The sequence below is a fragment of the Hippopotamus amphibius genome, chromosome 1 (assembly GCF_030028045.1).
Source record: "Hippopotamus amphibius kiboko isolate mHipAmp2 chromosome 1, mHipAmp2.hap2, whole genome shotgun sequence".
Classification (NCBI taxonomy): Eukaryota; Metazoa; Chordata; class Mammalia; order Artiodactyla; family Hippopotamidae; genus Hippopotamus; species Hippopotamus amphibius.
The window spans coordinates 22,051,642-22,305,340 of NC_080186.1; the positions used below are offsets into that span (position 1 = coordinate 22,051,642).

Below are 253,699 nucleotides of genomic sequence, written 5' to 3' on the forward strand. Positions count from 1 at the left end.
ACAAAGACAAAAAAAATTAATTAATTAAAAAAAAAAAAGCAAGAGAGCATGGAAAGGGGCAAGATTTTAGACCCTGGCTCTTTTACTTTAGAGAAACCACTCATCTTTCAGTGCTTGAATTTATTTCTCAGAACTGGTAAAATGAACTTTAAAATGTTGCTTTAGGCAAAAGTGGTAAAATTTATGACATTTAAGGTCACGGAGAATATAGAGAAAGGAACACCTCCTTGGAGGAAATAAAAATCAATGCAACTGCTCTTAAGGACATTTAGCCTAAGGAAATAATTAAGGATATGCCCAAAGGTGTAGTATAAAGCTGGTCATCTTAGTGATGTGTAGAATATCGAAAAATGGAAATAATCTAGATGTCTCATAAAAGGAAGTGGAATAAATAAACGATACTTCATCCACACGAGATACCATGCGGCCACTCAAAAACTGTGTGGAAATGAATTTAACAACGTAGAAAAATATTCTAGTTCATTAATTTATTAATTTTGTGACCTTAGGCAAATTACTTCTCTGTCTCAGTCTCCTTATCATGAAATGAGAATACTAATCTTGCCTTCCTTATAGAATTATCACGAGTACTAAATGAATTATTATGTGTAAAACTACTTGGAATTGTACCTGGCCCATAGTAAACATTATGTAGCTGTGAGCTATAATCATTATTATGTGACTAAAACCTTTAAAAACAATGTGTATGGTATGCTATTTTTTATAAAACATATACTATAGAGAAAATGGTATGAGGGTAAATACTTCAAAATGTTACTACTGGTTTTTGCTTGGTATTGGAAATGAGCTATACTTTTTATTGTTTTTGCCTGTCTTTTTTTAACAATGAATGTATATTTCTTATGTAGCTGAAAAGTAATAATTAAAACAGAAAAAAGATCTTTGCTTCAGTAAGGGAGTAATGGGTATCTGGAGTTACCCACCCTGTCTGTGCCCTGCTTTTTAGCTAGTGTGATTTGATAAGAGTGTGAAGGAGCACTCAGTCTTCTCCATTCACTTTAAAAAGTGATCTCCCCTCTTTTAAAGGAGAGAGGATCCCACCCCCAGGAAGCCCTTAGCAGCTGGGGCTCAACGATGTGGCACCAACACCGAACTCAAGGGAAACAGGATATGAGCCATCACACTGGCGTTTTGCCAAGATGTCTATAATTGTTTCTATGTTTTTCTTTGGAGGTGTGAATGTGAAGTGATGAGATTAATTAAAAAACAAAATACATCAGGAGACAAACATCTAAATAAGTGATTCTCTTCAAATTACTAATTCTTAGAAATTATACACTTATTTACAATTTTTTGGTAATTTTTTTCAAATAATGTTTTGATTTTGGAGGAGGGGGGAGGGAGAAGTCAAACCAATTGACTTTAAAATTGGTTCGCATGAAATATTTTTCTAGCTCCTAACTTATTAAAATTGTGATACCAAGTGCTTCTTTCAGATGCAGTGAAATGGGTATTCTAATGTTTCCAGTGGCATTATAAATTAGTGAAAACCTACTGGAAAATAATTTGGAAGTAAATATCAAGAACTATTAAATCAGGCCTTCCTAGGTGGCGCAGTGGTTAAGAATCTGCCTGCCAATGCAGGGGACACGAGTTCGATCCCTGCCCCAGGAAGATAACCACATGCCGCGGAGCAACGAAGCCCGTGCGCCACAACCATTGAGCCCATGTGCTGCAACTACTGAAGCCCACGTGCCTAGAGCCCATGCTCTGCAACAAGAGAGGCCACCGCAATGAGAAGCCCGCCCACCACAACAAAGAGTAGCCCCCACTCGCCGCAACTAGAGAAAGCCCGTGTGCAGCAACAAAGACCCAACACAGCCAATAAAATAAATAAATTTATTAAAAAAAAAAAAAGAACCATCAAATCTTCAGACCCTTGGATCCAACATTCCCACTGCCGGTAATCCAGGCTAAGGAAATAAGCAAAAATTTGGGAAAAAATTACATATATTTCATATTAATAAAACACTTGAAACAACCTAAATGTTCAGCAAAAGAGAAGTGGTTAAGTAAATTCTGCCATATCCATTTGATGAAATATTATGCAGCCATTAAAGATATTATTATGGGGACTTCCCTGGTGGTCCAGCAGTTAAGACTCCATGTTCCCAATGCAGGGGACCCGGGTTCAATCCCTGGTCAGGGAACTAGATCCCACATGCATGCCACAACTAAAGATCCCACACTCGGCAACAAAGATCCCACCAGCTGCAACTAAGACCCAGTGCAGCCAAATAAATAAATATTTTTAAAAAACTATTATGAGGATTCTACGGCAACATGAAAATATGTTTATGACATTATTTAAATTAGGTTACCATGTTACAAATTACATGTACACTATTAATTCTATTTTTTTTAATTTATTTATTTTTTGGCTGTGCTGGGTCTTCATCGCTGCACACGGGCTTTCTCTAGCTGCACGAGTTGGGGGCTACTCTCCATTGTGGTGCGTGGGCTCCTCATTGCGGTGGCTTCTCTTGTTGCAGAGCATGGGCTCTAGGTGTGTGAGCTTCAGTAGTTGAGGCTCACAGGCAGGCTCAATAGTTGTGGCACACGGGCTTAGTTGCTCCGCAGCGTGTGGTATCTTCCTGGGGCAAGGCTCGAACATGTGTCCCCTGCATTGGCAGGCAGATTCTTAACCACTATACCACCTAAGAAGTCCTTTAATCCTATTTTTAAAACTGTATATTAAGGAAAGATAAGAAAAACACACCAAATGACATCAGTTGTATTGTAAGCTATGGGTAATTTTCTTTTTAGTTTTAATCTGATTGGACTTTATTGCTTTTATCTTTTAAAAATTAGATAATTTTAAACAGATAAAATCCTTGGGAATTCCCTGATGATTCAGTGGTTAGGACTCTGCACTTTCACTGCTGAGGGCACAGGTTCAATCCCTGGTCAGGGAAATAAGATCCCACAACCATGTGGCCAAAAATAAGATAAAAGGATAAAATCCATATAAAAGCCATATAGGAAAATTAGTCTTACTTCATCTTCCCCTGTACCCTATTTATTCACCAACTTCTGATTTTTTAAAACACTGAATTTATCTTTATAGAAGATAAAGATTTGCTACTGATGAAGATATTCAAAAGAATGTGTCATAGATCCTGAAGACATTTCTGAATTGGGTACCCCCAAAATGTTTTGCGGAGTGAAAGCATCCCTGGAATAAGTTCACTGCCTCCAACGTGATGACAACTTGAAATAAACAACATTCATTCATATGTATAAGGTGTGTCCTGTTTTTAAAAGAATCAGGCACAATACTGTTGTGGGCCCTAGACTGACCTTAAATTGGGCCCACTCCTGAAATTCAGCCCTAATGTGATGTACCTGATAAGGTAGGCAGCCTACAGGTAATAATCAACGTTACCATTTATTAAGCACTTACTATGTTCTGGGCACTGCACTATAAAACCACAAAAACTGTCGCATCTTAGACTTTTTCAACAATCTTTTGAGACAGACATTATTAGCCTCATTTTACCGGTAAGGAAACTGAAGTTCATGGAGAAACATGGCCAAGGTCACAGCTGTGAGAGGTAGAACTGGATTTTAACCTACACTGTCTGACTTCAGACATATCCTCTCAAGGCTCACTTGTTGTGCAGTACTACTCTTACTATTCGCATAAGTTTATTGGGGGTGTGGTTAGGGGACTACAGTGATGAGGAATAAGAGAAAAGCTTACATGGGGAAGACAGCCTGATGTCTGTGTATGATTAGTCCCACGGCAAGCCTTGAGGACCTGTCTGTATCAGATTCCTATAGAGAAAGGGGCTGTAGATTAAAACTTTTTCCTGTTCATTCCAAGCCTCATGCAGAGCTAATCTGGGGCCCAGAAGACAAATGTGACAAGGTAGAGAAGGGTCTCTTCTATACTTTAAAAAAAATTTTTTTAAGTATAGTTGATTTACAATATTGTGTTAGTTTCTGGTGTATAACAAAGTGACTCAGTCATATATATATTCTTTTTCAGATTCTTTTCCCTTATAGGTTATTACAAATATTGAGTATAGTTCTCGTGCTATACAGTGAGTCCTTATTGGTTATCTATTCTATATATAGTAGTGTGTATATATTAATCCCAGTCTCCTAATTTATTACTCTACCTTCCCCTTTGGTAACTATACATTTGTTTTCTATGTCTGTGGATCTATTTCTGTTTTGTATATAAACTCATTTGTATCGTTTTTGTTGTTGTTAGATTCCACATATAAGCAATATCATATGATGTTTGTCTTTCTCCGTTTGGCTTACTTCACTTAATATGATCATCTCTAGGTCCATCCATGTTGCTGCAAATGGCATTATTTCATTCTTTTTCATGGTTGAGTAATAGTCATATGTATATTATATGTACGTACATATAATATATATATGACATCTTCTTCAACTCTTCTTTGAAATACACTCCACTTTGTTACAACGTAGGTTTTGAGGAATTGTTCTGTTACTTTGAGGTGGCCACAAAAGAGGATAAAATAGCAGCAGAGTTCTTGCAGGAAACAGTCTTCAGTGTGTCTCTCTGGAGTCGTACTGCTCCAGTCTGAACAGGTAACGCTCTGTGCCTAGAGAACAGGTACTGCTCCAGTCTGAACAGGTAACACTGTGTCTGGAGCACAGCTGTCGTCCTAGAATGCTCCTTCTGGCCTCCTGGGAATTCCCTTTGCGTCTCTCCTGTGTTGGCTCTCCTGTTTCCTGAATCCCATAACTTTCTTTCTCTTTAAAAAAAAAAAAGTGGATATAATTGACACATAACGTTATATTAATTCAGGTGTACGACATAGTGATTCAATCTATGTATACTCGCAAAATGATCACAGTAAATCTAGTTAACATCTGTCACTGCACAGTTTTTCCTCGTGATGAGAACTTTTAACATCTACTCCATAACTTTATTTTTTTTTTGCCCTCTAGTTTTGGTGGCCATGTCTTATGAAAGAGTGCACTAGAAATAAAGCTTTTTAACACCTTGTATCTTGCAGGATCTTAGCTCCCCGACCAGGGATTGAACCTGGGCCCACGACAGTGAAAGCGCCCAGTACTAACCACTAGACTGCCAGGGAATTCCCAACACCTTGTAATATCTGATTGTGTGTTATCCACATGTCTTAATAATGGTATTGATGGTTTAACAGGGTATAGACTCCTAGGTTGAAAATCATCATCTTTCAGAATTTTGAAGGTATTCGTCCCTTCTCTTCTACTTCTAGGGTTGTTGCTGAGAGGTCTGAAGCAATTCTCATCCCTGATCTCTATTTGGGACCAGTTTCTTACCTCCTGAGAAGCATATAGAATCTTGTCTTTGTGCCAGTATTCCGACATTTCACGGTGGGTATGTCTTATTCTCACTTATTGTCCTGGATACTCAGTGGATCCTTTCAATCTAGAAACTTACAGAAATGTTCTTGAATTATTTTATGATTTCCTCAACTATTTTTTATATATTCTCTCCTTGTGGAACTTTTATTCAGCTGTTGCACTTCCTTGGCTGGTTCTCTAATTTTCTTACCTTTTTTCCTCCTATTTTCCATATCTGTGTCTTTTTGCTATAATTCTGGGAGATTTCCTCACCTTTATCTTCCATTCTTTCTATTGGACTCTGACTTCTGCTTTCATGTTTTTTTCATTTCAAAGAACTTTTTTTCCTCTTCTGAATATTCTTTATTATTGTTTATTGCTATTGCTTCATATATTCAGGTATCTTTTCTTCTATTTGAGGCTATACACGATAGCTTTAATTTTTTTCTTTTCTCTGCATTGTCTTAGTTTCTTCCAAGTTTATTTCTTCTGCTTGTCTTCATTTCTTTTTTTCCTGTTAGAGGAAATTCTCGTGTCTGGCTTTCTGCTCATGAATAAAAGTGGAGACTAAAAGCTGGTTGGAAACCCTGTGCGTGAAGGGGAGAGTCATTGACCATGAGGTCATTTGTCCATGAACAAATGACCATGAGGAGCCATTAACTGGAAGACCTCAATGCCATTATCTTTACATCTTTCATATTGGGCTTCATTTTCCCCGAAGAAGACTCATCTTCCCAGGGGGTAAATATTGGCTACCAGAATTCTGGGAGCAGAGTGTGGGAAAAGTCTACTGATTGCCCCTTTTTTGGTACGATGCCCTTAACTGTGCTTGGTGACCCGTATTTCTCCAGAGATTGTTTTACTCTCTCAAGAGAATAAACCTCCATACTTCTTTTTTTTTCTTTTCCCCTAAGAAAGCTATTTATTTATTTATTTATTCATTCATTCATTCATCTGGCTGCACTGGGTCTTAGTTGCTGCACAAGGGATCAAACTCAGGCCCCCTGCACTGAGAACGCGGAGTCAACATCTGCACCACCAGGGAAGTCCCAGAAAGCAACCTTTTTTTTTCATTTAGAAAGACTAATCGTATCCATTTGTCAATTTTCAGTGTTAAGGAAAATAGTTTGAAAAAACATAAAAAATATAAATACACTCAAGAGTAACTTCTATTAAACAGTTCTGAACAGGCAGAAAATGTAGACTTTCCTTTCACAGAAAATGTTAAATCTGTAATAGCAGCATAATTTATATATAGGGAAAAAAGCTGTAAACCTCCATACTTCTGCTGAGGTGGAGGAGGGGCAGTCACCTAGAAGGTACAGCGAGGGAAGGCAATTGACCTTCAGCTAGTCCTTCTTATTTTAGCTGTTCTTCACCGTCACTTCCAGGGATACCAGTGGTTAATTCCTGAACACATCCAGGCTGCTTCTCGGCTTTCTCCAGTTTCTGGTCCAGGATTCAGTATTCTTGCGTCTGCCAGGCCTATTAATGCTCATTCATCTGCTTTCTCACCTGCAAAATTCTACTGTATTTATTACCCCCTCTCCCTTCCCTTATGCTTTAAAATAATCCTTTACTGAAGTTTTAGTGGGATGGGACTGGGAGGGGAGGAGGTGGAAAAGAAAATTACATGCATGAGAAATTACAGCCACTGTCTTTATCCGGAACTCTTTCATTTGTATGTATGTATGTATGTATTTTGGCTGCATTGGGTCTTCATTGCTGTATGCGGGCTTTCTCTAGCTGCGGAGAGCAGGGGCTGCTCTTCGATGTGGTGCGCAGGCTTCCCATTGCAGTGGCTTCTCATGTTGCGGAGCCTGGGCTTTAGGCGCATGGGCTTCAGTAGTTGCAGCACCTGGGCACAGCAGTTGTGATGCAAGGGCTTAGTTGCTTCGCAGTATGTGGGATCTTCCTAGACAAAGGATCAAATCTGTTTTACCCTGCATTGGCAGGCAGATTCTTTTTTTGTTTGTTTGTTTTTAAGCTCTTTATTGGAATATAATTGCTTTACACTTGTACCCGTTTTTGAGGTACACCGAAGTGAATCAGCTGTATTTATACATATATCTCCATATCCCCTCCCTCCCTCGACTCCCTTCCACCCTCCCTATACTGGCCGTCTAAGTCATCACCCATGATCGAGTTGATCTCCCTTTGTTATACAGCAACTTCCCACTATGTAAAAATCTATTTTACATTTGGTACTATATATATGTCTATGCTACTCTTTCACTTTGTCCCAGCTTCCCCTTCGCCTCCCACCCCAGCCTGGTGTCCTCAAGTCCATTCTCTACATGGCAGGCAGATTCTTAACCACTGCGCCACCCAGGAAGTCCCCAGAACTCTTTAGTTTTTTATGAGATTATACCACATTCTGCCACTTACACACAGGCAATTTACTTGATTTCTCTGTGCTTCATCAGCAAAATGGAAGAAATGATGGTACCTACTTTATACTATTGTGAAGATTAAGCAAAATGCCATGCTTAATTGTTTTTAAGAGACAAATTCTTTCCAGATTTGTATATCTCTGGAATCAGAATGTTAACACAGGTCCAAATATCTTATAAACATTCAATAAATGATTATCTTAGGTTCAGTGATATATGGCAATAGGTGTAACACACTTTACAGAGGACCTGAAGCAAGGTGTGCAATAAATGTGGAAGACAGGATTATTATTGTGCAACTAAACCATTCTTAACATTTCAAAACCTGCTTCTTCTACTTAATACAATCCTGTGTCCATTCTTTTTTTTTAAATAAATTTATTTATTTATTGGCTGCGTTGGGTCTTCGTTGCTGCGTCTGGGCTTTCTCTAGTTGCGGCAGGCAGGCGCTTCTCTTTGTTTTGGTGCGCTGGCTTCTATGTGGTGGCTTCTCTTGTTTTGGAGCCCGGGCTGTAGGCGCTCAGGCTTCAGTAGTTGTGGCACCTGGGCCCAGTAGTTGTGGCCCACAGGCTTAGTTGCTTCTCAGCATGTGGGATCTTCCTGGACCACAGATTGAACCCGTGTCCCCTGCATTGGCAGGCAGATTCTTATCCACTGCTCCACCAAGGAAGTCCCTTGTATCCATTCTTCTGCATTAGAAAAAGGAGATCTACCTTACTCTCTTTGAAGTTATATGACATTCTACGGAATGGATGTTCCATTTAATCATTCCTCCATGCATGGATGTTTATTTTTCAAATTTTTCCTGAAGTACCAATGGTAAGCACTCTCTTGATACATCCTGATACAATTGTGTTAGTATTTCTGTAAGATAAAGACCTAGAAGTGGAATCACTCTATCACATTCATATGGAAAGTGTTGAATAGGAATTTCCAGAGTAAAAGAGCCATGTGAGTGATTAATCAGGATCCTGATTTAGGCAGGCATTTGCAACTGTGGAAAGCACCCCAGACTTAAAGACAGCAGACCTAAATCCCGATGGTAGCTCTACCACTTATCTGGGGAAATATTGTTTGTCCTTTCATTTATTCAAAAATATGAACTGAATTCTGCCTACTCTGTGCCAGACACAGTATTAGAAACTAGGGATACAGAGATGAGTAAGACACAGTCCTTGCCCTCAAGAAACATACAGTAATCAGTAGTGAGATGGATACAGAAATAGATGCCACTTGCCCTCTGTGTGACCTTGGGAAGTTTCTTAACCTCCTGAGTGCCTGTTTCTTTTTCTGTAAAGTGGGTTATAGTCCTTATACAATAGGGATGTTGTGAAGATTACATGAAATAATGTATGAGAAGTGCCCTATACAATGCCTGGCACATGGTGTGCACTCAATAAATGGAAGCGATCATTATTATTTTCGTAATATAATTGTAGTAATTTGTTATAGTTGCTGTGATAGAAGCTGCTATGTGTTCTACCTCTTTGAACTCATTTCTACATTGTTAAATGAATTGTAAAGAGACAATAACATAGTATATTCAAAGTGGCACTAGGTAAATATTGGTTTCATTTCTTGCCTTTTTATGTTGGGACAAAGGGTAAATAAGCAGATGGAAATGCAAACATCCCTATGTTTGAACACAACAGTGATCTTCCCAGTCCATGTGTCACGAAGCCAATTCTGAGCACTTTCTTAACAACACAGATTTCACTTCTGGCTGTATCTGAACATCTGGAATGAGGCTGCATACCTCCCTGCCCACAGCCACAAATCATCACAGAGACAGGATATTCACATGTCCCATGGCTGATGGCTGCAAGGGATTTTCTTCTCCCAGTTTACAAAGAACAGCACAGCTTGCACCCCCATTCTTAATGGGGGTCACTTATTTGCTTGACACTGACTTTTATGAAATCATTTCTTTTCTTTCCCACATAAATATAAAACACGAATTAAAGGAGGTATGTCTTGATACCAAAAATTCTCAGCTTTGACTACTAGTTAAATTTAAAGATAACTCTAGAGGCAGGTTTAAGCAGAATTAAGTGACAGAAAAGAGAAGTATAAGTATTTGTGCGGGCTCTCTGTTTAGGGATTAACTAGTGTTTAATGACTAGACACATTGTTTTGTTTTATTATTTTTTTCCCTGTTTCTTTACTCCCCTAGAGGGTTTTTAAAGCACTGATATTTATTTCTCCGGTCTGGATGTGTGCCTGGCTATGCAGATCATTCCACATTCCCCTGGGTTTTTACGAGCTGATTCTCTTTGTAAAGATAGTGTGGCGTAAAGGTCTAGAGCCCAAGTTTTGGAGTCAGGCAGACCTGGGTTTGAATTATAGCTCTTCTATTTACTAGCTCTGGGATCTCAGGCAAAAATTTCTGAAGCTCAGTTTCTTCATCTGTAAGATGGGCAATATTTGTATCATTAATACTATGATATTAGCTTTATAGGATGAACATGGGTTAAAAGGGATACTACACGTAAACTCCTCCAGAGTCTGACGGTACGGGCTTTTGGTTTTTAGTTATGACCATGATCATTTTTAATTTCATTAAGGCACCTCATGCAGTGCTTGGCACATAGTTAATGTTCAAAACATGGTAGCTATTATGATAAGTTATGTGTGGTTTCTAACTGCCAGGATTATGGCTTTGTTATTTACCTTATTAAATTTGTTAGTGATTGGGACTTCCCTCGTGGTCCATGGTTAAGACTCCATGCTGGGGACCTCCCTGGTGGCACAGTGGTTAAGAATCCTCCTGCCAATGCAGGAGACCCAGTTTCCATTCCTGGTCCAGGAAGATCCCTCATGCCGGGGAGCAATGAAGGCTGTGCACCACAACTACTGAGCCTGTGCACCTAGACCCTGGGCTTTGCAACAAGAGAAGCAACCGCAGTGAGAAGCCCGTGCACCACCACAACGAGTAGCCCCCATTTGCTGCAACTACAGAAAGCCTGCGTGAAGCAACAAAGCCCCAATGCAGCCAAAATAGTAATAATAATATTAATAATAACAATACAAAATTTATAAGAAATAAATAAAATATGAATTAAAAAAAAAAAAAGACTCCGTGCTTCCGCTGTAGGGGCCACAGGTTAGATCCCTGGTCAGGGAAATATGATCCTGTATGCCACATGGCCAACAAACAAACAAACACCTATAAATTTGTTAGTTATAATATGATCTTTAGCCTAGTACCTGGAAACTTTTCTCGTCATCTCTGTAACTCTGACAATGCCTGGCACCATTCCTAGCACATAGCAGGCACTCAGTACATCACTGCTCAATCAAATTCAATTGAACTGAACATCCAGTCAGACATTAGCACAGGAGCTGCGTCACTAAATAGCTGTCATTCCAAAACAGACAGCCAACCCTGATACAGACCTGCTTGCAGAGTTTATAAGCTATGATTTCAACTTCCTGCATTGCAGGCATCTCAGTTAATATTCCACTCCACTCACATGACCCTTTGAAGGAACAGACAAACTAACAGAAATATTCAGTTTAGCAGCTAAGAGAATGAGCTTTGGTCTAGGTAGACCCAGGCTTACATCCTGGCTCCAGCACTGGCTAGTGGGTCAGTTGCGTCATCTCTCTTAGAACCTCAGTTTTCTCATCTCTGAAAAGGGTATAATCATAGCACCTGTCTCATCAGGTTACGGAGAGAATAGCGCCTTCCATGTGCTGTTCTCTTTTCCTGGAACAGTCTTCCCTGGAGTTTTGCTCCTGCCTTTTTGGCTTGACAGTCACTTCTTCCAAAAAGCCTTCCCTGCCACCCATGATAGGTTGGGTTCACTATTATACTGTCCCTACAGTACCTGCCAAACGCCCTTTGTAATAACTTCTTCAACTATTCGTTTCCTTTCCTCATTGTGAACTCCCACAGGATAGGGATGGTGTCTGTCTCATTCATTCCTGGGTCCCCAGTGCCTAACAGTCCCCTGGTATGTAATATTTTGGGTGGACTATAGTTGTTAAGTGAATGAAATAATGAGATGTTAACGCAAATAAACACAAAACCCAACATTTAGCAAGCGCTCAATAAATGACCTATACGATTATCAACAACACAGTATTGGTGCTGAGTTTATTCACCTTGAGAAAGCTAATATAGTGAGAAAAGCACCACATTAGAGATAGGTGTTGTGAATCTAGTTCTGTATCTTCTTTGTTATTTGTCCTTGGCCAAATCTTTATTCTTCTCATTTTTCCACTATTAAAATGAACATAAGAAATTCACCCTGGTGTCCAGCTTAGCTTGGTCCTTTTAAAGTCTGCCCTTTGCTGAACCACACCTGACAAGCCATCCTGTGTATGCCCAGAGTTTCTAGCTAGGGATCCTATGCTGTCCTAGTACTCCTCTGCTTTCTCAGCTGCTCATTGTTGACCTCTGACCCTAATCTAGATAGCCCCTCAGTTTGTTACATCAATTGGCTACCTCCCCGCTTCTGGCCTTGAACTACATTCATCCCCACAATAAAGTCCAAAATCCATAAGGTGCCAACTGGAGCCTCATCTTCCCACCTTCTCCTTCACTGTGCTCCAGCCACCAGGCTTTCCCAAAGTGTCCCGGAGGCACTAATCTCCCTGAATCAAGGCCTTTGGACCTGCCAGTCCCACTGCTGGAGCATCGTCCCCACTCCATCAGGCTAACCTCTACTCACCCTTCATGTTTCATCTTTAACATCAGGGAGCATTATGTGGCCTCCTTGGAAGAAACTAGGTTTCTCTGTTATATGCCACTTTCCTTGTAGATCTGCTGTGATACATAGGCAGAGCTTCACATTATATAAAATAGAAGTTAAGAACCTGGACTCACACGTGAAATTTCTGTTTTTAATGCTGGCAAGTAATTTAAAAATTGTAAAATACTGAGGGCCAACCCAAAATATCTGTAGGTCGGTGACCGCCTGTGGCCTGCCTGTTTGCAACCTGAGCTGTTCAACCTTTGGCTATACTTGGTAACTATTCCTGTGTTAATCATCACTCTATTTATTAACTGTCCACTGCATGCCAGGCACTGTGGTTGCTGCTTTACATAGATGATTTCAGTAACATCCAAAACCACCTGTGAGGCCAACAGAGTTCAGAGAGGTTAAGACATCTGCCCAAGGTCCACAGTGGGGGAGCCAAGTATTAAAGATCTTTCCACTGCACTACTGTGTGTCAAGGAACAATTGGTCAGTTTAGCACGGGAGAGGCTTCTTGAAGGTTTGCCTAACAACAACTTTTTTTTTCTTTTATTTGTTTGTTTGTTTTGGCACACGGGCTTAGTTGCTCCGTGGCACGTGGGATCTTCCTGCAGCAGGGATCGAACCCATGTCCTCTGCATTGGCAGGCGGATTCTTAACCACTGCGCCACCTAGGAAGCCCTTTTTTTCTTTTAAACTTTTTAAATTTTTGGCTGCGAGGCATGGCATGCGGGTCTTAGTTCCACCCCGCTGCATTAGAAGTACAAAGTCTTAACCACTGGACCCCCAGGGAAGTCCCGACAACAACTATTAATATTGGTTGTGTGCTCACGACGTGCCAGGCATTGTGCCAAGCACTTTAAATGATCTATTCAATCCTCACATCTATTCAAAGGAGCTATTGGTATCTCCATTTTGTAGATGACCAAACTGAGGTATAGACTGGTATGTGATTTACCCAAGGTAAAGTCAGAATTCAAACCCAGACAATCTGAGACCACAGTCCCCACACTCAGGAACTCCTATTACCAATTTATATTTGTGGCAGAGTAGTGGTCTGACAGGCAAAGAGAAAAAATTTTAGGTCTCTATTTCTCCAATGCAGAGCACCAAAGAGGACGCAGTTGAGAGAAGGATCCCTGAGGGTTATTTCCATGCTGTTGAGAGATGTGGCCTGCAGGTGGCAGCAACATCCACAGCCTCAGTTCTGCAGTGTTCAATGCACGGGTGAGGAAGCTTTACACAGTCAGATTCACTCATTTGCATATCGTTCTTTGATTGGCCCAGTTAATTCTTTGGCAGTTAATTGGACTTGGTTCTCAGCCCAGTGAGGCCTGCCAGGCTTTGAAAGGAGCCCTTCACAGTTTGTGAAAGAAAAGATCTCAGGATTTGAAACTATGGTGAGAGCATTCAGTCCAACAACCATCGTGGTGATTTTAAACTGTTAGGTGGAATCGGGTTTCAGTGGTCCCCAACATTTTTTGAGATCTTCGCTTTTTAAAAAACTTCCCTATTTTGTTGTTTTTAAGGTACAGTAATGTGTACATTTAAGGAAAAATTCAATAGCACAAAAGGGTATACAATATGGAGTCTGTTTCTCTATCACGTTCAAATCACCCTATTTTCCCATCCAAGAGAAAAGCTTGTGTATTCTTCCAGGAATAGAATATGGACATAAGATAATATGCATGTATCCTTTTAAAAAAAAATGATAACCTAAAACTATTAAGTTCTAGAGGAAAACTTAGGGGGAACTTTCTGTGATTTCAGGTTAGGCAAAGATTTCTCAGATATGACATGATTCACAATGGGAAAAAATGGACAAATCAGACTTTATCAAAATTTTAAAGTTCTGCTCCGTGAAAGATACTGTTAAGAGAATGAAAAGACAAACCACAGACTGGGAGAAAACATTTGCAAATTGCATATCTGATAAAGGTCTTGTACCTAGAATATATGAAGAACTCTTACAACTCAGTAATAAGAAAACAACCCAGTAAAAAATGGGCAGGAGACTAATACAAATACTTCACTAAAGAAGACGTACAGATTGGGGATTTCCTGGATGGCCAGTGGTTAAGACTCCAAGCTTCAACTGCAGGGGATTCAGTCGTGATTGGGGAACTAACCCACATGGCACCCGGTGTGGGGGCGGGGGGTGGGGAGGCTGAATATCCTTAGTCATTAGGAAAATGCAGATTCTGCTGAGACACCACTACACACATGTTGGAATGGCTAAAAACAAATAGTAATTTACTGACAATTCCAAATGCTGATTAGCATGCAGAGCAAGTGGGCCTCTCAATTCTTGCTGATAGAAATGCAAAAGGGTGTGAATATTTTGTTAAAGAGTTTGGTTGGTTTTTGGTTTTTAATAATGTTGGACATACACGTACCATACAACTCAGCAATCCCATGCCTAGGTCTTTACCTGAGAGAAATAAAAACTTATGTTTACACAAAAATTTGTATACAAATGTTTTTAATTGGAGTATAATTGCTTTATAATGTTGTGTTACTTTCTGCTGTACAGCAAAGTGAATCAGCTATATGTATACATATATTCCTTCCCTCTTGGACCTTCTTCCCCCGCCCCATCCCACCCATCTAGGTCATCACAGAGCACCAAGCTGAGCTCCTTGTGCTATACAACAGGTTCCCACTAGCTATCTATTTTACACATGGTAAGGTATATATGTCAATCCCAATTTCCTAGTTCATCCCACCCTCCCCTTCTCCCCCCATGTCCACATGTCCATACTCTACATCTGAATCTCTATTCCTTCCCTGCAAGTAGGTTCATCTGTACCATTTTTCTAGGTTCCACATATATGTGTTAATATACAGTATTTGTTTTTCTCTTTCCAACTTACTTCACTCTATATGACAGACTCTAGGTCCATCCACATCTCTACAAATGACCCAATTTTATTCCTTTTTATGGCTGAGTAATTTTCCATTCTATATATGTGCCACATCTTCTTTATCCATTCATCTGTTGATGGACATTTCGGTTGCTTCCATGTCCTGGCTATTGTAAATAGTGCTGCAATGGGGACTTCCCTAGTGGCGCAGGGGTTAAGAATCCACTTGCCAATGCAGGGGACATGGGTTCAATCCCTGGTCCAGGAAGATCCCACATGCCACAGAGCAACGAAGCCTGTGCACCACAACTACTGAACCTGTGCTCAAGACCCAAGAGTCACAACCACTGAGCCCATGCACCGCAACTACTGAAGCCCGCAAGCCGAGAGCCTGTGCTCCGCAACAAGAGAAGCCACCGCAATGAGAAGCCCGTGCACTGCAGGGAAGAGTAGCCCCCGCTGGCCGCAACTAGAGAAAGCCCCTGCACAGCGATCAAGTCCCAACGCAGCCAAAAAAAAAAAGTTTAAATAATTAATTAATTAAAAGAACAAAAACCTGCTCTTTAAAAATATATATACAGCACTGCAGTGAACACTGGGGCACACGTGTCTTTTTGAATTACGGAGCTCTCAGGGTGTGTACAGATGCTTATAGTAACTTTATTCACAGTCACCAAAACCTGGAAACAATCCCAATGCCCTAAAAGTGGTGAATGGAAACACAAACCACGGCACGTCACTACGATGGAATACTATCCAGCAATAGAAAGGAACAAACTACTGACAGATGAGATAATATGGGTGAATCACACATGCATTGTTCTAAGTGAAAGTAGCCAGACTCAAGAAGCTACGTTCTTTACTCCATTTACATGACTTTCCGGAAAACCCAAATTATAGGAACAGAAAACAGATCAATAGATGCCAAGAGCTGGGTGAGGAGGAGGGGCTGACTACAAAAGACAGCACAAGAGGATAATCTGGGGTGACGGAACAGGTCTTACCTAGATTATTATGGTGGTGGTTACACAGGGATATGCATTTGACTCATAGAGCTGAACACCAAGAAGAATGAAATTTACTGCATGCTTTTAAACAACAAGACAAGACAAAACCCCTTACACTTCACGTCCCCACCAAAGCCATTGATTTCAGATTGGCATAACAGCAATTGTTGATATATATTTTTTTTCCTCACCAAAAATTAAAGAGTATTTTGCACATTGCTCTGCTCCATTCTTGCTCTTTTTTAATCAACTGTTTTTTATTTTTTAATTTTTATTTATTTTATTTATTCTTGTACAGTAGATCCTTGTTGGTTATCTATTTTATGTATATGTGTATGTAGTATTTATTTATTTTTGGCCACACCTCGAGGCATGTGGGATCTTAGTTCCCTGACCAGGGATTGAACCTGTGCACCCTGCAATGGAAGTTCAGAGTCCTAACCACTGGACAGCCAGGGAATTCCCTGATTATCTATTTTAAAGAGAGCAGTGTGTACATGTCAATCCCAAATTCCCAATCTATCCTTCCCCCCACCCTTCGGCCCTGGTAACCATAAATTCGTTCTCTTAAGTCTGTGAGTCTGTTTCCATCTTGTAAATAAGTTTTGTTTTGTTTTGTTTTTTAAGATTCCACATATAAGCTATGTCATATGATATTTGTCTTCTCTTTCTGACTTACTTCACTTAGATGATAATCTCCAGGTCCATCCATATTGCTGCAAATGGCATTATTTCATTCTTTTTAATGGCTATGCTTGCTTTTTTTTTAAAATAGAGAACTATTTCAAGAAGGCAGATAGAGGTTAATGTAACAGCCAAGTACCTTTCACCAACTTTGTTAAATCTTAACGTTTTGCCTTATTTCCTTACAGTTTTTTCAAGAAAAAAAATCAGATATATGTTTTAAGCCCTGATGTACCCTTCCTTTCATCCATTCCTTTCCTTTCCCCTCGAGAAGTAAGCATTTACCTGACTAAAAAAAAGGAATCACTTACCTGAATATTTTATTTCCACACATGATTTTATATTTTTACAATGTATATATGAACCCTTAAACAGTACATAATGTTGTTTAACATGTTTTTAAATTTTATATATGTGGTATCAAGCTGTAACTATCCTTCTGCAAATTGTCCCCCCCCCAACATTTTGTGTGTTATCCATGTTGATAACCAGTAACTTTAGTTTATTCATTTTAATTGTTTTGAAGCATTCTGTATTATGAATATACCACAATTAATTTGCCTATTCTCCAGTAGATGGATATTTAGATTATCTCATTTTCTTTAAACAGTGCTACAATGAACATTCTTGCACCTGCAGCCTGTTTCAATGTCTGTTGTTTAAAACTTGGAAGCTTGAAAAAAAAAGAGAAAGATGAAAACTAATATTACCCACCATAACAGGTTTTTTTTTTTTTTGAGAATTTATCCAGGTACAGTGCTGGGTACTTTATGCCTGTCACTTTACTTAATTCTCACACCAACCTATATATTAGGTACTATTATGTTTCCTATTGTACAACAAGGAAACTGAATTTTTAAAAAAATTTTTATTGTTTATTTGGCTGCATCGGGTCTTAGTTGCAGGCTCTTTGTTCCGGCACGTGGGCTCCAGATCGCACAGGCTTAGTTGCCCTGTGGCATGTGGGATCTTAGTTCTCCAACCAGGGATCGAAACCACACCCCCTGCATTGGAAGGTGTATTCTTAACTACTGGACCACCAGGGAAGTCCACCCCCCCCCCTTTTTTTTCAGTAAAAGGTGAAAATTTATTCGATCTGAAGAGAAACAGGAGCATGGAGACTGAATCTTAGCAAGTTTAAATAACTCAGCCAATGGCACACAGAAAGTGACAGAGCAGTTCTCTATTGCCAAAGCCTATGTTTGTTAAACTAACATCATGCTCCAAGTGCCCCAAAGTCCCCAATCCAGAAATATTAGTAGTTAGAAGTAGTCTTTACTATCAATTGGTCTCTCAGAAGAGAGGACTTGCCCAGACTACCTCCCCCTTAAAAATTATATCAGGAATATCATATATATGCAGAAAATTATACATACCCCATTGATTAATTTTTACAAACTGAATATACCCATGTAATCAGCACTCAGATCAAATACCAGAATATTACCAGCATTTAGAAAATCTCCTCTCTCCCTCTTCCAGATACTGCTCTTCCACTGGGAATGGTAGCTGCTATTCCAACTTTCAATAGACTATTTTACCTGCTTTGTGTTTTATTTATGTGAAATCACACAGTATACACTAATTGGTCTGTCTTCTTCCACTTGATATTATTTGTGAGAACCATCAGTATGGTTGAGTACAGTGTGTTACAGGGCATAAAAGACATATGGGACAATGTACATTTTGCAAAGATTTCTAAGCACCACTGAAACTGCAGCCAGCCATTACTGAAGACTAGGCGATAGGCTGGATCAAATGTAGGGCATGGGCAAATCTGAGTCTTGCAAGGGATGTTGCAGAACTTTTTTGCTTTCTGTCATCTCAGTCTCATCTTAGATTCTAGCTGAACCTGCAGAAAACAGTTCAGTGAGGGATTCAGCTCTCCTAGCTCTTCCTGCGATCCGTCCTGGAGCTTTCCCTAAACCAGGACAGAGGACCCTGGTGGGAGCCTACCAAGAAGTGGAAGGGGAGTTGATGCCCCTGGGCCATCCTAAACAACAGAGGATGGGAGTCGATAGATACATGCTTCTTTGTGGCAGTCCTCAGGTGGACCAGACTGAGAAGCATTCTAGGAAATCCTCAGATGGCTTTGGTAGGATCTAGCCCCAGGTGCCATAGCAGTGAACACCTTGGTAATGCATCTTTTGTGCTGGCTTTTCTTCCTTCCCTATTTTACTCTGTGCTTTCACATTAAATCCCTGGGATCACTTTCCAAGTAAATTACCTGCAACTAGTAGTTGTCTTGGGTTCTGTTTTCTGGCGGGAATCCTAATTAAGACGTGTAAAATACCTGGTTCATGGCAGGTGTTCAAAAAAAAATAGCAGTTTTATTATTACTACTTTACTGCTACTACTACTGTTACCACCGTTATTAGTTCCCTGGAATTTCACAATTGCCATCCCTACCAGTCCACTTCCTCATGGATGATACTGAAGCTCCACAGTTAGAGCTTCTATGGCAGTGATTTTTGCTTTTTTCCTAGGGTACTGGGAAGCCATTGAAGAATTTTCTTTCCTTTTTTAAAAACAATTTTTGACTATGTTATTTTTAAGGTTTAGTGGAGTATAATTGGCAAACAATAAACAACATATATTTAAAGTGTGCAGTTTGATGAGTTTTGATTTATTTTTTTATTTTTCTGTTTTTTGGCCACGCTGTGCAGCTCGAAGACTCTTATTTTCCCGACCAGGGATTGAACTGTGCCCTCAGCAGTGGAAGCTCAGAGTCCTAACCACAGGACTACCAGGAAATTCCCAGTTTTGATTTTAAAATTCATCATATACCCTTGAAACCATAACCACAATCAAGATAATTAACACACCTGTGTGAATGAAAAATATTGCCTGCCGTATCAGTAAACAAAGGATGTTGCAGCCATCAAGCCATCACATTATAGCCTCCTGGTCACTGAGCCCTGAGGGAACTCAGGATAGAAACAGGATGCCCGCCATCTAGCACCCTGAGGAAACTCAGGATGAGAAAGCACAGGATGCTGGCCATGGATACCTGAGGAATGATTTCATAGAGCCCAGACTCTTGCATCTTCCTATATATAGAAAAGTGATAAATTCCTTAACTTGAGACATCTGGTTTTCTTTAATTAACAGTAATCTTTTGACGTTCCCACTACCTGGTCTTTGTTGCAAAAACTCCTAAGTATGGCTCCCCCTTTGCCTCTTCAGAGCAGTCTCTCAGAGTTATCTGAGATGTGGTGTCCCAAGCTTAAGTCTTTAGTTTTGCCCCCAAATAAAACCTAACTCTCAACTTTCAGGTTGGGCATTTCTTTTCAGTTGAGTTCATTTTCTTTTCTGTCACTCCCCAAAGTTTCCTCACCCTCCTTATTTATTTATGTAGGTATGTATGTATGTACGTATGTATTTTTACTTTTTTTTTTTTTAACTTTTGGGGACCTTAGTTCCCTGACCAAGGGATGGAACCTTCACCCTCTGTAATGGAAACACAGAGTCTTACCACTGGACCACCAGGGAAGTCCCTCCTCATCCCCTTTATAATTCCTCCCTGTCATGCATCTGCCTCTTTGGTCCCCAGGTGACCACTTGATCTGCTTTTGTCATGATAATTCCTAGAATTTATGTAAATGGAATCATACAGGATATACTCTTTTATGTCTGACTTCTTTCACTCAGCATAATTATTTTAAGATTCATCATGATGTTACATGTATTAGTAGCTCATTCCTTTTTATTACCAAAGAGTATTCCATTGTATAAATATCCATTTACTTTTTGAAGGACATTTGAGTTGTTTCCAGTCTTTGGCTAATAACAAATAAATCTGCTATGAGCATTCATGTTCAAGTCTTTGTGCAAATGTATGCTTTCATGTGTCTTGGGTAAATAGCTATAGTAGGTAAATGGTTGGGCCATATGGTAGGGGTATATTTAATTTTTAAATAAACTGCCAAACTGTTTCCCAGAGTGGTTGTATCCTTCTTACAATCCCGCCAGCAGTGAATGAGAAATCCTATAGCATTCTCACTAACACTTGATACTGCCAGTCTTTTTAATATTAGCCATTCAAGTGGGTGTGTAATGTTATCTTATTGCGGTTTTAATTTGCATTTCCTTAACATTTTTTATGTGTTTATTTGCCATCCATTTATCATCTTCGGTAAAGTCTCTCTGTTCAAATCATTTTTTTTTTTTAAACTAGGTTGTTTGTTTTGAGTTGAAAGAGTTCTTTGTGTGTTCTAGATACTAGTCCTTTGTTGGCTATAGGTTTTGCTGCTATTTCATCCAGGTCTTCGGCTTGCCTTTTCATTCTCATAGCCATGTTTTAAAGAGCAAAAGTGCTACTTTTCATGATGTGCAGGTTATCAATTTTTCTCCTTTACGGATTGTGTGTTTGAAAGGCATATGGATTTTCTCCTGCGTTTCCCTCTAGAAGATTTGTAGCTTTAGGTTTTACATTTAGGTCTAACTTGGGTTGTGACACAATGCGCTTGGCATTTAGAAAGATCCTCTGGCAGTGGGAAGGAAGGTGTTTGGGGGGGTGACTGCCTCAAGGCCTGAAACTAGAGAAACTTGGAATGGTGATGATGCCTTCCTCTAGGTGGTAGTGGAAAAACTGGTGAGGAACGGGGATGTAAAACGATTGGACTTAATGGGCTGAAGGAGATGATAAAAATGATTCCTGGGTTTCTTCCTTATGCACAAAATTGAGGGTAACTTGCTTCAAAGTTTACTGCACTTCAATTTGGCCCTCAATAGTTTTTTTCTTTGGGGAGATTATAATTGAAATTTAGCCAGACAGGGACTGGCCACAGATTTCTATGACAGCACACCTGCATCAGCTCCCTCCTTAGGCACTCTCGGGAGACCAACATTGAACTCTCTCCAAAGACCTTTGCCCTCCTCCGTACCAGGAAAGCTACCCAAGCTCTTTTACACACAGCGGACGGCGCATGCCCAGAGAGGCCGTGCTGGACGGACCGCCCAGAGCTAAGGGCGAGAGGTTTCCGCCATTTTGTCCGGCCCGCGACGCAGCCGGCCCCTCCTGGAGACTACAAGTCCCGTGAGCCCCCGCGGCGGCACTTCCTACACCCTCGCTGTCCCGCCGGCTCCCTTTCCCCCCTCCCGGGGGCCGAAGCCTCTGGCTGCAGCCTGGCGGCCGGCAGGCCAGGTAGGATTTCCGGGGGGAACTACTGCGGAGGCTGAGGAGGCGGCCGCGGCGCCCCGGGTGAGTTCGGCTAGCAAGAGAAAGTGAGCGGAAAGTGCGCGGGGTCGGGCTGCGGGTGCCTGGTAGGCTCGGGCCGCGCTTTCGGCTCCGCGAGGGGGTCGCGGTGCGGGCCTGGGTAGCGGCCGGGCCGTGGTCGCTTCGAGCCAGGGCGGGGCGGGCGGTGACCGCCGCCTCCTCCTCCGCCCTCCCGCTACCGTCCGCCGTGGCTTCTCCGCCTGCGGCGCGCCTCGCGCAGGCTCGCCCTCTCCGCCCACCGCGAGTTGGCCGGGCCCTTTTGTCTCGGCTGCTTTGCGCCCCTTTGTGCCCCGGCGTGGAGTCGCCTCCTCGGGGGAGCCCGCCGGGCCAGTTCCTGACAGGGGCCGGTCCCTGGGGATCCGGTTGCGGTAACCAGCTCGGGTCAAAGTCCGTTTTTCAAAGCTGTCCTCCCTCATACCTCTGCATCCCAGCTGGGCAGATCGGAGGCTTGGGGGCTTAAGGCGAGGGGGACGAAGTTTCTGTTGAAAACCTCGAGGTTATTGTCCAGCTATTAAACGTCAGGCCCGATGGCTTCAGGGCACTAATCTCCTCCAGGCATTTTTCTCGGTGGGGGGGATGGGCCTATGGGAAAGAAGTGAGCCCCCCTCCCCAGGAAACCGGGAAGGGATCGAATTTGCTTCGAAGTCTGGATGGGTCGCAGCTGTGATCGAAGAGTCACAGAACCGGTGCGGATGGTCGGAATGGTAATTCACACACCTCTAGAATCTCGGAGGAGAGAAAGTGATTTATAGGGCAGCGAGCAGCCTCTTCATCCATTGCAAGCAGAAAAAGACTACTTCATCCAGCCGCCCAGTTCCACGCCCCCTAGTCCCCTTAAATCCATTTTTTTACTTCTGCTTAAAACAAAAAGTTGAAAGCAAACGTCCCTTAGTAGAAGGATCTGCTTTAAAGAGAAACCAGAAACCTAGTGGCTTCCAGAAAGCTACAGAAGTAATAGAGATGAAGCCAGTTTGAGGGAGGAGAGGTAGTAGAGGCTTACTGCAACTGGAGAATTGTGTGGGTTTGATCACATTTTGTTAGTGGTAACTTTGTGTATGTCCCATTGGAAGACTGCATTACTGGGTTCAGCTTAAGGTAAAAACTTTTAAAATAAAAGCCATTGCAGATACTCCTTTTGAAAAATTGATTAGTCTTTCAAGTGTCTGAAATGAGGACAACCAAGACCCCTTTACATGAGTCAGGGAAGGTTACTGAAGTTACATAGATTACATTTCCACCCTAGTCAAGAAGGCAGATGAAGCCCTTTGTACTTTATTGTTTTGTTGATATCTCATAATGGAAGTGATTTACTCTGAGAATCCCTGATTGTATTAATAATATTGTGTAGGGATGACAGCACTATCAGTGCTTTTTTTTTTTTTTTTTTTTTTGGTCTCCTGGTGCAACTTGCGAGATCTTAGTTCCCCCAGGGGAGCTGCATTGAATCCGTGTCCCCTGCAGTAGAAGTGCAGAGTCCTAACCACGGTACCACCAGAGAATTCCCACAGTGCTATTTTTTTGAAAAGTTTGTAAGGTTTATATAATTGAATTCTCAGGGTGCAGTTCTGTGAGGTGGCCCTTCTCTCATTTTACGGCTGTAAAATGTTAAATTTACAGCCTCTGAAATGTTAAGTGACTTGCGGAGGTCACACAGGTAACCTGGATAGGAAATAGTGGAGTAAACCGTATTCCAGATCCAGTGCTCTGTCCATTACCTCACACTATTGCAGTTATTTATCATAACACTACCAACAGCTTGTGAAATTTAAATATTGGAGAAAAATAATGGAAATATTTTCTATCAGAGCACCTGATTTATAAGGAACTGGAGTTTCTAGAACCACAAACAATGTCATACTGAAACATAAAACATACTGAGCATTGGTTCCATCACCTTGTCCTATGGTATGCAGTGATTACCTGTGCCTAGGCAGAATGGCAATTTTATGGAGCCCTGGAGGTGGGGAAGGGTGGTGAGTTATTGGGCTGTGGTTTTGACTAATGGTTATTGAAAGTTTTATTTACGAAAAGGTTTTGACTAATCTTTGCTTAAAGGTGTATTAAGAAATATGTTGGAGAGCACATATACAGCAGCTTTGGCTACTGAAAATAACAGTGAAGGAGGAACTGACATTCAGAATATTTTTCTGGCCAAAGGGTCAAGACTCAAGAATATTCTTTCTTAGTTTTTGCTTTTAATAAAAACTTTTGATCGGTTTCAAACTTGCAGCTTAAGCCTTGGGTTTATGTCAGTACATGCCATGAATGTGACATCAGAAATAGAAACCTACTTCACCTCCCTTACTTAAATTCTTCTTAGATAAAATGCATTACATGCCACTACAATTAGTCTAGCCTTTCTAACTAGTAGAAGCCTGTTTTACATCTCTCTTTTATTATGCCATCATAATGGGAAGGAGCTTCTTTCCCTTGTGTTTTTTGCTGTTGGTCTACTCTATTTTCAGATCAATTCAGTCAACAAATATTTATTGAAAGCCTGTTGTGTTTTAAGCACTTTTGTAGACCCTGAGGACAAAGCAGTGAGAACAAAAAAGTCTTTTTCTTCTGGGGCTTACAAACTGATTAGGGGTGGGTGGAAGGTTTGAAAGGGAGGAGTAAGATTGTAAATAAGTACTAAATAAATCCCCTCTGATTTAGCGTGCAATTTTGAGCAGTGAGCTCTTTGAACTTTAGTTTTCTCATCTTTAACATGGGTGTAATGATTCCTGCTCTACCTAGCTTATGGAATTGTTTCCAGAATCGAGTAGGATAAAACTTTGGTTGCATTGTACCCTTCACATTCCTGTGGTAAGTTATTGTTACTACCATTAGAAAAGGAAAAGGAACATTGGGGAAAGGTTGTTTGTAAAGAAAATGAGAATAGTTGGATTTTCTGTTCTGAGAGAGTCTGATGTCCCACTGTTAAACCTTCTGTGACTGTTAGTCACGTCTTCACATGGGCTATCATAACCCTTCATGTAGACCTTCTTAAATAGCACTTATCAAAGAAGACCGTTATTATTCTGTATTGTCACAGTTAACTGCCTTAATGTCAGGGACCATGCCCTAGTCTACATCCTTACCACTTAGCACACAATTCCAGGTATTTCATTGGAACTTTATAAATGTTTGGTAATGAGTGAATGAGTAACAAAAGTGGGCAGGAGCAGTTGAGTGCCAAAATGGTTCTTCTATTCAGCAGATTTTTTTGTTTTGCCCATCGTGTGCTAGGACCTGGGTTATGTTCTGGCAGTACAAAGACGTGAAGGTGTATAGCTCCTGCCTTAAAGCTTACAACATTACAACACCTAATAGTCTGGTGAGTGTTACGTAGGGGTGTGTTATACTATAGGTAAGGGACTGAATGATTCTGTTTTGGTAGACAGTGAAGGAAGGCATTACAGAGGAAGTGATTTTGGAGCTTGTTCTTGAGGGATTAGTAAGAACAGTTATTAGTACATTTATTCCAGCTAGAAAGGAGCAGAGGAATGGAGATGCTAAAGTATAAGGTGTGTGTCTGGTATGGCTAGAGGGTGTTGCAGTTGGTTTTTACATTTTTTTGATTCAGATACCCCCTTTAGAAAATGTGAGAATAGCAATAGATTTTCACCCCAGAAAAACTGCACGTAAGGAAACATATGCTGGGACTTACCGGGTGGTCCAGTGGTGAAGACTCTGTGCTCCCAATGCAGGAGGCCCAGGTTCCATCCCTGGTCAGAGAACTAGATCCTGTGTGCCGCAACTAAAGATCCTGCATGCCACAACTAAAAAGATCCTGCATGCTGTAACTAAGACCTGGTGCAGCCAAATAAATAAATATTTAAAAAAAAAAAAAAGGAAACATATGCATATCATCCTAGAAAGTTATGGATTACTTAGGGAGTCTGGACCAGTGGGGCTGAGAAGTTGAAAAGTGCAGTGGCTAGTGAAAGCAAAGATTGATGGCTGGGTGCTGAGAAGGATTCAGAATGCTTGTTAAAGGCTCCAGGCTGTTGGGAATTCCTTGGCAGTCCGGTGATTAGGACTCCAGTGCTTTCGCTGCTGCAGCCTGGGTTCAATCCATGGTTGGGGAACTAAGATCCCTACAAGCTGGGCAGCAGTATGCCCCCCACCCCCACCCCCACCACTGCCCCGCTCAAAAAAAAAAAGAGAGAGAGAGAGACTTCAGGCTTTATGATTGAGGAATTGCTAAACCATCAAAAGTTTTTGTAGCAGGAAATTGACATAATCTGATCTGTTTTGACAGGTAATTGCTTGCTCTCTTCAGGGTGGGTTAGAGGGTTTAGGAGCATATTTAGAGTAAGTGCTAAATAGGAGGCAGGATTGAGGGCCTTTTTTTGGTTTTGTTTTGATTTTAAAGGATGGGAGAGTTTTGACATGTTTGAAAGTAAGGGAAAAGAAGCCAGCAGAGAGACAGGTATTGAAGATCTGCACAAAAGAAAAGGTAGATAATAGAGAAACCTTGGGAGGAAATAAAATCAAAGCTCATAGAGAGGTGAGCCTTGAAAAGAAAACAAAGGATGGGAGAAGATATATTTGGAAGTGATGGAGGTGGAAGTTGAAATTGGAGTGAATTACCCACAGCCTATTTTGTACCCAGACAGTGATCTAGGTACTTTTGAACGTGCTATTTCATTTAATTTTACAAAAAATTCTGTAGGCATTTCCATTTGACAGTTGAAGGAGGTGTGGCTCAGAGAGATTAAATTTCCCAAAGGCACCTTTAAGTAATTGAAGAGATCTGGAACCCAGATAGATATATTTTGACTTCAAAGCTGAGAATAATAATTTCTGCCTTATAAGGTCTGTTAATGCCTGATGACTTCTTTTTAAAAATCTTCCTTTTGGAATGAATGAGTTAAGTTATCTGCAGAATGATCAAAGGATAAAGTGGGCTAGAGGACTTAAGAGACTGTCAAAAGTTTGGAATAGCAGTCATGGAAAAGGTAAGGGAGCCCACCAGAGGTGAGCAAAAGGGCTGCTGAACCTCATTTAGGGCCCCACTGAAAACAGACATATTATCCAGTTGGCCATCCATTCTGTGTCTTCCTTTCTCAGACATTTCTTGAGTGCAGTACTGTTGATGTGGGCCTTAGAAGAAGACACACTATGTTGTAATGGGAAGCTTGGAGCAAGTCACAAATCTTGTGCTTCAATTTTCTCATCTCTAAAAGGGTCTGGTTTAGTTGATTTCTCAAATTCTAGGATTTTTATGGTACTTTGGAGGAGTTTTAGGAAAGGAAGTATGTTTAGTGACTGATTTTTAGGGAAGAGGTGATGGAAACCATACAGCTTTCAGATTCGAGTTTGGTTTTCAGTTTAACTTCTCTATTATGTTTCAAGCCCCAGGTGTTCGTTTTAACAATCTGAAAGTTCTGACATATTTACCTAATATAATGTATTTACTACCTTTGGAGTCTGAAAACCTGGGTTTTAGTTCCAGCTCCATCACGTCCTCGCATGAATATCCAAGTCAGCTGACCTCCTTGAACTTTTTTCCTTATTTATAAAATAGAGTTAGTAACCATTTTATCAAAAGTGTCAGATGGGAGACTTTCCTGGTGGTCCAGTAGTTAAGACTCTGAGCTCCCAACACAGGGCGCCTGGGTTGGATCCCCGGTCAGGGAACTAGATTCCGCGTGCCACAACTAGAAGATCCTGCATGCCGCAAGTAAAATCCTGCACATGGCAATGAAGATCCCATGTACCGCAACAAGACCCGAAGCAGCCAAATAAATAAAAATTTTTTTTAAAAAGTGTCAGATGGGATAATGTATTCAGAGGTCTTTGTAAACTGTATAGTGTTTAGTAAATATGAGAAAAGGTATGATTATACTTGGCAAAGAAAAAGGGATTAGTACTGTGATCAGTGCTGTACACGGGAGCAAGCACTGGTTTAAAGTGTATCCTTCAGTTCCAGGGTACTGAGTGGTAAGGGAAACCTCTCAGCGTGTGTACTGTCAGTGCATTGAATTTAGAAATTTAGTTATTTAGTTATTTATTTTCTTAGAAATTTATTTTTTTAAGACATTTATTTGTAGTATATGATGTTGCTGGATGTTTTTTCAGGTATACATTTAAATCTTTTATTTTAAAGAACTTTTATTGAGATACAATTGACATACAATAAACTGCATATATTTAAAGTGTACAATTTGATACTTTTTTCTTCTTAGTAATATACATTTAAATTTTGAATCAAATCTGTGACTTAAAAAAAAAACCTTCATTGTAAAATATTCTCGGCATTTATTCTCTCAAATGTGAACTTGTTAGCCAGATTTCTAGGAGTATTTTTAAAGTAGCTGTTGACTATATTTTATTTAAGGGTAGATAACAATTTTATGATTATCTTACAGAAGTTAAGTACATTGCTTGGTTTGTTTCGTTTGTGGATGGCTGATTCTGATGGAACTCAACGTAATTAATCTCTTACAGAGAACTGTCTTAGCCCACCTTGACCCTGCAAGTCCCATCTAGCAAATAACTAATGCACTTGATTCTGTCTACCCAGCTACTTACTCTCTTCTTTGCACTTAGGTTCGAAATACAGTGTCAGAAAATTGGCATAAAAAGTTAATGATTCATCCTTACCTTGAGTGATCCCTAAGTACTTTGTCCATGTCTCTGCAGGGCTCTTTTCCCTCTGTAGCTTATTTACCTCTGTTTTCCCCACTAAACAGAGCCTGTTGATGAAAATAAACTGAACTAAGGGGAGTTCCCCGGCGGTCCAGTGGTTAGGACTTGGCACTTTCATTGCCATGGGCCCAGGTTCAGTCTCTGGTCAGGGAACTAAGATCCTACAAGCCCAGCAGCATGGTCAAAAAGGAAAAAAAAAATTAAAGAACAACTGAACTAAGCATTCCTATGTTGTTGGCTGCAGTTTATTTAGCCATTATGAATGATGCTGCTACATAGGTCTTTGTACATGTAACTTTTTTCTTTTAAAGTGAAATTACTGCTATATTCAGTATCCTATAATAAACCATAATGGAAAAGAATATGAAAAAGAATGTATATACATGTATAGCCGAGTCACTTTTCTGTACAGCAGTAATTAACATGACGTTATAATTCAACTATACTTCAATAAAAAATAAAGGGACTTCCCTGGTGGCACAGTGGATAAGACTCCATGCTTCCAATGCAGGGGGCCCGGGTTTGATCCCTGGTCAGGGAACTAGATCTCACATGCATGCAGCAACTAAGAGTTTGCATGTCATAACTAAGATCTGGCACAACCAAAATAAATAAAATTTTTTTAAAAAATTAATTAATTAAAAAATAAAAAAATAAAATGAAATTACTGGATCAGCAGGTATGAACATTTATATAGTGCTTGATTTTTTTTAATATTTTATTTTTTATTTTTTTGGCTGTGTTGGGTCTTTGTTGCTGTGCATGGGCTTTCTCTGTAGTTGTGGCAAGCAGGGGCTACTCTTCTTTGTTGTTCTTTTGTTTTTTTTATCTGATTAGGTCTTTACGATTTTAGATACCTTTGTAAGCCTTTTATTATAGCTACTTTATTTTTCAAGTGCTGTGTGTTTTGGTTTTTTTTTGGCCACACCACGCTGCATGTGGGATCTTAGTTCACCAACCAAGGATTGAACCCACGTCCCCTGTAGTGCAACTGCGGTCTTAACCACTGGACCACCAGGGAAGTCCCTATTTTCAAGTTTATTGAGAGATTTTTTAAAAATTTATTTATTTATTTTATTTATTTATTGACTGCATTGGGTCTTCGTTGCTGCACACAGGCTTTCTCTAGTTGCTGAGAGCCGGGGCTACTCTTCGTTTTGATGCGTGGGCTCCTCATTGTAGTGGCTTCTCTTGTTGTGGAGCACGGGCACTAGGCACGTGGGCTTCAATAGTTGCGGTACATATGGGCTCAGTAGTTGTGGCTCACAGGCTCTAGAGCACAGGCTCAATAGTTGTGGTGCATGGGCTTAGTTGCTCCGTGGCATGTGGAATCTTCCCAGGGCAGGGCTTGAACCCGTGTCCCCTGCATTGGCAGGTGGATTCTTTACCACTGCGCCACCTAGGAAGTCCTATTGAAAGATTTTGACCCACTCTGTGACATTCATTTTTATTTTTGTTTTGTACAGAAACCTAAATATTTCATGCCATAGCTATTCACTGATTCCTTTGTAATTTCTTGTATTTCTTCCATCATTAGAAAATTGTTTCTCCATAGGTGGAGCAGATACTGGGTTGGCCAAAAAGTTCGTTCAGGTTTTTCATTACATCTTACGGAAAAAACCAAAACGAACTTTTTGGCCAACCTAATATTAATTTCTCAATTTCTGTTTCTCTCATTAGTATTTTTTTAATTAAGTTTGAGGTGTGGGAAAAATTATTCTTAATTTTTTTCATAATGCTATCTAGTTACTTCTAGTAGCATTGTTTTGTGAGGACATTTTAACTTTGGAGGACACTAAATTGAAGTGTTCTTTTTTCTTTTAATAAAAATTTATTTCTTTTGGCTCTGTTGGGTCTTCATTGCTGTGCAAGGGCTTCCTCTAGTTGTGGTGAGCGGGGACTACTCATGGTTGTGGTGCTCTGGCTTCTCAGTGTGGTGGCTTCTTTTGTTGTGGAGCATAGGTTCTAGGCACGTGGGCTTCAGTAGTTGTGGCACAAGGGCTCAGTAGTTGTGGCTTGTGGGCTGTAGAGCATGGGCTCAGTAGTTGTGGTGCACGGGCTTAGTTGCTCCTTTGCATGTGGAATCTTCCTGGACCAGGGCTCAAACCCATGTCCCCTGCATTGGCAGGTGGATTCTTAACCACTGTGCCACTAGGGAAGTCCCTGAAGTGTTCTTATTAAACTTGAACTAGTAATATCCACCTAGGTCATTAGAAATTAAAAATCTTCACTTTATAAGGGATCAAAAAAATTATGAAATATCTTTCTCACATTAGTGTTGGTGATGTATTTTGTATACCTTGGAATGGGTTTCATAGAAAAATGGTAGTTCTTTGGGTGGGTTGATTGTCTGTTAATCAAGGTTGAAAGTAGAGCCCTGAAATGCTTTCCCCCTTCCTCCTATGGGTGACAGGTAGAAAGGGGGAGAGTTCTAAGGAGAGTAGCCTTATCTGTCTTCCCCTCCCTCATAAAGAAATAAAGTGATATCATATGGTATTTGTCTTTCTCTTTCTGACCTACTTTGCTTAGTGTGAAAATCTCTAGGTCCATCCATGGTGTTGCAAATGGCATTATTTCTTTCTAATGGCTGAGTAATATTCTGTTGTATATATATACCCCATCTTCTTTATTCATCTGTCGATGGACATTTAGGTTGTTTTCATGTCTTGGCTACTGTAAATAGTGCTGCTGTGAACATAGGAGGTGCATGTATCCTATGAAACTTTTTAAGAATTCATTTGTCAGTCTTTCTATTGATCATTTTTACTTGATTTCTAGCACTATATGGATATATTTAACCAAACTTCATCTATTAAAAGGAAACTTTTCTTGCCTAAAACCCAACTTTAGTCTCAAGTATTCGAGGAGAAGAAATAAGATGATTAATTCTAATCTGCAAATCTTAAAATTTTTTTTTTTTTTTTTTTTTTGTCGTGCTGTGCAGCATCTTAGTTCCCTGACCAGGGGTCAAGTGTGGTGTCCTAACCGCTGGACCGCCAGAGAAGTCCCTAAAAATAATTTTTAATTGTAAAGGAAATATACAGTAAAAATTTGGATCGAATGTAAGTACATAAAATAAAAAGCAAAAGTCCTTATTACCCTGCTGTCTGTCTCTTATTCCCACTGCTGTCCTCTCCAAACTTCCACTGAGAGTTGATTAACCCTTTTGGTGAGTAGCCTTATAATCCTACCTTTCATTATGCAACTTGTTTCTTTTTTTCATTCAACAATATGTTAAGTATATCCTTTTATGTTAGAACATAGTAGATTTTTGAATGTCTTTGTGGTATTCAATGTATGAAGGTTTCAATCTTTAGCCATTTTCCTGTTGACAGACATTTCATGTATCTCCAGTTTTTGCCATTATGAATAATACTGCCACAGTATCTTTTTGAGTCTAGTATACCTGTACTTTAGAAGTGGGATTGCTGGGTCAAAGGTTTACAAATTTGATTGGTACTGCCGAAATGTCCTCCAAAAACATACACCAAATTAACCTGTTAATTTATGCATTAGCATTATTTATTTGTTTCTTGAATACCACCAATACTGGATATTTTATTTTTATTTTTTCCAGCTTTATTGAAATATGATTGACAAAAAGTGTATGTGTTTAGGGTGTACAGTGTGTTATTTTGATGTACATGTACTTTGTGAAATGATTACCACATGAAGCTAATTAACACATCCATCACCTCACACAGTTACCCTGTGCATTTGTGTGTGTGTTGAGAATGTTTGAGACCTACTCTCAACAAATTTCAAGTATACAATACATTGTTATTAACTATAGTCATCGCACTGTACTTTAGGTCTCCAGAACTTACTCATCTTATACCCTTTGATCAATATTTTTCCTTTCCTCCTTCCTCCCCCTGCAGCTGAATAGTTTAAATCTTAAAATTTTTAGCAATTCTGATAGGCAAGAAAAATCAAAGTAAAACTCCCTTTTCATTGGCATTTTCCTTATTAGTAATCAGGTTGGACATATTTTCATCTTTATTAACCATTTGTATTTCTTCAGTGTATTCCCTCTCCTCATTCCCGTTTATCTGTTCATGTGTCTTAATCACATAACTATTTCAAAAGCCAAGTTGATGAGAAATATGAATTTCATTTCTTTACATTTTTAGTTTTGGGATAAAATTATTTTTGGAGATTTTATTAATAGTATTTTCATCATAGTTAATGTTTACCACCAAAATTGTTTTTAAAAAAGATTTGATATGTCACTGAATGCTGTAGCTTTTAAAAATATGTTTTGTTCTGGGGATTTTCTCAAAATATGGTATGTATAATGCCAGGAAGAAAGAGTGCTACATTTTTCTGAGTGTGGATTTTGTCATGGCTAGTGATGAATTGCCCTTGGTGAGATATGTCCTTTATAACTCACTAAAGATATTTCCTCAGATTACTTTTGCTTATCAGTAAGCCACACCTCTATTTCAAAGCTGATTCATGCTGCTTGGTGGTAACAGCACTGTTTAACTAGGAGGAGAAGGTTACAGTTTTTCTTTTTCTTTTTCCCCCAAGGATTTATTTTATTTATTTATTTACTTACTTACTTACTTATTTTATTTTTGGCTGGTGGCGCAGTGGTTAAGAATCCGCCTGCCAATGCAGCGGACAGGGGTTTGATCCTGGTCCTGGAAGATAGCACATGCTGCGGAGCAACTGAGCCCATGCGCCACAACTGCTGAGCCCACATGCTGCAGTTACTGAAGCCCTTGAGCCTAGAGCCTGTGCTCCTCGACAAGAGAAGCCACTGCAATGAGAAGCCCATGCACTGCAACAAAAGAGTAGCCCACACTTGTCACAACTAGAGAAGAACAAAAAAAAGGGAAAGGGGGAACCCTTTTCTTTGTTACCTATATGTCCATTATTACATGTATATTCTATTAATACCTATTTGTTAACATGACCATCTCTTTTTCTCTACTGATACTGCTTTTTAAGGTTAAAGACCATAATCTTACTCACCTTTGTATGCTCTTTGGCATGGTACTTGGCACCTATCAATAATTGGCTCTTAATAGCCACTTGCTTCCCTGAATAGTTAAGTACCTACTGTATGCAGGCGCAGCTCATCTTTTACTGTTTTATTTTTTAGCAAATATTACTTCATGATATTCTCACAACTCTTTGAGGGCAGGTGTTATTAATCTCGCTTAAAGGCGAAAGGACAAGGAGATTAAATTCTGCAGTATTATCTTTTGTGGCCAAAATGACTAATCAATTTTGTGTGAGTGATTGATATTTGAAACTGCTTTATGCTGATTTGTTAAATGGGAAGTAATCTGAATTCTCTTAACCATATACCCAGTAAATGTTTGTTCTTTAGTTTTTGCCTGAGTAATTATATTCACTTGTTGCACTTTCTCCGGATAAAGGTTATTTTGCAGAGCACGGGTCTAGCATTATGGAAGTGGCATAGAAAGGAATACAAAAGGCAAAAAGATAATCTTTTCGTTCTTGATGTTTCACATATTGGTAGACTCATTTATATCTGTTTACAACTTGTGGCTATCTTGGACACTCAGAGTGAAACAAAGAATGAAGGCTGTTACTAGTGTGATTGAGATAAAGAACCATTTTTTCTTTTAATAGCACAAGTTATTAGTCTGTAGTGCATGCTTATGTGTTTCTCTCACTGGATTGACCTAGCCATGTTTTTTTTTTTTTAAGCTCTTTTTTGGACTATAATTGCTTTACACTCTTGTACCAGCTTTTGAGGTACACCAGAGTGAATCAGCTGTCTTTATACATATATCCCCATATCCCCTCCCTCCCGCAACTCCCTCCCGCTCTCCCTGTCCTGGCCCTCTAAGGCATCACCCATCGAGTTGATCTCCCTTTCTTATACAGCAATTTCCCACTAGCTATCTGTTTTACAGTTGGTAGTGTATATATGTCTATGCTACCCTCTCACTTCATCCCAGGTTCCCCTTCGCCCCCCGCCCCCCAACCCCGTGTCCTCCAGCCCATTCTCTGCATCTTCATCCTTATTCTTTTTTTTTTTAATAAATTTTTTATTTATTTATTTATTGGCTGTGTTGGGTCTTCGTTGCTGCACACAGGCTTTCTCTAGTTGCTGCAAGCAGGGGCTACTCTTCATTGTGGCGTGCAGGCTCCTCATTGTAGTGGCTTCTCTTGTTGTGGAGCATGGGCCCTAAGCACATAGGCTTCAGTAGTTGCGGCATATGAGCTCAGTAGTTGTGGCTCACAGACTCTAGAGCACAGGCTCAATAGTTGTGGCACACGGGCTTAGTTGCCTGTGGCATGTGGAATCTTCCCAGAGCAGGGCTCAAACCCATGTCCCCTTCATTGGCAGGCGGATTCTTAACCGCTGCGCCACCAGGAAGGTCCCTTAAATAATTCTAATTATCTTACAGTTTTAGATAGAGGGAACCTGTATTGATCAGAGCTTTTAACATATGAATCTCTTGCACAAGGGAATTCCTCAGCTCTTTGGTTTAGCAGAGTGCGAACCTCTTCCACAGGGGTCCCCAACCTTTTTGACACCAGGGACGGGTTTCATGGAAGACAACTTTTCAACAGATGGGGTGATTGACCTTGGATAAACTACTTAACCTTCCACATAACTTAAGTTCATCTTAAAACGGGGATGGTAATATCTACCTTATGATTATGTTGAAGGTCATATAGCAGGCAAATAGCCTGTTCAAGGTCTGAGAGGTACCAGTTCAAGTACCTTTTACTTTTTTTTTTTTTTAGCTAACAGATTTTCTTTACTTGTTTTTGTCAGTTTGACTTTTAATGCTTTTCCCTGGTTTCCTATAGTTAGATAAACTATAGTACTTCTCTTTATCTCCTTTTTTTTAAAAGAACTTTTATTGAGATATAATTGACATACAATAAACTGCATATATTTAAAGTGTACAATTTGATATTTTTTTCTTAATAATGTATATATGGCAATACCAATCTCCCAATTATTTCCTTTTTTTTTCTTTTTTTCTTTTTTGAAGGGCATAGATTGTCAGGAAGAGGGGTTTTTTATTTTACTTTATTTTAAAAAATATTTATTTGTTTTAGCTGCCTGGATCATAGTTGTGGCACTCTGGATCTTTAGTTGCAGCATGCAGACTTCTTAGTTGCAACACGCTTGCGGGATCTAGTTCCCCGACCAGGGATTGAACCCGGGCCCCCTGCATTGGAAGTCTTATTCACTGGACCACCTGGGAAGTTCTGGAAAAAAGGTTTATAATGGACACTGAGAATACATAATTTCTTCTAGCAGGACATATACATTCTGAGAGATTGTTTGCTGTTCCCATCAAGCCGGGAGTGGAAGCAAGAAGATAGTGAAACAATATTTTACAAATGCTAAAAGAAAACACCTGTCAATTTAGAGTTGTACATCTAGTTAAACCATATTTCAAAAATAAGTCTAGGGACTTCCCTGATGGTCCAGTTAAGACTCCGTGCTCCCAATGCAAAGGGCCCAGGTTCGATCCCTGGTCAGGGAACTAGATCCCAGATGCCACAACTAAGATCCCACATGCCACAATGAAGATCCCACATGCAGCAACAAGATCCCACGTGCCACAGCTAAGACCCGGTACAGCTAAATAAATATATATATTTTTTAAAATAAGTCTAAAAGAAGGAAAATTTCAAACAAAGACAGTAAGAAAATATATTGCCACAGAACCTCACCAAAGGAACTTCTAGAAGATGTTCTTAAGGTAGAAATAAGAATGCTTCTTGGAAACAAGGTCAGAGATGCAAAGAGGAATGAGGAGCAAAGAATATAATGTTCATTGGGGAAAATCTTAAGAAGGATTGACTTTAAACGATAATGACATATTTGTGGATGTAAAAAATGGAAAATATTCAAACAAATGTAAGTAGGGAAGGGGTTTGAAGTAAAAGCATTCCAAGAGTTCTTGTTTAATTAAGGAGGAGAGTAAAGATATTAACTTCAGACTTCAGGTAAAGTATTCATGTTTACCTTTCAGGGTTGACAATAAAAAAGTAGAAATAGAATAAAAATAAATAGAAATTAGTGGAAAAATGAATGAGAAAAAAAAATCCAACAGAAGGCAAAAGAAAAAGAAAACTGGAAAATGGAAGAAATAAAAAATGAAAAATAACATTGTAGAAAGAGATACAAATATCTCTTATTCGCAATAAAATAAATTAGATCAGGTTTCCCCCAAACTCTCTATTTAAAAGACAAAGATGGATTTGTATGGAAACACAAAATACCCCGAATAGCCAAAGCAGTCTTGAGAAGGAAAAATGGAGTTGGTGGAATCAGGCTCCCTGACTTCAAACTATACTACAAGGCCATAGTGATCAAGACAGTATGGTACTGGCACAAAAATAGAAAGGAAGATCGATGAAATAGAGTAGAGAACTCAGAGGTAAGCCCAAACACATATGGGCACCTTATCTTTGACAAAGGAGGCACGAATATACAATGGAAAAAAGACAGCCTCTTCAATAAGTGGTGCTGGGAAAATTGGACAGCTACATGTAAAAGAATGAAATTAGAACACTTCCTAACACCATACACAAAAATAAACTCCAGATGGATTAAAGACCTACATGTAAGGCCAGACACTATAAAACTCCTAGAGGAAAACATAGGCAGAACACTCTATGACATCCATCAAAGCAAGATCGTTTTTGACCCACCTCCTAGAATCATAGAAATAAAATCAAGAATAAACAAATGGGACCTAATGAAACTTAAAAGCTTTTGCACAGCGAAAGAAACCATAAACAAGACAAGAAGGCAACCCTCAGAATGGGAAAAAATAGTTGCCAATGAAACAACGGACAAAGGATTAACCTCCAAAATATACAAGCAGCTCATGCAGCTTAATACCAAAAAAAGCAAAGAACCCAATCCACAAATGGGCAGAAGACCTAAATAGACATTTCTCCAAAGAAGACATACAGATGGCCAACAAACACATGAAAAGGTGTTCAACATCACTAATCATTAGAGAAATGCAAGTCAAAGCCACAATGAGGTATCACCTCACACCGATCAGAATGGCCATCATCAAAAAATATGGAAACAACAAATGTTGGAGAGGGTGTGGAGCAAAGGGAACTCTCCTGCACTATTGGTGGGAATGTAAGTTAGTACAGCCACTATGGAAAATGGTTTGGAGGTTCCTTAAAAAACTAAAAATAGGACTACCATATGATCCAGTAATCCCACTCCTGGGCATATACCCAAAGAAAACCATAATCCCAAAAGAAACATGTACCATAATGTTCATTGCAGCACTGTTTACAATAGCCAGAACATGGAAGCAACCTAAATGCCCATCAACAAATGAATGGATAAAGAAGATGTGGCATATATACAATGGAATATTACTTAGGTATAAAAAGGAATGAGATGGAGCTATATGTAATGAGGTGGATAGACCTAGAGTCTGTCATACAGAGTGAAGTAAGTCAGAAAGAGAAAGACAAATATTGTATGCTAACTCATATATACAGAATCTAAAAATGGTACTGATGAGCTCAGTGACAAGACAAGAACAAGGACGCAGACGCAGAGAATGGACTGGAGAACTCGAGTTTTGGGGGGGTGGGGGTGAAGGGGAAGCTGAGACAAAGCGAGAGAGTAGCATAGACATATATATACTACCAACTGTAAAATAGATAGCCAGTGGGAAGTTATTGTATAACAAAGGGATTTCAGCTCGATGGTGGATGATGCCTTGGAGGACTGGGACGGGGAGGTTAGGGGGGAGTCGAGGGAGGGAGGGAATACAGGGATATGTGTATAAATACAGATGATTGAACTTGGTGTACCTCAAAAAATAAATAAATAAAATGGAAAAAATAAAAAAATAAGACAAAGATGGTCCAATTAGAAAAGTAATAAAGAAGATCTAAATAAATGGGAGACACATCCGATATACATGGATTGAAAGAGTCGGTATTACAAAGAATGACAATTCTCCCCAGTTTGTATTTTATTTTTAAATATTTATTTATTTATTTATTTTTATTTTTTGGTTGCATTTGGGTCTTTGTTACTCTGGGCTTTCTCTAGTTGCGGCTAGTGGGGGCTACTTTTTGTTGCGGCGCACAGGTTTCTCATTGCGGTGGCTTCTCTTGTTGCGGGACACAGGCTCTAGGCATGTGGGCTTCAGTAGTTGTGGCTCGTGGGCTCTAGAGCTCAGGCTCAGCAGTTGTGGCGCATGGGCTTAGTTGCTTTGAGGCATGTGGGATCTTCCCAGCCCAGGGATCAAACCCTTGTCCCCTGCATTGGCAGGTGGATTCTTAACCATTGGGCTACCAGGGAAGTGCCTCCCCAGTTTGTATTTTATTTTATTTTATTTTATTTTATTTTATTTTATTTTATTTTATTATCTTTGTGTGTGTGTGTGTGTTTTTAAAGACTGTATTTCAGGCACATAGTAGGCACTTAATACATATTTGTAGAGTGACAGAACATTGTATACAGTATTGATAGTTATTTGGAAAAGGCAGTCACATGAAGAAAGTTCTACTTTTGTCCTTCTGATAGGGCTCTTCACTGGATGAAATTTGTTTTTACTTTGGGGAGGCAGAGTAAATAATGAACCATAACAGAATTATGGTTAATTGTACGCGTTTTAGAGTATCACATCTGAATGCAAATCCCAGATAAACCTTACCAACTTGTCACCAACTTGGAAATGTTCAGCATATGACAGCTGAATAGCTTTTCAGTTTTATGAATGATTCCCCATAAGTTCTCCCCCAAACTCCCATCCTTATGACAAGCATCATCTGAGTCATGCCTTTAGATATGTGCATTTGTTTATATGTCTCCCATCCATGTTAGCACAGGGGAGTCTTTTTTACTTGGCATTGCTTATTGGTCCTCATTCCTGGTGGTATGCACCATAGCACTAACCTTAGCTGCTGTAGATGGTATGCCTGGCAGACAGTTTTATGCCTTATGAGCTGACTTCTCTCTGTAAATAGACTGATCCTGTTGACAGTTGTCCATGAAAGGGGGTTTGAGTGGATTATCTCAAGGTCAATATCATCTTTTATCAAGAGCTAAAATAAATATCTAGCTCCTGATTGTTGGTTTATTTCTACTATAAACTTCACTATGCAAAACACTTTTCCTTTTTTTAAATATTCTCCAAAATACAAGACACCTTAAAAGAATCTTTCAGCCTGTGATAACTGGTTTCTTCAAATAGCCTTAGGCTTCTCTTCTTCTTCTCTGTATCTACTTAACCTAAGAAGTCAAAAAGAAGAAAGAAGGGAAATGGAATCTGAAATTTGAGTTAGTGATCTAGGCCTACAGCTTGCTGTTCATGAAACATGTATTTCATACTTATCCTTGGTAGGTTGTTAGCCTAGTGTTTTGAAAATCAGTAATCCGTGATTTCAGAGTCTAGATGAGCTGATCTTACAAAGACTAACATCTGGCAGAGAAGAATGGGGAAAATGCTTGAATGTACTTCCTTGATTTTAACCAAGAGAGTGAAAAACCTTGACGTCTGGTCTTTTTCCAACAATTCTGACCTTCTTTTGATCAGCTTATACTATACATTGAACACTTTGCAAAATAAGACCTCTTATAATTTTCATAAAGATCCTTAAAATCATTATTCCATTGAAGAACATTTGCAGGGCCAGTATTGGTCACACCTGGTGAATGTTGTTCATTATGACCACATTGAAAAATTCTTGGAAACACCCTTTCCTGCAGTGAGTAATTACTCTGAACTCAGATATTGAATATTATTTTCTAGAAAATAATTCTGGATCAGTGATTCTAAATAAAGCATAAATATGTCGATACCTCTCAGTGAGAAAGAAATAGGAGGAAAGCAAACTAAATTCTACATCATCAATAAACGAGGGTGCCCCCAGTTTGTATTTTAGATCGAATGTAATTCTAATCAAAATTCCAAGAAGTTTTTTTCATGCAACTTGACACGTTGATGGAGCAGCCAAGATACTTTTAAAGACAAGATAGGGAACCTTGCGCTTCCTGATTACAAGAGTTATTGTAAAACTGTAATAACTGTTAGATGAGGTGGTTTTGGTTCTAGGATTGAGAAATAGAGCTGTATAATAGAGTAGAGCACTGGGAAGGAGACCTATGAATATAGGGAAACTTGGATGTGTGACAAAGGTGGCATTACAGATCAGTGAATAAAGGATAAATTATTCAGTAATGAGCTGAGATCATTCATTAGCCGTAAAAAAAATGGATCCCTATCTAATACCATACATAAAAATCCATTCCGGTTGCAGTAATGACCTAAATGTGAAAGGTAAAACTTTTAAATATTTAGAAGAAAATGTCTTTTTTTTTGGCCTTGCAGAATCTTAGTTCCTTGACTAGGGATTGAACCTGGGCCCCCAGCAGTGAAAGCACCAAGTCCTAAGCACTGAACCACCAGGGAATTCCCTTGAAGAAAATATCTTATCTCAGGTTTTATAAAGTTGTTGTTGTTTTGTTTTTTTTTTGGCACACGGGCTTAGTTGCTCCGCAGCATGTGGGATCTTCCTGGAGCTGGGATCGAACCCATGACCTCTGCATTGGCAGGTGGATTCTTAACCACTGCGCCACCTAGGAAGCACTAAAGTTTTTATAATAGGAAAAGCCAAGACTTTAAAGGAAAAGATTGGAATTTTGACTAAATTAAACAACTTCTACTTATTAAATTGAGTATTGATTTAATTTTATCTTTAAACTGTATATATACATTTTATATACACTTATTTTATTAAATTTCTAAAATCTAAATAAAAAAGAATATTAAAACAAGTTAACTTGGCTACCAAGCACTCAGATTAAGAACAAAACTATTACCAGTGGAATTAAAGTCCCATGCTCCTCTAGATGATTGCATTTTCTATCTCCTGCCAGGATTAAATCACACCCTTAAAATTGACATTTATCATCCTAGTGTATGTCTTTATACTTGTTTATACTTAAGTGTGTATCCCTAAATACTCTATTATTTTGCATATTTTAAACTTTATGTCAGTGATCTCATGAGGCTGAATTCTGCTTCTTTTTTTACCCAACATAGTTGTGTGTTCATCCATGTTGATAAGTGTGTCTGAAGTTCATTTTTTATTTATGTAATTTTTTTTTTTTTTGCCTGCGTCAGGTCTTAGTGACGTGGCATGGGGGCTCTTTCATTGTGGTACACGGGCTCTTCATTGGCGCGCAGGCTTCTCTCTAGTTGTGGCGTGCAAGTTTTCTATCTCTAACTGTGGTGGGCTCCAGGGCATGGGCTCTGTAGTTTGCAGCACACAGGCTCTCTTGTCGAGGCTCACAAGCTCAGTAGTTGTGGCACGTGGGCTTAGTTGCCCTGCAGTACGTGGAATCTTTGTTCCCTGACCAGGAATGGAACCCACATCCCCTGCATTGGAAGGCAGATTCTTTACCACTGGACCACTGGGGAAGTCCCCTGCAGTTCATTTTTAATGTTATATAGTATTTAGCCATTATCTATTCATATTACGAATTTTAAATGCAGAGTATTTCAGATGAGATAAATTACGGTTCCTCGTCAGCTTGATAAAGACTATCCGTGGCTTCAGATAGATTTAATACAGAAACATCTGGAGAGAACAGCATTGTAAGAGCAAAGGATTATGTGAGACTCTGATATTGGAATCAGAAGTTAAAAAGCCAGGAGTTACTGAAACAGATCTCTTGTCTGGCTTAGGCAGATGTGGTTGCATAACTCCTTTTGCCTCAGAGTATCCTCAAAGACCCTAGTTTTTATGTCAAGTTTTATTAATGATGTTAAAAGTAATAGGATCTGGGACTTTCTAGGTGGCGCAGTGGTTGAGAATCTGCCTGACAGTGCAGGGGACATGGGTTTGATCCCTGCTCCAGGAAGATCCCACATGCCACAGAGCAACTAAGCCTGTGTGCCACAACTACTGAGCCTGTGTGGCACAACTACGGAGCCTGTGTGCCACAACTACTGAAGCCCCTGCGCCTAGAGCCCGTGCTCTGCAGCAAGAGAAGCCACTGCAGTGAGGAGCCCGTGCACCACAATGAAGAGTAGCCTCGGCTTGCCGCAACTAGAGAAAGCCTGAGTGCAGCCACAAAGACCCAACACAGCCAATAAATAAATAAATAAATTTATTTTTTTTAAGTAATAGAATCTGCACCATTCCCTCAGGATACTCTGCAACCTTTTTGTCTGCACAAAATAGTGACATTTGTACTTTAAGTTTTTTAAAATATGTCTTTATCATGTCTTGGAACTAATAAGGCTAATATAATAATAAATATTAAGCTATTTTTTCCTTTAGTCCCAAGTGACTGAAAAACGTAAGTTGCCATTTTATTGACACAATGATGGTACAAAATAGCTAATGCACATGCCCGCTTTTTCTGTAAGTGCTCTACATGTATTGCCCTAGTTACTGTTATTTTTTATATTGAACATAATAGAACATAAGGTTTTATCTATTTTGTTTTTTCTTACAATTTTATTGAGATATAATTGACATATATCACTGTATTAAGTTTTAGGCATGCGGTATAATGATTTGACTTAAATACATCGTGAAATAATTATCTCAGTACATTTAGTGAACATCCATTGTCTCATTTGGATACAAAAGTAAAGAAAAAGAAAAAAACTTTTTCCTTGTGATGAGAACTCTTAAGATTTACTATTAACAACTTTCATATATAACATAGAGCAGTGTTAACAGTATTTATCTTGTTGTATGTTACATCCCTAGTACTTACTTATCTTAGAACTGGAAATTTGTACCTTTTGACTGCCTGCATCCAGACCCGCCACCCCCTACCCCAGCTTCTGGTAACCGCAAATCTGATCTCTTTTTCTATGAGTTTGTTTATTTTTTTAAGTATAATTGACCTACAACACTATGTTCTTGTTATACAACATAGTGATTTGATGTTTCTGTGTATTTCAAAATGATCACCACAGTGAGTCCAGTTACTGTCACCATATGAAGATGTTATATAATTATTGACTGTATTCCCCAATTGTACGTCTCATACTCATAACTCATTTGTTTTGCAGCTGGAAATTTTTACCTCTTGATCTTCCTCACCTAAATCTCTCTTCCCCCTGTCTCCCTCCCTCCTGGTAACCACCGGTTTGTTCTCTGTATCTGTGACTCTGTTTCTGTTTTGTTCTGTTTGTTCCTTTATTTTGCTTTTTAGATCCCTCATGTAAGTGAAATCATACAGTATTTATTTTCCTCTGTCTGACTTATTTCACTTTGCATTAAACTTTCTTGTCCCAGCCATGTTGTCACAAATGCCAAGAGTTCATTATTTTTATAGCTGATTAGTATTCCTCTGTGTGTGTGTATGTGTGTGTGTGTGTGTGTACCACATCTTCTTTATCCATTCATCTGCTGATAGGCACTTACATTGCTTCCATATCTTGGCTGTTATAAATAATGCTGCAGTGAACATAAGGGTGTATATATCTTTTCTAATTAGTGTTTTTGTTTTCTTTGGATAAACACCCAGGAGTAGGAATTGCTGGATCACATGGTAGTTCTATTTTTAATTTTTTGAGGAGTCACCATACTGTTTTCCATATTGGCTCACCAGTTTACATTCCCACCAATAGTGCGTGAAGGTTCCCTTTTCTCCATATCCTTGCCAAGACTTGTTATTTATTTTTTTGATAATAGCCATTCTGACAGGTGTGAAGTGCTTTCTTATTGTGATTTTAATTTATATTTCCCTGATGATTAGTGACGTTGAACATCTTTTCATGTACTTGTTGGCTATCTGTATGTCTTCTTTGGAAAAATATCTAGTGAGATCCTCTGCCAATTTTTTAATCGGGTTGTTTTTTTGATGTTGAGTTGTGAGTTCTTCGTATATTTTGAATATTAATTTCTTATAGGATATTTCATTTGCAAATATCTTTACTTATTCAGTAGGCAGCTTTTTCGTTTTGTTGATAATTTTCTTTGCTGTGCAAAAGCTTTTTAGTTTATGTAGTCCCATTTGCTTCTTTTTGCTTCTGTTTCCCTTGCCTGGGGCGACATATCCAGAAACATATTACTAAGGCCTATGTTAAAGAGTATACTGCCTATATTTTCTTCTAGAAGTTTTATGGTTTCAAGTCTTACATGTAAGTCTTCAATCCATTTTGAATTTATTTTTGTACATGGTATGAGAAAGTAGTCCAGTTTGATTCTTTTACATACATATAGCTGTCCAGTTTTCCCAACACCACTTATTTGAAGAGGCTGTCTTTTCCCCATTGTACGTTCTTGCCTCATTTGGCATAGATTAATTGCCCATATAGGTATGGGTTCATTTCTGGCCTCTCTATTTTGTTCCATTGATATATGTGTCTGTTTTCCTGCCAGTGCCACACTGATTTGATTAGCTTTGTATTACAGTTTGAAATCAAGGAGTGTGATACCTCCAGCTTTGTTCTTCTTCCTCAAGATAATTTTGGCTATTCAGGGTCTTATATGTTTCCATACAAATTTTAGAATTACATGTTTCAGTTCTTTGAAAAGTGCCATTGGTATTTTGGAAGGAATTGCATTGAATCTGTAGATTGCCTTGAGTAGTATGGTCATTTTAACAATATTAATTCTTCCAATCCGTGAGTATGGTGTATCTTTCCATCTGTTAGTGTTGTCTTCAATTTTTCATCAGGGCCTTATAGTATTTCAAATATAGATCTTTTACCTCCTTAGTTAGATTTATTCCTAGGTGTTTTATTCTTTTTGATGCGACTGTAAGTGGGATTGTTTCTTAATTTCTCTGATAGTTCATTGTTAGTGTAAAGAAATGCAACAGATTTCTGTGTATTTTGTATCCTGCAGCTTTACTGAATTTGTTGGTGAGTTCTGGTAGTCTTTTGTTGGTATCTTTAGGATTTTCTGTGTATAGAATAACGTCATCTGCAAACGGGGACAGTTTTACTTCTTCCTTTCCAATTTGGATTCCTTTTATTTCTATGTCTTGTCTGATTGCTGTGGCTAGGAATTCTAATATTTGTTGTGCGAAAGTGGTGAGAGTGGCCATCCTTGTCTTGTTCTTAATCTTAGAGGAAATGCTTTCAGCTTTTCACTGTTGAGTATGTTAGCTGTGGGCTTGTCAAAACTGGCATTCATAAACCATTAGCCAGACTTATCAGAAAAAAAAGGGAGAAGATGCAAGTCAACAGAATTAGAAATGAAAAAGGAAAAGTAACAATCGGCACCACAGAAATACAAAAGATCATGAGAGACTACTATAAGCAACTATATGCCGATAAATTGGAGAACCTGGAAGAAATGGATAAATTCTTAGGAAAGTACAGTCTTCTAAGACTGAACCAGGAAGAAACAGAAAATTTGAACAGACCAATCACAAGTATGGAAATTGAGACTGTGATTAAAAATCTCCCAACAAACAAAAGCCCAGGGCCAGATGGCATCACAGGTGAATTCTGTGAAACATTTAGAGAAGAGCTAACACCTATCCTTCTCAAACTCTTCCAAAATATAGCAGAAGGAGGAACACTCCCAAACGCATTCTACAAGGCCACCATCACCCTGATACCAAAACCAGGCAAAGATGTCACAAAAAAAGAAAATTACAGGCCAAAATCACTGATGAATATAGATGCAAAAATCCTCAACAAAATACTGGCTAACAGAATCCAACAGCACATTAAAAAGGTCATACACCATGATCAATTGGGGTTTATCCCTGGAATGCAAGGATTCTTCAATATATGCAAATCAATCAATGTGATACATCATATTAACAAATTGAAGGATAAAAACCATAGGATCATCTCAATAGATGCAGAAAAAGCTTTTGACAAAATTCAACATCCATTTATGATAAAAACTCTCCAGATAATGGGCATAGAAGGAAATTACCTCAACATAATGAAAGCCATATATGACAAACCAACAGCCAGCATGATTCTAAATGGTGGAAAACTGAAAACATTCCCTCAAAGAACAGGAACAAGACAAGGGTGCCCACGCTCACCACTATTATTCAACATAGTTTTGGAAGTTTTAGCCATAGCAATCAGAGAAGAAAATGAAATAAAAGGAATCCAAATCAGAAAAGAAGTAAAATGGTTACTCTTTGCAGATGACATGATATTATACATAGAAAACCCTAAAGACTCTACCAGAAAACTGCTAGCACTAATCGATGAATTTAGTAAAGTAGCAGGATAGAAAATGAATGTGCAGAAATCTCTTGCATTCCTATACACTAACAATGAAAAAGCAGAAAGAGAAATTAAGGAAACTCTCCCATTTACCATTGCAATACAAAGAATAAAATACCTAGGAATAAACCTGCCTAAGGAGGCAAAAGACCTGTACACAGAAAACTATAAGACACTGATGAAAGAAATCAAAGATGATACAAACAGATGGACATACCATGTTCTTGGATTGGAAGAATCAACATTGTGAAAATGACTATGCTACCCAAAGCAATTTACAGGTTCAGCGCAATCCCTATCAAATTACCAATGGCATTTTTCACAGAACTAGAACAAGAAATTTTATGATTTGTATGGAAACACAAAAGACCCCGAATAGCCAAAGCGATCTTGAGAAGGAAAGATGGAGCTGGTGGAATCAGGCTCCCTGACTTCAGACTATACCACAAGGCTACAGTGATCAAGACAGTATGGTACTGGCACAAAAACAGAAATATAGATCAATGGGACAGAATAGAGAGCCCAGAGATAAACCCACGCACATATGGGCACCTTATCTTTGACAAAGGAGGCACGAATATACAGTGGAAAAAAGACAGCCTCTTCAGTAAGTGGTGCTGGGAAAATTGAACAGCTACATGTAAAAGAATTAAACTAGAACACTTCCTAACACCATACACAAAAATAAACTCCAAATGGATTAAAGACCTACATGTAAGGCCAGACACTATAAAACTCTTAGAGGAAAATGTAGGCAGAACACTCTATGACATCCATCAAAGCAAGATCCTTTTTGACCCACCTCCTAGAATAATGGAAATAAAATCAAGAATAAACAAATGGGACCTAATGAAACTTAAAAGCTTTTGCACAGCGAAAGAAACCATAAACAAGACAAGAAGACAGCCCTCAGAATGGGAGAAAATATTTGCCAATGAAGCAACTGGCAAAGGATTAATCTCCAAAATATACAAGCAGCTCATGCAGCTTAATACCGAAAAAGCAAATAACCCAATCCACAAATGGGTGGAAGACCTAAATAGACATTTCTCCAAAGAAGAGATGCAGATGGCCAACAAACACATGAAAAAATGCTCAACATCACTAATCATCAGAGAAATGCAAGTCAAAGCCACAATGAGGTATCACCTCACACCAATCAGAATGGCCATCATCAAAACATCTAGAAATAATAAATGCTGGAGAGGGTGCAGAGAAAAGGGAACCCTTCTGCACTGTTGGTGGGAATGTAAGTTGGTACAGCCACTATGGAAAACAGTATGGAGTTTCCTTAAAAAACTACAAACAGAACTACCATATGATCCAGTAATCCCACTCCTGGGCATATACCCAGAGAAAACCATAATCCAAAAAGAAACATGTACCCCAATGTTCATTGCAGCGCTATTTACAATAGCCAGGACATGGAAGCAAGCTAGATGCCCATCAACAGATGCATGGATAAAGAAGACGTGGCACATATATACAATGGAATATTACTCAGCCGTAAGAAGGAATGAAACTGAGTTATTTGTAGTGAGGTGGATGGACCTAGAGTCTGTCATACAGAACAAAGTAACCCAGAAAGAGAAAAACAAATACCGTATGCTAACTCATATACATGGAATCTAAAAAAATGGTACTGATGAACCCAGTGACTAGGCAAGAATAAAGATGCAGATGTAGAGAATAGACTTGAGGACGGGGGGGCGGGGGTGCGGGGGTGAAGGGGAAGCCAGGATGAAGGGAGAGAGTAGCATTGACATATATACAGTACCAAAAGTAAAATAGATAGCTAGTGGGAAGCTATTGCATAACACAGGGGAATCAATTCCATGATGGGTGATAACTTAGAGGGCTGGGGTAGGGAAGGTGGGAAGGAGTCATGGGAGGGAGGGGATATGGAGATATATGTATAAATACAGCTGATTCACTTTGTTGTACAGCAAAAACTAGCACAACAGTGTAAAGCAATTATATTGCAATACAGATCTTAAAAAAAAAAACTGGTGTTCATTATGTCGATGCATGTTCCTTCCATATCCACTTTGTGGAGAGTTTTTATCATAAGTGGATGTTGAATTTTGTCAAAAATTTTTCTGTGTCTATTGAGATGATCATGATTTTTATTCTTCAATTTAAAAAAAGTATTTATTTATTTGGCTGTGTTGGGTCTTAGCTGCGGCACGCAGTGTCTTCGTTGTGGCATGCGGAATCTTTCATTGCTGCGAGCAGACTCTGTTGTGGCACATGGGCTCCAGAACACATAAGCTCAGTAGTTACGGTACATGGGCTCTCTAGTTGTGGCATGTGGGTTTAGTTGCCCTGTGGCATGTGGGATCTTAGTTCCCTGACCAGGACTTGAACCCGAGTCCCCTGCCTTGAAAGGCGGATTCTCAACCACTGGACCACCAGGGAAGTCCTTATTCTTCAGTATGTTAATGTGATGAATCACATTGATTGATTTGGAGATGTTGAACCATCTTGCAGAACCCAGAGTTGCAGGGATAGGAAACAAAAATTCCCCATGTGGATCTTTGGGATTGATAATAAACAAGATATGCTATTTCTACCCCCACACCCATTTCTCACATCAATGTATTTTTCCTGTTTTGAAGACATAGTACCATATAAAGGTCTTTGATTTGGTATATATATTACACCCTGGGATATGGTACTCTTTTTTTTTTTTTTTTTTTAAACAAGAAATAGGACATCAAGGGGATTTTGTACTCAGAAAAGTCCTGCAGTGACCTCCTTGGTTTTATTTTACTTTTATTTTATTTTATTTTATTTTATTTTATTTTATTTTATTGATTTTTGGCTGCACTGGGTCTTCGTTGCTGCGTGTGGGCTTTCTGTAGTTGTGGCAAGTGGGGGCTACTGTTCGTTGCAGTGCACAGGCTTCTCATTGCGGTGGCTTCTCTTGTTGCGGTGCTAGCGTAGGCTCTAGGTGCGTGGGCTTCAGTAGTTGTTGCATACGGGCTTAGTTGCTCCACCGCATGTGGGATCTTCCCAGACCAGAAATCGAACCTGTGTCCCCTGCATTGGCAGGTGGATTCTTCACCACTGCTCCACCAGGGAAATCCCATATGGCACTCTTTTGTCATAAAATATTTCATTGAGTTGGTGCTTCAGCTGTGCCTTCATGGGGCCATTCCAGTGCTCTTTTAGGTTAGCAGTTTCTAGATGATGTTGTATATGATACCACCAGTAGATCCCATGGTCCTGGGCCCTCTCTTGCACTTACTTTACTAGAGAGTCATGAAATGGGGTTATGTGGGATGATGCTTACTGGTAGATTAAGCATTTCCTTAACTCTCATGTATTGTTCACTGCAGCCCTGAGGGTAGGAAAGGCAAACGTACACCCAGAATATGTCCCTGTTTCTTTCAAAATAAGTTGTTCACCTTTTCAGCATGGAAAGGGCCAAATACAGTCAACTTGCCATCCAAAGGCTGGTTGGTTTCCTTGAAAGTTGTTGTCATACTGGAAGCTTTATGTTTATCTCTGTTGTTAGCCATTCGGGCTTTTAGTGGCATCAGTAGCTAGAGCATCCTTGGTAAGTAGGAGTTCATTCTGTTGTCTGTGCAGAGTATATCTCTGCCACGTGACCACTTTCTTTCACGTGTTCATCTTTCCAGCGCTGGGGAGACCATGGCAAAAGATGGCTGTTGTAAACTGGTTGAGTCATTGTCTACTTGGTTGTTTCGTGCCTCTTTCATAGTAGATGTTCTCTGATGTGATATGAAGATCTTCAAATGTGTCTATTCTTGTATCCTCCCACACGCCTCTATCCTAAGACCTCCTTCCCCTAATTTTCTAGTCGTTCTCCTTTTATGCCCCCTGACCAGCACATCAGGACATTTATCTGTGAGTTCACATATATTCTAACCTCAAACCAATTCTTTCTCTACACAGTCTATAGTCTGTCTAAAGCTCCACCCATTGGGCACTGTCCTTCAGTGCCACCCCCTGAGCGAGGCTGTAGTGAAGCCACTGTCCATTTTTTGACTTGGACCCAGTTACAGCCATCTGTGAAGAAGGTAAGGGTTTTTCCTTTGTCAGCTGGCTATGAGAGCCCCCCAGTATGGCTAAAGGTATATGCTAAGGAAGGGGCACTTGGCAACAGTGATCAGTAATATGAGGGCTTGGGCTATCTGCTCATGCTCGTGACTTCAGGTCCTACTTGTGCTTGATACTGGGTATATCACCTTTATCTTTTTTTTTAATTAATTTTTATTTATTTATTGGCTGCATTGGGTCTTTGTTGCAGCATACAGGGTTTCTCTAGTTGCTGTGAGCGGGGGCTATTCTTCATTGTGGTGCGCGGGCTCCTTGTTGTAGTGGTTTCTCTTGTTGTGGAGCACAGGCTTTAGGCGCGTGGGCTTCAATAGCTGTGGCTCACAGGCTCTAGAGCACAGGCTCAATAGTTGTGGCACACGGGCTTAGTTGCTCCGTGGCATGTGGAATCTTCCCAGAGCAGGGCTCAAACCCGTGTCCCCTGCATTGGCAGGCAGATTCTTAACCGCTGCGCCACCAGGGAAGTCCTCACCTTTATCTTCATGCTGAATTATTGCTGGGTCCACCCAACCGTATGACTTGATATGTCTCATAGAACCTAGGTCATGGTGGATGATTCTGGATAAATGATCACTTGGTGTCACACCGTCAGGGGTTGTGTATCAGCTAAGACCTAGTAGCATGCCAGGAGTTGTTTTGCAAAAGGCATACAATTTTCCACTGAAAATGAAATAGCCTTGTTCCAGATCCTAGGGGTCTGCATAGTGATTCTCCCACCGGGGCTAGCCATAATACCATAGCATCTGCCAGATTGTTTGCCTCACCATCCAGACCTGCAGAGTCCTTTCCTGTTCTGGGCTACTTTAGAAACTGGTAACTTTTTGTGTCACCTGTTATAAAAGGCAGAGCGGTATTCTCAGGTGTTAGACTTCCCTCTTAATGGTGGGAAATGCAAGATGCACTAGTTTACTTGGCTGCCTTTACTTGAATGCCATGTTTTATCAAGCCCCTGACTACGAGGCCTATAAAAATTTTACTGATGAATAGGTGCCTGAATCTTTGTAGCATTTATGTTTTACCCTCTGGTGTCCGTGTGTCCTGTCAAGGCCTTCAGTTTGCTATCTACCTCCTGTTCATCTGACCCAATGAGCATGATGTTGTTAATATGTAGTGGGTCAGTGTGATATTCTACAAGAAGCCCATGTTATCATAATACTATATTATATGAGACAGTGGCAGAATTGACATGGTCCTCTAAACGTGTGCTATAATCCATTCCGTGGGAATGTGAATTGTTTCTGACCCTACTTTCTTGTAGGGATAAGAGAAAAAGAACTTACTCCTTCATTCTTTGGCTGCGTACTGTGCTCCTGGGGCTGTGTTAATCGGCTCTAGCAAAGATACCATATCTGGCATGGCAGCTGCAGTTGTAGTACTGTTAGATTGAGTTTGTGCTAATCTACCTTCCTCCAGGATTTGTCTGGTTTCTGCAGGGACCACACTGGTAGATCCTGCATCCTCTAGGGGTGTAGCACTAATTTCTGCCATCTCCCCTCCCTTGTTTTCTTTTGTATTTATTATCTTGGAAGGTAGGATGGGGCACCCACCTTTAGAGGCTTCTTCTGCTTGGCCTTCCCCAGTGTAATAACTCTTACCCCGTAGGCCAAGGACTCATTACCATCCAAGTATGTCTATTTCAATTATACATTCAGGGTCCAGGGAAATGACCACCGGGAGGGTCCACACACCCAGGGGGCCCACTGTGAACTGGATCTTGGCCAGGACTCAGTTTATTTCCTAGTCCTCATAAGTCCTTGATGATTCTTCCAGACTCCAGGTGTCAGTGTCGACCTGTCCTTAAAATGTTAGCATTCCTGTTTACGCAATTTACAGTTACCTGAATAAATGACCGTAGACAGAGCTAACTACATAATTTGCATGTTGAGTACACCTGAATTGAGAGTGGGTCAGAGAAAATGCCCACCAAAAGTGCATGGCACTCTTAGCCCAGGCAGGAAAAGGATGGCCAAGTGAGGCCGGAGGGAATGGCCAGGAAACCCCCTCCTGGGAAGACCATGAGACCTATAGCATATGGGTCTCTTAGGCCATAGGTTTCTCAGGGAATTGTTATACTTGCTTTGGTGTTGCAGGTTCTTTTCTCTTGGATACCTGGCCTCTTCAGTCAAAGGGGTCAGGATCTGAAACTGGCTCAGCTTCAGAAACTGGGCATGGATTCTGATTTTTTATTGAAGTGACCTACCTCAGCATCCAGATCTTGCATCTCTGATTTCTTTTGATGTTCAGGTAGAGAAGTGCTCTTATTAGCTGCTTGTCTGTTTTGCTTCTGGTGACATCATGCTTTATTAACTCTCTCTGTAAATCTGTGAGTCAGATCCCTTTGACTGCCACTCTGACTTTGCTGATCTTTATAGTGTGTGTCCATCTGGCTTCAAACATGAGGTACCATGGCCTGGTCTCCTTTGTTTTATTTTTTTATTTTTTAAAAATAAATTTATTTATTTATTTTATTGACTGTGTTGGGTCTTCGTTGCTGCACACGAGCTTTCTCTAGTTGTGTCGAGTAGGGGCTACTCTTCCTTGTAGTGCACGGGCTTCTCATTGTGGTGGCCTCTCATGTTGCAGAGCACAGGCTCCAGGCGCGTGGGCTTCAGTAGTTGCAGCACATGGGCTCAATAGTTGTGGTTCACGGGCTTAGTTGCTCCGCAGCATGTGGGATCTTCCTGGGGCAGGGATCGAACCTGTGTCCCCTGCATTGGCAGGCGGATTCTTACCCACTGCGCCACCTAGGAAGTCCTCTCCTTTGTTTTAGGGTCCTCTTATCACCATTGCTATCAATGGCATTAGTTTTAAACTTCTTAATGACGCTGGTGCACCCCCTCACCAGCACATTCCTTATGGCTAGTATCCTCCCAGCCATTTCAAGGAACATAATACTTTGATGGGTTTTCTGACCACTTCAGCAAACCAGCTTCACTAAGTGAGGCTTTTAATCCCTTCCTCCTCTGTGTGCCACTGCAGTTTTGGCATTGCTGCTCATCATGGGCCATGACTCTTCCAGCTTTTAGGAACCATCCTAGTGGTAAGTTAATACCATATTCTGAGTTTTTTGCCAGGGTATTAAATCCTGTATATTTGGAGAGTGGTCAATAACCTTGTGTTCTGGTTCTAATGTTCAGGGACCCTCAGAATTCACTTTCGTTCTCACCTGGCCCCTGCTGGTACATGCTGGCTAACTCATGCAGCTCCCTTGGGTTATAGTTCCTTTCTGACCTTATCAGGCACAGCACATCTGGGCTGTGTTATGGTGTGACCTACTACAAGTTAAACGCCTCCTACCTAGGAGGCTTCTTATAGAGGTGGTGGGCCACTTTCATAGTTTCAAGGGGCACTCTCACATTCAAGATTTTGGAGGGGCATCAACTCAGTTGTCTCCATGTCATATATTAGGGTCTCATTCTTTCCCAGCCAGGGCTCTGAGGTTGGATAGCATATTTCCCTTGGCTAAGAGTTGAGCTTGGGTGCTGGGCTACTCTGTTGTTGAACTCTTGGGCCGGTCTCCAGCTTTTTCTCTCCTCCTGCTGTCACAGAAAAGAGCCTCTCTATAAATTTCCAGGAGGCCCTGTGACTTTCATATTTGACTTTCTTTGTTTTTCGTTCTTTCCTTTTTTTTTTTAAACTTACTGATATTTATTTAGGCCACCCTACACGGCTTGTGGGATTTTAGTTCCCCAGCCAGGGATTGAACCTGGGCCCTTGGCAGTGAGAGCACGGAGTCCTAACTGCTGGACTGCCAGGGAATTCTCCATATTTGACTTTCAGTTGACTGTTAATCACTCTTAGCTTTTTGTTATCTTTTTCTAGAGCATCAAATGAGTTTAGCAACAGCCATTCAATTCCATTGTCATTATAGTTAACATTTCTCCCTTACTTTTCAAGTGCCTCATAAATCCAATCAACTAGAGCATTCTGTCCACAGGTAGGTAGATCATCACTATTCACCACTAGTGAAAGTTTAAGAACTAGATGAGCACCTTGTGCCCGGGATTATCTGTGTTACACCTACCACCCCCAGTGGGGTCCTCAGTGCCGTCTAGCCTGTGAGCGATTCAACTCCAGAACTCCATCACAGTCCTAATTTTCTCAGATCACTGCCAGCCCCAACTGTTAGTAGGTTGTATTCTCTGAAAAGCAGACTCTGAATTGAAGTTTAGTATTCAAATTGTTAACTAAGGAATGCCCTTGGGATCAAAACTATGAAAGAGATAAAAAAGCAAGATTGGGCAGATTTGATCCTTGTTTTGATTAGGGTGAGAGAGGTTGAATATCTATACTTATTCAATTTTTTTCAAAACTTTTTTATTTTCATACTTGAGCATTCTTTTTTTTACCAGAAAAAAAAACTTTTTATTTTGAAACAAATAAAAATTATGACCATTTTGCGATGAATTTTTAAAAATCATAATACAGCAGTTATTTCTCTGCATAAATTCTGTATGTAAAGGGATAAAAGATGAAACAGCTGTCCAACCTCAGATATAAAAGTAGGGGAAAAAAACACCCTTTTACAGATAGGAACACAAAAGAGAAAGGGCCCATGGGAAAATAGATATTGTGGAAAGCAAGGTAAAGAAGTGTAGCAGGTAGAAATGAATAAAAAACATAAAATAACAGCAAAAAATAAAAAATATAAAAATAAAAAGAGAAAATGATTACTAAAGCAGAAGACAAAGAGGATCCAATATTTAAGTCACAGAGTCCTACCCTTCTAGAAAAACAAAAACCTAAATAAAGGAAGAGAATACAATATAATTATATTCTTTTTTTTTTTTAATAAATTTATTTCTTTACTTATTGGCTGTTTTGAGTCTTCTTTGCTGCATACGGGCTTTCTCTACTTGTGGCGACCGCAGGCTACTCTTTGTTGTAGTGCACAGGCTCCTCATTGCCGTGTATTCTGTTGTTGTGGAGCATGGACTCTAGGTGCGTGGACTTCAGTAGTTGCAGCACATGGGCTCAGTAGTTGTGGCACACAGACTTAGCTGCTCCGAGGCATGTGAGATCTTCCTGGAGCAGGGATCGAACCTGTGTCCCCTGCATTGGCAGACGAATTCTTTCTCTCTCTCACTTTTTTTTCTTTTTGGCTTAAACAACAGACTAGCAGGTGAATTCTTAACCACTGAGCCACCTAGGAAGTCCCAAGCATTCTTAACTTACTGAACTTTCTACTTTCTTCAGGCAGAACCAATTCCTTCGTCCTATGATATCCTCATATCCTTTCCCAGATGTTTATTTGAGCTTTGTGGATTTTTTTTTGTTTGGGTTTTTTGCATAAAAACTTGGCTTCTTCGCTCCTCTCTCCCTCCCTCCCTCCCTTCTTCTCTCTCCCCCTCCCCACCCCTCCCTTTTCCCCTTTGCCCCCCTCCCTACAAATTTTTAAAAAATTTTTTTTAATTTGCCTTTTTCCTTACACTCTAGTAAGTTCAAGATGGAGATTGGAAAGGGAACTTATTATATATCTGTATCTCAACCCCCTTAAAAGAAATCCCTGTTGGCAATGTTCTCAGTTAATAAGTTGTACATTTCTATAATGTTCTAATTTTAAAGTATAATCAGTGTTACTGAATTGGGTTTATTTTTTAAGAAATATAAAAGGTGATGGATTTATGTTTTAAGTATATCATTTATCTTTTTGTCTTCTTAGAAACTGTATACCACCTCCCTAAACTGGTTAATAGTGGTATGGAAGATCCATTTGGTGAGTATCGTTTACATTTTTCTTAGTAAATGATATTTGTGTTTTAGCCTTACCTCCATTAAAACTTTGAGAGTAAACTGATTTTTTTTCATGTTTAGTGTGCTAAACTCTCTAGTTTATCTGTTCTCAAACTTTTTGTCCTCAGGATCCCTTTATACTCCTAAGTATAATTGAGGGCCCCAAAAGCTTTGTTTGTATGACTTATATCTATTGATATTTACTAAATTACAAATTAAAATAGAGACTTTTAAAAAATATTAATTTCATAACAACATGAACCCATTATATGTTACATAAATAAAAATTTTTAATGAAAAATAACTCCCCATATAAACAAGAGTAACAAGAAGAGTGGCATTGTTTTACATTTTTGCATATCTCTTTAATGTCCAGTTTAATGGAAGACAGCTAGATTCATATGTCTGCTTCTGCATTTAATCTGTTTTGTTATCACATACCCTGTAGATGCTGGAGAACTGACTGTACAGTTTGGAGCTAATGAGAGTGAAAAGGCAAATAACATTTTGTATCATAAAAAATAATTCTCACATTGCTATGAGGCATCCCCAGTGGTCCCTAGACCATACTTTGAGACCTAATGCTCTAGAATGTTAGTTACTTGAAATAAAGAAAAGAACCGTTTGGCAAGTTAAAATAATAAGTTTTAAATTCTGTATCTAACAACATGGTTAAGGGAATATAAATCTAGATACACAAAGGTTTTGTATCTACCTTTTTGACTAAAAAGTCAGTCACTTTGTATTGAACTCTTTTCCTATTGACTGTAATTTCAAAGAGAGGTACAGTCTGGGATAGTTAGCAGGCCGTTTTGAACACTTGTGCCTTGGGGCATTCATTGAAACTTTATGAAAACTATTGATGTTTCTTTAGTATCCTTAAAGTTATGTCCATGCTTTAAAAAGTTTCTTGGTAGGAGAGAAAAGGTATTTCTACCATGTTTTAAAATTCTCTAAGATGAGACGTCTTAGCTGCTTTCCAGGCTTTTAAATTATAAAGCCACTCAACTTGCCTACATGTTATTGGAAATACTTTTAAAAGTTTGTGATGTGGTCATCTAGAAAGCCCTTTGGGGGAAACTTAACAGTCCCAGTGTCATTGCCATACAGCTTCATTAGAATTCTTGAACCACAGCTGAAATGAGCCTTCTATTATTTTTTTAGTACCCCCACATACCATTTACAACTATAAAAGTAAAGGTGGTGGGTAAAAACTTAAGAAGGAGCCTTTCCATTATCTTAGGTTGCAGGAAACTTTGTAGTTTTTTAGGTTTAACACACTGTGTATCCCTAAATTTACATTAATCACTATGATAATGAGTATGTAAAACATTCTTGTACATTGATGCATATTGTACCTCCCTCCATTAAAAGCATAACAGCCAGAAAAAAAAAACACAACACATATTATACACTTGGAAGACTAGTTAGGACATACTTCCCACTTAAAATATGCATCAACAGCAAAAAAGGCAACCAGAGACAGTTTTTCTTATTTAACCTCAGCATGCTAGAGGCAGGTTTTGATTCGAGCATTTTGTGATCCTTCACCAAATGGGGAGAAGTCTGAATCTCGTTTTATGACAGTGTAACTTGAAGTAGTGTAGTAAAAATGTTCCATGTTTATATTCTACTCATGGACAGTTACCATAGATGACTGAAATTAGACTCTTTGGGCACCTGGTACAAGTAAGTAATCAGCTCAGATTAATAGCTTGTTGTCTTGATTTGAAAAGACTGCTGTTGAAAACTTTACCAGATCAGAATTTCTCCTCTGAATTTAATGACCCTAAATGGCTTCTTTAGGATTTTGGCTTTTTTCACCGTGACGTGTACATTGCATCTAGCTTAGCAGTGAAACCCTTAGTTTGAACACTAGAGGGCAGTCAGTACTTTATTCATAAATTTGTAGTTTCTTTACCAGGTTAATTCTTAAGGTCATTATTTATGAACAATTTGGTAAATTGAGTTGATATAGTTACCTGATGACAAATCCTAAAGAACATGTCCATATGATAAACTAGCGTAACATACGACAACTCCAAAGGCTTTTATGGGAAACATTTTTTTTCCCTCTGAGTGACCTCCTTACCTCACCTCCTTAAACATAACTTAAATGGAATTTAATCTAATTGATTAAACTTATTATTAAACTAATTAAATTCAACTTAAATTAAATTTAAATATAACATGAATTTACTAGGGAATACCAAAGGGAAAGTTGCTATGGAAGTTATAGTTGGCTAGTAGTCAGTTGAAATAAATTAATCTGTGCTTTTGATCACTAATATGAGAAAAGGTTTGTCTTCTGTGCTAGTGAGAGGATTTTTTCCTCTTTATTTTTATTTTTTTAATTTAATTTGGTTATCTTCCCCATATTGTACAATATATCCTTATAGCTTATTTTATACACAATAGTTTGTAGGATTTCTTGTTAATTGCTCACAAAACATACATATGATAAGAATTTCATTCATTGAGTTATGGTCCACTCAGTGCCATTTGACAAGGAAAAGAATTCTGAATGTAAAATGAATTTGTTTCTAAGAAGATGGAGCTCCTGGAAGATGTTGAGAATTTTGTTACAGTTAACTAACAGTTATGTAGATATATTGGGAAAGGATTACTTAATGCATTCTGAAAATGAGAGTGAGAGATTTTTATCCATCAAATTCTAGTGGGACAGACCTAAGGCCTCTAGGACCTTTCTTACATGGACAGGTGTTTACACATTTCATTGTATAATATTTTAAAATCACAGTTAATGCCACCACTGGTCCCATTGGAAAAGTCTTTAAATATTGGGAAGTTGGCAGGCTCACTAGTGGATATGTTTTCCAAAATTCGAATTTTCTCATGAAAGCTTGACGTATATCACTGGCAACAAGTACTGTCAGTTTTATTTGTAGTGACCGGCTGCATTCATTTTTGAGGAAATATCTGTGAAATATCTAAGTTTGAACAACATCGTTTGTCATTCAGTCTTTCTAATAAAGATGGTATTTCATGAAAAAAAAAAAACTGGCTAGTTCAGCTTGCAACTCACTTACACAAGTGCCTTTCCTGAAGGTAACCATTGTACTTACCATTTCATCATGCAAAATAGTAAAAAGACATAGAAGGCTTGAGATTTATTAAAACTAATAATAGCTTTTAGAGCTTTATCAAGGACATTCTTAAATTGGCATTATTTTTAACTGTAATTATATAGTGGTGAAGATGATCCTACTACAGTTTGGTGTTGCTGCCTTGATTTGTGTGAAGGTACCAGCAGTTTGGCTTACCATGGCTTTTGTACCCTCAGTACAAGTGTTAATACCGTGAAAAAGGCAACTAATTCTTTAGTATTATTAAGTATGTCAGTGTATCTCTTGCGTCCTGAAAGGATCTTGGGGATCCCCAGGCATCGATGGACCATACTTGCTTCAGTTTCCTGATTTTCAGAGTCTCTTCTGTGGAAATCATGAACAGAGTCAAGACGTAGTCCTGGAAATTGTTTTGGGCAGGGCTTCAATCTTGGACACTTGGCAAAAGTATGGTCAAGGGGAGTGGGCAGCTCTGTGGTCTCTCCTAAGTTGATCATGATCTGCCTGAAGCTTTTAGGAATAGGTTAAAGGACACTTCCATAGGGCAAAATGAGTGTTCTGAGCTCATTAGACAGCTCATTATTTTGAGAACTTCACTAGCATTTAGTCAAGATGAGCTCATCTGGGCACTGTCTTCTTATTTTTAAAAAGAAAGTAAACAGCAGCAGAGATCTTGGTGATGACAGCCTTCAGTATATCTCTTGAGTCACACTGCTCCAATATGGACAGGTGTCCCCCTGTGTGTGGTACACAGCTGTCATCCTGGGGCATCCTTATTCACCTGGGAACTCTGCTTCTCTCCTGTGTTGGCTCTTGTTTCCGAAATCCCATGTCTTCCTCTTCCTCGATTGTCATTAGCTACTTGATGATGGACCTCCTGAAATAGTTCTTTAATTTTCATCTCTTTTTTTCTTTAGCTCTACCTCCTGACAGATTTCTTCATCTTTATATTCTATTAAATTTTTCTTTTCTACTCTTATGTTTTTTAATTTCTAGGTCTCTTTTATTCTCTGAATATTCCTTTCATAATATTCTTTATTGTTTCAACAGATTTACTTTGCCCTGTATAGGCTCTTTTCCCCCAAAGGTGCTTTCCTTTGTTTGTTTTGATCTCTCTTATGTAAGAATTTTCCTCTGAAGTCTAGTAATAATTAGCTGTATGCTTGTGATTGAATGGTGAGCTTTAAATAAGCTTTAAATGCATAGACTGGTTGCCTTTGGGCCTTACTATAGGGTGAGCTTCTTGTCTCTATTGTTGAGAAACATCTCTGTTATCAATATCAGGATTTAAGGGGTGGAGGCTTCTCGTCACCCGGTGGTAAGGGGAGATGAAGACTGGGAGGGCTGCCGCATTCAGATTCATTATGTTCGCTCAGTGCCCCTCAGGTTTTCATGCTCTGTTCCCACCATCAACCACCTTTTGAGCCCCCCAGTCCAGAGACCATTTATTTTATCCCTTTCAGAAAACAGGCCTCCAGAATTCTGCCAGGGTTGGTATAGGACAGACATTCAAGGTCGTGGAGTGGGGAAGGTGATAAAGGAATCAAACAACTTTCACCCTGATTCTCCTTGTTTTATTCCCTTTCCTTTTTTTTTTTTTTAGTACTTTTATTGAGATACAGTTAACAGACAATAAACAGCACATATTTAGAATGTACAATTTGGTATCCGAATCTCCCAATTCATTCCCCCCCAAGCCTCCCTGCTTTCCCTACTTAGTGTCCATATGTTTGTTCTCTACATCTGTGTCTCTATTTCTGCCTTGCATTTCCTCTTTCATAGTTGTTAGCATTTGCCTTATGTATTGAGGTGCTCCTATATTGAGTGCATATATATTTATAATTGTTATCTCCTCTTCTTGGATGAATCTCTTGATCTTTATGTAATGTCCTTTCTTGTCTCTTGTAACATTTTTTATTTTAAAGTCTATTTTATCTGATATGACTATTGCTACTCCAGCTTTCTTTGAATTTTCATTTGCATGGAATATCTTTTTCCATCCCCTCATTTTCCATCTGTATGTGTCCCTAGGTCTGAAGTGGGTCTCTTGTAGACAGCATATATATGGGCCTTGTTTTTGTATCCATTCAGCCTGTCTGTGTCTTTTGGTTGGTGCATTTAAGAAAATGGTAATGTGTGTTCCTATTACCATTTTCTTAATTGTTTTGGGTTTGTTTTTGTAGGTCCTTTTCTTCTCTTATGTTTCCTGCTTAGAGAAGTTCCTTTGGCATTTGTTGTAGGGCTGGTTTGGTGGTGCTGGATTCTCTTAGCTGTCGCTTATCTGGAAAGCTTTTGATTTCTCCGTCGAGTCTGAATGAGATCCTTGCTGGGTAGAGTATTCTTGGTTGTAGTTTCTTCCCTTTCATCGCTTGAAATATATCATGCCACTCCCTTCTGGCTTGCAGAGTTTCTGCTGAGAAATCAGCTGTGAACCTTATGGGGGTTCCCTTGTATGTTATGTGTCGTTTTTCCCTTGTTGCTTTTAATAACATTTCTCTGTCTTTAATTTTTGTCAGTTTGACTGCTATATGTCTTGGCGTGTTTCTCCTTGGGTTTATCCTGCCTGGGACTCTGCGCTTCCTGGACTTGGGTAGCTATTTCCTTTCCCATGTTAGGGAAGTTTTCAACTATAATCTCTTCCAATATTTTCTTGAGTCCTTTCTCTCTCTCGTCTCCTTCTGGGACCCCTATAATGCGAATGTTGGTGCATTTAACATTGTCCCAGAGGTATCTTAGGCTGTCTTCAGTTCTTTTCATTCTTTTTTCCTTATTCTTTTCCGCATCAGTGATTTTCACCATTCTGTCTTCCAGGTCACTTATTCGCCCTTCTGCCTCAGTTAATCTGCTATTGGTTCCTTCTAGTGTGTTTTTCATTTCCGTTATTGTGTTGCATATCTCTGTTTGTTTGCTCTTTAATTCTTCTAGGTCTTTGGTAAACTTTTCGATCTTTGAATCCAGTCTTTTTTCAAAGTCCTGGATCATCTTCACCATCATTATTCTGAATTCTTTTTCTGGAAGGGTGCCTATCTCCTCTTCATTTAGTTGTTTTTCTGGTGTTCTATCTTGTCCCTTCATCTGGTACAAAGTCTTTTGCCTTTTCATTTTCTCTGTCTTTCTGTGGCTGTGGTTTTCAGTTCCACAAGATGAAATACTGCTGATACTGCTTGATACTGCTGTCTGTCCTCTCTCCCTTTCCTTTCAAAGGGACCTGGTAGAATACAATGAAAGTATTAACTGTTAATTTATATTGGTATAAGCTACTAGTTTTTTTAAAAAGTAAGGGCTATACTGTACATAAGTGCTGGGGGAAAGAAGGGTCCAGAGAAGATATGTGTACAGTTTAAGCTACTGTGATGCTTCAAACCCCCACTACTTTTAAAAATGGCTTATTCCTGCTCCTGCTTTCTTTCTTCCTCCCTTCTCAGATGTTTACGGCTTAACAGCCATTCTCTCCATAGCACACCCAGGGAAAGAAACTGAAACCCTGGCATATGAAACCTCTTCTAAAAGGTTTTTTGGGGTAGGAAAGGATTGGTATATACTAAATTGCCTTCTCAAATTTTTTTAAAAATAAATTTATTTATTTATTGGCTGTGTTGAGTCTTCGTTGCTGCACATGGGCTTTCTCTAGTTGCGGCAAGCTGGGGCTCCTCCTTGCGGTGCTTCTCTTGTTGCAGAGCACGGGCTCTAGGCGTGTGGACTTCAGTGGTTGTGGCACATGGGCTCAATAGTTGTGGCTCATGGGCTCTAGAGTGCAGACTCAATAGTTGTGGCACACAGACTTAGTTGCTCCACTGCATGTAGTATCTTCCTGGGGCAAGGATTGAACCTGTGTCACCTGCATTGGCAGGCGGATTCTTAACTACTGTGCCACTTAGGAAGTCCTCAAAATGTTTTAAATTTTCTAACAACTTCGTTAGGTTTCTATATACCCTCCCTTTCACAGAAGTGAGCACAATTTGTAGGGAAAAAAATTTTTGGTTGTGTTTGATGAAATAATTATTTAAGGAGATAGATTGTTGGTGTGAAGCCTGAATTTAAAGCTAGGTACAAAGGCTTTGTTCATAAGCATGGTATTCTGGGAACAGAGTAAACAGATTTACAAGGTAGTATCTCCTTTAGATTAGAATTTGTATCATATAGGAAATATGAGAATCAGTTTGTTGAAGTAGAAAACAGAAGCCATATCCTAAACAAATGAAGTCAGTTATTTTCTTCCTATTCTGAATCCAAATTTATAAATCATTATTATGTTTTAAAAGGGGTTTTCCTAACCTTCCAAGGACATTTGTTAAGGAGCCAACCATACTCAAGACTTATGCATTTCACTTAAGTTCATGGGAAAAATTTTTGTCATGTTATCATGTTGTTAGCTCTTGAAGCTCAAAATGTGCTAATAACACAGCCCTTCCCTCCCTTCACGTTAAGAATGAAGGCAAAATATGAACTTAATTAGTTTTGAGATTCTTAAAGTGTAGGAGATAAATTCCTCTAGAATTAAACAATGCCAAAAATGATGTTAGTTCTATTTTTCCCCCCTGTGGTGTTCAGTAGAAATTTAATATAACATTATTATACATATATATTAAATATCTTCTGTCATCTTATTTCCATATAAGAGTCTAAACTTATAGAGGACAGTATCTTTTTACTGTTATATCCTGCTGCTCAATAGTAGGCAATATTTGTATGTATTTTTTATAGTGATTTTAAATTTTCTTCATAAGATAGAATTAACAATCTTAAGGGAAATAGAGTGCATAGAACACCAGTTTGTAGAACACTATGAACCTTAATAACACATATGCCCTATAATTATTTTTTTTCTGTCAAAAAAAGATGAGCCATCTTTGTAGTAATTCAAGCCTGAAAAGTAGTGATGCTGATATTCGGGACCATCTCCCATATCCTCTCACAATTTTTCATCACTTCTGACTGCTACCTACTCCCTAGAAAATCAGAAAGTATGATTGGTGGACTAAATGTGTAGATGATTTTCCATCTGAATTTATTTCTGCATACTGAGCACTTTATCAGCGTGTCTTGGACAGGGACTTCCCTGGTGGTCCAGTGGGTAAGACTCCATGCTCCTAATGCAGGGGGCTGGGATTCGAGCCCTAGTCAGGGAACTAGATCCTGCATTCATGCCACAACTCAAGAGCCCACATGCTACAACTAGGAGTCTGTGTGCCGCAAAACTAAGAAGTCCGCAGTTGCAACAAAGATCACAAATGCCGCACCCAAGACCCCGCACAGCCTAAATAAATAATTTTTTTTAAAATGTGTCTTGGACACTACATAGGCAATGATTATAAGAATGAAAATTAAAAGAGAGGGATATTGGGAATTCTCTGGTGGTCCAGTGGTTTGGACTCAGAGCTTTCACTACCATAGGCCTGAGTTCAGTCCCTGATCAGGGAACTAAGATCCCCCAAACTGCGCAGCATGGCAAAGAAAAGGGGGGGGGGGAGGCGGGGATAGAAAGGACGGATGGTTTTCCCCTATCATTTTGTATGTTCCTGTATGGTCTGCATTTTCACCTGTGTACATGTATTACTTTTGGTTTTTTAAGTGTAAAAAAGGATTTTATCTGGATTGTAGGCTTATGGGCATTTTAGTTCCTTCTTTGTATTTCTCAGTGTCAAAAATTAAAATATATAAAATAATTTCTTAAAGGAGGTAAAAGAGAATAAAAGGGCATTGTTAAAGGGTATTAAAGACTATCATGGTCAATCTACATTCACAGCTTACCTGTTACACTTAAAATTACTGCTTTACATCTCTAATAATGTGTTCTTCTAAATATATATATATATTTTTTTATTCTTCCTTTGAACTATCAATAGATTCAGCCTACCCTACCAAACTCCCACATAGTTGACTTGTTCCTCATCCATTCATTTGTTCAATAAACACTAAGCAAAATCAGCAAAGCAGTATATCCTAACAGTTAAGCCCTTAGGCTCTGGAGTTAGCGAACTTGAGTTCAGATCCCAGTTCTGCCACTTCTTGGCTGTGCCCTTTTGAGCAAGACAGTTACTCTCTGATCTTCAGTTTACCCATAAAGTACAGATATGAATTTTACCTTTCCCACAAGTTTGCTATAAGAATTAAATGAATTAATACTTATAATGTGCTTAGCATTGTAACCACATAGTGAACATACAGTAGCTGTAATATTCTAGGTACTAGGGTTATAATCATTAATAAGATGTAATCTCTGTTCTTATGGAGCTTTTGGCCTGTGTTAAGCGTTTATAAGGTGCTCCCTAGAATTCCTTTTTTAAAAAAATAAGTCAGGTTAATTGAGATATAATTTATATACAATAAAATTTACCCTTTTTAGGTGTATAATAGTTCTGTTTTTTGACAGACACATAAAATCATGTAACTACCACCATAATCAAGATGTAGGATACCTCCTTCAAATACCAGAAGTTCCCTGCTTACCTTGTGTAATCAGAATTATACAATATGTAGCCTTTCGTCTGTTTTTTCACTTAGCATAAAGTTGTCAAGATTCATACATGTTGTTGCATGTATCAGTAGTTCATTCCTTTCATGCCTTTTCCAGAATGTCATAAAGTTGGAACCATACAGTAGCTTTTTCATACATAGCTTTTTCAGATTGATCTCTGTCACTTAGTAATATGCATTTAAGATTCCTCCATGTCTTTTCGTAGCTTGATAGCTCTTTTCTTTTTAGCACTGAAAAATATTCCGTTGTTTGGATGTATCATGGCTTATTTATCCTTTTACCTACTGAAGAGCATCTTGGTTGCTTCCAGATTTTGGCAGTTATGAATTAAGCTGCTATAAACATCTGTGTGTAGGTTTTGTGTGGACATAAGTGTTCAGTTATTTGGGTAAATACCAAGGGGTACAATTGTTGGAATGTATGGTAAAGATATGTTTAGTTTTTTGAGAAATTGCCAGATTGTCTTCCTGAGTGCCTATATCATTTGTCATTCCCATCAGCAATAAATGAGAGATCCTGTTGCTCCAGCATTTGGTGCTATCAGTGTTTTGGATTTTGGCCATTCTAATAGGTGTATAGCGGTATCTCATTGTGGTTTTAATATGCAGTTCCTTCATGAGTAATCATATTGAATAACTTTTGATGTGTTCACTTGCAATCCATATCTTTTCTTTGATGAAATGTCTGTTCAGATCTTGATCCTTTTAAAAATTGGTTTATTTTCTTATTATTGAGTTGTGAGAGTTTTTTACGTGGTCCATATACAAGTTCTTTTTTTTTTTTTTTTTTTTTTAATATATACAAGTTCTTTATAAGTGTTAACGCAAATGTTTTTTCCCAGCCTGTGGTTTGCCTTATTGGCAGACATTTTTAATTTGATTGAAATACAGTGTTTTCCTTTTTGGTTAGTGTTCCTTATCTTCTAAGAAATCTTCGTTGAACTCAAGTTCAGAAGGATATTTTTGTTTTCCCTTCAAGATGTTTTATAGTTTTAGGTTTTACATTTAGGTCAATGATTCTTTTCGAGTTAACTTTTGGATATGGTGTGAAGTTGAAAATATTCTCCATTGTCCACTAAATACTTTGACACTTTTATTAATAAATTCCTAATGGAATAGGTAACTTTCTAGGGAAATATAATTTACCAAAATGACTCAAGACATGAAAATCCCATATAGACTAATAGGCATGGTAGAAATGTTAAAATGTATCTAAGCCCAGTGCATTTTCTGGACAGTTCTATTCATAGTTTGAAGAAGCAGATAATTATAATACTATATCAACCACCGTAGAGAAAAAGAAAGTATACCCATTTGTTTTATAAAATTAGCAAAATCTTGATAACTGAGAGCTAAGATAGTTCAAAAATAAAATTGAAGTTTGTCCTGTCTCACTTAATGAATATTGTTGTAGAAAGTCTGTATAAAGTACTTGCAGATCAAATTTAACAAGTCATTATTACATTTTTTCTGATTTCAAAAACAATACATATTTCTTCCAAAAATGTAAAGTGGCATAAAGTAGAAAAATTTAAGTCAAACTTGATCTTTTCGCCCTTTGATAATGACTGATAATATTTTGATATATCTACTTCCATGTTTTTTTCCAGAGCAGTTGTCTATATAGTTATAGATAACTCTATTACCATATCTATATAGTTATTTTAACATACTGATTAGAACTGCTTTTTTCCCCATTGGATATGTCAGATCTCTCAGTATATTAAAAGAATATGACCAAGAGGAATTCTTTCAAGATCTAAGGCTATTATATTAAGGAAACTATAAATAATAACGCATTAGTACATTGATAAGTCAAAAAACAGGAGGAAAATGATACTCATCTCTACTGATCACAAAATTTTTTGATAAAATTTAACTGTTCCAGCTCAAAGTTTTTTTTACACTAAGAATAGGATAATTTATTTTTATTCTAAAATATTTAAATGATAACAAGCACCTATATTCCTACTCAATTGATTTTTAAATTGATAACATTAGAACATATTTTAAAAGTTAGATATAATTTCCTTTGACCACTACTGTCCAGTGGCAACCCATACCATGACTGTTGTGTATGTCCTTTTAGTTCATTTTTTTCTTTTATAATATACTTACATAATCCTTTAATATCATAAAGAATAGCTATCTGAAACCAAGAGATACTACCACACTTACCAGTGAACTACTGAAGAAATGTCTACTAGAGCAAGAACAAGACAAGAATGCCCACTGTTACTTTATTTAATATTGTTTTGGGGGTTCTTAGTGCAGTAAGATAAGCAATCATTAGAGGTATGTTTCCAATAATGAACAAAATAAGTACATACTTGTTGACTAATATTATTCTCTCCTGAGAAAAATATTCCCAGTCAACTGAAAACTGATTGATTCAACAATCAACTGAAAGAGTTCAGTAACATGGCTGACTAAATGCAAATTAAATGTTCAAAAATAAATCATTAAAATTTTTATATATGTAGATAAATTATATCTAAAAAATTAAGGGGATTAAAAGTATTTACAACAACCAAAACTATAAAATACCTATGAATGATCATAATAAGAAAAGTACATAAGTTATATGATAAAACTAGAAATTTGCTATCATAGATAAGTAAATAAAGGTGTTATGTCAAGAAATAAGAAAATTTATTAGTGTCAATCTGCTCAATTTACCTAAAGAAATAACCTTGATAAAGAGCAGTATGCACAGCACAGTGTATTGGCATATTCCCACTTAAAAGTGTGTGTTATTTTTATTAAAGAAAACTGTAAAGTTCTTGAAATTTTTATGGTTTAATAGTAAGTGATAAGTGGGACTACCCTGGTGGTCCAGTGGTTAAGACTGCACTTCCACTGCAGGGGGGCACGGGTTCGTTCCCTAGTCGGGGAACTAAGATCCCACAAGCCACATGGCACAGCCAAAAAAAAAGTTTTTCCTCAGCTTTACTTCAAATTCAGTATGATCAGTGGGATTTTAAAAATTGGTAATAAAACAGTATGAACATTTCCCATTAGGCAGGGGACCATTTGTTTCACAACCTCAGTGGTTGGCTTCTTGGGCCTCTAGAGTTCCATCATGTTAAAAATGGCCTTTCATGATAGAGCTTCGACTTGACCAAAAGGCAGGATAGGTTTTACAAGATTGCAATTTGAAACATCAGTGGAGTCCAAAACATACACATACACAACCCACTTCCATTAAAAGAAGGGGATAGTAGTATAATGGACTATCTTGTGGAATGGTGTTGATGGCCTTCCATTTCCTCCTTGAAGATTTGTGGGGGTTTTTTTCCTCATCATACTGGTGTGTATCTATTGGCAGCCAGAGTGACATCATATCAGATTGCAGTCTGTAGCTACAGCTTTCCTTTTTTTTTTTTCACTGCATAAGAAAATTAAATACTACATTTTACTTGACTATTTAAACATTTTAAAATTTCATATTTAGGTTTCCTTTGATGATTGTGTATCTTCTCTTCTTCTTTAATCTCCCAAAAGAATTTAAATGCTGTAAAGCAGATGGGTCTAGCTGCTTTATTTTGTCCATTTTAATCCCCACTCCCCCCACCCCCCAAAGTCAGTCTTTTCTCTCTTCAGCGTAGAGGTCCATAAAGGGCTTGAATAGCAAGAACCCCTGGGAGGTATGCCTTAAATAGTAAAAGAGAAAAGTGGCACCAAAGAAAAGACATTCTTGCTGGGGTGAAGCGCTTTGGTGTGAACTTGTTACTTCTAATTATGATCTCATAATGCATCCAGGGCCTGTAGTTGAACATTGGTTACAATGAAGTCCAGTTGGTTTTGCTTGATAATTCATTGTCATACTCACTACATACCCTAACCAATCAAAAGGTGAAAAAGTGGATGGATGGGTGGTTGGCTGGCTGAGTGATTCATTAATTCATTTAATAAATTTTCCTAGGCACATGGCCCTAGCTGCCATGAAGGACAAAAAAAAAAAAAAAGAGTAAGATATAATTTCAGCTCTCAAGGAGGAAATTAAAAACTATTAATGCTAGGCAGAATGAATGTGTTTTTATACAGATAAAAATAATTGTGTTAGTGGAATATCATGCCATGTTATTCAGCATGACTTGGACTTAAGGAAATTATTAACACAAAACTTGCTTTATAGCATCTATATTGCCTTTTCTATATCTGTGTTGTTTGAACAGTTTAGTATTGGCAGCTTTAAGGAGAGTTTTTTGTTTTATTGTTTCTGTCTTGTATCTAACAGGAAAATTTGGTGAACATGGGGAAATAGGAGAAACTAGGGGCTTCCTATGTACCTTAGGGAGTATGGATAGACAGTACATGGTGGTGAAGCACACTTGTACATTGCTAATAATGATTGCCCCCAGGAGCATATGTGCGGGTTAAAGGTGTAAATCTGTACTTCAGTAATTTGGGTTTTTCGTAAAATACTGGGACTGAAGTATTTTTGTTCTGGATTTGGTTTGAGGGGTAGTAGAAATGTCTTTATGCCATAGAGCCAACTTTTCTTGATTCTAGACTTTTCCCTCCTAAGAAATTCCTTTAAAAACTGATTTTGAGATAGAAATGTCATTCTTTTTGGTAATCATACTGGAAATATCAGGGGTAAGCTAGGGGAACAAATTTTGGGGGTTTTTAATTTTAACGTTGTCATTTTGGGCAATTCACCTAACTGTTCTATACTTGAATTTTACTTTTGTTAAAATGCTACCTCCTAAAGTTTTTATAAGGTTAAAAAAAATGTTCTTATCTAAACACCTAGGAGGTATTGTGTGAATCCAAAGTGTTTCGTAGTACAAACTATCTTGTAGTAGTTGGAGTGGAGATTCACCTCCAGATTACTTAGATATGAACCGTAGCTTTGCCATTTATTACCTCTGAACTCCTTGGACAGGTTCACCCCTGAGTGACTCAGTTTCCTCAACTATTAAATGGGGATAATAAATGGTGTCCATCTTATAGGCTTGTTGTAAGAATTAGAACACTTAGAATAAGTCCCTGACATTATAGTACTTGCTCAATTAACATTAGCTATTATTATTCATAGAGAATGGGGAGAAGGAATGCACAGGAAGTTGAACTTAATTTATCTTTTCTAAGTTTTAGCTTTCTTTTCATCAAATCTTTTGTTAGAGATGTTCATATGTAACAGTAAATCATTTTGAGTTTATTATTATTTTATTTGTTTTGATTTTTTTGATGGAAACTTTTACCATTTAGTGAAATGATCAGAAACCAGAAAACAGGAATGAAGGGGAGAAGAAGCAGAGACCAGAAGTCAGCTTTGAGTGATTATAAACTGGTGATGCTACTTTACTCCTTTTGTTTCTCTTAGGAACTGGAAGAAAAGCAGAGCTATTTTTTTAAATCAGTTTTTATAAGTCTAAAAGCAACAATAATTAAAAGATTGTGTTGCTGTAAGCATCTTTGGTAGTGAATTTACAATAACATGTAACCCATAGCTAAGCTAGCAAGATAATCTCAATTGTGTTTGTCTTTTTCTTTCCTGTTTGTCATGAAACTGTTTATTATAATATGTCCAATACCTGCAAGCCTGGCACATTTCCCAAAACAAATCCTCCATAACCTCAAAGGGCCACTTACAAGCTAAACTAGTGAAAGATCTTACTTTCCCTTTGCCTCCCTTTATTTAAAAAAATGTATTTATTGAATACCTACGATATGCTGAGAAGTATGGTACTTGCTGAGGATATAAAGACAATTTCTGCTTTCAGAGAACATATGAGAGACAAATAAGTAAGTAGATAATTCTAACAAAAGTGATTTATACCCCTGTATGTAGAGGTATATATTATAAGGTGACTTCGGGGCACAGAAGAGGGGTGCATAATTCAGTCTTAAGTACAGAAAGGTAGATGTTCAAGGAAGGCTTCCTAGAGAAAGTGAAACATAAACTGAATTTTGAAGGAGTGGGAGTTAGCCAGGTCAAGGAATAGAGGGAGAGGACATTTTAGGCAGCTAGAACAGCAAATGCATAGGTAGATAGACGTGGGCAAATACGTCATAGTTTAAGAATTCCGAGTGGTTTGGAATAGGACTAAAGACAGCAGGCATGGGAGAGGTAGTGAGAGAAAACATTAGATAGAAAGATAGGCATTGGTGCAGCAACATGGATGGACCTAGAGATTGTCATACTGAGTGAAGTAGACAGAAAAAAGACAAATATATGATATCGCTTGTATGTGGAGTCTAAAAAATTGGTACAAGTGAACTTATTTATTTACAAAACAGAAATAGAGTCACAGATGTAGAAAACTTATGGTTATCAAGAGGGAAGGGGCGGGGGAAGGGATAAGTTGGGAGATTGGGATTGACATATACACACTGCTATATATAAAATAGATAATAAGAACCTACTGTAGGGCTTCCTATGTGGCACAGTGGTTAAGAATCCGCCTGCCAATGCAGGGACACGGGTTCGATCCCTGCTCCAGGAAGATCCCACATGCCTCCGAGCAGCTAAACCTGTGCGCCACAACTATTGAGCCCATGTGCCACAGCTACTTGAAGCCCACGTGCCTAGAGCCCGTGCTTCGCAACTAGAGAAGCCATAGCAATGAGGAGCCTGTGCACCACAATGAAGAATAGCCCCTGCTCGCCGCAACTAGAGAAAGTCCATGTGCAGCAACGAAGACCCAACACAGCCAATAAATAAATAAAATTTTTTTTTTAAAGTTAAAAAAAAAAGAACCTACTGTATAGCACCAGGAACTCTTCTCAATATTCTATAATGACCTATATGAGAAAAGAATCCAAAAAAAGTGGATATATGTATATGTATAAGCGATTCACTTTGCTATACAACAGAAACTAACATTGTAAATCAACTATACCCCAATAAAAATTTTTTAAAAAAAGAAAGGAAAGGAAAGAAGGAAGGGAGGGAAGGCAGGCAGGCAGGCAGGCAGGCAGGCATTGGGCCAGGTCTTGAAGGATTTTTTATAAGCTGTGAAGAACCCTATCAGATTTGTGTTTTTATAAAGGTCATGGTGGCACCAATGTTGAGAAAAGATCAGAAAGGGACAAAACTGGAGGCTGGTAAGAAGGAAATTATTACTATCCCAGACACACATAAAAGGATGTCACATTTGAAAGCTGTGATCTACCAATAAATTCTGTCAGACTGGGATTTATAAAATTGTTTAAAGGTATAGAAGACTTTTTTGTCCCAAATGAATAAATCCCAGAAAAATCATTTTAGCCCTCTATCTTTTTTCTTTTCATTCACTATAACTCAACACAACAAACGTGGTTGTCAGCAGTTTGGAGTTTAGAATAGGTGGTATTCTGAAGGCTCTTGGTGCTTAGGTCTGGGAACAAGGTGAGAACGGGGAAAGTGTTTAACAGCTAATTAAATCCTGTTTGATTTAAGGCTTTCCCAACAAAAGAAATTATTTTTAGGCTGAAAAAATAGTAATCAAATTTGCATCTTGGAAGGTTTTATTTGGTGACTACGTTTTTATAGACTTGGTAGCACTAATAAAGGTTAGCTTTTCAGAAAGGTTCAACTAGGATTAGGCTCATTGCTTTGTCATAAACAGCTGAGCAAAGGGACAGTTTGTTCATATTTTCTCTGACCTCATACACTGTTTCCTAAAGTGTTAATGTGTTTCACTTACTTTTTTTTTTACAAGATTTAGAAGGAAAGGTATGTATAATCCAACACACTATTTCTTTTTGAATTTAGAAATTATATACATAACCTTTTTTTTCTCCTATGCCTCACCTCCTAGATTCTGTGGTTGTGAAAGTTTGAGAGTTTTGAGGGAAGAGTATGCTATAAAAGAGATGGCTATTTCTTACATGGAAAACAAAGAGTAAAGCACATTTGAATTACTGGCTGGAGCAGGTTTGATAGAAACACCATTTATTATAGTCATCCTTGGTTTTTTTGCAGAATTACTGTTGACTCATAGTGTAACCAGGTGTTCATTACTCAGAATTTTTATTCAGTAGAAGATGAAGTCTATATTTTCCTGCACATGTACCGGAAAGGAATGTTTAAGGAGATTTCTTGTTAGAAATTTCTGAATAACTTTTACAAATGTTATAGCTATCATCAGACATTTATTGTATTTCCACTGGGTATGTGGCTGAGTGTTGGTAATATTTGGATTTCTTTCTCACTGCCTTAAAGTGAAACTGAGGATCAAATGAGTTAGGAAGAGTGATGAAAGAGAGAGAAGGAAGGAGAGAAGTGGCAGTGGCTAGTAGTCATCTCTCTGAGTCACCAGCAATGAATGCCACTTTACTGGAGAACATTCACTGTTTCAAAACCCTGTTATGGGCAGCTCCTTGATTTTTGACTGGTTAGTTTCTACACATCATTGATACCTCCAGATTCCTTAGTAGAGGCCATTTGGGACTTAGGTTTTATGAATATCATGTGGTTTTGTAAATTTTTTTTCTTTAAAATTAAGTTTTCTCAGTCACTTTTCATTGTAATTAAATGACAAAGTTCTGTTTGGGGTGGATAGACTATTAAAGGGATGGCCAGTAAGGTGGAGGTTGTTACTTTTCAGTTGATAACAAATGGATATAATTCTCAATAGATCATTAAATTGAAATAAAACCATCCTTCCTTAGGCTTTGAGTTGTTATTAATAGTCAAAGACCTTACTTGAGTGTTACTAGAAAAAGAAATAGTAATTCAACTGTTAAAGTAAGAGCATCAAAGATTGTGAGTATATAGCTCAATAGTTTGTAACTGAATAAAAGGAAACTTTTTTTTTTAAACTGTTAATGTTCCTTCTGAGTATACTGCCTCTAGTAGTTTGTGTTTAGTCTGTTGGTGCTGTGGAAAATAGATACCATATGCTGATGAAATACTCCTTTTTGCTGTTACTGGAAGACTCGTAAGTTGCTTCAAAAATACTTTGGGTTTGGCCTGTCTGATAGAAATTTGTGCAGTGATAGAAATGTTCTAGATGTGCACCATCCAGTGTGGTAACCATGTGTGAAATGGGGCTAGTACAAATAAGAAACTGCATTGCAGATTGTGTTTAATATAAATGTATTAAATATTAATATAGATATAAATAATCATATGTAACTGGTGACCTCAGTATTAGACAGCACATCTTTAAATATTTGAGAACTGAGCATCCCATTTGATAACCCTTACTTCATTGACTGGTCATTAAAATATACTATAGTTGTAATTGATATTTATTTTCAGTACGTTAATTGAGGAATGTGTTGTTTATTTCAGGTCTTTGTTTATATATCATCTTCCTAATGAGGCCCTTCTGCTTGCACAGTTTATAATTTAGCACCCTCTGTCTCAGACTATCCTATTTCCTTTCCCTGAATAATTTTTTTTCTATAGCACTTATCACCATCTAACATACTAGAAAGAAGGCATAGATTTTTCCTTCTTTGTATCCAGTGCAGTGTTTCCAACACCTAGTACAATACCTGATACTTCAGAGGTGCTCAGAAAATAGTTGTGGAATGAATAAATGAGGATTGTGGTTTCCCAATAATAATACCCCAATTCATTAAGCACTTATTTTGTATTCTGTGGCAAGCATTGAGAGTTGGATTAGCTATATAAAGTGCGCCATGGGCACTGTTCTCTTCCATAAAAAAACATTTCTTGGAACCATTATTTGGAACAGAACACTGAATTGGTCAAGCCGTTTGACCAATTGTAGAATTTTGACTCTGTTGTAGAATTTCAGAAACTGGAAGGGAGCTTGGCAATAATTTGATTCAAGTGCCTGATGTCACATATTGGATTAAAATTTCATCAATGTCACTTGCATCCTTTTCTCATTTCCCTTTTTCCCTCATCCGCACGACCTGTGAATCTTTTTGCTCAGTTATTTTTTTCCACATCCTCTCATCTCCATCCAGCTAATTCTTCTTTTCATCTAGACCTGCCTTTCTCACTGACTCCATTGTACTGTGAAGAACTACCTGAATCCCTTAACCCAACCAGAGAGAAAGCCTTCGTCTTTGATAACTGAAACTTTACTATAATTTTTGTAACTAACTCCTGCGTTCTAGAAACATCTCCTGACCACTAGGGCATCCTTAAAAACTTATTTTCTTCAAAACAAAAACTTTAAGCGAAAGCAAAAAGAAGTTCTGTAGCTCTGATTTCCTAGCCTGAGGTCTTTTACTTCATGGATCTGAAAGCAGTCCTGCTGGCATAATTTCAGTTTCTTCCTCCCCAAAACACATTCCAACCTATTGTAGGCTTGTAAACGTATACATTACTTCATGCCGGCCATATGTAGCCACTGTGATATAAAAGCATATCAGAACCTCCCCATTTTTCCCTAAGCAACTGTGATTCTTAAACATAAATTTTGGGGGGGAGGGGATGTATATAAAGAATCTAAGTGGGGCGAAAAGAAGTCAAATATATTAAGCACCTTCAGTCATCAGACTATTATTTAGAGATTTCTCTTATTTAATCCTCACAGAAACTGTGAGTAATTATCTCTATCTCAAGTAAGTTAAGTAACTTGTTCAGAGTCACCTAATCAGTAAAGGGAAAAGCTGAAATTTTACATAATTATGTATATGTAACTCAAAAGCCTCACTTTCCTCCGTTGGTAAGCCTTGCTGCTTTCTGGAAGTGGGGGTCGGCAGGGGACAAGAGTTACAGTATTTGATGTAGAATAGGAGGCAGGCGTGTTCATTTTTTGCCTCCAATGAGCCAGCCACAGAAAGAAACCAGTGTCATTGGGAGTAAGGGGGATGAATATCCCGTGGTACCAGTGGCTCCCCCTTAACTTTAACCTCTGTCTTTGAACCTGTTCTTCCAGTTAGTTCACATGAAGTAGAAGTGCTTTCTGCTCAGGAGCTTGAGCCTAGCAGTCGTGATTATTTAAGGGTTTATATAAACTTTCACGTGACACATTTGTCTTCTTTGAAAGTTGTTACAACTTGCAAAACAGTAAATTCTGAAAAAACATAAGCATGCCATTTTTTCCCACAGAATTGAGAGTTTCACAGTGGTTCTTAAGGTTGTTTGGAATGATAGTCTAGTACTATGGTCTTTACATTCCTTCCAGCCTTCATCTGTGGTGCTTTTCACCTTAACTGCCTTTTGTTACTAGATTCTGTGAGCAAAGCTTAAAGTTGAGGGATGCTGTTTCTTCCCTTGTACTCAAGGTTAATAAATTCTTTTTGCATGTGCGCTGTGCACTAAGTTGTGCCAAGCACTGAGGGTTTAAGTGTAAATATGTCATGGTTCCTGCCCAGTAGAGAAGTCTGAAGATCATTGCAATTTAGGGTGATATACAGCGCAGTCATGATCCAGCATGATCAGTCATGATCAGCTGTTTACCTTTCCAGCTGTATTCTTGCTGCCTTTACCTTTTCCTCACCTGTTTTTCCTTCTATGACTGACTCTTTTAGATTTCAGCAGTCACTTAATTCAAGATATTTTCTCTGATCTCTCAGGGGAAAGCTAGATCCCCCCACCCAAATGTGTGTTTGCATAGCACGGTACTTATCATCCTCTATTGTAGATCCTATTTATTTGAACTGTAAGCTCCTTAAGGACAAAAACTATTGTTTTAAGTTCCAGCACATTGCTGGGCACATAATCAGTGATCAGTAAATCTTTGTTTGAATTCTGCTTGAGTTACTAAGAAAAGGCTCGTAATAGTAGAAGCAACATTTGAGCCAATTCTTAAAGGATGGGTAGGAGTTGCCTAGATGGATCTGGGAAAGAAATTCCAGGCCAAGGGAGCGGTTTGTACAAATAGATGATACAATGAAGAGTTTACAGGTGACTAGCAAGGCTTTCTAATTTCCACATGGAATTTGAGACATAGGTTGTTAATTGTAGGATGTTATCTCCTATTCAGAGCCAGCCAGACTAGATTAGTTAGGTGGTGAAATAAAGAATAGAAAGCTGCTCCCTCCCCTCAGTTACATATCCAGAAGTTGAAAATTAGTCTTTTACTTGAATATGTATGTGTGACCTGTTAATTTCTGTTGGTCAACCTCTCCTAGAGGAAAGTGACTTTCTTTCCAACCTCACGCTAGAGCTCACCTCCTTGAGACATCTCAAACTTAAAATGGTATGCTGAATTAAGCTGAGGGAGATGTAATTGAAATAGCGAAGAGTTACTTTCCTAGGTAATCCAATTTGTATTGGTACTTCAACATAAAAGTATGTTTAAATGGAAGCACTATGCTTTTGTGATTGATCTTGTAAACTGTTTTTTGAAAATATAAAGCATGTTCTCACGTGAGTGTCTGATGTGCTGGCCAACAAAAAGTTTTGGAATTGTAAGTGTTACTAAAGGTTTTGAATGCTCAGTAGTATTTGTTTAGAAACAGTTCTTTAATAAAATAAGACTGGTTAGAGGGCTTCAATTGCTGTCTAAGTCTAACCTGTAGCTTAAATTCCTTTGCATATTAAACTTCATAAGGCCTTTTTTGCTTTTTCCCTAAATAAAATAGGAAGAGATTCACAAATTTTAATGTTACCATTAATGCCCCATTCCTTGAGGCAATAAGCTGTGGAAGAAAAGTACTCTAAAAAGAGAGTACCTTATTAGGTGACACTAAAGAGAGAGTTGTCTACTTCTCATAAAGTGGGAGTGAGAGTTACCTTTGCATTTCTAAAATATAATGCATGGAAAACTAGAATGAACTCAAGGCCTTATTGTTAAATTTTAAAGCTGTCAATGGGCCAGTATCTTCCCCTCTCCCTGCTTGTCTGCTTTTGGCACAAAGTCAATATTGATTCTTAGAATGAAACTGAAACATGCTGGTTAGGGAACATGTGTTGGCTTGGTAGATAGGTGACAGAATATTGTTGTAGAGTGTGGACTTCCTTGGGAAATGAATATATCTTTAGGAAGTAAATATTTCCTTGGCCATTTATGTAAGAGCCAAGATGAGTGCTGGAGTTAGAATCAGGAGACTTGCATTTTAGTTCTGTCTCTGAGCAAAGCATTTAACCTCTTGAACCTTCAGTTTCCTTCTTTTGTAAAGAGTAGGAGATTGAGCCAAATGATCACTAAGAATCCTTTTTTTTTTAATCTTTGAGTTTATTGCTGCTTTCAAATACTCGATCGGCAGTGAGCCAAGTCGAGTTGGGCATTTAAATTTGGCAGGTGGTAAACAGCAGCCGTATGAGGATCCTTAAATCTACCTATTCTACTCTTGGTTCTGTCAACATACACTAGATTATAGTACTGTTTTGGGGCTGTGTGTATGTGTGTGTGTGCGTGCACGCGCGCTTGATGTTCCTGGTTTGAACTAATTCACAATAATACATGCATCTGGGCTGTTCCAGCTGCTTAATGTTTCTGTGCACCAACCCTGATTGTGTTCAGACTTCCTCCTTGGCCTGCTTCTTCCAGTTTGCTCTCTGGATTCATGGTACAGAAATGTCATTCCTCTTCCGTTTCTGACTCACTTCTTTGTAATCATTGGGTTTTCTGCCATCCACCATTGTCTGGTTGCCCTTGACCTAGCCTCTCCTTTTTTGACTTGTTTTTTTACTATAACAACTGTGATAAGTATTGCTTGCATTTATTGAGAGCTTTTCATGTGCCAGGCACATTATAAAGTGCTTTATTTCTGTTCATGTAATTTAATCCTTACAACTGCCTTGTACTGTACTGATAAGTATTGTTATACCCACTTTACAAATTAGGAAACTGAGGCTCAGGGAGGTCAAGTAACTTGCCTAATGTTAACACCTAGTAATAGATCTGGAATTAAAATTTTACCGTGTCTCCAAAGCTCATCTTCTTAAACAATATGCTGTATTGTCTCCATGTTGGTGATAACTACAAGATGCTGAGCACCCACTAGGTGCTGGACAATGTATTTGCCACCTTTTGCTTCCCCATTTTACAGTAGTGGAAGGTACTGTTGCACATGGTCTGCTTTTAGGCTAATAAACTTAAGGGCCAGCTTAGAAGGTATTTGACATTCTTAGATTCGCGTATTCTTTCAATGTAAAATTTCAGTGTATTTTTCCTTTTATTCTTTCCTATTTTAATGGTCAATATCATAATTTTTTTTTACTACTACCAGTACTAACAACTGAATTTTGCCCAAGTGTACACTTTTTTTCTTACTGATGCCTTAGCATTTTCATTTTCTTATTCCTTATCTTTGCTTTTTTTTTTTTTTTTTTTTTTTTTTTTGAGTGAAGTAGAAAAGAGTAGCTTTTTTGCTTTGCCAGGCAAAAGGGGACACAGCAGGCCTTTGCTATTTTTTAAATCAGAAGCAGGCAATCGGGAAAAAAAATAAAGAGAACCTCCCCCTCCAAAAAAAAACAAAACAGGCAATAGAGATAAGATAATTGGGAAAGAGGAGCAGTTGCTAAGGAAAGGCAAAGGGAAAATCCAGATACTAGAAATCTTTCTGGAATCTCAGTTTGGAGAACAAAGATTTAAACCAAAAGCTTGGTTTGGGGGGTAGCTGTCATTTGTTAAAGGAATATTAGAGCTTTGACAAACACAGGATTTGACCTCACTAGCCTTAGTGTTCCTATCTGGTATTAGGGTAAATAATGTAGTTTTCACAGTGCCTATTTAGTTGCGGTGATAATTCAAGGACATAGACAGTGTAAAACTCCTTAATATAGTGCTCAAAATTGTTAGTTCCCCCTTTACCTTTAGATCTTAAATTCATCAAGCTGTATCCTTAATATATATATATATGTATCTGGCTGTATATAAATTCGTTATATCTGAATAAAAAAAAAATCAGCATGCAGGCTGGCCCTTCCATTGCTGCATGTGGTTTAGCTGATACTGCCTATACATTATACGTAGCATGTAGGGCTACTCCCTATAATTTTGAATTCCTTCAAGATCATTATTGAACTTTAGCAAAAAGAGGAATATTGCATAATACCGTACAAATATTTATTTCAAGTTCACTATTTTAGTAAGAAAATTTTTCAGAAATTTTTTTTATTTTTAGAAAAGCTATGTTTAGTTCTAAAATATTGTTCCTAATATTATTAATTCCCAGTACACAGATCTCATCCTTCTCTGAGTATGCCACCCACAGGTAGGAAATACACTTTTAGAGCAAGCAGTGAAACGTCGGAATGGTCTGATTTTGAGGCAAGCCTGTATCTAAAACATATCTTTGAATGGGCTTCTGCTCCCATCAGCCTGCTTACACATAATCCTGATGTTTTTTGTGTGATAAAATTTACAAATTCTTCGGTAGACTCTTAAGCAGCCTCTCTTTCTTTGTGACTGTGAGTCTGGAAAGTTGTAACCCAGCTCAGTGTCAAGAAAAGTAGGTGTGGACCTTTAGGGCTGTGCCGCTCAGCAGCTAGAATGTGGTTGGCAGTCTCCTCCCCTTCCTGCACTTGAGCTCTTCACAGTGTGCACTCTGGAATGACAGGCATTCCTGTGTGAAGAGAGCCAGCGTGAAGACATATTTGTGAGAACCACCAGTGCCTGGTCCGGGATAGAGGGAAACAGAAACTCCCGAAGATTAACTGATCTCGTGCCATTTTCTGATGTCTGGTGGTGACACTGAGAGAGGAGTGTCTGTCCCCTCCATATGTGGATTTATCGTTTAAGAAAAGTTTGCTTTGGCCCAGAACAATTTGTTGTTGTGAGACACATCAGACAGCATAATCATGGGGCAAGCTGACATCTCCAGACCGGTAAATCCAGATGGAGTTGGTGAGTAATAGAAGGCAAAGAAATAGAATCTTGACAGATGCAAGGCAGATGTACGGGTGAAGTTGAATATTTTATAGGAATTTCAATATGAGGATTTTGATGTTTTTAACTTTGGGATGTTTATCACTTTGTGAAGAATAAGTGAAAAAATGTAAGTTAATTTTTCATTCAGTTATATTAATTTACCACTCCTAGTTTTGTTCTACTTGATCCTTTTGGACTTTTTAAAGATAATATTGCGAGGAAACCATCTGTTTATTTCTTGCCCTTGCAGAAAATAAGTGCTATAGGAACTCATGTTTAGAAATCAGTGACGATTTACTGCTGTTTTGCAGGACTTGGGCAATTGATATATACATGTGGTATAGAACTAGAATTGTTGACTTCTATAAACAGGACTTGTTTTGTTTTTTTGGCCACTGCATACGGGATCTTAGTTCCCAGACCAGTTCCACCACGCCCCCTGCGGTGGAAGTACAGAGTCCTAACCACTAGACTGCCAGGGAATTCCCAAGAGGACCGTTTTAAGATTCGACCTAACTTTTTAGACTCAGTTATACATTTTCCAGATAAGTCTCAGTCTTTTTCCATTGTGCTGGTGTTTCCGTTTCTCATAAGGCAATACTTTCTGAAGTCAGTGCTTTGCATTTGAAGTGTTATTGTCTCAGAGGTAGCTGGAGACCAGGCTGATAATTATAAGTGAAGCCAGAGTTTCAAAGCATATAAGTGAAATGGAAGTCCACTGCCACTAAAAGACTCATTTTTCCAGTTTTGTGGGGTTTTGTATAAGATGAAGATGGAAAGGTAGGAAAGATAATTTTAAGTGGCTATTCATTAAAGGGTCGCTAAATGTAAACAATGTGGGGGAAAGCCTGTCAATCATTTCTTGACATTATACTATTTTTTTTAAAGGTTTATACCTTCTCTTTGATTTATGAAGCAACAGAAAACATGTTCAGTCCCAGGCTGCTTTTTTTTTCCCCCAGAAATGAAAAATGTTAGTGACTTTAAAGAACACTATAAAGTGTGGGAACACAGGTAACACTCCCAAATGTGTCTCATGATTTAATGTAATTTCGTTTCTAAAGGTATGTTTTCCCTGGGAGCTTGCCAGATGAAATTCCTACAAAGTACTCTCATGTTTTATGGAAGCTGAGGCACGTGTATTCGCCGAGTCATTCAGCCACAGATTTTTAGGATTGAAATCAGAACTTGACTTACTTTACCTTAGTCACCAGGTCTGGGTCCATATCAATTCAGTAGTTCACTTTTTTCCTTAATGAAATATTTCATAGATAGAAAAGGGTATAGAGGAAAATATAAAGGAGCCTCCGGGGCCTCCACTCACCTTAAGAGATGAAATTAAAAACAGAGATATATCCCACCCCACCCTTCTCTCTATGCCCACATTCCCTTATGATGGCATTTTGCTTCTTTGCTCCCAGAGGTAACCACTCGCCTGAATTTGGTAAATTCCCTTTTGGGCCACTAAATTTTCCTATGGTTTCTACTACAAAGATAGTTCTCTGTTAACGAGTCAGGATGTAAATCATACTAGGCATTTATCTATGAGATGGAAATGAAAGATCTTTTGAAAAGCAAGAAATGGGTAAGTAGGTACAACTTACTGATGCGTGGTGATATTTATGAAGAATGCCTATTTAACATCTATATACTAGACAAGAAATTTCATCTCAATAGATGTTTGACATATTTTCTGCCTATAAAAGAAAGTAGGACTCATCATTCATCAATTTTTCTGCCTACCAGTACCCTAATAAAAAAACCTATGAAGTGGGGAGTTCCCTGGTGACCTAGTGGTTAGGATTCTGGACTTTCACTGCTTTGACCCAGGTTCAATCCCTGGTCAGGGAACTGAGATCCCACAGGCTGAGCAGTGTGCCCCATGCCCGCCCCCCCCCCCCCCCCCAAAAGACCTATGAAGAAGAAATAGAGATCACTCAGGTACCTAACTAAGATTTTTATGTTCTCTCTGGGTTTAATTTTTGAGTTTTATTCCCTATTACCTATATAATTCAAAGGTGACTAGAAGCTATTTTAATGGACAGATGTCATTACATCATGTATAATTCAGGATGTATTCTATTTGAGCAAATCAGGACCAGATCCTGAAAGCTTAACATTGATGACTTTGAGGACTATACCATTGCTATAAAGTCTTTTCCCAAACATAACAGTTTATTCATGAAATTTTAAAAACATTCCAGTGGGTAGGTATCTGGTAAGAATATTTTACCAGATTCTTCGGAAAGATAAATGTGGAAAGGAAATTAAGACCTAAATCATTTGTTTAAAGTTCTAGGCCTGTAATATAGTAGTTAGTTTTTAGCTTTAAAATTGATGGTACTGGGTTTGGCAAGCCAAGTGATACAAAAATAAACAAATAAATGTATTGAAATGATATCTTATTATTTTCAAGGCACTGTGAATGTGGCAGACTCTGTATGGATATAATTCCTGTCTGTGCCCTTAAGAAGTTTACTTTCTAGTTAAGGATTTAAAATATTAAAAGTAAAAATCCAAAATATTTTAAAGTTTGTGTAAGACATTCCATTTTTTTTTTTTTTTTTTTTTTTTTTTTTGGCACACGGGTTAGTTGCTCCGCAGCATGTGGGATCTTCCTGGAGCTGGGATCGAACCCGTGACCTCTGCATTGGCAGGCGGATTCCTAACCACTGCGCCACCTAGGAAGCCCAAGACATTCCATTTTTTAAGGTTGTTAGACTCCTGTGGCTTATGATGGAAGTCTAGAGGAGTCTACTTTCAAATAACCTTTGCATGAGAACGCATATGCAGATTTGTGAGCTGTTATGTCAGTATCCAACTATTGTTTTTACCATAGGATCTTTCCAACAACCGGAGAGCTAATAGAGTATTTGAATGCAGAGTAGGAATTTATGCTATTGTATCCATTCAAGGAAATAAGCAGTTTTCCTTAGCAGTTCATATAAAAAAGAATTATCCTAAAGTGAAATATGTCCACAGGAGAGGTCTACAGATTTACTGAGATAGGGACTTCCCTGACAGTCCGGTGGTTAAGACTCTGCGTTTCCACTGCAGGGGCCACAGTCCCTGGTCTAGGAACTAAGATCCAGAAGCCATGCACCATGGCCAAAAACGGTAAAAAAAAAAAAAAAAAAAAAAAAGATTTACTGAGATAAAACTTTCCAATAATACTTTGTAGTTCCCAATCAACAGAAAAGCTGTTTCTGTGTTCACTAGAATCCTTTACTGTGTATCATATTAAAACAAACAGCTAATTAGCATATCCTTAAATTAAGCACAAGACCAAAGAATTTTAATAAACTCTACCCAACCATTTAGTCTGGAACTTTCCTTCTCTCTCTACCTTTCCATTCCCGCTCTCTAGCGCTTTTCCCCCCATCATATACCTTTCACTCACTAATTAGCCTCCTTTTTTCCCCAGTTTTCCTTTGTATAAGAATATATGGCTTTAAAAGATACAGTGTAATATTTCCTCTTTCCTTCATTCCTTTTCCATCAGTATTTGATTCATTTTGCTCTGGAAATCGTTATGGGTTCTCACACATGAGAATAGGAGTGGTTTTGGGAAAGGTCCTTTAGAAATAATGTTGTTATTTGGAGGCAAAGTCAGTAAGGAGATTGCTGGATGAATAAATTTTAATATAGCAATATAACAACGTTAGCATAGAAATAAATAATAGGTGGATTGATTAAAAATAAACTTCTTCATGAGACTTAAAAGAACACTTGGCATTATTTGATCATCAGAATTATCAGGCACATTTTTCATACCTATCTAGATCTAAAAATAAATGCTTCTGCGAAAGAAAGAACAGGTATACTTTCTTCATGTAATCCAGGAATCAGCAGAAAGTAATAGGGGTCTGTCATGAACTCCTTAAAGGATTTTCTGTTGTTAATGAATGCAGAATACAAACAAAAATTATTATTCCCTCTTTCTGCTTCAATAGATTTTCTGAATAAAATTGTTACCACAATGTATTCCCTCTTTCTGTTGATACTTGCAGGTTAGTTTTGATAGGTTTAAAGTTTTTTTTCTATAAGAGAATATATTTTCTGGCACCTAACTATAAAAACTTTCTCTCAACTTGAAACTTTTGTCACAAAAGTATACATGTCAAATTGCCAAAGTAAAGCAGCATCACTTCTTGGTGCAATTATGGTCAAAGAACTATTTTCCCAGAGTTGGAATCTCAGACGTAATTGTACCTGTGAGTACAGAGAGAGACCTTCTCCCTGGCTATCTTCTTGAGTGCTTTGCCCAATTCTTTCTATTTCCCAAAGATCAGAATTATGCAGTATTTCCAAGGGAAGTTATGAGCCTGCTCTAGACAAAGCCTGCAGTTGTTCATTAGTGGCAGGTTTTACTTTCTGTAATTTTGTTGCAGTTTTCTAACACATTTTTTTAAAATCCAATAGTAATCCTCTTTTAGAAGGCAAAAATGAGTATAAGTACAATGGTGTAAGTACCATAAATTAGTGTTCTCCATTTACAGAGTTCTAGTGCTGTTAAAATGCTATATAAAAGCAGGATCGGTTTCAAGCTAGATGGACATAAAAGATAATTAAACAGAACCTTTAGATTATAAAAGTCATTGGTACAGTATATGTAAGTCAAACCATTATAGTGTATACCTTAAACTTAAAAAAAAAAAGATAATTGGTACCTCTTGATAATGGAGTGCATATCTTGTTGCACAAAGCTATCTATTTTTAACTTTTGGATAATAACTGATTAGTAAGAATTTGGGGGGTAAAATGAGAGAATTTTATGCACTTTAAATCTATACATTTTCTAAAACCCGATAAGGTGTAGGAAATAGGTGCGGAACTAAGCCAGTCCCAGTAATTGTTTTGCTTATTACTAAGCCTAGTGAAGGGGAGTGGGTAGTGAAGGCTATCTTGAAAACTAAGTTATCTGTCAACTACAATTGCCAATGCCTTATGTTGCCTTCCAACATGGGTGACTAAGAATTGGTTGTAAATCAGATTCTGAAATTTGTAAACAGGCTTACTGTTTAACCCTGTTTTACTCCTTATCTCTAGCAAGCGATGTAGGTATAACATATATCTGCAGAGAATAGTTAATGAATACTTTATCTGAAGATGAAAAGTATTAAGTAATTTTTTAATAATACTGTACATTTATTTAAAAATTATCTCAGAAATTCATCTGGGACAACTGACTTGAACTAAAAAACATTGAATTACAGATGGCCAACAAACACATGAAAAGATGCTCAACATCACTTATCATTAGCGAAATGCAAGTCAAAGCCACAATGAGGTATCACCTCACACCAGTCAGAATGGCCATCATCACAAAATCTAGAAACAATAAATGTTGGAGAGGGTATGGAGAAAAGGGAACGCTCCTGCACTGTTGATGAGAATGTAAGTTGGTACAGCCACTATGGAAAACAGTTTGAAGGTTCCTTAAAAAACTAAAAGTGGAACTACCATATGACCCAGTAATCCCACTCCTGGGCATATACCCAGAGAAAACCGTAATCCTAAAAGAAACATATACCCCAATGTTCATTGCAGCACTATTTACAATAGCCAGGACATGGAAGCAACCTAAATGCCCATCAACAAATGAATGGATAAAGAAGATGTGGCACATATATACAATGGAATATTACTCAGCCATGAAAAGGGATGAGATGGAGCTATATGTAATGAGGTGGATAGACCTAGAATCTGTCACACAGAGTGAAGTAAGCCAGAAAAACAAATATTGTATGCTAACTCATATATATGGAATCTAAAAAAAAAAAAAATGGTACTGATGAACCCAGTAACAGGGCAAGAATAAGGATGCAGATGCAGAGAATGGACTGGAGGATACGGGGTTGGGGGGCCAGGGGGCAAAGGGGAGGCTGGGACGAAGTGAGAGAGTAGCATAGACATATATACACTACCAACTGTAAAATAGATAGCTAGTGGGAAGTTGCTGTATAACAAAGGGAGATCAACTCGATGATGGGTGATGCCTTAGAGGGCCAGAACAGGGAGGGTGGGAGGGAGTCATGGGAGGGAGGGGATATGGGCATATATGTATAAATACAGCTGATTCAGTTTGGTGTACCTCAAAAGCTGGTACAAGAGTGTAAAGCAATTATATTCGAATAAAGAGCTAAAAAAATAAAAAATAAATAAAAAACCAACATTGAATTAAATGTTAACCAGGAAATAACTGAGGGTTGAAGAAAGAAACTACTAGAACTCTGCATAATACATAATATAAGAAACAAGCCTGTGGACTTCCTAGGTGGCACAGTGGTAAAGAATCCGCTTGCCAACGCAGGGGGCACGGGTTCGAGCCCTGTCCTGGGAAGATTCCACATGCCATGGAGCAACTAAGCCCATGCGCCACAGCTACTGAGCCCATGTGCTGCAACTATTGAAGCCCATGCGCCTAGAGCCCGTGCTCCACAACAAGAGAAACCACTGCAATGAGGAGCCTGCACACAATGAAGAGTAGCCCCCGCTCACAGCAACTAGAGAAAGCCCGTGTGCAGCAACGAAGACCCAACGCAGCCAATGAATAAAATAAATAAATTTATTTATTTATTTATTTATTTATAAAAAAAAGAGAGACAGCAGGACTGTTTGAAAAAAAAGAAAAGAAAAGAAACAAGCCTATGAAATGTGAGGTGCTACAGCTTGAAGGAGGGAGTAAGTAGTTTAAACACTGGGGCATAGTTTCAGGGTACTACTCAACCTGGAAACTCCAAACTGTAATTTAGTTAGTTATCTTCCTCTCCTAACCTTCACACCCTCCAAAAAACCTCCAACTCTGTGACATGCTTTCCTAGTGCCTGCAGCTGCATGATTTCTTTGGAACAATCATAAAACTGTAGCCAGCATTCTACACCCTGTTTTCTGGCAAACAAAGGGAAACAAGGAGGGAAACCACCTTGTTTTGGCTCTCATGAAAAACAGAATGGGGCCATAAGGACATTTTAAACTCCGTACTTAGTTTAAACAGAAACAGTGGGATATCCAAATGTGACTCCAAGCCTATATTTCTTCTGTCAAGTTGGAAATGGGAGGGAGATGGTCATAAAATCAGAGTTGTTGAGGACAAATATTTAGTTGATATGCAAAATAGCTCATGAACAGTTCCAAACTCACCTCTCTAAGCCCTTTATTTATGAGTACAGAAACAATATTTGAGTTGTAACTGTCTCATTAAAAATAAAAAAGATGATTTCTAGATACCTGAATATACTTTTTTGTTGCATAATTTATTCATCCATCAGGTTCTCTTTCGTTCTATTGCAGTTTTCTAAGAGATGCAATTGAATTTTCTTCACATCAGACAAAAATGTATAGAATGAAGCCTGAATAGTTTTAATGGATCCAAGAATGCTACAGAGATTAGTGGCTTCAATTAGATCTAATCAGCCACTGCTATCAAGGATTTATGCGTACTTTAAAACCCTTCATTCCACAGGTGAAAAGTTTACAGCTGGTGAGTTTAGATTACCATTAAATTTGGTCTCTAGCTCCTTTAGCACGAGATTGTACTCATGGCGAACAAAGGTGGTGTTCTTAAAAGAATGCAGGACTAGGAAGTGTTGTTTAAGTGATTCAAATCTGCTTACTTTACCATGTGTCACACTGCTCCAAATAACAGAGAAAATGTCTTTGAATGGTTTAATTTGCTTAATATTTCAGACTATGATTTTTATGTTGGAAATAATTCATTTCTATAGGAACGTAATGTTTAGAAAGAATTGTTTTCTTTTGTGTATTTATGTATACGCTGAACTTTATGAACTGTCATGGTTTGAAAGCTCCCACTTTCAAAGTAAATTTGTTTCTGTTCCAATTATAAAAGCCGTACATGTTCACTGTAAAAAAAAAAAAAAACACGCAAAATATAAGAAGCTAGAAAGAAGCACAAATATCCCATAATCCTACTGTCAAATTATATTGACATTTTAGTTTAGTTCCTTCCATTCTCCTTTTTAACATATAGTATAGTTTAGATAATGTAATACATACAAGTTCATACTCTATTTTTAACCTAGGAATATTAATTACTCTAGAAACCTAGTTTTAACGATAGTACATTGTTTTAAATAAATTTTTCAGTTTAGTTATATACCCATTGTTATACATGAAGACATTCACAGTTACTTACCACTCTATTTTTTTTTTTTTTTTTTGTATTTTATTGGCTGTGTTGGGTCTTTTTTGCTGTGCCCGGGCTTTCTTTTTTTTCAGTTGCGGTGAGTGGGGGCTACTCTTCATTGTGGTGCGCGGGCTCCTCATTACCCTGTCTTCTCTTGTTGCGGAGCTCGGGCTCTAGGAGCGTGGGCTTCAGTAGTTGCAGCACATGGGCTCAATAGTTGTGGCTCACGGGCTCTAAAGCACAGGCTCAACAGTTGTGGCGCATGGGCTTAGTTGCTCCACGACATGTGGGATCTTCCTGGAGCAGGGCTCGATCCTATGTCCCCTGCATTGGCAGGCGGGTTCTCAACCACCTAGGAAGCCCCTACTTACCACTCTAAATAACACTATCAGAAATAATATCTTTAATTGTACACTTTAAATATATGCTGTTTATTGTATGTCAATTATATCTCAAAGTTCTAAAAAATTTTTTTTAAAAAAGAAATAATATCTTTTGTCAGCCTCCATCTTCTAAGGCTGAGTCTTCTAGATTTTTGTGTGAATGTTAATGAGAACTTAGGCTTTTATTAAATGGTCTTTTGTAATTTATACACAGTTGGAATTAAAATTTGAAAAAAATATGTGCATGGTCCTGGCCCCTATTCTAGTTCTAAATAATACCTAGTTAGATTTTTTTTAAAAAAAGAATATATGCCCAAATGGAGTTTGATAATAGGAGATCAATACCTTTTCATACTCTTCAAAGTTGAATATAAGCAGACTGCTGATAAGGTCTTTCCAAAGAATGTTACCATTAGTCTACTTTCAGTCTGCTACCTTCCCCTCTTGAGAATACTGTTGGATGTAAGTAGGGAAGGCTTGAATGGCTGCCTTCTACTACCATTTAATTACTTGAAGATCTTACCCTTCATATGTAGGACTTTTGATGGAATCAAGTTTTTGTGATTTCCCTCTGGTGTCAATATAGTTGATTTGTGGAGAAAAGAGGTGATTTACATCTTTCCCTTTTCATTAGGAATGACAAATCTGCTTCTCTTCTTTTTCTGAAATCTTTCATCCATGAGAACACTCCCTTGATTGAGAATTTCTTTCAGCTTGCACCCGAGCAAAGCGTGCATGAGAAGAACTTTATCAACACTTTAATAAGTTATAGGTGTTGCTTTTGAATAATGGCTAAAAGTTGAGTTTCCAGAGCACTCCCAGACTAGTCTCCACCAGAAATGCCTAAGATTATGACTTCAGAGTTCTCTCTCTCTCTCATGTATCTTATCAACAACACGAAGAATCTGTCTCAGCTTGAAGCAGGATCTCTCTTTTTTTTTTTTTGGCCCTGCTGCACTGCATGTGGGATCTTACCAGGGATCAAACCCGAGCCCCCTGCAGTGGAAGCACAGAGTGTTAACCACTGGACCGCTAAGTAAGTCCCTAAGCAGGATCTAAAGAAATAGGGTGCACAGCAGTCAGTGAAGAAATACTCCAAATACAGGATGTGATTTTTGAATAAAAAAGAAATATCTGTAATCTGATGCCAAAATAATGTACAATAATGATCTAAATCATAAAAATTGATTGCTATATCCAATTTAAGTACAAAGTAATGACTTTTTAAAATAAATTTATTTATTTATTTATTTTATTGGCTGTGTTGGGTCTTCGTTGCTGCACACAGGCTTTCTCTAGTTGTGGCGAGTGGGGGCTACTCTTCATTGTGGTGCGCGGGCTTCTCATTGCTGTGGCCTCTCTTGTTACAGAGCACGGGCTCTAGGTGCGTGGGCTTCAGTAGTTGCGGCACATGGGCTCAATAGTTGTGGCTCACAGGCTCTAGAGCACAGGCTCAATAGTTGTGGCACACGGGCTTAGTTGCTCCATGGCATGTGATATCTTCCTGGGGCAGGGATCGAACCCATTTCTCCTGCATTCGCAGGTGGATTCTTACCCACTATGCCACCTAGGAAGTCCCCAAAGTAATGACTTCTAACAGAAGTGAACAAAGGATTGATAAAAGTACCTGTTGAAATTTGAAGTAATTATAAGTGGGTGACAAATTAGTTTATAAGGAGGCTTTAATAAGAAACCTAACTTTAGTGTTTGTATCCTTTATAAATTCTGATAGTATCCAAAGAATGAAACATACAAAGAAAGGCAATTAAGTGTAAGGGGAAAAAAGCCAATGAAATGACATGTATAAAGTCCTGAAATTAAATAAATTAAAAAACTCAATTCCCAACCAAAACTACTATACCAGTGAAAATACCCTTCAAAAATGATGAAGTAAAATTATCCTAGTTGGAAGCAGAGAACTTCAGGAAGAAGTGGAGAGTACCTGAAAAAGCAGATATGCAGGAAATGTAAAAGAATATTGTTTGTTAAAACAACAACAATAATAAGGTTTTCTGTGGTTTATTATTATATGTATATAAAAGTAAAATATGACAATCATGCAAAAAATAGAGTTGAAATGTAAGACTTGCATTATTTTGTATGTAGTGAAAGTACTAACAAATGTAGGTTTTAAGTCAAGGATGCACAGGAAAAAATGAGACGAATAGAAGATAAATAGCAAAATGGTAGACTTCTAAACCCAACTGTCAGTAAAATCATTAAATGTAAATGGACTAAACACTCTAAAAGACAGCAGTTTTCAAACTAGAGAGAAAAAGCAAAAGTGTTATTAGAGCAATGTAGAGAATTTCATAATGATAAAAGGGTCAATTCAACAGGAAGATACAATTCTAAATTTGTAAGTACCTAATAACATATCTATGAAGTATATAAAGTAGAAATTAATAGAACCAAATAGACAAATCCACTTTCATAGGTAGAAATATCAATATTAACATACCTCTCTCACTAACTGACAGAACAAGCTGACAACAAGTCAAAAAGGATGTTAATGATTTGTATTAATACAACATGATTAACCAACCTGACCTAACTGGCATATATAGAACAATACACTCACTAACTGCACGATACACTTTCCTCCCAAGTGCACATGGAACATAATATGTTACAAATCTAGGGGGGAGGGAAACAATAACAGAAATGGCTATTCTGTGAAAATAAATGTAGAGAAAAAAATGTAAACTTTTTATTTATAATTTAAACTCTGAGACTAGGAAACATAGGGAAGATCCTCACAATTCTTCTGTAGGAATACTTTACTTGAGTAGGAAACACTGGAATGATGCCATGATTTTCTGGTTTATTTTTCTTCAGCAAAGAATTAGGTTACATGCAGAGAATGTCTGCCTCTGTCTCTTTTAACATGCAAAAGGTTTCCAGATGGTAATCTGGAATTGGATTTAACATCCTGACTGATTCTAAGAGTCACCTGAGAAATTTTTTAAAAACAGATTTCTAGGTCCCACCTCCTGCAGATTCCATGTTTTGAAAAGGCAGCTGGGGATTCTTAACCCTGGTGGTGGAGTGGTTAAGAATCCACCTGCCAATGCAGGGGACACAGGTTCAAGCCATTGTCCAAGAAGATCCCACATGCCGTGGAGCAACTAAGCCTGTGTGCCACAACTGCTGAGCCTGTGTGCCACAACTACTGAGCCTGTGTGCCACAACTACTGAAGCCCAGGTGCCTAGATCCCATGCTCTAGAAGAGAAGCCACCGCAATGAGAAGCCCACGCACTGTGGCAAAGAGTGGCGTCCCTCCCCCCACAACAAGAGAAAGCCCGCGCATAGCAAAGAAGACCCAACGCAGCCAAAAATAAAATAAATAAATTTTAAAAAATAAGAAAAGGAAGCCAGGCTAATTCCAAGTATTTGAACAGATTTGAGAGTCACGGAAATAATGTTCTGTTTGTCATGAAAGTGAGGAGGGGAAGGAAAGGAGAATGTCAGAATATATGAATATGAATGAATGAATTTGGGATAATAACTGGGTCAGGACTGGGTGTGGCTGAACCTCACTGCATGATGCAAGAGGCGGACCCGCTTCTATAAGTTTTATGGACATGAAGATTAAATACGTTTGCATAAAGCATCAAAGGAAAAAACTACTGCTCTCTGCTTTTTGTATTCAGTGACTTGACAGCAGATGCGTTCATTTTTATCGTAAGCTGTTAGTATTTTCCGTACACTCTGTGACTTAATATAAACTGAACTTACTTTGAATTCATATGCTAGCAGGCATAAATATGTTTGAAAGAATATCATGATTTTGTATTTTGGATGTGTAACAGAAAGGAGACACAAATATGTTGTTCAACATAGTGAAGAACTAAAAGGGGTGAAGTAAATCCTACCTTAGAAGGTGATTAGATATCCAAGAAGACAGTGGAAGCACGCTCGATTGGGTGTATGTCATTTTAGGACCTTACAGACAGGAACTGTTCTGTGAATATGTTACCACCTAACATTCCTAAAGTTTTTTGGCTATTTTTCTTTGTAAAAGCATCGCATAGCGCTAATAACCTTTACTTTCATATTGTTAGTTTGGTTCTTGTTTGTTTGTTTGTTTTGGTTTGGTTTTTGCTTCTTTATATTATCTTCCCTATTGCTTTTTTTTTTAATACTTATTTTATTTATTTATTTTTATTTTTGGCTCCGTTGGGTCTTAGTTGCAGTACTTGGGATCTTCATTGTGGCATGTGGGATCCTTCATTGTGGTGCACGTGCTTCTCTCTAGTTGTGGTGTGGCTTCTCTCTAGTTTTGGTGTTCAGGTTTTCTCTTCTCTAGTTGGCTCTGTAGTTTAAGGCACACAGTATCTCTAGTGGAGGCGTGGCATGTGCGATCTTAGTTCACTGACCAGGAATCGAACCCGCGTCCCCTGCATTGCAGGACGGATTCTTTACCACTGGACCACCAGGGAAGTCCCTTCCCTATTACTTTTAACCAAACAGGCATTTTCCTATGTGTCTTTTGGAACCGGATGAAGTTCACTGAGTGGGTGGGTAAGCAGAAGATTTAAAGTTTCAGTCCATCCTTGCCTCTGTAAGGAAGGCTACTATTTGAGAATGAACAACTTATGTTACTTAGCTCCATTTCTGAAAGAGTTATCATTAACATATATTAAATATTATGATATCATGAATGCTCTGATATGTCTTCAGGTCTCATTGACATTTCATAATTGGTAGAACACTGTCTTAGTTAAAGCACTCACTCTTAAAAGCAGTACCATGTGTTCACCCTAGTGCCACTTTTGGTGGTCCATCCCAGGATACCTCTGAGGGGAACTTGTTAGGACAGGAGTTATTCTAAATCTCTAGCAACTGAACTTTAAGCTTTAAAAAGTATGATCCAGTGTTATAATCATATTCTATTGAATTTCATGTAAAGAATTAAAGTAGTTGAGACCCAAGATACCCTCAAGGAAAGAAAAGAGTCACTGTCCTCTGTCACCTTCATCTGTTGCACTTCAGGAACCAGACCCTGTTTTGCCTCTGTCATCTTAGGCACAGCCAAGTAATGCATCAGCAGCCATTGCTGCAGTTGCTCTGATAATTATGATTGTGTAAATCTGACCTTTATCAACAGACTTCTTTAGACTCAGCATCTATCAACTGAAAAAAGATTGAATTTGGCAAGTGTTTCTTTACAAAAAATTAATGCTTGTTGATAGTGTATTTTCACTTATGAAAAAAAATCTGTTGAATTAAAAGTTTTTTTTAGTGCATATATTATTCCCCTTTGTCCCCCCCACCTCCAAATGCATTATTTGCTTCAAATGTGAAATTGTTTACAATAAACATGTTAACTTATTACATGTGATTATACAGTATGTGGTCCTTGATGTATTTCTATAAAGGTCCCACTTTAATTCTAGGATTGTTATTCCACATGACTCTTTTTTTTTCTTCTCCTCTAGACTTCTCCAAAGAACCCTGGGACAGTAGGTGGAGTGCAAAGTTGTATTGTGTTGCTTTCCTGCTTTTTTTGTTGCCTTCCTGCTTTTTTTATTATTATTCTCGGCCCAGTCTTGGCTGCTCCTTTCTGTGCCACTAAAGCTCACTCACTAAATCCTGCATGTGTGGTCATCATGAGGGACTCATGGCCTTTCATTTCAGTCCTGCACATTTATCGTGTCAGTTACGTTTCTTGTCAGATCTTTAGCATCAGGATTGTTCCTAAAGCAATATTGTAATTAGCAAACTGAAATCTCGTCTCTACTTTCCAAAAAATTTTCCTTCGTTTTGAAGCACTCTCTAATACCCCTGCCCCACCCCCCCAAGCCCCTTCCAGTACTCCAAAACTACCTAAGGTCTTTTTTGCCTGGGGAGAAAATAGTCTGATAACATGTACAAGTAAGATGTTAATACTTAAAGTGTTAGTCCCTCCCTGAACTGTTTATATCCTGAAAAAGGAGGGCAGGGAGAGGGCAGTGTTTAACAGAGAATAATGAATCACTCACTCACTCACTGATGGTGGAATTCTCTGCCTCAGTGACATGAGGGATTGTGGTGTTAGCTGGACCAGGCCTCCCCCCATGCCAAGAGGATGAGAGTAGCAACCGCAGTCGCCTACACTGGGGCAAGAGCTCGTTCATAGTGGGAAGATACCCGCATTTGTGTGTGTGTGTGCCTTAAAGAGACTTGAGCTGCTTATGATCATCTCATTGAACTTTGGTCCTGAAATGATGTCAGCTCCATTTGGTTCCTTTTCCTCTTTCGTAATTTATCTGTTATGGATTTTGATGTCTGGTGTCCATGTGATGTCAAGGAGTCTGTCTGCATGATTATTTATCATTGCTCTGATCCTTTCCAAGTACCACAGGAAGAGAGGGGAAGGGACATTTTCAATATTATGCTGAAATAATACATTGGCTGTTCTCTTCCCTCTCTCCCTCTCACCATGCAACAGAAGAAGCAGGTCAGCCCACTGCAGACCCAGGCATGGTCATGGACAGTGTGGAAGCAGGAGACACAACGCCTCCTACCAAAAGGAAGAGCAAGTTCTCAGGCTTTGGCAAGATCTTCAAGCCCTGGAAATGGCGGAAAAAAAAAAGCGATAAATTCAAAGAGACATCAGAAGGTGAGGTGTTAAGATTTAAATTTATGTTCTGAGTTAGAGTTCCCAATTGGAAGTATCTAACTTTTTCATTCTCTTCCCAAGTTTCTGTAACCCCCTGTTTGAAAAGGGAATTGAATCTTTTAGAATTAAAAAAACAAGTGGTCACTCATTGAGCCTTATATACTATATCCTCATTCCTAGGTTGGTATTTTGATGGGGTTAATGGTTATCAATTGAGTGGTGAATGGAGCTCCTGAACTATAGCAAATATAAGATGCTTCTTTTTTTTTATTCTGGCCACTTCCTCTCAGAAAAAGTTCATCCATAAATATGTTATTATTGAGATTTCCATTAAAAAGGAAGGAATTCTGTGGTGGTCCAGTGGGTTAGGACTCCTCGCTCTCACTGCCGAGGGCCCAGGTTCAGTCCCTGGTTGGGGGCTAAGATCCCACAAGACACATGGCGTGGCCAAAAAAAAAATAAAAGGAAAAGCTAAACTTATGAAACAGTAGTTCCTTTTGGAAATGTTACTTTCCCAATAGCGTAGGATGTGAAAGACATTAAGTTTTTGAATTTAAAGTTAGTTTTTGCATTCTTTTTTTCCCTAAGAATAGAAAATTCAGTCACTTTATTCTTTTACCTATGGAGGTGACTTTTATCTGCCACATTTCTGAGTGTTGTTTTCCAATTTAATGTTAGTTTTAGAGAGAAAAATATCTATGCGAAAACCGAGAGAAGAGCTGGTTAAAAGAGGGGTTCTGTTGGAAGACTCTGAGCAGGGTGAGTTTGCAAATAGCATATGCCTGTCTCTGTACACTTGGTCTTTGGTTGTGACTAGGTATTAGAATTTTCTTTCTTTATTAATTGCTGTTGTTGAGCGGGAAGGGGGCTTTAAAAAGCTGTTCATGCATCTAGAATATATAAATTTTAAACTTCTGTTAAAAAAGAAAAGGGCAGTGCAGTAGAAAAGTCTGCAAAAGCATTGAACAGACAGCTCACTGAAGAGTACATACAAATGCTCAATAAACAAAAAAGTGGGTTTTTTACTTCATTAGTAATTAAGGGGTACAAATTAAAACCAAAATAAAATAGCCCTATGTATAAACTAGAAAACCTAAAATTAATCAAATGACCAAGAACAAAAGTTGTTGAGGGTATGAAATAAGTAGAATTCACATACAACTATTGGTGGAAGTATTAAAGTGGAATAATCAGCTTGAAAAATAGTTTAGCATAATCTATGAAAGCTGGAGATATATAAACCTATGTTCAGTCTTTGGTTTATACCCAACAAAAATGTGTATACATGTGTATCAAGAGATGCATAAATATGCTCATAGCAGCAATATTTAACAGTAGAGCAAAATTGGAAATAACCCAAATGCCCATCAATAGTAAAATATATGAATAACTTGTGATACATTGATGAAATATTATACATCAGTGCAAAGAAACTACACCTACATGCTATAATATGAATCTCATAAGTAATATTGAACAATTGAAGTCAGTCATGAAAGAATATTGTATCAATTCTATAAGTGTAAAGAAAAAACAGTGTTTGGGGAAAAAAATGAGTTTAGTGAACCATGTTAAGGAGAAAACTGGCCATCTCACAAAGAAAGGCCTAATGGCAGCAATGACTCTTATAAAATAGGAAGTAATTAAAAGTTAAACTTGAGTTGAGATTGAGCTGAGGAATAAAAAGTTCTTCTTGCCCTTTTACTAATTTTTGCTTACAGATTCACTCCAGACATGCTTTTAAAAGATATTTTCTCCCAGTAAACAATCTAAAAAAGTGATTGTTTAGAAAAGTGGGTTGATTCTTCTGATTAGCAAAAGAAAATGGAAATAATTTTTTGGACTAAAGCTCAGGGGGTTTTAGTGAATAGCTATTGAAATAAATGCCTTCAAAACAGAAAAAAAAAAAGAAAAAGAAAAAGCAGTGTTTGGAGATGCATGCTTATGAGGTTAAACTCTAATAAAAATACAAAGAAAGGATTATCATAAGAGTTAGGAGAGTGATTGATTGCTTTGTGGGGGAAAGAGAGGTAGGTGTGTTACTAAGGAGAGAGGGAGGCTTCAGAGGTCTGGAAACACTTTATTTCTTAAGGTCCATGATGAGCACACAAGTGTTTTCCTTATAATATGTCTTTGAAATTGACATTTCTATTTTGTATATTTTTCTCTAACAGTATTAAACTTCACAATGAAAAATACTAAATAATCAGATGTTTCTAGAATTCCGTGCTATACCATCTATATTTGATTTATTTTAAGAAGGCATTTTTTTATAGAGTTTTTAAAGGTTACTTTCCATTTACAGTTATTACAAAATGTTGGCTGTATTCCTTGTATTGTGCAGTACATCCTTGAGCCTATCTTACACCCAGTAGTTTGTACCTCCCACTGCCCCACCCCTTTATTGCATATAAATAGGCATTTTTTTTGTGGGAATGAAAATATCTAATGAAGAAAAAATATTAAAACATAAATGAGAATACTTGATTTTTTTTTTTAAGGAATCTCAGCTTAGGGGGTAAACATAAGGGGTAAAACCCCTTCCAATAATTACCTCCTAATTTTCTATATTAAAGCCCATTTTCTTGCTGAGGGAAAAAAAAAAAACTTCCTTCACCCTTCCTTCCAAGTGCCTACCTTATCTGGCTGTGGTCTTTAACTCTGGAATTGCAATTGAGTGGTTGGTAAAGGATCCTTGGGGCAACGATTCTCTCTCTCTTTGTACATCCTCAGCTTTGTGCTAGCTGCAGTACTGTGGCATTTCCCTTTTTTTTCCTTTCTTTTCTTTTTTTACCAAATTTGTCTCCAGACCCATATTGCTGACCTAATCTTTATTGTCTGTCATAAAGATCATGTTTTGGTATTTCAGCACTCACTGCTGGTTTATATAATGTCCAGACTTTCTCCATTGTGACATTTATGAAGCAGCTTATCAGAAGAGTAAGACTATAGTACATTGGTTGCCCTTCATTTTTCTTCATTAGAGTTACTTTGCGTGAGACAAAATCTGAAAGCCAAGTTTTAAAAATATATTGTATCCTTTAGTTGGTGGGAGAAAGGAACCAAACCGATGGAATATTATACTCTCTAGGTTTTGAACCATGTGAAAGTATTGCTTATTGGCAAAATGTAATTAAATTATGTATTTATTATCTCAACTATGTAAAAACTTAAGCAGAGAAAGCAAGGTTGGGACTTCCTAAGTGGCGCAGTGGTTAAGAATCCGCCTGCCAATGCAGGGGACGTGGGTTGAAGCCCTGCTCTGGGAAGATCCCACGTGCCTCGGAGCAACTAAGCCAGTGTACCACAACTACTGAGCCTGTGCTCTAGAGCCTGTGAGCCACAACTATTGAGCCCATGTGCTGCAACTGTTGAAGCCCATGCTCCACAACAAAAGAAGCCACTACAATGAGGAGCCCATGCACCACAATGAAGAGTAGCCCCCGTTTGCAGCAACTAGAGAAAGCCTGTGTGCAGCAACGAACACCCAACACAGCCAATAAATAAATAAAATAATTAATTAATTAATTGTAACAAAAGAAAAGAGAACAAGGTTGAAGGAAAAATACTAAAATATTAGCATTGGTTATCTCTGTTGAAATGGGAATGTAGGGGATTTTTTCTTTCTATTTTTCTAAATTTTCATGAGTCTATTTGTTTTTTACAGTAGGACCCAAAATCTGCTAGGTATTTAGGTGGGTAACTACGATTATAATGCCTCTGTTGCAATGCCTTTGACCATTGCTTTTTTTAATAATAGCCATTCCTCACCCCATGCCCTTTCCTGCCTCTCACCTTTCTTGCTCACTCACCAAACCGTGTACATTACTTCTTTCTTGTTTTTCACCTTCATTGAGTCTTTTTTGCCCTGTGCTTCCTACTGGCTCTTGATCCAAGTTGTTTTTAGCTTAGATGCAAGCTCAAAGGTCCAGTTGATAAGTGAATTGTAGCTATTGGGCAAGATGCTCCTCTGCCGACAAGAGAACTGACCTAAGCTTTACACTGTATAAAGAAACTAAGAGATGGGCCTCATGGCCTGGCTTATGTATCTCCATTTTAGGCTAAAAGCAATACTTGAACCTTGCAGTTCTTTTCATACTCAGATGACTTTTGGCTTAATCATGGTTCTGACTTGACTATATTATAAAATATGTAATGGATTTTCTGAGTTTGGGGTTGAGAGGCACTCATAGATGTTGAGGCCAGATTCTAACTCTACTCTACTCTGTTAGCATTTAGCACAAACCCTTTGCATTAAATGTAAGAAATTTTACTTCAAAGTAGACAGTCCTGATTAAGTAACTTGAGAGATGACTGGTCACTTTTGCTGGTATGTGCTGAGTGGAAACTAATTAATAATGTGTCTTAACCTTTCACTATATGTTTTTTGAAAGTCAGGGCTTTGAAATGATTCATTGCCTTACATTCTGGAAAGTCCTGCTTTTGTTAAAGCTGTGCCATATTAACATAAGCAGGGACTTAACTGCTTTTGCATGGTTGTCGTCCTGCCCCTTCCTCTGTTTTAAAATTTTAAAAATAGTTGTCAGAATACTTTCACTTTAGAAGTATATTTTTATTCAGTGCTCATTTGCCTTAGACTTTTCACTGCTTTTAGCCCAAGCTCCACCTCTTATTGAGACTGTATGAAGAATGATACTGTCTGATCTCTTAGTGGGAAGTGATGGGTTTGGGGTGAGGGAGTCTGGTCTATGAGAACTCGAGGGACTAACTCAAGAGACACTAAAACGAAGAGTGTCTCCCTATGGAAAACAAAGAGTAACTAGAGAGTAAATAGTTCCAGTTTCCATGATACTAGGAGGTGAGACAGTTTTCATTCTCTAACCTCAGTTTTTCAGTTCTCTCCTCCAGAGGAAATGTTGGCAGTAACTGGGAACATTTGTCTACTTGCTCCATGAAAGGATCTTGCCTACAAGTGTAATAGCGATGAGTGGTGCTCCCCAAGCCTGCAGCCTAGTGATCATTCCTGCAGTTTAGCTTACAGGGATTCATCGTGTGAATCATGTCTGCCTTTGATCTGTCTATCCGTTTTCCCCCTTGCTGTCCACTCCTAATGCCCTTAGGCACCCCCTGCTATTTCTCACCTACATTCTGCTCATTATTGGTTTTCCTGTTCCAATCACTGCCTAATCCATCCTTCTCACAGCAATCCAGGTTAACCTTCTAAACGACAGAGCAGATCATGTCTCTCTCCTACGTGAATTCTGGCTTCCTGTTACCTACAGAATTCAGTCCAGGCTCTTTTACATGGTGCTTGGTACCCTTCATAGCCTGCCTCTTGCTTGCCTTTCCATTCCTGTTAACTCTTTCTTACGTACATCTGTTCTCCTGCCAGGCCAAACTGATTGTCAGTTCCCAAACGTGTCGAATGATTTCACACCTTCATACATGCCATCCCTTCTTCCTACATGGTCTTTCCTCATCTTGTCATCGAGTGGTATGCTGCTACTGCTCCTTTTAAGACTCCCCCTTTAGCTACCACTTTCTGTGCAGCCTTTCTAAGCCTGTTCCCGCCTGCGGGGAGATTGTTTCTGCGTTCCTGCTGCCGCGTGGCACTCGTTATAGCTCTTAGCATTTGGCATTATGATCACTTGTGTGTGACAAACCTGTCTTATTCACGGAGCAAGGCACCTGCCACATAGTAGACAATCAGATGTTTATTGGAAAAAGGAAAGACTTATTTTCATCACTACTAAAAACTCTAAATAATTTAGATCTAAATAATAAAACAGGAAGAGGGTTGGATAAAGGGGATAAGAAAGGTTAGAAATTGCCAGCTCTTCTCCCTGCCTGATCACACCAGTCCATCAGTTTGCTCTTTCTTTTGGACCTTGCAGGTGGTGAGGATCCAGGGAAGTTGAGCCATGCCGCGTTAAAGAATGGCCATACCACCCCCATAGGGAGTGCCAGGTCTTCCAGTCCAGTCCAAGTAGAGGAAGAGCCAGGAAGAATAGCAAGTCTCGGGAAGCCTCTTCCAGAAGAGGACCCAAAGCAGCGACTAGGTAATTAACTCTGAATTTTTCAGTTTAAGAGCCACGGATCAGTCATTCTCATTTACCTCAAGAGTTTGCAAGAGTCTGGGGAGAAATAAAATCCAGAGGGGCTTCTGTTCTCTAGCAATTCCTCAACTAGTTGCTACTTTAAGTAGAATTTCTTCCCTCATTCTTCTATTCACAAAATACCTAAATTTGTGATTCTCAAGGATGGAAGGGGATGTTAAAGATCAGATATCTGTGGGACTTTCTCAAGCTACACGTTCCTCCTCCACCCAGGGGACTCTGTGTCCAGCTGCTCTTGTGTGAAGAATTACTGCCATAACAAGCCTCTCTTGCTGATTGACAAAGTGTCATATACCTTAAGTATGTTGAGGCTGGGAAACTTCATAAACCAGTCTATGCGTTAAACAGTGTGGATGGCGTTGACCATAAGCTGTAGGTGTGTTAGCTTTTTCAGTCTGTCTTGTAACTCTTTCCTTTTAAATCACATCTGTTATTACACAGGCTCAACTGGAAGCCAGCCTGATTCTGAAGCAGAGTGCGTTCCTGAGAATGTACCCAAACAGCCTTTACTTCCCCCTAAAAGATACTTGTCCTCTTCTCACGAAGCACATGAAGGGCAAGCAAAGGATGCCACTTCCTCTGGCAGCACAGCAGGACCCATCTCCTCCACCGCCACCACCACCATCACCGCAGCACCTGCTGCCATCACGGCTGCCACGAACCCCGCAAAAACTGTTCATTCCTCTGTGCCCCCTTCCCAAGCACCCAGGACTCTGCCTGCTGCTCCTGCCAGCACTAACACTACTGCTACCCCGAGCCTCACTCACACGGTCCCTGCCAAGCAGCCCCCCATCCCTCCCCCTAAACCAGCTCACAGAAATAGCAACCCTGTCATTGGTAAGTCAGTCTTCAGATTTCCATTGTTTTGCGTTGGGTTTGGTTTTAGATGGTTGTGTTATTGGATAACTGGTACAATCTTGCTTGGTCTGTGAGAGAGGACTCCATAGCTTGTCCCTTTGAATTCCCTCAGGATAGAAGAAAGTCTCGAAAATGAGGCAGGTGGTTATGAATGGAAGCAGAGTGGGGTCAGGTATCACTAAAATTAGATTCAGGTTTTGGGTGGTTAATATTTATTTTCCTAAAATGATGTTTCTGAGCTACTGTTTTTAGTTGGGGGACTGGACATGTGAAGACCATGATGGGTTTGACCTACAAGGAGAAAAGGGTTTTTTTTTAACCTACTTTAAAATCCCAATACCTTCCTTCAGCCTAAACCTAGTCGATAAAAAGGTGATTGTATAGGTGCCAATGTAACTTGTGATTCACTGTCTGGCATAATACATTCATGGCGAACTACAAAGATATTTAAATTGTCCTGATGAAATCATGTTTTGTCTCGGGTGAGTTAAGAATGCTACTCTTAAAAAAATAGATAGTGGAAGATGAGAGCAGGGAAGATAACCAGTAACTTTTTATTGGTTTGCTAAATTTTGTATATGTACCTGAATATGTTATATTCAGGTCAGTTTTCCGTATATAAATTTAGAGGAATTTTTAAGAAAGGGAGGAGAGGGAAAAAGGTAGTTTTTCAAGAAAAATGATATTAGGCTTAGTACTGCTTAAAGTTTTTGTTAATGATTGAATGGAGAAATAAAAAGTGTGCTCCTTAAATGGCTACTTATCTAAATTGCGTGGAGTGACTACAACCTTGGAAAACAGGCTTAGAAAGCATTGTGAGTATAACAGGTTAGAGCAGCTTGATAAAAACAGGATGAAGGTTGTTATTATTATCACCATCTTGGGTGGATAGTGCTGTGTTGACTTATCTCTGAGGATTGAGGAGCTTTCATATACTTATTTTCGGAACCTCCTTGTGAAGTTTTATCTATTTTGTCTGTTATATAATTAGGACAGTAAGAACATGAAGACGTTGTGATTGACTCAGGTTGAAGTTAGTAAGAGAAACCAAACACAGGCTTTTCACGTCTGGAGTACAGACCTCTGTCCTGTCCACTTTTGTTCTCAAACTGTTGTCTAGACAGGGGTTCTCACCTGGAGGGCTTGTTAAAACACAGAGTGCTGGGCTCTGCACTTCGAGTTTCTGATTCGGTGAGTCCAAGGTAGTACCTGAGAATTTGCATTTCTGATGAGTTCCCAGATGATGCTGATGCACCATATATGGGGGCCACACATCGGGAACCACTGCTCTAAACCAGTAGTGTTACACACTTTTCGGGGTGAGACAGTGTTAAAAAATGATAGTATGCGTACTGTGTCCTGGGCTAAACTGCAGAGGCCACTCTTGGCCTCAGATGAATGGCCCAAAGCGATAGGCCCTGTGACTCAGGGATCAGCGTCAGTCCATGAGTGGTCCTCAGCAGAAAGAGAAAAATAGGATAGTTCACAGAGGTTTTATTAAGGTTAAATAGATTTGATTTAAAGAACTATCCTTTGGGGAGTTCCCTGGTTGCCGAGTGGTTAGGATTCCAGGCTTTCACTGCTGTGGCCTAGTTTCAATCCCTGGTCGAGGAACTGAGATCCCGCAAGCCCCACGGCACAGCCGAAAAAGAGAAAAAAGAAAAAAAAAAAGCTATCCTTTATTCTGAAATTACTGACTTTCCTAATTCTTTGTTGTTGAAAGACTCTTTCTTCCATGAAAGGGTTATGTTCATAAGTGGTTTACTGAGTATCAAGCCTTAGTTGAGAGACTTCACTGGCAGGCCAGTGGTTAGAGCTCCATGCTTCCACTGCTGGGGACCCGGGTTCAGTCCCTGGTCAGGGAACTAAAATCCCACAAGCTATGTGGCACGGCAAAAAAAAAAAAAAGGCCTTAGCTGAAAATAATAAAAAAATTGACAACCAGAGATTGGTTGAGAATTTCTTTTTAATTGTATTGGTCCATAAAACCCAAATATTTGGAAACCAGTGTTTAGACATTGCTGTGTCTACTAACAGGCATAATAGTATTAGGACTAAGGATTAATTAGGAGTGTTGGGACTAAGGAGGTAGCACTGTAAATAACTGAACAGATGAAGGGAATTTGTAACCCCTCCTACGAACATTTTGACATCTTTCCCACAGAACTACAGCCAAATGCCATTGTTAGGGTATGTGTGCCAGAGGTCGTTTCCTTAACTTTTCAGGTATATGTTTTCCTTAAATTACCAAAGGTAATTTACTTTATCAATTCAAGTGTTAAAATACTCAAATTTGGTCTTGTCAGGGGTAGGTTTTGTTGTAGATGGAACATTGACACACAGCCTCTGTATCTGCAGCTTTGTTGCTGCTGTTTTTAGACAGCAAAAATCCAGTCTACCAAAAAATATCTTTTATTGATCCCCAAATTCACATTTTTTGAATCTTTTTTTTTAATATGTGTATGCAGTATTTTTCTAGAAAGACTTTTTAAAATTTTACTTATGAAGAGTGACATTAAAACATTATTGGGGGGGAGGGGGGAACATTATCAGGGGGACTTTTCTGGTGGCACAGTGGTTAAGAATCTGCCTGCCAGTGCAGGGGACACAGGTTCAAGCCCTGGTCCGGAAGATCCTACCTGCTGTGGAATAACGAAGCCCGTGCGCCACAATTACTGAAGCCCACGTGCCTAGAGACCGTGCTTCACAACAAGAAAAGCCACTGCAATGAGCAGCCTGCGTACCACAACAAAGAGTAGCCCCCGCTTGCCACAACTAGAGAAAGCCCATGTGCAGCAACAAAGACCTAATGCAGCCAATAAATAAATAAATAAAATTTTTTTAAAAAGCCATTTGGAGCTCTCCAGAGGGACTTTACTGAATCAACACCTGAGCCATTGTGGGTTTTGAGGGATCACATAGGGATATATACTGTCATGATTCAGGGTAGGGGGCCTCTCATCTAATAAAAGTGTATTGAGGACCCACTATGTGCCAGGCACCGTGCCCCACCCTGTGAATATGCTGATAGAGACAAGGGGTGCCTTGTCGTCAAGGAGCCCATAGTGTAGTGAAGAGTGGGGATGGCGGATTGGACATAAAGGATAAGAAGAGGTGTGGGCACTAAAGAAAAGCAAAGTCAGTGGGATTCAGAGGATGGAGCCTCATAATGAGCCCTGGGAACTAGCTGAGTCCTTACCAATTTGTAGTATGATCTTGGGCAAGTCACCTAACTTCTGCAGCCTCAGTTTTTCCTTCTGTAAAATGGTAAAGATGGTTTCTTGTGTAAGAAGAATGTGAAGTCAAAGACAGAAAAGCACTTTGAGTTCTTCAAAGGCCTTTGCATTTGGTATAAAAATCCAAGATATCATTGACAGTTTAATAGTAGAGTGCTGAGATATCTAGATATCATTATTTATCAGTATATGATAACAATGCCTGATAGTGTTTGTTTGTTTTTTTTTATTTCAATCTGAATGCTAAAATTTTTTAATGGAGTACTGTTAGAGAAAAGAACTTAGCCACGTTTCTTTTTTTGGTTCTTTTCATATTAGCTTTATCTACACCAAGATCAAGTCATAAAAAGTTGTCGTGTCTATTATCATAGTAAAGAAGTAAGAAGTTTCTCATCAGAGTATTAAGGTAGTGGTCTTCTACATCTCCATACATTTATTAGGCCTTCCAGATATTTAAATATTAATTTTGTTTCAGGATGAGATAGCTAGGTTATGGCAAAGCCATGAAGTGATATAATTTGCCAGAAAGATTAAGACTGAGCTTAGCTCTAATTCTAGGCCCTAGGTTAGCCCCTCAGAGTACTGTAAAGCCATCTTAAATTGAAGTGTTTCTTTCTCTTTTCCAGCTGAACTATCCCAAGCAATAAACAGTGGTACGTTGTTATCAAAGCCATCCCCACCTTTGCCACCTAAGAGAGGCATTCCATCAACCTCGGTACCCACTTCAGAGTCTGCTGCTGCCGCCTCTGCCACCAGCACAAAAGCACCGAGTGATCAGAAAGAGAAGAGCACGTGCTCTGTGGGCTCCGAGCCCCTGCTGATGATCCCTCCTCCATCCCCGTCCCCCCCACTGCCTACTCATATACCTCCAGAACCCCCTCGGTCCCCTCCATTCCCTGCTGAGACTTTTCAAGTTGTGCCAGAAATTGAGTTTCCACCTTCCTTAGACCTACCCCAGGAGGTTCCCCCGCAGGAAGGTCAGAAAAGGGAAGTACCCAAGAGGATGCTGGACCATAGCTTTGGGGAGCCCCATGTACCCGCTAGGCTGCCCCCAGTCCCACTGCATATCCGAATCCAGCAGGCCCTGATCAGCCCGCTTCCTGTGACTCCTCCCTTGGAGGGCTCTCACAGAGCTCATTCGTTGCTCTTCGAGAACAGTGACAACTTTCCTGAGGACAGTGGTACCCTGGGTCGGACCAGGTCACTTCCCATCACTATTGAAATGCTGAAAGTGTGAGTGCCTTTAAAGCTTGTTTCTTGTTTCCTCTTTACTCTAGCTAGCCCTTCTTGGAAAAAATTACTTATAGAGAAAAAATGTGAGTAAATTTAAATTAAGAAGAATACTCAGCAAATACGACTTGTTCTTGAATTTGGACTTTTATTTTCCTGATTTCTATAACATTGTTTCCATGGCAGAAATTTCCATGATGATACAAAAGTTACAAACTTCTGTTTGAAAATTAAAACCACTATGTATTTTTGTATGATATATAAGGGAAGCAGTGTAACATGGTGTTTAAGAACCATGACCTGGGACTTCCCAGGTGGCGCCGTGGTTAAGAGTCAGCCTGCTTGTATAGCAAAGGGAGATCAACTCTATGATGGGTGATGCCTTAGAGGGCCAGGACAGGGAGGGTGGGAGGGAGTCGTGGGAGGGAGAGGATATGGGGATATATGTATACATACAGCTGATTCAGTTTGGTGTACCTCAAAAGCTGGTACAAGAGTGTAAAGCAATTATATTCCAATAAAGAGCTTAAAAAAAAAGCCTGCCAATGCAGGGGACACGGGTTTGATCCCTGCCCCAGAAAGATACCACATGCCTTGGAGCAGCTAGGTGTGAGTGCCACAACTATTGGGCCTGTGCTCTAGAGCCCAAGAGCCACAACTACTGAAGCCCTCGCACCTAGTGCCCGTGCTGTGCAATGGGAGAAGCCACCGCAATGAGGAGCCCATGCACCACAATGAAGAGTGGCCCCTGCTCCCTGCAGCTAGGGAAGGGCCCGCACACAGCAGCGAAGACCCAGTGCACCTAATAAATAAATAAATAAAATTTTTGGGCTTCCTAGGTGGCGCAGTGGTTGAGAATCCGCCTGCCAATGCAGAGGACACGGGTTCAATCCCTGCTCCAGGAAGATCCCACATGCCACGGAGCAACTAAGCCCGTGCGCCAAAAATAAATAAATAAATAAATAAAATTAAAAAAAAAAAAAAAGGAACCATGACCTTGGAATAGGATAGTTCTGGGTTCAAACCCCAGCTCTGCCTCTTATTTACTTGCTTGCAGTAGTGTATGTTACTTAACCTTCCTGCTCTTTAGTTGTCTAACCTGTAAACAGGAATGATACCTACCTCATAGGCTTGTGAGAATAAAATTAGACAAATCTGAAAGCTCTAGTGCCTGGCACGTGAACCGGATAGAGAGGGACAGAGAAAAGCCTAGAGAAAAAAAAGGGAGCTCTGAAAGACAGCTCAGTATTCCAGCCACATAGACTGAAACTGCTCATCTTCCTCTCCTTCATCTGTCCCCAAACACTCAATCTGTTTACAGTAGCATTGGTACTTATACCTATTTTGTCCGTCTTTTTAAAATTCAGACAAATCATGACTGAAGATTAACACTTCTTTGCAAGTTGGAAATTTGTCTCACTAAAAGAGTTATAGAGCTGTTGCAGTATCCTACTTTTTGTTTGTTTTGCCATAATCTTCTGTACTTCGTGGTATTATATATTTTGCATTCTGCAAAGAGATAGTTTAGGAATTTGAGGTAGACTAAGACATACCTTTATGCCTCCAGAGTGTAAAAGGAAGAAGTTAGTTTTCATCTTTACTTCTCTTTGCTTCCTTGATTTAGGAAATGGGTTAAATATTTTTATCGAGTATCTTCCATGAGCCAAGTACCGTGTTAGATGCTGTGTAGTCTTCTTATTTAAACAGACCAAAGCAAACTTGCATCTTATATATAGATCATCAGTGTCCTATGTGCCAGACACTAGTGCATTCTAGAATTTGTCTATTTTGTTCTCACAACAAGCCAGCAAAGTAGGTGTCATTCCCATTTACAGAAAAATTAAGTAACTTACAAGCTAATAAGTTGTAACTTACAACTTAAGGAACTTACAAGTAAATAAGTTGTAGATCTGGGATTTGAACCCAGAGCCCTTTAGATTAATAGCTGCTAAAAAGTTTCTTAGCAAGATTGTAAAAATTAAGGGAAATAACTAAATTATTTCGTTCGTGGACTCTTTCATGGTTATTCAGTAGTTTGCCTTGCAAATCATCTATTCTTTATGTCTCTGAAAGAAAAATGTAATTATATTAATTTGTTAGTCCAGACGATGAAGAAGAGGAGGAGCAAATCCACCTGTTTGCATTCAATGAAGATGTAGCGTCTACCTCAGTTGTTCCTAAACTACCACAGTGTCTGCAGGAGGAAGAAGAAGAGAAAGAGAGCGACTCTGATTCAGAAGGTCCCATTCCATACCGAGATGAGGAGGATGAAGATGAAAGTCAACATAGTAAGAAAGGGAGGGAAAGAGGAGGAGAAAGTTCTCTTACAGATGAAGCTACGTGCTGCTCTTAGCAAGTGTAAGATGCATGGAAGCAGGCACCCTCTCCCATGGAGTCGTCAGGCGGACTGCTTTTGGAAACCTCTGTGAAAGACTTTTGTCCCTGCTGTTCCCATTGTTATAACAAGCCAGTGAGAGGGAGCCCAGCAGGTTGAGTCAATCAGGTTTTTATGTGTTTGGTTTCGATTTAAAAATTATTTACCTTAATGATATTAAAGAATGTGGAGTAAAGGAAAGTTGGTATTTGGGCTTTGTGGAAAAGACAAAAGTGATGCTCTCCTTCAGCCTAATGAACTTACTGTGTTCATGGGGCAAAGAAAAAAAAAAAAACTTGTTCATGTACACACATCTGCAAATAATAGAATCCTCATTCCTAAAAGTGGAAAACAGCTTTAGGAGTAGGAACTTCATGAGGTGTGTTAGTGCAAATGCCTCTACGTTATAATTCAGAAGCTGTCGCCTGCTTAGATTATCCCTCCTCTAGCAGCTCTTACTAAGAAGAAAAATGTAGAGAGAGAACTGGTAGAGGGGAAAAGATATTTTTAGCCCGTCTGAGTCCGCCTGCTAAAAAGATTTTTAGATACCCTCGGCTTTCCCCCCACCTCCGTGTCAGGTGGATCATTGGAGGCCACCTGGAAAGCTGGGATGATGATATTGTTTGTTCAGACTCTTACCTAGCTCCAGGTGAGGTTGAGCCTTAAACTTTTACATGTTTTCCTTTCCCTTGTGCAAAGGTACTCTGGCCAATAAAGTGAAGAGGAAGGACACACTGGCAATGAAGTGGAACCACAGACCCAGTGAACCAGAAATGAACATGAATTCTTGGCCTCGAAAAAGCAAAGAGGAGTGGAATGAAATACGGCACCAAATTGGGAACACGCTGATCCGGTAGGCCTTTTCTCAGAATAGATTGATTTGATTGTGCCAGTATATGTCTTAGGGACTTACTTTGTGGTGGAGCATTCATGTATCTTTTTTTAAATTTTAGAAATGGCATAATTTCTAAAAATACATATTGTACACAGATGGGTATCTTCTAAGAATTTGGAAATTAAGGAACTAGATGGCTCTCAGAGCTTTAAACCTCAAGAGAGATCTATGTCGCAGCTTTACACTGTAAGATAGACATAAGTTAAAGTTGCTAAGAATTCAGGTGGTTCCCAGGACAGCAAGCTTCTTCTGGCATTTATCCTGTTGCTCAACCATGAAGTGCCAGCCCAATTAAAGATCACACCCATAATTTCCATTGTGTGTATTTCACATGTGCCATGTAACTGCCTCCTTTCAAAGGGTTAGTATATTTTTCAAGTCAGCTAGAACCAAAAACATAGAGAGACTGAATGCAAGCCAGCTTCCTGCATGTATACTACATGTAGAGTCCAGATATACAGACAAGTGTTTGTCCACCTCAGATGTTTCTCTCTGTGGAATAAGGAAAAGGACGTGGAACTCTTGACATATTCCTTAAAAATAATTAAATAAGGGTGCCTGTTAATTAAAATATATTATCCTCTCCTACCTCAGACACCTGGCTTTGCCGATGGCAATCTTAATGCAGAACCGTGGCCCTGTGAGTGTCAGCAAGAGACCATCAAGATTAGGAATTAGTTAAGAATGGGGATTTTTTTTTTCTTTTAGTTTTATTGAGATATGTTTGACATACAGCACTGTATGAGTTTAAGGTATAGAGCATAATGATTTGACTTACATGCATCATGAAATGATTACCACAATAAGTTTAATAAACATCCCTCCTCTCCTGTAGATAGAAAATAAAAGAAACAGAAAAAAATATTTTTCCTTGTGATGAGAACTCTTAACAACTTTGATATATAACCTACATATTAATTATATTAATCATGTTGTACATTACATCCCTAGTATTTATTTATTTTATAACTGAAAGTTTGTACCTTTTGACCACCTTCATCCAGTTCCCCCTCTCTCACCCCCTGCCTCTGGTAACCACAAATGTGATCTCTTTTTCTATGAGTTTGTTTGTTTGGCTTTTGGAGTATAATTGACATACAACACTATGTTAGTTCCAGGTGCACAACATAGTGGTTTGATGTTTCTTTACATTGCAGAATGATCACCACAGTGAGTCTAGTTACCATCTGTTACCATACAAAGTTATTACATTATTACTGAATATGTTTCCACACTGTACATTTCATCCAAGAATGGGGATCGTTGATAATAGATTCCTTTTGCTTTATTGCAAAGCTAGTTGCTCATCTTTGAGTGTTTTTTTCCCAGGTCATAATCATCTTAGGAGAGCTAGTTGGACACTAGCAATGAATAGTCTGAAATGTAGAAATATAACATTAGCTGACTTGCCAGTTGAAAAACAAAAGTTTGTGCACGTACCATAAAAGCACAGCTGGTCAAAGATAACACTATAAACTTGTGTGAAAAAACAATCATACCAAACAAAGATCTTTCAGGCACTTGCACTCAGAAATATTCCTTTTATAAATAAGCATGTAGTTTCATTTCAAAAAAATAAAGCTGATTTCCCTCAATTGCACCTATTAGTTGAGAGCTATATCATATACTAGGGATGCACTTAAATGGACCATTTTATGGGGAATCAACTGAACTTTAAAAAACATGAGTCTATTTATTCACAACTTCAAAAATACATATAATTCCAGTGAGGCACAGATGGGGCCCTATCAAAACATTTTGCCATTCAATGTAACCAACACAGGATAACACAATACAATGACAAAAAACAAAATCCATGATTTGGCAATCCTGTACAAGAGAGGCCCTGTCAAAAATTTCTTTCAGAAAACAAATACAATACCACAAAACAAAACAACAGCAAAACAAGAAAAATTGGATTCTGACAACCCTACACAAACTGTGGGATTTCATCTTCAAGGTCTTCAAACTGTTGCATTCGTTTTAGCCTTGGCCTCTGACACGCTGGAGGCACACCATACATGCTTATTTATAAAAGGAATGTTTCTGAGTGCAGGTACCTGAAAGATCTTTGTTTGGTATGATTGTTTTTTCACACAAGTTTATAGTGTTATCTTTGACCATCTGTGCTTTTATGGTACGTGCATAAACTTTTGTTTTTCAATTGGCAAGTCACCTAACCTTTTCATATTTATGTAGTGGCCAAAAGCCTTGCAAATCTGTATTTAATTGCATTTTAATTAATTACCAGATTTTACATGTGGTAGTCAGTTGAACTGTACAAAGAAAATGCACTTAAAGATGTTTCTAAACTGTGTAGTTCAGTCATGTCCTTTTTGGTTTTAGATATTATACATTTAACAATTTTTCACTTCTTGACTTTCTTCTGCATAAAACTTTTGTTGTTCAACAGTTCTGAACTTTTTGGTATTTTATATAATAGTCCAAAACAATGTTTTAAAATTCAGTGCATTTCCTTTTAATATTGTCTGGGTTTTTTTGAAAACAAACAAACTAACAAAAAAATTTCTTTTGTATGAAGTGTTTTCACGTATGAATAATTTTATGTACTTTTTCTACCTGGATTTATAACCATTGACAATGTATGTTTCATCTGAATCATACAAAGATTTATTTAAGTAAGAGTATAGTTCAGTAAGCTTCATTGTTTGGAATTTGAGAGGAAGTATACATGATTGGATATATTTCATTTATAAAATTCCCAGTTTTTAGAATTAGTGCAGTTCTGTTATTTTCTAGGTTTTGTTATTTTGCCTAAAATAGGATATAAAAGGGACAAAAAAATAAAATAGCCTTTTTGTATGTGTGAATTATGTTTGTAACAAATGCTTTTGTATGACCATGTTATACTTGATAAAAATATATATATATAAAAAGAAAAAAAAAAAGAAAAAAAGAAATATGAGATTAACATTTACAATAGCAATTTACAGTGACATCAGAAATCTAAATATCTGTAGATAAACCTGACAAAAGATTGTGTAAGACCTATGCACTGAAAAGTATAAAATGATGGTGAAGAAAGTAAAAAGACCTAAATATATGGAGAGAAATAGCATATTCATGAATCAGAAGTCTCAGTATTATCAAGACATCAGTAGATTTAATGCAGTTCCAATCAAAATCCTCCCTAGTAGGCTTTAATTGACAGACTGATTCTAAAATTGTTATGGAAATATAAAGCAACTATGAAAAAGAACGGGACTGGAGGACTAACACTGTCTTATTTTAAGACATTATAAAGCTAAAGTAACCTAAACAGTATGGTATTGAAGTAAAGGTAGAATAGACAAAGAAATTAATGAAACAGAAGAGAGAGCCCAGAAATAGACCCACCCATATGTGTACAACTCATTTATGACAAAGGTACAAAGACAATTTCATTGAGAAAGGATGATCTTTTCAACAAATGGTCCTGGCACAAAAATAACTTCAATTCATGCTGTGTGTCATATAAAAAATTAACTCAAAATGGATCATAGACTTTATTTATTTATTCATTTATTTATTTATTCACTGTGTTGGGTCTTCGTTGCTGCACATGGGCTTTCTCTAGTTGCAGCAAGCGGGTGCTACTTATTGCTGTGGCTTCTCTTGTTGCGGAGCATGGGCTCTAGGTGCGTGGGGTTCGGTAGTTGCAGCACGTGGGCTCAATAGTTGTGGCTCATGGGCTATAAAGCACAGGCTAAATGGTTGTGGCGCACAGGCTTAGTTGCTCCACGGCATGTGGGATCTTCCTGGAGCAGGGATCGAACCCGTGTCCCCTGCATTGGCAGGTGGATTCTTAACCACTGCGCCACCTAGGAAGCCCAGGATCATAGACTTAAATATAAGAGCTAAAACTGTAAAATTTCTAGAAAAATATGGATTAGAGAAAGATTTCTTAGATACGATCTCAAAGCATGATTCTTAAGAGAAAAACATTGATAAGTTGCACTTCATCAAAATTAAAAATTTTTGTTCTGTGAAAGACACTGTTTAAAAAAATGTATGAAAACAAGCCACAAACTGGGAGAAAAATATTTGTAAACCATGTATCTGATAAAGGTCTTATATCTAGATTATATGAAGAGCTTTCCAAACTCAATAAGAAAACAAACAGCCCATTTTTTAAAAGGTGGGGGAAGCAGGAACTTCCCTGTTTGTCCAGTGGGTAAGACTCCACGCTCCCAATGCAGGGAACCCAGGTTTGATCCCTGGTCGGGGAACTAGATCCTGCATGCATGCCACAACTCAAGAGTTCGCATGCCACAAATAAGTCCACATTCTGCAACTAAAAGATCCTGTGTGCCGCAACTAAAGATCCCGCATGCCACAACTAAAACCCGGGGCAGCCCAAAATAAATTTTTTTAAGAAAAATGATGGGGGAAGCTGAAGATTTTAAAAGACATCATCAAAGAAGATATACAGATGGCAAATAAGCATACGGAAAGATGCTCAACATCATTAATCATTAGGGAAGTGCAAATTAAAGCCACAATAAGATACCACTACAAGCCCATTAGCATGGCTAAAAGTGCTCAATTTAAAAGATTGATAATATTAGGACTTGCTGAGGATGAGGCCCAGCTGGATTCTCACACAGTGGTGGCAAAATAGACTGGGAATGTAAAATAGACTATTTTGGGAAACAATTTGTAAGTTCCTTTAAAAAAATCAAACAGTGTATGATCCAGCTATTCCATTATTTCTAATAGTTCCTCCCAAAATAGAAGCGACCTAAATATCCATCAAAAGATAAAGGGATGAACATGAACATAGTCATGTGCTGAAGAGCTACAGAGCAGCACACCGGAATGAACAATTTATAATGCCACTCGTTGGGTGGATCTCAGTAATTATCCTGAGTGAAAGAAGCTAGACCAAAAAAAAAAGAGTACATACTATATGATTTTATATAACATTTTAGAAAATGGAACAGGTCAGTGTTTGCCTGGGGGCAGGGAGGTTGAGAGTAAATAAAGCAGATGAGTGTTTGCCTGGAGGCAGGGAGGTAGAGATTACAGAGGAAATGAGGTTTTGTCTCAGAGGTTGTAGTGGGTAGTTATATCTCCCAAAATAAATCCTAATCTCTGGTACCTATAAATGTGACCTTATTTGGACAGAGGGTCTGTATAGATACAATCAACTTAAGATGAGGTCATACTGGATTAGGGTAGGCTCTAATCCAATGACTGGTGTCTCATAAGAGATGGGAAATTGGGACACAGAGACACAGACACACAGAGGGAACGCTATGTGACTAAGGCAGAGACTGGAGTGATGCATCTACAAGCCAAAGACCACCAAGAGCTGCTGGCAACCATCAGAAACTAGGAGAGAGGCATGGAACAAATTCTTCCTCTGAACCTTCAGAAGGAACCAGCCTTTCAACACCTTGATTTTGGACTTCTGGCTTTCAGAACTGGCAGAGAATAAATGTCTGTTATCAGCCTTCCACTTTGCAGTAATTTGTTACAGCAGCCCTAGGAAGTCAATCCAAGGGCGATGGATAGGTCCCTTACCATGATTGTGGTGATGATTTTATAGGTGCATACACATGTCAGAATACCAGATCATGCAATTTATTTGTTACTTGTACCTTAGTAAAGCTGTGGGGTTGTTTTTTTTTTTAATTAACATTGCAAAAAGGAAGTCTTGTTCAGAGAGACAAAAAAAAACTTTGAAGTACATAAAGTTGTAAATTGTGTATAAAATGGCGCTGGGAGTTTTCCTTGCAGTTAAAGAGTTACTAGCACGCAGTTCAAATGCTGTCTGAGAACTGTAGGTTAAAGGTAAGAAATGAAGAACTTTCTGATTCTAGAAATGACAAGTTGTCATTTGTGAATAACATCTCAGAACTGGGAATGAATGAGAAACTTCATCAGATATTTCAGGGAGGACCAAAATTAAAATCATAGGTTTTACAGACTATAACTCCAAAACAGACAACCTTAAATTCCAGTGGTTCCTAAACCACTGTTTTAAAAATCAAAAGAGGACTTCCCTGGCAGTCCAGCGGTTAAGACTCCGCGCTGCCAGTGCAGGGGGCATGGGTTCAGTCCCGGGTGGGGGAAGTAATATCCCACATCCTGCACAGCCAAAAATAAATAAAATAAGTAACAAAAATAAAAAGAGGAACATCAGAGTCATATGGGAAGCATTATAAATACACACACAAAAACCCAGTGGCTTAAAAAAAAAAAAAAAAAAGACAATCAGAGTACAAACTATTCTGTATAGAATAAGCTACAAGGGTATATTGTACAACACAGGGAATATAGCCAAAATTTTATAACTGTAAGTGGGGTATAACCTTTAAAAATTGTGAACCACTATACTTTACACCTGTAACTTATATTGTACATCAGTTACACGTCAATTAAAGAAATTTTTTTAAGAAAAAAAATACACACACACACACACACAATCTCAGTCCTCATCCTGGTTTCCTAAATGAAAATTTGTATTAATATCTTTGAGGATCTGTGTTAACCCATATGCTGAAGGAGCAAGTCTGTTTGGGAGCCAGCAGAACAGTCCAAATCTTCATTTTACACATGAATAAACTCAGGTTCTAACTGAACTTTTTTGTGGTGATAGGGCTTGTTGGCATCAAAGCTAGAACTAGAATCCTGGCTTCCTTTTCAGTGTGAAAAGTATTTCATAAACAATGAATAAGATAAACAAATGAAATATCCAAAATTTGAAAATGTATTGATTTCTTTCTAGTATAGAGGCTAATATAAACTAAGACCAAAACAGATCTTTATAAACAGGATTGGGAGATATAACACAGACAATACTCTTATTTATCTCCTTTTTAGACGACTGAGTCAAAGACCAACACCAGAAGAACTAGAACAACGAAACATACTACAACGTGAGTCCAGCTATGGAAATGAAGTTCTATAGATTTTCTTTGTGTATTTCTTACTTTAATATACATGACAGAAGAAAAAAGAAGCATTTTTCAACAAGGGCCAAGGAGGGAGTATTCATACTTCTTTCCCCTGAAGGAACATAGTTCCCCCCAAGCTTCCTTTACAAGATATCATTAGGATATTGTTTAGTGTACTGGGGTACTCCAGAAAATTGTATTTTAATATTCTCATAGTATCGTGCACCTGCCTTGGGCATTTGGGAGGTTTTGACAGCATGTGCTGCCCAACTTTTTTCTTTCTAAAGAGAGGTAAGGTAGTGGTTGTGCATTTGAAGTATACCTGAGAGCTGGGGCCCAGGGCAAGTCCCCAATGTAGCAGTTGTTCTGCCTTTTTCATCTTTTAAGGCTTTCATACCTCTGAATCACAAAAAAGGACCATGTAATTAATTTGCTTTCTGTTTATATAACTAACTGAAATAGCATTCTAATCCAGGACAGATTTATTTTTCCAGATTATAGGGTGAACTCTGTCTTTAAATACCTCCACTCCGAAGAGGATTAGGCTTCATAGGGTTACAAGTGTGGGAGCCTTTATAGATATATCACATGAAACCTAGTGTGAGCTCCATTCTCCATTGTCAGTGGTTAGTCTTGAGCAAAGATCTGCGAAGTTTTTCTTACAGGGCACATAGTAAATATTTTCAACTTTGCAGGCCAAAAAGCAAAAGGAAGCTATTATGTAGGTACTTATCAAGCCATTCAAAATGTAACCATTTAAAAATGTAAAGACCATTCTTAGCTCATGGGCAGGAAAAATACAGGCAGCTGGCCAGATTTGATACCGTAGGTGGCTGACCTATGCTCTTAAGTATTTGACTACACCAGTTGACAAGAAAATTGTCTTGATTAGCCAGTCCCAAAGTAAGTATTTTGTTCTGACTTGGAGCCTGTAAGAAATATCTGCGTATGGGACCTCCCTGGAGGTCCAGTGGTTAAGAGTCCATGCTTCCACTGCAGGGGGCCCAGGTTTGATCCCTGGTCAGGGAACTAAGATCCCACATGCCATGGGGTGCGACCAGAAAAAAATAAAGAAATATCTGTGTGTAATTACTGAAAAGTTTGATATGCAGATTGCCATTTTGAAGTAATATTCTTTGTTTCTGACTGTCAACTGTAGCTAAGAATGAAGCTGATCGTCAGGCAGAAAAACGAGAGATTAAACGTCGGCTCACTAGAAAGGTACGCTGCCCAAGCATTTGGTCTTAGTCTGTCCATTCACTGTGTGTCTTGTATTTGAATGACCTATTTAGCTGGAAAAAAATAAATATGACTTGAATTGCCATAGATTGCTGTGAAAATGGAACTGATGAAAATACAGAAAACACAGCATTATAAGAACCTTTTTTTCCATTTTTGCTGTTTAAAGAGCCTGGCACAAGAAGGTGCTCAGTAAATATTTGCGCAAGTTTTGACCTTTTATTTGGTAGACCTGGGATTTTGGTATAGACTATAAAACCTGTTGGTAATGGATACGGTAACCGCAGGACTGTGTAGCATTCGATTTTGCAAGGCAAACCGGTGGTTTTCCATTCAGAAAAGGAACTGAACTTGACCCTTGGTAACACCTGAAAAGTATGAAAAACCAAATAGGATTTTCTCATTGGTCCCAAATCAGGGTAGAATCTTTTCAGTACCAGACTTGTGTTAGGCCTTAAACTCTGGAATTAGGCCCTTTTTCTTTTCCCTCCCTCCATAATAGTTGGTAATTACCTCCTGTAGATTCTTGGAGTTGGTCTGAGTTCTCTAGATACTTCTTAAGATGTATAAGAATCCCCGGGAGAGCAAGGAATCTAGGCATTTTCCTTCTGATTTTTCCCACTTCTGCCGTTCCCCAGGACCAGAGAAATTATCCTTGATAGATTGGGGGTGGCTAGAGGCCATCACTGGACTTAGTGCCTTCAGACTGAGCATGTACCTGATGGTTCAAGCTTAAATCATGATTTGTTACAGAATCTGATATCTTGGGCATTATTCATATTGAAAGGAAATTCAGCTTTAATATTACCCATTAATAGTTATTGCTTTCATTGGCCTACCCCCCAAAAAATAATAAATAAATAAAATTAAAAAAAATAGTTACTGCTTTCATATTAAATATATTCACTCTCTAATGTATTAGATATGAATTTGTAGCCCTGACCTTTTTGCTACCCAAAATGTGGTCCACCGACCAGAAGCATTGGCATCACCTGGGAGTTTGTAAGAGATGCAGAATCTCAGGCCCCACTCCAGGTCTGCTTAGCCAGAATCTACATTTTAACCACATCCCCAAATGGTTTATATGCATGTTGAAGTTTGAGAAGCACTGATTATACTGGTTTATAGCAGTGGTTCTCAAGCTTGGCTGTGCGTTATGGAGCTTTAAAAAACAAACAAATGAACTCCTGATACCCAGAATGTCTGAAGACAGACCCAGGGGTCAGTCACACGTAAAGGTCCACAGGTGATTGCGATGTGCATTGAAAGGTGGAAGCTCTGGATTAGAGGCGATTTAAATGCATGGTTGTTGCCTGACTTCTGGCATAGTGAACTGAGAGCCTCCATTTCTTTCAGCTCAGTCAGAGGCCAACTGTGGCAGAACTACTTGCCAGGAAGATTCTGAGGTTTAACGAATATGTGGAGGTAACAGATGCTCACGATTATGACCGGCGAGCTGACAAACCTTGGACCAAACTGACCCCTGCCGACAAGGTGCCTGTCGTTTGTCTCTCTCTCTTTCTTTACTTGAAGGATACAAGATGTTAACTAGAAGGGGGAACCATAAACAAAATTTCTACTTCTTGTATAATGTTAAATGTCTAATTAAAATACCAAGATGCACAAACCAAAACTTTATACTAATGACTTCACCACCACCACCAAAACTGAAAAAGAAGAAATCCCTGCTACAGCACAGAGTACAGAAATCTGGAAGGAAACAAAACACATGTTTTTACAGTGGTTATGTTTGGTTGGAGGGAGTTTGGATGGTATATTTTAGTAATTACCCATATTTTACTTTTATAACAGGAAAAGCATTTTTACATGCTGTGCAAACTATAAAAGCTACAGTATCTCTTTTGAGGTCTTCAAGCATTTTGCTTTAACTGTAGATTTTGGTTTTATTATGAGATGAAGGGAGTGAGGCACGGTGATGAGCATCGGGCTCAGAACTTCACTCGGTGTGTTGACTGGCTTCCTCCCTCCCTCTGGGTTGCCTGCCAGGGGTCACAGTCCCTCACAGAGTTAAGCACCATAGAGACTAGATGGCAGGTCACACTGCCACACACAGAAGATGCTGAAGTGTTCTTGTTTCTACTCTACAGGCCGCCATTAGAAAAGAATTAAATGAATTTAAAAGCTCAGAGATGGAAGTTCATGAGGAGAGCAAGCATTTTACACGGTAAGACCCAAATGCTGTGAGCTAAGCAGAGCTCCACCAAAAAGCAAACATAGCAGAGTTGTTCAGCTAGGAAGGACTCTAATAATGACATAGTTAAAAGAACAACACTCAAGTGTTAATTGCAGGAAGGCTAAATTAAGAGAAAGGGATGCGAACTGAGAGGCGTAGTTCATGCCTTACTGAGTATGGCATTTTATGTATATTATCTGACTTAATCCTTGCAGCAGACATACCAGGTGTGTTCATATCCCCATTTCATTGATGAGGAAATAGACTCAAAAAGGTTAAGTAACATGTTTGACTTGCATGACCAGGTTGTGGGGAAAGGAATGAAGACCGAAAGCCACTGGGTGCTGTCTTGTCTGCACCTCACTGTCTCAGGTTATGGGCGAGGAACTGTTGCTGAGCTCGACAAGAGCCTGCCCTCCCTGGCTTCAGTCCTTTCTGGCACAGTTGATCTTACCAACTTAGTGTATGAACGTCATGAAACAAGCCAAGAAGCATTTTGATTTGGAATTACTGTTGTGATTAAAGACCCACCCCATACCTAAAGACTCAACCAACCACAAATGGAATCAGTAAAAGTATCTGGGTGATTCTCAGAACATTTATAAAAAGAGGCTAAATGAAAGAAGGTATAATGACAATTACAGTTTGCTATAAAAAGAAGGAACAAGCAAAAATTTTAAACATTTTTTCGATCACAGTACAGACAAATGGTTATTTTAACTACAGAAATGTTTTGTACTGAACTCTGACAGGATTAGAGAAGGCAGATTCTTTGAACAGTAGTAACACCATTCAGGACACTGTAATATGAACTCAAATAACAAACCGTGCTTGTCAGCAAGGAGATTGCGGTCTAATCTGAGAAGAGACCTGTGTACCACTGGGTACAATCAGTATGGTAAAGGCCTCAGTCACTCTGAGGCCTGAGTCTGTCGGGTTTCGTATCGCAGCTCCACCATCTCCTGGCTGTGTCAGTGTTAGCTGTTTTTATTAGTAGTAGTATTAGTGGTAAAGCACCACAGTGAGCAGCAGTACAAGAAAGTCATAGTTAAGGTGACCTTTAGGCTGCATCTTCAATTATGTAAAAGAATTTATTTGGACAAGAAGGAAGGAAGGAACGTTGTGAGCAGAACTACCAGCTTTAGCAAGACTTTGAGAGGCAGGAAAATGCCTGTTCTGTGTAACAGAACATGTAGCTGGAGCGGAGGAGGGATTGGGGCAGTGTGGTGAAGGTGAGACTAGCGGGATGGGTGACGGTCGTGTTCTGAAGAGCTTTGACTCTTATGCTAGGATATTGGAACCACTGGAGTTCTGTGTGTTTGAGAACAAGCCCTGGTGGAACAGTGGAAGGTGATTTGGAAGGATGAAGAGACCAGCAGCAGGGAGACCAGCTAGGAAGCAGCTAAGAGAGTGGGCATGCTGCTAGCTCAGGCCAGGGAAGACAGGTTTGAAAGGCCGTTCAAGCATAGAATCAGCAAGATTTGGCAATCTGTTGATTCCAGGGATGAATTAAAAGAAGTGGTCAAAATGACTCCGTAGATTTGTAACATGATTTTTGAGGACTGTTTAGTTGATGAGTTCAGGTGAACAGTTTAGGACATTTATTCAGTAAACATTCAGCACCCACTACATGATAGATACAGTGCTAGGTGCTTGGGATATAGCAGAGAACAAGATATAGTCCCTGTCCTCAAAGTGCTTTTATTCTAAGAGAGGAAGGCCGACAGTGAACAAACTAGACAGTCAGTTATGTATGTTGTCTGATGAGCCTGCAACACATGGAGAGGGGAGCTGCCTAGACAATAGTTGGGTATTCAGCCTAGAGTCCGGGGAGAAAAGCAAGGTATAAAGATTCAAATTTATGAGAAAAGATAGTAGTTCTTAAGAAGAAAAGTGTTTTGTATTTAAAGGGTGGACAGAGGAAAATATACCCGGAAAACATATTGAAGAAAAGCAATTGAAAAAGAGGGAAAATTAGGGAAAAGGTAGTGTTACAGAAGTCAAAAGAAGACAGTTTCAAAAAGGAAGAAAGAGGATCAGGAGTATCAGATGCTACAGAAATGTCAGATGGGATTAGAGTGGAGGAGAGGCATTAGAACATAACATTTCATTACTTTTAAGATAATACAGTGACCTGTGAACAATGCAGGGGTTAGGGCGCTCACAACCCTCTGAGCAGTTGAAAATCCATGTATAATTTATAGCTGCGCTCCATATATGCGGCTCCTCTGTATCTGTGGTTCCATTTCCTACACATCTATTCAATCATGTAGTTCTGTGGCATTTGCTATTGAAAAAAATCCACATAAAATTGGACTCGTGCAGTTCTAACCCTTGATTTCAAGAGTCAACTGTAATAGCAAAGCTATCAATCTACAATATCTGGTAATTCGGCTCTTTTTGATCATCTGTCTTAGCTACCACCGTCCATGATACTGAAGTTTGAGAGAGGATCTCAACAACCCCCCCCCAAAACAGGGCTGCTTTGCTGCTTCAGTCTCCAGAGCAACATGGAGGGGACTTCAGCACTTCCCGGCACAGCCAGAATTGAGTCCTCTGGGATATAGTTCTGGGGTGAACAGCACTTCTATGAATGTAGCATTTCACTGGAATGGATCCTCATGTGCTGCCTTGGGCAAAACTGAACAGTTTGTCAGTGCTTTTGAACCTGTTAATATCGCAGCATACCTGAAGGGTCTTCCCTCACCAGCCACCGATGCTCTGAGTCACTTGCAGTTTCCAAGTTTCATTGGCTGCACCTCACCGAAGATGACTGCCTGTGCTGAGGCACAGTTGGCACCATTAGCCTTACCTGCCCTGTCCTGTTGTGAGACCCATCTCTGTAGGCGCTGAATTCTAACCATCACATCCAGTTGGTGGGGGAAACCTGCTAGAGACCCCCAAGCTTCTGGGAAAGGGGGCCTCTGCCTCCAGGGGAGGCCTTCATACCACACTGGCATGTCAGCTGAAAGCATTGCGCTGTACCTCTTGTAACACAGCAGTACAGTCCTCTTCAGGCAGTCCAGTCCAAGAGCGGCTCAGGATCTGACATGTTCTTCCTTTTGGCACAAGTCATTCTTCTGACTTTTTTTTTTTAAAGAAAGAAATTTTGAAGAAATGATGGGAACTTATGTTTTTCCTATCCATTAAACAGTCTGAGCTTCAACCAGATTCCAAGTTGGGAAAATGAGAAAGCAGATATGTTTTCTATATGTAAAAACAAAACCAAAAAAGGCAAAGGCCAACTGGGCAGAAAATTGACTCATTGGTTTAAACTGTATAGGCTGTTGTACTTTTGTTGTACCAAATGATACTCTAAATCATTCTAACCAAGAGATGTATTCTCCCCCATAAAGCAGAGTTGCAGCAACTCTGTGGGAGCACTTGTGTGCTGTCAGCCCCCACATTTGCAGCCAGAATCACAGCAAGGTCCTGGGGATGTGGGGTGCTACACAGAAAAAGGTCTTCGCAGAAGCAGTTAGGAGGGGCAAGATCATGACCCACTGCTCCTCTCTCTTCCTCAGGACCGTGTGCCCTCTCCTGCTGCGCTCTTTGTCTTAACTCCCAACACTGCTCTTCCTGCTGACCCTCTGTGCACTTCCACCTCACTCACCCCTCCTCTTCCAAGCTGTAGCCAGTACAGTTGGTGCCTGGGCATTGGCTCAGGCCCCACTCCTTTTTGTATATGTAATATATATTGTTATGATTTCCTAAAACAGAAGATTCAGTTGCTTTCCTTGAATTCTTATTGAAAACCATACAGCCTTACTATTTCCCTCTAATTCCTGTACACTCTAAATGGAAGGGAAAAAATTAGTTTCTACTTAACTAATGAATGTGTTTTTTTCCCTTTAATGTTCAGAAAATTGTGACTATTTTATAGATTTCTTCTGCAGTCCCTGTTGTTCTGTATGTGATCTTTCAGTAGATTTTTCTCTTTTGCCCCTTTTGTGTCCATGTATGATTTGCTGAAGAATCAGAGTATCAGGTCAAAACAAAGCTGAAGTGACCTTTAAAGGTAGTATCTTCTCCCTTTGTGGAGAATAGGGAGGTATTTAGACTTCTCAGTAATTGTCAAGTGCTTTATGGCTATGGAGATACACCGTGCCGACATCTCCTTCAAGCCCACTGACACTTGGTATGACTGAGGGAAGATAAGTGACAATTCTACAAAGCTGTTAGAGGTCTGTGTATAAGGTGGCCACACATAAAGTGTGAACTTCTTCTAACCTTTCTGTCTTGTTGGTTTGGAGACTATTTGGCTTATACCAGCATCCTCTGTGGCTTCAGATGACATTTTGCAAACCCCTGTCACTGCCTTCCTTTCCCTTAATGTGCCAAGCTTGAAACAGGATTTTATTTCCTGAGCTACTTTTCTGCTTTCTATGTGCCACCAGGGAATCTAGCTCATCTTTCATCTCATTCATGTTCTTTTGAAACAAGACACTTTGGAAGTCAAGTCTTTTCAGGTGTTTATATAAATATATATATATAAAGTGGATTTTGTGTTCTCTTTCCATGTAAGTAACAATTCACAATCATAATGTAAAGAAGAAATAAAAGCCTGTTGTATTGTAGTTCAAGATGCTTCCCTGATGTACAGAATCTCCTTGTAAAATAAATAATTGCATTGTATATCTGTCTTCCTATCAATGTTAATTATTAATGTATTTTAGAATTAAAAAAATTATACTAATCCAGTGTGTAGTGTTTATTTTTTATGTTCCACCTCATTTCAGAAGATTTGATGTAGCTTAAAAATGATCCCTGGGACTTCCCTGGTGGTCCAGTAGTTAAGAATCAGTCTTCCAATGCAGCGTATGCAGGTTCGAACCCTGGTCAGGGAACTAACATCCCACATTCCACGGGACAACTAAGCCCGTGCACTGTAGAGCCCACAAGCTCTGGAGCCTGCGTGCCGCAATGAAAGGTCCCATGTGCCACAACTAAGACCCAATGCAGCCAAATAAATAAATAAAATATCTTTTTAAAAAAACAAAAATGATCCCTAAAGGGCTTCTGTGGCAGTCCAGTGGTTAAGATTCCGCACTCCCAGTGCAGGGGGCATGGGTTCAATCCCCGGTGGGGGAACTAAGGTTCCATAAGCTGCATGGCGCAGCCAAAAAAAAAAAATCCCTCAAATATTGCTAGACACCCTAAATGAGAAGAAGATGGAGGGGGCGGGGGGAATTATAGTAAGAACATTAAATGTAACCAGAAATGAAGATCAGTGATGTTTATGTTCGTACACAATTGTGAAAAAAGAATAAGCTGCAGAGAGGAAAGCCAGCTGTGAGCCCCACACTGCGTAGCAGATGCAGCTCTAGGTTTTATTCACCTCACCTAGTCCGGGAGGTAAGTGAAAGTACACTCATTTCACCAGTAAAGAACTTGAGAGGTGAAGTCACCTCCCCAAAGTCAAAGCAAATTATGTAATTACTCTTTACATATATTTGAGGAAAAGCAATTGCATCCTAATCCATTGTCCCTACAAGGACTTACTGTCTACGGACCAAATATAATTAGATCTCAGGTTGACATCACAATAGGCCAGTTTGTAGCTCATGTACTCCTCCTGGCAAGCAGCCCAGTTTCAATCCAGGCGGCCCTACCAATGACTCACTTTCTACTTGTCACTTCAGACGCCGGCCTTAATTAGCATACCACCCTTTACCAAGGGTTAAGAGAAACCATGAGTCAGAACTGCTCGTGTCATTGGGCTGCATCTGCTCCCATGTTTTCCTTCTAGCTCTCCAAAGAGGCCTCAAACTGCCATTACCCTTTTGAGGCCACACGTTGTCTCTGGAAGGGTGTTTTGGAGGTGCACATTGCCCAGTTTTGCTGAAACAAGGAATTTATGGTCCTTATGGATTTTGATTACTGTACCCCAGGAGAGAGAGGACTGCAATTGCAGAGAGAGGGGTTTGGAAAACCACCATCAGAAAGGGCAAGTCCAGAGGATAGTGAGTGTGAGGGAATGGGATAGGAAGTGTACTTATAAAAGATGAGAATGTACAACAGAGAAAAGCCAGGTGCTGAAACCAAAACAGCCTAAACCACTGTTTCAATTCCATCTCTAGGAGGCATGAAGGGAAAAGAAGGAAACACCAGCAAACTGGACCACTTGTTCCATCTGTCTCCTCTGTGGATACCATTAATTTCTTCCCCCAAGAATGTTTGCCTCCTTAATAAAGCATAGAGGTCATATGACAGGAATAAATACCCTCAACTTCTCTGCATCTGGAACTGAGGAGATAACACACACACCATTCATTTATTCATTTGATCAGTGTTTATCTCCTTCCTACCCCACCATGAAAAACAATCTTCCCCTGTTTTTCTATCTCCTGCTTTTCCTATACTCCCTTCACATAATCTATTCTAACATTAAAGAACTTAAGGACTTCCCAGGTGGCGCAGTGGTTAAGAATCTGCCTGCCAACACAGGGGCCACAGGCTCGATCCCTGGTCCAGGAAGATCCCACATGCTGCGGAGCAACTAAACCCATGCACCACAACTACTGAGCCTGCATGCCACAACTACTGGAGCTCAGGCTCCACAACAAGAGAAGCCACTGCAATGAGAAGTCCATGCACCACAATGAAGAGAAGCCCCAGCTCACCACAACTAGAGAAAGTCTGTGCACAGCAACGAAGACCCAACGTAGCCAATAAATAAATAAATAATTTAAATTTCCGTACAGTCCGACTAGTTGAGGTAAATGAGTGACAGGTAGAGGAAAAAGAAGCAATGCAGATGTATACCGAACAGATTTCTTGACATTTGTTTAGTATCTCTGGTCTATACATACTGTTTGCCATTTCTAAAGCCATGTTCACTCAACTCATTAAAATCTAAACTAAACCCAAAGTAAAGTGGCTTTCCCCGAGGCTACCAGTGTCTTCTCAGTTAACTGCCACATCCAAAGCCTGTTTTCAGCTTGAAACGTATCCAACTCCTCTGCAGCATGTGATGCTCTGGGCCGTTTTCTGATCCTTAAAAGTTCTTTAGCTTCTCAGACACCACTCACTCTCCTGGTTCTCCTCTGGTCATGCTTCCTCTGTTCCCCCAGCTTCTTCCCTGCCCACCATTTAAATGTTGGGTTTTCACATCCTCTCATCACTCTACCTGCTCTCCCAAGGTAACTTCAGTCACCACTCTTATTTTAACAACTTCTACATCTTTATCTACAACTCAGATTTGTTGCTTGGAGTCCAACCCTATATCCAATTACCCTTTACACATATATACCTAAATGTTCCCAAGGTATGTACCTCTAGGCTTCCTTTTCAAGGGGTTCCTGAGAGAGGGGTTGGAATGAGTGAATTTCAGACTTCAGCCATGTTCACAGCAGTTCACAATTCAATGAACAATGAGTTTAACAACAACAAAAACTTATATGGACCATACTTGCTAACCCTGCCGCCTGCTTTCTCAGTTATCAGAATTAGGATATGTTCAGCATCCCAAATCTGAAACTTTGGTGTTATCTGCAAGTTACTCTCTTACCTCGCAGGCCCAGTGGGACGATAAAGTCTCTGCATTCTCTACCTCAGAAATGTCTCTCAATTCCATTATTTTCTCTTGCCTTGTTTACCATTCAAGTTCAAAGCCAACATATTTTTTTTAAGTCTTTATTGAATTTGTTACAATATTGCTTCTGTTTTATGTTTTGCTTTTTCGGCCACTGAGGCATGTGGGATCCTAGCTCCCTGACCAGGGATGGAATCTGCACCCCTTGCATTGGAAGGCGGAGTCTCAACCACTGGACTTCCAGGGAAGTCCCCCAAAACCAACATAATTTAATGGGACTTTATAACCTCCAGTCTCTCCAATGTATCCTGCAGTATTGCTACTAGAGCTTCCTTTCTAACAAGCAAATGCAAAGATAGGGATTTCCCTGATGGTCCAGTGGTTAAGACTCCATGCTTTCACTGCAGGGGTCAAAGGTTCGATCCCTGGTCTGGGAACTAAGATCCCACATGTCACGCAGCACAGCCAAAAAATGAAAAAAGAAAAATGCAAAGGTCATAGCAATCCTTTACTTCAAAACTTATTTACCTGCAGGATAAAATGTAAACTTTTCCTGGACCACAAGATATTTTGTATGCAGCTCTTACCTAAATCTCAGGCTCATGAAAAGCCCAGGCAGTTCTCCCTTTGATGTTCTTTTTTTATTTTTTTGGCACACAGGCTTAGTTGCTCCGCGGCATGTGAGATCTTCCTGGAGCAGGGATCGAACCCATGCCCTCTGCATTGGCAGGCAGATTCTTAACCACTGCGCCACCTAGGAAGCCCCCCCCCTTTGGTGTTCTTAATCAAGCTGACTTCTCACCCTTCCCGGGAGACCACAGACCTGCTAGTTCCTCCACCTGGAATGCTCTCATCATCCACACTCCACCCCTTTACTATTCCTTCAAGTTTTAGCTCAAATTTTAACTCCCCAGGAAAACCCTCTCAGCCTTCAGCCAATTGTTCAGTTGCTCTGTCCTCAGAATACATTATTCATGCCATACAGCACTTATCAAGTAGTAGTATGATTTGCTGTCATGTCTGTTTCCCCCACTGTGAGCTCTCAAGGACAGAAAAAGTGGTTCATCTCAATCCCCAGTGTCTATTACAATGCCTCGCAAATTAAGCCATATCCACTAAGTAAATGTTGAATGAGTGATTGAAAGGCAACTGAATACTTGTAATATCACCAGAAAGTAGCAGAATTATTTGTCTTTCTTCCTCTAAACCACAGGTTCTCAAACATTTTTGTTTTGTGACACCTTCACAATTTAAAAAATTACTTAGAATCCCAAAGAACTTTGTACCTGTGGGTGATATCTATTGATACTTACTGTACTAAGATTAAAACAGAAAATTTTTAAATATTTATGATACACTTCAAAATAATAATCCATTATATGTTAATTAATAATATATTTGTATGAAAATAATTATTTTCCAAAAATAGAGAAAATGACATTGTTTTACATTTTTTGCAAATCTCTTTACTATCTGGTTTAATCAAAGGCAACTCAGCTTTTTTTTCATTTTTTTAATTAAACTTTTTATTTTGAGATAATTGTAGATTCATATGCAGCTGTAAGAAATAATACAGAGAATTTCTGTACCCTTTACCTAGTTTCCCTCATATTCCAAAATTGTATTACAGTATCGCAACCAGGACATTGAGTTTGATACAATCAAGATACACAATATTTCTAACACTACAAGGATCACTCATATTGCCCTTGCATAGGCATACCTACCCTCTTGTCCTTACCACTTTCCTAATCTCTGGCGACAAAAATTCTGCTTTTTCAAATATTGAAATTTCAAAATGTATTGTAATGTATAATATTGTAATTGTAATTTCAAAAATGTTTTATAAATGAAACCATGCTTTTCCAGATTGGATTTTTTTCACTAGCTATAACTCTCTGGAGATTCACTCAGGTTGCTTTATTTATAGTTTGTTCCTTTTTATTATTGAACAGTAGTCTATGATATGGAGACCACAGTTTAAGCATTCACCCATTTAAGGACACCTGAGTTGTTTCTAGTTTGGGGCTATCATAAATAAAGCTGCTATCAACAGGATTTGGGTAAACATAAATCTTTATTTCTTTTTTTTTTTTTTTTTTTTTTTTTTATTTTTGACTGCATTGGGTCTTCATTGCTGCACTCGAGCTTTCTCTGTTTGCGGAGAGCGGGGCTACTCTTCAGTTGCAGTGCGTGGGCTTCTCAGTGCAATGGCTTCCCTTGTTTCGGGGCATGGGCTCTAGGCATGTGGGCTTCAGTAATTGTGGCACACAGGCTCAGTAGTTGTGGCTTGCAGGCTCTAGAGCCTAGCAGTAGTTGTGGCACATGGACTTAGTTGCTCCATGGCATGTGGAATCTTCCCAGACCAGGGATTGAACCCGTGTCCCCTGCATTGGCAGGCAGATTCTTAACCACTATGCCACCTGGGAAGTTCCTAAATCTTTATTTCTAAGAGAGAATTCTCCACAAGTACAATTGCTGGGCTGTATGTTAGTTGCATATTTAGTTTCCTAATAAACTGCCAAACTGTTTTCCATACTATTTTACATCCCTACAAGAGCAACTCAGTTCTCATACCTGCTTTTGCATTCAATCTGTTACTATAAACTGTTTTGGTTGAAGTAAATGAACACAATCCAGTCCCACACAAGACAGATAGTTGATGAAGATATCAGTCATTCTTTCAAGTAAAATGGTGTTCCATGAAAAAACGTGGCTATTTCAGCTCACAACTCAAACAATGGCATTAAGTGCTTTTCCTGCAGATCAGCCCTGTACTTTTATAAATTTATTTATTTATTTATTTTATTGGTTGTGTTTTCGTTGCTGCACATGGGCTTTCTCTAGTTGCGGTGAGTGGGGGCTACTCTTCGTTGTGGTGCGCAGGCTTCTCATTGTGGTGGCCTCTCTTGTTGCAGAGCACAGGCTTTAGGCATGTGGGCTTCAGTAGTTGCGGCACATGGGCTCCATAGTTGTGGCACACAGGCTTTGTTGCTCCGCAGCATGTGGTATCTTCCTGGGGCAGGGATCGAACCCATGTCCCCTACATTGGCAGGCGGATTCTTACCCACTGCACCACCTAGGAAGTCCAGCCCTGTACTTTTGTATGCAGCATAAGTGCTCTGTGTGTACATCTCACTTTGTCACATAGAATATTAAAAAGATGGATACTCAAAAGGCAAGAATTAGTAAAATTAATGATTTTTACTTCATCAAAGACATCCTTAGGTGAAACTGACTTTTTTTTTTTTTAATTGTATATTTGTGTTGAGGAACAATACAACCGCCAGTACAGTTTGGGGACAGGGCCTTGAAACATACTAAAGCACCAGCAGTTTAACCCACAATTTCATTTTACAACATCAGTGCACAGTCGACATAGTGAGAAAGGCAGAAAAAGTCTAAGTAGTATTATGAAATAGTTTTGACCTCATGAATCCCCAAAAGAGTTTCAGGGACCCCCGAGTCTGCCAACTACACTTAGAGAACCACTGCTCTGGGGCTGTTTTGCATCTTAAAACCTGGATAATAATACCAATGTCTTAGAATTGTTGTGATGGTAAATAACGTATGTAAAGCACCGAGCACAAAGTCTTATGTGAGGAAGAACACCATAAATGTTTCTGCTCGTTATAGAGAGCTATGATGGCTCTACATCAATTTATCTAACATATATTCGAGATTCTATCACACTGCAACATTTCACATGTAACATTTATCTTGAGGATTCTTTGCCTTCTTTATATTGTGTCTATATGTGTTAAAATACGTGTAACATAAAATTTACCAGTTTAACCATTTTTAAGTGTACAGTTCAGTACTTTCGTCTTATTTACCAACGCCATTTATCAAATGTTTATTTCACACCTGACAGGGTAGATTCAATCCCTTTTGAGATTCTGCATTTCTCTAAATGCCTTTTCCTTTTCTTTTTTTCAGGCAAAGCTTAGATGCCTTTTTCTATTCTGAATACTTATTACTCCAAAGGCTTTGGCGACTTTATTTAACGGCATAGCCTCCAGATTGGTGAACTGATCTTAGAGACGTCCCCACGCGATCCAGCACGTGCCTCTCCGCCTAAATACTTAAAATCCTCACTTTCTGTAACTTGCACGCTCCTTCAAGGTCCCGCACGAAGTCTCTAGTATCGCGAGATGCCTCTGAGCCAGGTAGGTGGGGCTTAACCGGCAGTGGATTCCCAGCACCCTTAGCGAATTTCTACTTCCCTAACTGCGCATGACGCGGCGCAGGCGCAATAGACATTTCTTAACTTGCGAGGGTTTCAGGAGCTATAAATACCGATGCCTCGGAGGCGCTAGGTCTCTTTCGGGAAACACTACTGCGCCGCGGTCGCGGTACTAGGTAAGTGCGATTAACCGCTTGCTGTTTCAGCTCTTAGTCTGGTACCGGCTGCTCCAGTCAGCCTCTTCTGTGGGACTCATACTATTTCGAATCTTTCCGAATCTTCTGCGTCCGTGCTAGGCACACTTACTCACAAAAACGGGGCCTGGTCTGGTGTAGGTGCGGGAGGCCGCGCGGGCGGCCGGTCTTGCTGTAACCAAGGGTCGCTAGCGCCGGAGCTCCCAGGCCTGCAGAGCGCCAGCCTCCGCGCCCACGAGGTAAGCGCGCAGCGCCCGCCCTCATTATTGCCTTTTGCGCTCTCATGCTGCCTACTAGGAGGCGCGTTAGCGTCTGCATTGGAGTTGAATCTAGGCCATTTTGTTCCAGTTTTCTCCGAGTTTGTTTCAGAAACAGATTAATTATAATTCTGCCACTTATTTTTTCTTTTGGGGTAATTGATTTCAGATGATCGGGTTAAAGATGGGAGACTTTTATTGGTGCCGTAACGGCTGTGCGTGTGCTATTTTTGGCAGCAAGCTAATCACGTGTCTTGGTGCCTAGACGTCTTTGGAGTATCTAGTTGAAAATTCAGATTATTGATGTGTCTGCTGGTTAGTCTTGAGCTCAACTCTTCTTGACACTATGGGATGTTTGGGATCTACTCCCTCATGGATATCGCTGCGAAGTAGTTATCAACTTGTATTTCTAAAGTATAGTGACCAACGTGGATACCCCGGGAGGTCACTCTCCCCGGGCTCTATCCAGGTGGCATAGGGGAGCATAGGGCTCTGCCCCGTGATGTACAGTCCCTTTCCACAACGTTGGAGATGAAGCTGGGCCTTGAGTCTGCACCTGCATATTCCTACAGCTTCTCAGAGTCCTGTGGACAATGACTGGGGAGAAAAACCATGCAGGATACAGTTCTCTAGAGCAACCTATCTGAATCTAGGTTGATTCGAAGTGACTGAAAAATTTATTTTAGTCAGTTTTGGTGTACTACTATGTTAAGCTCTTATCTGTCTTGTTTTGCAGCATTCGTTTGGGATTCCAAATAACTTGATTCCTGGTAAGTAAATCTACAGCTCCTTTTGGCCTATTAGTGTTTGTCTGCCAACATTTTGCATAAGACTTTTGATCATTTTGACATTTTGAATGACTTAACCAAAGTCAGCAAAGCTGTCATGTGAGCCATATAACGTGTGTACGCTCTGTCTTTCCAAGGGAGCTAAGGCTTTGGTCTCTTGTACAGTTTCTACGATGTTGGGGGTGAAATTGGGCACATACACCAGCATACTTACACAGTGACAGTAACTACAGTAGGTAAAGCATAAAGTAGTCAATAACTGTTGGAATTTGTTAAAAACAGTTGTTAATCCTGGTGGACTTATAATTTCCCTCAAGTCTACATGTAGTATGGAATTAGGGGACATGAAATTTCTTAAAAATAGGGGTACAGTAAGTCCTCCACATGAAAACCTTAAGATGCGAAATGTGTTTGTATATCCAATCATAAGTTAATTCACGTGTCTGATGTACATTGTCACGTACATGCATCCTCTACAAGTGGTTGTGCTTTAGTGTACTTCACAGTACTGTATAGAGTACAGTAGTGTAGTATCTTCCAGAAGCAAGCATTAAAGCAGTGGTGATGTAACTGGTGCTGCTGAAAAATTGAAGAGATTCATGATGCAGAAAATGGCAAGGGGATTTTCTTTGAGGAGGCACTGTTTTTGAGGCACAGGACCCAAGTGTAGAACAGTACACGAAAGTTGCAGCAGCCATTCAGAATGTGGTCCAGTGCTACCGTGTCACCTATGACAGTACCCAGACATCACTGGATCATTTTTTCTTCAAGAGGGTAGATAGAATTGAATTCAGCAAGGAACCAGAACCTGTGCCATCAGCGTCAGGCATGAGTGAAACTGCAGCTTGCCCTCCATCTCCTATTGCTGATCCTTCAGCTCTACCATCTCCCACTTTGTCTCCCTCCTCCAGTCAGTAACTGTTCTTGCGCTGCTCACTCCAGGCCAGCCCACATATGCCAGCTGTTGTACTGTACTTTAAGATTAAAAATGTTTCCTTTATTTTTTGTTTTTTTATGTATTTGTGAGAAAAGTATTGTAAACCTATTAACAGTACAGTACTGTATAGCCGACTGTATTAATTGGGTGCCTATGGTAACTTTGTTGGACTTTGCTCTCAGAATGGAATTTGTTCATATGTAGGGGACTTACTGTAATGTTGTTCAGACATTCCGACGTGGATACCCCGGGAGGTCACTCTCCCCGGGCTCTGTCCAGGTGGCATAGGGGAGCATAGGGCTCTGCCCCATGATGTACAGTCCCTTTCCACAACGTTGGAGATGAAGCTGGGCCTTGAGTCTGCACCTGCATATTCCTACAGCTTCTCAGAGTCCTGTGGACAATGACTGAGGAGACAAACCATGCAGGAAACATCTAATATTCCAAAATTTAAAAGTGAAATAAGATTGTTATGCATGAATGTAATTTTTTTTTTTTTTTTTTTTTTTGTTCTTTTCATTCAGGAGAGAAGAGGAACGTCACCTGACGTGTGGTTAAGAATGCTTTAGGGTCCAAGCCTGGGCAGTATTTAACCCTGAAACTGCACCTTAAAAACCAGCAGAGTAATAGTGTTCTGTTGCCTGGGTGCGTGTTGAAATTTATAAGGAATTCCAGAAGACTCTTGAGTGTGGGGAGGTCAGTGAACAAACAGTATAGTGACCTGGAAGGCCCAAGAGACCCTCTCAGGTTTCATGTGAGGTATACTGACACTAAGATAGTGGCCATTCTCAAGTAAGCTATGGATTTTCTTAAAAGTGGAAAGCAGATGCCCATGAGAATCTACCTGTCTTAATAAAGAGATCCATGTCAATTTCTGATGTACTCATGAATTATAATAAAGATGACTATATACATGATTGTGTGGGTGTGTTTGTGTTTTTTGTCTTTTTTTTTGCGCTGCAGGATCTTAGTCCTTTGTCCCATCCCCCGCAAGGGATCAAACCCGACCCCTGCAGTGAAGGCACCAGGGAATATCTCTGGTTCTTGATATGTAAATATGACAGCTAAATGTGTTCTGTGAAAACTGCTTGTTTAAGCAGTTAATACCTGATATAATTCTGCACTAATTAAAGGTCCTGTGCTCTTATGTTTAATATTGGCATTTGTGTACTGCTTGGGAAAATACATGTTTCCTAATCAGTTGTAAATAGGGCCAAATTAAAAGCTTGAGTAAGCCCTGTATTAATAATTTAAGGTATGGTCTTATAGACTTAGACATTAGGCCAGTGGACGTGAGTGTTGAATGAGAGGTCTTGATGCTGATCACTTGTGACCATTGGTAAGTACAAGATTGGGTGCCAGTGTCACAGCTGTTGGGGTGTGCTTGAGTCACAGTGGAACTTTGTCAAGTCCACGTACAGGCTGCTGGCATGGGGATGTCCTAAGGCCCTGAAGGATGGGGACTAGCACGAAACCATGTAGAAGGTAAGTGAATTTTACAAGGTGATGAGGTGGAATAACCCATTTAGAAGCCATTGGGTCAGGTTTTAAGGGGGAGATTTTGGGGTTTGGTGGGTTGCACCCCAAACATGGGATTACCAGATGTACAATTTTATAGCATTCAGGGCCAAGAGGGTAAAAGAATAGGAGCTAGCATTTGTAGCCATGTTTATTGGAGAACCTGGGAGGGCTTGTTCAGTTGCTTTAAGTATGGCTATATATGTCATTATCTAAGTTACCTAGTAACACTTGTAGTGCTTACCTGTGCCAGGTAAGCATTTGGCATGTCAATCACAACCCTGAGGTGGGTATTAATTTCTGCTTTGATGGGAAAACCCAGGAAGAGAAAGGCTAAATGCCAAAATCTACAACTAGGAAGTGGACTGGTCCTCTACCTTTGTATTGCCAGGGTTAGCTCTGTCCTTCCCACATAAACGCTCTTTGGATGGTAGATGCACGGTAAAGTCTGAATAGTGTTTTTAGTGTAAATTAGTGTAGAGTTGGGAAATATATCATTTCTGCTGGTGTCCAAGTATAGCTGAAGCAAAGTTTTGTCAACGAGCATTCTAGGTGACACCCTTTGCTAAACTTCAGGTTGCAACGTACTTGCCTGTACACTTTAGGAACAGGTTCTAGCTTTTTTCTGCATGTAGGCCTTAGCAGTCATTAGTAGTTGCTAAACTGAGACTGCCTGGGTTTGAATCTTGATACCACTTGCAGTCCCTGTGACCTTGGGCAAACCACTTAACCTCTCTCTGCCTTAGTTTCCTCATGCATAGAATGGGGACGATAAAAGTACCAACTCTTGGGAGTTGTAGTATTAGAGTTATTTGTGAAAAGCTTACAGTCTCATAAGTACAATGAGCTTGTGAGAAAATTCTCTGACTTAAAAAGCAAACAACTAAGGATATAGTATCCATTAAGTTTTATTGAATAAAAAGTCTACCACTAAAGATAAATGATCTACTAAACCAGGCTTATCTCACTCGGAACCCTACCTTATCCAGGAGAGAAAAGGGGAGATGCAGGGATTAGTATTGCCAAAGATCACCTAACTAGTAATAGCAGAACCAGGTTTTGAACCTAACTTAAAACTATATGATATACTATTACCTTTGAACAAGGCAGTGTGGTAAGATACATTATTTCATCTAATACTATATGCATCCCTGTAAAGTAGGTTCTCTGCCCATTTTGCAGAGGAGACTGAAGTTGGAGTTGAGTTTGCCCAAGTTATATAGCCCGTAAGTTGCAGAGCATGCATCTGAGCAAGGCAGTTGACTGCAGAACCTGTGCTCAACACCACATCATACCATTTTTGAGAAATATTAGCTATTTCCCCTTTAGCTAATTAGTACCTACTACACCATAAAAACTCAGTTTCAGTTGTAACAAATTATAAAGCTAAGTGCCTATGTCTACTTGACTCTGGAAAATACTAAGATAGACATGAGTGCAGTTTCCTGGGCAGCAAAAGCCCTTCCTGGCTCTTGAGGTAAGAGTGTCTTTCACCACTTTCTGTCTTTGTGCACATCTTTCCCTCTGATGGATGGGATCTTAGTTCCTCAACCAAACAGGGATCATATCTGGGTCCCCTGCAGTCCACTGCACAACCAGTCAAGTCCCAGAACCTGTGTCTTTATGATGGTCTCTGATATTTGATGAGGATTTGCTGTGTGCTAGGCATTCTTTAATCCTTACAACAGTCCTATGTAGTGCAGGGACTTTCTTTATATCCATGTTATAGAAAAGGAAGACAAGGCTAGATTATTTGCCCAAGGTCACGCATCTTTAGATGAAGGTCTGCATCTTTAGAGCTTGAATTCAATCACCATTCTCACCTCCCCTTCCCCTAAGCACCCAGAATGGCCTTGCTCAAAGGTAGGGTGGGCACCTTGAGCATTCCATCATGATAATGTTACTAGCATTCTGATGTGATTATTTTTTAGTTGATGTCCATCTAACCTACTAGTTGAATTATCCTGAAAGAATGGGACCATATATGTATGCTCAGGACCTAGTACTGTGCCTGGCACATAGCAAACACTGGTTGATGACTTTATTGTTCTTCTGTGTTCTACTTCATTGAGTTCTGTTTTGATCTTTATTATGTTCTTTCAACTGTTTACTTTGGGTTTAGTTTGCTCTTTTTTTCCTAGTTTCCTAAGGTAAGAAGCTGATCAATTTGACCTTTCCTTTTTTCTAGTATAGGCACTTAGTGCTATTAGCTTTCCCCAAATACTGCTCTAACAATATTCCACAAGTAAAAATCAAAACAAAAAACCAATATTCCACAAGTTCTTCTATGTTATGTTTTCATTTTAATTCAGTTCAAAATACTTTCAAATTTATTTATGCCATGCCACTTGGCTTGTGGGATCTTCATCCCCTGACCAGGGATTGAACCCAGGCCACGGCAGTGAAAGTGCTAGGTCCTAACCAGTGGACCGCCAGGAATTCCCAAAAGCGTATTTTTAAATATTAGGGAATTTTCCAAAGATCTTTCTGTTGTTGGCTTCTACTTTCATTCCATTGTGGCCTAAGTATGTATTTACTTTGTATGATTGAATCTTCTTAAATTCAACACAACTTTTTCTATAACCTAGTATAGCCTATATTGGGAAATGTTTCATGTGCACTTGAAAGGCATGTGTATGTTTCTGTTGTCTGAAAAAAATCAAGGTGGAGTGTGAAGAAAGGTGAAGTGTTCCATAAATGTCAATAAGTTCAAATGGATGGAAAGTGTTGTTCAAGTCTGTTCCATCCTTGCTGGTTTTCTTCCTACCTGTCCTGTCATTACTATTGAGAGTGGGTTACTGAAATCTCTAGCTGTAGTTGTGGGTTTGTCTATTTCTTCTAGAAGTTCTATGAGTTTTTGCTTCACATATTTTGAAGCTCTGTTATTAGTTGTATATATTTAGGACTGTGCATTTTGATTGACCCCTTAACCATTGTGAAATTACCTTCTTTATTTCGATAACACTCTTTGCTCTGAAATCTACTTTGCTATTAATATAGCTACTCCAGTTTTTTTTGACTGGTGTTACTAGAGTGTATCTTTTTCTGTCTTTTTTACTTTTAATCCATTTGCGTACAGTTGACCCTTGAACAACACGGGGGTGCTGTTGAAAATCCCCATGTAACTTAACAGTCGGCCCTCTGTATCTGTGATTCTGCAACCACAGGTTGAACCAGCCCTAGATCGTGTAGTACTATAGTATGTAGTATGTATTTATTGAAAAAGAATCTGAGTATAAGTGGACCTGTGCATTTCAAACCTATGTTGTTCAAGGGTCATCTGCATGTATGTTTAATGTGTATATCTTGTAGGCAGTGTGGTTGGGTCTTGCTTTTTCTATTTCTTATGACAATCTCTGCCTTTTAATTGGAGTGTTCAGAGCACATTTATTTTACTTTTTTTAAAAACTTTTTTTTTTGTATTTATTTATTTAGCTGTGCCAGGTCTTAGCTGCGGCATGCAGGATCTTTGCTGCGGCATGTGGAATCTAGTTCCCTGACCAGCGACCGAACCTGGGCCCCCTGCACTGGGAACTCAGAGTCTTAGCTACTGGACCACCAGGGAAGTCCCCAGACCACATTTATTTTATTTATTTATTTAAAAATAAATTTATTTATTTATTTATTGGCTGCGTTGGGTCTTCGTTGCTGTGCGAGGGCTTTCTCTACTTGTGGCGAGCAGGGACTACTCTTCGTTGTGGTGCATGGGCTTCTCTTTGTGGTGGCTTCTCTTGTTGTGGAGCACGGGGTCTAGGCACGTGGGCTCAGTAGTTGTGGCGCACAGGTTTCGTTGCTCGGCGGCATGTGGGATCTTCCTGGCCATGGCTTGAACCTGTGTCCCCTGCATTGGCATGCGGATTCTTAACCACTGCGCCACCAGGGAAGTCCCCCCCACATTTATTTTTAATCACAGATCTGTAGGTTTATGGTTCATAGGTTTAAACATTTTTTAGCCATTATTTCTTCATAAGTTTTCTGTCCCCAGTTCCTCCTTATTTTCAGGGTCGCCAATTACCTGTAGAGTAGGCTCCTTATTAAAGTTATTCCATAGTTCACAAATACTATTTTCACTTAAATTTTTTTTTCTATGTTTCATTTTGGATAGTTTCTTTTGCTGTGCATCAAGTTCACTAATCATTACTTTTCCAATATCTAATCTATTGTTAATCTCATCCAGTATATTTGTCATCTTAGATATTGTCAAGAAGTTCACTTTGGGTCTTTCTTACATTTTCCATGTCTCTACTTATCTTTTGGACATATGCAATACAGTTATAATAACTTTTAGTATCATCGTTCATTTCTGATTCTATTATCTGTGTCACTTCTGGGTCAGATTCAATTGACTGTTCTCCTTACTATGGTTTGTGTTCAATAAATAAAATACAATAATAATAGAGTGTGAAAAAATTAAAATTAATAATTGCATTCAAAGAAGGAAAAGATAAGTAGGACCAAGGAAGGCTTCATGGAGAGGGTGACTGAATTGAGCCTTAAAATATATATATCAAGAATTCAGCTAGGCAGGAAAGAAGGCACCTGTTAGGAGAGGTGAGAAAGCAGGAATGAGCATGGGCACATTCAGAGTACCGAGCAGAGGCCAAGGGGGAAATGGGAAACCAACAGCTTGAGGCATGTGCCACCTGGTGCTCCCAGCACAGCACTGAAGAAATACCTGACTCTTTAAAGATTTTTAAACAGGGCAAAGTCTCACAGCCATGATTTAGGGAGACTAACCTGGGGATCTTGGTGGAATGAAATGAAGGGGAATGGGTGAGAGGCGGGAGCAGAGGTCAGGAAGGTGGTGCTTTGGACCAGAGGGGCAGAAATAAAACATAGAAAGGGGAGGGAAGAATCAGAAAAGATGTTACAGTTTGAATCTGTACTTCTCAGAGAAACTTAACCTCGGCTTGAAGGATGAAGGGTAGGTGGGGATGGGGGGTGGGGATCTTTTTGGGGGTATCGAGTCTTCTGGGTAGAACTTGTATGATGACCCCAGAGAACTTGCTTAACTTCTTTGAACCTCATTTTTCCCATTTTCCAATTGTTGAGGGTTTTCTGAGGAACAAATGAACTAATGGATGGATGTGTTTCTGAAGTTAAAGTAAGAGGTTTTACAAAATAGGTGATGAGACTTATTTTTAAAATTACATCAAGCCATGTGAATGAGTAAGATCTTGGAGGAAGACAACAGAGACAGATCAGAGATCCTGGGTTAAAACTTGGAGGAATTTCACAGTATATCATCCAAAAGGGGAGTCCATGATGGAGGCAGAAGGAAACTTGAGGAGGTAAGATACCTTAAGATGGGGAGTGCTTTGGGGTGGGCACTGCGTAGAAGAAATTCAGTTGGTAAACACTCATGAAAGTGTCCTTCTAGAGTTCAGATACGATAAAAATACTTGCAGAGTCAGAATCAAGATGAAATGGAGAAAATATCCTTCTGTAGAGGTCACTCCTTTGATGTGGGAAACCCCCAGACACAATCAAAAGGCCTGAAAGATCACCACAGGGAACCTGAAACTCTGAAGAACTGTTTATATCCATCCTGAAGAAGGAGTGTGTTAACAAAAGAGGGTAGTCGGCTTGGCGCCTTTTTCCATCACTAGCTCCCAACCTCAGTTCACACTCTTGTCTTCTTTCTTATCTGGTCTCCGACCCCCATGCTCGGTTTTCCCTTCCCCCAAGCCCATTCTCTCCATTCTCCATTTTGTTCTAAAACAAAAATCTGCTCCTGTCACTCACGTGCTCAAATCCCTTCCACAGTTCCCCATTTCCCCAGGATAGAGGCTGTCTCCTTAGACAGACAAGACCCCGAATCCATGGTCTGACTCCCCCTCTCCAGTTCTTCCGCCTGTCACTCCCATGGCTCCCTCTGCCCCAGTCAGATCTTGGCAGTTTCCCACAACCCACTACAGGCTCTCATGGCTCCCTGTCATTGCAAGGGGTGCTTCTCCGAGGAAGCCCTGTCTCTTAGGCTTACCCTGGAAGGCCTCTGTTAAGCCCCGGCTGAGCCAGATGACCCTGTGCGTACCCTAGTCACAGCCCTGAGTAGCTGTCGATAGTCTGATTTCTCATCTTTCTCTGACGGAGAGCCTTTTGAGAGCAGGGAGGATCAGTATCTCTTTTGTCCGTACAGTCCCTTACACACCAGACTGTCCCAAACAAACCCTGATTTCAAGCAGTCTTTCTGGTTGTCAGTTCACTTGTCTCAATTTGGGGGTCTTCAAAATACACACCCACTGTACCCGTGCCAGGGCGGAGAGAGCCTGGTCAGTGGCGCCTTACCCCGAGCGCGCCACTTGCACTTCCCGGGGCGGCCGCCAGGGGCCGCCGGGCTCTTTGTTTTCTTCTCTGGCCCGGGGTCGGGGCCGGAGGCCTGCAGAGCGCATGCTCTGGGGCAGTTCGCGGCCGGGCGGGCGAGCGGAGGAGTTCCCTGTGGCTGACCCGCAGCGAGGTAGGTCGCTCCCGTCACGCGCGGAGGGTCGGGGCGGAGGGCGGCGCGCGGGCGGGCACGGCCGGGGCGGCGGGCGGCGGCGGGCCGGGGCCGTGGCCTGCGCGCTCCCGTGTCGCGCGGCGCCGGCCCCACGTGAAGCCGGGCGGCCGGGAGGCGCGGGTGCGGGCGCGCGGGTCTGCGGCCCCGCGGGGCGCCGGGGAGCCGGCCGGGCCCCGCCTCGCCCGAGCGAGGGCCGCGCGGCCCCTGCGCCGCCGCGCCTCGCACGCCGGGCCCGCGCCGCCCGCGTGGGCGGGAGATTCAAACGGCCCGAGCGCGGCCGGCCGGGGTGCGCGCGGCCGCGGTGACCTCGCCGCCCGCGGGGCGCAGACCCGCGCGCCTCGCCGTCCCGGGCGGCCGCCCTGGCGGGGCGGCGTTTCCGGAGCAGGAAGGTGATTCAGTCCAGCCTTGGAGAGTGGAGAATGCGGTTTGCAGAGTGGGGCGGGAACCCTGCCCGGCGAGGGTCTGCTCTTAGGAGGGCGGGCTGCTGAGGGTCTGCGCGGGGAGCGAAATCTCGGCGTCAGCGGGCACCGCCACGCAGACGGTTGACCGGTTGCGGAGCTGTGCTGGGAACTCCGCATCACCTCGTCTTCCCGCAGAGGATCTGCTGGCTGTCTACTGCCTGCCGCGCGTGCAGGGCTGGGGAGCATGGTGAGAGGGCCCCGTGTGGCCTTGACGGGGCGCCCCGTCTCCCCGGGTGATCCCCGAAGTGTGCCCCTTGGAGGCGGGGCGCTGCTGCTGGCGGATGTTAAATGAGGTGCTTCCACCAAGCATGACTTGGGTGCCCCAGCAGAAGTTGAGTGTATGGAGTGTGGAGGGAAACTCGGAGACTGATCCAGACCTGCCCAGGAGAGTCAGGGGTGGCTTTCCAGCCGAGGTGACTCTTGGCCCGGATTTTGAAGGAACAGTGGAGTTATTCAGGCAGACTGAGGGTTGGAGGGGTTAGGATGATGTTCCCAAGCAGGGAGGACAGCACATGCAGAGGCGTGAAGGTGTAGCTGAGTGTTGTCTTCAGGGGTACCGCGGTGTTTGAGTCTGGTTGGAGCACAGGGTACAAGGAGGGGAAGAGCCAGATGTTCCAGGAGGGGCTGAGTCTGGGAAGATCTGGAGTGTAAGACCAAGGAACGTTGGGTGGGGGTGGAGAAGGCAGCGAAGGTCTCAGCCAAGAAGGGCATCCAAATGGAGGCTGGAAAGATAAACTAGGAGTTCTCCATGCTCCTGTTACGAAGACATCCCAAGAGCAGCAGTAGTGTTCAGCTCTGCAACTTCCTTGCTGGGTACCCTCGGGCCACCCACCCAATCCCCCTGGGCCGAGTTTTCCTTACCTGTAAGGTGAAGACAAGAGGCTTGTGGTGAGGATTACTAATCTCCTATCATTTCCATAAAGTTGTGGTTCTAACATCTGGGGGAAGATGTGGCCCCTTTCCCCTGGGAAAAATGAACACACTTGAGCCTGGGCTCAGCTCCAGTGTATAAGGGGACTCTCCCAGTAAGGAGCTCCTGGGTGAAGGAGCTCTGTGCCTGACAGGAGGCAGGAGCTCAGCAAATGTTTGCTGACAGATGAGCCTCTCTCCTCCCTTCCCTCCTGGGGACTTTTCTCACAAAGAGATTCTTCAGCTCTTGCGTCTGGTGGGCAAGTGTTTGCCTCCTGACGCCAGGGTGGATGGGTGGGGACAGCTGCTGTGGTCAGAGAGGGCTCTGTCTCCCTTCACAGACATGAGGTCACAGGGGGTCACAGCAGAAACACCAGGGCCCTGGTAGACTGTGTAGTCTGCTGTGCCTTCATTCACCAAAGAAGGAAACTGAGACCTAGGGAGATGGGGGGTGGTACTCTGGTCCTGGTGGTGCGTGGTCGGGAAACTTGGGCTGTCATCCCATCTCTGTGTGGCCTGGGACACCTTCCCCTGAGCCTCCACTTTCTTATCTGTAAAGCGAGGATGATCACACCTCCGAGGGAAGGTGTGAGCATTCTAGGAGAGGCTGGCACACATCAGGTGCCGACTGGTGGAAGCTGACTGTATCTGACTTATTGTGATTGTATCTCACTCTTCTCCCAGACTGTAAACTCCTTGAAGATGGAAGCTGTGCTTGGGGAGTGCGGGGTGGGGACAAAAGACTACTACTTATTCCCAGCCCAGACACTCAACGTCTAGTTAAGAAGACACACCCAGAGCTGTTAAAGAGGGAGTCTGTCCAAAGGACTGATTTGTGCAGTAGAGGATATGCAGGTGGGTCGTGGGTGTAGGGCTCCGCCTTTTAGAAGGTGCCCTCTCATCCCCCGCCCTGACTCCGGGGTTGCTCACAACAGCACGCTGCAGTGCCTGGAGTCCGCTGTTTGAGAGATGGAGATTCTCAGGCTTAAAGGGAACTCAGCTCTGTTGGACTTGAAAGCCAGTGCTCTCTCTACCACAGCATGGAGTTGCACACGTCATCCTTCCACACATCCTCCAGCAGATCTGTCACCCACCTGGCCCACCCTCCCAGGCCCTAGCTGCCTCCGGGTCTCCTCTCTGCTCTCACTGTCCTGCGCCTCTCAGCAGGCTGCTGCCGTCTGCTCCTTGCCTTTGGCCAAGCTCATAGGGGATCCTGGGGAGGCCTGTCCAGGCTGCCTCGACCCCTGCCTGGATCATGGTCTGCCTTTAGCCAACCATTCTTGTTTTGTTTTTGTTTTAAATTATCAGATATACCTGCATTCTATTCCTGGCTCTCTTTTCTGACTGTATGAACTTAAGCAAGTAAATTGACTTCTCTGAGCTTCAGTTCCCTCAACTGTGAAATAGGAGTGATAGTGCCTTCTTCAGCTTGTTGTGAGAAGTTAAAGGTTGTTGGCACATAGAAGGTAGGCGTGGCCAGTGCCCTAAAAAGATTCATTTTAAGGAGCAGATTGGTATGGTGGACAGACATGTGAATTTAAATAATTTTGATCCAAAGTCTGCCCTGATTTCTCTGAGAGAATGATTCCTTTAGGGTTGAGAGAGGGATCAGAGATGGTTTACCAATGGAGGTGACTTTGAATAGAACTTCTTCCAGTAGGATAGGGATGGGATGGTATAAAGATGCACGTGGTATGTTTATTTCTTTGTTTTTATTTAGGCTGTGCCAGGTCTTAGTTGCAGCATGCGGATTCTTAGCTATGGCATGCATGTGGGATCTACTTCCCCAACGAGGGATTGAACCCGGGCCCCCTGCATTGGGAATGTGGAGTCTTACCCACTGAAGCATCAGGGAAGTCCCAAGATACATGTGGTATGGAGAGAATAATAAGCAGTCTAAGATTGTGTGAGAAGAGAAGGGAGGATGTGACAGCTAAGATAGGGGGCCAAAAGTTGTGTCAGTACCAGACCCTGGGGGTCTTTAGTACCAGGCTAAGACTTGTGGGCACAGGGAGCCACTGAGGAGTCTGAGCAAGGAAGCAGCTTGTTTCAGGTTTGAGGTTTAAAAAGATCATGACTGGCTTGTAGAATGGGATGGAGGTGGGGGTAGGCTGTAGGCAGACGGAAGACAGGCTGCTGTCTTTCCTGGGGGAGAGAGTATGAGGGAGAGTCCTCAGGCAGGCTGAGGGACTGGGAATCTGGGGAGGAAGAAGGTAGGGGCACCAGCTCTGCGGTCCGAGGGACTTGGTATAGATCTTGATTTCCTCTTCCAGTCTTCGGTAAGATACTTTACCATTCTGAGCCTCAGTTTCCTCATCTATAAAGTGGATCAGTGTGGTTAGCTTGCAGTGAGAGGCCCGAAAATATTAGCTCAAAACACAGGTAACTAAGGAGATATTGCCTGGGTCTGTTCCAACCCACACTAACACTTTTGTTTGTTTGTTTTTGTTAATGACGCATGACACCGAATAGCTCATATAACCTTTATTTTTCTGTCTCCACTCCGGGCCTTGCCCCCAGGTCAACCCAGCATCAGCACCACTGTGCTATAATTCTGTTTCCTGTTTTTTCACTTAACTTCTGGTTGTGAGTACTTTTCCATGCTACTGCACAGTCTCCCTCCCTGGCACAGCTAACTGCTGCAGGTCATACTGATGAACTGACAGGAAATACGCCTTTTGCGGGATAGGGCCCTGGACATGGTGAACCAGCTGCCAACCTGGCCAGGGGTACCAGCTGTTTACCGGAAACAGTGGATACCTGTTACATCCCACACCCCTCAACCCATCCAGCTCTGCCTAATTAACATCCCTTCTTGGTCGGCTCCCACGCACTTCAGACTTAACAGAAACGCCTGGTGGGATTTAACTCTCGGTCTCTCCTCTCCTGTTTGTTCCACAGTGTTCTCAGTAACTGGACGTCTACCATCTACCTATTCACTTAAGCCAAAGCCTGGGAGTCCTTGTGTGTGGCCAAGTTCCCAGGATCCCCTGGATTTTGTAGGATGAAAAAGTCATCCTGGGTTCCTCCCTCACCCTCCTTCCCCACATCTAATCCACTGGCAAAGCAAGCCTTTCTCCTAAATTGATCTATTCTGTCTACTTTTCTCCCTTGCCTCAGACCAAATCAAGTCACTGATTTCCTTCATTTGGAGGCCTGCAGTCACCTCCTCTTCCAGTCCATTCGTTTTCTTTACAGTAGCCAGAACAGTCGTTAAGAAAACATTTTTATTAAAACGTTTCTGTTTTCCTTACTAGGTCTTGTATGGTCCAGCCCCTGCTCCCCTTGTGCCATCTGACCCATCGCTGTCCAGCTACTGCCCTGCTGGCCTCCCCGGGTTCCTGAGCACAGCACATGCTTTTGTCCAGGTTTTCTGCTGGCTTCCTTTTGCTAGTATTTCAAGTCCTAGCCCAAGTGTCACCCCACCTCTCTGACCTATTTCTCCTCCCCATCCCAGTTATTCTCCGTGTTCTTTGTTTGTTTTTATTGTAGTAAGATATACATAACATAAAATTTACCGTTTTAACCATTCCTAATTGTATATAGTTCAGTGGCATGAAGTACATTTACATTGTTGTGTCCCAAGTACATTTCCTAACACATCACTTTGCCCATCCTTTACACAGCACTGTCTGTAATAATACTGTGTGTGTGTGTGTGTGTGTGTGTGTGTCTCTTTCCCACTAGAATGTAAGCTCCATGAGAACAGGGAGAGGGTTGGTTTCCCTTTTCCTTGCTACACCTGGTCCAAAGCCAAGCAGTGGTAACGGGCATTCATGGAATGAATGAGTACATGCTGCCATGTATTGAGTACTTAATGTGTGCTTGACACTGCAGAGTCCTTTACAAATATTTCATTTGGTCTTTTTTTATATATAAATTTATTTATTTATTTATTGGCTGCACTGGGTCTTCATTGCTGCACGTGGGCTTTCTCTAGTTGCAGCATCATCGTCTTGACAGCAGCCCTAGAAGTGGTCACTGCATCCCCTTTTTACAGATGAGGATACAGCTCAGAGAGGTTAAAGCTACCAGAGAGGCCAGCTATGCTCACAGAAGCAGGGTTGAGCAAACCACAGCTCTGGCAAATGAATCCAGTTCCCTCTATCTCAAAGAATGTGCATTTCTAGTGTGGGAAGAGGGGTCTCCAAGAGGCTGGTTGGAGGGGAGGAGTTCCACCCTGGGAGAATAAAAGTTGGGTGAAACACAGAACTGCCACCTCAACAGAATCAGAGCCGGGCCAGTCACAACCTGTAGAAGCTCAGCCTGCAGAGGCTCAACCTACATAGCCTTGGCGGAGTCTAGGCCTTTGGCTATTTCCCCATCTTCAGTACTTTGTTCTCCTCCCCCAGGATAGTCAGCAGAAATGTGCCCGGAAATTCCAGGCCACTCACCCTGTGTTCGTATACCGTGGAATGGGGAGCTGGAGAGGCTGAGGTTCTAGGACCTACTGAGAGAAAGGAAGGAAGGAAGAATGGGGTGCTGTTTAAGCCCACAGTGGAGCCTGAGAAGGGCACTTTGAGTTCTCTTTCCATTTGTAGGCTTGGGTAGAGTCTCCATCACTTTCCTATAAAATGGAGGAGAGGTGGGTTAGATTAGATTAGAGCTGTGCCTGAGCATCTCCTGGGATAGACCCTAGATGTTGTCACATCAGCATTGATTTATTGAGCACTTACTGTGTAACTACTTTTACAGTATTAGTTCATTTAATCATATATGTCACAACAGGGTGTAGGTACTATTATTATCCCCATTTTACTGAGGAGGAAACTGAATCATGAAGAGATTAAATAACTTTGCGCAAGGTCAGACAGCTAGAAAGTAGCTGAGCACATATTCTGGCCCTTCTTAACCACCACTTGCTCTACCACTTTTGCATCTGGGTAGCGCAAATTGCCCTGGCTCTTGCCATCCATTCCAGAGGGTTCACAGAGTTTGGGAGCCTGAGGCTTAGACAACTTAACTGTCTTTCATAATGTTAAAGACCAGGGCTCAATAAAGACTTATTTCCAAAGCTGTTTATGTGGAGGAAAAAAGGCTTTCAACACAGTTTGGGCTGGATTGAAATTGAGATAGCCGGGGGTTGGGCTGGGGGGGATATGTCTATTCTCAGCGGCCTTGAGGAGGCTGCAGCAGTTAGTTTAAGGAGGGAGGGGGCTCAGCCCCTCAGAGGGGGCTTTCAGCTGCCCTGGATCGTGCTAGGTGCAACAGCCCTTGTTGTTACCTGTAGGTGATTTCTTCTTTTGTAACTGGGTGTTTGTGTGAGTGTGTATACAGTGTCTGTCTCTTGTTGGACTGTTTAGAGGAAAGCCAGGTTCCTCCCAGGAGTGGTGGCATTTTGAATCAAAGGGCACAGATGGTTTGTTTTGCTTTTATTTAATGAAAATAGCTGTGTGTGTGTGTGTGAGAGAGAGAGAGAGTGGTCTGATTATGACAGTTACTAGTGGCTATGTTGCTGTTGGGAGGAGTTGTGAGGCATACTTCACTTAATGTTCTTCAATGTTTTAATTTTTTGTAATAAAACTAAAAATTAAAAAAATACATGTAATGTTCCTTGTAGCTTAGATAATATAGTAAGGTACAAAGAAAGAACTAAAAGTTGTCCATAATCCTATTTTCCAGAGTTTACCATTATTAATATTGAATGTATTTCCTTCCACACATTTTTATATGTGTATGCTTTTTCTTCTCCACAAATAGGATGATGGGCTGTTTTTCAATCTGTTTATATTACTTGGCAATGATTCAGTAAATAAATCTCTGAAAGCATCACTTTAATGGCTTCATTCTGTTTTATCATCAACATACCATGTATTATCTAGCCAGTCCCCTACGCCTGAGTACATGGGTTGCTCCCATTTTTTGTTGTTTTTTTAATGTTATGAAGAATACAGTAGAGAATATTTGTGGAACTTAACCTTTGGGTGTATTTATTAATCGGTTCTTCTGAGATAAATTCTGAGAAGTGGAATTGCTGGGCATTTCTTCTCACTTTTTTTAGGGTTTTTGATAAATATTGCCTAATTAGAGCGGGAGAATGATTGCCATTTCTGACATGGAGTATTTGCCTGGATTTTTCAGGACAGGAAAATGCCACCCAAGCGTATAGCTAAGAGAAGGTCACCCCCAGAAGATGCCCTCCCCAAAAGCAAGAAGGTGAAGGGTAAGTTGGCCTTGGCCTCTACCTCAGTATGGGTAATCTTTTGGCACCCCCAGAATCTGGAACTGGGCTCCTTCCTCCTTGAGATTTGAAGTTGAGGGGCCTGGATGTCAGGACCTCCACCCAGCTGGAGAATCTCCTGTAGCTCATTGAATCCCACCTTCTGGGAATCATAAAGGGGCAGAGGCTTGCCTAAAAGCACTCAGGTACTGGCAAAAAACTAGACCCTAGGGCTTTGCGCCAGCAGTAATGCATCATGGTTAATACCATTGACCTCCAGACTGGGTTGAGTCCTGGCTCTGCGCTTTCTAGCTACTTGTAGCTTTGGGTAAATCACTGACCTCACTGAGCTTAGACCGTCCCATTCATAAAATGGGCAACCTCACTGGGTTGTCGTGAGGAAAATGAGATCTCTCCTGGTAGCATCGGAGGGAGGTAGCTGTGGTCTCCTCTCTCCTGGGACCCTGGAGGGAGTCAGGGAGCAGAGAGAGCCACCCCCAATCTGGGAGCGGGGGAGTGTGGACCCACACTCAGACAGTGTCTGTCTTTTGCAGACCCTCGGAACCAGGCAGTGAGGGCCGTTGCCTCCCGCCGTGTTCCAGGCGCCCGCTCCTGCCAAGGTGCCTGCGGGCCAAGCCCTCCCGACCAGAAAGCCCGACCAGGTGGCTGCCTGCCAAGCGCCCGGTGGGCAGCCGTGGCCACACCCCCAGGGGGAGGGGCTGGACTCCATTGGCTGTCCCAGGCTGCGGGCGGCCGCCATTGGCCAGGGGATGGCCCTGTGCGGGCCCTTACGGCCGTCCCTTCCTCTTCACCTGCCTGTCTGCGCCCACGTAGGAGCAGAGTGGGGGTCAGTGTGCCTCTGTCCACGGGTTAAGTCACAGGCTGAGGATGGAGGCCAGAGACTGTGTTCTGACCATGTAGGCTCCCTCCCTTTGGTTGCACTGCAAACTCTATTAATTATTAGTTCTATGACCCTCTCTGAGGCTCTGCTCCCTTTCTGATAAAACGGGATCCTGAGAATGGAAGGTCTGTGGCATAATGTTGAGGGGCTGCAAAGCAATGTAACATTTGTAGAGTAAGCAGTGGGTAGAGGGGTAGATGTTATTATGGCCTCACTGTTAGTATGGTTCCTGACCAAGAACAGCCAATCAGGAAAACTATCCTGGGTCCCCACTGTTCTTTTCCCCTCTCCACCAAAATTCATTTACTGATATTAGTGTCTCGTTTCCGTTTCCTTCCACTCACATTAATAATGTGCTCACTTTTTAATCTTCACAAAAACCCTATGAGATAGTTACTTTTGTTATCCTCATTTCACAGATGAGGAAACTTAGGCTTGGAGAGGTCAGGCTAATGGTCTGTGGCAGGGCAGGGGCTTGAACCCAGGTCTGTGTGATCCCAGAGCCTATGCAGTGACCTCTCCTCTCTCCCATCATCCTGCACACTCAGGGGTTGTCCTCTTCACCCCTCAGTCTCACATAGGTCTCACAACACAGAACCGGGTTTGGTGCTGACGCTGGGCCAGGGTGACGTAGGCCAGCTGGGGCTGGGCGAGAATGTGATGGAGAGGAAGAAGCCAGCACTGGTGCCCATTCCAGAGGACATCGTGCAGGCAGAGGCTGGGGGCATGCACACTGTGTGTCTAAGCAAAAGTGGCCAGGTAAGTCGGGGATGGCACAGGATGGGACAGGGCCTGGGGTTGGGGGGACTTGGGGAGGGAGCTTAGAACCACACGCATTACTCTGTGGAGATGGAGCTGGCTAGACCAGCAGGGAGTGGCCTAAACAAGAACGGACTGAGAGGCCAGACCTTGCAGTAACGGGGGCACCCTGGGCACAGGTCTACTCCTTCGGCTGCAATGATGAGGGTGCCCTGGGAAGGGACACGTCAGTGGAGGGCTCAGAGATGGTCCCCGGGAAAGTGGAACTGCAAGAGAAGGTGGTACAGGTGTCAGCAGGAGACAGTCACACAGCGGCCCTCACCGAGGATGGACGAGTCTTCCTCTGGGGCTCCTTCCGGGTAAGACTGGGTCTGGAAAACGGCATGGGGACTGGTGGGGTCCCAAAGATAACCCGTCTCCAGGCCCCTGTTGTACTTACTGGTGGGGAAATCAAGGTCCTGGGCAGAGCTTGGGTCCAGACCCAGGTTTCTGGCTGCTTCTTTCCACACCACTGGCTGTTCCCTTGAACATGGTGTGATGTATGCATCTTGGGAAAGGGGTGGCTCAAGGATGCCTCTGGGCTGAGGCTAAGCCAGGAAGCCTGCTGACCCAATCTCCCTGCCTTCAACCTCCCCCCTCCCCTTCCCAGCCCTCTTCCACCCTTCTCAGGGGTTGGAGGCACATCTCAGGATTTCCAAGACCAGGAGAGTGTGGTTTAAAAAGCAGATGCAGCATTAAAATTGTTTTGGTACTTGGTATTCAGTTTATTTTGAAATGTCAAAAATAAAGGAATCTGATGTTTCCTTATCGGGGCTGTTTTTTAATTTTTTTTTACAGAGGATTTTAAACACATAAAAGTAATCAGAATACTGTATTGAATTCTGTCTACTTGCCTCAACAATTATCAGCTTATGACCAAACTTGTTTCATCTTTCCTCCCTTCCGTTCCCCAACTCCTTTGTTATTTTAACGCAAATCACAGAGCACATGTGATTTCACTCATACGTATTTCACCATGTGGCCTGGCTCCTGCTCACCTCACCATCCCCATCTGGCACCAGTGCCCTTCACCAGACAGCTCTGTGGCTGCTTGCAAAGGTGGATCTGGTTGGTATGAGGCAGACAGGACTGGCTGAAAACTGTTCCAATCCTCCCTTCCAGGACAATAACGGTGTGATCGGGCTCTTGGAGCCCATGAAAAAGAGCATGGTGCCTGTGCAGGTGCAGCTGAGTATGCCCGTGGTGAAGGTGGCCTCTGGTGAGTGTGTGGGCACTTGCTTTGGGCGGCAGTTGGAGAACCTTTTTCTGGGGCTGACCAGACAAGCGCTTCATCCCTTGCCTTCCTCTCACCCTCAGGAAACGACCACTTGGTGATGCTGACGGTTGATGGTGACCTCTATACTTTGGGCTGCGGGGAGCAGGGCCAACTGGGCCGTGTGCCTGAATTATTTGCCAACCGTGGTGGCCGGCAGGGCCTTGGTAGGTGGCTTAGGTCCCTCTGTCAGGGCAAGTTGGGAAGCCACCCCCTGGTGAAGGTCAGAGGCAGAAGGAATTCTCTGTTCAAGCTTGTATCAGGTGGACGTGTGGTGGTAGTTAAGGACTCTCTCTCTAGAGCCAGACTATCCCAGGTTTGAATCCTGGCTCTACCACCTATTGGCTGTAGGCCCCTGGACATAGCTTCCTCATCTCTAAACCTGCCTACCTCTAAACCTACCTCATTGGGTTGTTGTGAGTTAAATGAGTTCACATAGAAGACAGTCTAGCAAACAGTAAGTTCCATGTAAATGTTACCTCTATGGCTGTGGGAGTCTGAGTGAGGCACTTGGACTCTCCTGGCCTCAGTTTCCTCTTCTGTATAATAGGGAGAAGAGTCCCTGCTTAGCCTCCCTATGAGGGCTTTAGCAGTGGAGGGGAAACAGATAGGGCAGAGAGGAGAGGCCATGAGTATCTGCCACTGACCCTGGCCTGCTCTCTGCCTACAGAACGACTCCTGGTCCCCAAGTGTGTGATGCTGAAATCCAGGGGAAGCCGGGGCCACGTCAGATTCCAGGATGCCTTCTGTGGTGCCTACTTCACCTTTGCCATCTCCTCTGAAGGTCATGTATATGGCTTTGGCCTCTCCAACTACCATCAGCTAGGTGAGTCCCAAGCTCATCATCCAGTGTAGCCCAGGGTGACCTGTGTTCCAGTCCTGCCTCCACCACTCATTTGTTGTGTGCCCTTGGTGGGGTCACCTAACCCGCCAGAGCCTCAGTTTTGTCATCTGTAAAATGAGAATATAAATACCCTTGTGTGGGGTGGGGCGTCCACACTGGGAGGGGAATAAGAAGGCAGCTCCTTGGACACTTTCACCCATGACAGCTGTATCCCGGCCTTTTCCCCAGGAACGCCAGGCACAGAATCTTGCTTTGTACCTCAGAACCTGACATCCTTTAAGAACTCCACCAAGTCCTGGGTGGGCTTTTCTGGTGGCCAGCACCATACAGTCTGCATGGATTCAGAAGGTACGGCCTCCAGGTCCGTCTCTGGGTTGGGGGTGGATTGTTCCCTGGGCACAGGCCTGGCCACACTCTGGAGATGACAGTGCTTGGAGCTTGGGCCTGCTCCATGGATTGGGATAGCTGTGGATCCATGAGGGTCACCTCCATCCCCCAGAGTCCTAATGCTCTTCTATGTGAGAGTTCTCCCGGGCCTCCCTGCAAACTGAGAGAGATACTGTAGACTTATCACCACCCTGGGAATGGGGGGCCACCTCCCACGGATGTAGGTGCTCACCTGGCCTACCTGGAGCATGCCCCCTGCTACTCCTCGTCTCTCTCCCTCCTCCCACAGGAAGAGCATACAGCTTGGGCCGGGCTGAGTACGGGCGGCTGGGCCTTGGGGAAGGTGCCGAGGAGAAAAGCGTACCCACCCTGATCTCCAGGCTGCCTGCCGTCTCCTCAGTGGCTTGTGGGGCCTCTGTGGGGTATGCTGTGACCAAGGACGGTGAGTGGGGCCTGGGGGTCGTGATTCTTACCAGAGTGCCCAGCAGGCTTCCATGTCCGCCATGAGGTGGAGCTGAGATGTGGTGAGCAGTGTTGGTGAGGCTGTTGCTTTCGTCTGACTGGCAGAAGCTCTGGCTTTGGTGACATAAAATGGGTAAACACATTATTTTAATAGAGGCAGTTTGTTCTGTAGAGGAGAAAAACAGCAAAGGGGGATATACCACTGAGGCCCAGACAGGCAGTAGGACATGAACCCTGGTCTCCAGACTCCTAACTCAGGCCTCTACATTTTATACCATGGTTATGCTTTTTGTTTACAACCTAGTAGGTGCTGGCTTCCCAGGGAGTTGTACTTAGAATTTTTTAGGAGAAAGAAGGCTTAGTGGTTGGGATCCTGACAAGCACAGCAGAGGAGGGTGTGGATAAGTGGTCGCCGAAGCCTGAGTAGAACAGCCATGGAGGCCTTCAGAAATCAGGCTGGCAGAGGTGCTTGACCTGGGATCATCTGGGAAGGGTTCCTGAGGAAGAGGGGCTTATACTGCACCTTGAAGGCTCAGTCCTTTAGGATAGGCAAAGGAGGGCATCCAGAGCAGTCTCAAAGGCAGGTGGTCCTGGGTGGGAATGGAGGTGATACAGGGGTTTGGGGAATGGCCAGTCATTGTCGGGCCTTGCATGCCATGCCTAGGAGCAGGGAGCAGTCTTTGGCAATGCGTAAAGACTGTGGTCTCTGGTTGACAAAGCTCTTTTTTGTCCATCATCTCCTTGGTTCCTCCCAGCTTCCCTGAACACCCAGAGGCTGGGACATTACCAGGCTGCCACAGGCCAAGGCCAGAATCCACCTCATGTGCCAGGCTTCTCACACTACAGAAAGATGGGGCTAGGGAGACAGCTGCCCCTATTTCTCTCCCTTATAGGTTGTGTTTTTGCCTGGGGCATGGGCACCAACTACCAGCTGGGCACGGGACAGGAAGAGGATGCATGGAGCCCCGTGGAGATGACAGGCAAACAGCTGGAGAACCGAGTGGTCTTATCTGTGTCCAGTGGGGGCCAGCACACAGTCTTACTAGTCAAGGACAAGGAACAGAGCTGATGAAGCCTCTGAGGGCCTGGTTCCTGGCCCCCCCACCTCCATCCTGGAACAGGGAAGCCATGACAACTACATATTCCAGCAGGCCTCTCCCAGCCCCAAGTACTCTGTCATCTCCTGCCTTGTTCCCATCAGCAGAACAGAATCCTTCTCCTCTTTTTTTTGCCTCCTTTCGGAATCATCCTGGGACCTACAGAGTGAGGGTTGGATAGATGGAAGAGGGGAGGGGTTTTATCAGAAGGAACATTGCTCACCCCGTAGCTATGTGGTTAGACCTCCCCCCCCCATCCCTACTTCCCATGGTCCTGGCTGACCCTGGTTTGTCGAAAACCAAAACTCTCTCCCCCGTGTGTTTGGTGTCCAAACTCTGAGAAGTCAGGGCCCTGCTCTAGTCATGTGCCCTACTCTAGTCATCAAGCCCTGCTCTAGTCATGTGCCACTCTTCCTGTCCTTCACAACCCACAGGCAGACAAATGGTACAGTTGTCAGACCCAGCTGTCATGGACCTATGCCTGGGGGAAACTGGAGAAGGGGCAAGGCTACCCAGCCATGGGCAACCCCAAGCCAAATAGTTGGCCTTGAACAGGTGCCCATGGGGCAAAAAAACAGTGATCCTCCAGCTTGATCAAGAAAAAAGCCAATCAGCCTTCCGCCCAGAAGCACAAAACATTCTGCCCTTCAGGCCTTGTCTGCAGAGTCTCACCCATCCAACCTGCCTCACCTGCAACCAAGGGCCTGAAATCCGGAATGGAAGCTGCGCCTGCAGGCAGGATCTGGGGGGAGAGGAGAAGGAGGGCTTTATAAGCAAAATTATAGCAATATTGTAAGTGAAGGGAGGGAGGGGAAGAGGGTTGGAGGGGCAGAGGCTGGCCCCAAAAAGGGAAGCAGCAGCTTGTACAGTGGCTGAAAAAATAGAAAAGAGTTTTGATTTTTTTTTTTTTAATGTAAAGTATTTTGGAGTGGAGAGTGAAATATTTTAAAACTTTGAATAAATGTAGAGTTTTCTAAAACAGGCCACTTGTTTTCTACACACTCCCTGCTTTTTTAAGGGAGCACCGGCTGTGTTGGGAAGGGCAGAATAACCCCATACCTGTAGACCTGGTGAAGACTGGGACTTCAGTGATGTCAGGAGGTCCTGGTGTGTGCCAGTCAGTTGGGGAGTTTTTGTTGTTGGTTTTTTGTTTTTGTTTTCTCGTATGGAACAGTGGCTGTTCTAGACAAATCAAAAAAAGAGAAAAGAGTTGATTGATTTTTGTTAGGTATTTATGTTTCAGGAATCACTGGATTTTTAAAAAATTATACTGTATAATATATGAGACATGGGATGGATCTTTTAATATCCTAATCCAAAACCAAGATTTTTGAGTACATCTCTAGAAATACTTATACTAGGTTTAATGATGTGCTGTATCACTTCAAAAGCTAGTGTAACTGATTAAACATGATTAACTGCACAGTAACAACTTATGCATAATGATTTTCACAGGCATTTGAGCAACTAAATCATATAGAGCTGACCTGTCCAGTATGGTGGTCAGTAACTACATGTGGCTATTTACACTTAATTTTTAAATTTGTAAAAATTTAAAATGAACGTCCTCAGTTGCACTAGCCACATTTCAAGCCCTCAGTATTCAAAAGTGGCTAGTGCCTATGATTTTGGGCTATGCAAATACAGAAATTTATATAACATTCCTATAATTCTGAAAGTTACAGTGGACAGTGCTGATATAGGAGATCTGTATATGTACAGCAGGAAAGTTTTATTAGCACCAGGAGGATTCTTGGATGTCAGTGACTCTTGGAAAAATTAATATGATGTAAAATAACTTAAAATATATTCTGTGATTGTTTTTTTTCTTCAACTTTTAGTTTTGATGCAGGTACTATCCGGATTAGAAGTTGACTTCTTAGAAGGGAAAAATCACACTTTTCATTTTAATATTTTCCTTGTAAAGAAGCACTTGTGTATCTGCTCTTCACCCCCCCCCCCCCCCCCGGCAAAAAAGTCCATTTGGATTAGATTTACTGAAGTTTTCCCTTTTGACAACATAGCAGGTTGAAAGTACCCTAACCTTAATAGCAGCTCCTGTGGATTGGGACTTAAATGGGCCAGACGTTCTGCTGAGCACTTTGCATACAATAATAGCTCATTTAATCCTCACATCAGCCTTGTGAAGTAGGAATTGCTATCCCTTAGGAAAAAGTCCCTGAGAGTTCAAGTGACTAGCTTGAGGCCAAGCTACCAAGTGCACAGATTAGGCTGGATTTTAAATCAGCCTCCACCCAAGACCAGAACCTCAATTTCTTTTCCTTGTATTGCACGTAAGAGTTATAAAGCTCTCTGTAGGTACTTTACGTATGTTAGAATAGTGTCAGGCACATAGTAAAGGCTCCACAAGCCTTTGCTGTTATGACCATCGCATATTTTAAAATTCCCTGTGGTTAATAATTGCCTTGTTTTTCACATGCTTAGTTTTTTGGTATAAGTATCATTAATTCAGCGCCCATGTCTCTGTCAGAAGTATAAATCTCCTTTTTTGTGTTCACACACATCAGGTACTCTCAGTTTTACCTTTTCCCCCATCCTCCTCCAACCTGAATTGGTTACCCCAAAACAAATGTAATCACCCGATATGGCTCAGCTATAAATAATATTTACAAAGTCATAATGTAAGTGTTCAATGTTTTGACAAATTATAGTCAGAAGATGGAGAAGTGTGTATGTACAAGGGGCAGTCCCTAAAATATCTGAAACTACAAATGAACAGAAAGTATGTTATTTAGAAATACGCAGATTTTAGGGAAAAGATTTGGAAGTGGTTGCCTCAAGGGACTGGGAATTGGGAATAGGGGAAGATGGGGTAAAGGACAGCTGGTGATTGACATAAATTCAGTTTTTTTCAGTGCCTACCCATATCCCAGACATTGTTGTGGGAATTTGATTAGAAACAACGAACAAGGAATCCCGTCTGATAAAGCGTACATTCTAAATTAAAAATAAATATTTTAAAATCTTCCATAAGTAACATAAATTTAAAAAATAGTAAGCAAAGAGCACAGCACAGGGACTGGCAAATAGTACTAAATAAAGAGTTATCAGTTGTAATTCGAAGGCCTCCAACTGCCATGTTGGAGAACTTACTGGAAGCCAAGCATTAGGCCAACTGCTTTACCAACTTCTCATTTTCTCCTCACAACAAACATGGTATGAGGTAGGCACTGCTATTATCCACAGTAGTCTCAGTTTAAATAACTTGCCAAAATAGTGAGAGGGGCTGTGATTTGCACTCCATTTGTTCAAATCTATAGTGAAAGCACCTAATGACTACACCACTATGGTAGTGAATAGGATAAAGCTGGAAATTTGGCAACTTATGGTTGGATCCAGGACTTTAGATTCATGAATTTCTTGACTTTGGGGCCCAACACCCCAAGTTTGGGATGTATAAGCTGGTAAGGAAGGGGCAGAGGTCGCCTATCAGCCCAGAGGGAGCCCCGGAAATGGATCCTGAAGCACTTGGGATGACCTTCACTGTCGGAGATGACAATTACCACCTACAGAAGCTTCACATTCTGAGAAATGGGTGTTAAACTGAGGCTAAGGCCTGGGACACTGCCAGATTAGGAGTCAAATTGTCAGGACTACCTAGAAATCGTGTTTACTTGAGGGCCTTCTATGGCAGGTCACTGTTCTGGGACAGGTTAGAACTGGCAGCTTGGATTAGTGTAGGCGATGTGGACGCAAGAAAGTGACAAGACTTGGGGGTTGATTGATTGAGATGACAGGGTCGCCTCAATTTACACTTTAGCCCTCCCCTCCCCGCACCCCAGGGCTATACACAGGAATGCTGGAAGAATCCCATTGCAGCGTCAACATAAATCTCTTGCAAACTGGGAAATGCGGGGTGAAGGGGTGGCTGGAGCGGACCAGTCAGTAATTTGCCTGAGATCAAACCGAGTTAGTGGAACTGAATCGTCCAGGCTCCCAAAGGGGATCTTTCACTTGTTAAAAAAAAAAAAAAAAAAGTGCTTATACTTGCAATTCTTTACAATGAGCGTAAAATTATTTTTGTAATTTTATACGTACGTGTGTGTTCAAATAAAGTCAGAAAGAAACCCGAGAAAGGCACTCGCCCGCGCCACCCGCTGTCCAGCGCCAGGCCGTCTGTCCGCCCCGCCCCATCCCGCGGGCTCCAGTCTGAGACCCGCCCGCAGGGATCCGGAAAGACCCGGAGCGGCCCTGCGCGCCGAGGCGCGGAGCGTGCGCAGAAGGCGTCGCCGGCGCATGCTCCGTGGAGGGCCCGGCCCGGGGGCCCGGCGTCCGCGCCCGCCTCGTCGGCCCGCGAAGGCCTGGCGGGGCCTGGGGCATGGCGGCCAGCCTGTGGATGGGCGACGTGAGTGAGGGCGGCCGCCCGGGGCTGCGGAGCGGGAATCTTAGCGTCACGAGGGAGAAGGGGGCTGAGGGGGAGGGTCCTCGGATCCCCAAAGAGTGGAAGTGAATGGGGCGGGGAGTTCTTTGAGGTGACGCCAAAGCAGGTCCCGGCGTGTAGGTGGAGGGGCCCGGGTCTGGGGGGCAGGGGTCCTTGGATCCCAAAAGGGTGGAAGTGAATGGGCAGGGGGGGTTTTAGGTGACTGCGAAGCGAGTCCCAGCATCAAGGTGAAGGGGCTGATTTGCAGGGGCAGGGGTCCTGGGGCCCCGCCTGGGTTTACGGATGGGAAAGAGGGAGGGTTTTTGGGCGGATAGAATGGGAGGAATCCCAAGATTGGAGCGTGCCGGTGGTTCTAGGACTGGAGGGATGGGGTTCCTGAATCCCAGAGGGAGGCTTCCTAAAAGCAAATTTGAAGGGAAGGAAGGCAAGGGAATGGGAACGCAGGGTTCAGGTCGCTCTGGAGATCACTCTTCACCGCCACCCCACTCGCGCCCGCAGCGTGCTGCCAACCTGGGGCTGAAGGGGAGGGGCTCCGGATTCGGGAATCAGGAGCCTGGTGCTGGCCTGAGCTGCTCTGCTCTTGTGTTTACGCAGCTGGAGCCCTACATGGATGAGAACTTCATCTCCAGGGCCTTTGCCACCATGGGGGAGACGGTGATGAGCGTCAAAATTATTCGAAACCGCCTCACTGGGTATGTTCTCGCCTTCCGTCTTTTCAGGTGTCCCTTAGTAGATCGTGCCAGAGCGTCATTCAGAAGAAGGTTAACATCGCAGAGAGTCAGGGGTTCTCACTCCTAGGAATAGTTATTGTAATGATATAAACATCTGGGGGCTTATTAAGGGGACGTATAACCTATTGCTGACTCGAGCCAGACTGGGTTTGAAAACTCTGCTGTGTGACCTTGGGCAAATGACGTAACCTCTCCCTCTTCTTCACCTTGACTGTAAAAATGGAGATATATATATATTTTGGTTGCGTTGGGTCTTTGTTGCTGTGTGTGGGCGTCTCAGTGCGGTGGCTTCTTTTGTTGTGGAGCACTCGGGCTTCAGTAGTTGCGGCATACCGGCTTATTTGCTCCGTGGCATGGGGGATCTTCCTGGACCAGGGATGGAACCTGTGTCCCCTGCATTGGCAGACAGATTCTTAAGCACTGCGCCACCAGGGAAGTCCCTACGCAGCTTTTAAATGAGAAGCCAGGACTGTAATTCAGCTCTGTTCTCAAAGCTCATGGGTGCCCTTAACTCTTATGTGAATAAGACACTGCCTGTGTGCTACTGTTCTAGATTCCCTGGATACATGTCTGAAACAAGCCAGACATAGTTCCTCCTCTCATGGAGTTTACTACATTCTAATGGGGGAATGAGGCAATAAATACATACACAAAACAACATGCAGAGAATACTTTGGGGTAGTGGTGCTCTGTTGCCTCCATTTCTTTTTTCTCTCTTAGGGTCTTAGGCTTCTTTAGGGTTTTAGTTAGAAATAACAGGATTCCTTTATCAATTTCACAGTGTTTATTGAGCACCTACTCTGTGCCAAGTACTAAAGCAGCTTGCTAAAACATCAAGTAGTAGAAAAATACACATGAAAGATGTGACGTGTAGCCAAGTCTTTGGCTGCTTGGTGAACGGGTACTTTGTGTATTCAGAATCCTGGTACCCAGGGATGGATTTTCTGACTGGTAGAGCATGCTGGTCTAAATATTTTTCTTCTTGTTCTTGTAGACAGAAGACCCCGTTAATCAGCTACTGGCATGAAAATACATTCTGTGATACTTTCTACTTTTTAAACGAGTGGTATCGGTTCTCACATTTTAATCTTTATTAAGAATTGAAATTATCCTTTCCTACCATTGATTACTAAACTCTAGCTGTTTTTTTAATTAATTAATTATTGGCTGCATTGGGTCTTCATTGCTGTGTGTGGGCTTTCTCTAGTGGTGGCGAGTGGGGGCTGCTCTTCATTGCAGTGCACAGGCTTCTCATTGAGGTGGCTTCTCTTGTTGTGGTGCATGGGCTCTAGGTGCATGGGCTTCAGTAGCTGTGGCATGTGGGCTCAATAGTTGTGGCTCATGGACTCTAGAGTGCAGGCTCAGTAGTTGTGGTGCATGGGCTTAGTTGCTCCACAGCATGTAGGCTCTTCCAGGCCCAGGGATCAAACCAGTGTCCCCTCCATTGGCAGGCAAATTCTTAACCACTGTGGCACCCGGGAAGTCCCTAACTGTTTTTTTTGATGGCAGACACATTACATGTGCATTCTCCCTCATATGACGAAGACTTTGAAGTGACTTTTAAGAATATTGTAGAATAAATGTAGGGACTTCCCTGGTGGCGCAGTGGCTAAGAATCCGCCTGCCATTGCAGGGCACACGGGTTCAAGCCCTGGTCTGGGAAGATCCCACAGGCCGCGGAGCAACTAAACCTGTGCACGCCACAGCTATTGAGCCTGTGCTCTAGAGCCCACGAGCTACAACTGCTGAGCCTGCATGCCACAACTACAGAGTCCACACGCTGCAACCACTGAAGCCCGCGCATTCTAGAGCCTGCATGCCTAGAGCTTGTGCTCCACAACAAGAGAAGCCACTGCACTGAGAAGCCCGAACACTGCAACAAAGATCCAACGCAACCAAAAATAAACTTATTTTTAAAAAAACATATGTAATAGAGCATGGTGCTTAAGAATGTAGTGATTGGTTGCACAACAATGGGAATGTACTTAATGCCACAGAAGTGTACACTTAATAATGGTTAAAATGATACATTTTGGGACTTCCCTGGTGGCACAGTGGATAAGACTCCAAGCTACCATTGCACAGGGTTTGGGTTTGATCCCTGGCCAGGGAACTAGATCCCACATGCATGCCGCAACTAAGAGTTCACATGCCACAATTAAGGAGCCAGCCTGCTGCAACTAAGACCCTGTGCAACCAAATAAATAAATATTAAAAAAAGATACATTTTATGTTATGTATACTTAATGACAGTTTTTAAAATTCAACAAATTAAAAAAAAAAGGCAGTCATGTGGAGCAACCACATCTCTCTCATCACTGGTGGGACTATAAAATGGTATAACCCTTGGGGACAAGTGTCTGGCAGTTTCTTAACCAGCAAGTCTAGTACTAGGTATTTACCCAAGAGAAATGAAAACATGTATCTATTACAAAAAGGACTAGAAAAAGAATGTGTATAGCACATTGGGCAGTGGCCCCAAACTGCAGTCCATGTATCCATGAATAGGTAAATAGATAAATAAATACTTATATTCATACAATAATATACCACTTAGCAATAAAAAGGGACAAACTACTAATATAGCAACAACGTGAATGAATCTTAAAAACATTACATTAAATTAAAGAAGCCTTACTCCGTTTACATAAAGTTGTTTGTTTGTTTCTTTGTTTTATTTTATTGGCTGAGTTGGGTCTTCATTGCTGTGAGCAGGCTTTCTGTAGTTGCAGAGGGGGTTGCTACTCTTCATTGCGGTGCACAGGCTTCTCATTGTGGTGGCTTCTCTTGTTGTGGAGCACAATCTCTAGGCATGTGGGCTACAGCAGTTGCGGAGCCTGGGCTCATTAGTTGTGGCTCACGGGCTCTAGAGCTCAGGCTCAGTAGTTGTGGCACATGGGCTTAGTTGCTTTGCATGTGGGATCTTCCTGGACCAGGGCTTGAACTCGTGTCCCCCGCATTGGCAGGCGGATTCTTAACCACTGTGCTACCAGGGAAGCCCTACATAAAGTCTTAAAATGCACAAAATTAATCTCTGATGGAAGTCACTCAGCATCTAGAAGAATTTGTGCCTTTCACTGCATGAAATTTAACCTTAAAAGGAAAAAGCTGTAAACAGTAATTGAACTCTGGTTAATAGTAAGCATGTTAAAATAACTGAGGGAAGTACACCATTATCTGCAGCTTACTTTGAAATGTATCAGAAAATGAGGATGATAAATGGGTAGGGGCCTGGGTGGATGGGTGGTTGTGTGATGAAGTAAGTGTAATAAGATGTTAATTGTAGGTGGTGGGTATGTGTGTAGGGTGCTCGCCATACAATTCTTTCATTTTTTTTTTTATTTACTTATTTATTTGGCTGTGCTGGGTCTTAGTTGCAGCACTTGGGATCTTTAGTTTCGGCATGTGGGATGTAGTTTCCTGACCAGGGATCAAACCTGGGCCCCCTGCATTGGGAGCGTAGAATCTTAACCACCTGGACCACCAGGGAAGTCCCTCAATTTTTATATTTGGAAGTTTTTATAATAAAATGCTGGGAAAAGAATGTAGTCAGACTGTCCTGAATTCAAATCCAGCCTTTGGCACAAACCAGCTGTTTGGTTTAAGGCATATTGTATAATCCTCAGTCTCAGTCTCCACATCTAAATGGGATCAGTAATTTCATTCCCTCATAGAGTTATGTGAGGATTGGATGAGATGGTGCATGTGAAGTGGCCCATATTGAGTGCTCAGTAATGGTGAGCTCTTGCTGGTGGTGGACTTTACATCTGTGAGCCTTAAAATTCTAGCATACACAAGACAGAAGGCACTGATTAGGCCCACCATTCTTCTAAGCATTAACATTTGTGGAGCTCATAGACTGTGTCCTGAGATCCTTGGGCTCAGGTGCTGCCCTTGCCTGTACCTTTTGGCTGGGTATCCATAAGGTTATTTGAACTGAATATCATGGTTCAGAAAAGTCTGGTTTATTTCACTGGTGATAACTTTAAGGATACTGTTAAGGAAAATTAACTGTTTTCAGTATAAATCTCTTAGGAGGAAGGAATGTCAGAAGACCTAGCCACGTCCTCCTACTTATGTCTCTTAGTGATGCTTTTAAAAATAGAACACCAGGAATCTCACAGACATCCCCCAGTTAGGTAAGGTCCATGGATTTACTTTGTCCAACTAGATTTTAAGTTTCTTAAGGACAGGAACCATGGTCTTCAACTCTGTATCAGCCTGGCGAGTGGTAGGTGATCATAACTACTTTTTAAAGTATGAAAAATTTAAAACAAATCTGGAAAGAAGAGTACATTGAACGCATACAGCCACAACCTGATTTCAAAAGTTAATATGTTGTCGTATTTTCCTTATCTACCTATCTATAAAGATAGGTTTAGACAGCTAGATGTTTCTTTTTGCTGAACTATATGAAGGTAGATTACAGGCATTAGGACACTTCCCCCCTAAATATTTGAGCATCCATTGCCAATGATTGGACATTCTGCTACATAACCACAGTGCTTGTGTCACACCAACAAAATTAACAGTGATTCCCTAATACTGCATAATGGCCAGTCTACATTTTTATAGTTATCCCCAGAATACCTTTTATAGCTTCTGTTTGTTTTTTAATGAATTAGGATCCAGTCAGAGATCAGATCCTATAGTGCATTTAGTTCTTTTCTTTTTTTTTTTCTTTTTTTTAAATAAATTTATTTATTTATTTAATTGGCTGTGTTGCGTCTTTGTTGCTGCACACGGGCTTTCTCTAGTTGTGGCGAGGGGGGCTGCTCTTCGTTGTGGTGCATAGGCTTCTCATTGTGGTGGCCTTTCTTGTTGCAGAGCACGGGCTCTAGGCATGTGGGCCTCAGTAGTTGCGGCACATAGGCTCAATAGTTGTGGCGCACAGGCTTAGTTGCTCCGCGGCATGTGGTATCTTCCCGGGGCAGGGCTCGAACCCGTGTCCCCTGTATTGGCAGGCGGATTCTTACCCACTGCGCCACCTAGGAAGTCCCTTTTCTGTCTTTTTAATGTAGAAAAGTCCACTTCTTTCTTTCCTCAGAAGATTGACTTTTTAAAGAGGTAAGGTTGTCTTATGTTAGGTTCTACATTTTGGATTCTGGTCCTACATTCTGGATTTATTTGTTTCCTTGTGGTGGTGTTTTACTTGTTCTGTTCCTAATATTTCCTGTAAACTGGACATTTAATCTGAGGGTTTGATTGGGTTGCATAGTAAACATTTTCCACAGGAGTTCTTCGTAGGTGTTACAGTACGTAAATAAATGGTTTACTAAATGAGTCTGGGACTGGTCCAGATTGGCAGTACTTATACTCAGGTTTGTAAGTTCTGAACTAGAATACAGCAGGGAACAAAAATAGTATGGGCTCTGATTAGAAAAACATTTTTTCCTGCCTTCAGGCCCAGGCTTAGTCTCTCATCTGGGTGTCACATCTTTAACCATTCCCTTTTTTCTGTTTTCTTTCCAGGATCCCAGCTGGCTACTGCTTTGTAGAATTCGCAGATTTGGCCACAGCTGAGAAGTGTTTGCATAAAATCAACGGGAAACCCCTTCCAGGAGCCACACCTGTAAGGACACTTAGATAATGGTGGTGTTTGCCATTTTTATTGTCATGGGTAACTGTCATTTATTGAACCCCTGCTGTATATTTTATTTAATCCTACAACAACCCGAAACAGTAGGCATTGTTATCTTCGACAGACCAGGAAGCTGAAGCTCAGGAAAAAGGAATAAGTTGCCCAAGGCAGCACAGGTAGTAAGTGGCCGAGCCAGGATGCAGACTGAAGATCACTTGCCTCTAAAATCCATGCCCTTTTCACTGTGCACCACTGCCTACCTAAACGGAAGACTCGAAACTCTAGACCTCTTGCTTGATTGAGAAGGTAGAACAGGCTGGCAGCAGTGAGGACACGTTTCAAGAGAGTTACATTCTGCTCTTCCCACAGTTACTTAGCTTACAGCTGCACCACGCTGGCACACCTGGGCTCATAGAACCATGGAGCTGGCAGTGCCCTTAGCGGTCATCCGTGCAACCCCCTCCTTTTATACAGGAGAAAAAGCTGAGGCTTAGAGAGGGGGAGATGTTATGGCCAAGGTAATTTATTTCAGTTTTTTTCAAATATTGTTTGACTCTTGAAACACCTTTCTCTGTTTTAGTTTGTTTGTTTTTAAATTTCCAGGCAAAACGTTTTAAACTGAACTATGCCACTTACGGGAAACAGCCAGATAACAGGTAAGTACAGAGTAGCCGCAAGGTAGCTTCCAGTTCCAGGAAATGTCTCGATAGAGACAAGATGTGTCACCGTGCTGGTTACTCCCAAAGAGGAGGATGGGGAGCCGAGTTTGGCCCCACTTTGCCGCCCTCCTGAAGGCCGACCCCCTCCCATCCCCATTTGTGGCCCCTTCCAGTCTGCTTCCTGCCAAGGCCCGTGTCTTCTTTGTATTTGGTCCCTCCCTTAGTCCCGAGACCACCCACAGTATTGACATTTTATTCAGTAGGAGCTGACCTATTGTAGCAACATAAATTGCTTGAGCATTTCAGATAGTTGTTTGAAAGCTTTAAAATAATGTATCAAAAGCTTTAGATAGATTTGTACCCTTTGAACCCGTAATTCTGCTTTTCAGAGGTTATTCTTTGATATCACATGATATCACTTATATGTGGAATCTTAAAAAGGGGTACAAATGAACTTATTTACAAAACAGAATTACAGCCACAGGCATAGAAAACAAACTTATGGTTACCAGGGGATAAGGGGAGGGAGGGATAAATTGGGAGATTGGGATTGACATGTACACACTACTGTATATAAAATAGGTAGCTAATAAGGACCTACTGTATAGCGCAGGGAGCTGTACTCTGTACTCTTTAATGGCCTATATGGGAAAAGAGTTGAAAAAAGAATGGATATATGTGTATGTATAACTTATGCACCTTGCTGTACACCTGAAACTAGCACAACATTGTAAATCAACTATACTCCAATAAAAATTAAAAAAAAAGTGTTTATTGAAATATTACATACAAAGGGCAAAATTAAGGGAAAACCCAAGTAATCTAATAATAAGTGGTTTAAATTACAGTATGTTCATTATTTGGAATGTTGTGTATCCATTAATGTGTCATGTTGTAGCAGAATACTCACATATCAAGATGTTGGTGAGATGCTAAAAGTGACAAAAATGCTAGAAAAAAACCAGATGAATCATATCCAATTTTTGGAAATTCAAAAGAAGAAGCCAGAGAAAAAAGACAAAAGTGTCTTTTGTATGTCAGAGTGTGCATAGTGATGGCCTTTGAGTGGTTGGGTTGTTGGTAATTTTTTCTTTGTCCTTTTGTGTATCTTGATTTTATACCAGAATATGTATCATGCTTGAAATAAAATAATAATGAGTATGCTTTTTTTTTTTTTAAAGAATTGTTCTACAACAGGGGTTGGCAGACTGTGGCCTAATTTTGTTATCACCTGCAAGCTAAGAATGGTTTTTACTTTTTTTTTTTTTTTTTTTGCCACACTGTGCAGCTCGTGGAATCCTAGTTCCCCAATCAGGGACTGAACCCGGACCCTTGGCAGTGAGAGTGCAGTGTCCTAACCGCTGGACCGCCAGGGAATTCCCTTTACATTTGTATTTACTTATCTATTCATTCATTCATTTATTGCCTCGCTGTGCGGCATGTGGGATCTTAGTTCCCTGACTAGGGCTCACACCTGTGCCCCCTGCGGTGGAAGCATGGAGTCTTAACCACTGGACCACCAGGGAAGTCCCCCCCTTTACATTTTTAAATGGATCGTGAAAACAGACAAAGAGCAAGAGTGACCAGAGGTGCCCCCACAGAGCTTAAAATATTTGCTAGATGGCCTTCACAGAAAAAGTTTGCTGACCCCTGTCCTAAAAGTTGAGGGATTTCATTTTAGCACATCTTTAGGAGAGAAGGTACAGTTCTCATTGTCCCTCTGCCTTTCACCGTTTGAGTTAAAAATATGCAGTGAATACAGAATCTCTAGCTTTATCATTTGAGCACCTCTGACCTGTCCCCCCATCTGCAGTCATGTAATGCTTGAAGCCGGACAGGCCTTATTCAGTGGGTGAGGGACTTGGGGCAGGGGACTCTTTCCATAACTCTTCTGCCAGGACTGCCAAATGAAACAAATTAGGTCCTAGTTAAGGACCCATCAGATGTGTTGTTCCCTAAGGCGGCCCAGAAAAGGTTTGCCTAGAATGGGCCAAAAGAGCTCATCAGAACAAAAGTTTTGGTCTTTGTCTCTGAATCTTGTTCTCTCTTCTCAGCCCTGAGTACTCCCTCTTTGTGGGGGACCTGACCCCGGACGTGGATGATGGCATGCTCTATGAATTCTTCGTCAAAGTCTACCCCTCCTGCCGGGGAGGCAAGGTGGTTTTGGACCAGACAGGCGTGTCTAAGTAAGGCCTTACTTTCATTGATGCCTACCCTGTTGGTTGTAGCATTTATTTCATAGATGGAGGTGTGGTAACAAGGCCATGTTGCATGGTGATTAAGAGCGCAGGCTCTGGAGCCAAGCTGCCTGGTGTGAATCCCAGCCTCAGTACTGCCCAAGGATTATGCAGCAGACAAGTTACTGAACCTCTGACTCTGTTCCTTCATCTGTGAAATGGGACTGATTAATAGTATCTGCATCTCTCATGAGGTGGTATAAGGATTAAATGATGGAATATAAATAAATCAATAGGAAATGCTTCATAGATGTTTCCTCTTTTATTTATTATTGTTACTTTAAAAGTAGAACGACCTCAAGAACTGTGCGTGTATATATATTCTTTTCCATATTCTTTTCCATTATGGTTTATTACAGGATATTGAATATAGTTTCCTGTGCTATGCAGTAGGACTTTGTTGTTTATTTTATGTGTAGTAGTTTGTGTCTGCTCTTCTTAAACTCCTAAGATATCCCTCCCCCACCCCCTTTCACCTTTGGTAACAATAAGTTTGTTTTCTGTGTCTGTGAGTCTGTTTCTTTTTTGTAAATAAGTTCATTTGTATCATATTTTAGGTTCCCCGTGTAAGTGAGATAATATGATATTTGTCAGGTAAGGTTCATTCTTGACCTGAGTAGTAGTTATGAGCTTGGGCTCTGAATTTGAATCCTGCTTCTACTATGACTTTGGGCAAGCTATTAAGCCTCTCTGAACTTTGGTTCTGTCTTCAGTAAAATGTGGATAACCCTTCATCAAGCCGTTGGATGGTTTAATGAGATAACCCTGGGAAGATGCTCAGCACAGTGCCCAGGAAATCATAAATGGTCATTAAATGTTAGCTGTCAGTCATTTATTCCCCCAAGTGGAACATGAGTTCAGGAGAGCAGGAACCTTATCTGCTTGTGACTGCTGAGCCCAGTGCCTCGTGTCATACCTGGCGTACTCGGTAAATATTTGCTGAATGACCTTATATGACTGTTACTACTACTGCTACTACCATAATGATGATGATAATACTTTCCAGTAGGTTGGGAGGGAAGCTACTATTTGAGAAGAAGCCGCATCAGGACGGTGTGGAGGAGGTTGGCGAACTGAAGTGGGAACTCCTGCAGCTCTCAGGATCCTCCCCTGCTTGAGTCTCGAGTTGCTCCGTGGCATCCCTCCGCTTGTGGGACTCTTAGCCCTGCCCGTGTGCTTTAATGGACTCTCTCTCCCTTCTCAGCCCCTTTTCCGTTCTTAGGCTTTACCTTCATCACACTTGTGATCTAAATCGCCTGTGTGTGTTTCTCCTGCAGGGGCTATGGTTTTGTGAAATTCACAGATGAGCTGGAACAGAAGCGAGCCCTGACAGAGTGCCAGGGAGCGGTAGGACTGGGCTCTAAACCAGTGCGGCTGAGCGTGGCGATCCCTAAAGCGTGAGTCCCGCGCTGGCACAGGGGCAGGGACAGCCCCCGGACCAACCCCCGCCCCAGACACGCCGCGTCTGTTGCTGATAATCAGGTTGTCCATGTGCCGAATGGAGGGCTGCCAGGAGATTCAGTTCAGGCCACACATAGTGAGTGCCTGATATTTGCCAGGCTGGATGCTGGAGATGAGCTGGCATAACCCTGCCCTTCCGGGAGCTTATCGTCAGGGAGAGAGCGGTGACTGGGGGAGGTGGATACATTCGGACATGGCTGGTAGCAATGCTGGAAAAACAGTTTGGCTGTGCGGACTTAATGTCCCTGCTCCTTGTCCAGTCGTGCTGCTGTTAAAAATTTATCCATACAGTTAATAAGAATTGAGCCAAAGGAAAAAAAGTTATACCCAATTTTAACCTTTTTTATGTCAGTGAAACCTATAGACCTTTTATAAGTGTTCCTTGCTATGGGAGTGGCTAAGAATTGATATAGGGAATTCCCACAAGCTGCACAGTGCAGCCAAAAAAAAAAATAATAATGATACAAACATAATAGTATATTATGTACATCATTATTATACCTGTTACTCTGGGCAGAAAACCCTTCTTCCCATACAACTCCAAGCAGGTTTTTTACTCAGATGTAAGACAATTTTTCTCTGTATAGAATCTTCCATCCTCTGGCCTAAGCAGTGGTTCTCAGCTGGGGAACATTGGAACACTTGAAGACAAGTTTGGTTGTCACAACTGGAGGAGAGGTGCTTCTGGCATCTAATGAGTATACAGGCTAGGGATGCTGCTAGACATCCTGCAGGGCACAGGACAGCCCCCGTGACAAAGAATGATGTGCCCCCACCATCCAGTTTCGCCAAGGCTGAGACACTGCGTGTTAAAAGCAGAAAAGTGGTTGCACTATTAGGGCAAAAACTTCCAAGTGTTTTCTAAACCTTTTTTAAAAAGATTTGGAAGCTCTTTGTGCCATGTTTCATACATGGAAGATCAGCCTGAGTAATTCCCCCTCTCCAAATGTTATTCTAAACTCCATTGTATATGTAAAAACATGAAAGAAAACATTTAAAAGAAAGAAATTTCCTCATGTAAGATGACTGCTTGCAATTTCTGGGTTCCTTTCCAGGCTTCTCCATAAACTTCTGTGCTGTATAAATGTAGATATAAATGTAGATGTAGATACACACGCACTACATACATGTGGGTCAATTTACACGTGGTAGATTCATTTCTTTATTCGTTTTTAATTACAGTAATGATGCTCACTCTTTTTCTTCCCCAGTTTACTCAGTATACACACTCACTTTGCCATAGAGTTGCACAGTCGTCATTATAATATTTTTAATAGCTGCAGGATATTCTTTTATATATATATATATATATATATATATATATATACATTTATTTGATTGCACCAGGTCTTAGTTGTGGCGTGTCGGCTCCTTAGTTGTGGCATGTGAACTCTCAGTTGCGGCATGCATGTGGGATCTAGTTCCCTGACCAGGGATTGAACCCGGGCCCCCTGCATTGGGAGCCTGGAGTCTTAACCACTGCACTACCAGGGGAGTCCTTGCAGGATATTCTTTTGATTGTATATTCTGTCTAGCAGTTCCTCTGATGTTGACTATTTTGGTTGTTTCTGCTGTGTCACCATTTATTCAGTCAAAGATAACTGAGTCCCTGCAACTCTGCAGCCCCGCCCTAGACTCTGAAGTTGTAGCTATAAACAAGAGAAACGAAGTCCCTTCTGCAGGGAGGTTATGTTCTGTTACACCTGCTTCTTCACTGAACATTGTTGTCAGCGTTTGATGCCTGCCTGTGGGGAGGTGCCCTCTGGCACTGGGAATTGAGGGTGATGAGAGTTCCCTTTGAGAGTTAGCCTGTAAGAGCAGAGTGTGGAGAAACAAGAGAAATGTGCAGACAGGCTAGAGAGACTGTACCTTTAATGACTTGAACATGTCAGGAAGGTGGTGGACTCCTTGGACACATGGCTGGGTGGGTGGCATGGAGGTGAACATTGGCAGTTTCCAGCCTGGCAGTGGCAGAGAGAGAGAATCTCTGCCGTCAAGCTTCATTGAGCCACCCCATCAGCAGGTGGTGCTAAGGCAGTCAGATGTGGTCTTTCTAACTGCTCTGGCTGAGTCCTGCTCTTCACACTTGGTTTTTTAAGTTTTTGAAAGCAGTAGATCCTTTGCAGGCTTGACATTCTGTCTCTGGTTAGCAGTGGCTGGCATAGCCACGGAATCCAAGAAGAAAGCTTTCTGCTGACCCTGGGCCTCCGACCTGATTGGTGCATGCAGGGAGTGGGGGATGGGCAAAGGGTCTTGAGGCTGTCAGGGCAGGTGTTGTGTGTAACGGTGTGGTGGGAGGGGTGTGAGCCTTGCAGTTAAATTTGGCTGCAGTCCTCTGTGTAGTCTTGGGTAAATCACTTTTCAGAGGCTCAGTGTTCTCATCTGTATAATGGGAATAATAAATAATAGCTCTGTCACAAAGCCATGCAGGACTTAAAATAGGAGACCATATATAAAATAGTGGGCACAGATCCCAGGTACCTACTCCATAAATGGTAGCTATGACTACAGTTCCAGGCTACTAAAATGCTTCTCATGTTTTTGTGGGGAAAAGGTGATAAGATACTTCGTAGTTTGAAATGCTTCTTGGATCATTCTAAATCCAGATCCTCTAGCCATGTTCACTTGAGCCTTTATGGCTGATAGAAAAACAGCCCTGGAAGATCTTGAGAAGGGAAAAAGTCAGTACTAACAAGGTTTGCTAAGAGAGACAAACCTAACCATTGAAAGCGCCTTTTGGGTTTTTTTTTTTTTTTTCTTCTGCTGTGCCACATGGTCCAAGGGGATCCCAATTCCCTGACCAGGGATTGAACCCAGGCCTTTGTCAATGTAAGTGCAGAGTCCCAACCACTGGACCACCAGAGAATTCCTGAAAGCTATCTTTAAAGCTGGGCTCTCAGACCAGACTGCCTGGGTTTGAATTTCTTATTCGCTGTGTGACTTTGGACAAATGATGTTACCTCTCTGTACCTCAGTTTTCTCATCTGTAAAATAGGAATAATGGTATATTTACTGCATAGCACTATCGTGGGGATTAAATGAGTTAATCTGCTTAAAGCACTTAGAACAGTCCCTGGTCACATAGTGTTATGCAAATGTTTGCTTATTTGTTTATTTTTCTTTCTTCATGTAAGGAGTCGTGTGAAACCGGTGGAATATAGTCAGATGTACAGTTACAGCTACAACCAGTATTACCAACAGTACCAGAACTACTATGCCCAGTGGGGCTATGACCAGAACACAGGCAGCTACAGCTACAGTTATCCGCAGTACGGCTATACCCAGAGCACCATGCAGGTAACCGTGATTTGGCCTGTCTGGCCCCCTTGGGTTACATCATCCTGTAGAGACCTGGGTGATTCTCTAGGATGGGATGGGTAAGAATGAGTAAGCTTGGGCTTCAGAAGAAAACAGAGGGAAAGATGAAACAGCTTAGTTCCTCTTGTTAAAAATAAGCCATCCTAGTCATGGGCCAGGATTTCACCATGCTTCTCACCCACCTCTCTGGTCTCTTGGCAGACATATGAAGAAGTCGGGGATGATGCATTGGAAGGTAAGAAAGGAGTCCCTTCACTCAACGCATAAGATGTGAGTGTCACCCGAGGGGGGAGTGCAGATCCCAAAGCCCCCGGGGGAGCAGCTGACAGGGGAGGGAGCCCACCACTCCCTGGACACGTGGTGTTCTACCCCACCCAGGGTGTAGGTCTATAGCAAAAACACTGTTGCCTTATATTTGTTGCACAGTTTGTAAAATTCATATTTTTATTTCATGTTTTAATTTTTTCCCATATATCTTAAATTACATGTTTCTCTCACTTTCAAGTAATAGTTATAATTGAAAACTTGGAAAATACAGTAAAGTATTATAAAGAAACTAAAAATCACCCCTAATTCTGCTACATAATAATAGCCATTATTACTTTTTATTATTATTATTTTTTATTTTTTTAATTATTTTTTTGAGGGTACACCAAGTTCAATCATCTGTTTTTATACACATATCCCCGTATTCCCTCCCTCCCTTAACTCCCCCCCGACCCTCCCTCGAGTCCCCCTCACACTTTTTTTTAATTAAAGGTGTTTATTGTAATTTTTACTGAATTTAACAGAAGAAAAAGAAAGTAAAACCAAAGGAATTGCTAACCTTCACACAAATGTTTTTCAAACGAGATATTCATACTTCTTAAAAGATTCTCTAAGGTTTGAAAAAATTATAAAACAATTAAAAAAATTTTTTTTCAACATATTTCTGAACAAATGTTAGGTTTAAGTTTTAAAGAAGTAAAATAAGTTGTTATAAAATCAGATAATGATTTCTAAATAAATAAAACTTAAAGGTACAAAAAGATTTAAAGTTTAAAACCTAAGTCTGTTTTAAGAATTATTCTTCAAGAGAAGGTCATAGGGAAACTGTGATCTGTAAACACAATATCCGTTAAAGGAAACATCACCTGCAAGCAGAAAAACTTGTCTGCTTCATAACATTTTAAAGCACTTTCACTCATGTGCCGTTGTCTGACTCTGGCAGCAGTGACTGGCTTCAGTGACGGATGTGGAGCTGGAGACCTGCATGGTCTTCTCAGGGTCACACAGTGAGTTAGGAGCAAGGTTGAGCCTGGAATCCCTGTCTTTCTGTCCTCAGTCTCTCACCGTTTCCTGCAGGAAACACTGCCTCCTTTTTAAAGAAATTATCCTGATTATAATAATATTTGTGCATAACTCCTTAGAATTTTCCTATGTCTTTCTCATCCGTTAATAGTATAATAATAGCCAACATATTTTGTTCCAGGCACTCCTGCCTGTCAGCACTTTGATGAGTAGATACTGTTATAAACCCCATTCTACAGGAAAGAAAACTGAAGCTTAGATAGTTAATAATAGCTAACAAGTTTTTACTGTGTGCAGGGCACTGTTCTAAGCACTTTACATGTATTAACTCATTTGACCTTCACAACAGTTTTGAGGTAAGTACCACAATTATTGCTGACTGTATAGATGAGAAAACCGGTAGAGAAGTTAAATTACTTGTTCACGGTCAACATAGTAGCAAGAGGTGGACTGTCTTGGAACCTCTGCAGTCTTGCCCCAGACTTCATGCTCTTTACCACAGTCGTAATGCCTCCCATTTTAACCTAATAGCCACACAGAGACGGGGCATAGCAGGGATTGTCATCCTTCTTCATCAGTCTTTTGGCTTTAACAGGCCATCTTCCAGGCCCTGTCCTCAGAGTGAAGAAGAGTGCTTTATTGTACATTGTGTCCATAGATTTCAAAACACCCAAACGCCCGCCCTTGATTGAGCCCTTTGCTAATCTGTTCCCATAAGCTGTTACCTACACTGAGCAGAGTAACCAGGCTGGTCAAGCTCTTCTTTCCTAGAGTTTCCATGTGGATCCTCTGTACATGCTCAAAGCTTCAACTGATAATTTAGACTAAAATTACAAGGGAAAAAGAAAGATCCCAGTTGTTACAGGAACTGGCACAGAACTTATGTGAAAAGATTCACCACTGACTGGTTGATTCTTGTGAGTAGCTGAGAAAGCTGGAAACAATTTACAAAAGAAACCCAAATGGCCTATAAATCATAAGAAAAAAAAGAATTTAAACATATATTATTTGTCATTCAAGGTTCCCCAGAGAAACAGAGCCAATAGGTATATGTATTTATAATCTGCAGGGTGGGCCAGCAAGCTGGAAACTCAGGCAGGATTTCTGTATTACTGCCTAGCCTAGAGGTAGAATTCCTTCTTTGGGAAACCTGTTTAAGGCCTTAAGGCCTTTAATTGATTGGCTAAGGCCCACCCATGTTATTGAGAATGATCTCCTTTACTTATCGTCTAGACTGGTGTTTCACCAAGCAACTGGGCACCAGTAACCTTACCAAGTTGACACATAAAATGTAAACATCACACAGTTAATGATGTTTACATTAGTAATCGAATGCAAATTAAAATATACTATGTTCCTATAAAGAATTCTTACAATGCTCCTATCCACTGAATCAATTTTACCTGAAATATATTATCCCAAAATGATTGTCAGTACAGTTAAATATCTAATAATAGAGGATTTGTTAAACAAATAATAGTAAGGTTTTTCTTAAGGTTTTTGTTTTATTAAGTCGTGTCTTTTTCTAAGAATATTGACATAGGAAAATATTTTCAATGAAAAAAGTCCTGAAATAACATAGATGTACAGTAAGATCCCAGTTAGGGGTTTTGGGGTTTTTTTGGGGGAGGGGGGGCGGGGGAAGGATATAATTCACATAACATAAAATTCAGCCTTTTAAAGTGTAAAATTCAGTAGGTTTTTAGTCATAAAGTTGTGCAGCTATTACCACTATCTAGTTCCAGAAGAAACCTCTGAAGCACTAGCAGTCACTTTCCAATATCCTATCCCTGGCAACCACTGATATACTTTCTGTCTCTTTGGAGACCTATCGTGGACATTTTGAATAAATGGAATCATGTATGATGTGTGGTCCTTTGTGAATGGCTTCTTTCACTTAGCATAGTGTTTTCAGGATTCATCTATGTTGTAGCGTGTGTCATTCATTCCTTTTTATGGTTGAATAATATTCTGTTGTATGGGTATCTGTTTCGTTGATGGACATTTAGAGTGTTTCCACTTTGGGTATCATGAATAGTGCTGCTATGAATATGCATGTATAAGTTTGTGTGTGGACATAGGAAAGTTTTCATTGTTCTTGGGTGTATACCTAGGAGTGGCATTGCTGGGTCATATGGTAAACTCTGTTTAACCATCTGAGAAATGGCCAGACTTTTCCAAAAGGGTTTGGAACATTTCCATTCCCAGTAGCGTATGAGGATTCCAATTTCTCCACATCCTCAGCAACAGTTATTATTTTTCATTTTAGCTGTCCTAGCAGCTTTGAAGTGGTATCTCATTGAGGTTAGATTTGCATTTCCCTGATGGCTAATGGTTGTTGAGCACACTTTCTTATGTTTATTCGGCCATGTGTATATATTTTTTTGAGAAATGTCTATTCACGTCTTTTGCCCATTTGTATTTATTTTTCTTCGGCTGCGTTGGGTCTTCGTTGCTGCTGCATGTGGGCTTTCTCTAGTTGTGGCAAGCGGGGGCTACTCTTTGTTGTGGTACGCAGGCTGCTCATTGCAGTGGCTTCTCGTTGCAGAGCACGGGCTCTAGGCACGTGGGCTTCAGTAGGTGTGGCACACAGGCTTAGTTGCTCTGCGATATGTGGGCCCAGGCTCGAACCCGTGTCCCCTGCATTGGCAGGCGGATTCTTAACCACTGCACTGCCAGGGAAGTCCCTATCTCTAATTATTGAACACTGTAATCCTAATGAAAAACAGAACAGTTTCAGTGTATCAGCTGTTTACCCTTGTGGTCATGTGACCGCGGCTGCCCAGCATTACAAGAATATCGTGCTACACATCACTGGCCTAGGAAGAGACCAGAATTCGAAGTACAGTTTCTACTGAATGTGTCACTTTTGTGCCACCATAAAGTTGAAAAATCATAAGTTGAACCATCATAAGTCGAGGACCATCTGTATTTGTCTTCCAGTCCAAGTATGTGGGAGTTCTTCATTAAGGTCTTTAATTTCTCCAGTTAATTTTAAAATGTTTTAATGAATGGGTGTATGCATTTTAAACCAACAATACTAAAATGAAAATATAAAGTGTTATCAGTCATAGTAACTAAGGATTTTTAAAAACTTTTTGAATTGTGAAATATAAGTACATGGAAAAGTGCATACAACATGTACAGTTTAATATGTAATGAGAAAATGCCCATGAAACCTTCATTTAGGTCAAGTGAGAACATTGCCAGCCTCCTTCCCACAATCACAGCTCCCAACCCCACGAGGGAAAACTACCATACTGAGTTTTGTAGTAACAAAACTTCTTTCTCTTTATAGTTTTTTTTTTTCTAATTTATTTATTTATTTTATTGGCTGTGTTGGGTCTTTTTTGCTGTGCACGGGCTTTCTTTTTAGTTGCGGTGAGTGGGGGCTACTCTTCCTTGTGGTGCGCGGGCTCCTCATTGCCATGGCTTCTCTTGTTGCGGAGCACAGGCTCTAGGCTCATGGGCTTCAGTAGTTGCAGCACATGGGCTCAATAGTTGTGGCTCACGGGCTCTAAAGTGCAGGCTCAGTAGTTGTGGTGCACAGGCTTAGTTGCTCCATGGCATGTGGGATCTTCCTGGAGCAGGGCTCGAACCCGTGTCCCCTGCATTGACAGGCGGATTCTCAACCACTGGCGCTACCTAGGAAGCCCATTCCTCTATAGTTTTATCACATAGATTTACACCCCTAAACAGCAGGGTTTAGTTTTGCCTGTTTAGTTTTTTTTAAGATTTATTTTATTGTTTATTTATTTTTGGTTGCGTTGGGATTGGTTGATTGATTTTTGCCTGCATTGGGTCTTCATTGCTGCGCACAGGCTTTCTCTAGTTGCGGTGAGCAGGGACTATTCGCTGCTCTTCGCTGCAGTGCGTAGACTTCTCTTGTTGTGGAGCTCAGGCTCTAGGCGTGCGGGCTCAGTAGTTGTGGCACACCAGCTTAGTTGCTTCTCGGCATGTGGGAATCTTCTTGGCCCAGGGATCGAACCCACGTCCCCTGCATTGGCAGGCAGATTCTTAACAACTGCACCACCAGGGAAGCCCGAGGTTTATTTTCTATGCTAGGTAGTATACCCTTCTAAGAATAGTTTACTTGTTAGGGGTTTAGGAAAAAAAAAACTGTTAATGTATTTTGTCATGATTTCTGGCAAACAAATACCACTATTGCAATCCAAGAAAGAAAAGTTTAAACATGGTATTTCAGCTCCTGTATTTGACCATAGCTCTTTCATTAGACATTCATTGCTCTTGATTTAGTAATTTTGATCAGATTTTCCAAACTCAAATTTGAAAAAAAAGGACCACACCAGAATATCCAGAGCATGTGACAGCTAAGAGATATGTGTAGTGTTTAATAAATGTGGAGTAGGGCTTCCTAGGTGGCGCAGTGGTTAAGAATCCGCCTGCCAATGCAGAGGACATGGGTTCGATCCCTGCTCCAGGAAGATCCCACATGCTACGGAGCAACTAAACCCGTGTGCCAAAAAAAAAAAAAAAAAACAAATGTGGAGTAACAGCCACCATTGAGTACTAATTACATGTTACATTCTTCTTAGTACAGCTGACCCTTGATCATCTTGGGGTTAGGGACACCTACCAAACTCACCGTCGAAAATCCACATGTAACCTATAGTCAGTCCTCCCTGTCCTTCATTCCTCCACATCCTCAGATTCAACCAACTGTGGCTTGTGTAGTACTGCAGCATTTACTCTTTTTATATATGTATGTTTATTTTATTTATTTATTTATTCATTTATTTATTTATTCGCTGCATCGGGTCTTCGTTGCTGCACGTGGGCTTTCTCTAGTTCGGGTGAGCGGGGGCTTCTCTTTTGCGGAGCGCAGACTTCAGTCGTTGTGGCGCACGGGCTTCATGGCTCCGCGGCATGTGGGATCTTCCTGGACCAGGGCTCGAACCCATGTCCCCTGCCTTGGCAGGCAGATTCTTAGCCACTGCGCCCCCAGGGAAGTCCTGTAGCATTTACTCTTGAAAAAATCCACATACAAGTGGGCCGTTGCAGGGCACACCCGTACTGTGTGAGTGTGAACTGTGCATTACCCTGTTCCCATCCTCACAGAAACCCTCCAGAGGCGGTGCTGTCAGCTCGGGTGAGGAAGGAGGGGACTCTGGCAGGGAGGAGGGAGCTGAGCCTCTCGGCTGCTGAGCGCTGGCCCTCCCCCCCGCACCTCTGAAACCGTCCTCGCTTCTCTTCCAGACCCCATGCCGCAGCTGGACGTGACTGAGGCCAACAAGGAGTTCATGGAGCAGAGCGAGGAGCTGTACGACGCGCTGATGGACTGTCACTGGCAGCCCCTGGACACCGTGTCTTCAGAGATCCCTGCCATGATGTAGCCAGGACAAGGCACGAGCCAGAATGGACAGTGAGGGAGATGAGACTCTTTTTTTAAAAAAAATTACTTCAAGAACTTTTCAAACTGTTTTTGAAATGTTTCATAAGATTTCAGTCATCTACTGTGTCCTGAAATCATGTGTATTTCCTGCGACACCGCCTTCATTTAAGCCAGCTGAGTTTGAGAACCCAGGGACCAGTTGAAGAGGGTTGAATGAAGTTCCAGTTTATCTTTGAATGATGATCATTTACACTACACTCCTGGAGATAAGGATTAATAACCAAAGGGGATCATAACAGTCGGACTACCTGCTGGAATGGTGCCAAGTGGTGGGCAGTTAATCTGCTTTCAGGTATTCCCTTCCCCCAACAAATTCTTTCAAGTCTGGTAGCTAGGTAGAGTTCATTATTTGAACTGGGGAGGAAGTTGCATGGCCCACTGTTCAGGCCAACTTAATCTAGACCAAAAGCCCTGGACTGTTTTAGGTACAAGCCTGTGCCAAGCCCACCTGTTAAACTAAATGCATTAATAGGTGTGACTCCATGTACATATAGGAAATGGTAATTCAGAAATATAACCTGACCATGAGGTCAACCACTACCAAAATGCCACTCTTATACATCTCTGCTGCATTTTCCAAATAAGGAAACCCCACTGAACCTGTCACCAGGACCCTCCTGAAAAGCCTGGGTTTATAATACCAAGGATCTGCCTTGTGCTAGGAAGCTTGGGGGGGGTGGGGTGGAGTATACTGCCTTCAGACATCATTAAGCACCAGCTGGGCTCAGCCAGTTCTCTCACTCAGGAGGAATATGATTGCAATTATAGAACTGATCGTTTCGTTCCTTTCTGAGAGATCAACCTTTTAAGAGACTGAGACTTAATTCACCCTGCGTCTTAAGGAGCATTTAAATAGGGAATAACCAACAATTTGAGGGACATCAAGAAAGTGGACACAAACATACATTCAGGAATCTTTTATTGGTCACTTATATGCCAGGTATCAGCATCAGCAAAAAAAGGAAAAAGGTGCTATTTCCACCTAAAAAAGTTCCTTGTGTCTTCATTTGCCTCTTCCTGTAGTGTTTCTCTCCTGAAAAGGAAGTGTAAGCCAGTGTGTTAGTCATGCCCCAATTCATCAGTACCACCCAGGTTTTCCTAAGAGCTGGTCTCAGTCCCATATCCGCATTTATCATCCATAGATGTCCACTCAGATTAGGTTTCATCCTGGACCAGTCACAGCCTGAAAAATACCCTGAGCTAGACAGAACTAGTTTCTACCCAAACCATCTCCCACTCAGGAGAGGGGTGGGTGAGACTCCGTTACCCAAAACTAATGAGCATGCGCTCAAACCACTACTGCATTCACAGCAGTCAGCCCTTGCTGTAAAGTCACAGGACTGTCCCTTCTGCTACATTCTACTCTGCATGTGTTCTTGGCCTTTAGCATAGGCAAATCTAGCAGACCAAGTCACACTATAAACCTTTATTTTCTGTCCTCTGGTTATGAACAGCCAACAAAAATACAGCACACAAGGCCAGATATAAATGATACATTAACAAGATAAGACTTTTACCACACAGACCTAAGTAGCCACACTATCTACTGGCTACACTGCTCAGGGTCCTAACAGTCAAGCACTAATGGAAGCTGCAAGGAAATGTGATAAAGCTTCAGGCAGACTTTCAACGCACCCAATTCTGTAGATCCACAATCACAGATGAAGACAGCTTTACTGGTAACAGATCTTAGGGGTAAAAAAGAAAAAGAAAAAAAAATCAGGAGGCAAGAAAGCTACTGAGAAATCCTTCCCAAATAAAATATTAGCAATCACTATACCAACTGCCTAGAGTTTCACGTACAGCCTCCCTTTAAGCCTAAGATTATCCCATTTTACAGGGGAGGAAGCAACAAGTTCCAGGAGAATTCAACCTTGTTTGAAACTAGCCCGCATGCTGTATAAGCAGACACTATGAGCATAGCTTCAGTACTACTATTCCTCCTTTTACGACCACCAAGACCAGGGTTCAGATCTGATGGGAAAGGGAACTGGAGGGTCAGGCTGTCTTCAACATCCAACTTTACCTTTTTCTAAAGCACAGCTCCAGGAATAAGCTGATATTTTCACATACTTCAGTATCAGGTACTACCAGTAAAACCTCGGGGCAACCTGCAGGAAAAAAAATGTGTGGAAGCTCTCAACCAAAAAGTTGACCTAAATGCAAGTTGATTTTGATGGAAGCACATGGACTCGGGTGGAAGGCTTCCAGCCCAGGTCCTGAGATATTATAGGAAAGGCGAGTGGCAGCTGCAGGTATTATGCTGACCTGTGCTGTCAAAGTCTCTCCAAGTTGCTCTTGCATGCAGTTGGAGATCCCATGGCCACAAGAAGCCACAGCCCTTGGAAACATGCTGTACTGACCCACTAGGTAGCTCCCAAATTACGTCTCCACAGAAAACCTACCAGGTCCTGAAGCTGCTGTGTTCCATCACTGTCATGACCCCAGTCTTCACTCACCCGAAAGGTCACCCTGGAATCTTCATTCTGGTACAGCTAAAATGAGAACACAATTGTCCTGAATGATCTTAATTATTCCCTTCATTTGGTCTTCAGAACCAAGGCTTTTGACTGGCCTTTGGTCCTAAATACTGATATCATTAAGCTTTTCAGGTTAACGACCCAAAGCACAGCCAAGATCTGCACCACCTGCCACTGGATTTTCCCAGTACGGATGGCTGACCCACCCCTACCTGCCCCTCCATGCTGGTTCTTGGCCTCTACAAGCTACTTCTCAAAAGCTCTGTATGCAAGACCCCATCAGTGGAACATGGCCTCTGGAAACGTGTCAATTCTAATAAAGGTCGCTGGCTGTACCTGAGAAATGGCAGGTACAATGGGAACTGTCTTTTCCTGAAATGTTGCAGATCAGTTACAGCAAACAGAACGGCGACCGTCAAGGAAAACTGTCACTCTGGGCTCCTTTTTGACCACAGCAGCTATGCGGAAGCAGCTGCAGCTTCGATAAGGGCCACTGGGTAATCCAGGTCACAGGGGCAGGCCCAACACTGCGCAACCCCCAGACTCACCTAAATCCTGTGCATCAGGACTCATCACCAATTCATCTACTGGACACTCTGGAGACTAAAAAAAGAACAGACATCCGATAGGTCCCAATCACCGCTTTGTTTTACTATGTGCTAGCGTTTTGTCTCATCTTCACAGAACCATTTTATCATTCCCATTTTACATCAGACTTAAGAGTAATTAAGGTACTTGCCAAAAGTCGCCTATCAATGGAGAAAGTGACAGATCTGGGATTCAAAATAGGATCTGAATGACTAAAGCCTGTCCTCCAGAAAACAGTCCTTATACTCACCATGGTGACTTCCTTAACATGTGCTGTACAACCAGATAACTTAGATGAAGGCAGGGAAGTCACTTGCCCAAGGTCACTGAGCAGCTGTCACAGGCATATTCAAGGTCTGGCTGACCCCACCACGTGGTCTCCCCCTCAATTAAGCCACTTCAGTCCCAGAACTGCTGTGCACTCACCCGTCACACCGGAGCACGAGGCCCTACGGGCTGAGGCGGGAGTAGGGTGCGGCCCGCACAGGGTCCGGCTCCTTCCACTGCGCATGCGGCCAACGTGGCCTTCCGGACCTTGGCCCGAATAGGCCGGCAGGCCAGGGTCCTCCATGCCGCGCTCAACGTCCTGCAGCCTCGGGAGGCAGCCCCGGCGAGTGCGGCGCCGGTGGCGGCGAGGCTAAGGTCGGGATGGAGGAGGAAGGCAGTGGACCACAGCAGAAAGAGAAAACCAAGAGCAGAGACAACAGCAATACCGCAGCCGGGAGAAAGGACGCCTGTGCGCCGGGAGGGGCTTTATATAGGTCCCGCCCCTCGTGGCCGCGCCTGACAATTGGAGATGCGCGCCGCGCGGACTGCTGGGAGTTGTAGTTCGTTCGCCTCCGGCGCGGGGCCGGGCGTCTGGCTCCCAGCCCCAAGCGCGTGCGGGGCGGTGCCCTTTTCACTGGGATGGAGGAACCTTGTAAGTAAGTGGTTCCTTTAGGATACGAAGAGGTTCCTCCGCCTTTATTCAGCACTCAGTGAAAGGTCAATACCCGGGACTGGGCTTACAAATACCGCCGTACCTTCTAGAGTTAAGTCCGAGAAGTTAACCGTTAACCCTGTGAGCTGACAAAGGGCTGCGTTCAGACTGCCGTGGGCACGTGGAGGGGCAGCGACGGAGCTGATTTCGAGGAGGAGCTCTGTGAGGTCTTCTTGGAGAGGGATCTTGGGAAGGGCTTCCTTCCCAAGAGTAAGAGGCGACTGATTACACTACTCATAAGAATGCATTATTTGTTCAAGCCTCATCTCCTCGGAATAGATAAAAAAACTTTACTAAGTGCTTACAAGTACACTATGCTCGATTATCTTAGCTAGTTTTCATAATAACCCTGTGTGTTATATTTATGCCTTTTTCACAGATAAGGAAACTGAGGAATGGATCACACAGCTAGCAGGCGAGGTAAGGACTGGAATGCGGAAATCGACCCCAAACACCATACTCATAATTACTGTGCCATGTGCACGTTTTGTCCATAGGATGAATAAGCGTCGATATAAAAACAAGTAGTAATTGTCAAGAATTAAGTACCTATTCTGTGCTTAATCTCTTGTTTTTATCCTTACATACACTTTAAAAAGTAGGTGTTTCAGTTTGCAAGGCAGAAATAGAGACACAAATGTAGAGAACAAACATATGGACACCAAGTGGGGAAAGCGGGAGGGTTGAGGGGGGATGAACTGGGAGATTGGGATACCAAATTGTACACTCTAGATATATGCAGTTTATTGTATAAATTAAAAATTTAAAAAAAAGTAGGTGTTACTATTATTCCCATTTTGTGAAGAAGGTGACAGACTATGATGCATAGGAAACTTTCTGATGACTTCCAAGTGTGTTTCTTCAGCCTCGCTTTTCTCCTGAGCTCCAGACGGTATCCTGCTGCTTCCGTGACATCTACACTCGGATGGCTGTTTGTTAATAGGCTTCTCAGAACACAGTCTTTCCTCCTCTAGACCTGCTCTTCCCCATCTCAGTAAGTCTTTAGGGTGACCCAGGATTCCCCTCCTTCTCTAACATCCCACTTCCAATCCATCAGCAAATCCTGTGTTCACTTAAGATGCATCAAGAATCTAACCATTTTTGGGACTTCCCTGGTGGGACAGTGGTTAATGCAGGGGACACGGGTTGGAGCCCTGTCCTGGGAAGATCCCACATGCCACACAGCAACTAAGCCTGTGTGCCACAACTACTGAGCCTGCGCTCTACAGCCCATGAGCCACAACTGTTGAGCCCACCACAACTACTGAAGCCCGCATGCCCAGAGCCTGTGCTCCGCAACAAGAGAAGCCACAGAAATGAGAAGCCCGGGCACCGCAATGAAGAGTAGACCCTGCTAGCGGCAACTGGAGGAAACCCAGAGGCAGCAGTGAAGATCCAACGCAGCCAATAAGTAAATAAATAATTTTTTTAAAGGGAAAACAAACAACTTTAGTATCAGCTAAGTTAAATTTTTTGAAAAGCCTACTGGGATTTTATTTGTATTGCATTGAATCTGTAATTTGGGAAGAATTGACATCTTAACCATATTGAATCTTCTGTACAGATGGCCAATAGGCATATGAAAAGATGCTCAACGTTGCTAATTTTTAAAGAAATGCAAATCAAAACAATGAGGTATCACCTCACACCAGTCAGAATGGCCATCATTAAAAACTCTACAAATAACAAATGCTCGAGAGGGTGTGGAGAAAAGGGAACCTCCTACAGTGTTGGTGGGAGTATAAATTGGTGCAGCCACTATAGAAAACAGTATAGAGATTCCTTAAAAAACTAAAAATAGGACTTCCCTGGTGGTGCGGTGGTTAAGAATCCGCCTGCCGATGCAGAGGACACAGGTTCCAGCCCCGGTGTGGGAAGATCCCACATGCCCTGGAGCAACTAAGCCCATGCGCCACAACTACTGAAGCCCATGCATCCTCGAGTACTTCAACTACTGAAGCCCATGTGGCTAGAGCCCATGCTCCATAACAAGAGAAGCCACCGCACTGAGAAGCTGGCACAACAAAGAGTAGCCCCCACTCACCACAACTAGAGAAAGCCTGCATGCAGCAATGAAGATCCAATGCAGCCAAAAATAAAATAAATAAATAATAAATTAAGAAAAAAAAAAAGATTGATGGGGAGAACATTTCAGAAAAATAAAAAACTAAATCTAGAGTTGCCATTTGATCTAGCAATCCCACTCCTGGGCATAGATCCAGAGAAAACTATAATTCAAAAAGATACCTGCACCCCAATGTTCATAGCAGCACTTTTTACAGTAGTCAAGACATGGAAGCAACCTAAATGTCCATTGACAGATGAATGGATAAAGAAGACTTGGTCCATGTATACAATGGAATACTACTCAGCCATAAAAAAGAAGAAATACTGCCATTTTCAGCAACATGGATGGACCTAGAGATTATCATACTAAGTGAAGTAAGTCAGACAAAGACAAATATCATATGATATCATTTATATGTGGAATCTAAAATATGACACAAGTGAACATATTTATGAAACAGAAACAGACTCACAGACATAGAAAACAAACTTATGGGATTTCCCTGGTGGTCTGGTGGGTGGAACTCTGCTCTCCCAGTGCAGAGGGCCCAGGTTCAGTCCCTGGTCAGGGAACTAGATCCCGCATGCATGCCATGGCTAAGAGTCCACATGCTGCAAGTAAAAGATCCCATGTACCACAGCTAAGACCCGGTGCAGCCTAAATAAATAAATAAATATTAAAAAAGAAAGAAAAGAAAAAAGAAAACAAACTTATGGTTATCAAAGGGGAAAGGGGGTAGGAGGGATACAGTAGGAGTTCGGGATTAGCAGATAGTATAGAATAGATAAACAACAAGGTCCTACTGTATGGAGCAGGGAACTATATTCAATACCTGGTAATAAAGCATAATGGAAAAGAATATGAAAAAGGATATGTGTATATATGTGTAACTGAATCACTTTTCTGTACACCAGAAACTAACACAACATTGTAAATCAACTATACTTCAATTAAAAAAAAAGGCTTGGGATGAGAGAAAGTTTGGGAAATAAATAGTTTATGGGTGGTTAAAAAATTAATTTTTGTAAGTTCCTTAGGATTGTTCACATGTCTGCAAATAAAGACAGATTTACTTCTTCCTTTCCAATCTAGATCCCTTTTATTTCTTTTTCTTGTCTTATAGTACTGGCTAGGACCTCCAGTACAATGTTGAATTTTTTTTAATATTTATTTATTTAGGCTGAGCTGGGTCTTAATTGTGGCACATGGACTCTTAGTTGCGGCATGTGAACCCTTAGTTGCGGCATGTGAACCCTTAGTTGCGGCATGCATGCGAGATCTAGTTCCCCAACCAGGGATTGAACCTGGCCCCCCTGCATTGGGAGCATGGAGTCTTATCCACTGAACCACCAGGGAAGTCCCAGTATAATGTTGAATTAATGTTACATTTCATCAAAATTAAAAACCCTTAATCTTCAAATGACACCGTTAAGAAAATAAAAAGCAAGAGACAAATTGGGAGAAAATATTTCCGAAAACATACATTGAACAAGGGCCTTGCATCTAAAACATAAAGAGCTCTTAGAACTCAACAGTAAAAAGTAAAACCACTCAATTAAAAAAAGGGAGGGACACAAAATTTGAAAGACACCTCACCAAAGACGATAAACAGATGACAAATAAACACATGAAAAGACGCTCAACATCATAACACTACAAACACAGTGGAACGGCTAAGTTACAAAGATTGATGATATCAAGCAATGATGAGAAAGTAGAGCATGTGGAAATCTCATATAGTATTTAGGATTGTAAAATGGTGCAACCACTTTGGAAAACAATTTGGCAGTTTCTAAATAAGTAAAGCATGCACCTACTATATGACCCAACCATTGCGCTACTAGGTATTTCCCAAGAGAAACGAAAGCGTACATCCACACAAAGACTTGTGTGGGAAGACATTCGGGAACCTTTAGGATGTGGGCCGAGCGATGGGATTCTTGAGCAGTGGAGGAGCTGAGGGTGCGGGGCGTGGAGACTATTATCACCCTGTTTGGTCCTGAGGGATGGCTGGTTAGCCAAAGACGGGTAAGATTCCTCAGAGGAGGAACAACCTAAGACAGGCACAGCCGCAGAGGGGCCAACAGGGGTGGTGCATAGAACCTTCCTTATATCACCGTGTTTGGCCCTAGAGGATGACTGGTTAGCCAGAGACGGGTAAGATTCCTCAAGGGAGGAACAACCTAAGACAGGCACAGTCGCAGAGGGGCCAACACGGGTGGGGCACAGACCCCTAATATCTGAGAGAGGTCTCCTGCCCCCAGGGTTGTTTTGCTCTCCACCCCCAGCTCAAATCCACACCTGCTCAACTCGGACCCAGGAAGTAAACAAAGATAATTGCCTCAGTCATGTGAGGCCTTTGTTTATGAGTGTAACCTGAGAATGTAAGCCCACGAACTCAATAAAAGCAGCCTGGGATGAGTCAGCGGGGCTCTTGATCCGAGAGGTCTTGAGCCCCCCGGTCCCACTTTTCTCTTCAGTCTGTGTCTGTGTGTTCTTCAAGCTTGCGGCACCCGTCACTCACCTCGAGTCGCCGAGCTGGTCTCGGCAAGTGGCGCCCAACGTGGGGCTCGAAAGGCTTGAGTGACGAAGGTTCACGGAAAGTGAAATTGATAAAAGTAAAGAATTGGGAAGTGCCGTGAAGCCCCCAAGAGGAGAGTAAGAGGCCTCTGAGAAAATCCTGCCAGTAAGTAAATCTCTTGGGTAGTTTGTGTTCGGGGTAAAATATGGGAAATAAAGAAAGTTCAGATTAATATCGACCAGATGTATGCCTGTTACGGCAGCTCCTAAGGGCAGGTGGAGTAAAAAGCAAGTGAAGGTCTTGTAAAAAGCAAATGAAGGTCGATTGTTAAAAATTCTGTAAATAGTTGAGAATATTGTATATAGTTTCCTTCTTTAGGCTAACACTGGGTTTATGTACTTGGGGATAAGGTTGGGAGCAAACTTAAAAAACTGCATTCTAAAGGGACTCCAGTACCAGGTTCTGTTCGGTCAAATGTGGTCTCTGATTAAGTCAGTATTAGAGCCTCTATTAGCGCCTCTATGGGCTCCTGAAGGCTCAAATGATAGCTTTGATGAAGAAGCTGGTCCGTCAGAGGACCGATGGGCATATGCGGTGCCAAACGAAACTGAAAAACAGAAGGGAATACAAATGGCTGAGGGATTAAGACCCTCGGCTCCCTTACTTGTGGAGGAGGGCAAACTTCCTATACTGCCCCCTCCTCCACCCTCTTTAATGCCGCCTGGGGGAGCTTATGCCTTTCCTGTGTCTATAGGACACTCAGTTTTATCACCCTTACAGAAGGGCATTTTGCAGGCTAGACAAGAGGGAAATCTGGAAGCTATGCAAATGGCATTTCCAGTGACTGTTCATGAAAGGGTGGCACCTGGAGTGGATCCTAATAATCCTAATGGAATTTATGAGGCAGTACATGAGCCGATACCCTTCAAAATATTGAAAGAATTGAAACAATCAGTACAAAATTATGGAGTAAATTCTCCATTCACCATAGGTATCATACAGGGAGTAGCCGAAGGCTCTCATTTGATTCCAGCTGATTGGGCAACGTTGGCTCGTGCAGTACTAGCCCCGGGAGAATTTTTACAATTCAAAACCTGGTGGTGTGATCATGCTGAAACTATGGCAAACCAGAATCGAGCAAGGCAGATTCCTATCTCCTTGGATCAATTGATAGGTAGTGGAAATTGGGGCAGAGTTCAAGACCAGATTCTGATGGAAGATCAGGCCATAGAACAGGTGAGACGTTGTTGTTTAAGAGCCTGGGAGAAAATAGAAGCTAAAGGGCAAGCTCCTGTCTCTTTTCAAAAGATCATGCAGGGGGCAAAAGAGCCCTATACTGAATTTATTGCCAGATTACAGGAGACTATCAAGCGGCAGATTACTAATGCTGAGGCTGCTGATACTATTTTGCAATTATTGGCTTTTGAAAATGCAAATACAGATTGTAGGAAGGCCATTGGACCTATGAAAGGAAAGGGAACATTAAATGATTATATTAGAGTGTGTCAGGGAGTGGGAACTGAGAGCTTTAAAGCAACAATGATGGCACAAGCTATGGCTGGACTGAAAATAAATAACAAATTTCCAGGGAAATGCTTTAACTGTGGTAAACAAGGACATACAAAGAAACAATGTAGGAAGAAAGTGGATAGAAGGGCTGTTAATTTTCAAGATAATGTAATCAAAGGGCAAAAACAGCCTGGACTTTGTCCAAGATGTGGAAAAGGATTTCACTGGTCAAGCCAGTGTAAATCTAACTTCCATAAGGATGGAACCCCCTTGTCGGGAAACTATCAACGGGGCTCGCTCCTAGCCCCACAACCAAAGGGAGCCTATCAGATCTAGAAACAGGCAGAAATGGCCCAATACTCCGCAGTGTCATGGAATTATCACCAGCCACAGCAGGCAGCGCAGCCTTAGACCTTCCTTGTGCAGAATCTATTATTATACTGCCTGCAGAAACTCCAACATTGGTCAGGACAGGAATTACTGGACCTTTGCCAAAAGAAACCGTTGGCTTAATACTAGGAAGGTCTGGTTTAACATCAAAAGGAATTAGAATTCATACTGGAGTAATTGATAATGATTATGCTGGAGAAATTAAAGTGATGATATCAACTTCGGTTCCATGGAAAGCCCATCCAGGTGATAGAATAGCACAGTTGCTTATTCTGCCATATTATAAGATTGGCAATAGTACAAAAGTAAGGAGAATGAAAGGCTTTGGAAGCACAGGAGAGGCTGGAGTTTTCCTCTCTGAAAAAATTTTAGAAACACGCCCGACGTGCTCAGTAACTATAAATGGAAAAGCTTTTAGAGGATTAATAGACACAGGTGCTGATGTTTCAATTATAAGCAGTAATCATTGGCCTTCTCGCTGGCCTACTTGTCCTGCAGACATTACAGTGGTAGGTTTAGGTAGAGCTCATGGCTTGCAGCAAAGTGCTAAAATATTGCCTTGTATTGGCCCAGATGGGCAGCCAGCCCACTTACAACCCTATATAGCAGACCTTCCAATTAATTTATGGGGAAGGGATTTATTGCAACAATGGAAGGCTGAAATCCACATCCCAACGTTAGATACTTATAGTATGCAAAGTCAAGAAATGCTAATAAATCAAGGATATCAGCCAGGGTTAGGTCTTGGTAAATATGAAGGGAAACTATTTCCCATTCCAGCTGAAGGTAATGCAAATAGAGAAGGTCTTGGATATCAGTCTTTTCACTAGTGGCCACTGTTCGTAAAAGCTTACTGCTTCCCCCAGCACCAATCCCATTGACCTGGAAAACTGATACACCTGTATGGGTTGAGCAGTGGCCTTTAACCATAGAAAAGTTAGAAGCTCTAACAGAATTAGTGACTGAACAGTTAGAAAAAGGGCATATTGAAGAATCTTTTAGCCCATGGAACTCTCCAGTATTTCCAATAAAGAAAAAAACTGGTAAATGGCATTTATTAACAGATCTCAGAGCAGTCAATGCAGTTATACAACCAATGGGGGCCTTACAACCAGGCCTCCCATCACCTAATATGATCCCTGCTAATTGGCCTTTAATAGTTATTGATCTGAAAGACTGCTTTTTCACCATTCCATTACATCCCAAAGATAAAGAAAAATTTGCTTTTTCTGTGCCTGCACTAAATAATAAAGAACCTCGAAAAAGGTTTCAATGGAAGGTGTTACCTCAAGGCATGTTGAATAGCCCTACTATTTGCCAGAATTTTGTTGCTAAAGCCCTTGAACCAGTGCGACTAGAATTTCCTAATTGTTATCTTATCCATTACATGGATGATATCTTGTGTGCTGCTCCTAATCAAGATTTACTTACTTCTGCGTATATTAGCATGCAGCTTTGCCTTGATAGAGCAGGACTTAAAATAGCTCCGGAAAAGGTACAAATGCATAGCCCATATCAATATTTGGGCACAATAGTTGATAGAACAACTATTAGACCACAAAAGGTGGAACTGAGGTCAGATCAAATCCAAACTCTTAATGATTTGCAAAAACTCCTAGGAGATATTAATTGGCTTCGCCCATGCATAGGGATCCCCACCTATGCATTGTCTAACCTATTTGCTTTGTTAAAAGGGGATTCAAAATTAAATAGTCCAAGAACTTTAACATCAGCTGCTTTAGAGGAACTAAAACTTGTAGAAAATAAAATTCATTCTTCTCAATTACAGAGAGTAACTGTTAATCAGCCATTGCAATTAATTATATTACCTTCTCCTCATTCACCTACAGGGATATTAATGCAAAATGAAGGAATTGTGGAATGGTTGTTTTTAGCAAATACTGTGGTAAAATCCTTGTCACCTTATTTAGAATTATTAACTCAGTTGGTTCTGAAGGGAAGAACTCGAAGTAAGCATTTAATTGGAACTGACCCTTCACATATAATTATTAATTTAACTACTAAAGAAATTCAGGCTTGTTTCCAAAATTGTGTAAGTTGGCAAATTGCCTTTGCTGATTATATTGGAAAAATTGATAATCACTATCCGAAAAATCCCATTTTGCAGTTTCTTAAGAGAACTCAATGGATTCTACCTCGAATAACAAAATCTGATCCTATACCAGATGCTTCTATAATTTTTACTGATGGCTCTAGTAAGGGCCGAATGGGATATACGGGATTTAAAACATGACAAATCCCTGTCCCTCACTTTTCACTATTAATTTTTTGAATGTATCTGCACAGGCTACGGACACAGCAGCTGAGAGGCATTTTCGAGCCTCATCTAAGAATGTGACTCATTTTAATGATGCACAGCCGCTGATATGGTGGCAGGACCCATTGACTAATATCTGGTCATCAGGAAGGTTAATCACATGGGGAAGAGGGTTTGCTTGTGTGTCACCAGGACAAGGCCTGGAACCTGTGTGGATTCCATCTCGGAGAATTAAGCCATATCATGAGCGTTCCAAAGAAACGCCATTTTGAATGGGATGTAGAATCTCCAGAGATGAACTTTGTACATTTGTTTTCAGGTTTGAGCTTTGGAGACTAAGTTTACTAATTATGCCATCCCTGATAGACCTTTGTGTGAAATAAAACGGATATGGGCTGACAGACAAGATCAGATTCTTTGGGATGTTTGCTGTGGGACGGAGGGTGTAATACTACTTAATGGTTCCTATGGAACAGTATGAAACTGGTCCCCTAAGGGGTATGCAGTCTCTAATGGTTTACACCAAAAAAACTCCTCCTGCAATCCCTATAAAAGGTTGTGATGGCATATACCAATATTGCCATGCACTCGCCCTATCCCATCTTATGGCTTAGGATTGGATTAATACCTCCTTGGCCTCAATTAGAGAATGGCAGAGCTCAAACAGAAATATGGAAACTTCCCTTAAGTTTAAGAACATTACAAATCTGGAATGGCCATGATGCCAGTGACACATCTGCTGGGATATGGAGCGGATGGTCTCACACTGGACATACAACAATTACAAACTAAAATAACTGGCATGCAATATGCATCTTTGCAATCTCTACACCAAATTGCCACTTTACGAAGTATAGCTGATGGATTAAAAGCATTGCATCCATTGGATTGGATAAAAGGCATGAATAGCAGTCTCCAAAGCATTTTGATACTTTGTTGTCTTTTAATTATCCTATGTTTAAGTTCTCAGGTGTACAGGAGGAACGCTCCAAGGATTGACGGAAAAAGAAATAACTCGAATAGGCTTATCTTCTCCTACGAAAACAAAAAGGGGGAGATGTGGGAAGACATTCGGGAACCTTTTTGATGTGGGCCGAGCGATGGGATTCTTGAGCAGTGGAGGAGCTGAGGGTGCGGGGCGTGGAGACTATTATCACCCTGTTTGGTCCTGAGGGATGGCTGGTTAGCCAAAGACAGGTAAGATTCCTCAGAGGAGGAACAACCTAAGACAGGCACAGCCGCAGAGGGGCCAACAGGGGTGGTGCATAGAACCTTCCTTATATCACCGTGTTTGGCCCTAGAGGATGACTGGTTAGCCAGAGACGGGTAAGATTCCTCAAGGGAGGAACAACCTAAGACAGGCACAGTCGCAGAGGGGCCAACACGGGTGGGGCACAGACCCCTAATATCTGAGAGAGGTCTCCTGCCCCCAGGGTTGTTTTGCTCTCCACCCCCAGCTCAAATCCACACCTGCTCAACTCGGACCCAGGAAGTAAACAAAGATAATTGCCTCAGTCATGTGAGGCCTTTGATTGTTTATGAGTGTAACCTGAGAATGTAAGCCCACGAACTCAATAAAAGCAGCCTGGGATGAGTCAGCGGGGCTCTTGATCCGAGAGGTCTTGAGCCCCCCGGTCCCACTTTTCTCTTCAGTCTGTGTCTGTGTCTTCTTCAAGCTTGCGGCACCCGTCACTCACCTCGAGTCGCCGAGCTGGTCTCGGCAGACTTGATCATGAATGTTCATAGCAGTTATATTTGTCATAGCCAAAGACTGGATACAACACAGATGTCCTTCAACAGCAATCGGATAAACCAATTGTGGTATATTAATACAGCGGAATACTACAATGTTGAGTGAAGAAGCCAAAGACTACATACTGTTTGATTTAATTTACATGAAATTCTAGAAAATACAAAGTAATCTCTAGTGGCAGAAAGCAGATTGATGGTTATCTGGAGGTGGGAGTCAGGAGAGAAGAATTAAGGACATGGAGAAACTTTGGGGAATAACAGATGTTCTTTATCTCAATTGTGGTGGCTTCGTGGGTGTACACACGTCAAAATTCATCATATTGCACATTTTTAATATGTGCAGTTTATTATGTATCAATTATATCTTAATAAAGATGTGGGGAGGACTTCCTAGGTGGCGCAGTGGGTAAGAATCCGCCTGACAATGCAGGCGACACGGGTTCGAGCCGTGCCCCAGGAAGATCCCACATGCTGCAGGGCGTCTAAGCCTGTGCACCACAACTACTGAGCCTGTGCTCTAGAGCCTGTGAGCCACAACTACTGAGCCCATGTGCCGCAACTACTGAAGCCCACACGCCTAGAGCCCGTGCTCTGCAACATGAGAGGCCACCGCAATGAGAAGTCTATGCACCACAACGAAGAGTAGCCCCCGCTCGCTGCAACTAGAGAAAGCCCGTGTGCAGCAACGAAGACCCAACACAGCCAATAAATAAATAAATAAATTCATTAAAAAAAAAAAAGATGTGGGGGGGAAGCAAGAGAAAATTCAGATCATGTAATTCACCTGCCCCCAAATCACTGACTTCTCAACACATTTGGAACAAAAGCTGAAGTCCCTGTGATGGGCTCTGAAGCCACAGATGACTTGGCTCCTCCTCCTCTCTGCTCTCCTGGCCCATGGCTTGCTCCTCACTCACTCCGCTCCATTTCTGTGGCCTCTCTACTCTTGGAGCATCCCTTGCCTGCTCCAACCTCACGGCCTTTACTCTTGCTGTTCTTCCTGCCTGGAACTGTCCGCCCTGGATACCACAGACAACCACATTGCTCACTTCCTCTCTTCCCCTGGGTTTCTGTTCAAATGTCACCTCCTCAGACCATCCTCTTTTGATATAGCACCCTGCCACCCTTCAAGCCATGGCTTGATTGTTACTTATAGCACTTATTGCTCCCTATCTTTGCATTTTATATGAATTTATTTTCTATCTGAGCTCTCCAAGAACAGGAATTGTGTCTTTTTTTCCCACTGCTAAGTGCCGAGTATATAAAAGATGGCCAGCACTTACTGAAATAATTACTGAGTGAATTAATTCATGAATAAAACTTGGCCAAGGCCACATAGCTAGTAAGCATCATTTGAAACTAAAACTAAGATCTGTCTACTGCCAATGTGCATCTGCTATGACACAGTTACCCCAGAACTACCCTGTGAGGTGGGTGCCATGATTTGCCTCCCTTAGCAGAAGAGGAAGCAGGGCTGGGGAGGGGAAATGACTTGCCCCCTGGGTCATATAGGGAGTCTATGGCAAAGTCAGTTGACATCTGGATTCCAGTGCCAGGTACAGCCAGGGACAGGCACATGACCCCAGCCCACAGCAGGAACGTCTAGGAGAGGAAGTTCAAGGAATTCATTGCTGACAGTGCACTCTGCCCACATGCTGACCACAAAGGCTTCTGGAACATCTGGGTTCAAACTGCCTTTCAAGCTGTTTCATGCCTCTCTGCCTTTGCCCTGCTGCCCCGCGTGGAGTGCCCTTTCTCCCTGACCTCCGCAGCTCCCACTTGTCCTTGGAGACTCAGCTTCAGCTTCTCCTTCTCCAAGAGGTCTTCTCTGACCCCGTAGCTCCCTGAGTCCAGCTCTGTTGTGGTATTTGAATGAATAAATGAGTGAATGAATGAACGAATAGCACTTGTCCAATTTTATTCACTCATTCAACCATAAATATTTACTGAGTTAAACTTTGTGCTGAGCACTGAGGATACAGCCATTGGTCCTTGTCTTCAAGAGGGCTGAGCCTAGAAGGGAGACAGACATCACAGTGGACAAAAGGGCCTGTGACCTCACTGGCCAGTCAGGAAGGCTTCCTAAAGACGGGGATCTAACCTGAGGCCTGAAGTAGGGGTTACTTACCCTTTGAAGAGCAGAAGAGGAGGGTTCCTGGTGGAGGGCTGAGAAGAGGCGAGATGTTCAGCAAGGCTGGAGCACTAGTGGTGGGTAAAGAAGGCTGGGGGTGCGACGTGGGGAGGAAGATCTGCACAGGCCTGACACAAAAACTGTTTTTCCAGCTGAACAGAGCAAGGTGACAAGAACATCCCAATGGAAGAATCAGTGGGGCAGGTGGGAGTGCGGCAGACTCTCCCGGTTTGGGTAGAGCTGGTAGGGAGGACTCCTTCCCTGTACACACGCCCTAGCTGCTGCTCCTCTCTCTCTCCTCCTGGAGGTAGGAGGCAAGCAGAGACTTGGGCCCCTTCAGGCTAGTGCAGGTGACCAAAGGCCAGGATTACTAGGAGACCTGACAAAATGGCTTCTCACTGATGTATTTAGAGTCAGCTACAAGAAAACCTGGGCCTTCCCAGGCCCCCAAACTGTCTAGCCAGAAACAGACTTGGCAGCTAGTCTATCTTCCAAGCTGAGTGATCTTGGGCTGGTTACTTAACTACTCTGAGCCTCAGTTTTCTCATCTTTAAAAAACCCTGGGCAGACTAACACTTATTCAGAAGGTTGTGTAAGGAGGAAATGTGACACTATGATGATTTGCATTAGTGAGAACTGCTTCCCACTGCCAATTTGCCAAAACAAGTTAAATTGGTAACATCCACCCACAGTGGGATAGTGAGATTAAACCAATAGATAAGCTGTTTGGGACCAACCAGAACTCCAGCCTTGATGTCCTGGGTGTCCAGAAGGCCAGACTGGAAAGAGTGGAGTAGATCTTGAATGCAGATGTACCTGCCTTACTCTGCTCCTAACCCAAGTGGGACCTGACCACTTTGTCCTGGTCCTTTGAGAACTTGCTTTACAGTCTCCTTTTGTGGCATCAAGGGGTAATGAAGAGTGAGACGAATCTGGGTGTGAGTCCCAGCTCTGCTGGGATCTGAGACAAGCCACATATCTGAGCCTCAGTCCCCTCAGCTCTAAAACGGGCACACTGTGACAGTCTCAAAGGGTTGCTGTCCCAAAGCATAAGGAACTGACCATCTCACCTCATAAATGTTAGCGGTCCAGTCCACAAGCCACCAGCACTCCCTCTGGAATTGCAGTTGTTTACACTGCCTCCTCTACCTGACTGTGTCCAAGTCCCTTTCCGGACCCTGGGGCCCAGCACAGGCAGTCAGGGAGGAAGCAGTGGGGGCTGTTGAACATTGAACCTGAATACTGAATGGGAGGCCCCAGGCCAGGGCCTATGGGGCTCCAGAAAAGGGTTGGGAAAGAGCACCTATAAACCATCAACTTTCTCGAGTGGTGTCTCCAGGTCTAGCAGCAGGGGCCCAACTGTGGGACTAATAGAGAGTGGGGCTGCAGAGAGAAATCACCTCAACAGATGAAGTGGATGCTCTTGTCCTGTGAGTCTCAGGCAGCGCACGTTTGGTTATCGGTCCTCCCTAGTCCTCTTCCCCACACTATTTAGTTTAATCTCTTCAACCTTGAAGTAGAGGTTATCATCTCCATTTTACAGAGGAGGAAACGGAGGCTCAGAGCAAGGAAGTGATTTGTCCAGGTGTTTCCACCGGGCCTGGTGGTTTCCTCGGGGTCCGGTTGCCCGGTGCTGAAGACGCCCCAGGTTCTCCAGTCCCTGGTCTGGGTGGCTCAGCGGCGGCCCTGAGGCAGGGGCGGGGCCCTGAGACGGGGCGGGGCGGGGCGGGGCCCTGGGGCGGGGCGGGGCTGCATAGTTGGTGGCCGGGCCGCAGGAGGCTAGTCTCCCGACATGGAGGCGGGGGGCCGCCGCTACCAGTTTCGGATCGCGCTACTGGGGGACACGGCAGTGGGCAAGACGTCACTGCTGCGGCGCTACGTGGCGGGCGCGCTGGGGATCCCGGAGCCCGAGCCGGAGCTCGAGTCGGTGCCCACGGTGGGCGTCGAGTTCTATAGCCGCACTCTTCAGCTGCGGGCCGGGCCGCGCGTGAAGCTGCAGCTCTGGGACACGGCTGGCCAAGAGCGCTTCAGGTGCGCGGCGGGGGGCAGGGCACGGTGGGTGGGAGGTGGCGGGGGGGGGGGGGGGGGAAGCTCTGGTTCCAGCGGGGTCATTCCTGATCCACTTGGCCATGGGGACCCCTCAGAGGGGTCAGCTTCAGTGGTCTAAGTAGAGATCTGGGGGTCCCTGCCCTGGGCCTGGGTCCTTCACTCTCGAGTCCTTCATCTTACAAATAACTGGTGGGCTGAGCCCCTGAGTCCGATGCCTGAGACCTGGCACCCTCTGCAGACGAGTGTTCAACACTGAAACTTGGAGGGGTGAATGACTTGGGTGCTGACAGAGTCCACAGGAGGGCAGAGAGGGAGGTGTCAAGGAGATGTGAAAGGAAGAGAGATTTGCGTTGGCGGTGAAGGATGCATGGGAGTTTGCCAGGCAGAGAATGGGGAAACAAAGACCTGTAATCAGGAAGACATGAGGCTTCCTCCAGGAATGGAGGAATGGTCAGGAGAGTAAGGGAATCCAATGGCTCCTAAGTGGGGAGCACACAGGCACTTTGGAGAGACAGACACTGGGAAAAGAGAAGCACAGGACAGTGTGAAACCAGCTCTAAGGGGGGTGTGAGGCTGTCAGTGTATGGAGCAGGGTTGTCCTGCATCTGGGATGTCTTGAAGGTATAAGCCTCTCCCAAATTACTCCCCCCACCATCAGGTGCATCACCAGGTCCTTTTACCGGAATGTGGTGGGTGTCCTGCTGGTCTTTGATGTGACAAACAGGAAGTCCTTTGAACACATCCGAGAGTGGTACCAGGAGGTCATGGCCTCTCAGGGTCCCAACAAGGCGATCTTCCTGCTGGTTGGCCACAAGAATGACCTGCAGAGCACCCGTTGTGTCTCAGCCCAGGAGGCGGAGGAGCTGGCTGCCTCCCTGGGCATGAACTTCATGGAGACCTCCGCGAAAAACAACTGCAATGTGGACCTGGTCTTCAATACCCTCACTGATGCCATCCAGCAGGCCCTGCAGCAGGAGGACATCAAACTGGAGGAGGACTGGGGGGGTGTCCGGCTCATCCAGAACACCCAAATCCCCAGGCCCCCCAGCAGGATGCAGCACCTGGGCCCATGCAACTGTTGACTCTGGGAGGGAAAGGGTTAAAGCAGTGTCACCCTCATAAGTGCTGGTGGGATGGGGAGTGTTAGTATCTCTCTGGAGGGCAACTGGCAGAATCTATCTGGAGGGTTAATATAAACAGTATCCTGGCACGATCCTGCCTCCTGGATTTTGGGGTCTCAGAGCTCAGCCCCTTTCCACTAGAAAGGTCTAAGAGGCCACGTGTGCAGCTTCCTGTCCTTGAGCCTGCTTCCTCCATGGTCAGAGGAGCTCATAAAAGACCCCACCTCACAGGGGGTTGTGGGCATGAATGAAACAATGGATGGGCTATGCTCAGCCAGAGCAGAGCCTCCCACACAGTGAGAATCGAATGGCAAGAACTGTCATCACCGCTCTTTCCTCTCTTGGCTGGGATGTGGCCATTTCTGGCAGCCTCCCTGGGCTCAGATGCTGAGCCACTCAGCGTGTGGACGCTGCTGCACAGGCGAGGACGGGAACAGGGAATTTCAGGCTGAGCCAGCCTTGGAGCCTCCTTTGGTCCTCAGGTTTGGATGAGAAAGTGTGCCTTCAAACCCAAATTGCTGCCCAGTGCTCCTACACTAAGGCTGGGGACTCAATCTGGATCTGAGAGGCAGGGGTGAGTAGGAACAGCTCCTCTGTTGGGCACAGAGTGGACACTGATTAGCCACCATGATCTCCCCTCAGGGCTGAAGAGCACATAGCCTGCTCCCCACCACACTTCCTAGCTGCTGGGAGTGCTGCCTGGTGGTGGAGCTCAGTTTCCTCTCTCCGGGAACTGCCCGCCCATCCGGGGCAGTCCACAATCCAACATCAATCTCTTGGCTCTGTCGGGGCCAGGGAGAGTGTTCAAAGGCTTGGCCCTATTGCCTCAACTCTAGAGGAAGGAAAAACTCTGAAGGAAAAACCCAGCTTCATCACTCTCCGTGGGGTCGACTGAGGCCACTGTTATGACAACACAGCTAAATTCTCACGCTCAATCCTGCTTCCTTCCGAACAAGTATTGACCTCAGAAATCCTCTCATGAAAGTCTGCACACTGATTTGCATTTCACAATCTGCCTCCTGGGGACCTTAACCTGCAACAGAAAGTGCTAGGCACAAAAATGTCCCGCAGCAATGCAGCAAGGCTTTCTGGAAGGAGGAATCTCAGCAGGTGTAGAGGGGGGTATGTTGGGGGTGTCATCGTGCCAGTGGACATGGGCAGGGCATAGGCAGTTGCCACAGCAGAAAGAGCACTACCACTTAATTTGCTTTGTGACCCAGGGCCAGTTACTCCACCTCGAGTCTCAGATTCCTCCTCGGTAACCTGTGACTGAAATCTCTCCTTCCTAGGGTTCTTGGGAAGTTTTCAGTCAGGGTGTTTCTTAGCTTCCTGCTCATGGCACCTGGGCTGGGGTGGGCCTCTGTGCTCTGCCTCTTCTTTTTAAACATCACTTATCCTTCTGACAGTCTTGCAAGGTCTTCACGATTCTCTTCATTTCGCAGATGAGAAAGCTTGGGCCAGGAGAGGGAAATGATTTGCTTTAGAGTACATTATCATTCCTTCATCAAAAATGTTTGAAAATGAGCATCGGGAATTCGCTGGTGGTCCAGTGGTTACGACTCTGGGCTTTCACTGCCAAGGCCCCCAGTTCAGTCCCTGGTCAGGGAACTAAGATCCCGCGAGCTGTGCGTGCAAATAAGTAAAATAAAATTAAAATAAAATAAAAAAGCATCTACTATGATCTGGGCTCTGGGGATACAGCAGTGAACATGACAGAAAAGCCATCCTAGGGCTGACATTCCAGTGGAGAAGAAAAAGCTAGTAAGTGGTACTAAATGACTTCCAGTTGTAAGTGCTATAAAGACCTCAGATCTGGGAGATGGGCCTGAGAGTGATGAGAGGTCTCCTTTAGAGCAGGTGGTCAAGGAGGGCCTGTCTCAAGAGATGGCCTTTGATCTGAGACCTGGAGGAGGAGGAGGAAGAGCCAAGCTAAGAGCAGAGATCTAGGCAGAAGGAACGTGTCCAGCATTGACTGGACACTTCTTACATACTGTGTGAGATAGTACTGTTATTCCATTTTACTGATGTTGAGACTGAGGCCCAGAGAAGTTAAGTGAAACCAGTAGGTGAGGGGGGAGCCCTGAGGCAAGGAAAAGCTGGGCTCTTTTAGGAATTTACTGGAGGTTTGTGTGCTAGAATGAAGTGAAGAAGCAGAAAATGACGCTCAACTTGGTTTGTGTTTTCTTATCTCCCAGAGCTTCCCCAACAGGAGTACAGGTCTACTAAACTGAAGCCTGTTTGGGAGATGAGCAGCTGGTCCTGGGGATGGAGGTGGGGATTTGGCTGTCAGGTGGAAAAAACAAAAAATCCCCAAGTCCCTGGAGTAAGAAAAAACTGAGCTTCTCCCCTCTCAGAATCCTGGTGTGGGAGAACCAGCCTGAAGGCCCTGCCCACCCAGGGGAAGGTCCACTGACGAGCAAGAGCTGTTCCCCATTATCTCCAGCTGCCTCCCTTGAGGAATGTTCAGCAGGCTGTAGTCACACATCTCTCTCTCTCAGCCTCAGTTTCCCATCTGCAAAACGGGGATAATTAGTTTCTGTCTCACAGGGTTGTGACAATTAATGTGAATTCCTACAATACCTATGGGCTCACACACTGTGACACATTTCTATTGCTTATTGTATTATTATTATTACTATTGCTCTTATTATTTCTATGGCTTATTATTAACCGTGAAGCAACCTTGTGAGGTCGGGCTGACCTTGTCCATCTCATAGACAGGAACCCAAAGTCCAGGAGGGGAAACGGACGTGGCTCAGTCGGTAAATCCGGGCCAGCTCACTATTCCAACAGCCTTGTCCACCACCTTGGGCCAGGCCTAGAAAGTCCGACCTCATGCTTCAAGGCTGTGATCCCACACTCACGAGCCCCTTCAGTGTGGCTAAACCTCTGGAGACTGTAAATGGCTTTAATGAGTGATTCCGACCCAGCAGGAGGAAGCAGCCCTGCCCAGCCCACTGGCTAGAGGAAAGACAGAAAATAGGACTGAAGAGTGGGGAAGAGGCCAAGAGGGGCATGCCCACCTGAGGGCTGCCCGCTGATCAGAAGCAGGTGCCCTCTCTTCTGGGAGCAGGCCCGCAGCCAGTCTGCCATCCCTGTCATGGTTCAGGTCCCCTCCCCACCCCGATCCTTAGTGTAGACTGTGCCACCCCTCTTGAGGGTCTCAGGCCTGTAGGGTGTGATTTAGCATCCACGTTGCCCCAGGGGATCTTTTTACAATCCAGATTTGATCTGGCTGCTCCCCTCCTAGAATCCTTCCCTGGCTCCCATGCCTACAGGGTAAAATCCAAACCTTTTCCCCCCAGCCTAGTCTGATCTGATCCTACAGCATCTCCACGAACTTTGCCCAGGTTTCTAACCACCTACAGCCCTGGGCTTTGTACATGCTCTTTCCTTTGCAGGGAAGGCCCCAGCACTTTCCTCTCTCCCTGTGTTATCTGATCTGCCTGCAATACTCAGAAAAATATCAACTCCTCTTAACCATCACATTATGCCAGCTGCCAAAAACAGGGCAAGCTTTACAGTCAAACCTGGTTTTGAATCTCAGCTCTATTATGTACAGTTGTGGGACCCTGGAGAACTCACTTCATCTCTCTAAGCCTCAGTGGACTCATCTGTAAGATGGGGATAATCCCTAACTCACAGGTTTCAGAAAGGATCAGATGACAAATCAAAGGTAGTACTTGTCACGCCAGGGCAGGAATTCACAAGATGGAAGTCCCCTTCTTCCCCTGAGGGTTTTGCTATTAATCACTGTTAGGGAACAGAGACTACCAAAGTACACACTTTGGGGAAATAACAAGGATTCCAGACTCGAACAAAGTTATTAAAGGTCCTGGCCCCCCTCCAGAGATGTGGGCTGGGCTCTGCTTTCTTACTAAGGGGGTGGAGTTCCAGAATCATCCCTCAGGTCTATCCCTAGGCTGTTCTGAACAAGCAAAGCTCCCTCTCCAAGGCAAAATCCTCGACCGGTAGCAGCAAGGTCAGGCTACCTGGCCTCCAAGCCTTTCCATGAGCTGCTTCCTCAGCTTGAAAACCTTGCAACCCAGGCTTGAATCTATCCCCTTTGCCCTTTAGAAGGAACAGAGCCAAAAGTCTGCCACACACAGGACACTTTCTGATCTTGCCTGCTCTGGGAGCTACTGATACCAGTGGATGAAAAGGGAGGACACATCCTGCCCACCCTGTACAGGCTGGAACTGAAGCCATCTAGGTGGGAACCCGATCTGTCCTCTGCCTCTGAGCCTCAATCTCTTCATGGCACAATGAGAATGCGTCCTACCTCACAGGTTTGTTAGGGGATTAAATATGATGATGTGTTAAGTGCCTAACAAATGTTACGTTTCTTCTGCCAACAAGCCCCCCCTGTTTCTTGCATGTGTCTTTCCCTTGCCTGGAATGTCCTTCCTCCATATCTATCAAAACTCTGGTCACCCTTCAAGGCTTAGTCCAACCTAACATATCAGTTTCTTCTCTGAGCCTTCAGGGCACTTATCCAAGTGGCTCTCTTCTTTGCAGATGTCAGGCTCTGTTGTACCTTTTTGCCCCACTAGAGGGTAGTTCTTCAAGGCCAGGGCTGATTCCCTTGGGGAGGCTGCCTTGGGCAGGGGAACACTGGGCTTTTTAATACCATTAGGGAAAATTTAAAACATAACCAAGAATATAGAAACTAGTATAAAGTAGTTTGAAGAACTTCTTGTACTCATAACTCAGCATCAACAAATATTAGCAGGAATGGCCAATCTTGTTTTACTCTCCCTTCTCTTTACGAATGTTATTCTTAGGATCCTGGCCCTGACGGGGAAACAGGTGCTCCGTCTGTGGTTGACAGGTGTGGGAGGATCTCTCCAGGGCCCCTGGCTGGGACATGTCTCATGAAGTTCCAGTGTTGGGAGAGGCAAGCCTCATACTACACAGCCCTCCCTCCTGTAGGTACAGACTTAGGGCTGGGACTCAGGCCAGCAGAGAGAAGAAAGGACATCCTAGCATATGGGGCTGCAGCCTGCTGCCCAGTCTTTTGAGCTACCACCCGGGGTCTTCTCAGGATCAGTATAGCACCAGGGCCTCTATTTTGGGGACGTGCCTAAACTGAGTCCCTTCAAGTTTCTGTCTTGAAGGGACTCAGTTCTGCAAGGTGGTTTCAAATGGCACTCTGTCCCGGAGGCTCCGCTAAGCCTAGGTCTGGGCATGGCCTGGGGAGCCTAGACCCAGAAGCCCCTGGTCGCCTTTGGGTTCTGACTCCACGTCACTCACTGCAGGTCTGAGCCAGCTCCAGACCACGCGGTTTGTGCCTCGGTTCTGGCCTCGCATCTCCTCCTGGCTGGCCTCCTGCACTACATGGATGCTCTCTGGTAGTACTAGTTCTGCATCCTCCTCCTAGGAGACTCAAATGTGGGCAAACCATCCTTGTTGAGACACTACGTGGAGGGCATCTTTTTCAAGGGCATTACCCAGGCAATGGGGGTGGACTTCTCTGTGCCCTTCATAGAGGCAGAGCCTGGGGGTCCAGCTGGCCAGGAAAGGTCACCATCCACCCCTGAGGGGGAGAGCCCACCAATCAGGAAGAGAAGGGGCCTTGGAGGCCATGACAAAGATGAACTCTGGACCAAGAGCACAGGTCTGAGTCCTGGCCTACCCTGTGACCACAGGCAGGCCACATGACCTCTCTGGACCTCGATATTATTACCTGTAAAATAAGGGGCTACACTGGGTGACTCCAGGGACTTTTCCTAACCATAGGGAACTGTGAGACCTTAGTTCAGCTCCGCCCTCCTCCTCCCTGCTTCACACCATGCAGGGGGGACCCTCTCTAGGATGGCTTCCTCATCCCAGATAGCTTCTTCTGTGTCTTCAAAACTCATCCCTGTTTTTGTGACCACCCCCTACACCTGCTTTTTGGTTCACTCTTTCTCAGGAAAACCTCAAGGCTTATTCCTTTACCTTTAGTCCAAATTAACTGCAGCAACTTCTTGGCTGGTCCCCCTCCTGCCTGCTTCCAATTCCACCGGCAGCGAGAGCAAGGTTTCTAACACGCAGATATAATCACATCAATCCTCCATCTCAAACTGTACTGGCTTCCCATTACCCGTGCAGTGGTTTTCAAACTTTTTGTTTATATGCCTGCTTTTAGCATCAGAATCTTCTTGTCAGATGGAATCTTTCTCACAGCCCTAAAATGCTCCACAGCTAAGAGAGATATTACTCAGGCTGAAGAGGGGTGGGAAGCCCAGAGCCAGCCTGCTGGGCCTCCCACACTACTTACATCCCCCACCCCCACCACCTCCACAAGACACACACAGGGCGTCTCCAGAGCAAGGGCACTGGAGCCCACCACTCGGCCTGAGGGCTGTCCGCTCCCAAGCTTAGCCTGCTCATCTCTGGCCATCCTCTTCCGATGTTGCACCTTGTGCTTTAGCCACGTTGATGCAGTGACTTATTTTTTTTTTTTGGCACACGGGCTTAGTTGCTCCGTGGCATGTGGGATCTTCCTGGAGCAGGGATCAAACCCATGTCCTCTGCATTGGCAGGCGGATTCTTAACCACTGCGCCACCTAGGAAGCCCTGATGCAGTGACTTCTTTACACCTCTGGACCTTTGCATGTGCTGTCACTCCCATCTCTGTCCCCACAGGACTTGGGGGGAGAGTTTACAGCACAGTTAAGAGTAGGTTCTAGAGTCAGAAGGACTTGGTTGAAATCTGAGTACCATCACTACTACCTGTGTGACCTTGAGTAAATTACTTAGACTCTAAATTTTAGATTCCTCATTGGAAAATGGGATTACACTCAATATTGCAAACAAATTGCTTGACAAACTCTTTTTTTCTTCAAGCTTGTTGTGAAAACAAGCTTATCCACAGAAGGTGCTTAGCACAGCACATGCCAATAAATACTCTTACTAAGACTGTCACGACACTGGAGTGCACGAATTCACCAGCCCTGCTACCCCTTGGGCTCCTCAGCATGTATGAAGTCCTCTGTGTGCTCAGACTGTGCTGGGCTCTGGGAATCAGGTGCACGTGGTTACTTAGCTAGCGAGGTAGAGGGCCTCGTGCCCAGGCTGAGGGGCTGAGCTGCCCAGACATCAAGTCAGAAGATCCTTTACAGATCACTTGGTGACACCCCTCTCTCCTGTACCCCCACATCCAGTTACCACTTTAACAGCTCTCAAATTTCCCCTTCTCTCCGCTTTGTCACAACCACCTCAGTCCAGCCAATAACCTTCTCTTGACTTTCTGCTTCCACAAATGCCCTCTCTTCCCCCTCCACTATCTGGCCAGAGTGACCTTTTCAAAACACTTATCTGACCACATCACACTTTTCTGCTTAAAATCTTTCAATGGCTTCTGCTACGCAGACCCCACTCTTTGCTGGGGCCTACAAGACACTGCATGACCTGGCCTGTCTTGCTTCACCACACTGCATCACAGCTGTCATACATGCAGCTCTCAATCCGTGAAACTGATCCCCATGCCTTCCCCTGGATCCCTCAAATTACAGCTCAACTGCTCAGACGCCCTCCCCAACGCTGGGAGTCTCTCCTTTGCAGCCCTGGTCACGGAGGCAGTTTTCCTTTCACTAGGTGGCAGGTCGCTCCCTGTTTTCATTCATCATTGTAAGCAGTGCCTGGCATGGGCAGGGGCCCAGCTTATAAACACTCGCTGAACGAACAAGCCTCTCAGTACACACACAGGACATGAAACCTCAGATGGACGAAGCCACTCACCTCTCACGCAGCTGATCAAGAACTGAGGTCTTTTGACTCTACCCAGCTCTTTCCATTAAACGCCCCGATTCTCTTGTCCCCTTCTGTCCTCAACAGGGGATTCACAACTAATTCTGGATTCCTTCTTGGCTGCCAAGGCCAATGACTAGCTCCTACTGCAGGAACTCGGTGGGAGGCCTTTTGCGGCTTGGTAATCACCAACAGAACATCCTTTGAGAGCGTCCCCCAGCGGCATCAGGAGGTTCTAGAGAAAGTATAACCCTCCAACATTCTCTTCCTGGTGACGGGCCACAAAAGTGACGTGTGGTTGAGTGACAGGTGATGCCAGAGGAAGGGGAGAAGCTGGCTGCCTCTTTGGGAGCTCACTACGTTGAGACCTCAGCCAAAAGCAATGGTGACATCAGCACAGCTTTTAAGCTGCTCACTCAAGAGATCTATGAGCTGTGAAGGGAAGGGTCATGGGGCCAAACTCAGGGTGGGAGGGAGTGAAAAGCAGGGTAGCACCACAGACCAAGCCTCAGGAGGAGGCAGAGGTCCAAAGCAGGGCAAGGTGGATGTGCCCATGCTGGTGGCCCTGGGGTGGAAGAGCTACACTCCCTGCAGCCCGTGGAATCCTCACGATCCACAAGGGCTCTGCCCCGCACAGAACAGGATGATGCCATGTGCCACTGAAGGTCATGACCCTGAGGTCTCAAGGTTGTCTGGTTTCCTCTGCAACATGGTGAAGATACTAGGATCAGGGATACCAACAACTAAGAACAGACAGGCACCTGCACAGAAAGGCCTTTGCCCAAGTCTCCTGCCATCCTTTCTTAGCATCAGGGATAAACTCCAGAAGTTCTAGAAGAGCAGGTCAAAAAAGGATTTCCCAAAATCAAGACGCCTCCTCAGTTTGGGGCTCATGAAAGTCACCCTGCTCAACTCTTATGGCAGAGAAACTGGACTCAAAGTTCACCTGATGGTAAGACCTTCCTTGGAGTAAAATAATGGAAAAATCCCTGGGTTTTTTCCCTCCATCACAGAAATGAGTAATGGTGCTGCCACCTGCTGACTAGAGAGCTACATCCAGCCTTGCTTATCCTCCTCTGGCCTTCCAAAGGCTGTAAGCCATGCATCCTGCATCTTTCGATTAATAACTTCTTTATTCTGGAAAAGCAAATGAAAGTCATATTCATATAAACACTGACATTACAAAGTACAGGGAAAAGGGGGAGGGAGAAGGAAACAAAAACCTCTACTAATCCTGCTAATACTCTCTCACCAAACAAGACCATAATGCTTTGTCCCCTAGTCAATCACATATAATAAACCACAGATAAAATCTTCTCTGGAAGATACATTGCTCCTCTTTGAGACGGCAGGGAAAAGGGGCTGGCATTGGGGGTAGGAGGCTTTATTCTTTTGGCAGATCCTCTCAGTCATTATAGATATTGCTGCACTGTTAATAAAAAATATATGCTTCTCTGTAAAGCATTAAAAAAAAAAAATCCAAGGATGAGATGGCTGAGGTCTCAGCTCAAGTATCTCCAAATACATTGTTGTCCATTCCCTGACTTTTCCATGTGTTATTTCTTGGTTGTTTTCCGGATCAATGCCATTCTCTGAAAGGAGAGAGAAACAAGCAGTTACACAAGTTAGAGCCAGGAACTCTCCAGGACATTCACATGTGGCTACCAGGTAGCATGGTCTACGCCACAGGCTGCAGTCCTCAGGAACGTACAGGCATGGGGCAGCTCAGCAGACTCTTAACTCAACACAGTCTGTGGGGCCCTAAGAGATGTTTACGTAGGCCAGTGGACCTATTTCATTGACCAAAAGACCCAAACAGTCCTATGCTAGCAGAATGGCAAAAACAGTTAAAAGCAGAAGGTGACAGCTCCTGCCTTTTGGGGATTTAAGGGACAGGCCATCAAAACGTGTTTTCTAGGCTTACCCCCTCCCCCAGTCTCTTTCTCTGATGATGGAGAAAATAGGAAAAAGGCCTCTGTTTTGAGCCTGTTGCCAACACATAAAGGGAGCTGACGTCTTCCACTTGATAACCAACAATGAAGGAAGCAGACCCTAACAATTCCCACCATAACCCATCAGGGAAACATTCAGATCATGGGTTTCAAATCTTACTATTACCAGCCACTGGCCAAATTAATGACTTGCTTTGCTCACTCTTTTTGACTAAGAGATTGTTTCAACATTATGATATTGGTTGACGATAGATAGATAGATAGATAGATAGATAGATAGATAGATAGATAGGTAGATAGATAAGTAGGGCTGAAAAGTGGGTAATTTGAGAGCAGAGCCAAATTGACTGTCCACTGCCTGGAGGGACTCCCTTCTGAACAACACTGCAGTCCTTCGATTCAGGCTATTGGCGGTCTCCTTGTAAGGCTTCCTCTGAGTGCTTTGTAAACACATCCATTTCACAGATCCCAGGCTATGGAAAAGCAAGATACACTCAGCCAGAACCGCCTGATTGTGGCCATCAAACCTGGAAAAAGCCCACTTTTCAAATCAGAGTAGCCAGTTAAATTAAGACTTGTCAAATGGAGGCCAACACTGCTATGAGATTGACCACTGACAGGGACAGCTTGCTCCCCAGCAGAAGTGGAGACAGGTTCTCTTACTGATCCCTCAGTTCTGCAGTAAGAGGGACAGAGAACAAAAGTCAAGCTGGGGCAGAGGCCAGAATGCTTGGCAGAGCAGCCTGGGTGCTACCTCTGAGCACAAGCACAGCATACTTCTGCGTTCCCTAAACTGTCGTCTAGTCAGAGGGCCCTAGATGATGTTCAAATTGTCAACGATGAAGAAGATGTCATTAAAGAGATGTGAAGGGGGCGAGTTCCATCCATGTTAGAAGAACCTAGAATCAACAGCTTTAAGTGGCACCCATCAGAGTTGAGAGAAAAAACTGAGACCCTTTGTGGAAACAGTAAAGCACCTAGGAAAAATCTGGCTGACCTCCCATGCAGCCCTGCTGCCTCTTGTCCCTCTGACATTTGGCAGAAATGACAACTGCAGTGATGGCAGCTGTGGGCATTCTCTCTGAGACACAGCTCAAGGGATCAGCTGTGGCTGCCCTGGGACTCTGAAGGCTTCTCACCTGCTTGTGAGCTTCTGTGGTACAAGCTTTTTTGTAGGGTCGGATTTCTTCAGAGCCAAACCCTGGGATCCACATGTTCCACTGGCGTTCTGTAAGGAAGAAGCCCACAAAGAGATAAGGGGACCGGCAAGGCAGTGTCAGGGTGCAGTGTGACCCTCAGACAAAGGTCAGGGAGGACTAATCTGGGCAATCAACTGTATTAATTAACAGCAACTCTGCAGAGGGGCTCCATGGGACACAAATGGGGGAACCACATATGGTGCCTCACTATTTGACCTTCTTGCAAAGAAATGAGGTAAATGAGTCAAAACTTTAAGTGTGGAGCCCTAAGGTTTCCATGCAGCTCTTCAGGAAAGGAAAGTGATTTGCTTCTTCAATCACCTTAGCCCTGTGCTCAAGGTAACCTCTCTCAAACTGAAAGGAGGAGTAGAACAGAAAGGCACTCTTAGCAATCTGGAGTTAGGAGCCAAGCCCCAGCTCTGCTGCTTCAATGTGGAGCAATATGACCTTGGGTCTCAGATTCTTCACCTTTTATATGGTAGTAACAACAGAAATAACCACCTGATAGGGTAGCTGAGAGCCTTCAAGGGCATGATGCAATCCCAGAGCCTGGGACAGATGTAAATACAGAGATACAGTCACAGACACAGGTAGGTCCAGGCCACAGCTCCATGTCCTTGTACCACTGGGTATGACCATCCCTGTAAGGCTGTCACTACAAGTTACCAGAGGGCAGAGATTTAGTTACTCCACTTTTTCAGTTACTGGCATAGCTACATGGCTCCCTGAATCCACAACAGTGTACCGCACTTTACATCCAATATAAAAAAAAATTATACTCACACAAGATTATTTAGGGAATAAATCTCTACTCAAAAGGAGTTACATGGGGACTCCTTTATCATGCTCCCCTAAAGCACTGAAAACATTTGTTTTGCAAATTTGACTTGCCCCAGGCAGGCACTTATTTAAATCAAATTGAATATTAGTGTTTTTATAGTTATACGTTGGTCTAATGCATAGCAAATACTGTGTGAGTGAATGATTCATGGTTGTTTCTAGAATAATTTTATATACAGCTCTCTTCCAGTATTTCTTTGAAAATAAAAATGAAACTTTCTGCTAATAATAGTTGTTGTCAGTACTTGGAAGTGACACTAAGATTATCCTCTGGGAATTACACTTTATAGTCAACACAAAGTAAATCAGGATATGAATACGCAAAGTCACTTTAATGAGAGCAGCTACCAGGCATGAATGCAAACGTGTAAGTACGTGTAACTATATATTTAAATAAGTGTGTACAGTTGACCTTTGCACAAGGCAGAGGTCAGGGGTGCCAACCCTCCTTGCACTTGAAAATCCGTGTATAACTTACAGTCAGCCCTCCAACCACGCTGCTCCTCCATAAATGCAGCTCCTCCATATATGCAGATTCAACCAACTGTGGATCATGGAGTACCCGAGTATTTACTATTTGTTTTAATTAATTAATTAATTAATTAATTAATTGGCTGTGTTGCGTCTTTGTTGCTGTGTGTGGGCTTTCTCTAGTTGCGGTGAGCAGGGGCTACTCTTTGTTGTGGTACACAGGCTCCTTATTGCTGTGGCATCTCTTGCTGCGGAGCACAGGCTCTAGGCACGTGGGCTTCAGTAGCTGTGGCTCACAGGCTCTAAAGCACAGGCTCAATAGTTGCTCTGCGGCATGTGGGATCTTCCTGGAGCAGGGATCGAACTCGTGTCCCCTGCATTGGCAGGTGGATTCTTAACCACTGCGCCACCAGGGAAACCCAGTATTTACTGTTGAAAAAAAATCACCTATAAGTGGACCCCGTGCAGTTCAAACTCATGTTGTTCAAGGGTCAACTGTATTTATATTTTATACAGTATTAACAGAATAGCAACAGCAATCATTTGGTGAATATTGTGCAAAGCATTCTGTGTTCATTACCTCACTCAACTTTCACATTTATGAAGAAAGATCCAGTCTCAAAAATATACATATTGAATACACTGAAGATACATTCTTGCAAGGAAACACTATGGTGCATAATTGACTCAGTAATTCTGTACCATGAAAAGTAACCAAATGATCTTCATTTCCGACAAATCAAATGGGCCATATGTCAGGTGTAATCACAATATAAATATTTATGCATTATATAGCATTTATGGTAATATATATGGTAACATATATGTATGTGTAATATGTCTGTATCTATCTGTATTTGTATACACATGTTTATAACAGATTCTTATTAAAACATATTGTGGGGGCTTCCCTGATGGTCCAGCAGTTAAGAGTCTGTGCTCCCAATGCAGGGGGCCTCGGTTCTATCCCTGGTTAGGGAACTGATCCTACATGCCACAACTAAGAGCCTGCATGACGCAACTAAAGATCCCATGCGCAGCAACTAAGACCCAGCGCAGCCAAATAAATAAATTTTTTTAAAAAAAGAAATGTTATTAAATATATATATTATGTAATGCAAAATATATATATATATATGCATACTGAACACATATTCAAGTAAAATAGGTTAGGAGATACATAAGTTAATCAATTTAGTAACCCTGAACATTTTTATTCAATTAAACCTAAAGATAATGAACTAGTATGAATATATACTCTACAAATAAACATGTTTAATGCAAAAAAAAAGTAAAAGAAAAAGAAAAAAGAAATAAAGACCACGTTGGGACTTCCCTGGTGGCGCAGTGATTAAGACTCTGCCTGCCAATGTAGGGAACATGGGTTCTATCCCTGTTCCGGGAAGATTCCACGTGCTGCGGAGCAACTAGGCCCGTGCACCACAACTACTGAGCCTGCTCTGGAGCCCTTGAGCCACAACTATTGAGCCCATGTGCCACAACTACTAAAGCCCACACCTAGAGGCTGTGCTCTGCAACAAGAGAAGCTACTGCAATGAGAAGCCTGTGCACTGCAAAGAAGAGTAGCCCCCGCTCCTGAAACTAGAGAAAGCCCGTGCGCAGCAACGAAGACCCAACGCAGCCAATAAATACAAATAAATAAATACATAAATAAATAAATTTATGAAAAAAAAAAAAAAAAAGACCATGTCAATCAGAAGGGGAGGTTATTCAACTATGCAAGTATAGAAAATAGCCAGGTCAGAAACCAGCACTGGCAGTACCCACCCCAGCCTGCCTAGAAGAGAGCTGTCAAGAATTTACAGCCTTACTGGCAAGCTTATTCTTGCTGGGGCGGGGGGTGGGGAATGGGGGCGGGGTAGTGCGCAGCAGACCTAGACAGTTAACACCGGGTTCCCTAACTCCTCATGCTCTGATCCCATGCCTCCAAGCAACCTTCAGATTATGATTCAGGTTCCATTAGGCCCGCTACAGAGGCTATTTTGGGAATGCAGACTTTAGAGTATCCATGTCTGTGATAATTATTTCTTACCCTTAATGAAGAAACTGATATTGCAATTTTATTTTCAACAATTAAAATACAAAATATTTTTAAGACAGGAATATAATATGCTGTGGGATTTTTTTTTGGTATGGTAAAATATACATAAAATGTACCATTTTAACCATTTTTAAGTGTACAGTTCAGTGGCAGTAAGCACACTCACACAACCATTACCACTATCCATCTCTAAAACTTCTTCATCAGTCCAAACCAAAACTCTGTACACATTAAACAATAACACCCATTCCCCTATCCTCCTAGCCCCTGATAACCGCCATTCTACCTTCTGTCTCTTGTTTGTTTTTGTTTTTTAAATATTTATTTATTTATTTGGCTGCACCGGGTCTTAGTTGCAGCACACGGGATCTTTAGTTGTGGCATGTGGGATCTAGTTCCCTGACCAAGGATCAAACCAGGGTCCCCTGCATTGGGAGCTCAGTCTTAATTGCTGGACCACCAGGGAAGTCCCTGTTGTGGTGTTTTTAAAACATGTCTGTCATCAAGAAGTGGAGTCTGTATTCCCTCCCCTTGAACCTAGACAGGTCTTTGTGATTGCCTCAAAGAACAGAATTCAGCAGAAGTAAAGCTGTGTGACTTCTGAGACTGAGTTACCAAAGTCCATGCTGTTTCTGCCAAGTGGTTATGGGACACTCGTTCTGGGTGACCGTAGATGCCATGCTATCCAGAAGTCCAGCTATCCTGGGACTGCATATGAGGAGACCAGGCAGAGAAACCACAGAGACAGAGACAGAGAGAGACTTGTGGAGTCGCTGCTTTGTGAGTGTTCCAGGCCAGGCATTAGACATGGACATGATAAAGCTCTGTTATAGGTTAAACTGTGTCCTCCAAAAAGGTGTGTTGAAGTCCTAACCCCTAGCACCTCCGAATGTACTGGAAATAGGGTTGTTGCAGACATAAGTAGTTAAGATGAGGTCATACTGAAGAAAGGTAGGCCCTTAATCCAACATAACTGGTGTCCTGTGAGAAGAGACACAGACACACAGGGGAGAAGGCCACATGAAGACCAAGACACAGGCTGGAGTGATACAGCTACAAGCCAGAGAATGCCCAGGATTGCTGGCCACCAGCAGAAGCTAGGAAGCAGCAAGGGAGGATTCTGCAACAGAGGTACTGGTGAGAGCTTAGCCCTGCTCTTCTGGCTTCCAGAACTAAGAGAATAAATTTGTGTTGTTTTAAGCTATCTGGTTTGTGGTACTCTTATGGTAGCCCTAGGAGACTAATACACCTTCCATCAAAACAATCTCAGCCCCAGCCACCAGCTGACTTTAATCAATGGAAGATCCTTAGCAAAACTGCCCGGCTAAGACAAGTCTACCCCCGGGCCTATGAACAAAATGAGCAACTGTTACTGTTTTAAGCCATGTTTATTACACAATAATAGATAATTGGAATATCTGTCTCTGATATTAATACCAGCAATGTTAACCAGAAGTGTGTTATTTACTCCACCTCCACTACCAGTGCCTCCCCGAGCAGTATCTCCCTGACATTGGGAAAGAAGCCTTTCAGTCATGGGCTGATCTGCACTGAATCCCTTAATATCTTATGCCTCAATCCCTTGGCCTGACTGTCTTTGTAGTCACAGATTGTCGCCTTTCTTTTGATCACACTGCAACCAATGCAGACAGGGGAGCTGATTCATTTCTAAGTGATTTTGATTATCAGTGTTAGATGAGTATCTCCCAGAAAAACCCAAGCTCAAATGTAGTGTCTATTAAGCAGAAAAGCAGAATACAAAATTATATGTACATTACAGATATAATGTTCTCGGGAAAAATACGTCAATGAGATAAAAACTGAAAGGGAAATACCATTATTATGTATGGTAGAGATATACTAGCTACATTTACTAAACTCTTACTTTGTGCCCGTCTCTTTATAAACATAACCCATAATCCTCACAATGACCCTGTAAGGAGGGTGTTATGATCCTCATTTTAGGAATGAAGAAACCGGCTCTAAGAGAAAGTAAGTAGGAAGGATAAGGCAGTACACTTAGAAAGTGGCAAACCCAATTGCAGGGCTCATTCCCCCTACCATGGATGGATTTCTCTCTCCTGTTTAATGCTACTATTGAATGAATACATATATCCCAGAGCCCAGAAGTGATCCTGGCATGAAGGTTCCAGGAGGAGCAATAGTGTGGACACCTCAGGGACAAATGAGACCACATACCTAGATGCAGCTGGACATCTTTCACCTCCAGGGTGCTGGACTTGCGATGCCGAGCAAGCTGGCAGGCTGCTGTCACCACGCTCTCAATAAAATCATCAGCAATCTGCAGCAGCATCTGGGGAAAAAAAGTGGGGGAGAGTAACCATGACACTGGTAGGGTAGGCTCCTGTTGCTGGGACAACTGTATCTGCTTGAATCACATATTAAGTCAGGCTTTCTAATAGAAAGCCTGGAATCAGCATTTGAGTGAATGTGGGGAAGAGAAGTGCGGATGACAAGAGAAACACATGAACTCGTAAACCAGGCTGAGAGAAACTCACACCCTTCTGAGGATGTACTTTCTACCTAGCGGAGATCAACGAGCCCAACCCCTATCCCCTCCATATTTTCTTCTGAATTAGATAGGAAAATAAAAGTGAATCATTAAATCCTCACTCCCTCATATTCTCTCTTTTTTTGAGGGGGGGTGGTCTTTGTTGCTGTGTGTGGGCTTTTTTCTAGTTGTGGCAAGAGAGGGCTACTCTTTGTTGCAGTGCGCAGGCTTCTCAGTGCGGTGGCTTCTCTCGTTGCAGAGCACGGGCTCTAGGTGCTCAGGCTTCAGCAGTTGCAGCACTACGGGCTCAGCAGTTGTGGCATGAGGGCCCTAGAGCGCATGGGCTTCAGTAGTTGCAGTGCATAGGCTCAGTAGCTGTGGCACACGGGCTCAGTAATTGTGGCTCCTGGGCTCTAGAGCACAGGCTCAGTATTTGTGGTACACAGGCTTAGTATTTGTGGTACACAGGCTTAGTTGCTCTGTGGCATGTGGGATCTTCCTGGAGCAGGTATTGAACCTGTGTCCCCTGCATTGGTAGGCAAATTACCAACCACTACATCACCAGGGAAGTCCTCCCTTCATATTCTTTTAAAGCATTTTTATTTCCATTATCTCACCTAGTCCTTCTAATAATCCTGTGGAAAAAAATGGGGCATAGATTTTACCCTAATTCTACTGAGGAGGATGCTAAGATTCAGGGAGACTAACTTGTTCATGGCCATGTAACTGCTAAGCAGCAGAAGCAGGATTCAACCTCAAGGTTCTGAGTCTAAATCCTGGATTCTTTCCACTTCACTATCAATTATTCCTAGACTGTGTGAAAAGCAAAATCAGAATTCTGAAGTTAAAAATCTACTTTAAAAAAACTGAAATGTTGATCAATGAATACCTACCTCATGGCTTCCTCCGCTGACCAAAAAAATAAAATAAATAAAATTACAACCATAGTTATAAACATTCCTTATTCGGCTGGACCATCAATGCATTGTCATCTTTCCTATGGAACCAAATGGATACCAACTAAAAAAAAGATTTCTAATTAAACATGGCAGATCAATTCCAAAATGACCTCCTCTCCTTCCCTAAACCCATTAAAACAACAAGAAAGGGGGAAAAAAAGACATACAAATCCACAAGGACAACAAGAATAGGAGAGAAAAACTTAACAAACAAGAGATTCCAATAAACTTTTTAAAGTAACTTGTTAGTAAAGAGGTAACAAAGGAAGAGTAGGAACTGACCTAGCAGACAGAAGGTATAACACAAATGCCTATAGAGGGGACACCAATGAGAACTGAACTTATTTGCCTTCACAGCTCCTAAGAGATCCAGGATTTGGAGGTGCCATTAACCACAGAAGATTGGACCGAGGTATAGAACTATTGAATAAAAACTGGAGAGCATGTCTATATACAGAAGAGTCACCCAACCCCCACACTCCACAAGCAGACAAGTGACTTCTCCCCACACATAGCTGACCCAGAATACAGTAGGTTTACTCCCCAGAAAAACTGAATGGGAGTGGCTCTGGATGAGAGTACACCAGACCCAGCAGAGACAAGGGAAAGACACAGCCCCTTTCTCTTACCTTGCTTCCACAATGTTAGAAACTAGAGATAAACCCTCCACATACAAGACTAAAGGGTTAGGGTTATACTAAATGATTCCAGAGAAAAGACTTACAGATACTGACTAGGGAATCCCCCATTAAGAAGGCTGACTGTGGACAAACTCTTCTGAAGTGAAGCCAGTGTTATATGCTGGAGCCAGACTAGATGAGCTCACGAAGGCCAATTATATGTGTTTCTTCCCAATTCTGCATTCAGTGACAACATGTTGACAGCTTAAAACAGGGCATAGTGGGCATATTTACATCACAGAAATCAGGAAATGCTGAAAATCAGGGTCTTTTTCTCCACAGAGCTGGTTGTTAAACAACCAGTACATTACTGAGCGAAGACCATCAGACAATAAGTTCCGCTTCAAATCAGCGTTTTTAGTAGCTCATTCTTTAGGAATGGACAGCCAGGATCACCAGACATTTGAAGAAAGTCTCCAACACTTAAAATAAACAAATCAAAGAGGGAACAAAAAGGACCCAGCGGAAACAAAGACAATGCAGGGAAAAGAAGAAAATGTCAAACAATGTAATTAATATCCTCAGAGACAAAAATAAGAGAAAGATACTATAACCATAAAATAGAAACAGAATGGCGAATGGCTTAGGAAAAAAAAAAGCAATCAAGAAGAAAAAGTTCATGGAAATTAAAATTTTTCTTAAAAAAGAAAGTTAAAATTTACAAGACAAACTAAGGAAAATCTCCCCAGCCCGTAGAACTTAGAATTACAAAGAAATGAAAAATAGGAGAGAAAAGATCAAAAAACCTAACAGGATCAATGCAGAAGATCTAAAATCCAACCAACTGTCATTCCAGAAAGAAAGAACAAAAACAGATAAGAAATTATCAAGAAACTAAGAGTAAAAAAATGGAACCCTCATACACAGCTGACAGGAATGTAAAAGGATGGAACACTTTGTAAAAACAGGAAGTTCCTCAAAGGAAAAACAAAGAGTTACCATATGACTCAGCAATTCCAGTCCTAGGTATATATCCAAGAGAAATGAAAGTGTATGCTCACAGAAAAACTTGTACATGAATTAAAAAAAAAAGAAAGAAAAAATTTAAAAAATTTGTACATGAACCTTCATGGCAACATTATTCATAATAGCCAAAAAGTGGAAACAATCCAAATGCCCATTAACTGATGAATGGATAAACAAAATGTGGTATATCCATACAATGGACTGTTATTACTCAATCATAAACAGGAATGAAATACTGACACCTGCTACAACATGGATGAACTTTAAAAACATTACGCTAAGTGAAAGAGGCCAGTCACATAAGACCAAATATTATATGATTAATTTATTTGAAATGTCCAAAATAAGCAAATCTATAGAAACAGAAAGTAGATTTGTGGTTGCCTAGGGCTGTGGGGGTAGGGGAAATGGAGATTGAGTACTAATGTATATGGGTTTCTTTTTGGGGAGATGAAAATGTTCTAACATTGGGTTGATACCTGCACAACTCTGTGAATAAACTAAAAACCACTGAACTGTATATTTCAAATGGGTGAATCGTGTGGTACATGAATTTTATTTCAATAATGCTGCTACCTTAAAAAAAACCACACATACAATGAGGGCAAATATTTTCCCTCTGGTTAAAAAAAACAAACATAAAAATACAATGTTTGGGTAACCTGCATTTCCTTACTCTATCATTACACATACCTCAGAAAAGGCAAAAAACCCCCAAAATATACGAAATCGTCCTTGAATTGAGGCATGCAAGTCTCCAGAATAAAAGAAGCCTCCAAGAACCCAGCACAACAGATGAAAAAAAGACACAAGGTTTAGAACAGGAAAAAATTGAAACCCTAAAAGGATAGGGACCAGAACAGAATAAGATTTCTTAACAGGAGATTTTAGAAGACAATGGAGCAATGCCTTTACTACTGAAAGCAAAAACAATTGCCAAATAGTACTCTAAACCCAGCCAAGCTAAAAATTAAGCATAAGGTTAGAATGTAGATATTTTCAGACATTTACCTCTCATCCATCCTTTGGTAGGAAGTAACAAGAAAAGCTACTCTAACAAAAAAAGGGAGTAAAGTAAGAGGTTGTGGGCTCTAGGAAACAAGAGAACAAAAAACAGAAAAAGAGCAAAAGGAAGGACCGCGAGGGGTTTGTATAAGTGGCTTAAAATTAATCAGACTAAAAGAAGATGGAGGTTTCCGGGAATGAAATCTCCAGGAGGGGAAAAACCCAAATAAAGATTATTTTTCCCTTTGAAAAACAATGTTGATAGAGGTATAACACAGCTGATAGCAGAGGCAGAATAAAAAAGGCACAAAGAAAACTAAGTAAATAAAAATGGGTCAATTATCAACTTCAAGAAGATAAGTTGTACCAAAAAGGAAAGGTAATCACAGACATGACTTGGCTCAGTGGTGAACAATAATTAATTAAACAGCCAGAATAATGTAAACACTGATTTCTGAGTTATGTAAAAATTGTGACAAAACTATATTGGAAAAATGAAGGAAAGGAAAGCGTGTATGGCACATAGGTGAGTGGTTTAACAAATTCTCATCTACCATAATAGGAGGTTTACAACTATTATAAAATATAATTAATCCAAGAATATCTATTTAATCATATTACTTAGAAATATGGAGGAATGTCCTAGAAACAATTAAAATTGTTGAAAGTGACTCCTATGAGCATCAAACTATGCCCTTTTTGACAGGCAAAAATAGTAGTGCTATTAGGTATAAAGCGCTAGGCATTCTCCTAGGTGATCTGTGCAAGTTATTCCATGGGGTTCACAATAAACCTGTAGATAAATAATGTCATACGTTACCAACACAGGAGGAAGCCGAGTCTCAGAAAGCTTAACTGACTTACCTAGAGAGCCAAGTCTCAAATTCAGACTTGTCTGCCTCTAAAGTCTGGCTCTTAATGGCTATTCTATACTACTTCTCAGGGACACAGTCTCTGGGATATCCAGCCCCACCTTACCTCCTCCACATCTTCATCCAGTTGCTCATTAGGATCCACTTCTCTTACTAAGTCTTGTAACTTCTTCTTGGTCAATACCTAAAGTTAATTGGGAGAACATTTTTCAGCCAAGTATCAAAGAAACAAACACCTCATTACCCTATAATGAAAGACTATCAACCTGTTGGGTTTCGTTTTTACTTTCCAAAGAATTATCAGTCTGACCTACCTGCTGCTATTACTACGAGACTATAGTCTCAAGGCAGAGTAGCCCAGGGAAAGGCAGAAAGAGCAACATGGAAGAGAGGCCAACATCTGTCAGGTAGTTTTAGTAAATTCTACATTAATTTGTAATTTTCTGACCACCACAAGTTGTACAGTGCCTCTGCTGCCTTTGGATAAGCTCTTCTACCCTTCTTCCTACCTGCTTAGCTCACAGTGCTTCCTTTCTGATACTCTCCTAGCCTGCCCAGGTAAAAGCGACCACTTCCTCCTTTGGCCTCTACTGTGTACCCGTCTATCATTCTATACATTTATAAACTTGCCTGTTGCTGACTTAATAGGCTCCTCGAGGGCAGGGAACATGTGTTTATCTCTGTATAGCTAAATATTTGTATCACTATGTACAACTATGATCCCACTTTCATAAAGGAAATGTTATATAACATATATATGTCACTAAAGAAGGATCAAACACATACACTAAAATGCTAACCACAGTTATTTTTGGATGTTAGTAGAGTTATGGGTTATTAATTCTTTCTCCTTTTCTAGTTTCGTGATAAGCATGTATAACATTGGAAATAAGAAAGTAATTTTTAAAATAAATATTTGTTAATAATGTCTTAGCTCTATCCACTCTACCATTATTACTTAATACAAGCCTTTGCCACATATCTTAATTTACTGCAAAAGGCTTAGGCTTGGTCTTCCTCCCAGTCTCCCCACTTTCCTACCTTTCTTGTCCCTTTACTGTCAAGTTAATCCTCCTAAGACATACTACTTTTATTATGTTGCTTTTATACCTCATTAAATATTGCTAAAGTGCCAATGGAAACTGACTAAAAGTTCCAAAGGAAACTGACTGGCATAGGCCCAGTATGTTCTGCTGTAATCCTACCTATACAATTTTATCTCCTGCTCTTCTCCAAGTCCACACAAGCATGGGTTGGTCTCTGACTAGCTGCCCAACCCTTCCCATTCACCGTTGCTAGTCTCTCCCCCATTCTCTTGAACTGTTGTCTCCTCATCCTACTCTACCCAGCCTACAAGCCCCAAGTCAAGAGATTATACTTATTTCTTATGGCTCTGCAGGACAGAATCAGGATCATTGGTAGAAAGAGGGGGTCAGATGTTAGAATCACTGCAGAAAATTAATAACGACAGCAGCTAGATGAACTAGAAGGAGAAAAGACTGGAGGCAAGAGCACTTTTATTATAAGAATAATGAATTCATTAATTATTTAACTATTTTATTTAACAATTATATAGCATATATATTTATATATAAATATATGAAAACCTGTTATAGCCAAAACGTTGCATTAATGCATGCGTGTATGGATGTATATATACACACATGCATACACACACATAAATACTACAAAGTAAAAACTGATAAACGTACATGATATTTCAATAAAGAACTTGAGAAGTCTGAGAGGAAGAGGCAGCATCTGAGAAGGACATCTCTTAAAGTATTACCTCCAAAAAACAGATAGGAGGTGCCCACAGAGAACAAAAAGAGGATGATACCTGATTGTTTTCAGGGCTGAGACGCCCTCCCGTCCCAGGGGTGCCTGGGATCTTTACCACTGTAGTGCTGTTGGCCATGGAGCCTTGTGGAGGGGTGCTAGCTGGTTCCGGTTTTATTGATGAGAAATTGGAAAGGTTGATTAGGGCTGAGGGGCCAAACTGGTTCATAATCTGCCGCGCTTTGGACTTCAGCTCATAGAGCTTATCGAGATCTTGTTTCTTTTTGGAGCTATGAGGACCAAGGCCAATCAACTGCAGAAGAAAAACAAGAGAATTAGCGCTGGAAGGACATGAAATAAAGGCTGAGTTTTAAAAGTAAAATTCTGTGAGGTCTGTCAGACTTTGAAGGGTCTTCATTTGATACCTGCACACTGAAAATGAAGAATGTTCACTGCTCTCACCTGATATTTAGAAACCATCTCTTCTCTGAAAGCTAAATAAAATAGTCCACACGAGCAAAATAAGAAAAGAAAGCAAATGGAATGAGGAATCTTATGTACAAAAATAAGCTAGAATGAACAAGGCATTTATAAAGACTTTGTAAAAATAGAATACTTGGTTAAGTAGTACATGCATTATTTTCGAACATTAAATAATGCTAAACTCAAATCATGGCACAACCACATACTTGAAACCTAGTCACAAAACTTCGGAAAACAGATTAGTTCATTTTGGCATTTCAAAACATGCTTAAGTCTATGTCAGGGCCTAATAAACACAATTTTTAGCAATTGTTAAAAGTAAGTGTTTCACTGTCATCAAGGGCAAATTTTCTCTGAGTGTTAGCAATCTTTAAATACATGCAGAGTCCCTAGCCTGGAGTAGCCAAGACTTCCAAATTTTAGAGACATGAGGTTGACTCTGTGGATATCAGCTTTGGTGTCATCAAGATCAGAAGCACATTCGGGAAGTTCCGCCCACAGTGACCTCAAGGAGCTTACTTACAGCTATCTGAGTGTCTAGATCTTTAATTACATCAGCAACGGCTGTGAGCCCGGTGAAATGAGAGGCAGCCATTTTCAAAAGCTACCTGTAAATGAATAACTGGCGTCAAGCACCACCCTTGCCACAGAACCATTTCAGTTGCATGGCCTGCACATCTTCAACGACCAGGATCCAGGCAAACTGAATGTGGAGAAACATTTCCTTATTCCTACTGGGCACCAAGAAGAACATCTCCATCTCTTTCATATACAACTTTTTTTAAGAACTTTTATTGAGATACAGTTAACAAACAATAAACTGCATATATTTAGAGTGTACAATTTGGTATCCCAATCTCCCAGTTCATTCCCCCCCAACCCTCCCCGCTTTCCCCACTTGGTGTCCATATGTTTGTTCTCTACATCTGTGTCTCTATTTCCGCCTTGCAAACTGGTTGATTTGTACCATTTTTCTATAGTCCGCATATATGTGTTAATACACGGTATTTGTTTTTCTCCTTCTGACTCACTTCACTCTGTATGACAGTCTCCAGGTCCATCCATGTCTCTATAAATGTCCCAGTTTCATTGCTTTTTACAGCTGAGTAATATTTCATTGTATATATGTACCACCACATCTTTTTTATCCATTCACCTGTTGCTGGGCATTTAGGTTGCTTCCATGTCCTGGCTATTGTAAATAGTGCTGCAATGAACATTGGAGTGCATGTGTCTTTTTGAATTATGGTGTTCTCTGGGTATGTGCCCAGCAGTGGGATTGCTGGGTCATATATGGTAACTCTATTTTTAGTTTTGCAAGGAACCTCCATACTGTTCTCCATAGTGGCTGTTCATATACAACTTTTAAAATTAATTAATGATGACAATAGTAACATTAAGACTCTCTTCCAATAAAATTAATGTTTTATTGTTAGAGATAAACTAGCAGCATATGAAACACTTTATTGGCCAAAATTATGGAATTTGAGCAAGAATCATGGCAGTGTTTTCAGAACTCAATAAAGCTTAGCAACCTGAATGAGTATTTGTATCTTGCCCCTATTGCTGAGTTCCTCTCCAACAAATTGTCTAACTCTCTAATAGGAGAAATCATCTTCTCCTGGTTTACCCTTAATAAAAGCAACTGACTATGCACTGGTTAAATGATCAAGAGAAACCTGTTGGCCAAGAGCCAGCTGAGGGGGGCAGCACAGCATCAGGATTACCTTTTTAAAAAAACATATGTGGGGCTTCCCTGGTGGCGCAGTGGTTAAGAATCCTCCCGCCAATGCAGGGGACATGGGCTTGGGCCCTGCTCCAGGAAGATCCCACATGCCGCGGAGCAACTAAGCCCATGCACCACAACTACTGAGCCTGCGCTTTAGAGCCCGTGAGCCACAACTATTGAGCCCATGTGCTGCAACTACTGAAGCTCACGCACCTAGAGCCCGTGCTCCACAACAAAAGAAGCCATGGCAATGAGGAGCCCACGCACCACAAAGAAGAGGAGCCCCCGCTCACCACAACTAAAATAAAGCCCGCACACAGCAAAAAAGACCCAACACAGCCAATAAAATAAATTAATTAATTAAAAACAACAACAACAACAAAATATGTGGTCCTTGCCTCCTTTTCCCTTACCCACAAATGTTACCAATGCAAGAACTGAGAAAGGAAAAGACTGTTAACATGGTAATAGTTGTTCTAATGTTATAAAAGCAAACTATTTTCCCAGAGCAAGTTCTATGAAAAAGACTTTTTTTCTGTAGCAGAGATTTCTGAATAATGGGAATTTCTATATTAAGAACCTGGAGGTTTAAAAAAAGCTATCTACACAGGACTGTATATGAATAATCACATATCAAATTAGGAATTAATCTTAAGGAATAGCTCTGATGTCTACTGATAAAACAAATTGCCTTAATGAAATGTGGACTCTGTATAATGTAAGAAAAATCAAAGAAAGGCAAATTAAAACTACAATCAGATATAACTACACAACTATCAGAATAGCTAAAGTAAAAAATAGTGACAACACCAAATGCTGATGAGGATGCAGAGAAATTGGGTCACTCGCACACTGCTAGTGGGAATATAAATGGTACAGCCACTCTGTAAAACAGTTTGCAGTTTCTTAAAAAATCTAAGCATGTACTGTCACAGAGGAGCCTAAAAAGACATAAAGACTAAATGGAAAAACTAAAATCTGAATAAACTATGGACTTCAGTTAATAATAATGTATCAAACTTGGCTAATTAGCTATAACGAATATACTATACTAATGTAAGACGTTAATAATGGAGAAACTGGGTGCAGGGTATATGGGAACTCTGTACTATCTTCCCAATTTTTCTATAAATCTAAAACTGCTACCCCAGCGGGGCCTCCTAAATAAATAAAAAGATAGATTTTAAAAACTGCTCTAAGAGTTTATTTAAAAAGGAAAGAAGAACAAATCACAAATACACAAAACAACAGGAATGAATCTTAAAATATTTAGGTTAAAAAAAAAGCCAGTCTCAAAAGAATACATAATATATGATTCCATTTATACGAAAATTTAATATCTAATGATCTAAAAACAAATCTCTAGTGACAGATGGGGCAGAGATTGACTGCAAGTGGGGAAGGGTGGAAGTTTCTGAGGTGATATAAATGTTCTATATCTTAAGTGGGGGAAAGCTTACATAGCTGCTATATTTATCAAACTCACAAAACTATATGTTTACAATGTATACATTTTATTGTATGCAAATTATACCTCAATAAGGTGGATTTGGGGGGAAAAAAACCGTGCAACTACTGTATGACCCATCAACTGCAATCCTAGGCATTTATCCTAGAGAAATGAAAACTTATGTTTACACAAAAACCTGTACGTGAATGCTCATTGTAGCTTTATTCGCAATAATCAAAAACTGTAATCAATTCAGATGTCCTTTGATAGGTGAATCATTAAACAAATTGTGGTATATCCACACCATGGAATACTACTCAGCAAGAAAAAGAAATGAACTACTGATATGCACAACTTGGATGAACTTCCAGAGAATTAAGCTGAGCAAAAGCCAATTCAAAAAGAGTCCCCCCCCCCCCAAAAAAAGAGTCCATATTATATGATTCCACTTATATAACATTTTTGAAATGACAAAATTTTACAAACAGAGGACAGATTAGTGAAGTCGTCATGGGTTGGGTGGGAGGGAGGGAGATGTGGTTATAAAAGGGATTGCCTTTTATATGAGGGGCCCTTGTAATGGAATTGTTCAATATCTTGATAGTTATGATGGATAAATAAACCTATAAAAGTGATGAAATTGTATAGGACTTAGTACACATACACATATAAGCAAACAAGTGCACGTAAAACTGGAGAAATCTGAATAAGATTGTTGGGTTGTATCAATGTTGATATCATGCTTGTCATATTACACAACAGTTTTGAAAAATATTACCACTGGGGAAAACTGGTGGTGCAAAGTGTACAAGGGATCTCTGTATTATTTCTTGTAACTTCACATTAATCTACAATTATCTCAATTTTTTAAAATTGGAAAAACAATATTCTCAAGAGTAAATAATATCCTTCTAAAGATGACTTTCCAAAGCTCAGGAGCCTTAAAAGAAAAGACTAATATGTTCAATTACACAAAGATAAAAATGGCTGCATGGCAACAAACATAAACAAATTTAAAGGACAAAAGACAAAGTAGCAAAAATATATGTGAGGGGCTTCCCTGGTGGCACAGTGGTTAAGCATCCACCTGCCAATGTAGGGGACACGGGTTTGATCCCTGGGCCAGGAAGATCCCACATGTCGCAGGGCAACTAAGCCCGTGTGCCACAACTACTGAGCCCATGCGCCGAAACTACTGAATCCCGTGCACCTAGAGCCTGTACTCTGCAACAAAAGCCGCTACAATGAGAAACCCACACATTGCAACGAAGAGTAGACCCCGCTCGCCACAACTAGAGAAAGACTGTGCGCAGCAACAAAGATTCAACACAGCCATAAATAAATAAATAAATGAATAAATAAATTTATTAAAATATATATATGCTAGATATATCAGACAAAGGACTAATTTCTTTTTTTATGATATTTTTCTAGATTTTTCTCACTTCTGTGGTCCTTTTATTTTTTTTTTTAATTTCTTTTATTTATTGGCTGTGTTGGGTCTTCGTGGCTGCACATGGGCTAATTTCTTGTATATATAAAAAACAGGACTTCCTAGGTGGCGCAGTGGTAAAGAATCCGCCTGCCAATGCAGGGGACACGGGTTCGAGCCCTGCCCTGGGAAGATTCCACATGCCATGGAGCAACTAAGCCCGTGTGCCACAACTATAAAAAAAAAAAAAAAAAAAATAGCTACAAATCAGTAAGCACCAACTACCCAAAAGAAATACTGTGAAGAAATATGACAAAACAAAAAAAAGAAATTCAAATGGTTCTTAAAATAACGAAATGATTCTCATTTTCATTCATAATAAAAATGCAGATTAAAACTACAAGGTACTATTTATTCCCCATTTGGTAATGATGAAAAAGTTTTATAGGGACTTCCCTGGTGTTCCAGTCACTAAGACTCTGTGCTCCCAATACAGGGGGCCAAGTTTGATCCCTGGTCAGAAAACTAGATCCCACATGCCACAACTAAGAGTTTGCATGCCGCAACTAAAAGATCCCACATGCCGCAACTAAGACCCAGTACAGCCAAATAAATAAATAAATTTTAAAAAAAAGGAAAAGTTTTACACATACTGTGTTTGAAAATTTTACGGATAAATAATCACTTCACAAGTTGCTGGAGTAGGGGAATATAAATTAGAGGTCTCTATAATAAAGAGCTACTTAGCCGTATCTACCAAAATAAGAAAAGTATATATTGTTATGATCCTGTTCTATTTTTAGCAATTTATATTACAACTGAACTTGTATGTGAATGGAATACTATAAATACAAGGAATTTCAACCTAAATGTCCATCAAAAGTGATATAGTTAAATAAACTAGAATATAACTGTATAATGGAATACACTGAAAAAGAATAACTCATAAAAACATTATGCTAAGTGAAAGAAACCAGTCATAAAAGACTACATATTGTATGATTCCATTTATATGAAACAGAATAGACAAATCTACAGAGACAAAAAAGTAGATTAGTGGTTGCTAGGGCTGGGGAGTGGGGGAGAGGAATAGCGAATGATTTCTAATGTTTATGGAGTTTCTTTTAGGAGTGACAAAAATAAACTAGAATAGACTGTGGTGATGGTTGCACAACCCTGTAGGTACCAAAAAAAAACCCACTGGATTGTATACTTTAAATTGGTGAACTGTATGATATGTGAATGTCTCAATAAACCTGTTTCTGAAAAACGAGGAAGCTCGTGAAATGACCTTCAAGATACACTGTTCATTGAAAATTTCATACAATGGAATAGTACTCAGCAACAGAAAGGAAGAACTACTAATACACAGATACGCGGAATAGTGGGGATAGTTTATTACTTATTTAAAAAGACACATAATTATAAACGTTTAAACAATTCCTGGAAAGATACATAAACTGATAACAATGGTTGTCTTCAGGGGGATAGTGGAATGGTAGTATCTGGATGGCCCACGGGATGAAGGAGCCAGACTTCTCTTTCATTGTATACCCCAAATTCTGTAATATGTGCATAAGCAACCAATGAAAGAAATTAAAATAAACTACTATTTGGTTTGTTTCCACTGAAGAAATAGGTAATACTGACTCCTATTTTTAAATATAACAAAAAATATAACAAAAAATATAGCAGTAGCAGAAAAAATGAACCTTGACTTTTATCTCACACCTTATACAAAATATCAATAAATTCAAAACTAATCATAGGGGACTGCCCTGGTGGCACAGTGGTTAAGAATCTGCCTGCCAATGCAGGGGACACGGGTTCGATCCCTGCTCTAGAAAGATCCCACATGCCGAGGAGCAACTAAGCCCATGTGCCACAACTATTGAGCCTGCGCTCTACAGCCTGCGTGCCACAACTACTGAACCCGCGTGCTGCAACTACTAAAGCCCACACGCCTACAACCGGTGCTCCACAAGAGAAGCCACGGCACTGAGAAGCCCGTACACAGCAACAAAGAGTAGTCCCCACGCACCACAACTAGAGAAAGCCCCGTGCACAGCAACAAAGACACAACACAGCCAAAAATAAATAAATAAAATTGAAAAAGAGAGACAAATGACATCTTAAAGTAAATAAATAAATAAATAAATAAGATGGACAAGTGCTATAGAGGATATAGAGCAACTGAAACCCTCATACCTTTATGGTGTGACTGTAAAATGGTGCAATCTCTTTGGTAAATGGTTTGGCAGTTTATTATAAAATTAAATAGATACTTATCATATGACCCAGCAATCCACTCCTAGGTATTTACCCTAGAGAAATGAAAACTTATAGTCACAGAAAAATCAATATGCGAATGTTTATAGCAACATTATCCATAATTGCCAACAACTGAAAACAATCTTCCAACTGTTTATTTCAAAGAATAAACAAACTATGGATATACCCATACAATGGAATACTACTCAGCAACAGAAAGGAAGAACTACTAATACATGCAACATGGATAATCTCAAATGCATTAAGCTAAGTGAAAGAGGCAAGACTCCAAAGGCTACTTCCTGTATGAGTTCATTTATGTGATCCTCCGATAAAGGCAAAGCTATATGGATGGAGAACAGATCAGTGATTGCCAGGGGTTTGGGCTTGGGGAGGGTTTGACTGCAAAAGAGCAGCGTGACGGAAATTTGGAGGGTGGGGGAACTGTTAGGTAACTCAAGTGTTATGGTGCTTACATGACAGTATACACTTGTCACGACTCATAAAACTGTACCCTCAAAAAGGTCAATTTTATGGTGTGTACATTTAAAAAAAAATCACAACATGATCAAAATGGTCCAAATTACCTGTTTACTGACAACTTTCATCAGCCCAATTGTAGACGATGTTGGTCAAGCACAATGGAATGAAGTGACTGTAAATAACCAGAATTCCATTATGTAATGTACCATGGTTGCCTGTGGGCTACTCAAATTTCTAATTCTCATTTCCTTAGAATGACAAGAGGTAAGAATGTACCACTGAGTAATAACAGAGGCATTAACTGTGGGGCAGTTTGAGAGAACAATTATAATAGCGAACTCTTCACTAGCCCCTACTATGTGGAAATCATGTGGTACGGGATTCAAGAAATAAGTCAGGAAAGTCCACACCCCAGTGATCTACAGTAGAAAATACTTAATGGAGATTCCCTGGTGGCACAGTGGTTGGGACTCCACGCTCCCAATGCAGGGGGTCCGGATTCGATCCCTGGTTGGGGGAACTAGATCCCACATGCATCCTGCAACTAAGAGTTTGCATGCCACAACTAAGGAGCCCACCTGCCTCAACTAAGACCCGGGGCAACCAAATAAAAATAAATAAATATTAAAAAAAAAAAGAAAATACTTAATGATTTTATCAAACAAGACAGTCTGGTTGGGAGTTTGATTAAATAACCAAGACTGTCCTCCCTCCCCCCACTCACCACACTTAAACTGTAGTTGATAGGCTGAGGATAACAAATTCTAATTGCTTTTCCTTTTAACAACTTTCTACCTCAAACAGAAATCCAGTTGCAACTCTATTATTATTGTATTAAGAGGATCTGATTTTTTCAGAGTAGGAAAACAGAGGAGACCTTGCAGTAGAAGACTGGCCTTCCCTGGCCATCTGTTTCATTAACACTGGTTTTGTTTTTTCTGGCTGCTTGCACGGCTTGTGGGATCTCGGTTCCACAACCAGGGATTGAACACCAAATCCCAATCACTAAACCACCAGGGAACTCCCTGGATTGTCTTTAAAACCCTTTTACCTCTGAAATGTTTAGGAATTTATTATTTGAACAAATACTGGAGTAAAGGGGACTACCAGCCTGGTGGCATAAAAGCTCCATCACTACAGCGCATGACTTAATAATTTGGGTTTTCTATCTGGCTCTTTCTTTCCTCACTGGCTTCTAGATGTATCTAAACAAGCTCATGTTTCCCAGCCTAAATAAACCAAAAAGAATCAATTATACTGCAGCCTGTGAGACCTGAGAGCAACAGAAATGTGGAATTTTTTTCCACTAGTTTTTTTGACTAGTTTGATCCTGTTTAGGTAGTTTTGACTTAACAGAACAATACAGTAGTGGTCAAGAGAATGACTCTGGTGGCAGTGTCTGGGTTCAAGTACCAACTCTGTCACTTATTAGCTTTATGTCCTCAAGCAAGTTACCTAACCTCTTTATGCCTCAATTTCCTCATTTGAAAAATGGAGGTGTACTTCACGGGATTACTGTGACAATTCACTGAGTTTGTGTAACTAAAGCACTTATAAGAATGTGTGGCACACAGTAAGTACAATTAAAAATGTCTACTAGTATTTTATATATGCTCTCCTCTTAAATCTTAGTTATAAAAGTCAGTATATTAAACCTAAAAGGTTTTACCCATCCTGCTATGTATAGGTGGCATCCTATAACTATTCTTATTATTACAGACATTAAACAAAGAAAAGGGGGTTGAAAAAAAAAAGTAGTGGCAAACGGTCAGCAGGCTGATGACAGGCAGTGTGGCACAGGGAAGACCCAAGTCTATTGGGCTAGGCGCCATTCTAGTCCTGCCACTGAGTTATGTGAGCTGCCTTTGACCAGTTTCTACATCTATAATTAGAAGGACAAGGCAAATTCTAATGTCTTCTTCAGCTCTAACAATTAGTATAAGATTTAAAATTAAGTCCATATGTACAGATCTCAAAGTTTGTCTTCTGCCTCCAACACGCCCGTTTCACAGTGCAGGCTGTAAACGCTGCTGATGTACCTCCAAAGTACTTTGAGGTTTTTCACAAATACCATGGGTCAAAAGCAATATGTTCTATGTTCATACCTGCTTTAACACAATGATCTTCTGATCAGGTACTTAGAAATCCTATTCTAATAACTCAATCAATACCAGAGCCACAAATGAGTGAAATAAGCAGTACAATTTGCAAATGTAGATGAGGATGATTAACTCAAGAATAAGCTATCATTCGTTAAGCCACGGAGTATTTCGAAATGGTGGTATGGTCATGCTTTACCTCATAATTTGGTGTAAGTTTCGACCCCTTGCATTTAGTATAGGCAGTTGCAAACAGTATAGGCAAACCCATGTGGAACTGGTTTATTCCAATTTCCCCAATCATTCAGGTCATGTTACAATAATTGTAAAGTTAATACAATTTAGGTCCTTGTTCTTCAACTTGGTCTTTCTTGGCCACCTAAAATTAACATTAAATATCTCTTACTCCACTGTGAGGGAAAGTTCTATTCAGGTCCCATTTTTCTATCTTGAATATCTATGCTTCTTTAAAACACAGGAATTTAGTTCTCCTCAAATACCACACTACATAAATACCCTAAGTTACAGTACTTGATAGAAAAAGGAGTCTTAAGGAGGAGGGCGAGCTCTCGCTCCATGCTATGCTTTGTATGATTATTACCTCTATTTTCCTGAAGAGCAAACTGACACATGGCGAGGAATCCGCTTAGAAAAGCAGAAGAAAGTTTCAGTCAAACACATAACTGGGTTTGACTGGGGCTGGGCCAGCTAGTAACATGTGATTTCAAGCAAGGCACCTAACTCCCTGCACTGATTTTCTTACCTGTACAATGGGACTAACAATATGTAACTTGTGGGGTTGTAAATGATAACTGAATGATTTAATACTTGAAAAATGCTTATGATGATGTCTGGTTACTCTGAGTAAGTTTCAGTAAAAGAATGAAAGTGGTCCCAGTCTCTCCACCATCCTTATCTAAAAGCAGCCATTTCCACTAAATGCTTATGCTAAAAATAAAGGATACAATTTACTTACTTGCGACTTTCTAAATGACTTACTATATTGTTGAGGGGGAAGGGGCTTCATTTAAAGGTTTCCTAACTTGTGACATTCATTATATCAATGTCAATACAGTAACAAGACAAAATACTAGAATCTGTAAAAACCTCCCCCTTGAGCTTGAAGATAGAAGACTCTTAGAAACATGTTTTCAAGGAATATTAACTAAGCATCTCCTATGCAGAACAGGGTACTGTATCAAAATTATGATCTAATCTATCATTGCCTTACTGTAATCCTAAACCTTCTTTGGACTTTAGCCTCCTTACATGTAAACCACGAGTTTAAAAAAGATTATCTTTCCGGGTCCTTCCAACTCTGCCATCCTCTTTTTTGAGATGCAGAGACCTGTGCTCAATCAGAGTTGGGTGGAATGGGATTTAAAGCACTTAAAGTATATAACTGAGTTCAAACTGCTTCAACTTTACACCACTGCTTCGCCAAAACGAAGCAGAAAATGAAGATGCTTGCAAGTGGGCTTCCTAGATTAGACTGTATTCGACACAAGACAAGCCTGCCAAAAGCCAAGTAGGCAGCGCAAAGGAGGAGTCGTCTTCCCTGAATACATCCTTTATCACTCTCGGTTCAGAGAACACGAGGGGAAAAAAATGGATCACCATATTTTTTCCGAACTCTCTCCCTTTCCCTTGGAGGCTGATCTCCTCACCTCCATGTCAGGAGACTCTTATACTTTCTGCTTTTAGGAGCTCGTGTCCTCAAAGCCCTGTTCCCTCAGGTACTTCGGAGTCTCCAAGCCCCGATCCCGTCCCCACAGAAGCCCGTCTTCACTGCCCGCTCCTGTTCTTCCCAAACCCAAGTGTTCTCTTACTGCTCCTGCCTCTCAAGAACCTAAGTCTTCGCTGCCCTGTTTCCGAACCCTTAGAAGTCTGGGTCTTCACTGTCCCGCTTCTACCACTTAGCAACCTGAGTCCTCACAGCTCCGCTTTTACCTCTCAGAAGCCCGTGGCTTCACGCCCCATTCTCTTCCGACCCTCTCCTCTTAGGAGCGCGGGTCCTCACAAACCTGTCCCTCTCAGCCCGCTTCTCCTCGGATGCCGGATAACTCCGTCCCCTTCCCCTAAGTCCCGTCTGGAGCCCACGTCCCCACAGCCGCGTCTTCTCCGAGCCCCGATCCCTTCAGTCCCGTCCCAAGAGCCTGATTCCTAACACAGCCCCGTCTCCTCTACAACCTGGCTCTTCAAACACTGACCACTGTGGGTCTGGGTCCTGACTCCCTCCTCCCGCTGTTGTTCCTCAACTGCCAGGGCCCAAGACTCACAGGCAGCAGCGTCTATCTCCCCATGATATGCAGAGACTGCCCCAGTGAAGCGTTCGTCTCAGCAGCCGGTCCGACTGCTCGGCCCTCCCCGAGTACTTCCGGCACCGCTCCCCGCCTCCAACCCGGAAACGCGCGGCTCTTCCGGCCGGCGGGCGCGCGCCTGGCTTGCGCAGGCGCAGACTGGCCTCCAACACGCGGTAGCGATTCTGTGCTGTCGCCCGGCGTTGGCGGTTGGGCTTTTTCCTACCTGTGGGTGACTGAGTGTGTGAGCTGCCTCTGCGTCTTCTAGCCTGTTGTTTATATTGCTAACGTGACCGGTAATTGACGCCCTCGGACGGCTTAGAGGTCGCCATTTTTGGTTGGTGTCTTTCTCGTGTTATGAGGACGGTGATACCTCCTGGGACCAACACTGCATAGATATCCTATAGAACCCCAACAGGAAAAACCTGGGGACAAGAGAGACCGGTTGTGGCTGTGATTTGGCAGTCAATAATAACAGTTGCGCGCTTACTACCTGCCAGGAACCTTTCTAAATACCTTAGCTCCGATAAGTCAGTCATTTAATGATTTAAAGGAAACCTGTGCGAGGGACTTCCCTGATGGTGCAGTGGTTAAGACTCTGCGCTCTCACTGCAGGGGGCGCGGGTTCGATCTCTGGTCGGAGTATGAAGATCCCGCATGCCTCAGGGCGCGGTCAGGAAAAAAAATAAAGGAATAAAGGAAACTTGAGAGAGATTAAGCAAGTTCTAACGAAAAAGTGCAGAGTGTCAACTTGAACTCGACTTCTCACTCTGATCGTTACGCTGATGCATGCGGTTGTACACTGATGCATGCGGTTGTTTCATCTGCCAGATGCTTGGGGAGAACTGGTATTTACCCGATGCTGGGGTTGTAAACAAGACCCGATTCCACTGAGTGCCTTCTGGAGCCCCTGTCCCCGCACTGAGATGGACTAGAACCCACAGACATAAAGGATTGTACAAAGGGCTGTGACAGCTTAGAGTGCGCAGCAGTAACTGTCAGCAGGAAAAGCTGCCGCCTACCTGGATTGGTGCAGTAACTTGCTCTCCCTGTCTTTATATTCTGCCATCCTCATCCCACCAAATTCCCAGTCCACCCATAACCCTGCCACAGACCCAAATTCACAGATTCTAGGCCCCTTCAACATTAGGCTCCAAGCTGTCTTTCTAGTCTTATTTCTCTGCCCTGCTCTCTTCATGCTCCTAAAGGTCTGGCATAATATATTTTTGTTTTTCCAGTCCATTTTTTAAGACCCAGTTTACTTTTTTTTGCTTTTATTTTTAATTTTATTTTTTATGCAATTTTTAAAGGTTACACTACATTTACAGTTATTTCAAAATATTGGCTATATATTTCCCGTGTTGTATAATACATCCTTGTAGCCTATCTTTTACACCCAATAGTTTGTATGTTCCACTTCCCAACCACTAAATTGCCCCTCCCCCTCCCCCATAACCACTAGTTTATTCTCTAAATCTGTGAATCTGCTTCTTTCTTGTTATATTCACTAGTTTATTTTTTAGATTCCCGATATGTGATATTATACAGTATTTGCCTTTCTCTGACATTTCACTTGGCATAATATCCTCCAAGTTCATCCATGTTGCTGCAAATGGCAAAATTTCTTTCTTTTATATATAAATATAAGTATAAATATATATATATCTTTTTTATCCATTCATCTGTTGATGGACACAAGGTATGCTTCCATATCTTGGCAATTGTAAATAATGCTGCTATGAACATTGCGGGATGCATGTATCTTTTCAAATTCTTTTTTTTTTTTTTTTTCACAGATCTATACCTAGGAATGGAATTGCTTGGTTCTATAATAGTTCTATTTTTAGTTTTTTAGATACCTCCATACTGTTTTCCACAGTGGCTGCATCACTACAGGCGGGAGGCAAGATAAACACAAAACGGTTAATAGTAGTTTGGGAAAAGCATTCTCACATTTCTGTACTGAATCAATTTCTTTACAATTAGCACATCGTTTTTATATTAAAAATGAAGTATTCGTGAATGATTCCATGTTTATGCCTTCCTGGAAAAGGCAAAACTACAGGGCCAGAAAAGAGGTTGCCAAGATTGGAAATGGGGGCAGGGGTTGACTAGAAAAGGGGACAAAGAAACTTCTTGGGGTGATAGAAATGTTTTGATTGATTGTGGTAACATACATGTCTGTTCAAGTTTGTTAAAACTCACCTGTATGATTAAAAAAAAGGTGAATTTACTGTATATAAATTATACCTCAATAAACCTGACTTTAAGAAATGAAGTAGAGAAAATATAGAAAGCACGGACTATATTTTAAAAATAATTTTAATTGCACAAGTAATAAAATACACAATAACAAAATAATGTTCATGCTTTTTAAAAATTAGAACATTACAGGTAAATCTAAAGATTTGTGAGTCGCTGCCCTCATCCAGATTCCCTCCCTCTTTTCCAGCGGTAATCACTGATCTGTGTTAATAATACAAATATGTAGCCATAGAAAACAAAGCAGTGGGTTTTGTGTGCACACGTATGCTCTTTATTACGTTAATGGTATCATGCGGTACCCTATTCAACACATTTTTCATTAAATTTTTTTATATCTGTTGATAAAGCGCAGTATTATTACGTTAATGGTATCATGCCGTACCTTATTCTGCAACTTTTATCAGTCAATGTTTTTTGATGTCTAATGCACTCCTTGGAAGTGCAACAGGTGGCACTCCACTTATAAACCCACCACATCTGCTCTTCAGTTGTGTAGGTGAAGATTAAGTAGCTCCCAGTTTTTTACTCTTACAGTGACCCGGTGCCTCCAGTGCTCGCATGCGGGAGCCGCTTCAGGGTGGACTGCTCGGAGTGGCACAAATCTGTGCATTTTCAAAGGATTTGTGTCTTCCCTGGATAGGTGCCCTTAGCTGCGGGGAAGCAGCTCTCGCAGCGCCCCAGACCCGCTGTGGAGCTTCTCGACCCTCTCACAAAGCCCTCTTCCCCGCCTCTCCCTCTGCACCCGCCGGCACTTCCCAGCAAGCACTGCGCATATTTGCATACAACTCAAGTGGGTCCCTTTACTTTTAAATAAAAATTCAAAGACAAATGATAGCGTCTGCTTATGCAGACGTCTCTCCAGCGCAGAAGATCTTGCAGTTACACTCTCAACTTCTGGGAACTCTGAATAGAAAATTGTATAGACTTTGTTTTCACCTTTATTAAAAGAGGGCTCTGCCGACACTGCCACTCTGTTTTTTGCAGCAAGCCGGATAAAAAGGGCTTCTGTCGTGAGTGGCACACGTAGGGCAGCTCGTTTGTTCTTCGTGCGGAATCGACATCAAGAGATTTCGGAAGCATAATTTTTAGAAACCTGGGCAGCTGGTGATCGTTGGTCCCGGCGCCCCCACATCCTTAGTTAAACAAAAAAATATTGATAGTTTTCTGTGGTGTGGGTAGTGTTTTATATATGCCGTTGGAGCTCTGTTGCGCTGATGTTCATCTATACTTAAAAAGGGAGTTTAGGATTCTCGAGTTCCGTGATAGAATGCTTTTACGATGAGCTTTGGTAACGTTCGATTTTTGAGGCGCTTGAGCTGTCTTATAACAGCTGCGTGAATGTCGAGAGTGCGTACCTGGCAAAGTAGTTGTTTTTTTCTCTGTCGAAGCAGGAAGAGCTGGCAGTTTTCCGCTTTTGTAGGTTAGGAAATTGAAACACAAGCAGAGTGAATGATATTTTTACCGAGGGGAATACTGTGTTATACAGCTGTAAAGAGTATCCGTACTCCTCCCGCTTGTATGCCTGCCAGGGTGATGGACTCATAATACGAAACTGAATTTGTGCAAATTTCTCTTCCTTTACCAGATATACGTATCACTTTCTAAAGTTGCGTTAATGTTCTTTCTATAGCTTTTGTCCTTTAAAAAACGTAGAGGCAATACTTTATAACACCAGTTAAAGAGCACGTTTTTGCTGCTCATAGCAACAACTTTTCTGGAGAGCAATTCGGCAAGAAACATAAAAATCTAAAACCATCAAAAAAAAGTTCATCCCCTAAGAGTGCATCCTCATATGTAAAATTATGTTTAAGAGGAGATTTAGGGAATTCCCTGGCGGTCCAGGGGTTAGGACGTCGCCGCGCTGCCACTGCAGGGGGCGCAAGTTCCATCCCTAGTCGGGGATCTAAGATCCTGCACTGTGGCGGGGTGCGGCCAAAAAAAGAAGAAAAAGGAAGATTAAGCTACAAGGAGTTATAAATTCTTTTTTTGGCTGCGTTAGGTCTTTGTTGCTGCCCGCGGGTTTTCTCTAGTTGCAGGGAGTGGGGGGCTTCTCATTGCGGTGGCTTCTCTTGTTGCAGAGCACGGGTTCTAGGCACGTGGGCTTCAGAAGTTGTGGCATGCGGGCTTAGTAGCTGCGGCACACGGGCTTAGCTGCTCTGTTGCATGTGGGATCTTCTTGGACCAGGGCTTGAACCCATGTCCCCTGCATTGGCAGGCAGATTCTTAACAACTGCACCACCAGGGAAGTTCAAGGATTCATTAATTCTAGCAACAAATGTATAGTGTACACGGATATATAGTGGTCCCTCCATATCCGTGCAAGGTGGGGGGCAGGGTAGTTGGCTCCAGGATTCCCCTCTTGGATACCCAAATCCGCAGATGTTCAAGTGCCTTATATAAAATGAGATAGTATTTGCATGTAACCTATGTGCATCCTCCAGCTATACTGTAAATCAACTCTAGATTACTTATAACACCTAATACAATGTAAATGCTATGTAAAATAGTTGCTGGCAAGCAGCAAATTCAAGTTTTGCTTTTGGGGACTTTCTGTGTTTTTGTTTTTTTTGTTTTTTTTAATCCATGGTTGGTTGACTCTGTGGATACAAAACCTGGGGATACAGAGGGCTGGCTGTATTATTTTGCTCATTTAACGAGTGAGAACAAAAGCTCTGAGAGGCCCAGATCACAGAGCTAGAAAGTAGCAGAGTCAAGAGGTGAGCCCAGGTCTTCTGAGAGGAATCGGTCCCTCTGACAGCACAGAATATCCAAGAAGAATGTCAACTGCAACTTCCCCGATGGTCCAGTGGTAAAGAATCCGCCTTCCAATGCAGGGGATTCGGGTTCAAGTCCTGGTCAGGGAACGAAGATTCCACATGCCAAGGGGCAACTAAGCCCGCACACCACATCTACTGAGCTCCTGTGCCTCAAGTAGAGAAGAGAAAACCCACAAGCCATAACTAGAGAGAAGCCTGCGCACCGCAGTAAAGATGCAGCATGCTGCAACTAAGATCCGATGCAGCCAAAAATAAATAAATTTTTAAAAATGTCAACTAGAGTGAAATCTGTTAGAGAAGGAAGATTTATTAGAGTGAAGCTTTTTTTCCTTTTACTTATCTGTATTTTCTAGCTTTCTAAAAAAAATATGGAGTACATGAAAAGATTAGAGAAATCATGAGGACATGTCGTCACTGGAATACAAACGATGAAAAATAAAATCAGACTCACAAAGAAGCCAGTCACAGAAGACCATACACTATATGATTCCTTTTACATAAGATGTCCGGAAGAGGCAAATCTATAGAGACAGAAAGTAGGTTAGTGATTGCCCGGGACTGGAGTGCAGAGCAGGGATTGACTACAAATGGGTTAAGGGATCTTTTGGGGGTGAAGGAAATGTACTAAAAGTAAATCATGCTGCACAACTCCATAAATTTACTAAAATCATTGAATTGTATACTTAAAATGGGTAAGTTTTATGATATGTAAATTATATTTTAATAAAGCTATAAAAAAAATCAAGGGCTAAGAGGAGAAAAGTTCACTCAGCTAGGAGACTGAGAATATATAATCAGTTTAAGTAATAAGTTCCCTCTTTTAGAAACCTGACTTCAGTAGATTTCCTGTGTTTTGACCTTCTGTGTGTTAACTGAAAACTTGTCAGTCACTCCTCATTAAAACCCTTTAATGACACCTAACTAGCTTGGGTTAACATCCTGTACATTTTGAGTGACCCACCAGCCTCTTTGTCAGGGCGCAAGCCACACTGGTCTTCTTTCTGTATCTCCGAAGCCACTACGCTCCTCAACTCAGGGCCTCCAGAAAATTCTGTCCTCCATCTGGAAATACTCTTTCTCAACAGCCTGTCTTCCTCTCTGCTTCTCCCAAAGTGGCTAACTCCTCCTCACTCTTCATATGTCAGTGCAAATGTCACTTCCTCAGGGAGGCCCTCCTTGACCTCACTCGGTTAGCTCCCCTACACTCTGTTACTCTTTCATAGCACCATGTACTTCTCTGCAGAACATTATCGTGATTGTTATTAATGCATTAGTTGCACAGTTAGTTGTTCAATATCTTTTTTTAAGAACTTTCATTGAGATATAATTGACATACAATAAACTGCATATATTTAAAGTGTACAATTTGGTATCTTTTTTCTTATTAGTAATTATATATGGCATTCCCAATCTCCCAATTCATCCCACCCCAACCCCCCCCGCCCAGTTGCTCAATGTCTATATACCCCAGCTGGAATGTCACTTATGTGAGGGCAGGGAACTCATTTATGTCTTGTAGACCACTTGCATCCTTGGTATCTGGTGTAGTACCTGGCACATAATAGACATTCAATACATATTTGCAGAGCATTTCACAATCCATGAAGTATTTGTGTATATACAATTACATTGGCCACTATTTATTAAGCACCTACTATGTCCTAGGATTTAGGAGTAAACAAGATAGCATGTTTCTGTCCATTCTACAGAGTTGACTGTACTCTCCTATGTAGGACAAGAACAATCTTCTCATTTTACAGGTAGTCAAGAATTCCCAACTTGCAAGGAAGTAGCAGAACCTTCTGGAGTTAAAACAGAATTACTTCTAATAATATAGACTCCCAGCAGGATGGGTTTACGGTAGGTGGGAGGGGGGAGGTGGTTCAGGAAGATGGATTGTGAGAGGTAATGAAGTATTTTGAAGGATGGAGGGGAAGAAGGTGTCAATTTGTCAGAAGAAAAGAGGAAGTTTCCATCCTTCAGATGGGCAGATGCCAACATGGCTCCTCTCTTGAAACGAACCAAATCTGGTTCCTGAGCTCCCCTGTTGGTCTGTATCTTGGATGTTAGGATCAGTGACCATTGATAAGAAATGAAGGTCACACAAAAATTTATTCTATACACAAACTGAAAAGGAAATTAAGAAAATAGTTTCATTTACAATAATATCAAAAAGAATAAAATACTTAAGAATAAATTTAACCAAGGAAGGGAAACTTAACCAAGGAGGAGTGTAACTTGTGCAAGCAAACTACAAAACATTGTTGAAAGAAAGATGGCAGGAACAAGTGGAAAGACATTCCATGTTCACAGATTGGCAGACTTAATCTTGTTAAGATGCCAGTACTAGCCAAAGCAAACTGTGGATTCAGTGCAATCCCTATAAAAATCCCAATGACATTTTTTGCAGAAATAGAAAAACTCACCCTAAAATTCATTTGGAATCTCAAGGGACCCTGAATACCCAAAACACTCTTGAAAAAGAACAAAGTTGGAGGACTATACTTCCTGATTTCAAAACTTATTACAAAGCAAAGTAAGTAAAAATATTATGGTATTGGTATAAAAACAGACATACAGAATGGAGTACAATAGAGAGTCCAGAAATAAATTGTGGCATCAAGTGATTTTTGATAAGGGTGCCAAGACCATTCAATGGGGAAAGGACAGTTTTTTTCAGCAGATAGTGCTGGGAAAACTGGATATCCACATGCAAAAGAATGAGGTTGAACTTTTACCTTAAACCACATACAAAAAATAACCTAGGACTTCCTAGGTGGCGCAGTGGGTAAGAATCTGCCTGCCAACGCAGGGGACACAGGTTCGATCCCTGCCCCAGGAAGATACCACATGCCGCGGAGCAACTAAGCCCATGCGTCACAACTATTGAGCCTGCGCTCTAGAGCCCATGAGCCACAACTATTGAGCCCATGTGCCACAACTATTGAAGCCCATGCGCCTAGAGGCTGTGCTCTGCAACAAGAGAGGCCACCGCAATGAGAAGCCTGCGCACCACAACGAAGAGTAGCCCCCACTTGCCGCAACTAGAGAAAGCCCACGTGCAGCAACGAAGACCCAACAAAGCCAATAAAATAAATAAATAAATTTATATATAAAAAAATAAAAGATAAAAGATCAAAGCTTAAGAGCTAAAACTATAAAGTGCTTAGAAGAAAATAGGGGAAAAGTTTTATGACATTGGGTTTGGTAATTATTTGTTAAATATGACACCAAAAGCACAGGCAACAAAAGAAAGCATAAGTAATTGGACTTCATCAGAATTTACAACCTTTATGCATCAATAACTGCTATCAATAACCACTACAGAATGTGAGGAAAAAACAAACAAACAAACAAACAGAATGGAAGAAAGTATTTGCTCTGTCCCAGATCAACTTTTTCCTCTTCTATGGTGTCATCTCCTGCCTGTGCCAGAGGTTGAAACTCTAGGGCTGCCAGGACCAGGCCTTGAGTAGAATCTGCAGTAGGCCTGCTGTAGTGGGACCAGCTGAAGAGTTCATGACCAATCTGGAGGAGCAGTGGGCTCCCCTAACAGCCTGCTGTGGTCTTCCCAGTATGTAAGCCCAGGGCCCAGTGTGACCAGAGCAGCCAATTCAGAAGAGGAGGCAGAAATCGTTTTATTTGATATCTCTGGATTTGTAAATGTTGATAACCAATTAAAAACAAAAACAAAAACAAAACAAAACAAACAAACAAAAATACTTCAGGCATCCTCTGGACTCTACATTAGCCATCTTGTGAAGAGGTATGGCCTATGGGTCCCCAGAGAGGGCAGACTCTGTTCTCTCCTCTTGGGTATCTACTTCCAGCCTGGAACCCTGTCTCCTGCTGCCTGGCCAGCAGATAACTGCAAATTCAACATGTCCACAACTGAATTCATAATTTCTATCCCTACTTCCTGTTAGAGTCCCACCCCCCATCCAACCTGCTTCTCCTCTTGTCTCCTCCACCTCAGTGAATGGCACCTCCATCACTTAGTCACCTCCCAAAGACTCCTCTAAGTCCACCTCCTCTCCGAATCCTCACTTGGTCTGGACTACCGCCATCACCTGTTCTGTTCTATTACAGCCAGAACCTCCTAACTCGTCTTTTGATTTCCTGGCACTCTGTCTTCTTCTTCTTCTTCTTCTTTGTCGGTGTCTTCTTCATCTTCTCCTCCTCCTCCTCCTTTTAATATTTATTTATTTATCTATTTATTTATTTTGGCTGCGCTGGGTCTTAGTGACGGCACATGGGATCTTTGTTGTGGCATGTGTGATCTTTCAGTTGCAGCATGGGACTTTCTTAGTTGTGACATGTGGACTCTTAGTTGCAGCATGCATGTAGGATCGAAACTGGGCCCCTTGCATTGGGAGCACGGAGTCTTACCAACTGGACCACCAGGGAAGTCCCCTGTCATGCTGACATCTAGTCTTCATTCTTAACTCCTCCAATGGCCTTCCTTTCCCTTAGAATTAACCTTGTACTCCTCATCATGGTCTAAAACACTCTACGTGAGCTGGCACTGGGATCTTCTCTTTACTCCCTTTCTTTCTGTCACTCTGCTCCAGCCTGACTGGCCTTCTCCAAGTTCCTCCCACACATGGATTTCATGGCCTTTGCCTGTGTTGTTTCCTCGTAGAATCCTGGAACACTCTGCTTCCAGATCTGCCGCTGGCTCCTTCTCATCCTCCAGGCCTTAGCTCCTGAGCCAGGCCTGTCCTGTTCTCACTGTGTCTAGTTATGTCCCCTCCCCAGTCACTCTCTCTCTCACACTCCGTTGTAGCCCTTACTGACACCTGGCATATCCTGTCCCTTGTCTATATCCACTCCCCTCCTCCCTCCCCCACTTCCCCTCTCTTTCTACCCTCCCCCCAGCATATACACTCTGCAATAGAATCTCTACGAGAACAGAGACAAAATCTACTTTATTCACGCAGGACTCTCAGCCCTTGGAACATTGCCTAGTACATAGAGAGCACTCAAAAAAATCTTTGTTTACTGAAGACTGCCTGCACTTTTGTGTCTCCACCCCACCCCTCGCAGCTCACCCCACCCTCTGTATCACATTATCGGAAGCCAGAAGCCACTAATAGATGGGGACTGAATCAGAAAAGGAGGAAGTTCTGCCCATGGGTACAAAAAAAAAACAAAAAAAAAACCCAAAAAAAAACCCTGGGATGAATCCAGATACACTCAAGTGAATCACCTCTTCCCCACACCAGCCCCACCCACCCCTACTGTCCACCACCACCACCAAAGCAAAAGGCTGACTTGCTGGTTTTGCAGTCAGAGAGGACAAGATTCAAGTTCTGCTGGCTCTGTGACCTTGAATCAGTCTCTGTCTTGGCCTCAGTTTGCTCATCTGTAAAAGGAACACGATAACTGTACCTCACTCACAGGGGGATTGTGAAGAGTACATGAGGTAATCCGCACTCACAGAGGGACTGGGAACCATGTCTGGAATGTAATAAGCACTCAGGAAATGCCAGCTGGGAGTATTATTAATACTCTAACTGGCACCACCCACCTGTCTTTCAGAACAGAGCCAAGTCAGCTGCCTCCATTGGCTACAGGACCTTAGTTAAGGCCCTCTCTGGGCCTCAGTTTCCCTATCCTTATGGGGACCATTCGTAGCTGCACTTAGGAGCACATGCTCTCTACCAGGCACTTGGCATATGCACTGTAATGCCTCCTAGAGTGTAAGCTCCCTCAGCTCGTGACCAGCTTCCTGCCTAGTGCCAGGGACCTCATAGGCACACCCAAAACCTCGCTCTTCACCATCTCTTATTTTCTTTAAAATATTTTATTTTATTCATTTCTAATTTTTTAAATTGTGGTAAAATATACGTAACAAAATTTATCATTTTCACCATTTTTAAGTGTGCAGTTTGGCGGCATTAAATACATTCACGTTGTTGTGCAATCATCACCACCGTCCATTTCTGGAACGTTTTCATCACCCTCAACTGAAACTCTGTACCCATTAAACACTAACATCCCCAACTCCCACTTCTCTCGGCCCCTGGTAACCACTATTCTACTTTCTGTCTCTATGAATTTGACTATTTTAGTTACTTCAAATAAGTGGACCGAGCCTGGACTTTGGACGGGCTATTGGGAGTGGCAGCTCTGCAACTTCTTAGACTTGTAACCTGAGGCTGTGCCACTTAATTTCATTGAGCCTATTTTGCCTCTTCTGGGAACTGGGGATAACACTCTCTACCTGGGAAGGAAATTGCCTGCCTGGAATTTTATGTATGGAAAAGCTCCTAGCACACTGCAGACACGGAGAAGGGGCTCAAGCAATGTTAGTTTCTTTTTCCTTCAATCCTATGATCAGCTAGTCTCAGGAAATCATAATGGTTAGGCCATAGCACAGACTGAAGTCAAAAGCCCAGATTCTGGCTCTACTGTGTATCAACTATGCAACCTCAGTTTTCCTATCTGTACAATAGGGACAGTACTACTAGTACCTACCTTGTGGGGATTCAATAAGTTAATACCAAATGTTTAAAATGGCCTAGCAGGGACTTCTCTAGTGGTGCAGTGGTTAAGAATCTGCTTGCCAATGCAGGGGACACCGATTTGATCCCTGGTCCAGGAAGATCCCACATGCCCTGGAGCAACTAAGCCTGTGTGCGACAACTACTGAAGCCCTTGCACCTAAAGCCTGTGCTCTGCAACAAGAGAAGCTACCTCACTGAGAAGCCTGCGCACCGCAATGAAGAGTAGTCCCCACTCGCCACAACTAGAGAAAGCCCGCGAACAGCAACAAAGACCCAACGCAGCAAAAAATAAATAAATAATTATCAACAAAATAAAATAAAATAAAATGACCTAGGACTTAGTAAGCTTTAGTTGTTATTATTCATGCTGCTGCGGTTGTTACTTGGCTTGGAATAAACATAGACAAGAGCCAGCAGAGCTGTGGTTCTTCCACCTGGCTGTCCATTAGAGTCATCAAAGGACATTTTAGAAAATATTCCTGGCCAGGCTCTATCCTCAGAGACCGCACTTGAATTCATCTGGGGTGGGGCTCCGCTATGGGTATTTTATAAGATCTCCGCAAGTGATTCTATGTGTAGCCAGGGATAGGAGCTCCACAATGGTGGGTAACTAGGTGCATGGGTTCTGGAATGCAACTGCCTAAGTTCAAATACAACCCAGCCAATAAACAGATGTATGAATGTGGGAAAGTTCTTAACCTCTCATGTTACACTGGGTTAATAACAGGACCTGGGAGGTTGTACAGCTCTAAAGTGCTTAGAGCAAGCTCTCCGCAGGCATGGGTATCACTACCCCAGAGTTTCCCTGCTGTTTTCAAACTGATTGTAGCCACTGTGGGCCTGTGTCCAGCTCACACCCAAGGGGGCCTGGATGCTTTGAACATCCCACACGGGGGGCCTCTCCTAACCCTGCCAGCTGCCCCCAAAGTTATTTTTGGCCCTTCCACTGTTCAGTTTTTTATTTACCCAAAATGAACAGAATTATCTCCCAAACAAAATTGTCTGCTCAGAAATCAGAGAGACCCCAAGAATGCTAGAGGGGAGGAGAGAACCAGACTGGCCGTTCAAGTATGTCTCATATTTAAAAGAAGAAGGAAAAGGGAATTCCCTGGCGGTCCAGTGGTTAGGATTCTGAGCTCTCACACTCTGAGGGAAGGTGTGGGTTCCTGCAAGCTGCTCAGTGCAGCAAAAAAAAAAAAGTAAAGGGAGGGAGAAACGGTGGGGTGGAGTGGGGGAGGAGAAGGAAGAGGAGAAGAAAAAGTATTCTCTTCAACGCTTAGGAAACAATGCTTAAGGGGAAAAGAAGTATAATATGGATTGCACATTCAAGATAATTCTTCAAGAGAAAAGGAAAAATGCATAGAAACAAGATTGGAAGAAAATATACCACATGTTAAATGAGTGTTTTTCTTTTTTCTTTGCTTCTCCATCCTTCTGTGCATCTTCCAATTTTCTGCAGTGAACAGGTAATTACAGGAAAAACAATTAAGTGAAAAAATAAAAAAGGAAAGTTTCACATGAATTTTTTACCTCTTAAAATAACCATCTTTCTGCCTATGTCTTGGTTCCTTCTTTTTGTCACAAAATTTTTTTTTGTCAAAAACTTTTAAAGAGTTGTCTCCACTCACTGTTTCTGCTACTTCTCCTCCCACTTACCACTTGATCCACTCCAATCTGGCCTCCTCCCTAACCTCAGAGGTGACCCCACCCTGGTAGGATCAGCAATGACCTCTAGTTTCCAAGTCCCGTGACTTCTTTTTCCTTGCTCTCTGCAGTATCTGGCATTGTTGGTGCCAAACCCCCCACCCCCTTTCTAAAAATTATTTATTTATTTAGGCTGCTACAGGTCTCAGTTGTAGCATGCAGGATCTAGTTCCTTGAGCAGGGATCAAACCCTGGCCCCCTGCATGGGGAGTGCAGAGTCTTACCCACTGGGCCACCACAGAAGTCTCACATTCTCCTTCATCTGGAAGTGCCCTGCCTGCTCTCTGGGCTTCTTTTCTCTCCTCTGTCCAGGGAGCTAAACATTCTGACCATTTCTGACCCCTTCTGATTGGTTTCTTCAGGTTCCTCAAGGCTTAATGTTCCCCAGATTTGGGTCTCTATGCCCCTCCTTCCCTGCACACTCTTCCTGGGTGACCCATCCACTCTAGGCCTCTGTGGTCCACCTACATTGACAGGTGCCCAAATCCAGTCCTGGACTCTTGCCTGAGACAAGTCCTCAAACACCAGAGACTCAACAAGTGGACTCATTATTTCTACTTTCCCTCCATCCCCAACAAACTCCCTGCTTTGTTCCTTCACTTGTGGTCATTCCTTGTCCATTTCTCTCACTCCCCACATTTGCTTGGTCACTAAGACCTGTTGCTTCCAATTTGGAACTGTGTCTGGACCAGACCAGCCATGAGCTTTGCCCTGCATGAGTCCCTCTTTCTCTTGTGGGGGTGATCCTAGTCTCCCTCACATAGTTTCCTTTTCCTGGTCTTTCTCCTCTTCAGCGCATATCTCATAATCATGATCATTCATTCATTCAATCAACAAATGTTTCCTGTGCACCAAACTCTATACACTGACAAAAAATGGGTGAATAAACAATCCAGGGGATTTCACATCGTGAGGATTGCTATGAAGGTAAGCGGTGGGGGGGGGGGGGGGTGAGAGAAAATAACTAGGACATGGAGTTCTCTCAGATGTGGGTCCTTGAAATAGTCCCCCAAATGAACCTGACAGGCGCTCTGATGGAACTGAGGGCAACAATGATAGGAAAGAATGCAGCTGGGGACCTCACTTTTTTTTCTGGCTGCATTGGGTATTCACTGCTGTGCGTGCGTGTGCAGGCTTTCTCTAGTTGCAGTGAGTTGGGTGCACGGGCTTCTCATTGTGGTGGCTTCTCTTGTTGTGGAGCACGGGCTCTAGGCACTGAGACTTCAGTAGTTGCAGCATGAGGGCTCAGTAGTTGTGGCGCACGGGCTTGGTTGCTCTGAGGCATGTGGGATCTTCCAGACCAGGGATGGAACCTGTGTCCCCTGCATTAGCAGGCGGATTCCTTTTTTTGTTTTTTTTAGCTCTTTATTGGAATATAATTGCTTTACACTGTTGTGCCAGTTTTTGCTGTACAACAATGTGAATTAGCTGTATTTATACATACATCTCCATGTACCCACCCTCCCGCGACTCCTTCCCACCTTCCCTATCCCAGCCCTCGAAGTCATCATCCATCATCCAGCGGATCTCCCTAGCAGGCGGATTCTTAACCACTGCATCACCAGGGAAGGGGACCTCACTTTAAGGTTGGGAGCTAGGGAAGGTCTGTGAGAAATGAAAGATGAGAGTGAACTCTGAAGACTTGAGGGAAGAACATCCCAGGTAGAGGGAAGAGCCAGTGACAAGGCCCTGAGGGGAGTTCTAGGCACACACAAGGTGTCCAGAGCACAGTGGATGAGGGGCAGAGGAGAGCAGGAAGGAGATCACACATGGTGGCCCTAGTGAGGGGTCTCGGTTTTATTCTAAGTGCAATGGGAAGCTACTAACAGGTTTTTAACAGGGAAGTCACACAATCTGACTTGATCTCTTTAAAAGATTACTCCCTCTAGGTGCCTAGGGTGGATAACATTTGGGGGTGGGTGGATAGGGTTGCTGAATACCAGAAAATTACTTCAGCGGTCCAGGTAAATCCTGTGGGCTGGGACTGGGTGTTAGCAGTACAGCTGGAGAGGATTTAAACCTCCTTTGGGTTCCCACTCCTTGTAGGACATCTCCTTACCCTTTATGAGAACCATCTGGTTCCAGCCTCCCTCTTCAGCCCCATTTCCCTGTATTTCTTTGTACATGGTGTCTTTTGAATGCTCTTCCCCACTTTTCCCTTTGATGAACTCCTATTCATCATTTGAGACCAGGCACAAATGCCCCCTCCTCTGCGAAGCCTTTCAGGAATCCTCCAGGGAGCGTCCTTTGCACTTTTTCTGTGCTTTGTTTATGTCTCTACGATAACACCTATCACACTGTACTGTCTTGTATGTTTACAATTCTGTCTCAGAAGAAGGTAGACGGAGAACTTCTGGAAGGCAGGACAGGGGTTTTGGTAAATGTCCCACTCTGTGACCAGCGCTTATTATATTTTAAGTCACCTACTAACATGTAAGTTCTTGATCATAAGAACAGATATGAACATGGGTACTAAGTCTCTGCATTTGATCGCGGAAACAGCCCTCTGAGGTGGGCACAGTGGGGGAATCATCTGTTTTATAGATGAGGAAATCAAGGCTTAAGGGAGGTGTGACTTGGCCAACATCCCTGAGCTGCGACAACCAAGCCTAGAATCCAAGTTGTCTGATCCCCAAATCCTATTCTGTTTTTTGACTCCTGGGCTGCCTCACCTGTTCTTGAATCAAGAACCTGTAAAACTTCCTGTCACCTTGTCACGACAGACAGGAAACAGAACAGAGATGTGACTCATAGGAGGAGGCAAGATGGGGAAGCAATTCTCTCTCCCCC

General features: G+C 41.6%; 5 protein-coding genes, 2 long non-coding RNA genes and 7 other non-coding genes across 38 annotated transcripts; 8 read left to right on the forward strand and 6 right to left on the reverse strand.

Annotated features, from left to right (window-relative positions):
* The first annotated feature begins 22,055 nt into the window (after window positions 1–22,055).
* Window positions 22,056–126,908, forward strand: PHACTR4 (phosphatase and actin regulator 4). 6 transcript variants are annotated; one of them, XM_057702363.1, is made up of 14 exons: window positions 22,056–22,191; window positions 56,761–56,814; window positions 97,041–97,211; window positions 97,890–97,970; window positions 103,067–103,231; window positions 103,730–104,125; window positions 108,009–108,615; window positions 110,713–110,900; window positions 111,686–111,839; window positions 118,710–118,765; window positions 119,943–120,004; window positions 121,379–121,516; window positions 122,131–122,207; window positions 124,634–126,908. In XM_057702363.1, exons 2-14 carry the CDS (start codon window positions 56,799–56,801, stop codon window positions 124,647–124,649), a joined length of 2,127 nt encoding a protein of 708 aa, XP_057558346.1. In that variant the 5' UTR covers window positions 22,056–22,191; window positions 56,761–56,798; the 3' UTR covers window positions 124,650–126,908. The 6 variants fall into 6 exon arrangements, with proteins under 6 accessions (XP_057558346.1, XP_057558356.1, XP_057558339.1 ...); XM_057702373.1 differs by lacking the exon at window positions 22,056–22,191 and adding an exon at window positions 31,790–31,907; XM_057702356.1 differs by lacking the exons at window positions 22,056–22,191; window positions 56,761–56,814 and adding an exon at window positions 81,760–82,050.
* A 7,100-nt stretch (window positions 126,909–134,008) lies between these two features.
* On the forward strand, window positions 134,009–137,026 carry LOC130858388 (uncharacterized). Its single transcript, XR_009055072.1, has 3 exons — window positions 134,009–134,112; window positions 135,124–135,157; window positions 136,637–137,026. It is a non-coding gene; the product is annotated as an uncharacterized LOC130858388 (long non-coding RNA).
* On the forward strand, window positions 134,811–135,014 carry LOC130842965 (small nucleolar RNA SNORA73 family). Its single transcript, XR_009050655.1, has one exon. It is a non-coding gene; the product is annotated as a small nucleolar RNA SNORA73 family (small nucleolar RNA).
* Window positions 136,346–136,549, forward strand: LOC130842963 (small nucleolar RNA SNORA73 family). Its single transcript, XR_009050654.1, has one exon. It is a non-coding gene; the product is annotated as a small nucleolar RNA SNORA73 family (small nucleolar RNA).
* A 6,927-nt stretch (window positions 137,027–143,953) lies between the features above and the next one.
* Window positions 143,954–159,380, forward strand: RCC1 (regulator of chromosome condensation 1). 14 transcript variants are annotated; one of them, XM_057702530.1, is made up of 11 exons: window positions 143,954–144,087; window positions 151,578–151,659; window positions 152,211–152,318; window positions 153,129–153,316; window positions 153,496–153,675; window positions 154,478–154,574; window positions 154,673–154,795; window positions 155,299–155,454; window positions 155,701–155,820; window positions 156,149–156,301; window positions 157,215–159,380. In XM_057702530.1, exons 2-11 carry the CDS (start codon window positions 151,587–151,589, stop codon window positions 157,388–157,390), a joined length of 1,374 nt encoding a protein of 457 aa, XP_057558513.1. In that variant the 5' UTR covers window positions 143,954–144,087; window positions 151,578–151,586; the 3' UTR covers window positions 157,391–159,380. The 14 variants fall into 14 exon arrangements, with proteins under 14 accessions (XP_057558513.1, XP_057558469.1, XP_057558421.1 ...); XM_057702438.1 differs by lacking the exon at window positions 143,954–144,087 and adding an exon at window positions 144,491–144,515; XM_057702420.1 differs by lacking the exon at window positions 143,954–144,087 and adding an exon at window positions 144,531–144,774.
* Window positions 159,381–161,635: 2,255 nt separating this feature from the next.
* TRNAU1AP (tRNA selenocysteine 1 associated protein 1) lies at window positions 161,636–182,599 on the forward strand. Its single transcript, XM_057702545.1, has 9 exons — window positions 161,636–161,784; window positions 162,415–162,512; window positions 168,024–168,123; window positions 168,736–168,788; window positions 170,846–170,977; window positions 172,306–172,425; window positions 175,624–175,786; window positions 176,009–176,042; window positions 182,315–182,599. Exons 1-9 carry the CDS (start codon window positions 161,758–161,760, stop codon window positions 182,449–182,451), a joined length of 864 nt encoding a protein of 287 aa, XP_057558528.1. The 5' UTR covers window positions 161,636–161,757; the 3' UTR covers window positions 182,452–182,599.
* An 813-nt stretch (window positions 182,600–183,412) lies between these two features.
* LOC130858722 (uncharacterized) lies at window positions 183,413–186,304 on the reverse strand. 2 transcript variants are annotated; one of them, XR_009055101.1, is made up of 6 exons: window positions 186,005–186,304; window positions 185,539–185,593; window positions 184,916–185,005; window positions 184,537–184,621; window positions 184,146–184,198; window positions 183,413–183,543 (listed from the first exon to the last, which is right to left on the reverse strand). It is a non-coding gene; the product is annotated as an uncharacterized LOC130858722 (long non-coding RNA). The 2 variants fall into 2 exon arrangements; XR_009055103.1 differs by lacking the exon at window positions 186,005–186,304 and adding an exon at window positions 185,829–185,997.
* On the reverse strand, window positions 183,614–183,687 carry LOC130843461 (small nucleolar RNA SNORD99). The gene has a single exon (XR_009050968.1). It is a non-coding gene; the product is annotated as a small nucleolar RNA SNORD99 (small nucleolar RNA).
* On the reverse strand, window positions 184,383–184,509 carry LOC130843326 (small nucleolar RNA SNORA61). Its single transcript, XR_009050925.1, has one exon. It is a non-coding gene; the product is annotated as a small nucleolar RNA SNORA61 (small nucleolar RNA).
* Window positions 184,736–184,866, reverse strand: LOC130843218 (small nucleolar RNA SNORA44). The gene has a single exon (XR_009050826.1). It is a non-coding gene; the product is annotated as a small nucleolar RNA SNORA44 (small nucleolar RNA).
* Window positions 185,351–185,485, reverse strand: LOC130843060 (small nucleolar RNA SNORA16B/SNORA16A family). Its single transcript, XR_009050695.1, has one exon. It is a non-coding gene; the product is annotated as a small nucleolar RNA SNORA16B/SNORA16A family (small nucleolar RNA).
* Window positions 186,305–200,977: 14,673 nt separating the features above from the next.
* RAB42 (RAB42, member RAS oncogene family) lies at window positions 200,978–202,699 on the forward strand. The gene is made up of 2 exons (XM_057703297.1): window positions 200,978–201,237; window positions 201,914–202,699. Exons 1-2 carry the CDS (start codon window positions 200,999–201,001, stop codon window positions 202,335–202,337), a joined length of 663 nt encoding a protein of 220 aa, XP_057559280.1. The 5' UTR covers window positions 200,978–200,998; the 3' UTR covers window positions 202,338–202,699.
* Window positions 202,700–211,228: 8,529 nt separating this feature from the next.
* Window positions 211,229–237,748, reverse strand: TAF12 (TATA-box binding protein associated factor 12). Of its 6 annotated transcripts, none has more exons than XM_057707258.1 (7): window positions 237,634–237,748; window positions 233,360–233,427; window positions 225,469–225,720; window positions 223,735–223,812; window positions 218,834–218,948; window positions 213,202–213,290; window positions 211,229–211,702 (listed from the first exon to the last, which is right to left on the reverse strand). In XM_057707258.1, the coding sequence occupies exons 2-7, from the start codon at window positions 233,378–233,380 to the stop codon at window positions 211,667–211,669; spliced, it is 591 nt and encodes a 196-aa protein (XP_057563241.1). In that variant the 5' UTR covers window positions 233,381–233,427; window positions 237,634–237,748; the 3' UTR covers window positions 211,229–211,666. The 6 variants fall into 6 exon arrangements, with proteins under 6 accessions (XP_057563241.1, XP_057563249.1, XP_057563267.1 ...); XM_057707266.1 differs by lacking the exon at window positions 237,634–237,748 and adding an exon at window positions 237,022–237,558; XM_057707284.1 differs by lacking the exon at window positions 233,360–233,427 and having other exon boundaries at window positions 237,634–237,735.
* Window positions 237,749–240,913: 3,165 nt separating this feature from the next.
* On the forward strand, window positions 240,914–241,047 carry LOC130843399 (U11 spliceosomal RNA). Its single transcript, XR_009050938.1, has one exon. It is a non-coding gene; the product is annotated as a U11 spliceosomal RNA (small nuclear RNA).
* Window positions 241,048–253,699: the final 12,652 nt, after the last annotated feature.

Coding starts and splice junctions, on each gene's coding strand:
- PHACTR4 (XM_057702356.1), top strand. CDS start 82,005: ATGGGGCAAGCTGACATCTCCAGACCGGTAAATCCAGATGGAGTTG. Junction 118,766..119,942: donor ACAACGAAACATACTACAAC/GTGAGTCCAGCT, acceptor TGTCAACTGTAG/CTAAGAATGAAGCTGATCGT. Junction 120,005..121,378: donor AACGTCGGCTCACTAGAAAG/GTACGCTGCCCA, acceptor CATTTCTTTCAG/CTCAGTCAGAGGCCAACTGT.
- RCC1 (XM_057702410.1), top strand. Junction 152,319..153,128: donor CGACCAGAAAGCCCGACCAG/GTGGCTGCCTGC, acceptor TTCACCCCTCAG/TCTCACATAGGTCTCACAAC. Junction 153,317..153,495: donor GTCTAAGCAAAAGTGGCCAG/GTAAGTCGGGGA, acceptor CCCTGGGCACAG/GTCTACTCCTTCGGCTGCAA.
- TRNAU1AP (XM_057702545.1), top strand. CDS start 161,758: ATGGCGGCCAGCCTGTGGATGGGCGAC. Junction 168,124..168,735: donor CCCTTCCAGGAGCCACACCT/GTAAGGACACTT, acceptor TTAAATTTCCAG/GCAAAACGTTTTAAACTGAA. Junction 172,426..175,623: donor AGCGTGGCGATCCCTAAAGC/GTGAGTCCCGCG, acceptor TCTTCATGTAAG/GAGTCGTGTGAAACCGGTGG.
- RAB42 (XM_057703297.1), top strand. CDS start 200,999: ATGGAGGCGGGGGGCCGCCGCTACCAGTTTCGGATCGCGCTACTGGGG. Junction 201,238..201,913: donor GCTGGCCAAGAGCGCTTCAG/GTGCGCGGCGGG, acceptor CCCCACCATCAG/GTGCATCACCAGGTCCTTTT.
- TAF12 (XM_057707258.1), bottom strand. CDS start 233,380: ATGAAAGTTGTCAGTAAACAG. Junction 223,813..225,468: donor TCAGCCCTGAAAACAATCAG/GTATCATCCTCT, acceptor AATTAACTTTAG/GTATTGACCAAGAAGAAGTT. Junction 218,949..223,734: donor TGGATGAAGATGTGGAGGAG/GTAAGGTGGGGC, acceptor TTTTTTCCCCAG/ATGCTGCTGCAGATTGCTGA.